We start from the raw sequence: 241,983 nt of genomic DNA, 5'->3' as shown, positions 1-241,983 counted from the left end.
GCTTTTCTCCCCAAAATAATGTATACTTACCCAAAAATATGTCTTCTACTCTTCTCCTCTCAGAAAGAAAATGTCCTCTTCCCTCCTCCTCTCAGAAAGAATGCTAACTGACTTTTCCTCTTTATATATATATATGATTTGTAGGGGACTGCTCCAAACAGGCCATTTGAAGCTCACAAAATAATTAACACCTAATTCAGTTCAGCAGCACAGATTTCTGTTTCTTATGACAAGGCAGAAATTGACTCTCTGTTTTAAACAGAGAGTTTGAGCTCTGCTCCTAACTTTGGACTAGATTCACTAAGCTCACAGATCTGATCTGATCCGTGGCCGGGGAGCTGATTCACGAAGCGTCCTCATGCAAATGAGGGCAATCAGAGTCACGCCCCCAACCGACTGCACGGACACATCCGCAGACCATCTTCTGTGCCTGTAGATAGTTTGCACATGTGCTTGCTCACCATGAATTCTGCGCTGTCTCTGCATCAAAATATATTAGTAAGCCATATTAAGGGAAAATTAGGAGAGCCCAGATGGAGGACAGAAAAGGAGGTGGCAAATGAAGGGGAAACAAGTCAAAACCTGCACTTGAAGAAGTCTGTGCCGCCCCTGCTCTACGCCGCCCTTCCCCGCAGTACAGCCCTGTTTTAAACCCGTGGGTTAAAACCACAGGCTCGCATTGTGGGGAAGGGTGGCAGAGAGCAGGAGAGTTTGCTATTCTTTGCATTTTCTATTCATTGCCTGGAATCCTTAATGCTCTTCAATGGGCTTTCATGTTCTAGCTGGCAAATGAAGCCTAGATCTGCAAAGGGACAAAAGTAGGGCCAGGGTATGAAGTGTTCTTAAGAAAAGAAGAGTAGGGCAGCAAAGAGCAGGGCAGCATGGCGGAATAGAGCAGAGAGGAGAGCAGCAAAGAACAGAGCACTTTTTGGATGGTTTCAGGGCTGCAGGGCTGGGATTTCAGGCAGAGAGCAGGTCGGTCGGAAAGGACGTGAGCGACTGGTCCCCAGCAGTCACTTGTTTTTGGATCGGCCAGCCCAGTCAGTGTGCCTAAAACTGTTTAGTGAATCGCTACCTTCCTACATTTGCATGCCATTTTCCTCATTTGCATGCGCGTATCGGAGGTTGATCGGCACCAAGGTTAGTGAATCGGGTCGGGGAACAATCGGGTTGCAAAGTGGTTGGGACATGATCGGTGTCCTTAGTGAATCTAGCCCTTTAAATCTACTAACTGTTTTAATTTAGATTCTACCTCTGGTAAAACACTTTTTAAAACTATTGGAAAGGGTTGTCTACTCTATATTTTTCCTTTTGACAATTAAACATATACAATTTGCATTTGCTCTTTGACATGCACAATTTTTTTGTCAGCATATGTTCATATTTTATTAGGTACACTTTAACTCCAAACCATGCAAGAGAAATGTTTCCTTCTAGGTCAAATAAACTTATGCTTATAAAAGGTGGCCCCACAGCTGCAAAGTTACTAAAGGGGGGAATTCATCAAGCAGTATTAGGACTTTTGCACAGGCATTAGAGCTTTAAGCCATAATCAATCAAATAGTCTTTTAATGGGTAATCTCAAAAGTCATGCACACCAAAGAATCACAGAGTCACGAAAGCAGTCTAGTTCAACTATTCATGAACTATATCATTATTGAGGACCGTATGGGGTATCAGACAACCTGACAAACAGCTTAGTTTGAAGGGAGAAATTCTTCATTTGCCCCACGGAACCTCCTCCTCCATTTTATCTTTTTTACTTTGCTTATTTCATTATAAATTATTTTTTCTGTCAATGTTAATTATCTTATCGTTTCATATGAACATATATAAAGTTACTTAGCTTTCAGCATTTAGCTTTAAGATCAATCCCCTGAACGCCAACGCGTTTCGGATGTCTTTGTCAAGGCGACATGGGGAGCTGAAAAACCAAGAAACAAACCATTAGGGTTAAGGCCTCCAACCAAACTATTAACAATTTTTTAGGACGACCCAAACCCACCCGTTATTCTACATTACTTACATTTATAGTAAACATGCACAGCGTACCGCCAACCGGCTTAGAAAGGCAAGCCGCAGTGTACTGACTCTGGGATTTAAATACCCCTCCCAAATGACAACATTTCCAGGGAAACAAACTACATTGCCTCATGAAGTTTAAAGAAAAAGAACCTATTTAAACCTGAGCAACATCTTAACCTATTAAGGAGACATATTAAACTGATAAAGAGACCCTAAAGCCAGACTTAAAGGTCAGCTTGGGCTAACCAGTCCGATGATTCATTTAACCCCTTAGGGGACATCGAGTCTAATATGAACATCCACCGGAGCTCACAACGGTTAAGCCTCCGGACAGTGTTCCCACCCTCCCACCCTATATTAATACGGTCCATAACACGCCATTTAAGATCTTTAAGAGTATGGCCGCAACTGATCCAATGACGGACCAGCAGAGAAGATTCAGTATGAGTGTGAACTCTGGATTTATGCTCGGTCAAACGGACCCGTATGGGGCGAGTTGTTCTGCCCACATACAGCTTAGGATAGGGGCATTGAATAACGTAAATCACGTTATCCGAGTTACAAGTAGTATTATGTTTAGTCTTATATATGACCCCAGTACTAGGGTGAGCCCAGCATTCCCCCGAGATAGTATACGCACACCACTGGCATTGACCACAAGGGAGGTGATTCCCACTCACGAATAAAGTTCTCTCCTGAAGTTTATGGTGATTTAACATTTCACCCAGATTTCTTCTTCTTCGGTATGAGCATAACGGTTGATCATCGAGAGTGGGAATGACCAACCTAGGGATATGCCAGTGCTTCTTCACAATTTTTGAAACCCGGTGGGCAACCGTTATGCTCATACCGAAGAAGAAGAAATCTGGGTGAAATGTTAAATGCTGTGTGTCCAACGTAGCTGAATCACTGCCGAGGCCAGCAGTTTTTTCAGCTTCACAGAAGGTAAAGGGCCATCGGAGAGGAGAGAAGGCTGGGAGTATGCTGGGCCACGGGGACTATCCAGAGCCTTGGCACAGGGCTGTGAGAAGGGAAGTTCCTGGACCATGACTCCTAGGCCAGAAACACCCCCCTCATGGCTTGCACCTGGGGGAACATTACTAAAAATATTTTTTTTACATTGGGGGGGTGTCAAAAATGATGGTAGGGGTGTCAAAAAAACAATGGGCCCTGGGTGTCACATACCCTAAGTACGCCACTGCACTAGTCAACAATACAATGAATCATATACTTCAAAATATTATCCACAACAATTCCAAATCACTTCATACAATAGCCTGACTACATCCACAACAAATTATCTGCTTCCTCTCCAAAACTTGAGCATACAAATGGTCTCTGGTGCTTTATAATACTGTTCCACATTCAACACTTAGATTGATAGGATAAGCGAATAATAAATTTTTATAATAAACACACAAGTGCAGGCCAAAGGTGTCAGAGAGGCCCCTAAAAGGCTCCCAAATCAACTGTAATCACTTACTTGGTATTTCTTTTACTTTTTATTATTTTATTATGAAGGCTTGATATACTAATTATTGCACAATAATGCAACTAAACAATTTACAAAATGCCGAACAAGGGAGGGAATAGGTGTGAAACAGAAGAAACTACAGAATAAGAAGAGGAGGGAAAAGGCAGAAGAGTAGAAACAAAAGATTAGGTTCTTACCTTGCAAATCTTTTTTCTGTTAGAAGATAAAGGATTGTATATGAAGCTGTTGCTATTGTATTGTCCCCTTACTCGTGAATTTGCAGAAAGATGTCACTCAAAATCTCTGAACTCCTCCCCTTCTGCAGTGAAGAACAACTCCTACTTCAGTTAGTACCAAAGCAAACAAACTTCACTGAAACAGAATAAAAGAGAAGGAGGGGCATGGGGAACTTCCCTGGCGACAAGCCATATTCTGTTCTGCTCTGTAACTTATAATAACTTTATTCTTTTATACCGCCATAACCAAAAGTTCTAGGCGGTTTACACTAAAAAGAGCTGGACAATCAGCTAAATACAATAATACATTAAAAAATACATAATTAACAATCAACACTGAACAATTTTTTTTCTTTTTTAGTACATGAGTGCACTAGTAGGAGCCAGAAAGAACTCCCAAAGGAGAAAGGGAATAAGAGCCCTCATATTCCTGTAATATTATCTTAGAAATAGATGAGGTCCTGAGATGGACACTGGCAATGTCCAAGGCAGAAATCAGGCGAATCAAAGGAATGCACAGGGCGGGCAGTGCAGAGTCCTATGTCTTCTAACAGAAAGAAGATTAACAAGGTAAGAACCTAATCTTTCATCCTGTAGCAAAGATATAGGATTTTGTTCAATAGCTGATGTACAAAGCACTGCCAGATGTCAACTGTAAGTGTTCATGTTTATTTTAAAATTGCATGGCTGCTTTTGTGTACTATGATGGAAGGCTGTGTGCATGTTTCTGGATAAAACTGCAGGGCTATGTGTATGTTTGTGTGTATGGTGCAGGAATGTAAGAATGTTTGTGTATATAGTGCGTATTGTGGGCTCCTTTTACTAAGGAGCCCACAATACGCACTAGCGTTTTTAGTGCACGCAGGATATTACCGCGCACTATGCGGCTAGAACTAACGCCAGCTCAATGCTTGCAATAGCATCTAGCGTGTGCGGCAATGTAGCACGCGCTATCTACATGTTAATGCCCTAACGCAGCTTCGTAAAAGGATCCCTGTGTGTATGTTTCTGAGTAAAATGTAGGGCTTTGTGTTGTGTGTATAGTATATATGTTTGTGCATGTTTTTCGGTATAGGACAAATTATGTCTAAGTTTAATGCAGGGCTATAGCTTATTTGTGTGTATAGTGCCGTGTTGTATGTATTGTGACAGGGAAGCTCCTGTCACTGGTTTAAACCTGGTTTTAAACCCTGCCATGCAAAGGGCTGTTCCTATTCCTAAGCCCAGGAAGCTACCCATTAACCCTGTTCCTATTGTAAAGAGCCAACAGGCAGGGCAAGGCAGAGAGAGAAGGACATTAACCACAATACCTGATTTAGGGCACTATAATCCCTTTTATAATTCCTTGGGCAGTTCTCCAGTGAAGCCTCTGGTAAAGAAAACTGGCCCAGGAAGGGTTAAGGAAAGGGGTGGAGCTGACAGGCAAGACGAACCCAGAGGGGGAGTGAGCATGAGCCTGCAGCATAAAATCAACACAGCTGGGAACACTGGGGGGGGGGGGGAGGAGGAGGAGAACGGGCGTGCAGAGCAGGAAGGAAACGGCTAGGAGCTTTTCCTCACAGCCCAGGGCTAGAGAACACGGTGTCTCACAGCTCTCCCGAATTAACAAACCCCTGGTTCCCAGGCAGAGGCTCAGGGGAAGAGAAAAGCTTCCAGAGCAGGGCTGGCCGGTAGCTGCCTTTGAGGGGAATTCCTACCCAGCCTCAGAGAGCGGGGAGTCCCTAATGAATGAGGGAGAGGTCTCTGAAGGAAGCCAAATGTATTGCAGTTTGGCAGCCTGGGACCTCCTATCTAACTACAGTCAGTGAGGTAATGAATGGGGCACCTTCCCTGGGCACCACCAGCCACTTCAGCCTCTCGATCCTGGCTGGGTCCAGGGGCGGCGGGCCTCACTGCGTGCGTGGGACCGGAGCTCTTCGCACTGTATGAAGCGCTCATATTTGGGAGGAGTAAAGGGCCAGGAGGGGGTCGAAGAGCTCTAAGCCGCCGTCCAAGCGCTCGTCAACGAGCGCGGCCGGGTCAATCCCCCGCTGTAGGCGGCCGCTGCCTCTCCTCCACCTCCATGTTTGAAAGACCTGCAGCTCGGGGCCGATGGGAATGTGGGGGAGAGGCTTGTGGGCCCAGCGCTTGTGCAATCACTGCACGCACCTGGCCTGAAGTCGAGGAAGCAGGGAAAACAGAACAAGGCAATGCGAGTCTATCGCAGAGCCTGAGATGGGCTCCGCGATCGACTCACATTGCCTTAGCGATCTACTGGTAGATTGCGATCAACCTTTTGGGCACCCCTGGTATAAGGAAACTTATAATTGAAGAGGCCAAATGTAAAAAAAGATTAACTAAGAAAAGGTCTGAAGGGACATTTTGGGCTTCTTTTACGAAGGTGCGCTAGGGCCTTAACGTGCGGAATAGCGGGCGCTAAATTGCCACGTGTGCTAGCCACTACCGCCTCCTTTTGAGTAGGTGGTAGATTTTCAGCTAGCGTGCACTAATCTGGTGCATGCGATAAAACCGCTAGCATACCTTCGTAAAAGGAGCCCTTGTCTTCATAACAATAGATGCAAGCACACGTCACAGAGTCAACTATTTTTGCTACTAGTGTTGATGAAAATAATAAAACCATAACACAAACCTTGGGAATAAAAGACACCCAGGCACATCACACTAGCAATTATCTTTAGAAGTTAGTGAAGGATGTTCTAGAAGATTTTGAAATTAAAAAGAAACAGATTCTATGTATTGTGACAGATAATGCTTCTAATATGTTGAGCACAATTGAGAAAATGATAGATATTAGAGGAAGACAGTTCTGCAAGTATTGGAGAAAGTGAAAGTGAAGAGAATAGCGACATTTTGGATAACATTGTTGAAGAAGCATCTAAGTGTACTTGTATTCAACATATGTGTTGTGCTGTTCATACTCTGCAACTTGCAATAAGAGATGGATTGAAAGATTGTCATGCAGCTACTCTGGCAAATTGAGGCAAGTAATTGTTGCAGCCAGGGCCCCTAAAATAGATGCCATTTTGAAAAGACTTGCAGGAAAAGGAGCACTTATTTTGATGGTAAAATGTTTGCTTGAATTAAAAGACTCTTGAAGAACTGGACAATGAAAATGTTTTATTAACTGAAAGTCAGGGGGCACAAGTAAATGCACTGGAAAATCTACTTTCTAACCCCTTTACTGTCACCAAGAGTTTGCAATCTGAAGATTTAACACCTGGTAAATTCTTCTTGAAATAGAAGAGCTTGATATAATGCCAGAACAAAAGTGGAGGATTAATAGCTGATGGCATTGTATCTTCAATGAAGAAAAGAGAGAATCTCTTACTGGATAATCAAATCTTGTTAGCTGCTATTTATGTTGATCCAATGAGCCGAATTTTGTTGAGCGATGACCAGACTGATACTGCAAAAAAGGCCCTCTATGATGTAACAGTTCGCATGAAGGGATTACTACCTGAAACACCACCCCTGGATGAAGCTATAAGCACTAGTAACTCAGGATCATCCTCTTCAAATGAAGAATTAGACTTTGATTCCTACTTGGACAAAATGGAACTTTCAACAGTAAAGCGACGTCGCATATGCGTGAAAGATAAACAACCAGAAAATGTCCAAATAAAGAGATTCCAGCAGTTTTTTTAAAATAATTAATAGAAGTAGAAAAGTATGATCGCTCATCGAAACTGACTGTAGGAGAACCATCCTTGTTTATCCTGAGATTATTAGTGATGTGGCAATGCCACCCACCCAAGTCAGTGTTGAAAGACTATTTTCAGCTCTAAAAATAATCAAGTCACATTTAAGAGCTTCTTTGAAAGAGGATCTGGCAGAAGCAATTCTGTTTCTTAGAACACTACATTGAGTTAGTTTTGGATTGCATTTAACAGCTATCCTACTCTACAACTATATTCCAAGTTACAGTATAAACTGTTTTAGGTTTTCTAGTTTTTGGTTTTGTTCATGTAGTTAAGCTTTGTTTTTGTTTTAAAACTACCAAAGAATGTGGTTCATATTTTTAAACTAGTAAAGTTCCTGTTCCTGATTTTTATGCATGCTATGCTACTACTTTATAGCCACTTGATAAAAACAATAAATAAAACCTTATTGTTTTCATTTTTTTGTCTTTTGTTTAAACCGACCAAAAGGCAGAACAATAGTCAAAGAGTTCTGAAAGTGGTAATCTAATGATTAACAAACCTGTGTGAAAACAACACGAAACTGTGAAATTCATTAAATTATGAAAATATTTGTGAAACGGGGTATCCTCAGTGTGAGGTCAGCGCTTTACATAACACGGGGCAAAGGTAAGCAAACCTCTGCCTGCAAACCATCATAGGATACCTCACGTGTGCTTAACCAAAATAGTGAAAATTCAACAGTGATATAAATAATAATCACACAGGTGAATAAATCAGAAGAACCACTCTAAGAACCCCCCAGCCAACTCCCCGAATGAACTCAGATTTAGCTTTAAGAGTGTGTCCATTGATCTTGCGAAGAAGCAGGGGGGTAACACAATGATCCAAAAAAACCCTGGTAGCCTGGTAGCTTTTAGTATTTAGGGTCTACATCTTTGTGATTGAAGCTATTGTTAGTTTAATTATAAGCCCTGGCAGGATTTGTTATGCATATTCATTGGGGAAATCCAGAAAACCCGACTGGATTCCGGCCCTCGAGGAGGGACTTTGACACCCCTGTTCTAGACAGATGGGTTATTTCCCTATAGCCGCATGCTGCTGCAGAAGAAATCCACTCCGGATTTTTCACTCTGCCTCTGCTGTATTTCACTGGGTTCTGTAGCTCCACCTACAGTTCTTTCCTTCTGCACACGTGCCTGCAGGAGTGTTTGTACTGCTCTTCCCATTTTATTATTTTTAATTTGATGTAATTTTGTACCTTTTTGGGGTAATTTGGGGCTTGGAGCGATTTTGAAGCTCTGCCTGCTTGAGATTTCACAGACTTCGGTCTGTAGCTGACAGGCCAATCTCACTGGGTACCTGTTAGCCAGCCTGCATAGTTTTCTCTGGAGCTCAGGGCTGTCCTTGACGTGGTCTCACCTACTGTAAAGCAGGGGTCGAGAGCAGGCTTTTAGGTGCCCTTAGGATGCTCAGCGGTGTTTCACAGGGTGCTGGCTGCATCTTCGCACCTCTGCTCGTCTCGGTGCGTATCTGTTGGTCCGCAGGGGTAGAGGTGTAGTCAGCATAGGAATCCAGCTGGCAGCCCGAAAATCAGCTTTACAGAAGAATTCCCAGCATTGTGGCAGTGAGTTTTCTCATCTAGGTACTGTGAGAGAGCTGAAAACAGGCTACAGCACAGATCTTTTCAGGTCACAGTGAGTACACAGGCTGACAGCCTGTGAGAGGAATGGGGGGAGGTTTTAAAAGTGGGGTTTTGACTGTTTCTTGATGTTCCCCTGTGTTTTCCCTTTTTTAGAGTTTCGCCATTTTTAGAGTTTGGGAAATATGAAAAATATCTCGATTTTGGCTCGTATTTTCTGATGACAGCCATCTTGTATTTTTAGCAATGTTTTTTTCTACAACTCCCTGCTTCTTCAAAACTGTAAATTTCACCTGGAAACTTGCTGGGATGAAGTCCTTGGGCTCTCCTCATGTGGATTCTTGCCAGGATTGCGCAAATTTTTGGAGGTTTTTGTGCCACGTGTCATGTTTTGCAGTTGGGGGGGGGCGCTGCAGCGTCCAGCTTAGCCTTTCCCCTGTTGAAGCAGGTGACCAAATGCTCAGCTTGCCCAGTGGGGCGGCCTTTGGCTGGTAAATCCGTTTGCCATGCTGCGGGTCCTCCACAACCTAAGAAACGCAAATTTAAGTCAACTTAGGGTGAATGTGCGCCCCAGGAGCTGGACACTTCCTCTGAATTGATGAAATTTTTGTGATCTGCATCTTGGGACCAATGTTCTCCCCCCTGCACAGTCCCAATCTGCCTCCATGACGCTTCTCAGTGGTGTTGTTCTTTTGGACACGTCCTCGACTCAGCCTGCCTGCATTGACTCAGCCTGCATTGCCTGACCCTGATCTGAGGGGATTCTGAGGTGGATGACTTGATTTCTGACCCCTTCTGTGCAGGAAATCAGGGACTGTGTGCTGGATCTTTGGATCCCTCTGGAGGTTTGGAGGCTGGGGATGGTCCTATGGTCTTGCGCTTATTTAGGTCTGAGGCTTTGCTGGACCTTTGAAGGAGTTCCCTTTGGTCACTCAGCTGGCTCCATCCACTTCTTCTTCCTGGATTTGTGGTGGGTGCTTGTAGTTTTCTACCTTTCCCTGGCATCCTGATGCTTTGAAAATTGCTAGAGCTATGTCATGCTTGTGTCCCCTGGCACAGGAGTGTCAGCGACTTATGGGTCAGTCCAGGGTGGATTCTTTGGTGGCACAGGTGACTAAACGCACCTCTCCCTCTAGTGAGGGGGTATAGTGTTAGAAGATATGCAGGACCGCCGTGTGGATGTGGTCCTCAGGAAACTCTTTGACGTAGCTGCTTTAGGCATTAGAGCTGCTTCAGCGATGTCTTTTGTTGCACATGCCTATTTCTCTCGACTGTGCATGCTGAAGAGTGCATCTGTAGTTTCCCCTCTTCATCTTCTTTTTGCTGGGACAGATTATATGGCTGATGCATTGTATGAACTTATGTGAGTTTTGGCAAAGGTGTCATCGTTCTCCATCTCTGCCTGCAAAATGCTTTGGATCAAACAGTGATCCAAACAGTGATCCAATCAAACAGTGATTCCACTTCCAAGACTACTTTGGCTAGACTGCCTTTTCAGGGACACTTTTTGTTTGGCAAAGGACCCTTGAGGAAGGAGTTTATCTCTGAAACACAGCCCGTGTCAGGTCCTATACTTCACATATGAGAACCACTATTAAGATTACTAAATTTGATTTATTTTTAATAAAGCAACCTGACATTTTGTCATTTTTCGCTTGACTGTTCACTGTAGACTGGTTAGATTGTTATTTTGGTTTTAACTGTCAATATGTGCCAGTCACCTCCCCCCATATCTTAGACTGACATTTCAATCATTCTACTGCAGTTTTGAGCAGTTTGAGCTGTTTTCCTTTCATCCTCTTTCTATTAAGGGATCCTCTACATTTATTCCACACCTTTTGAATTCCAATACCAGTTTTGGTCCCCTTTTTTCAGGAGTCCATTCTAGGCTTCAAGTACCCTTTCAATTAAAAATACTTATTTAAGATGTTTCTATCATCTTGTAGCTTCATATCATAACTCCTAATTCTGCATTTTTTTTCCAGTTGAAAATGTTTATTTCCTGTGCATCAATAACTTTCAGGTACTTAAATTGTCTTTTATCATTTCTCCCCATCTGTCCCCTTTTCCTTTCTACAGTGTCCATATTAAGGTTCAAAGTCTCATCGTGTGTGTCTTTTGGTGCAGAGATGAGGTTCTCGAACCCTCCTATGTTCGTTCATCAGATGCCACAACATGCAAAGAACCAGATACATATAAACAACCACAGCTTCAGTTTCATGTTTATTCTTTTATTTTGTCATTTTAGAGTTTTCAGACTCTGCTGTTCTCCTTCCAGAATTCATCTACTGATATCAGGATAATTAACTATGGATCCAGCATTCTTGTTGATTGCAATAAAAGGAATTTTAAACAAAGGGATTTCTTTTTCTTAATCCAACTTAATGGACTGGCTTGGAGCGCTGTGCTGAAATAAATCAATAACAATCAATAAGCAGCTTGAAGAGATTCCCAAAAAAGGCTCCATTCTGGAATACACATCTACTGTAATGGAATACATGGTAAAAATTGTTGGAATGAGGAATTGGGAAGGTATGAGGTGCAGAGAAAATCCAAGAAGTTAATTGTTGTGCCTTTAAATATTCCTTTTGTGAGATTGGGGTGTTTTGTTTTGGGGTTTTTTTTTGTAATAAATTGTAAAAAAAAAAAAAAGTACCCTAAGTTATGATGTAAAACTAACTGAAAATATATAGAAACATAGAACATAGAAATAGACGGCAGATAAGGGCCACGGCCCATCAAGTCTGCCCACTCCAATGACCCTCCCTATCTATCTTTGCGGATAGATCCCACATGTCTGTCCCATCTGGCATTAAAATCTGGCACGCTGCTGGCCTCAATAACCTGAAGTGGAAGACTATTCCAGCGATCAACCACCCTTTTCAGTTTCCCGCCCCTGATTTTCCACTGATGCCCCCTTGTTGCCGCGGGACCCTTGAAAAAGAAGATATCCTCTTCCACCTCCATATGTACAAGCTTGTGAATAGTGTAAATATTCACACAGGCCCAAATTCTATATATGTCGCCTAACAAATTGGCATTGACTAGTATGGCGCTCAGCGTGATTCTATAAAAGTTAAGTGCACTGTATAGAATCAAGCTTTGCACCACTTAGGTGGTGTTAGGCTTCGCTAGGCATCCTAGCTTTTAGGTGCACTCTATGCCAGGGTTCTCTTGGCCTAAATGCATACGCATAAGTTGTATGCACAACAACGCCTAAGTAAAATACAGGCGCCTACCAGGAAAACGCCCACAATCTGCTCCCTAGCCCAGCCCACTCTTAAGTCTGTGCTTTGGACTAGTTGCCTACCATGTTATGCACCTAACATTCAATTAACTTCAATTAATGTCAATTATAAGGTGCTAATTGCCAATTATCAGAACCGATTTGGCCTAGTAATCAAATTAGGTGCCTACATTGGCTAGGTGTGCCAATATAGGTGCCTAACCTTGGGTGGACTTTATAGAATTTAGGGGACAGTCTTAAATATGATATAAAATGCATGTCATTTTCTGGATATAACAAGTGTGAATAACCATTTACTTCTTGCACACAATGCACAAACTTAAAAAATAAGATTTTTTAAAACAGTTGTTATTTGTGACATTACTTTTGATAGTTTAGTTGAGTTATGAGTGGAACTAGAGGTAAAATTATCATTTAAACACATCCGTAGTTAACATAGTAATAAATTAGCCAAAAACTTGGAAGACACATATAATTCTTCATAATTGTCAGGATGATTTCTTTCATATCACAGAAATTTTGAAAGAGAACAAAATAAAATGGAGTTATTGAAACTGTGCTCACTGAGTGAATTTGGTTATGTACATAGAAAATGATGGCAGACAGGGGGGAGGGACCACCCTAAGCACTGTTTTGGTGGGGGCGCTGGCACCTCTCTGCCGCCCCCTCCCCCCCCAGCCACACTGTTTGGCCACCTTAAGATCATCACATTAAATCACACCCAAGTCCCGCTGTTCTGTCGTGCACATAAGTTCTTCACCCCCTAAACTGTACCGTTCCCTCAGGTTTTTGCAGCCCAAATACATGACCTTGCCAGTTTCAAAAATGGCTGTTTCTCTGCCACCGACTTTGGATGCCTTGCAGGAGACGTCCAAAGTCGGACTTAGACATCCTATCGAAAAATGGCCCTCATTGTCACCCCCTTTTCCCTACTCAGCATTCCTGTCCCCATGCACTTAAGAATCACCATATGACCACCCAGTGGCGTAGTAAAGGTGAGCAGCACCTGGGGCGGTGGCGCCCCTCCCCCGCCCCCTTCCTAGCCCCCCTGCCATGCTTGCGCCCCCTTTTCTTTCCCTGTATCTTTTTAACTTCTCCGGCATAAGCAACATGCCCACGTCGCTGTTGGTTCACTCTTTGATGTCGCATCCTAGGCACAGATCCTGGAAGTGACGTCAGAGAGCATGCAGATGCCAACGCGGGCAGCAACCTTGCACCAGGGAAGTAAAAAAGGTATAGGGGAAGGCATGGTGCACAGAGCAAGGAGAGAAGCAGGGGGGGCAGAGAAGTGGAGGGGTGCCGTGCCCTTAGGAAGACCACACACCCCTTACTACTCCATTGTGATCACCCCCAGGTCATACTTTTCACCCCTTAGACTGTTCTCAGACCCTTGAGTTTTTGCAGGTCATATATATGACCCAGAAAATTTTTTTTAGCATTAAGTGTTAGCCGCTGAAAAGGTTGGTGTGGAGCTCAGGCTTCACTGGATCCATCTTCATTTTTTCAACAACTTCCAAAATATCTACCCTATTTGCTAACTTTGTCATCCACAAAAAGTCTAACCTTTTAGGATAGTCTTTCCACATTATGAAGCAAATTTGAATTGTATGAATGGGATGTATTTATTGTATTAGCTATGGGATTTTACATATTAACATAGTAGATGACGGCAGATAAAGACCCGAATGGTCCATCCAGTCTGCCCAACCTGATTCAATTTAAATTTATTTTTTCTTCTTTGCTATTTCTGGGCAAGAATCCAAAGCTCTACCCGGTACTGTGCTTGGGTTCCTACTGCCGAAATCTCCGTTAAAACCTACTCTAGCCCATCTACACCCTCCCAGCCATTGAAGCCCTCCCCAGCCCATCCTCCACCAAATGGCCATATACAGACACAGACCATGCAAGTCTGCCCAGTACTGGCCTTAGTTCAATTTTTAATATTATTTTCTGATTCTAGATCCTCTGTTCATCCCACGCTTCTTTGAACTCAGTCACAGTTTTACTCTCTACCACCTCTCTCGGGAGCGCATTCCAGGCATCCACCACCCTCTCCGTAAAGTAGAATTTCCTAACATTGCCTTTGAATCTACCACCCCTCAACCTCAAATTATGTCCTCTGGTTTTACCATTTTCCTTTCTCTGGAAAAGATTATGTTCTACGTTAATACCTTTCAAGTATTTGAACGTCTGAATCATATCTCCCCTGTCTCTCCTTTCCTCTAGTCTAGGGTATACATATTCAGGGCTTCCAGTCTCTCCTCATTCGTCTTCTGGCGCAAGCCTCCTATCATTTTTGTCGCCCTCCTCTGGACCGCTTCAAGTCTTCTTACATCCTTTGCCAGATACGGTCTCCAAAACTGAACACAATACTCCAAGTGGGCCTTACCAATGACCTGTACAGGGGCATCAACACCTTCTTCCTTCTACTGGCTATGCCTCTCTTTATACAGCCCAGCATCCTTCTGGCAGCAGCCACTGCCTTGTCACACTGTTTTTTCGCTTTTAGATCTTCGGACACTATCACCCCAAGGTCCCTCTCCCCGTCCGTGCATATCAGCTTCTCTCCTCCCAGCATATAAGGTTCCTTCCGATTATTAATCCCCAAATGCATTACTCTGCATTTCTTTGCATTGAATTTTAGTTGCCAGGCATTATAATAATAATAATAATAATAACTTTATTCTTCTATACCGCCATAATCGCATGACTTCTAGGCGGTTTACAACTGAAGAGAGCTGGACAATCATTAGACCATTCCTCTAACTTTTGTTGTATGTTATTTGCATATTTTATTATGAATACATTGATTCTTTGTAATCCACCTTGGATAAAGATGAAATAAAAATGAATAAATAAACTGGCCCAAGATCTGATCACTGCTGCATACCACCTCCTTTCCTCAGCATGATTACAACAATCTACTTCTAACTGGTCTCTCGCAGTGCCGCCTCTCCCTCCTGCAATCTGTGGAAAACTCTGCTGCACGACTTATCTTCTACCAACCTCACTACACTCATGTCACCCCTCTCCTTGAATCATTTCACTGGCTCCCTATCCACCTTCACATACGGTTCAGGCTCCTATTGCTGACCTATAATTGTATTCATTCTGCTGCCCCTCAATATCTCTCCTCATACATCTCCCAAAGAACTCCGTTCCTCAGATAAGCTGCTCTTAGCTGTACCCTTCTCCTCCATTGCCAATTCCAGACTTTGCTCCTTTCATCTAGCTGCCACCTATGTCTGGAATAAATTATCCAAGTTTGTCCACCAAGCCCCTTCCCTAACCTTATTTAAAAGCAGACTGAAAACACACCTTTTTGATATAGCCTTCAATCCATAACCCTACTCCCCACTGCCCACCAACCCAGCCAACAGATTAACCATTCTCCTTAACTGTATCCATGACATCCTGTTAGTCTGCCTTGTCTGTTTAGATTGTAAGCTCTTTCGAGCAGGGACTTTCTTCTTTGTGACTCTGTACAGCGCTGTGAATGTCTGGTAGCACTAAAGAAATAATTAGTAGCAGTTGTAGTAGCCGCCTGAACTCTGTTTACCATGTCCTATGGTCATCTCATATGCAACCAATTTCTACCTAATCACTTTAGAGCCCATACCTAAGGAAGTCAGTTTCTTTATGTCATTTATATAAAACTATGCCAAAATCCTTGCTGAAATCCACTGCTCTCCCCGATATCTCTACAGTGATGGTTGTAAACCAGTGTTCCAACAATCTCAACAGGTTCCAGTGGTATCACAGAATGTCCTTTAGACCTTAGCTGATGTGATTCAAACGTATTATGATGATGTCAGAATCTAATGATGCAACTAGTTCAAAGATTACTTCATAATTGAAGGAACAATCTCTGTGCCTATTCTTATGGTGGGGATGCTTAGAAACATCGAGGCAGTGGTAGGGAGAATCTTTTCTCTCTCTCACTTTCTATTTCTCTCTGTTCATAAATCTTTCTAATGAATACATAGACTTTGATCTACAGACCTTACTCATTAAGAGTTATCAGCAGAGTTTATTCCACACAGCTGTGGCTGAATTTGGCATTTATTCAGTTTGACACTGGTGGCAGTGTTAATTTTCACATCTTTAATTATTTTTAGTTATTCCAGCTACTTGAGAAAAAAAAATCACATGGTCAGGCTTTATTTTTTGGGGTGGGTGAAGGAAAAATTTGGTGTTTTAATACTAAAGAGGAGGAGAGTCTTGACAGGTAATGAAAAGTCATACTGAGAATCATAAGCTTTCTTGTATGATGGTGAAATCTTTTGTTCCCAGGAGACCCCCATGTATGAGAGAAGCTGATCTTTCAGCTATGTGGGGGGACCCCTGCCTATAGCAGCCCTTTCTGTTTGTAAATCAATACAATACAATATTTATATACCGCCGATATCTCCATGAAGTTCACAGCAATTTTCACAAATAATTATGAAGATACAAATTATTAAACAGTTTACAATATTTATGAATTATTAATAACTAATTCTTGAAATAGATAGGTCTTTAGGTCTTATAAAAATCTTAAAATTAGATTGTTATTTAATATTAGTCAGTAAAGTTTTCCAAAGTTTTGCTGCTTGATAAGCCCATGTGGAGTTAAAAGATCTATTGTGTCGTATATTCGTAATGACTGGATACCAAAAAGTGGCATTATTTCTCAGAATCAGAGATGGATTATTAAAAAGTTAAAGAGTTGAGGCATATAATCTGGAGGTTCTCCAAAACATATTTTAAATAATGTACAATAGAATATATAAAGTATTTTCCTTTCAATAGGTAGCCAGTGCAGTTCTCATAGGTAAGGTGAAATATCACTTTTCATCATTCTGAAGATTAATCTAATGGCTGTATTCTGTAGAGTTTGGAGGTTATTTTTATTATACATTTCTGGCAATAGTCCAATTGAGACAAAACTAAAGATTGTACCAATAGGTGGAACTGATGGTTATTTAAATACTTTTCCTTCTTAGTTTCCAGAAAAGACTAAAAGACTTTTTTATTAACAGGTTGACCTGAGGTAATAGGGAAAGATTGTGATCAAAATGAACTCCTGATATTCTTATTACATTAACCAGTAGAAAATCAATCTTATTTATGGTTAAAACTTTAGTATCGCAATTTATGTTAGGATGGTTTAAAAATATAGGGGTCCTTTTATTAAGTTTTTAGTGCAGAGAGCCACGCTAAATGGCCTATGCTGCTCCCAACGCTCATAGGAACTCTATGAGTGTCGAAAGCAGCATGGGCCATTCAGCGCGGCTCACCACACTACAAACTGCTAGCGCAGTTTGATAGAAGAGGCCTTAAATGTTAAGGCATCCATTATATTCTCTGGGTGCCTTAGTATTTAGCGCATACTAAATCAGTTAGCGTACCTTAATAAAAGGACCCCATAATTTTATTTTATCCTTATTTAATTTAAGTTGATAAGCATATGCCTTCAAAGAAGCCTCAGATCAGGCCTGTATATACCTCTCTACAAGAACATGGCATCTGTGCCTGTAATGTGAGATTTTCTCTGTAACTTCAGATTATATTTTTGCTCCCTTCTGTTTATTATCTAGTTCTTTTAAAGAAATTGGTTCCCTGATATTTCAAATTGACTTCCATTTCTGTCTGCTGATGTTAGTTCATTCACCTCGTATGATTCTAATCAAACTTTTTTTTTTTTAATGAAGTACTACCGTGATGCCAGAGAAACAGTTCATTTTTTTGTCTTGTTTGTTTCATGGGTGAGGGGGGAATCTGTGCCTCTTTCTCTGAACCCAGCCTTGATACCCTGTGCCATATCAGCATGGGGGTGGGAAAGAGAAGCTAGATCTGGGAGAAGCTTTAGAACTGGTAAAGGGCTGAGCAAATGGTTCATTACTGCTAAATTAATTCATTTCTTCAGTGATAAATCATTCTGTATTTTCCAAATTGGGCATTTCTGAGATGTAAAAGTCTAGTTGTGTAGAAATTATAGATCTCTAGAGCCAAGTGCTCTGTCTAACTGGTATTAAACCATTTACTTAAATGTAGTTAAAACGCTTCAAAAGTGGATATATTTATTTACAAAATTTCTTACTCACTTACAGTTACATCCTACAGTTCTGAGCGAGTTACAAGAAAACACTCAATTTAAAACATGTAATTCACATTAACAAACACACACATAAACAGACATAATACTGTAAAACATCAAATGCTGTAAAATGGATTGAGGATTATACCCTTCTCCACTCACATTTGCAACCTGGGAAGGATTATAGCGTTTTGAAAGATGATATGCTGCACAGTTCCGCCTTACCTATAGAAATAAACACACATTATTGTATATCTTATCTCTCTGCAGTTTACACATTGATAACGAGAGAACCCAGCAGCAGAAGAACAGAAGACCTATCTGAGGCTGAAGACACCTGCCTTATTAGAAGTACTGTTTGATGTTCCTAAATATTTAAACCAATATGTCTTTAGCAGAACAGAAGTGTTTATTTCATAGGATCTTAATTTCAATTATTCATTTTATCTGGGAATAATCTCTGTAAAGCTGAGACCATAAATGATATGCAAAGTACTGTAAGCAGTATTAGATTCTACTAGAGATGTCCGAATGCTGGTTCTATTACGTTTTCCATTATCTCCTGATATATAAAATCTATTTAAAATCTAAGGGCTCCTTTCACGAAGCTGCGTTAGCAGCTTTATCGCACACACATTTTTAGTGCGCGCTAACTCCCGCACTAGCCGAAAAACTACCGCCTGCTCAAGAGGAGGCAGTAATGGCTAGTGCAGCCGGCAAATTAGCGCGCACTATTACGCGCGTTAAACCACTAATGCAGCTTCGTAAAAGGAGCCCTAAAACTATTAGGGATGAGTGGACCCTTCGTTTAACATTTCTATTCGATGCTTAACTCATTAATTTTTCCATTATTGATTACTGAAGATTTGTGAATAACTGTAGGCCACTATTTATTCCTCTCATGATTTGATGACCCAAAAGTCTCTACTTTAGAATAATTTACTGGTGCAAAAAGGACTTTAACCATATGATACTTCAGATCTGATGCAATGGTTTTGAAAGCAGTACTGGGCACCTACGAGAATCATATTTATTTATACAAACAGATGACCTCTCAGATGCTGAAAATACTGGAAACCCTGGCGGGAACTTACAACACTAGAGCTTCCTGGAAAATGAAGGGTTTATAAATATAGGAGAACAAAGCAGAATGCTAAATATCATATCATGATTCGGGGTACATGCAGATGATAGGGAATCCATGGATATGCAAGAGCTATGGAATGTATAAATTACAGCTTTGCAGCTTTATCAGATTAAAAAATTCTAAAGGAAATAGATTCTGGTCAAGATACAAGCCTACTTAATTTACCCTTGAGGGAATTCTGTGTCACTACACAACAGAGATCTGACACATAATTTCCCTGCAGCTCACCAGGCCCAAAGGCAGAGATGGCTGGAGTAGGCCTAGAGAAGAAAGATGAAGTACTGACCAACTAATTTTGTGTGATCTAGAAGGAGGCGACATTGGCTGTCTGGGCCTGAAGAATGAGGCATTGTTGGCTGAATCAGTCTGTATGGGCCAGAAGAATGAGGTGTTGGTGGCTGAATTAACTCTGGCAGGAGGAGGCAGCCTTGGCCATGTCAGCTGGAAGAAGGAAAAAGTGATATTTTCTGAATTGACCTGGTGGGAGGGGCAGAACAAGAAGGAGATGAGGTCCACTTAATAGGTCTGGGTGAGTTAGAAGGAAAAAAAAAGCAAACGCAGCCGAATTGACTTGGGGCAACTACAAGTAGGGAAGGGTTAAAGGGTGATGAATTTGGGTTAGAGGGTGATGAATTTGGGCTTGAGCCTGAGGGAAAGGGGAGGATAATGGTAAATTAAACCCTAGAAAAGGATGTCATACTTGATGGGAAGAAATAAGGAGTAGTGGTGAGGTTTGGCCTTGGAGTAGGAGGGAGAAGAAAAGTGGTAGGTTCATATTTAAGGGAAAGAAAGAGTATGATGGAGTTAGGCTGCAGGAAAGGATAGAAAGATGAGGGAGGGTGGAGGAGTTTGGCTTTAAGGGTAGGGTCCCCTGCTATTTGATGTATTGCTATAGTAGTCTTTGAGGTAATATGCACCAAAAGCTGAAAATCTCTGCATGTCTGAAAAATTGTTGTTAGTGTTAATTATTGCTCAAAAGTGGTAATTATATTGTTCTATGAACAAAGTAAAATCTGTAGAATTTTACAATATGTACATAATTTGTCTTTTTTTTTTCTTTTTTTTCTTATTTATTCTTTATTGAATGTCAATTTTTTTATGATAAACAACAATCATATCGTAATCAACAGTATCCATGGAAATACAAAATACAGTAATTATTGGAAACAATAAAGGAGAAATAAACATTTTTCTTTCAACTGTTTGTTAGTCCACAATATTGGAGAAGGAGTTTCAAAATCGGAGCATAATTCAAAGAAAAATTAATTCATAGGTAATATAAATGGAAGATCTTAAGTGGACCCAATGTATTAACTATGAGCACTTATCCTTGTTCCTCTATAGGGGTACTAGCTGTCCTAACCTCTTTATCCATAATAAATCTAGATAGCTGCGAAGAATCAAAGAAGATATATCTAACTCCTTTATAGTTAATCAAACATTTGCATGGAAATCGTAGTACAAATGTTGCACCCAATTTTAAAACCTGGGGTCTCAATAACAAAAACTGTTTCTTCTTTTTTTTTTTTAGTTAATCTAGACACATCCGGGTACATCCTAATTTTATGATTCAGACACATTACATCTTTATGCTTAAAAAACATCTTCAAAAGCCATTCTCTATCTGAATCTAAAGCTACCTGAACAAATAGTGTGGCTGCGCTTATCTGTTCTGTCTGTGATGTTTTTAATAAGTTTGTCACGTCCAGTACAGGTTCTTGCTGATCTTCTGAAGTTTTCTTCTTCCCCATGGAGATATAGTATATTTTTGAAATAGGTGGAAAAGAATTTTGCGGAACTTTTAAAATCTCCAAAAGGTAGCATTTAAACATTTCCAATGCAAGAACCACAGGTGATTTGGGAAAATTAATTACTCTCAAATTCTGTCTCCTTGTTATATTTTCCAGCATTTCTAACTTGAAATTAATATTCCCATTTTCTTTTATAAGAAGTTGATTTTGTGCTCCCATTATTTCCAACTTTTTTTCCTGATCTAAAGATTGTGTCTCTAACTTGCCCACTCTTTGTTGTAATATCAGCATCTCCGAAAGTATCCCAGAGAAATGAGATGTTAATGTTTGTAATTGAGTTCCCAGGGAAGTTTGTAAATTTGAAATTGCTTCCCAGATAGAATTTAGGTCTACAACTGGGGGCTTTTGTAAGGGAATACATTTAAATTCCATTTCTTTGAGTTTCACAGTACTTGCAGGCAAATTCAACAGGGGTGAGTCCTGCCTCTCCCCTACAGATTCCAAGTTCCCTCGTGGCTGCTGTTGTAATCCTGAAGCGGTTGTTATCCTCCGTAGCGCTTATTCTTCCTCCTCTCCTTCAGAGCTCACTGAAGGTACCACTAGACTCCCCTCGACCGCAGTCTATTGCAACACTGAACTGGGGAGTGGCTGCGCCGGCGTTCTGCACTCCTCCGGAGAGAGGCTGGCCACCTCAAAAGGTTCTCCGATATCTCTCCCCTTCCCGCCGAGGCTTTCTCATCCGGCTCTGGTTTAGGCCCGCGCTCAACAAACGCATCCATTGGGCCAGGTAATTGTGATTGTAACCTGGGTTCAGAAGGATAAACCTGGGTTTTTTATTTCCGTTTAACCATCAGGTAAATCAGGAGCATTCAGTCGAGCTCCTTCAGATTGCCATTTTTCTAATATAGAATTCCTCTAGAACAGTAGGAAAATTATGGGGTAGAATGGTGGGCTGATGGAATAAATAGGAGAAATGAGGTGGAAATTTGGTCAGGAAGATGAGCACCATGGGAAGAGAAGAAACCTGAGAGGAGAAATGTGACAGACATTAAGATCTCAGTTTGAATCCGTTTCACAGATGGTGAACATTTGCATATATAGAAAAAATATACAAGTCAAATGTTTTGTTTTAAACAAAAATGTCATGGGGCCTTAGCTAGGATGTGGTAGCAACTATCCTGATTTACAACACTCTCCAATGTGCTTCCTTGCTTGGTCTCTAGATGTCGCTGTATGGTGATGGTCACAAACAAACCACAGCTTCTCTTCAGTTCAGTTCTGAATATTGGGATCTGCCTATGTCTCAGAAATCTTCAGAGTATAAAACATTTTGGGGTTAATTGTCCATATAAATAAAGTTCAGTCTTTTCAGTCCAGTATCTGAAATTGTAATGGTCCAAGTCCAAAATTAGTGAAATTTCATTGATCCCCATTAGCAAGTGATAGTTCTCTAATCTCTAGTAGCCAGAGATGTAGGATTTCCAGAGCTATATGTGAACAAGTGTTAACTAATGTTTTATTGTAACTTGAAGAAAGTTTTCCACAGTTCATTTAAGAGCCCTTTACTAAAGCTTCGTGCATGCTAACAAAATTAGCGTGTGCTAGATGCTAAGAAGCCCATAGATAGACTTCATAGCATTTAACACATGCTAATTTCATTAGCGCATACTAAGCTTTAGTAAAAGGGCCCCTTTGTTTTTAAAACATTGACAATTTGCAATCTTTCCACACAAAAAGAAAAGAAAAACACAAAAATGTAACAAGAAAAGCTGGCAAACTGATTTCCTGTCTTTTTTCATTTTTTGCTAAATTAACTTGATATGCTTTAAAAATTTACTTGTTTAAAAAATTCTTCTCTTAAACTTCAGAGTACATCATTACACTTGTTTTATTGAATTTTTTGCCATCTGCTTTGAACCTTGTTTTAGGGAGTTGGTGGAATACAAGCACCATTACCATTGTTTAAACAACTGTCAGCGTTCACAGTCCCTTCATTATGTCATTAGCAAATAAGCAGAGATTGCTTATGAATGAGTTAACACTAACAGAAAGGAAACAAGATGAAGTCAACTTCCATGGGATAGAATAAGAAGATACCTATTGCCCCCTATAGCAGTGGTCTTCATTAATTTTTAAGCTGGGGGATTCTAATAAGTTGAAGGAGAGCCGCCGAATATCTTCCCATTCAAGACCATGACACTGCTGACCAATATGTGTTAGTGACATCCACCCCCACCAAACTTTATTGAGGGGTATCTTCAAGGTTGTGAACCTTTCCAAATGCATCTTATTTTGTCTACTAGTGTTTAAGCCCGTTACATTAATGGGTTCTAGAATATATGTCTGTCTTTCTTTCTGTCTCTCTCCCTGCCCGCTGTTTTTCTGTGTATCTGTCTTTCGTTCTCATACGCTGAGATGCTTCAGCTCCAGCCCTCTTCTCCCACCTACCCTTAAATCACTCCTTTTGCCTCCTCCCCAGCCTGAACAACCACCAACCACAGACCAGATGCTTAGTGTCGGTATGCCTGCTTCCGTTATTTTTGTGCTCTCCTTGGTCCTGTTAGACGGAATGAGGGCGGAAGGGGGGAGTCACCGCCGTGGTCACCATCTCCGTGCATCCGTGCTTAAGATGCCTCCGCATGCACACAGTAGAAGGAGCCAGCGTTGCCGAGGGAGGGTGATGGGGAAACCACCGCTGGCTCCTTCTACTGTGCATGTGTGGCACAGAAGCACGGATCACGGACGCAGGGATCACAAAGACTGAAGTGCGCATGCGCACTAAGGGTTTTATTATAGCGGATTGAGAAGTACCTTGTCCTTCAAGCTTTTGGCTTTTCTCTGCATCCACTTTCCTTTCTGTCTGTCTTGAGCATAGGTAGAGAGGCAGAGTAGCAAAAAAAAAAAAAAAAAAAAATCCCATAAAGAAAACAAGGGGGGAGCTACCATTGCTCCCCCCCAATCCTTCCATTCAAGAACACTGCTCTTTTGTTTTTCAGCCTGACTCATATTAAGATATTATTGTAACCTAGGCCTCCTATTGTTTCCTTCCTTTGTTTTCCCATATGCATGTTCATATTTAGTTACTAAGATAATATTTTTTTTAGAGTATATCCAATAAAATAAACCATTAACCTCAGAATATAATATACTCTCAGGTCAGTATTCAGCCATCACAGTAAATATTGTTTTTGAACGCTGGCTGCAGCAGCTGAATAAAACACAGATATATAATACAACACAATTTTTATTTGTATACTGCCAATACCTCTTCAAAGTTCACAGCGGTTCACAAACAATAAAATATTTAAAATGTAGGTGCTTGGAACTTCCCTATCTGTCCAACAGGCTCATAATCACAGCACTTGTATCCAAATATAAGCTGGAACTAAATATCCATGTGTGTGGGAGAGGGGTGGGGAGGCAGTGATATCCAAACCTCTTTCTGGAGAGCTTACCAGATATAGAAGCCCTTTCACTAAGCTGTCTTAAGCAGCTAACTTGGAGGTTACTACACCATAGACAGTGGCACCAGAGCCAGGAACCAAAATGGTGCTTATGATCCCCCTAGTGGTAGTCTCATGGTACTACCACAGTACCATGAGGCAACCGCTAGGGGTCATTGGTACCATTTTGATTCCCAGCTCCAACTCAGGCGGCAGCAGGGAAGAATATCTGCCACTTCGGACCACGATCCCTAAATGAGTCCTAAGAGGGGTCAGGGAGGGTGTGTTAAGGTGGTGTTTGACGGCAGGGAATGTGTTTCTCCTGCCCGAGGGTGTGCTGTTTGTGAGGGGACCTCAAATGTTGTGAGAAAGGTCTACCGATATGTGTTGGGTGGTGGTGGGGGGAGTGCTGTATTGCTACTGATGGGGGTTGGGGGTGAGGGGTGTAGATCAGTTGCTAAAGATGTGTGTGTGTAAGGGGGGAGGGTTGTTAACTCTGCTATACCAGACCTTTTTATCTATTTATTTGTGGAATGGCCTGGTACAGCAATACATTACAGGGGCATGTAACACAGTTGCTCCAATCCTATCTACAACTGCACCTGAATCTAAAGCAGAGCTGTGCAATGTGCTAGGTGTCTGTTCTGTGTGGTAAATACAGGGCAGATGCTGGACTCACCCCCTTCATTTATTGCAGAGCCTTTGCAGTTACTGCACATTCACTTTTGTGTTAACCGTGCAGTAACTCCAAAACCTACCACCCTTTAGTAAAAGACTCCCAAAGTTAAGACAAAAAATGATCTGAATATCCCCACTCTAGATAATTGCTGGGACTGCCCATGCACCACCAGCCTGGCACTGTTTGAATAGCGCTGAGGTGGTCTATGAGCATATTCAGTGGCACTATCCAGGTAGCTACTGTTAACTGCATGGAGGATGGTGAAGTGGCCTGAGAATCAGGGAAATTGGGTTTGATTCACACTGCAGCTCCTCCATTACACCAGGCACAAATTAGTACCTGTATTTACCGTAATATATAAACCACTTTGTATCCACAGATCCCATCCCCTAACCCTTTGTTTGCAGTTATCCAGATATTTCTCTTTGACACGCGCTTGTGGCTAATTTTGTGAGTTAACACAGCTTGTCAAATGTTTTAAATTAGTCCAATAAAAAGATATCATCTAATTTGGATTTTAGATTTATTACTCAGCTTTTCCAAATCTGAGCTCAGGGCCAGTTACAACTGGGTTCATTAGTTATTTCCCTGCCTAAATGACCTCACAATGTAAACTAAGCCACTTTTATTTCCATTCAATCAAATAGACCAACCCAGCAACCGTGCCATTTTATACACTTAATAAGAAATAAGGAATTCTCTCATTTATGGCAGCAAAATAATCAAAGGACCATTTATTAAAAATTTAGCATACACCAGTACAACGCACTATCTGCAGCAGGTGCAGGGCTCATTTCATCGTGGGCCCTGTGACAGGTAATGTATTCTAACCAATTGTTAAGGGACCCAACCCTGATATCAAAACCAAGGAAGAGCCCAAGTCTCAAAACATTAACAGCGGAACCTGGATAGGCCCGCTGCTCCCTAAATACACCCATTAACCTGTGCCCCACCACCCCTTTTCTTCTAAACAAAAACACACAAACTCTACTTATGGTGAAAATTAGCCGCAGCCCTGTTTATTGCAAATTACACATTAAATACATAAACAGCATATTAACATCATCACACAAAATTCATGCTAGCAAGAATCTGAGGGGTGGCATGTTCCCCCAAATGCCCCTTTCTCCAGAGTCACCTGACCCACCAGGCACGGCTCCCAGCCGGCCCACCGCTCATCCTCTGATGAGCCCAGCAGCCAGTAGCTCGGGATACCGCACCCCAAGTCACCACTACCCAGCCCTCCTATCCATGACCCAAAGGACAGGTGGGTGGGAAAAGCCGCCTTGGAGGACCAGGTAAGCCCTGAGTCCTCCCAAGCCCCCCCAACACCCTCCTCGGTCGCGGCCCACCAATGGCAGGTCTTCCCCACAGTGGGAAAGACCCGCCAGCCTATCCCCTGCCGGCCCCGTGCCTACGACGGGCTACCACGTGGGCCTCCCAGCTCCGTGTTAGGTTCGCCCGTCGAGACGGGCTCTCGGGTTACCTAATAGTAATGAAAAAGGAACAACCAGAAATAGGAATGAAGTGGACTCTGGAGATTATCGGAAGCCAGTGGAGCTTGGACAAAAGCGGTGAGATGTGGTCGAATTTGCTATTTGCGAAGATAAGCTTAGCAGCGGCATTCTGAATCCGCTGAAGTCTTTGAAGGTTTTTCTTTGTTAGGCTTAGGTAGATAGAGTTGCAATAGTCCAGTCTGGAAAAGATGGTAGATTGGACAAGGATGGCAAAGTATTTTTTATGGAAACAGGTTCTCACTTTCCTCAGCATGCGAAGGCTGAGGAAACATTTTTTTATTAGGGAGTTGAGGTGATCATTGAAGGAAAGTGTAGAGTCAATGATGACTCCCAGAATTTTACTTGAGTATTCAAGAAGACAGAGGGATGGAGGTGGGCAGTTGGTCCAATTTTGGGCCGAGCCAGTGAAGTTTTGTTTTGAATTCGTTCAGTTTCAGCTGCACAGTGTGGGCCCAGGATTGAAGGTTCGATATACATGAGGATATGTTCGCAGAGAGGTTGGTGAGGTTCCGGTCGGTCTCAAGGAGGACAAAGATGTCGTCTGCGTAAGTGTAAAGTGTTTCAAGGGGGGAGAGGTGGAGGAGAGGACATATAAATGTTGAAAAGGATAGGGGAGAGAGGTGAGCCTTGTGGGACTCCACAGATCGGGTTCCAGGGGGAGGAAGAAGTGCCCTTCATGTTGACTGTGTAGGAGCGGGAGCGTAAGAACTTCGAGAACCAGTCAAGGACTGTGGAGTTAATGCCTATCTCGGTGAGTTGGTAAAGTAGGATATCATAATGGACGACATCAAAAGCTGCAGAGAGGTCGAATTGAAGAAGGAAGGCGAACTTGTTGCGAGAATAGAGATGTTGAATTTTTGAGATTAAGGAGGTCAGAAGGGATTCAGTGCTGAAGTTGGGACGGAAGCCGTATTGGTAGGGTAACAGAATGGTGAATTTTTCTGCATATTAGAGTTTCAAGAATCTATCGGACCTGCCCGGATTAGGCACGGGTTGGCCCGATCGGGCAGGTTTGTGAATCTAGCCACAGTGTAAGTGGTTTACGACATGTTTATACCTGTTGCAAGTACCCCGAGTGAATCTTTTCATACAGGTACACTTCTCCCTCCGTATTCGCTGTGATAGGGGATTAACAGACCTGCAAATACAGAAAAACTGCGAATAACTTTTTCATATGTTATTCACTGTTTTCTATTAAAAACCATTGTAAATATGGTGAATCTGCGAATAGCATGGTGGGAGACTTGACCTGTTCCTGAAGGAGAGGCAAAACACAGTGAAGAAAGTGTTGGGCATCAGCGATTTTTCTCTGTAAATGCTTGGAATCAGCGATTTCTCTATGCAAGCTGATGTAATTTGGTGGAGGAGGAGCCAGCAAGCTTAAAACCATTAGTAATCGAAACCGCAATTGCTGAAACCGTGAATACAGAGGGAGAAGTGAAGTTCACACATTTTAAATCAGTCAATCAACGTGATGCATGTTCATTATGTTTACCTGAAAACCTGACTGGCTATCCCTCCCCCGGACAGATTTGGGAAGTGCTATTATAAGTTATCTGGAGCAAGGAAGAATCTGTTATTGGTAGAAATATGGATTGAGAGAGACAAATATAAAATCCAAAGTCTGTATTTTGCAAATTGGTGATAAAAGTGGAGTCTCACATTTAGCAAATGATAATAGAATAGGGTAGAAAAAGTCATAGAGAGTAATACTGTTATTGTATAATGTAAAATAAGTAAAAACCCTTGTTTTCCCACATCAAATAGTCTAATTTCACTGTAATATCCATTTCTCAAAATTACTACTGGAGGATAATGACATCAACTTTTAGAGATTTATCTTTAAATTAAATTCCTGCTTATAATATGATTGTAAGTTCTAAAAAATAATAAATATTCTTAATTGTATATTTTGCATATACTGTACAGTTCTTGCCTTATTCTCACTGTAACTTGCATCCATCCACATCTCTTTTAGAAATTGCTAGTCCGCATTCAGAGGGCACTGGTCGAATTTTACCTTATCAGACTGACGAAAGCGAGCTTTCACATATCGAGAGGAGGGGGTACTGGGCTTTCCCGTTCACAATAGATTTCTTCTAAAAAGGCTGAGGTTCCAAAGTTTCTTAGTACGTAGGTAAACCCACTTTTAAACTCAAATTCAAGTTTTCTTTTACCTTTAGGGAACAATGATTAAATTGTGTTCTAGTTCTCAGAGCCATCTGTAACCCCCTACTGTTTCCTTTTCTTTCGCCGACTGGCCTGGCAGAGGAAGGGGGGGAACGGCGGCGCCAAGTTTTGCTGGAAATTGTAGTCTTTGGCACAGCTAAGTGCAGTGCTCTCCTGCATTTCGCACTGCTCGCTGAAACTACAAGCCCCAAAAGGCCTGGCTCCAGCGCGCCTGCGCACTAACCAGGTCTGGCTCATCTATTATGCTGCCTTGCCGAGGATAAAAAGAAGAGCAACTGGAGGGATTGTGAGACAAACGTTGCTGGAGCCGCTGGGGGAAAAGTAATATATTTAATATCGCCGTTTCTTTGTTGGTGCTCGCTTGCAGTAAATGTCCGGGTGCCGTGGTGGAGTGGCTGAAAAGCGCCTGGAAGCCCGTGGGCTCAGGCGAGGAAGCGCTGCCCGGGTCCGCAGCCTTTGTGCACTGCCACAATGTAACAAAGCCAGCTTGAGATTTGATACATTGTGGCTGTTCTGCCGATAAGACGGGCGCTCAATGGCAGGGAAGGAGCTGGGGGGCGCCTCTCTCCTGGGCAGAAAGGGGGGCGCTTCCTTTCTCTTCCCCCCCCCCCTAACCCGCCTGTCCTCCTGACCCCCGGGGAGAGGGCCTTGGCGTGTTCTCGCTGCGACTCAAACGAGCACTTGCATTTCTCACAGGAGCGATTTTTTTTTCCTGCCCGCCATCTTTTGAAGGGGAAAATTGGGGAGGGGGTGGAGGGAGGAGGGCTTTAGCGGCGGCACCGGAGGCACCGCGAGCTGAGCTGACCGGCAGAGAGGGGCGGGAGAAGGGAAGGGGGAGGGTTGCTGCTGGCTTAGAGGAACCCAAAGCTGACCCCGGCCGATGTGCAGGTTATTGGGAAGTTAGTGAACATTGTTTAATAAACACGATTGCACTTAGTTTTCGCCCAGACTGTGTAACTTGGTTTCGCCGAAAAAGTGAATAACAACAAATAGTTTTTAGTTATTTAGAAGTTTCTATTCTCTCAGGCTACCTTGCAAATAATTAGCAGTTTTGCATACTGGGGGTGAGGGTCTCTAGCCAGTTGCACCTTGCTTTACTTAGGGACTATTTTGGATGTTAGTACACTGATATGTGTAATACAGTGGACTATTTTGGATGTGTTAGTACACTATGTGTAATACAGCCCACCTCACCTTATTCGAATGGGTTGAAATACATCTTCATTGACAACATCCAGTTCCTTGTTCACACATATATTCCAAGTTTGGTTGTTGTGACTTGCACAGAGCCAATCATGAAAGGTTTTTCTGGGACATTTCATTGCTGGAAAAACTTGTGTATAGCTGTGTGATTTGCAGAAAGCAATTTACTAGCTGGGCTTGGAGAATACTTGTAATGTTTTGTATTATAAATAAACAAAAAATCTGTGAGGGCCCCAAACTTTCCCATTTTAGGGCATTGATGTTCAACTATTGGTTCCCAAGGAGTCATAATTGAAAGTTCCTTTCTCTGCATTATACAATTTTAATAATGAATACATGATGTTTAATAATGAAACATGTGGGAAAGAATATGCCAGATTAAAAAAAGATGATTCTGGTGGGGAAATATCTTTAGATATATTTTGAGTTATGTTCAGTGGATTGCTGAGGCCTTCTCTGCCCTACACTTTATTTGAAATTTTTGTGACACGCATAAGACCTATCTCTACTGATCTTTTACTTAACTAGATAAACCAGCCAAACTCAGAATTAGCAGAGAAATACACGTACTTCAAAGATTGTTTGTAGGCCACCTGTTTCTGAGCATTGTCACACTAATTTTTCTTTTATGTAGAACATCCTGTTGCTTTATGGTTTAAATGTCTTTGTGTTCTGATATCCCTTTCTATTAAGGAAGCAAATATTTATTCCGATTCTAGTTGCACAAACTGTATATAGACAGTAATCCCAAAGAGTGTGATTGTTCAATGATATCTTCCTGAAGTCATCACACTGATGGTCTTAATTATTTGGGCATTTGCTGGTATGAGAATTGTGTGGACATTATTCTTCTCTACTAGCTAAAGCCAACTAGACTTTAAAAAAAAATGTTTTGTATTTCATTCTGGGCTCACCAGATAGAGTGAGAAATTAAGCACAAATAAACAGGCGCTTTTGGAGTTACCCTATTTCCTAGGTATACAATTTGGCTTTAGCCGTTTACATCATCATGAAAAACTATATAACTACAGAACTGAAGAACAAATGTGCCTCTTCTTTCCTGACACCAATGAATTAATCTCTTATGGTAAATGGATGATGATGTAATTTCATGATTGCCCACAATCTAAATATTAGAGTATTACAGTAGTGATGTAGTTTTACAATGAAGTTAAATAAATCCTTGCAAATGCTGAAGCTCTTTGAGTAGCTGTATGGTATAAATAAGCTTGCTGGTTTCTGGCAGATCTTTACTGTAATAGGTGCCGGCTTTGTGGGTGCTTGAGCGCCCCCAATATTGAAAACTCCTTGTCTGTGTCCAGGGAAGGGAATTTCTGTTGGGTTTAGCACCCACAATCATTTTGAAAGTTGGCTTCTATGGTTGTAAGTATAATAAATAACATAGCTGTTAAGGGTTAGACTAGCCATCTGTATTATATGGGGCTTGTGTGTGCTGGGCTTGAGTCTGCACCTGAAGCATGGCACTATCCCCCTCTTTTACTAAGGCGCACAGGCCAATTTAGTACATGCTAACGATTAGCACGCACTAAATGCTAACACACCCCTTATATATTCTATGGACACGTTAGCATTTAACGCATACCTTAGTAAAAGGACCCCTATGTCTGGCACAGATCAAGATTTTTTCCTTGTGTTTTTTTTGTATTTGATAGTCTTAATTCTTCGGGCACCTTACAAGTTTTCTTTCTGAATGACCTTACATGGTTGAGGCTGTGTAGCAGTGAGGATGGAATGTACACTTCTAAACAATTGATAGAAACCTTTGCCCTGTGGATACTAATGATAATCTAACCTTATGTCCTTTGCAAAGAAATAATGTTTCATTCAAAAGATATTACCGTATTCGAGCCTTGTTCTTAATACACAAGTTAGGCATTATTGAACCTTCACTGTTTCTTTTCTCTTAATTGTGTTCCTGATTGTTTTTCATATTTGGTTTTTCTATTCATTCCCGGATGTTGAGGATTGGATGGTTATAGCTCTGCCACAGTTTTCGTGGCAGGCTACTATAGTGGTTGCCACTGGCTTCTGCAATTCCTGGCACTTGTTTTCCCTTGTTGGCCTCTCATCCAGATGCTGGCCAGATCTGACTCTGCTTAGCTTCTAAAATGTAATGAGCTTAGGTTTTCCTGGACTGTGGGAGTGTTTCTTTACTGTAGGAATTCCACTTTGAATCGGGAGAGAAAAATATTAACAGGAAAGAAAATCTCATAGGATCTATTGTGATGCAAATTTGTGTTAATATATGGATGAGGATATTAGAGGCCAATGTACTAAAGTCTAACATGGCTTTATTAAAAGGATACAATGTCAAAAAACATACAAAAATGCACAAATGCTGAAATGTCAGTGTTTTGTATGTTTTTGCATATATTGTGCCCTTTTGCAAAACAATTCACAAAATGAAGTTTCTCAGTCAACTTTCCTAGGCATTCTGCTATATTTAAACATTTTAAAATTCATAAATAATTAGGTACTGTGATGTAAGGCAGTTCATTCCTTATGTGATTTTTCAAAATCAACATGTAAAACTTTACAGGCCAGGTTTTGCAAAGAAGAAAACAAACTATACTGAAGTTTAGTTATGTTTTTGACTGGTGCAATACCAAATTTTTGTATAAAAGTTTACCAAGCTCATTTGCATAAGTACCTTACTTTGATGTGACAAGATCCAAATTCTGTAAGTTAGTATTCCAGCTCATGTGTTTTTTACAAAGTGGCACAGGAAAGAAGGAGATCTGCTTTGAGGTTTGCTGTCTCTTCCAGTACATCAATTTGTGAGTGTAGATTGCCTTCTCAATCCATTGCAGCTTGGTGTGTTGAGCTGAGACTACCTGATGTCATCTGAAGTCAGAGCTTTATTTCCTCTCTGAATGAATGGTTGTTGTTTTTTTTGCCTTGAGTCACTCTTATCTCCCTTTTGGATTGAATAGTGGCTAGTGGGTCATTACTGTGCATATGCCACTGTCATTTGGGAGAGAGGATGAATGCTGGCTTTCAGAATGTCCACACTTCTTCTTTTTTTTTTTTTTTTTTTTAGTAGTATCTCAAGACAAGTTACTTTCTGGTACAGTAAGTACATTGCTGTCATGTCTATGATGGGGTGGTTTTGTAACACTTGGAGAAATCAGGAACTTTAATAAAAATATATTCTGGTGAGGCGTAAATAAAAATACTTCCTACTTCAGTTTCTTCTATGTTGGGTATACTGAAATATCTGTGCACGGAAATGGTTTGCGTGTGTTTTGGAGTCTTTAACCAAAAAAAAAAAGAAAAATATACGATTGTTTTTCTATTTCTTATACATAATTTAATCTTGTCTTCTGTAATAAGAAGGATGACCCCCAGCAGTAGCCACAGATCAAGAGTGTAGTTAGCGTGGGCTTCTGTTAAGGTGCATTATTTTATCCAAACTCCAGTCTCATTTTATTCAATAAGACCTAATTACTAATTACCTGGGTTAGCAGGAAAATAATCTGTTTTAACTCCTCCTCTCCCCTCCTGGACTCGCCCATCAGCCAGCTTCCTCTCTCCTCTGGATATGCCTTAGACACCCTGGTGGTCTAGTGGCTTACCTGAGGCAAGAGCCATTCAATGTCACTCCCACCTCAGCCACAAAAATGATTGCTCCTGAAGGTCACAGTAATCATCTTGGGATTGGAGCCAGTATAGTCGGGAGCAATTTAAACTCTCTCTTGGCTACACTGGCTTCTTCAATCTCAAGATGGCCACTGTGATGTTCAGTGGCAGTATCGTGAGACTGCTGCTGAAGGTCTTGGCAGTCATTTGGGTGGCAAAGATGTCTAGGGCAAGAGTGCCTGTGAATCGCTCTTGCCCCATTTAGGATACTAGGTGGCTCCACGAGGGGGTAAGGCAGGGGTGCCCACATTTTTTGGGCTTGCGAGCTACTTTTAAAATGACCAAGTCAAAATGATCTACCAACAATAAAATTTTTAAAAAACACAACGCACACTGTACGCATAGAAAATGTTAATTATCATTCCTATTCCAGGGTTTTTCAAAGAGGTCAAAGCAGATAACTCTATGCACTATCACCTCAGTAACAACCATACAAAAATAGACAAATATACCTCCCTCCCTTTTTACTAAACCACGATAGCAGTTTTTAGAGTGCAGGGAGCTGCGCTGAATGCCCAGCGCTGCTCTCGATGCTCATAGGCTCCCTGCGCTAAAAAAACTCTATTGCAGTTTAGTAAAAGGGGACCTTAGTGTAAAATATAGACAGCAGATATAAATTCAGACACATTTTGATCACTAAATTTAAAATAAAATCATTTTTCCTACCTTGTCTGGTGATTTCATGAGTCTCTGGTTGCACTTTCTTCTTCTGACTGTGCATCCAATCTTTCTTCCCTTCTTTTAGCCTGTATGCTTCCTCTCCTCCAGACCTCGTTCCCTCCCCCAACTTTTCCTTCCTCTCTCCCTGCCCTTTCTTTCTCTCTGCCTCCCTTTCTTTTTTTTTACTGTTTCTCTTCTTTCCTTCTGTCTCCCTGCCTGCCTTTTTTCTTTCTTTCTCCCTGCCCTCCCCCAAGCCACTGCCATCGGGGACCAGGACCCAAACCACCACCAATAACAGGCCCGAAAGCCGACGCCACCCCAACCTCTCCCTGCTTCGGCCGACCAGCATCGCGATCGAGCTGTTGGGGGAAATGCTGCCGGGTCCTGCCTTCGCGGAAACAGAAAGTAGGCAGGACCCGGCAGCAAGAAGAGCAAATGCTTCACTAACCTGTCTCCCGCCTTAGCCCATAGCAAACGCTCTCAACATGTGCGTGCCGGCTTCCTTTCTCCCCCCCCTCCGGACATAACTTCTGGTTTTGGAGGGAAGAGAAGGGAAGCCGGCATGCACACGTTAGAGCCACGGAGCATAAGTTCGCTACGGGCTGAAATCTCCAAGCCGTTTTTTTTTAATGTTCAGCAGCGGCGGCAGCAGCAGATGACAGCTGGGCGGACCGCCTAGCTAAAAGGCCCTAGAGAGAACACTGGAGAGGAAGGCTGGTCGCCCGGTAGATCAGGACGGCAACACGAGTCTATCACGGAGCCCGGGATGGGCTCCGCGATCGACTCGCGTTGCCTTCCTGAGCTACTGGTCGATCGCGATCGACGTGTTGGGCACCCCTGGGGTAAGGTATGTTGTGTGCAGCAGCAGCAGTGAAGGGGAGAAAGGAGGCTGTGTTTGGTGGCAGAGCCTGGCTAGTTTCAGTTGCAGATTCGGTTGTTCTGCTGTTGGAAAATTCTTGTTGAGCATGGCTCTTACCACGAAGAAACAGGAGATGCTACCTTCTCAAGCTAGAGAGGCAAAAAAAGACCAGTGAAGGTGACCTTAGGTGCTCAATATTTTTATTATATCTATTTGGACTCGACATGTACATGTTTTGGTCCTATGGCCTGCTTCAGAAGTCTTTTAGCCAATGTCCATGTTTGCGAAACACACACTAAAAAAAGAAAGTCTAATTTGGAAGGAAAAGCAGATGTTTTGGAAACTCTCTTGTATATTTACGATAATCTGGCAGTCTCTCGGTCCAGTGGCAAGCTCAACGCTGGAGTCTTTAGTGTTTCACGAGCATGACCCTTAGACATTTTGTACAAAGTGGCTCTGAAGTTTGCTTTTATCTTTAACATAGGCTATTTTGGTGATTTTAGTTAGATGAAATCTGCCAGTTTGTAATTGTTGTTGATTTTTTTTTTATAATGGCTGCAAAATGTTCCTTAGATATCGGTGGCTAGAATGGCTAGTAATCTGCTACTCCTCAGAATACTTAAAAGTGAAGTGTTTGTAAACCTCCAATGCTCTTCCTCCAGTGCTCTTCCAACTCAGTGGGTCTTATGTATGCACTCGATGCGAGGAATGAGGGCCTGAAGAAACAAGTTAGACTCCTGGAAGGCAAAAAACTGGAACTAGAAGCACTTTGAACAGTGGAGGAGGAGGACAGAGAGGCAGAAAACATCAAGACAGAGGAAACCATTGAGGAAGAAGTCCGGGATAGAGAATGACACGGGGAAAAAATCTGTCCCCGTCACTGCCCCACCATCCTCTGCACCGCTCCGTCACCGCCATTCCCTTCACCGCCCCATCACCGTCCCCGCTGCATCCATATAAGCCTTAGTACTGTAATATTTAGCTTATTCCTTTCTTATAAATCAAAGTTCCTGCTGCTGAACTAGAGAAAGAGATGTTCAGCTGGCAGGGGTTTGTTTATAAATTTTTATCAACACAACTAATATACTACTTTATCCTAAAGCAAAAAATAAATAAATAAATATAATTTTTTTTCTACCTTTGTTGTCTGGTTTCTGCTTTCCACATTTTCTCATTCAATATATTTCTCTCTCCATTGCTCTGCCTATGTCAATCAATAGGCTTTACTACTTTCACCTATGCCGACGATGTTCAACTGCTTCATCCACTGAATCCAGACAATAAAAATGAAATAATTGAAATAAATAGAAAACTAGGAGACATTAAACAATGGCTTAGCTCAAACATGTTAGCCCTAAACATACAAAAATCCAAAACACTATTTTTCCCTTGGAAAAAAGATATAAACTTAAATGCTCCGTTTACTTTAGATAACGTTCAATTAAATTCAGTAAGATCCCTAAAAATATTAGGTGTTACAATAGATGATAGGTTATATTTCCATGAACACATTACTAACACTGTCAGAACATGTTTTTTCAAATTGCGTATGATCCGCTCAATTGCCAAATTTTTAGAGCCAAAATCACTAAACATACTGATTCATTCATTAATTATTTCAAAACTTGATTACTGTAACTCTTTATTAATAAATGTCACCCAAAAAGAGAAAAAACGTCTTCAAATAGTTCAAAATACGGCTATCAAATTAATACACAACCGCAAAAAATTTGACCATGTTACACCGCTCTTGATTGAGTCACATTGGCTTCCTATTGCCCATCGCATTACTTTTAAAATCTTACTTTTAGTTTTTAAAACATTGACTACAAATGAACCCCAATTTATCAATAGATTACTTATTCCACATAGTACATCACGCTCTTTAAGATCCACCGATCAAAAACTTCTAACAGTTCCATTACTAAAAGTCATTGGAACTCGTCGCACTGACATTTTTTCTGTAATAGCCCCACAATTATGGAACAGTTTGCCCCAGTATCTTAGAGTAGAAAATGATCTGAAACAGTTTAAAAGCAGCTTAAAGAGTTTCCTTTTTAAAGATGCGTTTAATTTATAAGCTTAATTAAGGATTATTATCAAATTTTTCCTTTTTTATCTTTTTATTTCCCCGTTATCTCCCCTACCTGTTGTATTTTTACCATTTATGTTTTCTTTTATATATACAATTGTAGTTCTACCCTTTCTTTCCCCATGTGTTTGTTAGTTTGTATGACTTTATTTATTATTTTGTATGATAATGTGTTAAATTTATGTATCCTATTATAATTAATCTGATGTATCTATTTTTTATCTGTAAATCGCTTAGCAAATTAAATTAAGCGATTCAATAAGTCAAAAATAAACTTAAACTTAATTCCTTCCATCCACTGTGTCTTCTCTCTGCGTCTTCCATTTGCTGTTTCTGTGCCTCTCCCTTCACCCTCCCCCAATTGGTCTAGCACCCATCTTCTTCCCTCCGCTCCCCCATAGTCTGGCATCTGTCTTCTTCCCTTCCAGCGTCTTCTCCCCACTCTGCCTTCCACATTTCCCTTCAGGGTCTGTTCCTCTCTACCCTCTTTCAATGTCTGTTCTATTCCTTTCCACCACCACCCTTCCCTCCCTCCTTTACAATCTGTTCCTTTCTACCACCCTTCAGCTCCTCTTGCATGGCCTATCTATCTACCTCCCTCCCTCTTATTTTCGTGGCACGTTACAATGTAATTTGTGCAAGCCGCTGGAGCCTGCGAGCTCTGTCCCTGTCCCATTCCCACAAACTATCTCGCTTCTGTGTTCCTATTTTCCCCATTTCTAATATCTCTCCTATGTATCTGCCATTGTCCCCCCTGTGTCCATATACCATCCCCATGGCATGTCCCCTTTATGTCTCTGTCCCTATGCCCCATGCACATAATTTCCCCTCTTTCTGTTACCTTCATCTGTCCAGATTTCCCCTATCTTCCTCTTCCATACCAGCGTGTCTCTTCTTTTCAACCCCATCTAGCTTCTTTCCCTCTTTCTCCCCCCCCCTTGCTTCCAGCATCTGGCTCACCTGCCTGTCTTCCCCGTTCTTTCCTGCTGTGGGTTTCTTTCTTTCCCTCTTCATCCCCTTGGCCCAGAATTTTTTTTCCTTTCACTCCCTCCTTCCTAGTATGAGCCGGGAACAAACGCGATCTCACGGTCTAGCAGCCCCCACCTACCCGATCCAGCGTTTAGCCAGCTCCCTCCCTCCACCTCACCTTACATTCTGAGTTTGCCGGCTTCCTTTTTCCCCGAGCCGCACGCGTTTAAAAAGACGCGCACGCGCGGCTGCGCGAGTCCATCAAGCTTCTCCTCTCCTGCAACTTCCTGTTTCCGGTTGTGTCAGAGGAGAAGCTTGATGGACTCACGTAGCCGCGCGTGCACGGCTTTTTGAACGCGTGCGGCTCAGGAAAATGGAAGCCGGCAAACTCAGAATTTAAGGTGAGGTAGAGGGAGGGAGCTGGCTAAATGCTACGGGCGGGCGGTGGCTGCGGGGACCGCGCGATCCTTAATGCCTCACTGCGGAGACAAGACCATTCACCGCTCCATGGGCGGTGAATGGCCTTGTCCCCATCCCCGCAGCGACTGTTATTTTTCATTCCCCGTTCCGGCGGGTTACCCGCGGCTAAATGCGGCTAGCCGCGGGTAAGCACCACCGTGTCATTCTCTAGTCCGGGAGTTAGAGACGTTCATCGAGGAGGCATACAGGGAGGCCATGGAAAATCACAAGCAACAGTGGAACTGCCAAGATACACCCACAGTGAGTGAAAACCACCTGGAGGACAACCACATGGAAGAAATTGGTGACACAACAGTGACTCCTGGAAACAGCGGAGGGAACCCACAGGAAGACGAGTCCAGTGCAATTCAACACCAGGTAGAGGGCAGATGGAAGTGCACAGAGGACACGGACCTGCGGCTGGAGAGAGAAAAGAAGGCAGAGAGGGCAGCGATCGTCGTGGGGGACTCCATCATTAGACAAGTCGACAGCCACATAGCGGGAGGAAGAAAGGATCGGCTGGTGACCTGCCTACCGGGAGACAAGATAGAAGGTATAGTGAGCTGCATTGACAGCATGGACAAGGAAGATACGGCAGTGGTGTTCCATGTGGGGACAACGTGAGCAACAGGAACCACAGCAGAGAAGGACTGAGGGACCAGTTCCAGATGCTAGGAAGGAAGCTGAAGACCAGAACAACGAGGGTAGCGTTCTCAGAGATCCTGCCGGTACCCAGGGCTGATGAGAAGAGGCAGATGGAGCTGCAAGCAGTCAACGTGTGGATTAGGTGCTTGTGTGAAGAAGAAGGATTCCACTTCGTGAACAACTGGACGACATTCTGGGGAAAGAGCAAGCAATTCAGAAAGGATGGACTCCACTTCAGCGGAGACGGAACAAGGCTACTTGCAAGTAACATCAAGAGATAAGTTTTTAAACTAGGAAGAAGGGGAAAGCCGACAGTCGACAGAGAGTCGATGGTTCGGGAACCGGTATACCCAGAGGAAGATAGCAGGTAAGACTCACTGGATCATAGGCAAGACAGAAATCCTGACAGATCGAAAGGGACAGAAGAGGGAAGGAAATGCAAGAAAGTAACAGGCCGCAAACTCTAGTGTATGTACACGAACGAACACAAGGAGCCTAAGAAATAAGATGGGTGAACTAGAAGCTATGGCAGAAAAAAAATAACCTTGACATCATCGGCATCACAGATACATGGTGGACACTGTGCTGCCAGGTTACAAGCTATACCACAGAGAATGGTTAAGGGGCTGGAGGAGTTGCCGTACAGCGAGAGATTGGAGAAACTGGGCCTCTTCCCCCTCGAAAAGAGGAGACTGAGAGGGGACATGATAGAAACATTCAAGATACTGAAGGGAATAGACTTAGTAGATAAAGATAGGTTGTTCACCCTCTCCAAGGTAGGAAGAACGAGAGGGCACTCTCAAGTTAAAAGGGGATAGATTCCTTACAAACGTGCTTTCTTCACCCAGAGAGTGGTGGAAAACTGGAACGCTCTTCTAGAGGTTGTTAAAGGGGAAAACGCCCTCCAGGGATTCAAGACAAGGTTGGACAAATTCCTGCTGAACCAGAACGTACGCAGGTACGGTTGATCTCAGTTAGGGATCTGGTCTTTGACCTGGGGGCCGCCGCAGGAGCAGACTGCTGAGCATGATGGACCACTGGTCTGACCCAGCAGTGGCAATTCTTATGTTCTTATGCAGTCTTCCTCCTAAATAGTTTATTCTTTGCATGCTTGCTAATGCATCAGTTCTTTGTTTTGGTTTGAAGGGAATGAGCCATTGGAAACAAAACAGTTTAGGAAAGATATGCATTCGCCCCCAAATTCTATATATGCTACCTAAAAAAAAAATTGCTGCTAACTATAATGTCTCTTAGTGTGATTCTATAAAAGGCACTTACCATATATAGAGTCATGCTTAGTGCCCATACACGTGACTAACATTTAGGCTAATGAAAACCAGGCTTAAATACTTGTACCTAAGTTGTGCTTGAATCGGGCATATTCTATAACAGTGCACCTAACTTTTAGAATGCCCACGATCCACTCATGCTTCTCCCCTGGCCTTCCCCCTTTTGAGAGTTGCACATTAGAATTTATACACAGAACTGTATAGAATGCACTTAGTTGTGCACGTAACTTCTAATTAGTGCCAGTTACTAGTTAAATGCCATTTATTGGCGCTGATTAGCTTGTTACATAATTACCATATTTTTTGCTCCGTAAGACACACTTTTTCCACCCCCAAAAGAGGGCTGGAAAAGTGGATGCGTTTTATGGAGCGAATACACCTTTCCCCGATACCTTTTTTTTAACAGGCAGTTGTGCAGTATGGTCTCTTTCTGGATGGCTACCTTTCAGTTGCAGAGCGGCGAACAATGCAGGAGTGTTGCCCTTTGCTCTTTCTGCCTGGTCCCGCGCCGCTCTGTGATTGGCTGCAGTCAGTTTTCGCGCATTGCCGCTTTGCAACAGAAAGGCTGTCCAGCAGGAGACCGTGCTGGACCACCACCTGTTAAAAAAAGGTACCGTGTGTGTGTGTGTGCTGCGGACTGCTGCTTCGAGCTGTGGATTTCCCCGCACCAGATGCACTTACGTATAGAGGAGGAAAAACCAAGAAAAAAATTCTGAACCAAAATTTTTTTTCATGGTTTTTCCTCCTCTACAGGTGGGTGCAACTTATAGAGTGAAAAATACAGTAAGTTGTGCATACAAATCATTAGTGTGCACCAATTGCAAGTTTGATTGCACCTAAGGGTTGTCCAGGAAAACCTAAAGTTGGAAAAACCATGCAAATTGAAGTTTTTCCCATTAATTTGATTGTGTTTGATCAGAAAATAATTTCTAAAAAAATGTTAAAGCCCGTCCTGTGGTCCCTCAAAGTCACTGATTTACATAATGCTCCGTTTTTCTTAACATTTGCTATTTTTGCTTAATGGAGCAAATTTCTTTGTATTATAGTTATCTATACCTTTTTATGTTTTCACACTCGGCAATGATACACTGATAAAAAGACATTTGATGTTGTCTGTTTTATTGAAAAAGAACAACAAATCAGTACAGAAATAACACTAGAGTCTCCAATATGCTTATTAGAACAAGTGGGGTCGGATTCTTTAGAACCCCACTAATATAGTGTTACAACCACAAAAGAATAGGAAAACATTTCCCTGTCATCTAATGATAGACATTTTATACAAAAGCAGTATTTTATTGATTGAACCTTTAATATCTGAACTTTATTGTGGAAAACAGACATTTACCATACTTTGCTAAAGGCTAAACACATACACTTTGGTGTAATCTACCAATGGCGTTCCAAACACTCAACATTCAATGTCTTCTTGAGATAGGATAAAGGCTGTGAGTCTGTTCAGCTGCACTGTATGTAAAATTTCTGTTGTTTTCCACAATAAAGTATAGATATTGAAGATTCATTTAATAAAATGCTGTTAGATTTTTTTGCATAAAATATTTTTTTTATTATTATTCAATGACAGGAGAATGTTTTCCTTTTCTTTTGTGGTTATAACACTGTATTAGTGATGTTTTAAGGAATCAGACCCCTCTTGTTCTAATAAGCATACTGGAGATTTTAGTATTATTTCTGTTCTGATTTATTGTTCTTTTTCAATAAAACAGAGTTCTCATAAAAGTAGTGCCCTAAAAAAAAAAAAAAATCATATACAGTGTTCCCTCGCAAATTCGTGAATCGCAGACTCACTAATTCGCAGTGTGCTGCGATCGCCTCTTCCTGTATTAAAGTCGGGCTACACCAATCAGGAGCTGCATGTCAAAGCAACTCCTGATTGGTGTAGCCTTACTTTAGTAACAGGAAGAGGTGGTTGGAGCATGCCGCAAGTGATTTTCTGCACCCGCCGGCGCTCCAGCTGCCCTCTCCTGCCTTTTGAAAGGAAAAAACCCACATTTGCGGAACGCTGTGAATTTCGGGGGAGTACTGTACTATTAAACTTATGCACAAGCATAAAAACAAAGAAAAAAAAACCCATAACAAACATTCACCAACAAAAGCATTCATAACAAAGAATGCAATCTCAAAAAAATGTCTGAATAAAACAATCTAAACAGGCATAGAAAACACTTACATGGCAGTTAAGCCAAACAGTTCTCCAAAAGGAAACCAGCGTGGGATGCCATGCAGTCAATAGATCAGGTTCAGCTGACTGATCTTTGTAAAGCTCAGCGGAATACTAACGTGCAGAATGTGATGATGTGAGGGATTATAGGGTAAGACGATTGGCCATTGCTCTCCCCCAACCTAACTACAACGATTTATACACCCCCCTCATGCTTACCTCAATGACTTCGCTTCTTGTAAACCTGATTTACCTGCTAACTACAATGATTTATACAACCCCTTCATGCTTACCTCAGTGACTTCGCTTCTTGTAAACCTGATTTACTGTAATTTTTGTAAATCTGTTTAATTCTTGTAAATCTGTTTAATTGTAATTCTTGTAAATCTGTTTAATTGATGTGAACCGCCTAGAACTCCCTGGGTATGGCGGTATACAAAAATAAAGTTATTATTATTATTTAATCTTATTATTCAAACCCAACGGAGTTAGTGTTCCATTCAAAAATTATCTTTTGTTCCTTGAATAATAGCATATTAGGGATGTCACCTCCCCTATCAGAGACCGCCTTAAGTAATACTGCAAATTTGAGATCTTGCAGAGTATGCTGATTCTCCAGCCAATGAGAAGTCAAAGGGGCTTCCATTCTCCAAGTACATATGGTGCTGAGGTATTCAGTAATGCATAATTTAATTTGACGTTTGTGTCCAATGTATAGTTTGCCACAAAGGCATTTAACACAGTAAACAACCCTACTGGAGTTGCAATCAGTGTGATATGCAAAATGAAGGGCTTAGAACTGTGGGGCCTCTGTTTAGACGATACTTCTAATGCATGCGGGTAAATATAACACCACCCACATTTGAAGTGACCAGGATTCACATCCCGCTGAACAGTCAGGTTCCTGATTAACAACTCACCCAAATTCCTATCCCTGGTATATGCAAATTTGGGGCTCATAGAAAAAAGTTCATTAGCCCCTAGCATGTGCCAATACTTTAATACTGTATGATGTTGTGAATATGATGGGCATGGAGGAATAGGGGAGAACACAGACAGGGGGTTCCATGACTTTAATAGTGACAAATAGTTTCAAGAGCCCCAAAATCATTAGAGACATCCCCCCCCAAAACAAACAAACCCAAAAACCACTCATGGTGAATATTCAGTGCCCCTTTGAAAGCTTTTTTTAAAAAATTCTTTATTCAGTTTAAAACTAACAATAAGTGCAACATAATATAGAAACATTTTACACTTTAACAGCACTTAATATTCTATCAAATTATATTTCATATCAATTATATATATCAACACCCAACGATTGCCCTCAACCATAAATAGATCAAAGTATCCCCACCCGGGAAAAAAACACCCTGGGAAAAAAAATAAATAATCATTCCTTACAAAATTTTGTTAATGGCTCCCAAACATCCTTAAATTTCTTATAATGCCCCTGCTGTATGGCTATCACACGCTCCCATTTTAAAAATATGGCATAAAGAGTTCCACCAGAAAGTATAATTCAGCCGGTCCCAGTTTTTCCAGTTCTTCATAATAAGTTGTATGGCAACCCCTGTCATAATGAATATAAGTTTATTATTATTAGAAGAAGATATTTGGCTTTTAGCCCTCATTGACATGTCAAATAGCACAGTATCGTATGTCAATGCCACTGGATTTTCCAATAAATTATTCACTTGACCCCAAATGGATCTCCAAAATCTAAGTATCAAGGGACAATAAACAGTAGATGATCCAATGTCCCTACATCGAGATGACAGTGCCAGCATCTATTAGACTTGGAACTGTCCAATTTCTGTAAACAAACAGGGGTCAAAAAAGCTCTATTTAACAAAAAAAAAACCAAAACCATGTTTGTCTTATGAAAGCTTTTTTAATGACCCAACTTGAATACCCTCTTTGGAAAAATCTAGTCTGAAGTGGTGCAGCATGTTGTTTAAAAGAAACTACATCAGAACATAACCTACATACCTGAAGAAATTGGCTAGAAGGGATGTTAGTTTGCAATTTTTTAGGGCGATTACTAGTATAGAGACTGAAAAGAAATATTATTGTCCACCTCATTAATGTATAAAAGAGACCCATCAGTAGGGGTGGACAATATTTATTTTCAGTCTCAATGGAATACCTCTCAGATACAAACTTTTTCTTTTGAATCTGGTTTTTCTACCAGCCTGTATAGAAAAAACACTGAACGCAATTCTTTACTTCACTATACTAGTTATCGCCCTAAAAAATTGTGCGATAACATCCCTTCTGGCCAATTTCTTTGAGTACATAAGTTGTGTTCTGATGTAGTTTCTTTTAAGCAACATGTTTCGCCAGAGCTTTTTTATGTTTAAATATATTTATTGATTTTCAAATCATATAATCAAGAATACCTTGTACAGAAAGCAAATTAGCAATTCTACATAAAGCAAGAAACATTCCAATAACATTAAATCCTATATTAACTAAAATGCTCAAGTCCTCAAATTTAGATCCAAGATTCCTTATAAAATAAAACCAAAATTAAAGAATTGAACTTAATGTACACTCTTTCATAAAGTTAGCTGGAAGGCTGATTGCTGGGATTAACCAATAGTCATAGAGCTTATGATTTTTCTACCTCCAATCGGGAGAGCGCTAAAAAAGAAGTCAACTGATTAGGCTCAAAGAAAACATATTTAACTGATCGGTGATGCACTATACATTTACAAGGGTGTCGCAAATAAAAAGTAGCACCCAAAGATATAACACCTGGCTTCAACAAAAGAAATTCATGGCGACGCCTTTGCGTCTCTCGTGATAAATCAGGAAATACCTGCACTTTACAACCCATAAATTCTTTCTGTCTATTTTTAAAGAACAGTTTTAACAACCATACTTTATCAATAGAGAGAGCTACTGTTATAATCAAAGTACTCGATTCTACAACCTCTTTATCTGATTTTTCCAATAACTCTGATACATCCAATAGTCCTTGATCCGACGGCTTTTTTGGTAATTTAGTCTTATTAGGTAAATAATAGACTCGTGATAAAGGAGGTAATGAATCTTCTGAGGCCCCCAAAACTTCAAGAAAATATCTTTTAAACATTTCTCTAGGAGGTGTCAGTGGAAGCTTAGGAAAATTAATGATTCTTAAGTTATTGTATCTAGAGTTATTTTCTAAGTTCTCCATTTTTCTTCTAAGATTGATATTGTCTTTCATTAAAGATTCCTGTAATTGTTTGGATGATTTAATGTCTTGTTCAAACTTTTGAACAGAGGAATTAGAGGCAGTCATATCTTTTCTCAGTTCTTTAAGTTCAGTAGAATGTTGAGATAATTTCCCCTCAATTAACTGAAGTTTGGGACTTATGGTCTTCACTAGTCCGGCCATAAGATCCCATAGTGAGTCCAGAGTTACTTCTGAGGGTTTTTCCAGAGAAATTACAGGTAAAGAAAAGTCATAGTGCTCACCGTCCAGTTGAATAACTTGACGCTGTCCCTGAAGGTTAACTCGCCTCTCAGATGATTCCCCCTCAGCTTCTTCAAAGGAGCTCTTATCCATAGGAGCTCCTGTCAGCAGGCTCTTTGATGGACTACTTGCCTCAGGGGAAGACAAGACCCCGACCTCCGGGGTTACCTTACCCCTTGGTGAGCTGCTTAGCTGAGGTTGCGGGGGCGGCGCCCTAACGTCGGGGCTCAAAGATGTCTCCAATCCCGGAGGAATCTCCACGGCCTCACTGACGCCGCTACTCCTCTGCGGGCCTCCCTCCGACGCCGAAAAAATACCCTGCATCCGCCTGATGAGTTCCCCGATGTCACCAGCCGCGGGGGTGGCCGTGGGCCGCGAGGCACCAGCGGTGCTACGGCCCCTCCGTTTAGGCATCGGGTAAGTAAAAGAACCACTTGTAACTTGTTTGAAAATTGTTTGAAGAAAAATCTTCAGAGCGGCATCTCAGCGCGTCCAGCCAGACGCCATCTTGGATCCTCGCCAGAGCTTTTTAAAGATATAATCCCTTTTATTTCTCCTGCCAGCTTTCTGGACCACTCTAATTCAGTTAGAGTGGTCCACAAATCTGGTGGGAGAAATAAAAGGAATTATGCTTTGAAAAAGCTCCGGCAAAACATGTCAGCAAGATAATCCCTACCTGATTGACCACAAACTAAAGCTAAGTACACTTTAAAAGCTTTTTATAAATAAATGAGGAAAGCTATTTAATAAAAATTAAGAAAATTTTATATGTAAATTAAGAAATGCACTTTATAAAAAGAACCAGTGAAGAATTGACACATCAAACTTAAGGCTGTGAATTGTATGAGCCTGGAGTGGTGTCTGAGGTTCTGGGTACAAATTTCACAAGCTTGAGATGACAGATGTATGCTCTAATTGGATATACGTAGTGGAGTGAATGTTTAAGAATAGTTCAAGCTATAGAAGACCTATTGTGTGGACTATAATTTATTAAATACATAGGCAAAACCTGGCACGCAAAATTCATTGAACCCAGTAGCGACTGGACCATCTGCAACGTCACCTTTGCTGCCAGCACATGCTAGAGAAGACACAGCAGCATGCTCACTTTACTGTCGGGGAGATGCGTGACCATACAGATCGAATCGATTTCAATGCCCAGAAAGGTGAGGAGGTCATAGGTTCTTTAGGTTTGTCCCCTGCCCAAGGAATACCAAATCCTGCCGCCATCAATCCAAAAGAGTCCAACAGCAGCCGCCACTCGGATCCTGGGGAACCGACGAACAAGAAATCGTCCAGGTAGTGAACCAAAGTAGACAACTCAGAAAACTTCTCAGTCATCCAGTGCAATAAGGTGCTAAAGAGCTCAAAGTACGCACAGGAAATAGAGCACCCCATGGGAAGACATTTGTCAAAATAATACCTCAGTTCGAACTGAAAACCAAAAAGATGATGAGTCAGGATGAACTGGCAAGAAGCGGAATGCAGATTCAATATCAAGTTCAAGTTTAATAAAATTTTTGATTAATCGCTTAATCATATTTCTAAGCGATGAACATTTTTAAAATTACAGTATTTGGGGGACGATACAACACTTTACAATATTTTACATCCGAGCGGATTAAAAGACAGACATTACAAACCATGGACACGTGGGAAAAGAAGAATGAAATACAAAATCATTAAAGGAAAGTAAGACAATCAGGGAGTAAAACAAAAGGTAGGAAAAACAATAGTAATAAAATTAAACAATGGAGATAAAAATTTGACCAGCGGACTGCTAACTAATTATCAAAAGCATCTTTAAAAAGAAAAGTTTTTAAATTACTCTTAAATTTCTCCAGATTGCGTTCTTCCCTTAAATAAATAGGGAGAGAATTCCAAATTTGAGGTGCAGTAGCAGAAAAAATAAATTGCCGTCTTGTATTAATAATCCTAAGAGAAGGGATCGTCAATATATTTTGTTCATTGGATCTCAGTATTCTATTTGGAGTATAAGGGATTAATAATTTATAGATGAATGCTGGAGTTTTATAAAACAGGGATTTAAAAGTAAGTATACAAAATTTATATGTTATCCGGTGAGATATAGGAAGCCAATGCGCTTTCCTAAGAAGAGGTGTTACATGATCAAATTTCCTAGTTTTAGTTATAAGTTTAATGGAAGCATTTTGAATAATTTGTAAGTGTTTTATTTCATTCTGAGAAATGCCCTTAAAAATAATCAATTTTAGAGATCACCAGAGAATGAATGAGAATATTAAGAGATTTTGAACATAAAAATTGTGAAAGTGAGCGAATTTGGCGCAGCCTGTAAAAGGTTGTTTTAACAATATTACTAATGTGGTCATGGAAAGTCAGTTTATGATCAAAGATCACCCCTAAAATTTTTATGTTGTTAACTGATTGTAGGGGATGTAACCATACTGAACTCTCAGATACCTGCTTAGTGAATCATCAAAGATTTCTTAAACCAAAGTTGCAGGTGTAGGTATCAATCATTGAGAACAGTAGGAAACTTTAAAGTGCTCTAAAGTGCTTCAAAGAATAAACTTTAAATATTCAATAAATAGTGTAGAATTCAAACAACACACTTATCTAAGATATGTTGATGATTTTCACTGTAGTGATAAAATAAACCCTACGGGGATCCGTTTCACCATGTATGGTGTATGTGTGTTGTTTGAATTCTACACTATTTATTGAATATTTAAAGTTTATTCTTTGAAGCACTTTAGAGCACTTTAAAGTTTCCTACTGTTCTCAATGATTGATACCTACACCTGCAACTTTGGTTTATGAAATCTTTGATGATTCACCAAGCAGGTATCTGAGAGTTCAGTATGGTTACATCTTCTTGTGATTATACAAGTCTTTTGATACAGTTGATCTTTGGATGTAAATAGACTTGTTCCATTGCTATTTGATTGAGTACTTTTTAACTGATTGTAGGGGGACATTTTTTATAGAAATAGAGGAAACAAGTTTAGAACTATCTTTCCATGGAAAAAGCATCACATTAGTTTTGTTAATATTAAGTGCCAATCTGTTAGTGTCCAGCCAATGATAAACTTGATCGAGTTTCTCATTAATCTTTAAGATGTCAGAAGAGTTATTAGCATCCAATGGGTGTAAAAGCTGAATATCATCAGCATAGGCAAATACATGGAAACCTACGGATTGGCATAAGGTCATCAATGGTGCAAGAAAAATATTAAATAACAAAGAAGAAAGAATAGATCCTTGAGGTACACCATACGTGGTCTATGAGGTTTTAGACATTGAGTCATTAAAAAGAACAGTAGAAGTACGGTCTGTGAAGTATGATACAAACCAAGAGAGAACTTGGTCTGCAATTCCAGTAGATTGTAGTCTATTAAGTAGAAGTTGGTGATCGACCCTATCAAAGGCTGCAGAAAGATCAATAAAAATTAATAAAACCGATTGATGGTGATCCAAAAAGTATTGTATAGAGGTGGATATATCAATTAAAGAATGTTCTGTACTATGGTGATGTCTGAAACCAGTTTGATTCGGGTGTAGGACATTGGTTTTTTCAACAATAACGCCCTGCGACCCGCCCTGAGCACTAATCGAAGAGCACTGTCAAAAAAGGCATAGCAAATCAAGCATAAATTTGCTGGGATACCCTCGTTGATGGAATGACCCATAGGCGCCAAAAGGTTATGAATCAACTGAAATTTACCAACTTCCTTCTTCAGAATGACCACTAATGGGGAGAACATCAGGTTTGGGAAATGCATGTGCCGGAATGGGCCCGCTACCCTACCCAAGGACAGCTCCTCACCCAGTTTAGCCTGAACGTTCTGCAACCACCCGACAATACCACGTTCTGAACATCCCCAGTGCGCACCGCCCCTTGGTAAGGAATCGTAAATCCCTCACTGAAACCGTGCTCCAGCACTGCTGCTGCCCCAGCATCATGATACTTCTGAAGCCAAGGCCACAGGGTATCCACCCGTACCAGGGGTGGACACCTGCCCCATGCACAGCCTATTTTCCAAGCCCAGGAGGGATACTAGGTCCCTTCTTGGGGCACTTGAGAGCAGAGTGCCCCTGTCAGCAAAGGGAACATGCATGCTTGAACTTGCAATCGGGGAACAGGCACAAGGACCTTTTGAACTTCCAACAGCTGTCCGCCACCCCCCCTCCCTAGAGCCCCCAACCCCATGGACCCTGGCCGAACCAGCGACCCTTGCACAGACCCACTGGACCTAACCGCCATGTGGGTAAGCCACAGGTTCACGTCATGCATCCCCCCAGGACATATGGCGATTTTCCTCCATTTTGTCCCAAAAGTCTCATCATAATTAAGCCATGCCCAGCCATAGAAGCGCTGGTAAGCGTTGAGGACCGAATCGGCATACACCAATAAAAGACCATAATCCTGAGAATATGCCCAACCCCAAGTGCTGGACAGACACAAGAAGGATTGCACCCAGTTGATCACGTTGCACGACAAGGGAGAGGGACAGGAATGCCCCCCCCTCCTTCTTATCCTTCCACTTCTCTTGCTAACCCTACTCTCCATCATTCGAAAGACGTCTATACAGACCTGGTTACGAATTTTGCACCGCAAGGATTTGGGCACCTTCTCTCACAACTCTGGCATGGGTACCAACGCCAGAGCACCTCTAACCTATCCCCCTTGCACCTGAGGGTTCCCCAGTCCACCCGCAGGGGGCCGCCACTGAAGACAATGAAGAGTTCAAAGACGAGGAAGTCGAAGAAGAGTCAGCGACAGAAGTGGAAGAATCATATGCTCTGCCTCTATGCCTACCCCTACACCGTTCTTGGATGCCTTTCCCCCCCTTCCCCCTGTTCCCTTTTACCCAGTATAGCAGCACCCAATGGTCCTGCCACTCCAGCCGCAGCTATCCTAGTGGCACCATACACAGCCACCACTGTGTCCTCCCGCTGCTCTTTAGCTCCACTGCACTCCGGGCCAACCTCCACTGGTACAGCCACCAAAATAGCCACCATCACACCTCCTGCAGTGTTGGTCTCGTACGTAGGGGCTCCCGCACCTGCATCCTGTGAAGAAAAGAAACCGGAGCAGTGACTGGCACACCACTCATAGCAGATAACATCAGCAAGCCACACTCCAATGCCCCGCCCCCCAGGCCTCCCCATGCTATCGCACCTTCCAAAACCACCTGACGATCCCCAAGCCACTGACGGCTTTGACACAGCAAACTGTGGATTCATAGGGGCCACCAATCAGGACCACACCCCAGCATCCACTGTGTCCTGGAGGCCAAAGGGGGTAGCGACTAGGGGTCGCCATTGGTGGCCTGAATCCTGGTATCAGTGGTTTTCCCATCATCATGCCCCACCCACCTGAAGCGTCACTGCCGGAAGTTGGTCAAACGTCCAGCACCTCACCATGCCTCCCCTCCAACTCGCCTGCAGAAACCCCAGCCCGCACCTGGAATGCGCTACCCTTGGCCTATTTCAGCTCCCACTGCACAGGAAACTCCCTGCAACTCCCCTCCTCCCCACCCCACGCTCTGACTGAGCAGCATAAGTTGATCTGTGTGCAGTGCCACATTCCGCTCGAGCACCAGCCAATCTGCTCCACAGACACGACGGCCAAAGCAGACAAGGCCACCAGCTTGGAGGGGTGTCGTGGCAAAGATGCCCTTGCACTCACCTGATCAACCGGGTCCTCTTCTCAAAGTCGCTGGCATGGAAGGACAGGTCCACCAGCTCCTCCGATCGGTCGACTGCAGACCCTGTCGAGAGGCTCTTCCGCATCTCCGTCGTGGCATGTAAAAGGTAGGAATCACCGCCACGAACTCCTGCTGCTCAGAGCTACCTCTGAAGGGTCCAGGATGCCTTGTCCCTCCCCCTCCCAGAAGTCTCAGCTTTTGTACCCCCTTCCCAGAACCTTTCCAGACCTCAGCCGTCAGCCATTTACTACTTTTGATTGGCCGAGGCAGGAATAAGCCCTCCGTATTCCCCAACCCCTTTTACCTCTCGCTCTTCGCCTGCCACTCCCACCTTCTGCCGGCTAGTCTCTTGTGAGCGGACAATTGGGCCTTCCAGCCCCGTATCTCCGCCAGAGACCAGCTCTCAGGCTTGTATTTCTGAGATTGAATCTCATAAAATTGTACCACTGTATGCAAACATAAAAGTAGGCATAGAGATGCCATAATTCCTGTTTTTACAGACTGTTTGCATAGACATTCCCAGGGCTGAAAGTAGCAGAAAGAGGAAGGATTTGGCACTTATGAGTGTATTTTTATAAAATGTGCTCACAGTTGCATGTATTTTTACCAGTACATACAAACACACAATTATGTTTGTCTTTGAACGGGTGTAAACATGTTCATCTGCTTTCTCTAGGGTAGTTTTTGTCTGCTGTTGAGACACATGGGGAATCCACTGCACTGGGATTAGTAGCATGTAATGTTACTACTACTTGGGTTTCTACCAGCTATTTGTGACCTGGATTTGCCCATGTGGAAACAGGATAGTAAGCAAATGGACCATTGGTCTGACCCAGTATGGCTATTATGTAATTTTATAAAGGCACAACAAACACCTTTCTTGCCTAGGTAATAATCTTATCTTATTACATGCCTGCCAAGTGTGGCAAGTGTTAGTATGCAAGTAGACTAATGCAGCTTGGGTGTTTTCCCTAGAAACTGCTAATTGTGACCCATTGGTTTACATGGTGTTACTGTGAGCAGTAACGTAACTGTATGTTCTTTTATATGTGTCGGATCCATACAGCACCACATACACAGCAGGACATGTGTTATAATGTTGTACCTTAAATTCTGAATTTGTGCTACGATTTGCTTAATGTAAAAGTTTCTTGATGGCACTGGTGACTACTTAGAGCTATATGCACAGATCAGGGTAGATGAAGCAGTTTACTTTTGGAGCTGTTGTTCTGAGGAAGGATATAGGTAATTTCGGTAGCGATTCATTAAAAAGATTAAACGTGAATCCTATTTTGTATATGCTTTGCCATCCTGAACAGTAAATGTTTTGTTGTTGGATTTCTGGTAGATTACTTTCTACGGATATCTCTAGTTGCTGCAGTCCTGGTTAAACATTTTTCTTTCGCTTTGTACAGGTGGAGAAATTCTGAGGCAGATATGATCATGATTTTGTGCAGTGGGAAGCTCTGTCTGCACTTTTGGTTGTACACGTGTGAGGTTCTCTTTGCACTGTGGAGTTTGTATCTTAGTTGGACCACCTCTTTTGGATCGTAATTAACAGAGACAGAGATTATATATATATAGAGTTAACATCAATGCTGTGTATTATGTCTTGGTGAGCATGCTTTATAAGGAGAGCTCAAAGTGGTGGGAACCAGGGTAAATCACTAGTCAGACTTGATTTAAATCACGGTTTTCTACAGAAAGACTCATTCTTTCTGGTATAATCTTAATATTTACAACCAGATGAAGGTTTCATTTTTTGAAAAATGACTTTTCAGATTAGTTTTTACAGTTATATGAAAAAATTGCCAATTTGGTTATACTATTAAAAATGCATAGCTCACCTTGCAATAATTTCACAATTATCTCCAGTTTAATACAATATATACTGTATATATTCGAATATAAGTTGAGACCCCCATTTTTCCCTCCAAAAGCAGGAAAAATGGTTGACTCAAATATGTCAGGCGGCTTAATATTCAAGTGCTCTGCCCGACTCTGCACCCAGCCCCCTCCCTACCAGGCACTGCACCCAGGCCCCTTCCCTCCCCTGTCAGGCACTGCACTCAGCCCCCTTCCTGCCAGGCATTGCACCCAGCCCCCTTCCCTTCCTCACCTGTTAGGCACAACACCCAAACCCCTTCCCTCCCTCTCTCCCTGTCAGACTCTGCACCCAGCCCTCTTCCCTCCCTCCCTCCCTCCCTGTCAGGCTCTGCACCCAGCCCCCTTCCTTCCTTCCTTCCCTCCCCTGTCAGGCTCTGCACCCACCCACCCTTCCTCCCTCCCAGGCTCTGCACCCTGTCCCCCCTCCCTGTCCTGTCCTCATACCTCCTCTGCTGATCCCTGGTGGTGCAGGACCCCCATTTTTGAGCCAGTTTTGTGGTCCAAAAAATCCCGGTTTATATTTGAGTATATACGGTACTCAAATATAAACTGAGATTTTAATGAGGCTCTGTACCCTGTCCCCCCTCCCTACCCTGTCCATTGTACCTCCTCTCTGCCGATATCCTGCATTCCGCCATGCCTTCCATATGACTTGCGTACCTGGAATCCCTGGTGGTCCAGAGGTGTAACGGGCAGGAGTGAGCTTTCTGCGCTCCTGCCCCGCTGCTGAGCTGGTCGCTACTGCAAGTTCTGGCAGTTCAGCTGTACCGAGCAGGAGCATGCTTCTTGCGCTGCTGCTTGGCGCTGAGCAGCTTCCTGAATGGCTGCAGTGATTCTTGCAAGAATTCAACCTGACGGAGGAGGGGGCACTGGGTGCAGATCCTGGCAAGGCAGGACATGTGAATATTAAGCTGTACATCTTATATTCTAGTCAACTGTTTTTCCTTCTTTTTGGGGGGAAAAATGGGGGTATCGGCTTATATTTGGATCGACATATATTCAATTATATATGGTAGGTTAATCATTCATAGTTGGGCAACTTTTCTGCTATACTTTATTGAAAGGAGAAAAATAATCATTACCTTAACAATCTAAATAGTTTTATTTAACCAAAACAATAACACTGTAGCCTATGTATGCTTGTATTTACTTAAATATCCATGTTAACTGTCAGTGGCGTGACGAAGGAGGTTGGTGCCTGGAGCGGTGCACCTGGCATTACTGCGCTATGTGCTCCCCATTCTTCCCTGCCTTGCGACCCGCCACCATGTACTTCTTGAAGTGTTCGCCGGTACGAGCAGTATCTTCCACCTGCTGCTCGCGCCAGCCTCAACTCCCTTCTGACTTCACTTCCTAGTCCCGCGATTAGGATGTGATGTCAGAAGGGAGCCGAGGCTGGCGTGAACAGCAAGTGGAAGATGCTGCTTGCGTTGGCAAACATTTCAAGAGGTACATGGGTGATACCGACACCCCTCGTGAAGATGGCGCCCATGGTGATCCGCTCACTGACCCCCCCCCCCCTTACTACGTCACTGTTAACTGATGTGTTTAAACAAAATACATATGGTTCCACCCATTCTTTTCTTTTCAGAGCTTCTACTGGAATATGATTGTTACGGAAGTATGTAGCAATTTCAATGGCATTATTTCTTTTATTTCTGGGACACTGAAGTCTTGGCTAGGAGGTGGAGCAAATGAGCACTGCAACCATATGTCATTAGTGCGATATTTTCTTCATGCTCTTCTAAATTTCTTCTCATCTTGGATACATTTGCAGCATTGTCTGTGACTAAACTGCATACTAGACATTTGAATTTTTTGTTCATATTTTAGTATAGCTTTTGAAGCTATTTCCTGTAAGTATTCTGCTGTATGTGCATTTCCTGAGGTATCAATTGTTCCTGCAAGAAAGACATTCCCTTCTTCTGTTATACTACAGGAACATTGTGGACATTACTCCACCCATCAAGATTTAGGTTAACAATTTTACCCTCTAGACCTGTTGCACATTGCTCCATTTCTTCATTTAAGTTTCTTTGCAGTATTTCTCTGCTGGGTTGGCTGCATCCTGGTCTCAGTGACTGAACCATATTAATGAACTGTGGGTTTTGAATTGGACTAAATTGGGCAATTTTTTCATCAATTACCTTTTTCTAATCTGCTGGTTTTTATCACAAACTTATCTATGGTGGTCCCTGAATAGTCAGATTTTATCTTTCTTTTAGCTGATATACTATGGATATGTGATGTATATGATGTGATTGAAACACTAGCCAGGACAGATCACTCTGAAACTGTAGAACAGAAGAATGGTGATCTCGAATATGGATAGTTTCCATAATCCTTTAGGTTGATGATAGATTCCTCTAAATAGAAAAGTCAGTGCTGTTATTTTATTATTGATACCTTTCTGCTTATTTAGGGTTACTCATTGTATTCACTGCCACTCGGCACTACCCCAAAAAGGGAATATTTTTTTGTTTCAACTCTTTATTTTTTCATTAACAACTGTATCAAAGTGACAGTAAATTTCAGTAATCTACTATAATAAAATGCTAAGCGTGCATGCGCACTCTTACCACGTGTTCCCTGATCTGTCGGGTTATGGCCGGCAAGAGTGCGCATGCACGCTTACCACGCATCTCTCTCTCTCTCTCTTGCTCCGGAACACTTGAAATTACCCAACAAAGTTCATTTTTTAGCTCAAAGCCACCACCGCGGCTCCTCTCTCGAACCGCACCAGCGTCGGAGAAGACTTCCAACTCAGGCGGGGCGGGGATCGAGAGAGGAGCCGTGACGGCGGCTTTGAACTAAAAAAAAAAATTCTCAAAATCACTAAGGGAGCTGTTAGCTTTAAAGCAGCTGCCTCTTTCAGCGGAACTTGCAGATCTGTACTGCACGAGCTACACCAGCTGTGCTGTCATTCTAGGCATGACCCCGTAGCGCGAGCCGGCCCCTTGCACCTGCAGCTCAGGCACCACACAAGCCGCGGCGGGGGTGACGTAATCCTACTGAGCGTGAAAGCGCACAACCCGGTCCCCGCGCCTGCCTACCCCCCCCAATACAGCGCTCGAGCCAGTCCCCGGCTCTCGTCAACTCGCTGGATTTGCGGACACCATTGCAACGGCGCAGGGAGGAGAGACGACACTGAGCCATGACAACAAAAATAGATATGGCTTCGCTCATTGGGCCTTCCGCCTCCACAGCTCCAATTAATAATAATTTAAAAAAAAGTTCCAGAAGGTGCAGTGCTAGAGAGAGATGACAACCCAAATTAAAGGTGAGTGCTTTTTACATCTCTTGAGCGGGCCGAGGTATTTTTACCTGTCGCAAGATTCACCATGTGTAAAACAAAAAAACCCAACTCAAAACCTAAGCAAGAACACCTGGGCAGGAGGGATCCCCAGATTCTAAAACCCAACCCAACAATTTGCTCTGGAGGGGGGAGACATAAAGGGGCCATAGAGAGACAGTCAGGCATGGCACAATAGAAAAATACAGGCAGGGGGCCAGGGAGAAAGACAAAGAGACATACAGAAAGAAAGACGGGAGGCCAGGGAGAAAGACAGACAGAGAGAAAGGAGGCCAGGGAGAGAGACAGAGAGAAAGAAAGACAAACAGATGGGGCCAGAGAGACAGACAGAAAAAATACAAACAGCCAGCAGCCAAGCAGAGAGAGAGGCAAAGAAAAACATACAGACAGACAGCGTCCAAGGAGAGAGAGAGGGAAAAAACCCCCCAGACAGACAGACTGCGTCCAAGGAGAGAGAGAAAATAAAAACCCAGACAGAAAGACAGCGGCCAAGGAGAAAGAGACAAAGAAAAAAAATAACCAGACAGACAGACAGCATCCAAGGAGAGAGAGAGAGAGAGAAAGAAAAAAAAAAAAACCTCAGACAGATAGCGGCCAAGGAGAGAGAGAGAAAGAAAGAATGAAAATTCCAGCACCCTTTAATGTAATGCGCTTAAAGACTAGTAATAAATATATATTTGCTCAAATATGACAAATTCCTCAGGGCAGTCTAAGAAATATGATGAAATCAAAGCATTTACCAACCTGAAGATCCTGCCTGTTCCTTTTGTCATCTTCATCAAAACACTTCTCATGGTGGTGTTTCATTTGGACTACCAAGTCTTGCATTTCTTCGTTAGTGTTTGCATTTTGCACACATGCCTGCCTTACCCATAGGTACAGGAACTTCATTAAAATATTCCCATTATAGGTTTTCTCCTCCAAGGAGAGAATAATATGATAAACCTTAGGCTATACACACAAAGATCCCAAGACTTGTGGAGCATTCTGCTCAAAAGGGTTCATAGACAACCCCGCGAAAGACAAAGGTGCGCGCCGACAACTGAGCGCAAGACGGAGGCACGCGCTAAAGAAAATTACAGTTTTTAGGGGCTCCGACGGGGGTTTTTGTTGGGGAGCCCCCCCAGTTTACTTAATAGAGATTGCACCGGCGTTGTGGGGGGTTTGGAGGGTTGTAACCCTCCACATTTTACTGTAAACTTAACTTTTTCCCTAAAAACAGGGAAAAAGTGAAGTTTTCAGTAAAATGTGGGGGGTTACAACCCCCCAAATCCCCCCCAACGCCCCCACAATGCGGTGCGATCTCTATTAAGTAAAGTGTGGGGGGGTTCCCCCCCATGCCCCCCCGTCGGAGCCCTAAAAACAGTAATTTTCTGCGGCGCGCACCTCCGCACTGCGCTCAATTGTCTGCGCGTGCCTTTGTCCCGGCGCGTTTTTGACCTGACACCGCTCAAAAGGTTTCACTTTTCATTTTTATTGCTTGCCCCTCCCTTCTCACACTTGGCTCCTTGTGCAGATATATAAACTTAGCACTTAAGGGTCAGGGGTTGATTTTATGTATATCAATTTACAAAGGAACAATGGGGCTATGGTATTTTTCTTAACTCTATATATTTTATAACATTTTTGCTGTGAAGAAGCATGTTATCTCTGCAGACGCAAGTTCATAGTTTTGAGAAATACAAAACTAAGCATCTATGATAATATCTTCTAGATAGAAAAATTGCCCATGACATTATGAATGGGTAAATGAAATTCATTTACAAAAACATTGAAATATTTCATGAATATACAGGTTCAGCCTCATGCAACACAATTAAAAACGAATCCTTACATTGTAGTCCAAAAGTTATTCATCATAAATATCTTAAATAGAAAACTATAGTTTTTTTTCCCTCAAAAAATGTAATATTTGTAAATATATATTAAAAAAAAAATCAATTATCCATCCTGTTGTGAACTGTGCTGTTGCTTGTATTGGAGGGTCATGAAAAAAATATGCACTCCACAGCCTGCTCTTTGATTCTTGTTATATGCATTGAGTGAAATTACTTGCAGTGAGAATTTCTGTCTTAGAGAAACAGAGGTGTCTAGATAAGAAATATGAACTAGGCATTTTCTTTATAGACTAAAAAGGGGATAAAGTGTTTGGTATGTTGGGCCCCTCTTGCTTCTGGTTTTGAAGGTGAGAAGGGCCTGGAACTGCAGTGCTAAAGTCATATTAATATTTTCTGATTGTTACTTTTTTAAGTATTTTTTTAGTTACTGTTAAACGAGTTGAGCTCCTTTCTGTCTGAAGACCCGGTATATAAAGCTAAGTTTTAGCTTAGTTTAAAGCAGAGTATCAAAAACTTCAAATGCCCAACTCTTTTGACTAGTTAAATGTGCTATTGGGCAATGATTGATGGAACTCTTGCCTTTTGATGCAGTGAATCACGTATAGATCTTGCATTACTGGCAAAAGGCATACAATGTCAAGAGTAAAAGAGGATTTGGGTCACTTTTGGGAGTTTATTTGAGGATTTCTGTAGGGATTAAGGAAAGGATTTTGGCTTTGTTAGCTGCATCACTAGACAGTGTCTCCACATGGGTTAATTTTGCATATACCATAACACTGCTTTGCCAGGGTATGTTGAAGATTATCTGAGTTTTTCAGATTCACTGCTAATGCCTCTGTCAACACTTGCATTGTTCGAAAGAGAACCTCCTCCTGGAGTTCATAAGATATAATATACCCATGCAACATCTCAAGAAATTCATTTACCGGTAATCAGACTGGTGGCATTCAATAAAACTGGAATAGTTTCTTCTTTCCTCCATATTTTTCTTGGTCTATGATTGCTTTTCTTGACACCTGAGGATCTTCTTTCCACATGTGATGCAGAATAATCACTTGGCACTGATGCTTCTATTAATGGTTCTTGTACCTTTCTCTACCGCAATGTCCAATTTTTCTTGCATCAAACTTTTTGACTGCGGGAATAGGAATATAAGCTTGATGTCCAGATCGGAACTGCAAAGTATTGTGAAAGTTCAATAATTTCACAGTGAATGTTATGAATACCTGTGAAAGTTTATTGCTTATTCATTGGATTCTTTAGTTTTAATATTACTTCTGATAGTGAAGCTCAGTTTTTCATAATAGACATTTTGGGTTTATTTTAGAAAACATTACAAAAGTAGTGTGGTACAGAGCAGGTAAGGCGGTATCGTTTTTAAGCAGAAGCTGGAGGAGTGGGGTATTGATTTATATGAGAGAGAGCTAATTCTTACCTATGTGATATGGAATTTTTGTATTACTTAATGATACTCTATTGTGAATTTCTCAATCATATTGAGTTATTGCAAAGGAATGTGATCTATAAGTGAATATTGGCATGAAGGTGTAGAGCAGTGTTCTTCAACCACCGGTCCATGGACCAGTGCTGGTCCACAGAAATTTCCTGCCGGTCCACAGGGCCAGCACGTGCATCAGGCCCAAAACAGTGTTCTTCAACCGCTGGTCCACAGTGCGATCGATGCGGCATTATCTTCGAGCCAGCTCCCTCTTCCTAACTGATTCAGTGCACAAAGCCACGGGCAGTGGCTCCTACGGGCATCCTGCGCCTGAACCGGAAGCCTTCTCTCTGACATTTGAAACGTCAGAGGGAAGGCTTCCAGATGAGGCACGGGACGTGCAAGGTGCAATTAGTACTATTATGGGGGCGGGGTCTGGGGTAGAGATGGGCGGGGTCTGGCCCACGACTTAGCCCCGTGTTCTTCAACCACCGGTCCACGGACCGATGCAGGTCCACAGAATAATTATTTTATTTCTGCCGGTCCATAGGTGTAAAAAAGGTTGAAAAACACTGGTGTAGAGCCATTTTCTTAAAGAACACCAGCTTTAATCTTGCATAGGTCAGCAGTGACTGAGAACTAGATTGTACAGGTGTACACAGCCAAAAATAAATTTGGTTAGTTTTTGCAGTTTTCATGTGTATTTTTCATGTCTTGCAAACATTTGTGTTTTGCACCCATGTCTAACAATTTTGGGAAGATGGAAGAGAGGCAGCTGAAAAGAAAACTGATTACTTTGATTTATATAGCGTTACTATATGCACACAGCACTGTACATTAAACATGCAAGAGATGATTCTTGCTCAAAAGAGCTTACAATCTAATTATGATAGGCACACAGAATAAAGAACAAAGGATGAATCAATATATGCTGTTCATGAAGGGAAATACAAAAGAGTGAAGAGGTAGAGAGGGAATGAGAGGTACAGAGGGAATTAGAAACAGATGTGGGGGCATAATAAAAAAAAAGTCTAAGTCCCCTTTTGGCCTAAGGCCCTAAAAGCTGAAAGTAGCAATAGGAAAAATGTCCATTCTCAAAAACCCCCCGTCAAAAATTAGGTTTTTTTTGAGAATGGCCTGCAGTTTAATCGCCCAGGCCACCACTACGTCTAACCTTAGAACACATTTTCAACCAAAAAATTGCCCAAGTCCCAAAAGGCCAAAATAAGACCTTTTAGGCGAAAGAGGAGCCAGTCCTTCGCCTAAAAGCTGGATTCTGTAACTGGGATCTGTCAAAAACAACTCCGGTTACAGAATTACCCCCCGCCCCCCGGCAACGATCACAGCAGGAGAGATGCCACATCTTCCATGCTGTGATTGTTGCAGTGGGGGGTAGGCAGATTGCCGGGACTGCTGAGCGATCAGCTCAGTGGCCCCTATTCAGAACTTATACCTGTTTTGACTTCGTCTAAGTTTTGACTTGGTCTAAGTCAAAACATATAAGTTCCGACTGGGTAACCTGCTAAAGTTTTTGGTTATACTTGCTGTACGACTAAGTCTAGGTCGGCCCACCTCCTGCCCTTTTCCCTCTTCTAAAAATGCCTCTTCACTCTAGGCGTTTAGAGGCAGGGTAAAGGCCTAAACTGGTTTTAGATACATCTAAAACCAGCTTTAATTATTGGTACTTGGACGATTTGGCTTTTTGATCGTCCAAGTACCAATTTAGGCCACTTTTTGAACGTTGTTGTTTTTTTTATTATTATGAGCCCCATAGTGTATTACAAGCTAGAAAGGTTAGGACCTAAACGCAGCTTCAAAAAAGTGGGTTTTGAGCCTGGATTTGAATTTCGTCAGATATGGAGTCTGGCGTATTGATTCAGGCAGGATCTGTAAGTTCATGATTATTGCAAATGAATTTCAGTATCTCATAGTAGCGGGCTCATTCATATTAAGAATCCGAAGTCTGAAGTGTTGAAAATTCAGCTTTATTTTAGTTTAATATTTATACAAGACCAATGAATATTATACAAAAGTTCACTGATAGGGGGTACTAGGGGGACTTAGGAAGAACTTATAAGGAGTAATGAATTAATTAACCAGATATAAAGAAAACCGATTATTACTGGAGAACATCCACAGAGACAAAGAAGAGCAAGAACCAGAGTAGCTGCATTTTAAAGACCAAATGCTTGGAAATACATCCAAGTTTTAAGACCTTTCTGGAAGGTGAAATAGGTTGAGATGGGTCTTCAATGAAGGAGGATAGAATTCCAAATGGTAAGACCCAGGGCATATTTTTGTGGGAAATGGGACAACTAATAGGTTATATTGTAAAGAAGCTTAAATTGAGAAGGGGTGTGAGAAAATGAGATGATAAGCTAGATATTGTGGCTGACCAGACTTGTAATTTTAAATTTGATTCTGAATAAGAGGTAAAGTGAAAGAGAGCCTCTTTCTGAAATATATTTGTTCATAACTGCAGAAGCACAAAAAAGTAAAATGTTCTTATTTTGTGAAATTCTCATTAATAGAAGTTGTATTTGGGTAAGCTAGTGAGGAGAAATGAAGAAAGTGCTATAAATAAGTGGTATTCAATCCAGTCCTCAGGGACCACCTGGCCAGTCAGGTTTTCAAAGTCTCTTGTCATCAATATTCATTGTGGATATCTTAAAAACCCAACTGGCCAGGTGGTCCCGGCTATAAATGCTCATAAGCTCACTAGCTGGTGCGACCACACTTTGTAGACTAAGTGTACGTAAAGGTGCTTTGTCACATGTACTTAGAACTCTGCCCCTTGATCAGGATGATATTCTTGGCATCAGATTATATGCTTGATAACAGAGTAGACGATGGCCCCATCTGGCCTGCACGTCTAAGAATGAAGGCCAGCTGTAGAAGCTTTACTTCCTGTAGGATATCACTCCGTATCAAATCAATTTGTATTCTCATCCTTTATAGAGAAGCATATTCACCCAGATCTGCCCCTCTTTCTCTTTTCACTAAGCTTTATAATTAACAAGTATGTTTTCTTGAATATCAGGCCACCTGTATACATTCATAGGCTTGGTGGATGGTACCTGACACTACTAGCATCACTAGTTCATGCTTCCTTTATCTGCAGCTTTTTCCCCCCTACGCCCCCCCCCCCAATTATTATTTCTCTTTTGCTATGGATGGTATGAAGTCTTCTAAAACTGTGAAAGGTTTGTTAAAGTACCAGCAGCAAAAATTGTAGAAACCAGCATTCTTCTCAGTAAAGAACTTTCTTATTAAGTTGCAGGGAAAAAGGTTCAAATGAAAAATACAGCATGACACTTTATCTTTAAATTTTCTTTTCTATGGAAAATTTCACACTACCACACTTTAAAAATATTTAATATCATATCATGTCTCCTATTTCCCTTTCTCTTTCAATGAGTGCATTTTGAGTTTTGTAACCTCTCTTTATATGGTATGTGCCGGAAGTTTTGTATCACTTTCATAGCCTTTTTCTGAACCTTCTTTCTCTTTACTACATCCTTATAAAACTTTGGCCTCCAGAACTGAATATGTAGGTCAAGAAAAGGTCTCATTAATGTCCTATTAAGAAGCACCATTATCTCGTTTCCTGCTAATACTACCTCCACTAATGTATGTGAGTGTACTGTTAGCTTTCCCAATTGCTTTATTACATTGAATGGCTACCTTGAGGTTATGTGAGATGGTTCTTCCTAGAGCTCTCTTGTTGGATGCTGTCTACTTCTTGTTCTTCTAATTGGTACTTGTTTAATAGATTTTTGCATCCTAGATGAACGATTTTACCCCTCTTGGCTTTGAAACTCATTTTTCAAAACCTTGACCTACCTTACCATTCTTTTTCAAGTCCTTTCATGTTTTTCCTTCTCCTTCCAGCATGTCTTCTGTCTTGCATATTTTTCTATTGTCTGTAGATATGAATTTTCTCTTTCAGTTCATCAGTAAAGTATTTCACTGGTCACTTTGCCTTCACTAGTATAGATTTTTTTTAAATCACCATCTTCTCTATCTTACCCCTCAAACAATTCTTACCCAGTGTACAGGTTTCTAACCTATTCCCAAACTACCGTATCTAGCTTACTTAGCTGATCCATATGTAGAACATTGTCAAAAGCCGTACTGAAGACCAGACAAGCAGTGTATCTTTGATCCACTTTGCCATCTTGTTAAAGATGTTTCAAGTCTATTAGTACACTTCTCCCTCTGTATTTGCGGTTTCGGCACTCGAGGTTTCGCTTATTCGCGATTTTTCACATGCTGACTCCACCCCACCCCACCCCAAATTATGTCATGAGTAAAGTTCCTTTTCTTTTACTGTACCGATAAAAAAGTTTAGCGCTTACCAACATTCACTCTGAAAATCGCTGCTTACGTGCTTTCTTCCACAAAATCGCTGGTTCAAATTTTTCACCCTAAAAATCGCTGCTTCCCAGTGTGCACAGAGAAAAACACTGCTTCCCAGCATCCATAGAGAGAAACACTGCTTCCCAGCATGCATGGAGAAAATCGCTATTACTGTACCCTGAAAATCGCTGGGAATAGCTGCTTGCCTACAATAAGCCCAACAAGCTTTAGGAATCGCTGCTTGCCTGCCATAAGCCCAAAAATTATCTGGGAATTGCTGCTTGCCTGCTATAAGGCTTAAAATCGCTGGGGATTGCTGGGAATCGCTGCTTGCTTGCAATAAACCCAAAATATCTGGGAATCGTTGCTTGCCTGCTATAAGGTTTCAAATCGCTGGGAATTGCTGCTTGCCTACAATGAGCCCAAAAAGCTTTCCCCCCAAATTGAGAATTTCAATAGTAATAATAGTGGCTGTTTCCCAAAACTGCGAATAACTGTTGAAACATTATTCGCGGTTTTAGTACTAAAAACGCTAACTTTTACAAAAAAACATGAATAACATATAAAAAGTTATTCGCAGTTTTTCCATATTTGCGGCTGTGTTCCGCCCGCATCCACCGCGAATACTGAGGGAGAAGTGTATGCCATTTTACTGCCTTTCAAGGCAGTTTACAATAATAATACTACAAGAAATAGAAGGGGAGAATTTAGTGTTATAAGATCCGAAAGCAAATTACATCAAACAAATCTGTTTTCTTTAATGGTTGACAAAAGAATTGGATCGAGAGCATGTGTTGGATGTGATCTACCTAGATTTCAGAAAAGCTTTTGAAACTGTTCCTCATAGGAGGCTCATAATTCAAACTGAACATCTTGAGGATGTGATATGAGGTGGGTAACTGAATCATAAAATTGGTTGACCGATAGGTGGCAGAGGGTGTTGGTACATGGAACTTGCTTGGAGGAAAGAAAGGTGAGCATTGCAGTGGCTCAGGATTCAGTACTGGGGCAGATTCTGTTCGGTATATTTGTACACATTGTTTATTTAAAGCTTTTATATTGCTAACTAATGACTATGAAGTCAATTCAGAGCAGCTTACATGATGAATATTAACTTCAGTAATGATAGTACAATACATGAGTTGCAATATATGAACAATAGACAAAAAGTAACACTACAGTGCTGGAGTGATGACAAAAGAGCTTAGTAATGGTGTTACAGAATTCGATTTTTCTGAGATGTCCATTATACATATACACATACAAATCATTTACCTTAGTCTATCCTTTGATTGACTCAACAATTAAGAATACAATAACCCTATATCCAATCATTATAGTTATTTATATCATTAAGCTCTATAAATATACATACAAACCTTTTAGTTGTCATTTAATTGTATCATCATTTAAACTTCTTTTGTATATCCTGCTTAATCTTATTATGTATGAACTATGAAATAGTGAGCTATATTCACCATATTATTACCACCCCCTCCCTCCCCCACCCCCCGATTAGTCCAATATTAATTAAAGTATTCTGAGAAAAGTAAGGTCTTCATTCCTTTTTTGAATTTTTTGGTGTCTTTTTCTAGTTTTAATTCCTTTGGTAGGGAGTTCCACCACATTGGAGCCATCATTGAAAACATTCTTTTCCCGACGCTTTTGTATTTAAAGTCTTTGAACGATGGTATTTCCAATAAGTATTCTTGACTTGAGCGAAGTGTGCATGTTGTAGTATGGTTGAGTAGTCTGGTTGCTAAGTAATGCGGTTCTGTAACTGCGGGATATGTATTGGCCTGCTCACTCTCCCCCACCCCATCCACGCCAAAACTCCCCTTAATAACCACACCACTCACGTATATGGATAAATAGCCGCAGCTCTGTTTATTAACAAACCATTAATTTAACACTTACATAACAAAAAACAGTTTCCCGAGCTACACCTTAACCAATACCAATAATATTCGGCCCCCGATCCTGCCATGCCAGCAAGGGTCTGGGGGGGTGGCATGTCCCCACATGCCCCTTTAACCAGAGTACCAGAACCCGGGCACGACTCCCTGCCGGCCCCCCCCCCCCGCTCATCACCTGATGAGCTGTACCATACCGTAGCTCGGGATAACCGCCATAAGGCCTGCGAAGACAGGCCTCCACCCAAAAAATAGGAGCTGCGACTACACACCCGTGGCAGCTAGGTGAGACTCGCAACAGGAGGCAAAATCATCCAGCAGCAAGTCCCATCCCACCGCCGACAAATGAACCTGATCCCGTGCATATAAACCTTTACAAGTTACATCTACCCAAGAATGTTGAATCTGCAAACCCCCCATACCAACTACCCATTTCGCCACCTGTCTATTGATTTTAATCAACCCACGAGTCCATCTGCGTGAACCCAACCTGCGCGGGCGTGGTATGATATCCGACCATACCAGCCGCACATGTGGAAACCAGTCCAGAACACAGCGGAGGTCATCTTTAATACGGTCAATGAGCTGCTTGACCGTCATGTCGTCTACATCATTGCCGCCCAGATGAACCAAGAGAAGATCCGGGCGACGGGGATTAGGACGCTGGCGAGCCATCAGGGGAAGGAGCTGATGCCAGTGCATCCCCCGCTGACCCCACCAGGAAACCCGGACTCCCGAGTTCTCCAAGCCCAAATGCAGGCCACCGGGGCGGATAAGTGCCCGCTCCCCAGCCCGATGTATAAATGAGTGGCCCACGATCCACACCGAACAGGACCGGGATACAGAGGCTGCAAAACAAAGAAAACATTGAACCCAGGCCCGACAATACCAGGTAGATGTTAGTGAAAAAAGGTGCCCCTGCCCGTGTAATACCCCCAAAAGTGCTCCACCCCACATCCCAAGGAACTCAGTCTCTAATACCTCCCTGGCCTGATATAGCCCCTGTAAGCCCCAGAAGACCAACGCCCTAAGCGTCGTATACCATCAATAGACAATCCCGCAGCATGAGCACTGGTCGCAGCCCCAATACGGAAAGAGTGAGTCCCGTAACGAGTAGGCAGTTCCCCACAGCTACCAAGAGCCAAGCGTAAAACTGCCAAAAACTGGTAACGCATGAGCGAAGAGCCATCTTCGTGGAGGAATAAGGAAGCTCCCTCCTGAACCCGCACTTGAAGGAAGTTACGCATCAAAGTGACGGGACAGGACAAACTGCCAGGGATAGGATGTAGTACCAGAGAATGGCCTCTACCAGTTTGATCCGTTTTGGAGCGCGCCAGAAAGACTCGCATGGTGGGACCCGAAAAACAAACATGCCTATGCAGCAAACCCTGCCCCGTGCCTCCGGCAGACGGACTCCCCAGCAACTCTCCTACCCGTAGCGCTCCGAAAAACGCCACAGAGAAAGCTGCCTGAAAAAGCCGCCCTTCAAAGGGGGAGCGAGTAATCGCCGGCAGCACTGACAGGAGACGAACCAATAAGTCATGCGTGATGGGCAAACGGCTATCTGGTGGACGCGGCACCAAACGCCCCATAGCGGCCAGCATGCGACGCACTAAGAACCCCGACGTAGGGCAGGCCCAACCAAAGGCTCTGCAGAAGAAGGCAAAGCCCGCCAGGCGCCCCGTAACAGAACCCCGGGAATCACCGGATCGGAAAACATGTAACACATAGTCTATCAGCAACGGCTCTGAAACGGAACCTGGGACCCAGCCTCTGGACTCCAAAAAAGCGGACACCAAACGGAAGCCAGCACAGTAATGAGTCCATGTTGACGCAGCTACGGACAAGCGGAGCATCTCCCAGACTTCATCTTGACCACATCCCATAAACTGTCGGGCATCGGGGTACCTTCTAGGCGAGCTTCCGGAGCAAGGAGTCGAAACTGTGAAAAACGAAAACGAGACAATGCATCAGCGATCAAATTCCGTGTCCCTGGGACATGACGTGTGCGAATATAGAGATTCAATTGCAGGCAGCGCAACACCAATTCACGCACCAACGCATTGACCTCTAAACAACGCGCACTCTGCTTGTTCACCACCTCCACCACACCCTGATTATCACACCAAAATACTATCTGCCTGTCTCGCAAACGCGCAGGCCAAAGTTCACACGCGACCACCAAAGGAAACAGTTCCAACAACGTAATGTTACGTGTAACACCCTGAGCGCTCCAAGTCGCCGGCCAACGCGCCGCGCACCAATCGCCCTGACAATACAGTCCAAATCCCAGACTTCCGGCAGCGTCAGAAAACAGCTCGAAATCGAAATTAACTACTTCGAGGGCCTGAATTCGAAGAGTGCCGTTGAACCCACGCAAAAAAGTATCCCACATACCCAAATCAGCACGAACGCCAGCAGACAGCCTAATAAAATGTTTTTTGTCACGGACGCCCGAAGTAGCAACCGCCAAACAACGCAGAAAAGCTCTACCCATAGGAAGTACACGGCAAGCGAAATTGAGGGACCCCAACAGAGACTGCACAGTCTTCAGGGTCACCGACCGCGACCGGAGAACTTGTTGAATCAAAGCTAGCATCTGACCGATCTTACCCACGGGGAGCCGAGTAACCATTTCCTCCGTATCAATTTCTATGCCCAAGAAAGTAAGGACACGCACCGGCCCCTCCGATTTGTCCACTGCCAACGGAACACCGAACTCCGCTGCCATGTGTTCAAAAACACGCTTCAAATGAGCACACTCATCGGATGCCGGAGAACCCACAAAAAGGAAATCATCTAAATAATGTACCACTGAGTCCAAGCGGGATCGCGAAACCGTGACCCAGTGGAGAAAGGAACTGAAACACTCAAAATAGGCACAGGAGGTGGAGCAACCCATAGGCAGACACCGATTAAAATAGTAAGACCCCTCAAAACGGAAGCCCAATAAAGGGTATGAATCAGGATGGACTGGCAATAGGCGAAAGGCCGCCTCTATGTCTACTTTTGCCAGCAATGCCCCCCTACCGGCACGCAACACCAGTCTCACTGCACAATCAAAAGAAGCGTACCGCACTGAACATAGATCGGCCGGGATACCCTCATTCACCGCTGATCCGACCAGGCGCGACAAGTTGTGGATTAGCCGAAACTTCCCCGGTTCCTTTTTGGGAATCACTGCTAAGGGTGAAATAATCATGGAAGGAAAGGGGCGAACCCTAAACGGCCCTGCAATCCTTCCCAATGCGAGTTCCCCATCCAATTTGGCCTGCACCACCTCCTTTAAGTGACACACAGAAGACGCATTGCGCACCCGACATTCCCGCAATTCGCCCAGAAAAGGAATAGGGAAACCCACCGTAAACCCCCGTTCAAGCTGTGCTGCCGCCGCACGATCCCCATAACGCTGCAACCAGGGACGAAGGGCCGCCACTCGCACTGGCGTGGGCAATGTGCCCACCACCCTACATTTTACTGGGTCCAGAAGGAGCGCCACCCCCTTTTTTTGGGCATTTAAGGGCGGAATGCGCTTGACCACTGACCGAACAGGCATGCCGGAATCTACAATCAGTGAAGGCGCAAGTAGCCTGGTTGAAGCGCCAACACACTCCCGTACCCCCTCCTGCAAACCCCCCAACTGTGGGCCGAAAGGACCGTCCACCACCCCCTCCTACGGTGGACCTACGGTGGACCTACCCCCAGGAGGGGGTAAATAAAAATAGCGGAGTATAAAATTCAAAAGGGCCGACTAAATTTTAAAAATTAAAAAAAAAACTAATCAGTCAAAGGCATCTTTGAAAAGAAAGCACTTTAACTTGCTCTTAAATCTATTTATAAGACGTTCTTCTCTCAGATAAATGGGCAAGGAATTCCAGGTTTGTGGTGCTGTGATGGAAAAAATGTACTGTCAACGTGTACTAATGATTTTAAGAGAGGGAACTGTCAGTAAGTGTTGATCACTAGATCTGAGCATTCTGGCAGAGGCATAGTTAACCAAAAGTCTATCAATAAACGCTGGAGCTTTAAAAAGAAGAGATTTCAAAGTTAACAGACACCTTAATGATGAGGGGGGGGGGGTGTTGTTTTTGTGATCAATTGATATTGTACTTTTTGTATTATTGTATTTTGAGCTCCTGCAATTAGATATTTTTATGGAGTTATTTTTTTTTAATATTATGATTTATTGTAACTGCTTAGATCTATTGAAAACTGAGCAGATGATTAAATTTTAATAAACATAAACATATCCATCTTCTGTGTACCAACCCCATATTGATCATCTTACTCCACATTTAGCAGTTTTATTTTTTTCAAAACAGTTTGGTTTTAGAATATAACTAAAGTAAAATCTTACTGTGGTGGGATATGGAATGGAGGAAATAGATACCAAAGCAAATCTGATTTTACAGAAGGTATCTTGGTAGGAAATAGGATGTGCAAGTTAGGATATTCATATATAAGGATGAGCATGGGTAGCTCAGCAGTTAGAGCAGCAAGCTGAGAACCAGAGTTCAAATACCACCGGTACTGCTCATAATCTTAGGCAAGTCACTTTGATTTTCTGGATGCCTGAGATATAAAACTTAGATTATAAGCTCTATATGTGAACCTAATTTGCCATGAGCTACTCATGGAAGACATGAGCTGAATTTAAATAAAAGGAAATCTAAGGTGAGCGAGAGGTTTTCTGAGCTCAGCTTGTGGCTATGGTTCATTCTTGTTCTCTCTTCCGGTCTCTCTTCTTCAGTGGATAGGGGCTTGTGCCTAACTTGAGTTGCTCTTGAGGGTCATGGTAAGGAAGTTTTTCATCTTGTGCTGCATCTTTTTAACTTACAAAAGGCCATGCTGATTCTTGAAGTGTTTTGCCATTGCACATGTTGAATTTTTTTTTCCCCCTTAAGTATGTGTGTAGCAATGAATGAACAAAGGTGACTTAAAATGGTCCGTGGCAATGGATTTATTGTGAGATATGAGTAATCCAGCCAGCTGCTAAATACTGCATCAGAAATATTCCTCCTGTGGCATATTATTATAGCCTTGAAACCTTTTTTTAAACTTTATTTTTATTAAGTTTTAAATTATACATATAGAGGGGCATAATTGACAGGAACGTCTAAGTCCGTTTTCGTTCAAGTCGCAAGTCGTCCAAAGTAAAAAAGCAGCGTAGGACACATTTTCGAACAATACATCCAAATTATTTTACGTTTCGAAAATCGTCCTGCCGATCTGATCATCCAAGCTGCTAAATCGTCCATCTTTACACCACATTTTCGTCCAACTTTTCATCCAAGGCAAAAACACCTAGAAACAGACCTTTTGGAGGGGTCTACAAAGTGATGGACTAGACAACCAGACATGGCACCTAAATAGTGGGGTACCTTACAGGGCACTGCTGTGAAATTCACAAAAAGGGTGCCATGTCTTCATATCACTACAGCTCCCTTATAGATGATAGTGAGCCCCCCAAACCACCTCCAAAATCTCCTAGACCCACCTATCTACCACCCCAATAGCCCTTATGGCTGCAGAAGCCACTTATAGGACAGTACAAAAGGGCTTGTTTTTTTTTTAGGGGAGTTCACATGTTTAACCAGCAATGCAGTGATTACAGTGGCTTATGGGCATGGGTCCTCCTCTCCATGGGTCCCTAACCCACCCCCAAGACGACTTAAGCCGCCTCTGTGCAGGTCGACTAGGCTTTCCTATGCCAGGTTGCCAGGTGATGATGGTTTGGAGGCTGAATTTTAAAGGTGTGATTACAATTTTTACAGAGTTGGGGGGGGTCGGTGATTACTGGGGTAGTATGTGGGGTCTGTAGTTTGTGTCTGCAGTGCTTATCTGGTGACTTTAGGTGGGTTTTTGTGACTTAGACCACGTCTAAGTCTGCCCACATCCTGCCCAAATCCCGCCCTTGACACTCCTCCTGAAATGCCCTGTTTAGCTATGGTCATTCAGCAGCACTGAGAAGGCTTAGGTCATTTTTAAATACGTCCAAAACCCGGTTTTATTATAGGCACTTGGACGTTTTTGACTTATGATCGTCCAAGTGCTGACTTAGGCTAGTTTTTGGACTTTTTCTCTTTCGATTATGAGCCCCATAGCCAATACAAGCAAGATGAAAAGATAATTCAAGAAATCCTTAAATAATAATCTTCATTCATAAAGCAGTACTACATCACAAAGCCACATCAAGAAGGATCAATACCAATCTTATGTTTGTCAAGAGTTATAGATTTTTTTACAATCAGGATCTAGGAAACAGGAATTACAATCACATTTAAACCCTATATTTTATCAAAACCTAATGAAATAAAATCTGTTAATCAGCTCTTTATCCAAAATATATCTTTCTTATTGAGAAGAGTGCCCCAAATTATATCCATTACCAGCAAATTAACCAAACATTTGCAAGGAAATTTTAGGAAGAAGGTACCACTCACAGCTAAAGTCCTAGACTTCAGCTTTAGGCATGCTTTCCTCCTTTTTTGAGTTGGTCTAGATATATCAGGGCATGGATACCATTTGGCCAAAAAAAGGGAACTTGCTTCTTTGGAAAATATGACTTCAAGATCTTCATTTTCTGTTCCTTTGAAAGCAAGGAGACTAACAGAGTGGCTCTTTTAGAAATAACTTCCTGAGATGTCTCTAAAATTTTGAAATATCTAAACTATCAAAAGTCACAATGTCTATCTCATCTTCCTCATTAACAGTCTTTTTACCTATATCTATAGAATCTTACCAGTATTTATAGAATCATAAAGAAGAAAACTGCAGTGTATCTTTCAGGTACATTTTAAATAATTCAAAAGAAGAGATATAGACCCCCTTTTACTAAGCTGTGGAAACAAGTACCATGCAGCAAATGTTCTGACACCCATTCAGGCCCTATGGGCATCAGAGCATTTAACTCATTGACCCATGTTATAGATGGGGATCATGAATAATAGGAAAATTAAGTATTTACAATTTCTTAGCTCTGAGTCTATTTTCCATATTTTCCAATTTAACACTGGAGCCCTACCGCAGAACGCAGCCTCAGGCATGTGCCTGAAGGGACATGACCAAAGGGGCAGGTCTCGCCCCTTTGGAGCTTCTTCAGAGTCTACTGAGGAGTCAGGAGTGGTGGAATTTTGTTCTTCTCTGTGCATGTTTTCATTATGCCACAACATAAAGGAGCTAAGAAAACTGTGGGTCACAAGTGGCAAGTATTCGGAGACCAATAGACCCAACATGTGGTAACATCTCAAACTGTCAGGAGAAATTTAAATTCCACACTTGAAATCTCAATCACATCAGATGAATGAACCTCAACCTGTTTTTTTGTTGGAGATGCTAGGGACCAAGGAACAGTGTCCTAAATCAGCTGCAAGTATTTTTTTACTACTGTTGAGGCTTCTTTTAATCAGCCATTAACTCCTTTATTGCTTGTACCTAATTCAGTTTAAAAGCCTCTCTGACTCTATACATATAGCTCTAACTCACATTGAGCCATCTTTGAAAGAAGTGTCTGTAATTAGCCACATGAAAAAAATCATTAACTAGTATATTATCTCAACTCTGCAACTTCAGGAGGTTTTAGCTCTGAAGGTGGTAGAATAAGAACAGAGATTAATTGCAACTGAAGCTATCATTGGTTAATTAGAATCTATTGTTTCCCATATAAATAATGTGATTTCAATGACTGCAAAGGACAATTTGAAACCTTTATTTGTTTCTCTCTCCCTTCCCCCCTCCACCACTCCCCACTGATCTTTTGTGAATGAGCTAACGTTTTTATAGGGAGTTTTGGGTTTCAGAAGATGTTTTGCTGTGCATATAGATACAGAATACTATGTATGGTAGTGTGCACTGAAGGCTGAACTTTCTGAATCCTTCATTCTCAAACTGCTTCTGTTCTGTCCTTAGGAAAGTCACTTTTCCTTTCCTTGTCTTCATTTTCCCATCTGTAAGTATGCAGTAGTATCCTTGGTTTTTCTCTCCTTTTAAAAACTGCAGGGAGGTAACTCGCAATAGGCTAAAATGTTGCTTTGAAGAGCTTATGCTGTTTTCGTAGCCAGTTGTGAGAAACCTCCCTGAAGCGGTGCATGAGAAAAACATAATCCTGTGTTAGATTTAAGAGTGGTAAGTGTGAGAAGACAGCTTCAAGCTAAGTGCACTTTTTAAACATTGCTATTTATTTTAAAAATGTGATTAAAAAAAATTTAAAAATACAACTTCAAGAAATATTGGTGATACAGAAAAAAGATTGAGCATTATTGATAAAGAAAAAATACAAGAAAAATTTATTACAGCTTTATCTTCCAGTCCACAATTAAGGGCTCCTTTTACGAAGTCGCATTAGCGATTTAACGCGCATAATAGCGTGCGCTAATTTGCCGGCCGTGCTAGCTGCTACTGCCTCCTCTTGAGCAGGCGGTAGTTTTTTGGCTAGCATGGAGGTTAGTGCGCGCTAAAAAGGTGTGTGCGATAAAGCCGCTAAAGCGGCTTCGTAAAAGGAGCCCTAAAAGGACAAGGCATCATTTAGCTCAAAAGAGAAAGAAAAAGAAGCAGTTTATAATAGGACTCGGCATGGTTCCCTAGCACAGAGTGGACGTCATACAGGTGATTCAGCGGGCTTGAAACGTGGAAATCTATCCAAATGATCTGAGTCAAAGAAAGCATATTTTAGGGAGTTTAATTACAAGGAAATTTAAGCCAAAAATGTCCTCCTAGTAGTAACATACAGGGGTTACTCTCAACTTAGGAAACTGTTAATATCACTTCTACCTAGCTCTGGTTACATCAGAGTAAAGTGGATGAGTAGCCTGAGAACCAGGTTCAATTCCCACTGCAGCTCCTTGTGACTCTGGACAAGTCACTTAACCCCATTGCTCCAGGTACAAAATATGCACACCACTTTGATTTTAACCATAGAAAGGCAATATAATAAATCTCATCACCTTTCCCTTAGGAAAGATCCTTATCTTGCAATTAAGGCATATTTCCTCTTGGTGGCTAAAATATAACCCCACCATCCAATCACAGGTTCCAATACAAAATTCAGAATTAGGGTTGAAGGTTTAGCCCCTTTAATATCATCTTTCAAAGTCTAGGTTAAATTTAACTCGTCAAATGAAGCATCAAGATCAGGTACTACAGCCTGACCAGTCTCTCTTCTGTTTTTTTAAACATATTATGGATTTAATATATTCCATCTTACTAGTAGATAGGATTGTTCAGGCAGTAAAAGTAAGCAGAGAAGCCACTGAAAGGCATCTAGGAAAATTAAACATAGAGGGGTCCTTGTACTAAGGTGCGCTAGTGCATCTTAGTGCATGCTAAATATTAGCGCATGCTAAATTCTAACACATGCTAAGGCATCCATTATATCCTATGGATGCATTGCCACGTATTAGCATGTAGTGCGCGCTAATATTTAGTGCGCCTTAGTAAAAGGACCCCTCAGTCTTTCTCCTTAAGATATTCTTCAGATTCTTAATTCTCTTATTCAAATACTCATGGCCTTTCAATTGTAGGTTGTTCAATACAATCCTCATAAGAAATCAATAAAAATAAGAAAAAGGCAGTCATATGAAATCGTGCAGACTTTCATTTCAGCAATGTTAAACCCTTTATCCCAGTTTCATTTGACCGGCTGTTTATTTTTATTGCTTTCTCATGAGGATTGTATTAAACCGACCCCTGATGCAGGCGATTACACCCGTGTTGGGTCCATTAATGAATAGAAATTTGATTGTTTGGAACTTGAAGGTCCCTTATGTTTCTTTTCATGTCTCTTGCTGGTCTGTACTTTGCGTCCCTCTTTTTTTTTTATTGACTCATAAGTGCTGGCATCGATGGGGCACTCTGTACATATGTCCAGGCTGATGGCAACTTCCACCTCTAGCAAGGAGAGTGATTCTCCTCCTGTCATTGGCCCCTGCGGCAAGGCCTTCCACCCAGCTCTACTTACTGAACCCAAAGTGTTGGACCACAGCAGAAAAGGTATACTGCTTTTCTCTCCTTTTCTGCATGAGAATCCAAGGAAATTAAAAAAATTATTTATAAGAATGGAGGAGACAGGCAAGGAGTGTCTACTTAATGGTCACTTAAGGTGAGACTCCTTCCTTAAACATCTATCTATCAATCTATATTGCTTCTTCCCTCCATACCTTACTTTTAAAGCCTTTGTTGGACTAGTGGTGAAGTGGGGTAAGAACAATCTTCCTATGCGACAGCCCCATGCAGAGATGCTGTCTCATGACAGTGCTGCAAGAATGTGTGGCAGCCATTTTTGATCATAGCTCTGTAGAGGGCAGGAGGGTAGGAAGATCACTTCTGCTCCACTTCACTATGCCCTTGTTGGAGATTGATAAGTGTTTTTACTATGTCTAATTTAATTAGATTGTTAGTTGGCAATACTTTTTTAGTTTTAGCTATTGTTTTAAAAACCTGTTTTTAGTTTTTTTTTCTTTTAGATTGTCTTAATATTCTACATGCTGTGTGGTTTATAAGCTAAGTTTTATTGCTTATAATGAAGCTTTTTTTGTTGGCTACTTCTTACATGTCTTAATCCAACTTATGTTACATCTTCCCCTTTCATATCTACTGGCCTAGAAATTTCCAATATTGTCAATTACCAGATTCCAATTATAATCAGTAAGAAACCATATCAAAAGAGAAATGTTCAATGTAGAAACCTAAATGTTTTGAAACCTATCCTACCTTATAATGTTGCTTTAAACCTTCTTGCGGATTCTCTTACTCCAGTTCCCTCTTTTTATTGTAACGCTTGTTTGGTTTGCAATAAGCAACATATCATTCAAGACCTAATCATTGATAATGATCCAGGTTTTGAAACATGATTAGTCCAGGGTGATTCATTTACACAAAAAACTTTGCCTGCAAGGTTATGACAGCCATTTTTCATCTAGATCGGGGAAAAAGGGTGAAGGGCTAGCTATGTTCTATATATTTTTTTTATATCCATGTTTGCAAGAAAGCTAGTGGTCCAACTCTTCAATATATGAAAGTTTCTGTGAAAGATGAATTAAATCCACCATCCATTGGGAATTTTGTTACTCTATCGCTCCCCCAGTTCCTTGGAGTCAATGAAACTGCTTACAGATATTATATCAAGTACTGTTCTGAAATATCCTAGATTATTGATATTAGGAAACATCAGTATACATTTAGATGAGGATAACAGCTCTGATGTGGACAGTTTTAAATCATTCATAAGCTCTTTGGGATTGACTCTTCCCCCTCTAGAAAGTACCTATGAGCATGTCCATGCTTTAGATTTTATTAGCTATACTGATCAAAAATACAAAAGATCTTCAATCTCCAAAATAGAGCGGCAAAAACAACTTTGGTCTAATCATTTTTTAGGCAGTTTTATACTACCCATCTTTATTTCTAAAATTCAGGAAAGATTCCAAAGAAAAAATATCATTGTGAGAAAAAAAATCAATGCTGACTAGTTTTAGTCCCAATTGATGATGATCTTACTTAACTCCCTATAGGAACATAAACTTGAAGATATGTTGAAAATATGGTCTGAAAATTCAGAGAAAATGTTTAATTCTCTTGCACCTACCTCCCTCTTCTAAAATGGTCTCATATAAATATAAAGCACCCTGGTATACTTCAAATCATTGTAAACTTAAACAGGACTGTAGAAGGTTAGAACAAAAATGGAAAAAAAAAGTACTGTAATTTAGAGGTGGACAAAACAAATTGGAGAAAGAAAATAAGAGTATAATTATGAACTCAATAAAACTCATAAAATTTATTATGCAAATAAAATAGGTAATTCCAGATATCAGAATAAGGCCTTATTTAAAAAATGGAAGTCCCTTTCTTGAAGTGCTCCATAAGAACCTTAGACCATTTTTAAAACACTAGCATCTAATGAACCTTTATTTATATGTAGATATTTAATCCCACATAGTACTCAACGTCCACTTCGTTCATCTGGACAAAATCTGCTTTCAGTACCCTCTCTGAAAATTATTGGAACACGAAGATCAGATATGTTCACAGTGATGGGACTCAATGGTGGAATGCCTTACCACAATACATTAGAACTGAAAATGACATCACAACATTTAAAAAATTCTTAAAGACTTATTTATTTAACGATGCTTTTAATATTTGAAATTTTTATACTTTCTGGAGATGCTCTTAACAGTTTTATGGATTAAATACCCCTTACCTTTTGTTTTTTCCTTTGTTTTTCTACCAAAAATTTAAGATTGTAACTTTTAACTTTCTCCCTCCCGACTCTTGTTTGTATTATATGTAACCATATTGTTAAATGATAGTCTCTTTTTATTATTCTTTATTGGATTTTGTACATCGCTTAGTAATTTTAATAGGCGATTTATCAAATGCACTAATAAAACAGAAACAGAAAAAACAGTAGACGAACTGGCAAAATGTTTTAATGATAAAATTATGTCTTTCCTTAGCACAGCTGCAGATGAATCCAGAGACTAGTGGGATAGCACATATCGACCAGCAGGTAGAGATAGAGAAACTGATTAATAGGTGGTCCTATAGGTTGGCATTCCTCCTGTATATCCAGTATGCTCTATCTCCCAGCAGGGGTTGGTCGCTATCCGTCTAGCTCCTGGATTCTGGCTGTGCCTGGTGAAATTCTGAGGATTTTTCATTTCTTCTGTTGAGAATATTTCTCTTCAGATAGAAAGGGGTGTCTGGCTGAGCGGTGCCAGCTTTTGGAGTTACACCTGGGCCCCCCAAGGTCCCTGCTCTACCCTCCCCTCCAGTAGATTGAGGGGTTTTCCAAGGGCTCTGAATTTTCTTCTTTCCTTTATTGACAAACAAACAAAAAAAAAAAGAGCCTCACAGTGAGGAGCTGTGCTGTACTTTCTTGTCAGCTTACAGCTTGCAACTGCCAGCCATAACTTCTCTGCTATTGTGTTAGGTAGGAGTGTTTTGGTGAGTAGGCTTTTCTTTCTCTCGGGTGTCTGGTGCTGATTGAGGGATTTTCTGGTGTTTTTTTCGTGTGCAGCATTGTCTTGTTCATCGGGCTTTCTCCAGTGTGGGGTTGTTACTTCGGGGGAGCTGGTGGGAGATGCAGTTTCGCTAAAGAACACGGTGCAGGCCAGGCCGGCAGGGTTTGTGCAGGGCACTTTTTCGCCGGAGTTTATTATGTTGATGCACCGTGCCTTTGTTTTGCAGAGCTCTCAGCCTGCACAAACCGCGCATTTAAATGTTTCTTTGCTCCCTACTACTACTACTTTTCCACCTCCGGTGCAGTCTCAGGCGGCGAAGCATCGCAGACTAGCTGCCGCAGATGAAGGGGACCCTGCCTCAGTCTCCCCCTTGTCTCTGACTCTTCCAGAGTCGTTGGAAGAGGGAGAGGTGACGGAATTGGATGTGGAGGAGACGCTTGGTAGGGACGTGAATGATCCTACAGCGCTCCGTCTTTTTCACAGGGAAGAGCTTTCCTCGTTAATTTCTAAAGCTTTGCAAGGATTGAACATCTCGCAGGAGGATCCGCTGGTATCTGGGTCAGTAAACCCGCTTATGGCAGGAACGCGAAAGCCGCCTAGATCCTTTCCGATTCACGAGGTCATGCAGGAGCTTATTACGACGCAATGGGACACGCCGGAGGCAAGTCTCTGGGTGACGAAAGCCATGCGGCAGTTGTACCCTATTGCTCCGAATGAACTGGAGAAGTTTAAGCTGCCTAGAGTGGACGCGTTGGTGGCCGCGGTCACCAAGAAGACTACCTTGCCAGTTGAGGGGGTGTTGCGCTAAAGGATGTCCAGGATAGGAAGACTGAATCTTCGCTTAAGATGTCCTTTGAGGTTGCAGCGGTTACCTTGCAAGCAGCGGTTTGCAGTTCCTATGCTGCGTGTGCATGTCTGCAATGGTCTTAACTGATGGCAGATAACATGATGGAGTCCGGGAATTCTGTTCCATCCAAATTGGCAGATGTGGAATCGGGTTTGGCATATTTGGCGGATGCCTTGTATAATATTATTTGTGCTTCTGCAAAACAAATGTCTCTTTGTGGTTTCTCACAGATCGTTGTGGCTCCGTAATTGGGCGGCAAATTAGGCGTCCAAGCTTAGGCTCGTGAAACTCCCTTTTAAAGGTCGTCTGTTAGTTGGTGAGGATTTGGATAAGCTAGTGAAGGATTTTGGTGATACCAAAACACAGCGGTTGCCAGAGGATAGGCCTAGACCGCCTTTGAGAACCTCGTCTGCCAGACCTCGCTTCCGGGATGTTAAGAGATATAGGCCAGGAAAGCCATCTTTTCAGCCCTCTTACGGTTCTTTCTCTAATTCTAGACCTAAATTTCCACAAAAGTATTCCTTTCGTGCGGCAAAACCCCCGTCAGTTCAGCCAGCCCGTGCTCCAGCAAATTGCAATCAACAATGATGGGGTCTTGGCTCCTTCCGCCATTTCCTTAGGAGGGTGGCTGTCTTCCTTTCTGGTGGAGTGGGCCAAGATAACGTCCGATCAGTGGGTATTGGACATTATTTAAGACGGTTACAAATTAAAATTTTCCTCTCCCGTCGCCGATTCTTTCTTGGTGTCCCCTTGCAATGGGGCAGCCAAGTGGGACTCAGTCCAGCTCACTCTTCAAGTGCTTCTGGATCTGGAGCTGTGGTTCCGGTTCCCCCAGCGGAGGTGGGTCTCGGCAGGTATTCCATTTACTTTGTTGTGCCCAAGAAGGATGGGCCGGTAAGACCAGTGCTGGATCTCAAGCGGGTCAACAAATTTCTCAAGGTCCGACATTTCCGTATGGAGATGGTAAGATCAGTCATTGCAGCGGTTCAACCGGGGGAGTTCCTTACATCCCTCGATCTCAAAGAGGCTTATCTACATATTCCGATATGGCCTCTGCATCAGAGGTTTCTCCGGTTTGCGATCCTAGGCCAACATTATCAGTTTTGGGCGATGCCTTTTGGCTCCACGCACTTTTTCGAAGGTGATGGTAATAGTGGCGGCATTTTTGCGCAAAGAGGGGATTCGGGTGCACCCTTACTTGGACAAATGGTGATCTGTGCGTCTTCCAGGCAGGAGAGTTTGTCGGTTACCCAGAGAGTGATATCTCTTCTTCAGTCTTTGGGGTGGGTTATCAACTTTCCCAAGAGCTTTTTGACCCCGTCCCAGTCGTTGGAACATCTGGGCATGCGGTTTGACACTTGTCTGGAGAAGGTGTTTCTGCCCAAAGACCGGGGAGAGAAGTTGCAGTCTCAGGTTCGCCTGCTTCTCCAGTCACCCAGACCATGGGTTTGGGATTATGTGCAGGTTCTGGGATCGATGGTGGCAGCTCTGGAGGTGGTACCATGGGCTCGTTTCCACATGAGACCGTTGCAGAAGTATCTTCTATCATGGTGGTCCCCGGTGTCTCAGGACTAAGATCAGCGTCTTCAGTGGAATTCTCAGGCTTCCCTCAGCATGCAATGGTGGCTCAGTGAGGTCAATCTGTTCAAAGGCATGCCACTTGCGACACCGGAATGGGTCGTGGTTACGACGGTTGCCAGTCTTCTGGGCTGGGGAGCTCAATGCCTTCAATCCTTGGCACAGGGAGTTTGGTCTCAGGAGGAGGCGCAGTGGTCAATCAATATGCTAGAGTTGAGAGCGATCAGGCTTGCGCTTCAAGCGTTTCAGTCCATGATTCAGGACTGGCCGATGAGGGTCTTTTCGGACAGTGTCACAGCGGTGGCATATATCAACTGGCAGGGGGGTACCCGAAGTCCTCAATTGGCTGGCGAGGCGATGATCCTGTTTTGATGGGCGGAAGTTCATGTTTCTCTTCTCTCAGCAGCGCACATTGCGGGTCAGGCAAATGTTCAGGTGGACTTCCTCAGCAGAAATCTTCTAGATCCAGGAGAATGGGAGCTGTCCGATCAGGCATTCGACCTGCTAGTTCAGAAGTGGGGTCTTCCGGAGATGGATCTCATGGCCTCATCTCGAAATGCGAAGCTTCCTCGGTTCTTCAGCAGATGAAGGGAACGGGAGTTGGAGGGGGTAGACGCATTGGCTCTTCCGTGGCCTCTGAGTTTTCATCTTTATGTGTTTCCTCCTTGGCCGATGATAGGTCGGGTGTTGAATCGCATATCTCACTTTCCGGGCAGGGTAATCCTGGTAGCTCCGGATTGGCCGCGTCGTCCATGGTACGCGGACCTGATCCGGCTGTCGGCGGGCGATCGGCTGACATTTCCGGTGACTCCGGACTTACTGACTCAGGGTCTGATTTCCATGGAAAATCCGTCCCACTTTGGTCTTACGGTCTTGATCTTGAAAGGTCGCAGCTGAGGCGTTGTGGATATTCAGAACAGGTTATTTATACTCTTTAAGCCAAAAAGAGATCTTTTCATATGCTAGAGTATGGAGGGTTTTCGAGCCTTGGTGTACTGCTCAGGGTCTTTCACCCTTCAGGGCAACCCTGTCGGCTATTCTTTCCTTTCTGCAGGAAGTCATCGCCAAAGGGTTGGCCTAAATTCCCTGAAGGTTCAGGTGGCAGCCATTGCTTGTTACAAGGGCCGGGTATCTCATTCGATGCTTGCATCTCAACCTGATGTAGTGCGATTCCTGAAAGGGGTTCACCATATTTGGCCTCCTGTTAAGAAGAACTGTCCAGAGTGGAGTCTTAAGATTGTCCTTGGGGGGTTGCGGACAGCCCCCTTTAAACCGTTATCTACTGCTACTCTGCAGGATGTCACGTTGAAAACGGTGTTTTTGGTAGCTATGGCGTCTGCCCGAAGGGTTTCGGAGTTGCAGGCTTTGTCATGCAGAGATCCTTTTTTGCGCATTTCAGATGCTGGAGTGTCTGTTCAGATGGTTCCCTCTTTTCTGCCTAAGGTGGTTTCTTCTTTTCATGTGAACCAGTATTTATTCCTTCCGTCTTTTCGGTGGGAGGATTGGGGGGAGCGCTTCTCTTCCTTGCGTTTCCTTGATGTGTGCAAAATTCTTCTTCATTATTTGCAGGTTACTAACGACTTTTGTCGGTCAGACCACCTATTTGTGTTATTCGCAGGACGCAACAAAGGTATGGCTTCATCTAAGGCTTCCATCGCTCGTTGGGTCAAAGAGACGATTGCTTCAGCTTACTTAATGGCAGTGAAGCGGTTGCTGGAACAGCTTCGTGCCCATTCAACCCGAGCGATGGCTGCGTCTTGGGCGGAGTCCGGGGGGTCTTTTCTTGGAAGAGATTTGTCGTGCGGCTACTTGGTCTTCTAGGAATACTTTTTCGAAGCATTACCGGTTGGATTTAGCAGCCCGTGCGGATGTTGACTTTGGCACTTCGGTTATTGCGGAGGCGGTGTTAGCTTCCCACCCAGTTTGAGTTTTGCTTTGCTACATCTCACTAGTCTCTGGATTCATCTGCTGCTGTGCTAGGGAAGGAAAAATTATGTTCTTACCTGTTAATTTTCTTTCCTTTAGAAGCAGCAGATGAATCCAGAGCCCCACCCTTTCTGCAGACAGTCTGTCAGTTTCTGTGTTATGCATTTCGGTTGTGTTATTGTTGGTAGTTGTATTCTGTATTTTACCCTTTGCAATTTGTTGCTGGAAAGAAGTTTTTTACATGCTCAATTTTCCTGTTCTGGATGTTTGGGCAAGGAGCGTTACTGGATATACAGGAGGAATGCCAACCTATAGGACCACCTGTTAATCAGTTTCTCTATCTCCACCTGCTTGTCGATGTGTGCTATCCCACTAGTCTCTGGATTCATCTGCTGCTTCTAAAGGAAAGAAAATTACCAGGTAAGAACATAATTTTTCCATAAATCTTCATTTTCTAGTGTAGAAATTGAAGATGATTTAATCTGCATCGAAGGCTGTTCATACAATTTTCCTGCAGATGGAACCTGGCATAATTTTGATTAAGTAATGACAATCAGCTGCCCAGAGTTTATTAGATCCTTTTCTGTCCTATATTTTATTGTAGTATCCCTTCTCAAGCTATTTCATGGCTTACTGTACTAATAAATCATTTTATTCCCTAGCAACAGCAGCAGATGAATCCAGAGACTAGTTGGATAGCACACATATACCAGCAGGTGGAGATAGAGAACTGATTTGCAGGTGCTCCTCTTGAATGGAACTTCTCCTGGCCAATTAGTACATTATACTTATACTCTATCTCCAGCAGGCGAATGAATGCTATTCTTCTAGCTCCTGGCTTCAACTATTGAAAAAGGCTATTTCCTGTTGCTTCAGCTTCAGTGGAGTTTAGGGGCGTTTGGTTAAACGGTGCCAATTTTGGGGGCAACACCTGGGCCCCCAGGTCCCTTCCCGACCTTCCCTCCGGTGATTGAGGGGTTGAGTTGGTCTCTACTTTTTCTTCTTTCCCATAATCATTAAAAAAAAGAGTGAGACCACATTTACTGTCTGGGTTTTTTCTTCCCTCAAATAAAATAAAGGGAAGATATTTATTTTGTTTACAGTTATAGGGTTGATATATGGTTAAGGCCTTTCTATACAATAGGTTTTCTTCCTTGCCAGTGTTGAACAAACAACATCTACCGGCCCTAACAACGAGGTTGATTTGTTTGGATTGAGCCGTGTCATGAGTATTATTTGTAAGGGAGTGTTTGGACGGCGGGTTCCAGCATCGTGTGTAATTCTAATTGTGGGAATTTCATTTTAAACCCGCTATAACTTGTAGGACAGCTGAAGTGGTGCAACAGTGCTCGCGCTGTGGTAAGCAGCAAATTTAGTTGAGAACAGGTGTTTCTGGTTGCTCAGAGAGCTCCAGGAGTAAAATTAGCATGGCGTCAGAGGAGCTGGGCCTTTTCTGCGTGCAGGAGGTGCTCGCATTTTCTCTTATACTGGCAGCAGCATCGCTGCATTCATGGCCTTTTTCCCTGGGGCTAGATTCATTAGCGTATACCGCGGCCGCTGTGTTGTCGGGGTCAGACGCATCAGCAAGGCTAGGGCAGGTTTTGGTGATACCGCTGCAGTTGTGCTCGGTGGGTTTTTCTCCCAAGTATGTTCTTTTAATGCGCAACGCATTCTGGTTGAAGGGGGCCCATTCTGATCTTTCTGAGGGTGCTTTGGAGGGAGACTCAGATCTGTACTTGGCTCAGTTTCAGCTTGTCTCTGGACTGAGTCTGCAGAAGGCAAATCGCTGCAGAGTGATGTCAGCAGCAGGAGAGTACCCTGTTCTCAGTACGGTTATCTCCTCCTCTCTCACGGGGTCCCTGACTGATGAGGATATGCATGATTTATTGTTTTCTTCTTCTTTGTGCCTCTATGCAGCGTTGTGTGCATCTAGTAGCGCTATAGAAATTATTCATAGTAGTTGATTTGGGGTGGGAGGAGTCTCTGGTGGCAGAGCAAGTGCTGTCTTCCTTTATTTCTTTTTTTATTATTTATTTATTTATAGTTTTATAATATACATAAAGCAGTATATATATATATAAGTAGTATATACATATAATATACATAAAGCAGTATATATATATATATATATATAAGAAAGGAAAAAATCAAATGGCCAATCTGGCCAAATAACATTAAGTATAATATTAACAATCTTTCATAAAGCCCATATTATAGAAGAAGCAGTTCACAATCATAGGGTCTGAGATATATATATATATATATATATATATAAGAAGTAAAGAAAATCATTAATGTAGTGTTACATTTTCCACTAAAAAGTTGGACCTTATTTCACTGTGGAAGCACTAGAGAGTAGTGCTCCTTTTGCCTCAAGAAAGAATCATAGCTGTGGAGGATTGAAAAAAATATATGAATGTTGATCCAAAAAGATCAATTATTTACAAGGGTATCTAAGTTGAAATTTAGCCCCCAAAGATAGTACCGATTGTCTCATTTCCAGGAACCCTTTCCTTCTGGATTGAGTTAATATTGAAACATCTGAGAACATGGAGATCTTAGAATCCATAAAAGTCACTTCCTTAAGCCTAAAGAACAGCCTAAGAAGTGCCTCTTTGTCTTGTTGAAAGCGAATGTCACCAGAAGCGTAGAATATGAAATGACTTCATCTTCTGAGGTTTCCAAAATTTTTGTTACGTTTATAGAACTTATTGAATCAGTTAAAATCTCAGATTTAGAAGCCTTGTTTGAAAGTGGAAGGAAATAAATCTTGTGTAAAGGAGGAAAACCAAACTCAGGATATTTAAATGAATGCTTCAAAAATTTATAGAATAGATCTTTAGGAGCCGTTGCTAGTGTCTTTGGGAAGTTAAGTATTCTCAAATTTAACATTTTGGTATAATTTTCTAAATTTTCTACCTTCCTTACTAGCAACAGTTTGTCCTGCATTAAAGTAGTCTGAGTTGATTGAATAACTTGAACTCGTTGGTCCAAGTGGTCCACCTTTTCCCCCTGGGACTTTATTTAGAACATAAGAACATAAGAAACGCCTTCACCGAATCAGACCTTTTGGTCCATCCAGTCCGGTGTCCCGCACATGCGGAGGCCAAGCCAGGTGTTCCCCGATTAAGACCTGTTTACCCATATCCATCAATGTGATTTGCAAGAAGGTGTGCATCCAACTTGCCCTTGAAACCAAGAATGGAGGTCTCCGTCACAACCTCCTCCGGGAGAGCATTCCAAGCGTCCACCACTCGTTGCGTGAAACAGAACTTCCTGGTATTTGTCCTGAGCCTGTTGCCTCTCAACTTCAGTCCATTACCTCTTGTCTGATTCACATTTGACAACATGAATAACGATGCTTCTCGCTCTATTTTGTCGAATCCTTTTATTATTTTATAAGTCTCTATCATATCCCCTCGCAGTCTTCTCTTCTCAAGGGTGAATAAGCCCAGTTTTCTGAGGCGTTCTTTGTAGCTCAAATTTTCCATACCTTCTACTAGCTTCGTAGCTCACCTCTGCACCCTCTCCAGCAGGGTCACATCCTTCTTTAGATAGGGAGACCAGTGCTGGACACAGTACTCCAGGTGTGGTCTGACCATTGCTCTGTACAGCGGCATTATGACGTCCGCCGATCTACTCGTGATTCCCTTCTTTATCATGCCCAACATCCTGTTTGCCTTCTTCGCCGCTGATGCGCACTGCGCCGACGGCTTCAGGGTCCTGTCAATCAGTAACCCCAGATCCCTTTCTTGTTCGCTCTTGCCCAATGTCACACCTAACATTTTATATTCATGTTCCTTGATTTTCCTTCCCAGGTGCATCACTTTGCATTTCTCTATATTAAACTTCATCTGCCACTTTTCCGCCCATTTCTCTAGCTGGTTCAAATCTCTTTGGAGTTCTTCAATGTCCATTAGTGACCCAACTGTCCGGCATAGTTTCGTGTCATCTGCAAACTTGATTATATTACTTGTTGTTTCCTCTTCCAGGTCATTTATGAAGATATTGAACAAAACGGGTCCAAGAACCGAGCCCTAGGGCACACCGCTTGTCACCTTTTCCCAGTCCGAGAACTTCCCATTTATGCTTACCCTCTGCATTCTGTTCTCCAGCCATCTACCTATCCATCTTAGGATGTCCCCCTCTATTCCATGACATTCTAGTTTTCTCATAAGCCTTGCGTGTGGGACCTTGTCGAATGCTTTCTGAAAGTCCAAGTATATTATGTCCACCGGGTCTCCTCTATCGATGTGTTTGTTCGCCTTCTCAAAAAATTGTAGCAAGTTCGTCAGACATGACTTCCTCTTCCTGAAGCCGTGTTGACTGGCTCTCATCAGATCATGATTATCCAAATGTTGCACTATACTATCTTTGATTAGTGCTTCTACCATCTTCCCAGGAACCGACGTAAGACTCACAGGTCTATAGTTGCCTGGTTCTCCTCTCGATCCTTTTTTGAAGATTGGGATGACATTTGCTATCTTCCAGTCTTCTGGTATTTGACCTGTTCTGATTGACAAATTAGCAAGGGATTGTAATAACTCTCCTATTTCTACCTTAAGTTCTTTTAGGACTCTCGGGTGAATTCCATCTGGTCCAGGGGACTTGTCACTTTTTAGTTTGTCGATCTGTTTGTATATCATATCCAAGTCCACATTTACTGTGGTGAGGCTATCCTCATCTTCTCCCTTGAATACTTTCTCTGCTTCGGGCAGTAATGCAGTGTCCTCCTTGGTAAAGACAGACACGAAGAATGAATTTAGCCTATCAGTAATCTGTTTATCGTCCTTAATGCACCCTTTTCTTCCTTGGTCATCTAGAGGGCCCACTGCCTCCTTAGCTGGTTTTTTCCCTTTTATGTATCTAAAACAGGGTTTGAAGTTTTTGGCTTCTTGCGCTAACTTTTTCTCATAGACCTTTTTGGCGTCTCTTATCGCCTTGTGACACTTCTTTTGATCGACCTTGTGACTGTTCCAGGCCTCCGTTGTTTGTTCGCGTTTCCATTTTTTGAACGAGTTCCTCTTATCCCTTACCGCATCCTTCACCCCTTTAGTTAACCAAGCTGGTTCTCCTTTGCACTTATTGTTCCTTCCTTTGGATATCCGCGGAATGTAGAGATTCTGTGCTTCGGTGACGGTATTTTTTAATAGGGACCATGCTTGATCGACCATTTTGATTTTGGCTGTAAAGAGTCAATTCTCAAAGTCTGTGCATTTACCAGGGGAAGAGTTCCTGCACACAATTTGTATAAGGAGTCTAAAGCTGTCCAGATGGATTCCAAAGTGAATTCCGCTGGCCTTACCAATGAGGGGACCGATAGAGCTTGTCCTCCAACCTCTGACGCCACCGTTGCCTTCTCCAATGTTGGCAACTCTGCCTGGGAGACTTGGGATGCTGGTAAGCCCTCCAGCTCTGTCAGGGAGGGTCTTTCTGAGCCGCCATAGTTTCCCTCTCTCACGGCTGTTGGGGAGGCACAGGTCCTGCAGGTCTGAGTGATATCTCGCATCTTCCTTTATTTCTAAGGCACTGCAGGGTCTCCATGTTTCACAGGCTGTCTCACAGGCTTCTCCAGCTTCCAACCCTTTCATGGTGGGTACTAGAAGCCCCCCAAATTATTCCCTGTCCACGAGGCCAGGCAGGCACTCATTTTGGCTCAGTAGGCCATGCCAGAGTCAGGTCTCAGGGTGGCAAAGGCTATGTGGCAGTTGTATCCAATAACTCTGGATGGGATGGACAGGTTGGCACTTCGGGAGTTAGGCGATCTCGTGGCATCAGTATCCAAGATGACCACCTGACCAGTTGATGGAGGGGTGGCACTGACGGATATGCTGGATTGGAAGTTGGAATCATCCCTGCAGTTATCCTTCGAGATTGCAGCCTTCACTTTGCAGGCGGCAAAGTGCAGCTCTTTTGCCATTAGGTGGTGGATGTGACTTCTAGGTTGTGCCTAGTGTGCCTTCCCTTTAAGGGGCTGTTTGTTGTTTGGAGAGGATTTGGAGAAGATGGTACAGGATTCCAAATCACAGCGGTTGCTGGAGGATAATCCTAGGAGTTCCTTTATGTCCTCCCCGTCACATCTGTGTGATGGTGGACACAACATTGAAAGCATCAGCACAGTGTGCGACAGCCTCAAAGAAAGCGAACAGAATGTTGGGTATCATCAAAAAAGGTATCACGACCAGGACGAAGGAAGTCATTTTGCCGCTGTATCGAGCAATGGTGCGCCCACATCTGGAGTACTGTGTCCAGTACTGGTCGCCGTACCTCAAAAAGGACATGGCGGTACTTGAGGGAGTCCAGAGAAGAGCGACAAAACTGATAAAAGGTATGGAAAACTTCTCATACGCTGACAGATTGGAAATGCTGGGGCTATTCTCCCTGGAAAAGCGGAGACTTAGAGGAGACATGATAGAAATCTTCAAAATCATGAAGGGCATAGAGAAGGTAGACAGGGACAAATTCTTCAAGCTGTGGGGAGCCACAAGTACAAGGGGGCACTCGGAGAAATTGAAAAAGGACAGGTTTAGAACAAATTCTAGGAAGTTCTTTTTCACTCAGAGGGTGGTGGACACATGGAACGCGCTCCCGGAGGCTGTGATAGGCCAGAGCACGCTACAGGGGTTCAAGGAGGGTCTAGATAGGTTCCTAAAAGAAAAGAGGATTGAGGGCTACAGATAGAAGTAGAGGTAGCTTATAGGAATAGTCAGAAACCACGTCGCAGGTCATGGACCTGATGGGCCGCCGCGGGAGTGGACCGCTGGGCACGATGGACCTCTGGTCTGACCCAGTGGAGGCAACTTCTTATGTTCTTAATACCAAGCGGTATAGGCCACATAGGCCGTCTAATACTCCTTCTTATGTTCCTTCTTATAACGCTAAACCTGAATTTTCGCAGAATTCCTTTCTTCCATCCAGGGCTTCCAAGAGTCTTCCAGCCCCTACCCCGGCCACCCGTGCTTCACTAGGAGAGGGTCTCAGCTCCCTCCGCCAGCTCCATGGGAGGATGACTGTCATTCTGCCTGGCGGAGGGGGGCCACGATGATGTCCGGTCTTGGACGTTCTTTGATACAGTTGCAACTTAGAATCCATGACAAGAGAGGAGAATTCTTTCTTGGGGTCCCCGTGTTTAGGAGCAACCAAAGTGGCATTAGTCCTACTGGACCTCGGGTGGCAGTTCCTGTGCCTTGGGATAAATGGGACCAGGGAAGGTATTCCATTTTTTTTGAGGTGCCAAAGAACTGGGGATCTGTCAGGCCGGTTCTGGATCTCAACAGGGTCCTTCGGGTTCTTGATGTCAGGCACTTCCACATCTGCAATGACCGTGAGATCGGTCATTGCCGCAGTTCAGATGGGCGACTGGCTCATGGCCCTCATTCTCAAGGAGGCATACTTACATATATTCCCATAAGGCCCCCGCGCTTGTGGTATCTTTGCTTTGCAGTTCTAGGTCAACATTATCAGTTTTGGGCTCTGCCCTTCGGCTTGACCACGGTTCCATACACTTTTCCAAGGTGATGGTGGCAGTCTTTCTTTGGAAGGAGAGAATTCTGGTTCTCCTCTACTTGGACGATTGGTTGATTTGAGCTTCTACCCGTTAAGAAGGTTTGGGGGTTACCCAGGAGTACTTTCCTTGCATCAGTCCTTAGTCTAGGTCTTCAATTTTCTGAAGAGTTTACTAATACTCAGTCATTGGAGCATTTGCGAATCCTGTTCAACACTGTTCATGGAAAAGTGTTTCTGCCCCAGGACTGGGGCCGGGATGTTGCAGTCATAAGTGTGCGGCATGCTCCTGGCTTTATGTCAGAGAATTTGGGATTATGCTCAAGTTCTGAACTCGCCGGTGGTGGTGCCTTGGGTGCGCTTTCATATGAGGCTGCTACACCAGTCTCTCCCGATGGTAGCCTCCTCAAGCTTTGTGCAGCATGGAGTGTTGGCAGCTCGATGACAAGCTGTAAAGGGGAATGCCTTTTGCATCCCTGGTCTGGCTGGTGATAACTACGGATGCCAGTTGGAAGGGCTGGGGGAGGCTCTATGCCTCCAGTACTCAGCGCACGATTCATAGTCTCAGGAGTTGGATCCAGGGTCTATCATTCTTCTGGAATTGTGTGCGCCCGGTTGGCTCTGTTGGCTTTCGCGTCCCACCCTGTATGAGGATTGCTTTGCTAGATCCTACTAGTCTCTGGATTCATCTGCTGCTGTTGCTAAGGAAGGAAAATTATTTCTTACCTGTTAATTTTCTTTCCTTTAGATGCAGCAGATGAATACAGAGCCCCGCCCTTTTGTGATATCTGCTGTTGGTTCCCTCGCGGGGTGTTCATGTTCTTGTTATGGTTGATAGTTGGCTTCAGTTTACTTTGGGTTATGGGAAAGAAGTTTTTCTTTATGCAATTGCATTGTTCCTGAAGCTTGGGCAAAGAGCGATTCTAATTGGCCAGAAGTTCCATCCAAGAGGAGCATCTGCAAATCAGTTCTCTATCTCCACCTGCTGGTAGATGTGTGCTATCCCACTAGTCTCTGGATTCAACTACTGCGTCTAAAGGAAAGAAAATTAACAGGTAAGACATAATTTTTCCTTGTAAATGGCTATTTTTCAAGTGATATGGTTCACATTGCATTAACTCCATTGTTAAAATGGCCAGATTTAGATCCAGCTATTGCATTTCATTATCGTCCAATAGTAAATACACCCGATATTGACTAAATTGATCAAATATATTGTTTCTAAACAACTTTCAGTTTAATTGGACAAATTTTTTATTCTTCCTTTTCAGCATGGTTTTCATTCCAATTTTACTACAAAAACCTTATTAATTTCTTTAGTTTCTAAAATGCAAAGTCTGCTGTCTCAGAATCATTATGCAATATTGTTGCAATTGATCTTTCAGCGGTCTTTGTGGTTTATCATGACATCTTAATATGACTGTTGTCAGACATTAGGTTTGATCAAGAAGTATTAAACTGGTTTAAAGGATTTCTTACTATGCGGTCTTATCAGGTATATGCTAAGGGCAAATCATCTTTTATGTGGAGATCAGTTTGCGGAGTACCGCAAGGATCTCCTCCTCTTTTTAATATTTACATGACTACTTTAAAGAAACTCAAGTTAACGAGCTTAGAAACTACTTTTCCTTACGCAGATGATATTTACATCTTACTGGAGGTGGATCCAACACTGCTTAATCTAACAGCGAACATAAATTCATGTATCTCTAGACTTCAAACTTGAGCTACTTCTGTTCGGATGAAGCTCAACACATCAAAAACCAAATTAGGTTTGGTCCTAATTTAGATCTTCCTCCTTCAGTGACTATGTTGTCGGAAGAACATTTGAAAATTGAATTTTCTTCTAAGATACTGGGTTTCTTGCTTGATTTTTCACTTTCTCTTCAATCTCAGATTTATTATCTGTCAAAAAAAATGCTTTTTCAGTCTTCGATGTTGAGAAGTGTTCGTCATTTATTCTATCAACAGCATTTTGTCACATTGGTACAAGCTATTATATTGGCTCAGTTAGATTATTGTAACTCTCTGTACATTTGCTTGAGTAAGGGTAATCTAAAAAGGTTGCAACTGATCCAAAACATGGCGGCCAAACTGATCTTTGGCAAAAGGAAGTTTGAACATGCTTCTCCTCTGTTAAAGTGCTCCATTTCAGAATCCATTTCAGAATTTCAGTTCATTTCAGAATCAAATTTAAATGTGCTAGTACAATATTCAAAATCTTACGTGGAATTTACACACCATTAGTTGTTCTTTCGTTCAATTCTATGTGGGCTGCAAAACCAAGAATTTTTCATATGTTTAAACTTTCTTTCCCTTTCAAAGGTACTAAAGCTGTAGGCTCTATTTCTCGGTCTTTTACATATATATTTGCGACTATACTAGAATGACCTTCCTTCTGAGATTAGGACACTCCTTTCCCTTCAAACCGTTAGAAAATCTTTAAAACATCTTTTTTCAATAGTTTTCAACAATGACTGTTGAAATTGTGTTCTGTATAATAACTATTATGGCAGGTTGTTTAACTCAGAATTTTAAAATTTATCCTGAGTTTCTCTTCTATTGCACTCAATCTGTAAACAAAGTTGAGCCCCTTTTTTGGAGAAGACTTTGTATATAAATCTTTGGATTGGATTGAACTTTAAAGGTAAGGTGTGGAGGGCTCCGGGAGGCAGGATGGAATACTAAATACAAATGTCCAATCATCCAGATTTCCCTTTCTGGACTGCCCTCTGCTGAAGTTAGTCCGTATAATTGGTGTTCTACTGTATATGGATCATAGACCAATGAATGATAAAATAGTTATACAAAAAGTTGCATTTCTATTCATTTGCTTCATTTTCAAGGAAACTTGAATTCTTTATATTTTGCAAATAAACCTTCTGGGTGACTGTTTTAGTTTTACAGTCAGATTCAAATAGTTCTCACTTCTCTACTCTTTGTCTTCAGAGTTGTTAGATTCCCTCATTTTCCGGTATGTATATAAATTGTAATGTCTTCATAACAGCGTATCCTCACCGCCTTTGTCACTTTTAAATTAGTGCACAGGTTTTACATACCTAAGAAACGTCTTCCCATTGGAGATTTCCTTTACTTCATGCATTTTCTTATTTTTATCCTCATAATTTCTATTAAAGCAGTAGGTTTTGGGTAAAATTCATTGTTCCATATTAAAATGAAATTTCACATTATCACAGTACAAGATTTCTATATGGAAATAGACTTCTATGGTGCACTGTCTGTATGCCCACTATGTTTCACAGAAAATATCTGAAAGATATTTCATGTTGGAAAGAGACAATTCAAGATTCCATTTTACTTATATAGAAATTATCATATGTGATCAAACCACAGTGCTAGATTGATTGCAGTCTTCAGACTTTCACATTATACTGTTGGGGGAATTCTGCACTATGTAGAATTTTACAGCATTCCCCTGTGACATAAAATTTACCTTTGTCCACAGAAAAGTGGACAGCTAGCTCCTTGGGCCACTCAAAAACTAGAAGCAGGCACATGGTCCGCTTGAAGAACAAGCTAAGGTGAGCATGGCACCTGAAAGAGTCAGCTTTACAGCTGTTAGAAGAAGATGAGCAGAAGAGTTGACTGGTATGTATGAAAGAAGCACTTGAAAAAAGAGTTGGCTCCATGGGCTATGAAAGAAGGAAAGGTTGGGCAGGGCAGTGGGAAGGGGTGAACTAGAGTCATCACTGATGCAGGCGGTGGGAAAAGGAGCTGCCAGTGCAGCTGAAGAGTCGGCTCAGAAATGTAGCAAGAGGGGGATCAAGCTTGGTGAGAAAAGGGAAAGAGCTGGATGGGGTCAGGCCTAGAGAAGGTAAGAGCTGATAAGGATCAAATCAGAAAAAACTAGCTTGGGGAAGGGGGATGGTAGAAAGTGAGTGAACACAGTGGTGTATAGGCCAGGGAAAGAGCCAGCATGAGTCATGGTGTCAGTACTGGAATGCGGTAAAAGTGGAGCTAAAGTATAGGCAATGAGAGAGCTGTGAAAGAAAGAGAGAGAGAAGGGGGTAGGATTGAGTATAGGAAAGTTTAAGCTTGGAGCTAGGCGGTTGGAAATTGGAAGGCAGAGAACAAGGGGGCAGGGGAGGAAAATGGAGCTGTGGGGTCACTCCAGGAAGCAGGAAAGAGCTAAGGTGTTGAATTGAGTATGGAGGAGCTGGGGTGGCTGAGTTTCATGGGAAGATAAAGGAAGAGAACATTTGGGGGGCTGGAGCTTATGATTTACTCTTACAGTAGTTTTAGGGGAATTCTGCAGAAAATGTTTAGAATTTTGCATTCTTAGTAATTTTTTCAAATTCATGTAACTCAAAACCATGATTTCTTAGCTATTTTGGCAAAGTATTATACACAAAATTTTTAATTTCTTTGCCCTGAATTCCATGAAGAGTAAAATTTTATACAAGCTTCACTATGAACCAATTCATAGTAACTCTTCTGAAGTCAGATTCATAGTCAAATAGGTTTACTGGAATAATAATCTTACTTATGTTGCCAAATTAATACATAAGTTAAATAAGTCTCCTTAAATACTCAGTGTGACTAAACACAAACTCTTAGCCATGTGAACAGTACATAAAGCGTGCTGTCTCAGTCCCGTATTCTTTGTTTTTGTTTCCTTATTCAAATTTAGGACACAGATTCTCCATTTTCTTTTTGGAAAGAGGATCAATATGATTTTGTAGATCTTCAGGATCTCAAAGTGGATTTGGACATCAGCACTGGCCTTGTCAACCCCAGGTCAAAAAGGCATCCATGAACCATCACTGTTGGGACATTAATACTGGGCCTCCAAGAAACATCTGTTAAGATTGATGTCCATTTGCTTCAATGGACAATGCCATAGTGAAAAGTTGAGTCTGGACATCTTTGTCAGCCTCCCAAGCTGTTAAATTACTGGCATTAGAACAATTCTAGTTGGGAGCATACAGCCAGAGTCCATTGGCTTCCTCAGAGACTAGCAGGTTACAGGCCTGATGGGGTGGGGTTATGACCTTTAAGAACTTGATGAAGCATTAACATATTTCAGGATAGGGACCTTGCTGTAGAAGATTGAGTTCAGAAAAATGCCAAAAAGATGCTTGTTTGTCAAATGCAAATTACTAATCTTTTTATCTTTTCTAGGTCCATTGGCTTTACAGAGAACAGGCTGAACTACCAAATGCATGAGACTTGCTCTAGAGGATGCCTTCATACTCCCTGCTTCTACTTGAGGGAACACGATGAGAATGGCTCCTGTGCCACACAGACAATGGATGAACAATTCACATCCTCAAACATCCAATCTGGAAAATTCTGAGAGAGGGGGAAGAGCAAATGGGCTAGCCTTAGATGGAGCTTTGGCTAGTCCTATTAGACCCATCCCACACACCTTTGGGAAGAATGATTGCCATGAATCAAGAGGACACCAGCATCCAAACATCTCTCTAAGAACACCTAGTAATGTTGGGGCAATAGCTATGAAAAAAATGCTCCAGATTCAAATGCAAAGAATGGTTGTAATCTAAGAAGCAATATATTCCCAGAGAGCTGTTCATGCTGAAGCTTAAGAACATCTGCAGGGGGTCTGTGAATAAACCAGCCAGCCAATGACAGTAGAGACCCTTGCCAAGCTCATGCAACTAACAGCACCATGCATCACTATTCTCTAAGGCTACTTCCACCATTTTGATGGCATTCATGCCACACAAGAGCAATCATTTCAGAGAACAATGAACCAGAGATGGAAATGCTGGAGAAATGTTCACCCTTGTTGGGAAGGTGCTGCCTTGTGACAATCCCTCTTGGTTCCAATACTCTGCCTTTTTTGAGAGACTAATGGCTCGGCTGCTGCAGCCTTGTCTCTACTTCAACACCTGACTTGCGGGCAGGCTGTGCTATATAGGAGCACATAGGGCATAAAACACATGAATCACAATGTTTCTGCACAATCATGGCTGAGCATTTATTCATAAGTTACAACGTTGGGCACTGTGCAACCCACAGCAGTATTTAATGAATAGCTGTCATTAGTACATTGATTGAATTTATTTATTAAACTTGTATTCTGTCATTGAAAAAGACATGGGGCAATCCACTGCTTGCCCTGGATCGGTAGCATGGAATGTTGCTACTGTTTTGGGATTCTAGAATCTTACTCTTTGGGATTGCAGAATCTTGCTATCCCTTGGAATTCTGTATGGAATGTTGCTACTCTTTGGGTTTTGGCCAGGTACTAGTGACCTGGATTGGCCACCCTGAGAAAGGGCTACTGGGCTTGATGGACCTTTGGTCTGACCCAATAAGGCTATTCTTATCTCTTATTCTGCAATGTTGACAAGAGCCATTCAGTGGATTACAAAGTAATTTTATTATATAAATAAATGTGGAATTTGTTTGAAGAGAGTGTGTATGTGTGTCTCTTTGTTGCTAGTAATGGATTTTCAATATATGTTGCAATAGTGATTTAATTTTTGTCTTAGATACTGCTGTTGTTTAATTGTTAGACAATATGAGTAGATTTGTCACCTTTTTATGTTTTTTTTCTGAAAATTTGAGATATTTGCTTATTAAGGGGTTCAGATATTTTCTTATTAAGGGGTTCTTTTTTAAAAAATATGCTAAAATTTGCAGTTACCACAGATTAATGCTGGATTTTACGGTACAGTAACTGCAAATTTTATGCAGCATCTTGGGAGTGGGAACATCCTAATATTTTAATTGTAGGTCCTGCATTAACTTTACCTTAACCAGTTAGCATGCATTAAGTGTAGTTGACTAACGCTGCCATGCCCTTTGAGGGAAAATGTTTGAAAAATGCAGTAATGCACATTAAGAGTTTAAAGCTCTTTAGTAAAAGAGCCCCTAAGTTTGCTTTTTGAGTTTTGGAATTAGTACAAGGGAGTATAGAGAATATATATGTATATTTTTTTATTGTGGATGAGCAATACTGAACTTATGTATTTTTAATTAATGTAATGCTTTGTAACTAATTAAACAGTCAACATGTGGTCCAAGGCTGATTTTAAGTTTTTGGTTTTAAGAAGTATATGTTAAATAGAATATGGAGGAAAACATGCCACACTTTCTTTGTGCAAGTGGAAAGTTGATCAGAATCTGGTTTATTTGTTAGCACACGTATGTGGTGTTATGTTCTGTGAGCAAATTAGAAAGAATCCTAGGGCCTTAAGTGCTACACGTGTTCTGCTTGCATACTAAGCTTTGACTTAAGCACAGAATTAATGACAATCTTCAGTGAGCAAAGAAAAGGCTATTTACACTGTGGATGACAACCTATGGAATCTTTTTCACTCATTGACAGCATCAGATGTAGTTTTGGGCAGTACAGAGCTGCAGAGTTACAAAGCATTACATTACATTATTGACTCCTATTCCGCCTTAACCTTTCAGTTCTAGGTAGATTACAAAGCAATATGGTATTTGTAGTTTCTGATTCTATTTATTTGAAATTGGTACCGCAGGATCTATAATGTCTTGGGATAAAATTTCAGAAATCCAGGACTAAAATCTCCATTCAAAAGCTGATCAATTTGGCATCTCTGAATTAATTTTGTGTCCATATCGTAAAACTAGGTAGGGCGACAGGGTGAGGTGGATTTACATATATGAACCTGATGGTGGGTCCTCAAGATTTACTTTCTTGCCATTGGTTTACAAGGGTCAGAGGGCTCAGGCTTATGACACCTAGGCACAATATCCAGTTTTAAACAAGCTCTCCAATGCAAATAATTTGAACATGCCAAGTACCAATTCCACTGGGAATAAATGAAATAATTTGTTGCCTCGATATGTCATTCCTAGTTTGTTGATTGTAACTAACACAATGACACTTCACATTTTTTTATATAACTTTACTAGGCTAATATTAAAACAGACCATCTAATTTATAGAGCAGATATGCACATAGGTTATAATCTTGATTTGAACAGACCTTTCTTTTTTGGATATGGATAACCAGCATATTTTGTTTTTTCAATCTATAAAGGGAACATAGATACAGAAGTGCAATTATAAAATTATTTAGGGATGCATTTTCATTAAAATTCTTAATTTTGATTAATCACATAATTAAAGGTTATTTCCCACTGGAACTCATTGTGACTCTGGGCAGATCACTTAAGCCTCCATTGCCCCATGTACAAAATAAGTACCTGTTTATAATATGTACACCACTTTGATTGAAACTACAGAAAGGTAGTATATCAAATCCCATCCCACTAACCTTCTCTTCTCTAAAGGACTTATAATCTCTTTCCTTTCCACTGGCAGATCCAACATCTCCCTTTGTCTTTCTTTGCTCCCTCTCCTCCTCCCCAGATATATTTTCTCTTTCTATCTTGGGTCCATTATCTCTTCTTTTTTTTTTTTTTTTCTTTCTCCTTCCCTCACTTCCATTGTCCAGCACCTCCTCTTCCCACTCCTGTACCTTGATGAACAGCACCAAGCCCGTCACAAAGATGCTGGAGCTCACTCAGCTATAGCTTCCACCAGTGGCCTTTTCAGTTCTGCTCAATCCCATTCCCCCTTCGGGGGTTCAGTATTTGTCCCCCTTTGAATCCCCACTCTTGTCTACCTTAATGGTGGTTGTCTGTTGGTCCTTGGGAATGGCAGTGTTACCTGCTCTGAAGCTTTCTCTCTGGCTCATCCCACTGCCTTTGACATCATTTCCTGCTACTGCATAGGCAGGGCAGGATAGGTCAAAGGGAAAACTTGGTAAAGGCTGCAGTCAGCATATCTGCAGTGCTCCTGCTGCTAGGGACCAACAGGAGACCATCTTTAATGTAGACTGGCATGGGAGGGGATTAATGATATTGAATTTTGGGTGTGGGGAAAGATGCTGGATTGTGCCAAATTCAGGGGTTAGGAGTGGAAGAGAGCAGAAGAGATGTTTAGAGGAGACACTGCAATGTGATTAATTTGTTAATCTGAGCTAACTGTGATTAACATGTAGCCCTAAAAATTCTCTCTCCCTCAGATGACTCCCGCATAACCTCACCACTGCTCTGAGGTATGTATATCTTTCCTGCTGTTTTGGTTTTTTTTTCTAACATGCATCTGTGCATGTTTTATAGCCAGCAAGAATTATGCTTCTCACAAAAGATCTCCTCCAGCTCCCAGGCTTTATTAGGCTTACGACAACCAGGAAAAGTGTTTTCATATGCTGGACCTCTTCTCTGGAACGCTCTTCCTGAGGAATTTCAAATAGTTCTTTCTTATCTTTTTTTTAACCTATGAAAGCTTGGTTGTTTCAGTGAATTGAGGTATTGGAGACTTTATTTTAATGGTACTTTGTTTATAACAATTTTTCCTTGAACTTGTTTATAGTAAACTGTTTTGACACTAACCCGCCCCTCCCTTTATGAAGCCGTGTTAGGCTTTTTTTTTTAAATCACTGGCCGCAGCAGTATTAGCTCTGATACTCATTGGAATTCTATGAGCATATGAGCAATAAAAAAGCCTAATGTGGCTTCGTAAAAGGGTGGATAAGGTAAATTTTGCGGTATAAAAATAATCAATCCAATCCAACCCCAGTCCAGACTCCCAGGAATGCCTGCGTTTAAAAGTAAATGACAAAAAAACAAACGCTGCCGAAGATACTTAAAAGTCCCCAACTAGATGCAGCAAATGCAAATAGCAGGGAGGATTGTTGAAAGAACAGTATTAATATAATAAATTATTGAAAGTGTAATGAATCCTCAGTGTGTAGTAGGTTTCAGGTTTATTTAAAAATTTGATATACCGCCTTATCAAAATTCTAAGCGGTTTAAGTAGTAAGCTCTGAGAAGCAAAGTTCATTCAATAAGAACAGAAGCTTCAATGCTTTACTAGACCTGGACTTTACCGGCATGAGAAACAACTTACATATTCAACTGAACATCATCATTGGATTAAGATCGTGTGCATAATACGTGAAGAAAATAACAATGAATATATAATAATTTAGTGACAGTGAAGTTGTACAGCACTACTCCCTGTTGGACATATAAGTTAAATACTGTTCTTGCCATTTATCATTATATTTTCTGTATCCAATCTGGCTGAAAACACAGGGCATAGTGTTGTAGAACTTCACTAAATTATCAAGGAGCAAAAGGGGCGCTCAGGGAGGATAAGGCCATAGCAGAAAGACTGAATGAATTATTTGCTTCGGTCTTTACAGAAGAAGATATAAGAGATCTACCTGAACCAGAAATGGTTTTCAAGGGTGAGTGATGATGTGGAGGAACTGAAAGAAATTTCAGTGAATCTGGAAGATGTACTAAGCCAAATCGACAAGTTAAAAAGTGATAAAACGCCAGGACCAGATGGTATACATCCCAGTGGACTAAAAGAACTCAAACATGAAATTGCTGACCTGCTGTTAGTGATCTGTAACCTGTCGCTAAAATCGTCTGTAGTACCTGAAGATTTGAGGGTGGCCAATGATACGCTGATTTTTAAAAAGGGCTCCAACGGGAGATCTGGGAAATTACAGACCGGTAAGCCTCACTTCAGTGCCGGGCAAAATGGTAGAAACAATTATAAAAAATAAAATTGTGGATCACGTAGACAAACATGATTTAATGAGAAAGAGTCAGCATGGGTTCAGCCAAGGGAGATCTTGCCTCACAAATTTGCTTGACTTCTTTGAAGGTGTGAATAAACATGTGGATAAAGGTGAGCCGGTTGATATAATGTATCTAGATTTTCAGAAAGTTTTTGATAAAATTCCTCACGAGAGGCTCCTGAGAAAATTGGAGTGTCATGGGATAGGTGGCAGAGTTCAGTTGTGGATTAGGAACTGGTCAGATAGAAAACAGAGAGTAGAGTTGAATGGTCATTTTTCTCAATGGAGGAGAGTAAACAGTGGAGTGCTGCAGGGGTGTGTACTAGGACAGGTGCTTTTTAACTTATTTATAAATGATCTGGAAATTGGAACAACGAGTAAGGTGATTAAATTTGCAGAATACACTAAACTGTTCAAGGTTGTTAAAACACATATGGATTGTGAAAAATTGCAGGCAGACCGTAGGAAGTTGGAAGACTGGGCGTCCAAATGGCAGATGAAATTTAATGTGGACAAATGCAAAGTGATGCACATTGGGAAGAATAACCTGAATCACAGTTACCGGATGCTAGGGTCCAAGAAAAGGATCTGGGTATCATCATAGACAATACAATGAAACCTTCTGCCCAATGTGCGACGGCGGCCAAAAAAGCAAACAGGATGCTAGGAATTATTTAAAAAGGGATGGTTTACAAGACTAAGAATATTATAATGCCCCTGTATCGCTCCATGGTGCGACTTCATCTGGAGTATTGCATTCAATTCTGGTCTCCTTATCTCAAGAAAGATATAGTGGTGCTAGAAAAGGTTCAAAAAAGAGCAACCAAAATGGTAAAGGGGATGGAACTCCTCTTGTATGAGGAAAGACTGAAAAGGTTAGGGCTCTTCAGCTTGGAAAAGAGATGGCTGAGGGGAGATATGATTGAAGTCTACAAAATCCTGAGTGGAGTATAATGGGTACAAGTGGATCAATTTTTCACTCCATCAAAAATTACAAAGACTAGGGACACTCGATAAAGTTACAGGGAAATACTTTTAAAGCCAATAGGAGGAAATTTTTTTCACTCAGAGAATAGTTAAGCTCTGGAACGCGTTGCCAGAGATTGTCGTAAGAGCAGATAGCGTAGCTGGTTTTAAGAAAGGTTTGGACAAGTTCCTGGAGGAAAAGTCTATAGTCTATTGCTATTCCTTGGGTTTTGGACAGGTACTAGTGACCAGGATGGGCCACCATGAGAACAGGCTACTGGGCTACAGTACAGCTGTTCTTTTGTTCTTATGTTTTTATTATATATTTGTTATTATTTTCTTCACTTATTATGCACACAATGTGTAATCCAGTGATGCTATGCGGCTGAATATGTGAGTTGTTTCTCACGCTGTTAAAGCCTGGGTCTTGTAAAGCATTGAGGCTTCTGTTCTTATTGAACTTTGCTTCTCAGAGCTTGCCACACACTGAGGTTTTACTACACTTTCAATAATTTATTATATCAATACTGTTCTATCAGCACTCCTCCCCGTTGATATTTGCATTTGTTGCATCTAGTTGGTGCATTTAAAAGTATGCAGGTAGGCATGTATAAACTGAAAAATATTATAGATGTCACTTTCTGCTCATAAAACAATGTTTTACCTGCAGAAACGCCTTATTAAATGACTCCCTTTGTGGGTAATGTATTCTATTGTTAAAAGGAAACATATAGTCATTATGCCAGAAATGACTGGACTGATGTTGGGTTTGAGGCTTAAAGGAGGAGAATGTTTTTATGAAACTTGGGTACAAAATTTCCCCCCCCCCCCATACACACACTTTTTTACAAAACCACGGAAGCATTTTTTAGCGCAGGCTGGTGTGCTAAATGTTCTATGCTGCTCCCGACACTCATAGAGTTCCTATGAGTGTCGGGAGCAGCGCAGAGCATTCGACACGCCAGCCTGTGCTAAACGCTGCTTACGCTATTTTGTAAAAGGGGGGAGTGGGGCTGTTGTTTGGAAACAGGGTTAAAGAAATTTCTTTGTAAGCTTTTTATTATTTATCCTTATTTTCGACCTTTGTCTTCCTCGGTTTTATGTATATGTATTTATGGCAAATGCTTATTTATCTTGCTCTTTGTTACTAACTTTCTATCTACACTAAACCTTTCTTCACCCCTTCCTTTCTATCCACTCCAATTTCTCCCTTTTGATGGTCAGTCCACAGCAGCTGCTCTCCTTTCTACCTGCTGATGTAGTTCTGTGCATTTCTCTGCTGCCCAATGCTGCTATCCCATATATTGGTACCATTTCAGTTTTTGCACATGGGAGACTGGTGCCAAGGATTTTTCAGTTATATGAAAGTCTTTAATCCAGTTGTGAAATCCTGTTACTTTTATTGGGAAAAACAATAGAGTATGCCATAATGGCAACATGCATGCTTAAGAGAATTTACTGTACTTCTTAAAAAATCTGATCAGTTTGGTCAATAATCAGTTCAAATTCATCTTGAAACAGAACCAGTTACCATCACTTTCCTGTAATACCAGTGGTTGTCAATGTCCACTTAACATACTAATTGGGGGAAGGAGGTGTCCGTTAAATCAAAATGTTTGAAAAATTGTGTCTTTGCAAAGCCACAACTCTGCTAAAATATTAAATCTGAAGTGCAATGCCATCCGTTTTCACAGTAAATAACAAAAATTTAGCCATGATGTTCAAATTTCTAATGTCAGCATGGTAGTTATAATAGCACCAGCCATTTACACTTAAAACAACAGGGATGTACTGAACTACATATAACTTGATGAATTCCCAACTTGTCCATTAAATCTGAAATCCATTAAATTGAGGGTTGACTGTAATTGGAATATTATACTAAGGCCCTCTTTTACTAATGTTGATGATTTCTGGAATTTACAGGTGTGACAGTTGTCACTGATGATATGAAAACTGAGATTGTGAATGAATCAATTACATGAATAAATTAAAATACATTTTCTGCAAATTGCATTGGAAACTCAGCCTTGAGGCCTTGTAATAAATAGATTTAGCTAGCTCACAGATTGGCATTCCCTGTTTAAATTGCTGATTCTACATTTCATCTAATGCTAGGAAGTTCAGAAGGTTGATTTTGAGACTCTTAAGAGACATAGATTTATGTACTATTCTTCACATGGATTCATGGGGATAAGGTTCTCAGAGGAACAGGAAATTTGGGTGTTTTACAGAGAATCTGTTTCTTATAGATTAGAAACTACAATACTAATTTGAAGGTCATACAGAAGTTAAGATGTGTCTGCAGGTAGTAGGGCTTTTACTAACATGATTGATATGGAGAGGTCAAAGATCAAGGGTGATTTAGGAAGAAAAGTGAAACACTGCCACCTGCTGGGTTTAAAAAACTTAACAGAATCGACTTTTAATGTTAACATTGACGTAAGGCATTTTTGGAAAGGAAGTCATGTGATCAACTGTGCCATTGTATTCTAAAGCATGATAATTATTACAAATGATGTCACATAGGGTATAAATCTGTTTGCCTTGTTTTCTCTTTGAAGAGCACTGAAATTCTGACGGCCTGCTCTTTCCAGGCTATGGGAGCTTTGTCAGTAAACATATTCGTTTTTACATGGCTTTTCCTCGTCTGTTATTTGAATTCACAGAACGGATTCTCTAGCCCAATCATGTGGGAAAGAGAATCCATTCTGGCAATTCTTTTGGCCTCGATGTTCAAGTCTCCAGCCTACTTAACACTAAGGTGTGCTAACTGATTAGCGCGATTTAAACGCTAACACGTGCATGTTAGTCTAAGGATGTGTTAGCGTTTAGCGTGTGCTAATCGGTTAGCACTCTTAGTAAAAGAGGGGGTAAGAGTACGCATATATTTAGTTCCAGGCTACAGAGACTGACTTGTACAAGTCTGCTGTATAACGGTCCTTATGCAGCAATACTGGCATTTCCTGAATGGCTTCTTGCTGTCATAAAATGGTATACAATTCCTCTTTGTGTTTTGGGCAAAGATTTTAAGTGAAATTATTTAATAGTCAGTTCACACATTGTGAATTTGCTTTGCTTGGTTGGATCATTAGTTACCCCTAATACTTGGCTGGCAGTCCATAGCAATCTCCCATCCAAGTACTAGCTAGGTCCAGCTCTGTTTAACCAAGTACTCAGAAGAAGTATGACATGAATGTAAATCTGTTGCTTCCCTTATATTTCCCTTATAGAGGGAGTTTTAACTCTTGGATACATATAGACATTCTCATCAGATTTGGTTAAATGAGTTCCTATATGTTCTTGATACTGATCAGAATAGAGAAAGTACTGATATCTACTCATCTCTGTATGTTTAGACATTGGACAAGTTTATTGATTGATTGATATTTTTTTTATATGCTTTTAATGTTAAACTTTTTCCTAAGGGAAGGCATAGAGAGGTTTATTTAAAAGAAAAGGTCCATTGAGCAGCAGCATGGTTCACACATACAGATATGTGTGTGGTAGGTTAAGAATAAGACATGGAGTGGATTACATAAAAGTGAATACATGTAGTACATGTGGATAAATAAATTAAACATGGAAATAATCAAGAGCATTGACTACCAAAAGAAGAAAAAAGCAGGATGCAAGTGTGAGCCTCAAGAAAGAGGCTTATAGTCAAACAGGGAAGAGAGTTATAACAGAATACCTCACAATGGAAAAGTTTTATTGAACTTTAACATAACAAATAATAGAAATCAAAGATCAAGTGTTTATTTTATTAGGATTTAGCATAGTAGAGCTCAAGATTATCCATATTCAAATTTAAATCACCATCCAGCCAAATACAGATATTCGGTACAGCCCTGATAATTCAATATAATAAACATGGATGGTGCTTGAGATTAGATGTAACTTAGTAAATGCTGCAAATAAAGACCCGTGTAGTCTATCCAGTCTGCCCAACAGCCACATTCATTATCAAGGCAATGTTGAACCTACAATTCAGTAATTATCCATTTTACTTGCTAAGTTCCACTGTGTCTTTCCCTCCCCTAAGATAGGCAAAATCTTACTCAGATGATATGAATGTGATATAAAATATGCATACCTGCTCCCGACCCATCCTTCCACATACAAGGACAGACTGTAGAAATTTACTCAGCATCGGCTACATTGCCACACTGCTGGAGTTGTTGTTTAAACTAACTCCAGCCCGACCCAATCTGTCTTGCCACATATGGGACAAAGACTGTAAAAGTCTGTTCCACATTGGCCTCACTTATCCCACTGCCAGGGCTGCCATCCAAGCACCACTCTGCGTATGTGTGGAGTCTTGTATGGCAAATCAAGGAGGAAGGAAATCAAGGAGGAAGGTTAAAAAAACTGACTTGAATAAGGAGTAATATCCTACATATAGGGCTCCTTTTTTCAAGCTGCGCTAGCAGTTTAACGTTAAACCGCCGGCCACACTAGCCGCTACCGTCTCCTCTTGAGCAGGTGGTAGTTTTTGGCCAGCGCGGGGGTTAGCGCGTGATTAAAAGTTGCGCATGTTAACCCCGGTAGCATGGCTTGATAAAAGAAGCCCACAGTTGTATCTTTTTTTGTTTTCAATTTAAAATAAAAACAAATGGAATGAAGTGGAACAACTCAAAAAGATTACTAAAATATAAAAGGAAATAAAAACCCTTTTGCCCACAATATTTTGGGATCCAAGAAAAGGAAATAATACAGTCCTAAGGAAATATGTATAACAAATAGACTAGAAGGGAAAAAGCTGACTAGAGCTTATATATTAGATTAAATTCCCACAAGTACATTGGATTCTTCTTTAGACTTAAAAAAATCTGCCAACTCCTTCGGTTCAAAAAAACAAGTCATCTACATTGAAGTCTTAAGCACTGAGAGCAATGACCCTTGGCCTAAGGGCCAAGAAGTCCTTGCATCTCTTTTGTGTCTTATGAGATAAATCAGGGAAAAACTGAGCAGCCCTTTTTAGAAAGTTCTTTAGAGGTTTGACTGATCGTTCCACCCTGGTCACATGCTTTGCACTTGAACATGATCAAAATTTTGTTTTTCTGTTTATACTTTAAGAAGATGGGACAAATGCTTTATGGTTCTGTGGTCAAAGTTTCTACAGCTGGGACATAGTTTTAGCAGCATGGACAACTGGGTAGACTGGGCCAATTGATCATTTTCTGTTGGTACCTATATGTCAGTACTTCTCACTCCTTTCGTAAAGGCACATCTAACCAGTCAGGTTTTCAGGAATATCACAGGTTATATGCTTGAGAGATTTGCATAACATGGCTCTTCAATACAGGCAAATTTATTACATACATATTCATTACAGTAATCCCAAAAACTTAACTGGCTAAGTGTGCCTCGAGGAGAGTTCTGACAAGCATTGTACTGTGTCATACCTGTAATAAAAACCAGTGGTGTAAATATCACCCAAGTAGTTCATGCAATGTGTGAAGGAAAAGGCAGGGGGAAGTAAAGGCCAGATGTCTCTCTGTCCTCCTTACTTCCATTGCTTTCAGTAGAAGTAAAACCTGGATGTCTCTATCTGTCCTCCTTTTTCTGGAGCCATATGATAACCCTATAGGGAGAGGCAGTCAAGAAAGGAACTTAGTGAACCCTAAACTGCACAGACTGAAGCAGTAAGTGGCATACATTGTGTACTTACCTTTCACAGTGTTGCCATGCTGCCTTCTAATGTCCTTTGCAACCAAAGAAGTTCTTGTTCATTGTCTCCTCTGCTAATGCTAAATTTTGTGGTGATAACCTCAGTCACACAGTTATTGGTAGACTTGGTCTCAACAACAGGAGATAATGTGCTTGAGGGCTTCTCCAGCTGCCTGGTGGGAATTGGGTAATTGAATTAAAGAAAAGAAGTTAAAAGGTGGTCAGCCAACATTGTTGAAGGTTTGCTGTTTTCAGATGTTTATGGGGTAGAGGAGGGAGCTGTTTTCCCCAGCCTCGAAGACATTAGCAAAAGTTTGCTTGGAACATAAGTGGCAACATTTCTAAATGATTAAGGGTGCCAGACACAATACAAATGACCCCTCCCTGGACCCAGAAAAAGAGCTTTCTCAATATTGGGAGGGGGGGGGGTGTTCGGAGACCCACAAATTTAGCAAGCTTCTGAATAAAATCATACTATTCCATCTTTCTCACTTTAACAATATCAATACCTATTCTTTCTAGAGATGGCTATTTGTGTATGTTTCTGAAGTGCTAAATATATAATATGTGTAAGAATGTCACCTAAGTAAATAGAGAGTGGGTATTCGTCAGGAGTAAAGGAATAGCCTAGTGCAGTAGTTCCCAACCCTGTCCGGGAGGACCACCAGCCCTAATGAATATGCATGGGGCAGATTTGCATGCCCATCACCTCCATTATATGCAAATCTCTCTCTACATATTTATTAGGGCTATCCTAAAAAAATAGATTGGCTGGTGGTCCTCCAGGACAGGGTTGGGAATCACTGGCGTAGTGGTTAGAACAGAAGCCTGAAAACCAGGGTTACAAGTCCTGCTTTTCTCACTGATTCTCCTTGTGACCTTTTGAAACTTCATCCTCTGTTGTCTCAAGTACAAACTTAGGACTAGATTTATTAACCTGCTTTAATGCACATTATTTGACACAAGCCTCATTATTTGTTTAGTTAGTTTTCTAACCCATTCTCCCCAACAAGCTCAGAACGGGTTACAGGTTAACATACATAATAATCAGACAACGGTTTACAATTTGCTAGACTTACTATACAATCTTTACTTGATATATACAGAGTAGTTAGAGGTATGTTATTGTCAACAAGGCCTATTTACTAATACCATACGTTAAGACAGGTTAGTCAATTGAGCCCTCTGGGACAGAGAAATGCCTACTGTTCTGAATGTTATTTGCATTGAGCTTAGGTTTTAGGTCATTTAGGAGAGATTTTCAAGGGTTGAAAGAATGCTGGAAATAGAATGTAGCATTATAGTCATTGACACATGACAGGATAGAGCTTTACGTGGCAGTACAGCATAGTTTACTAAGTACGCTATGAGACATGAGTCTGATGGATGAACACCTGGAGATATAGGGCTCCTTTTACTAAGGTGCGTTAAGGCCTTAACGCGCGGAATAGCGCACGCTAAATTGCCACGCACTAGACCTTAACACCAGAATTGAGCTGGCGTTATTCTAGAAGCATACCGTGCGGTTTAGCGTGCTGTAATTTTGTGCTTGCACTAAAAACACTAGCGCACCTTAGTAAAAGGAGCCCATAATGTCCAGGTAAAGAGCAAACCCTGCTCCAATGTACTTTTTTTTTTTTTTTTTTTAATGTTTGAGTTGTAACCTGCCTCATTATTAGATGGTATATAAATGTGCAATAAATAAATAATAATCAAGAGGCTGGTGGCACTTCATATGCTAATCAATTTATTTTTGTAATAGAAACAGGTAACTTTTCAAACAGTACCGTTATAGTGGAAAACCAGCTTTTAAATCTTAAATCTCAGTACCAAATAGTCTCTTACAATTTATAACTTTATGCAAGATCTTCAGAAGTGTTTCCCATGGAGAGGAGGTACAAGTCCCCACCTGACGCTGAGCACAAGAGTGACACAAGTTATACAAATTGCATTTACTTAATTTCAAAATATTTACAATTTGAGAATGAAAAATCTATTTTTAAAAAAATTGCTCGATTAAATGATGAATTGAGTGTACAAGATATTGCAAAAAGTTATAAATTGTAAGAGACTGCTACTGTGATTTAAGATTTAAAATCAATTTATTGTGGCATGAGCATTGAAGGAAGAGAGTCCATTTTGTCAGATGCATCTATCCTTGAAAGCTTGTTCCTCAATAAATCAGTTAGTCTATAAACTTGCTTCTAGTCAACATTCAAATCAGTAGTATAAAGCCATATTTCTCAGCTCAGTCCTTGGGGTACACCCAGCTAATCAGGCTTTCATGATATGCACAATGAATATATATTCGATTTATAGATTTGCATGCACTGACTCCTGGGTATGTAGATTTCTCTCATGCATGTTTATCATGGTCATAGCGTTACCTATAGCTTCAGAAAAAAAGAGGACAGATTGAGCCAGTCCATTAAAAACAATGGAAGAAAAACTCGGACTGGTTCAATCTGTCTAACTTTTTCTGGAGCACAAAAAAAGCACAGAGCTTTCAAGTTCGGGTAATCCTGCTTTAATGAATGGCTGTGTTTCGGCGTCTCCGCCAACATCAGGGGTCTGTACAAAAATTACATACACAAATTTTTAAATGTAAATAATAATTATATATAAGATGATTAAAACAAATTATAAATTCATGGTTGATATGCATAAAAATTACATGTATAGTTGACAGGTATGTATAAAGCATGCAATCTGTCAAAAAAATAAAAAAGGCATCTAAAAAAACACTTATTAAAAAGCATCAAAAACATGTTATAAAGCATCTAAAAGACATTCATTGAAGCTATAATGTGACAACTATGACAAATTAATTTGAGCTTATTTACCCCCCCCCCCCCTTTTTACAACACCGTAGTGTGGTTTTTAGCACCAACTGCAACGGTAACAGCTCCAAGGCTCCTAGGAATTGTATGAGAGTCAGAGTTGTGATCACTGTGGCCGATGCTAAAAACTGTGCTATGGTTTTGTAAAAAGGGGTAGGGGGGCGAGGTGTTTAAAAATGTAATTGTTTTGAAAGGCATTATGTCAAATTTCCTGAAATAAATAAGTGTGATGAAAGTGATATACTGTATATGAAATCATGTGCACTATGTGACTATAAAAATGATAGTACTGGAAATGAATATTCATGCACTCAGGGCAGGATTAACCAATAGGCTAAGTAGGCACGTGCCTAAGGCCCGAAATGGTCAGGGGGGCCAGATGAAGGAGGGCATCAACAGCGATGGGCCCCTCCAGCATCGATCGGCAATGTGCCCCCCCCCGATCGGCAATGTGCCCCCCCCCCAATTGACGGAAAATAAGACAAGCAAGCAACGTGGGTAAGAAAGGCAACGGGAACTGTAACTGTGCAAGCGGTGCTGCTTGCCTAAAGCTTCCCTGTGACGCAGCTTCCTGTTTCCGCCTGGGCACATGGTGGGGTGGGGCGGGGCAGGGGGCCAGTGTACTTGGGTGCCTAGGGGCCCTCGACAAATTAATCCTGCCCTGCATGCACTGCAAGATTTGCTCACCAGAAGATCTTGTAATTCAGTATAAAAGATCAAAATACTCAATGAACAAAAGTTTTACTTGAAAAAATAATAATGTAGATTTTTCTGGAGCCACATAACATTAATCGTGGATATCCTGAAAACCTGACAGACTGGGGGTGCCCAAGGACTGGCCTGAGAACCACACTGCATTGTGGAATTTTCATATTGTTTAGTTTACTATCCCCTCCTGTTATCAAGCCACGCTGCTGAGTAACGCAAACTAAACGCTGAGCCGCCCATTCTAATCCTATGGGTGGCTCAGCATTTAGCTTGTGCTGCTTGGCAGCATGGCTTGATAAAAAAAAAAAGAGGGGGGAGGTGTATGTTATTTATGGGCATTTTCATTTCATTTAGGGCACACTATTAACACAGGAAAAAGGGAAAAAATTCTGAAATTTTATCACTTTGGCTTAAAAATAACAAATGTCATTGACTTTGAATGCATGCCGCATTTGTCTGTACATTAATCTCAAGGATACCAATAAATAGGTGCATACAAGCACATATTTGATGAGTGTTGTAAGCTGCCTAGAACTTTGGATAGTGCAGAATAGAAATGTAGAAAATAAATGTCTCTCTCCCTTTGTTCTGTTTGTAGGTTGGATGGTGGGTCCCTGAAATGGGATGTCAGTCCCATTGGGGCAGAATAAAGGACGAGAGGGATTCCCGAAACTGCTGCATGAGAGAGTGAGAAAAGAAGGCAGGAATCATGTCAGCTGTGACAGCAGCAGCTCCGGCTCCCCAGGGCCCAGTCAACTTGGCAGCCCCAGAAGTTACCAACACCAGTAAGCCGGGGCGGAAGACCAATCAGCTGCAGTATATGCAGAACGTGGTGGTGAAAACTCTGTGGAAGCATCAGTTTGCCTGGCCTTTCTACCAGCCTGTAGATGCTGTTAAGTTGAATTTACCCGTAAGTGTACTTCATTACATCGCTTCCCTTTCGTCTCCACAGTTTTATAATTCCATTAATAAGGAGACAATGGAGCAGCTGCTGTTTAGTGCAGTGGTTCCCAGACCTGTCCCTAATGAATATGCATAACTCAGATTCTTAAAACCAGCTATTAAATATTTAATACAAACAAGTATTATCTGAATCAATTCAATTTTAATGTTATCTCCCTCAGTTCATTTCATTACAATACTTTTACAACTTACCAATACTTAATTTATTAATAAATATCAGAATAATTTAGTCAGTGAACCTAATCCCCATCACTCACACTCATTTCCCAACTTTCACACACATACTACAGTCATTGTGATTACTTTTATCAAAAACTGGCTCTTGGTTAGTTCATGAGTTCATTAGTCCATGATCATCTAGTCAGAGAGGCTTCAAACTGAGAGTTGCACTACAGTCTAGCACATGAAAATCACAGTTTCTTAAACACAACCGGCAGGCCTCTCTGTCCTCATGATGGTCCTGTTCTTCAATTCATAAAGCATTCAGCTCAACGCAAGACTGTGTTTCGCCACCTGGGGTCTTCAGGAGCTGTGTTTACAAGGCTCACCAACATTACAACTTCACCTACAGTACAAAATAATTCACATACATTCCCTTTCATTCATACTAAAACCTCACCAAAATCTTTAAAACACCTTTCACCTACCAGTAAACTAAGCATGACTCGAGCAGGGACCCAGGGTTTGGCACAAGCTGAGATCAGCTGACAAGCAGGAAATACACCGTCTACCAGGAAATCAAACTGCATGACCTCACTTCCTCTCCATAAACCTTATTTCCCTGTTCAAACAACTCCTGTTCCTGTTACAACAGATTCCATTCCACTTCTTTGTTGAATCCATAAGGCTGAACTGCATTCCACTCATAAATTAATCTCTGTTTCCTTCTAAGCAGTACCTCAGAAATATTACCACCACTTGGTAAAGACACTTGAATCAAAACCACAAACCGCATATCCTCTACCTTGTGAGCATTGTACAATTCGGACTAGATGATCATGGACTAATGAACCCATGAGCTAACCAAGATCCAGTTTGGGATAAAAGTAATCACAATGACTGTAGTATGTGTATGAAAGTTGGGAAATGAGTGTGAGTGTGAGTGATGGGGATTAGGTTCACTGACTAAATTATTCTGATATTTATTAATAAAATTAAGTATTGGTAAGTTGTAAAAGTACTGTAATGAAATGAACTGTGGGAGATAAGATTAAAATTTAATTGATTTAGATAATACTTGTTTGTATTAAATATTTAATAGCTGGTTTTAAGAATTTGAGTTATCCAATAGGCAGCTATGTAACTGGAAAAAAAAAACAAAGCTTAGGCTTTAGTTTAATGAATATGCATGAGACAGAGATGCATATAATAGAGGTAGTAGGCATGCACTCTGTTTTCTACGTGAGTTAACTGAGTAAGAGCAGCTCCTACCCAGTGAACTTATGCCTACTGAGTCCTGAGCTGATATTCAGAGGCACATCATTAGACAGTGCTTCCAAATATAAGGTTTGACCCCATTGGCTCTATCCAGATAGTACCAGAGCAGAGCTAAGGTGGATCTGGAAGTTATCCGCACACTGCTGATAAACAGTGCCAGTGCCTGAATAACTATCCAGACACATTAGGCCAAATAAAGGCTGTCCTAACTTGCCTGACCAGCTGTTTGTGGACTGGCCTTTGAATATCAGTGGTCTATAGATAGCAGCTACCAAAAGCTGGTATATGGGTATAGCCTGTTGCTGAAGATCCAGTTCTAAATCAGCCCATGGTGACTGCTGATCAATTTTTAAGACAAATCTCTATGAATAAACAAGAGTTGATGTACATTTACAAGAGTTGATTCATAAGTCATGGCAACTAAATTTTTTCTCTTGAAAATGTGCCATCACTGGATATCATACTTTGAAAGTATGTGGCATGTACTGCTTAATGTTGCCACCAGATAAGAGATGAATGCTGGTGTTTCTGGTAGGGGAGAAGGAATAAAACATGACATTTGAAATCATTGTTTTATTATGGCTACAGCGTACGACATGAACAACAAAGTACAAGTACAAACTGTTTAACTATTAACATCCTTCAAAGTAGTCTCCCAGGTTGTCCACAGTTCATTGCCATCGATGGGGAAAGGCAGTGAATACAATCTGCTACATTTGATTTGCTAATGTGTGCTACTTATCACCGAAATGCAGTTAAAATGTCCTGTTTGTTAGCAAAGCGTTTCACACACAATGGCTTCTTCACGTTAGGAAACAGATTGAAGTGGCTGCTGTGTGAGCTGTAGTGTTGTCATGTAGGATTATGGCGTTTGTTTTGTTTTCATTCATTTATAATCTGCTTTTTACAGAGCGACTCACAATAAAACACTCACAATAGTTAAAGACATCAACATATCCAGACAGCATTGAAGTCCCTCAGAGCTGGATCCGCTCTAGGTGGTAATGGTTTCATGGTGAAGATTTTCAAATCATTTCAAATTATTCTTTTGCCTCATCTTCTAAAATTATATCAATCACAACTGACTAAAGGTTGTATTTCAGGTAGTATGGCGGATTTAACCATTGTTTTGTCGAAGCCAAATTAAGATCCCATGTTAGTTTCAAATTACAGTCCTATTTCTTTAATTAATGTGGACAGGAAACTTTTGGTAAGTTATTGGCTCTAAGATTAGCCAAGACTCTCCCTTATATGATTGGTATGCACCAAATGGGTTTCGTTACTCAAAGACATTCTTCCAGTAACACCAGACTGGCATTTCATATGCTAAATCTTGCAAAAACAATGAATGATCCGATTTTCTCTGTCTCTTTGGATGCAGAGAAGGCCTTTGCTCAGGTGGAATGGACTTTTATGTTTCAAGCAATGGATTGGTTTGGTATAGGATCCAGCTTTATTCAAATGATTCAAACCTTGTATAGTTCCCCTTCAGCCAGGCTATATATTAATAATACATTTTCTGAACATTTTTGTCTGAAAAGGGGAGTTAGGCAAGGATGTCCCTTATCTCCTTTGCTTTTTGATATTGTTCTGGAACCCTTGTTGTTGGCCATACAGCAGGCAAGGGAGATACAGGGGATTCATTATGCAGGTTGGGAATATAAGATTTCTGCTTATGCAGATGATATTTTGCTTCATTTGAGAAATCCTGAATCTACCATTCCGCATTTACTGGAATTAATGGATAGATTTGGTAAATTTTCTTGGTACAAAATAAATTGGAGCAAATCGGAGGTTCTTCCGTTAAATGTGCATTGTGCAAAAATACTATTTTATCCATTCCCATTCCTTTGGAAGGAAGAGGGTATAAAATATTTAGGTATCATGATCCAAAAAACAATGGAAGACACGATGACAGTAAATGAAAAATCTTTATTGCTGAAAGTCAAAGAAATGTGTGAGCATTGGAACCCGTTACATCTGTCTTGGTGGGGGAGAATTCAAACCGTCAAGATGATGATTTTGCCTGTAGTTTGCTACCAAATAAGTATGTTGCCAGTTTATTTTTAGGGGTCTTTTTTATAAGAAATTGAATGGAATTCTCACTAAATTTATTTGGTTGGGTAAAACTGCTAGAATAGCTTTAGTATCTTTGCAAAAACCAATTGTGGCAGGTGAGGTAAATTTCCCAAATTTTTATAGATACCATCAAGCATTTATTCTGCATCAGGGTATGTATTGGATCCTTCCTGAAGTCTTGGAGCATCTTCCGGATTGGCTTTATTTAGAATGGCAATTCATGTCCCTATTATGATTATGTCATATGCTGAATATCAAATTACCCAGAATTTATAAGGACAATAGCATTCTTTTTGCCACATGGAAAACCTTAAAGTTCATCAATAATTAAACATCTGTACCAGTACAACAATCCACATGTCAATCCTTATGGCTGAACTCCAAGATTCAAATTGGCGAGCCTAAGATCCTCTAGAAGCATTGGCTTCAGGCAGGTATACGTACTTTAGATGATGTGTTATCTAATGGGAAAATGCTTGATATTTCACTACTGCAACAATCATTCGGCATTGCAGTCTCAAGCATATAAATGGTTGCAGTTGAAGCAGGCCATTCAGAAGGGGTTCCCTGATTGGCGCAACTTAAAAAATCAGTATAGCTTGCCGGGCCTATGCTTCCAGACAGATTTGCTAGAGCATCAGGCAGCCAAGTGGTATAAATTAATATATGAATATTTGAATAAAAAACCTAAAACTAGTCTAAGAGACATTTGGAGCACTGAGATAAAACAACAATTTTCTGCTACTCAGTGGCCACAGATTTGGACTTGGAGGATGAGATGTACAGCGTCAGCATCTATGAGACAAACCTGTTTTTTTTTTTGTTACACAGATCTTTCTGGACCCCTGTTCGTTTACAAAAGTTAGATAGTTCCAAGTCTAATATATGCTGGCATTGTCATCTTGATATAGGGACGCTGGATCATCTGTTGTTCTATTGTCCTTTGATACTCAGTTTTTAGAAGTCGATATGGGGACATATTAATACCATACTGGATTCATCGATCCCATTATCCTACGATGTAGTTATCTGTGGGACGCTATTGCATATTAAACCACTGTTGGATCGGTATAAATCCCAGCTTTTCCTGATCATGACCGGGATAGCCATGCAAATGGTTACTCGCAATTGGAAAAATTGGAATCGCCATAGTTTTGCTTTTTGGTGGGCAAATTTATGCTTATGCTACAAGTATGAAAAAATGAACGCTGACATGTTGGAAATAATAAGTTATTCGGATTAGTTTGGGGTCCATTGACGTCTTTTGTTACTCCAGTATAGTTATCTCTTACCCTTAATTTTCTGTGGAATTACAGGCACATCCAGGGAAGGGTGTAAGGGGGGAGGGCTATCTCTTTTGGTTTGTTTTATTTCTTGATTGAATGTATTGGAAGGGAGGGGGGAGGGGGTTTTATTCTTTCTGTATTGTTATTGATTGCTTATAAGTGCTTACTCTGATTATTAATGTATATATAATGTTCTGTACATTTTATTAGCCTTGAAAACTTAATAAAGATTAAAAAAATAAAGACATCAACATACATACTAGTAGAAATCTATATCATCAATTCAGTGACCAGCGCTTACATCATTACTGTGACTCTGTGCCCATATTTATACTGCAAAACAAATGTCTCTTCAGTAATTTCTTAAAGTCACACAACAGTTCTGGACATGTTGTACACTGAATGCCATAATAAAATGATGATTTAAAATATCATGTTTTCTGCTTCTCTCCTACCTACCAGAGATGTGTGCACACAACTGATGGCAACATTAAGAAGCACATATCACACTTTCAGATGTATATATTATATTTCCAGGGATGGATCTAGAAATATAATATATACATCTGATTTTCATTGAGTATTTCTTTGAATTTGGGGTGTGTGTGTATAATGCTGTTTTACTTAAGTCAGAATGTAAGTAGTAGCAGTGACATAATTGCCACTTAGGGCTCCTTTTACGAAGCTACGTTAGGGCATTAATGTGCGAAATAGCGCGCACTAGACGCTAACGCCAGCATTGAGCTGGCGTTAGTTCTAGCCGCGTAGCGCGCGGTAATATCCTGCGTGCGCTAAAAACGCTAGCGCACCTTAGTAAAAGGAGCCCTTAGTGATCCATGTGTGTGCAGTGTGAATCTGGGAAAGATGAGAGTTAATTAACCCTCCCCTTTTATGAAGCCACGTTAGGCTTTTTTTAATTGCCAGCCGTAGCGGTATTAGCCCCGACGCTCGTAGGAATTCTATGAGCACTGGAGCTAATTCCGCTGCGGCTGGCAATTAAAAAAGCCTAACAAGGCTTCATAAAAATGGGGTTGGGTGGGGGGGTAAATGCTTTCTTCAACAGTAATTGTCCCATCTTCTTGTAATGTATTTCCAACAGGATTATCATAAAATCATCAAAAACCCAATGGACATGGGGACAATTAAGAAGAGATTAGAAAATAACTATTATTGGAGTGCCAGTGAATGTATGCAGGACTTCAACACAATGTTTACAAATTGTTATATTTATAACAAGGTAATGTATTCCAGTCTCTCTTTGCTGTATATGGGGTTTGTATACGGGCTGTTACCTTTAGGCTGCAGGGCTTGCTCTGAGATGGTAAGAGAGAGATTTTAGCACTGTCTTAGGGCTCCTTTTACAAAGGTGCGTTAGGACTTTAACGTGTGGAATAGCGCGCGCTGAATTGCCGCGCACGCTAGACCTTAACGCCAGCATTGAGCTGGCATTAGTTCTAGAAGCGTAGCGCAGGTTTAGTACACGCTAAAAATCCTGCATGCGCTAAAAATGCTAGCGCACCTTAGTAAAAGGAGCCCTTGGTCTTTTTATTTCCTTTTACATTTATTTACTATATAGCCCACCATTCAGACATCTAAATACTGTAGTTTGCAATCCAAACTATCCTAAAATTTCAACAATTTATAAAGAAAAAAAAGAAACAGGGTAATAGTCTTTAAATATAACCCAACCCATTAAAGTAGAAATACTATATCATAAAAGAAAATATTAACAGAAGCAAAACGGAATCAAATGTATGTCATAATAACCAAAAATTTGCTTTAAGAGACAGAGCTTCCCAGTTCAGTATGCAGCTCCCATGATGTGTTTAATACAAATAAGAGAACAAAGCAAAGGAGAGCATGAGGAACTCGCAATGTAGACTGAAGGGAATATTGTAAGAGGGGCTTTAGTCAGGGATTTGGTTGCCCTCTCCACTCTGGCAGTAAATAGCTTGGAAGCCATCACATTTGCAGATTTATGACAGCTAGGCTTCTCTCTGTACCATGTACTGCTAGGGAGGGGCTGGGCAAATTTGCTCGCTCTCTCTCTCTCTGACAGCTAACTTATTAGTGCCATTCTTACACTGTTACACATGGCATCTCTGTTATAATGTCAGCTACCTGTATCCCTGGCACCTCTTCAGGGTACAATTTTCTCAGTATGTTTTGTTGTGTTTTGCCATGAGAGGATTTTCTCTATTTGCATGACTTTATCTTTTAGGACAGTCTATTAACAGAGTTGGAGTCCTTAATGTTAAGGCAACAGTTTGTGTTTGCTAAAACAATTCTGGGGCCCAATAAACCTGCCATCTGTTATGAGACATGTACATTTTCTGACTTCAAAAACACATGTTTCTGTCTCTTTATACATCTGGGGATTTTTTGAGCATACTGCAAAAGAATGAGTCTTGTGCTTATACTACTGTGTACAAAAAATGTAAATATTTAAGAAATAATGTCTAATTTTTTAGCTCTTTCCAAGCATTCCTCTACTGCTGTTCTCCCACTGCTTGTTCTTGGCCATTCTAGTCCAGAGCTGTCCAGGAGAATGACTTCTGGATCATATGCCACTTCTAGGCCCTACCATACTATTTGTTTCCCTTTTAAGAAAAGATGAGAAACCATCAACTAGTGACAGACCCCATAAGTCATTTGTGACTTACATGCAGAAGTCTACTTTTTTCTTTAAATAAATGAATTTTCAAGAATTTAAAAGAAGAAAAAGTCAGGTGAAAACATGCTTTGTGGCATTTTGCAGAAATTAATGTCTCTGGAATGTGTCTGGAATAGAAGCCATAGATGTGGATCCCTGGTTGAATGGCACTGTGGCACTGTGGCACAAATCATCTTAAGTCATCTATGGTGGCACATACCTGATATAATCCAATAACAGGACATACAGAACTGGAGGGGCAGGTTTTACAGAATGCCAGGTTGTTTCTATAACAATCTTGCTATGTATGCTGATATATGAACAAATTCAATAATTTGTACAATGTTTTAAGTAAACCTTTGGGGTACATATTGAGGCTTGAGGTATAGGGTATGTGTTGATTTTAGTTTAAGGAGGTTCTGAAGAATTTGGAGCATTTAGTTTTATAGCCTTGATTATACCGTACGTCTCTGTCTCTTTGTTCTATATTTTACTTTTGCTTTTCTGCAGTATTCGTAATGTATATTTTTGTAACTTGCCCAAAATTGTGTTGTTTGTTTTTTTTTAGAAGGCTTGTCATTAAATATACAGTATACGTATTTTTCATCATTGCCTCTGCTGTTTTATACAATTGGATCTTTTAAAATGAAGCTGAAACTTAGATTCAGATATTTAATGAAGATTGCATTTGAATGTGGACCACTAAGCTTCTATTCACTACAGAAGTTACACCACCCTACAGAGAAAATTGTAGGCGATGTAGAGACGAGTTACTTTGAGAGCTTTCCTAGAAAATCCTGGGTTTATGAGGGTCTTTCTGTGCTCACTAGTGGATTTTATTTGTTTAGACTTTACTGTAATAGAAGTGTCTAAACTGAGCTAGGTCTATACACTTGGCAAGGAAAATGTTTGTAAATAGAGCACGTCCTTCTTAGACATTGAGTATTTAACCTGCTTCATTCACATGTTGCAGCCCACTGATGACATAGTCTTGATGGCACAGGCCCTGGAGAAAATCTTCCTACAGAAGGTAGCTCAAATGCCCCAAGAAGAAGTAGAATTGTTACCACCGGCTCCAAAAGGCAAAGGTCGGAAAACAGCAGTGGTAGCACAGACAGCAGGTAATGATGTGTCCGGATAAAGCAAACCCTTCTTACACTCTAGTTGTAACTTGGCTGGGCTGGAAAGACTTGACATTCACAGATGGCAGTAGTTGCATTGCCAGAGAAAGGAAGGCCTGCCATTCAGATCACGGTGTCATCATGACTGGGTCAGGTAGGCCTACTACTCACATTGCATGACAGGGACAATTCAACTGTAAAGTCAACATGAAGCTGGTATTTGTGAGCATTTTATAGCTTATTAACTATAGTGTTTTGAAATGTGTCTGCTCCTCCTAACTGTAGTAACTACAGAGCTAAGAAACTGCTGGAATCCTGTTCAGAACAACACCCTAGAATAGATCTTTTGTGTTCTGAAAGATCTGCCTTATTTTCTTTCTCTCACATAGATATATTGGAAACAGACTTAGGAGTTGGACATGGTATATACCGTACTGGGTTTATATAGACAAGCTTTTCCACATACCCCTTTCTAATTTCCGACTTCCTGATCTTTCAGAAAAGCCTGAAGGCATATTTTTTCCGACTAGTTTTTCCAAATATGAGCAATGTATAAAGTGGTAGCTATTTGGTACTAATTGCTTTAGGCATAGGTTTTGGGATATAGGCTGTCTGTTGTTTTTTTGATTTTGTATTGTTATGTTTTGTTTTAATTGTGTATGTACTACTGTTACCCACATAGATGTTTGATATGCGGGCTATAAGTGTTTTAAATAAATAAATAAAATAAATATATTCTTCTTTTGGTTTTTGTTTATTTTCCAGAACCGGCACCACCTGTTGAGAAAGTGCCGGTGGCACCACCACCACCACCTCCTCCCCCTCCACCGCCACCTCCTCCCACGAAACCCCCTGTTTCAGAGCGCACCAGTGGAAGACGGGCAGAACCAGAGAGGCGCAGGGAGCGTTATAAAGGTTCCTAAATGTTATGTTGCAATTTGATATTGAATCAGGTGAGAGGAGAGAAAAGACCAGCATGAATGTGCATATCTGCTGAGTGTCACATGCTCGGACATTCTGCAGAGCCTAAATTTTTAAAGCAGTACATTATATTGAGCTGGTAGGACACAGAGAACAGTCTGATGGTCTCTTTTGTACACCACAATTGTTTTATGCCACTGTGACCTAAATGTTGATTTATGTAGAGGAGAATATGTCCAGGTAGCACAGAACAACCTTTTTAGGTGCACACTGCATCCTGCACAGTTGCTATCTTGCTAACCTTCTGTTTTTTATTTTGTGAGTGCAGGAGCCCAGCAAGCAGCAGCCGTATCATCAGTGTCCCCACCAGCTCCCTTTCAGGCAGTCCCTCCAGCCGTTTCCCAGACCCCTGTCATCGCTGCAACCCCAGTGCCAACGATAACTGCAAACATCACACCTGCAGTGGCTCCTCCACCCCAGCCTCCCACCACTGCCCCTCCAGTCATACCTGTGGTACCCCCAACACCACCTGTCGTCAAGGTAAAGGGAATGGTTGCTTCCTCCTCACAGAGAGATGCTGAACAGCAGGGCTTCCCAAAACTGTCCTGGGGATCCCATCGCCAGTCATGTTTTGTGAATACATTTGCATATGCTGGGTCTCCTGCATGTTCATTGTACATATCCTGAAAACTTGAATGGTTCTGGGGTTCCTAAGATAGCTATGAGCAGTCCTGCTGTACAAGGAAATAATGTTCTCTCTTTACGTATGTTTGATTTTGAGTTGACATTGTTATAGTGAACCGTACATACAGGGGATAATGTTATTAAAGGTTGCCTATGTGAGAAGTCTAGAAAGATATGTTTTTGTATAAAGGCAATTTTATAAACTGGTTGCCTAAAGTTAAAGTTTATAGTAGAACATAAGAATAGCCTTACTGGGTCAGACCAATGGTCCATCTAGGCCACTATCCTGTCCTCACAGAGGCCAAGCCAAGTCACAAGTACCTGGCAAAAGCCCAAATAGTAGCAACCTCCAGGGCAAGCAGTGGCTTCACCCATGTCTGTCTCAACAGCAGACTATGGACTTTTCCTCTGAGGAACTTGTCCAAACCTTTTTTAAAACCAGCTACATTAACTGCTCTTACTACATCCTCTGGCAATGCGTTCCAGAGCTTAACTATTCTCTGAGTGAAAAAAATATTTCCTCCTATTGGTTTTAAAAGTATTGCTCTTTAACTTCGAGTGTCCCCTAGTTTTTGTAAATCTTGATGCAGTAAAAAAAATCGATCCACTTGTAACCGTTCTAAACCACTCAGGATTTTGTAGACTTCAATCATATCTCCCCTCAGCCATCTCTTTTCCAATTTATATATGTGATTACCACCAATAATTGTCAGTCATGCACATAAATACTAGAAGCTATTCTATAAATGTTGCGCCTAACTCTTACCACGCAACTATCGGGGGCATACATGTGGATGGAATATGGGTATATTGCCAAATGAAATACACAACTTATAGAGCACTCTCAGTTGAGTGTGTTGCATGGTGCACATAGGCACAACCTCTTATACCTGCCATTGTCCTGTCATAAGTGGGCTACCTCTTAGTGCGCCAGTGTGGCTTTGTGACACACAAACGAGGTGTCAATTTATAGATCGCCACCTCTGTCTTTGTAGAATAGACTCCCAAATCCAGCCCCACACATCATGATTTTACCTACTCACAGTCATCTGGAATTTTATACATGCCCTTTTCAGTGTGTAAAACAAGCTAACACACAAAAAAGGACATCATTTTATAGAAAATCAAAGCATGAAAGAGCAATGTGCCACAAAAGAAGCCTGTATTGAATTTAAAGCAAAAGAAACCTCAAAGCTCCCAGGGATGATCTGCAAGTTATCCCAGAACAAGCAGGCAGTATATTCTCACATGTGGGTGACATAATCCACAGAGCCCAGTATGAACAATGCAAAAGTGTACTGTCACTTAAAACTTCTAAGTCATGAGACCACCTGTACCACCCATGCACAAGTGCCTTCCTGCCTGACTTTGGCTTGCAGGACCATCGATTCTTTTTCTGCGGGGCTGACTAATTCGTCTTCAAAGTTAGTATAAATCACGTCAACCTTTTTGTCTTTTTGTGCCTTCCCATGTTAATTTTAGTCAGTATATCATTTACTTTTCCTTTATTTTCCATTTCTTTAACTTTTATTTACTTTTACCCTTTTTCGGTCTTTGGGTCTTTTGACCCCAGAAAGCCTGTTTACAGGCTGGGAGGATCGGCTGTTTTTCGGCTTAAAATCTACTCAACCTCCTTGGACCATTGAATCTTTTGATTTAGCATTGGTGGTAAGCCCTCTAGTGGGTTCAAACGCTGCACTCAGTGCAACAGGACCATTTCCATTACTGATCTCCAACAGTTGGTGTCTTCAGTGTCTTGGTCCTGGAGGATTGTAAATGCTGCCTCCAGCTTCAAAAATGAACGCTCAAGGCTAGACAGCTTCAACATGAGAAGCTTTTCAGGGCTCTTCAGCAACATCATGCACGTCTGCGGGGGAGCGTGATATCACCACTCAAGATGGTCGCTTAGGTCTTGAGCTCCTTGGAGCCCAGTGTGTATTTGGCGACAAATAACATCTTTTGCTTGCAGCCAGCTTTCTTATGTAGAGCATCGGTTTCTGGAAAGCGTGACCTTTATGCTAGTATGCCTAGTGGCTCTGTGACGTGAAAGGATTTGGCTGTTTTTACTCTCCCTTCCAGCCTCGTTGCAAGGATACAATGGTGGCAGAGCAAGTGGCATGTTGCGTAGGATCTCAGCAGGGCACGACTGCCGATCTTGTGCAGCTGGAAGGAACTGATCCCCTGTTGGACTTTCGCCAGATCCTAGAGGAAATCAAATTGGATCTAAAAGCAGTTTGATCTGAGCACACCATTCTCTCTGCGGATTTATGGGGCAAGATTAAGTTGCTTGGAGGCAGGGTACTGGAGACCAAGGCGAGATTGGAGGAACACCAAGACGCATTGACTGCGGTGGAATTGGCTGTTCAGGATTATAAGTCTACAGATACATATTTGCTAGACAAAATTGAGGACTTTGAGAACAAGTCCCAAAGGCATAACCTATGCTTTCGAGGCCTTCCAGAAGCCCCTGATTATGACTGTGAAGCAATAGTACAGAATTTGGTGAGCTCTTTATTGGCTGACACATCTGGGCCCCTGTCCCCTGAGGCTATTGATATTGAGCGGGCTCATTGGACTTTGGTATGGCCCTGGGCTAACATCCTGCAGGATATTGTGGTCTGCTTCACTGATTTTAAGCCAAAAGAATTGATAATGTCAGTGGCATGGAAGAAGGATGACTTTCAGTGGGATACCTATCTCATTCAAATTTTTCAGGATCTGGCTGCAGTTACCCTTTGGAGGGGGGGAACTAAAACACTACACTCGCCATTTAGTGGACAAAGGTATCGAGTATAAATGGCAGCACCCGTTTGTGCTCACCTTCCACTTAGAGAGCAAGCTCCACAGAGTGCATAATATGGAAGATGCTCAAAGTTTATTTCCAGATATTTCGGCTTCACCTCCTGGGCTGCAAGCAATCTCAATTGGAATCCAGTCACAATGTGCAGCCTTTTCCGCAAGTGTGCTTGCATTGGTAACAGGTGACCCATGGGAAGGGGTGTCTCACTCGCCAGACTTCTGGAACTCAATTACTGGCTTCTGGACTAACATGACTGCACATTCCGTGTTATTGTATTATGAGCTTTTGATATGGAGAGTGCACTAGGCCCTGTTTGGGGTGTCCTACCCTCTCCTTTTTTTTCTTTTTGAAAAAGCACTGATTGTTTTTTGTGCACTTGTCTATCTATTGTGACAGGGAGGAGGGAGGGGGAGGGGGAAGTATTTCTATTTCTTCTTTTTCTATTCTATTCTATCATGTAGCTTTTGTATTCCCTACAGATTTTAGGTGAACTTCGATTTTTTTATCTTTAAATGCTCGAAGTCTGAATGTGCCCATGAAGCGACGGCTGTTACTTAGAGAGGTGGGCTGGTTGAAGGCAGATGTACTTTTTGTTCAGGATTCATTTGCTCCCTAGGTATGAAAGGGTGCTCTTACATAGGCATTATCTACCGGTTCTTATGGTAACTAACAGATACCATGGGAAGACCAAGGGGATGGGTATTTTGCTATCTAAATCCCTGTCCTGGCAGATTCAACATATGGTGGGTGATAGGGAACATAAAAATAGCCTTACTGGGTCCATCAAGCCCAGTAGCCCGTTCTCACGGTGGGCAATCCAGGTCACTAGTACCTGGCCAAAACCCAAGGAGTAGCAATATTCCATACTACCGATACAGGGCAAGCAGTGGCTTCCCCCATGTCTTTTTCAATAACAGACTATGGACTTATCCTTCAGGGAGGGCCACTATCCTTTGGTTCATTTACAGGTATACCATCATACATGTACTCTGTTGAATATCTATGCCACTAACTCAGCTCAAGGGGATTTTTTTTGTGCAGCTATCCCAAGTTCTGGCGAAGTATGTGACTGGTACGCTAATAGGGGATGGGGATTTTAATTTAACCATCAACCCTCTTTTGGATAATTCTGCCCAGGTGGTAGCTTACGGACAAACTGATAGGGTCCAACTGCATAGTTTTATGAATCAATGGGAGTTAGTCGACCTATGGCGTACATTGCATCCAGGCTCTAGGGATTTTACTTTCCATTCTCCTAAACATAACACCTCCTCTAGAATTGATCTTTGGTTCAGTGGCCTGGCATTGCTGGGACAAGTGTTGGAGGTCTCTATCCGTGCTAATATATGGTCAGAACATGCTTCCCTTCTCTTGGTTCTATCTTGCAAGCCTCAGATTCTCGGTCCTAGACACTGGTGTCTCAATAATTCTCTTCTGGCAGATCCTTCCCACCTTGCTCAGTTGGAGTCTATCTTAGAAACAGAAACATAGAAAGATGACGGCAGAAAAGGGCCACAGCCCACCAAGTCTGCCCACTCTATTGACCCACCCCATTAAGTCTGAGTGCTAGTGACCTGGTTTCTTAACTCGACCCTCGAAGGGATCCCACGTGGGTGTCCCATTTTTTCTTAAAGTCGAGCACGCTGGTGGCCTTGATCACCTGCACTGGTAGTTTGTTCCAGTGATCTACCACCCTTTCTGTGAAGAAATACTTCCTGGTGTCACCACTAAATTTCCCTCCTCTGAGTTTGAGCGGGTGCCCCCTTGTGACCGAGGGTCCCTTGGGAAAGAATATATCGTTTTCCACCTCGACACGACCTGTGACGTACTTAAACGTCTCAATCATGTCACCCCTTTCCCTGCGCTCCTCTAGGGTATGGAGCTGCAGTTTGCCCAGTCTTTCTTCGTATGAGAGACCCTTGAGTCCGGCGACCATCCTAGTGGCCATCCGCTGGACCGACTCAGCTCGAAGCACATCTTTCCGGTAATGTGGCCTCCAGAATTGCACTCCAGATGAGGTCTCACCATGGTTCTGTAGAGTGGCATTATGACTTCAGCTTTGCGGCTGACGAAGCTTCTATTGATACATCCCATCATTTGCCTTGCCTTAGTTGAGGCCTTCTCTACTTGTTTGGCAGCCTTCATGTCTGCACTGATGATTACCCCCAAGTCCCGTTCCTCTGAAGTCCTAGCTAGTGTTTCTCCATTCAGGGAGTATGTTCTGTATGGATTTCTGCTGCCGAGATGCATGACTTTACATTTTTTTGCGTTGAAGCCCAGCTGCCATGTCAAGGACCAGTTTTCCAACTTGATCAGATCCTGCGTCATACTGTCCTTGAGGTTGCTTTCACTTACTATGTTACACAGTTTGGCGTCATCGGCGAACATTGCTACTTTACCCTGAAGCCCCCGGGTCAAGTCAGTTATGAATATGTTGAAAAGGGATGGTCCCAGGACTGAGCCCTGCGGTACTCCGCTAGTCACCTCCGATGTCTCAGAGAGGGTGCTGTTGACCACCACCCTCTGAAGTCTACCACTCAGCCAATCATTGACCCATGCAATTAGTTTCTCACCCAACCCCATCGATTTCATCTTGTTTAATAGTCTACGGTGTGGGACACTGTCGAAAGCTTTACTGAAATCCAAGTACACTATGTCCAGAGACTCTCCTGAGTCTAGCTTTCCTGTCACCCAATCAAAGAAGCTTATAAGATTGGATTGGCATGACCTGCCTTTGGTGAATCCATGTTGACAGGGATCCCTTAGATTCCCCTCATCCAATATCGTGTCTAATTTACCTTTAAGTAAAGTTTCCATAATTTTACACACTATTGATGTGAGACTCACTGGTCTGTAGTTCGCAGCCTCTGCTCTGCAACTCTTTTTATGCAGAGGAACGACGTTTGCTGTTTTCCAGTCCAGGGGTACTCTCCCTGTACTTAGGGAGAGATTGAAGAGCATGGCTAATGGTTTTGCCAGAACATCGCATAGCTCTCTTAGCACTCTTGGGTGCAAATTGTCCGGTCCCATGGCTTTGTTCACCTTGAGTCTTGACAGTTCTCTGTAAACATCAGCTGGTGTGAACTCAAAATTTTGAAATGGGTCTTCCATGCTTTGCTTTGCTTCCAGCCGTGGCCCGTGCCCTGGTGCCTCGCAGGTAAAGACTGAACAGAAGTAATCGTTCAGTAGTTTGGCTTTTTCAGAATCTGTTTCCACATAATTCCCGTCTGGCGTTCAAAGGCGTACTATCCCGTTTGTATTCTTTTTCCTGTCACTAATGTACTTGAAGAAGGATTTGTCCCCTTTCTTGATGTTCTTCACTAGAGTTTCTTCCATTCGAAGTTTGGCCTCCCTGACTGCTGTTTTGACCGCTGCAGACTTTGTCCTTTATTCAGTGTTTGCTTCTTTTTCCCCCGCGCGTTTGTACGAGAGAAATGCTCTTTTCTTCTCCTTGACAAGGTACGAAACCTCATCAGTGAACCATTGGGGTTTCTTTTTTCTTTGTTGTTTAGTTACCGATTTTATGTAGCGGATAGTTGCCTCATGAAGGGTTGATTTCAAGGTTGACCACATAACCTCCACATTGTCCGTTACTTCTTGAACCTGAAGTGTCTGATGGACGAAGTCTCCCATGCGTGCAAAGTCAGTGCCCCGGAAGTTGAGTACCCTTGTTTTTGTTTGTGATCTAGGAAAGCCTTTCCTAAGGTTAAACCATACCATGTTATGGTCACTGGTGGCTAGCGGTTCTCCCACTGAGATCTCTGAGACGCTTTCCCCGTTCGTAAGTACCAGGTCCAGGATGGCCTGGGCTCTAGTACCAATTGTTTGAGCCGTACTCCTTTCATAGACGTTAATATCCTCCTGCTATCACCAGTTGTCGCTGAGAGTGTGTTCCAGTCTACATCAGGCATGTTGAAGTCTCCCATCAGAACAACGTCCCCCCTTAAGGTGATATTCTCAATATCTTCAATTAATTCAGCGTCCTTGTGCTCCGATTGTCTTGGAGGTCTGTACACCACACCAAGGTACAGGCATTTTTCTCCGCCTCTGGCCAGGTTTACCCAGATGGATTCCCCAGTATACTTGACATCCGTGACCCTGGTTGTCTTGATGTTTTCTTTGATGTAAAGTGCTACCCCTCCTCCTAACTTACCCTCCCTGTCTTGGCGAATCAGGTTGTATCCTGGTATAGTTATGTCCCACCCGTGAGAGTCTGTGAACCATGTTTCGGAAATTGCTACTACGTCTAGGTCTGCATTAACTATTTCCGTTTCCAGTTCTAGAAATTTATTCCCTAGGCTGCGTGCGTTAACATACATAGCTCTCCACTCTTTTTGTTTACTAAGCTCATGTAGAGAGCATCCCACTTGAGTTAAACTGTCCCCTAGCAATTCTTTTGCAGTAGGGGTACTTACCTTAGACTTAGAAGCGGAGTTTTGGTTCGCCACATCAGGATTGTTACTTACTGCTCCGGTGTAAAAGTGGGTACTCACCCCCGACTTACCTAGTTTAAAGCCCTTCGAAGTAGGTGGGCTAGTCGGTGTCCGAAGACGTTCTTACCTCTGTTGGTCAGGTGGAGTTCGTCTGGTCCCTGTAGTCCCTGTAGTGCCTATCCGTGATTCAGGAGTCCGAAGTTCATTTCCCGGCACCATCGTTGTAGCCACTCATTCGTCTTCAGGATACGTTCTTCCCTGTCCCTTCCTCTGCCCCTAATAGGAAGAATTGAAGAGAATACTACCTGTGCTCCTGTCTGCTTCAGCCTCTTTCCCAGAGCTCCGAAGTCACAGGCTATGTCCTCCAGGGTGTTCTTGGCAGTGTCATTCGTTCCGACGTGGATGAGCAGCATGGGGAAGTGGTCCTGGGGCTTGAGAAGTCTATCAAGACAGGTGGTCACATCTCATATTCTGGCTCTGGGAAGACAGCAGACTTCCCTCGACTGCATATCCGGTCTGCATATTGGTCCCTCGGTGCCCCTCAACATGTGAGATTTTTTTTCCAATATAATGATCTGCCCGAGACAGCTCCCATTGTTTTGTGGGAGACATTGAAGGTGGTGATGTGGGGGCACTTGATTGCCCTCCAGGCTCATGTCTTCAAAGAATGGCGGGAAAAGGAAGGTCAACTTAAAGAGCTTTTGGCTGCGCTAGATAAGGCTTATAAAATTTTGGGATTTTGGGGCACCAAGAGGATTTGAGAAATCAAATTCAGGCAAATAGACTCCAACTGAAAGAGCTGGAACTCGCTGATGTAGCAGAACAACTTAATAAATTGCGCCAAGAGCACTTTGAATTTGATAACTGTACTAGCTGGCTTTTAGCCCACAAATTTCAGAAACGGCGTGAACAGAATTTTGTTTCTGCTTTGGTGGATACAGCAGATGCTATACACACTGATAATCTTTTTATTCAATAGGAGTTGAATACAGCTATTAAAATCATCACCAATTCTAAGAAATATGACCATGCTTCTCAGTTATTGAAAAATGCCCATTGGCTCCCTATCCGTCATAGAATCACTTTCAAAATTGCATTACTTACATTTAAAACACTTCAATCCAGAGAACCGTCCTTCATTGATAAATTACTTATCCCTCATACCCCACTTAGAACACTCAGATCTTTTTCTCAAAACTTACTTTTCATGCCTACTCTTAATACATTTGGCACTCACCGGTACTCCTGTTTTGCCATAACTGCTCTCCTCACTTGGAATGTTCTTCCCCCTTACATTAGAGAGAAAGCAAGCCTAGATAAATTTAAAAGAGCTCTTAAAGCTTTTTTATATAGAGACGCCTTTGATCTAATCTCCTACTTTCCTCTCTCTCCACTCCGTGCAGATATTCAACAGTTTAAATAAAACTACTACCCCCTCCCTTTTGTTCTATCCTCCTTTTTTGTTTTCTCTCCTTTACTATACATTATTATAGTTCACCCTTAGTCCTTTTGTGCCATGTTAGTCCATTCTGTCTTTGTATCTGATAATATATATTTTTTGTGTACCCCCTGATTTTAAATATTTTGTATAATTGTTTAGTATTACGATAGACGATATATCAAATTACCATTAAACTTGAGTTCTTAGCATATTATCAGCAGGTTTTTATTCCCAAATAACCTCCCCCCCAGAAGACATAATCTCCGCCTTTTTGTCAGTTTTACAACTTCCCATTATCACTCCATTGGAGAATGACATGCTTTCCCAACCTATAACAGCACAGGAGGTAGAGTGGGCTATTAAAGCTCTGCCTAATGCCAAGGTCCCTGAGATGAATTGGTATACTGGCCTGTTTTACAAGAGTTTCCATAAGAACATAAGCAATGCCTCTGCTGGGTCAGACCTGAGGTCCATCGTGCCCAGCAGTCCGCTCATGCGGCGGCCCAACAGGTCCAGGACCTGTGTAGTAATCCTCTATCTATACCCCTCTATCCCCTTTTCCAGCAGGAAATTGTCCAATCCTTTCTTGAACCCCAGTACCGTACTCTGCCCTATTACGCTCTCTGGAAGCGCATTCCAGGTGTCCACCACACGTTGGGTAAAGAAGTGGCTGACTCCTTATGGTCAGGGTGTTCAGCAGTATGGAACAGCAATCTGAACTGCCACGATCTTGGCGACAGGTGGCAGTTATCCTTTTCCTGAAACCTGGAAACATAGAAACATGATGGCAGATAAAGACCAAATGGCCATCTAGTCTGCCCATCTACAGTAACCATTATCTCTTTCTCTCTCTCCGAGAGATCCCACGTGCCTATCCCAGGCCCTTTTGAATTCATACACAGTCTCTGTCTCCACCACCTTTTCTGGGAGACTGTTCCATGCATCTACCACCCTTTCAGTAAAAAAAGTATTTCCTTATATTACTCCGGAGCCTATCACCTCTTAACTTCAACCTATGCCCTCTTATTGCAGAGTTTCCTTTCAAATTAAAGAGACTCGACTCATGCGCATTTACATTAAGTAGGTATTTTAATATCTCTTATCATATCTCCCCTCTCCCGCCTTTCCTCCAAAGTATACAGATTGAGATCTTTAAGTCTGTCCCCATACGCTTCTTGATGAAGACCACATACCATATTAGTAGCCTTCCTCTGGACCGACTCCATCTATTTTATATCTTTTTGAAGATGCGGCCTCCAGAATTGTACACAATATTCTAAATGAGGTCTCACCAAAGTCTTATACAAGGGCGTCAATACCTCATTTTTCCTACTAGCCATACCTCTCCCTTTGCAACCTAGCATCCTTCTAGCTTTCGCCGTCACCTTTTCAACCTGTTTGGCCACCTTAAGATCATCACATACAATCACACCCAAGCTCCGCTCTTCTGTTGTGCAAATAAGCTCTTCACTCCCTAATCTGTACCATTCCCTCGGATTTTTGCAGCCCAAATGCATAACCTTGCATTTCTTAGCATTAAATTTTAGCTGCCAAATTTCAGACCATTCTTCAAACTTCGTCAGTTCTTTCTTCATGTTATTCACACCATCCAGTGTGTCTACTCTATTGCATATTTTCATATCATTCACAAAGAGGCAAAGCTTACCCGACAACTCTTCAGCAATATCATTTATAAAAATGTTAAAAAGAACAGGCCCAAGAACAGAACCTTGAGGCACATCCCTGTTAACATCCTTTCCTCAGAACAATCTCCATTGATCACTACCCTCTGTCGCCTTCCACTCAACCAGTTCTTGACCCAGCCCGTCACTTTGGGACCCATCCCGAGGGCACTCAGTTTATTTATTAGACATTTATTAGACGCCTAGAAGTCGCAAGATTGTTGCCGGTATATAAGAATAAAGTTATTATTATTATTATTATTATTATCTGTGTGGAACACTGTCAAAGGCTTTTCTAAAATCTAAATACACCACATCTAGCGTACATCCTCTGTCTAAGTCTCTGGTCACCCAGTCAAAGAAATTGATCAGATTTGTCTAACAAGACCTACCTCTAGTGCAGTGGTGTCAAAGTCCCTCCGCGAGGGCCACAATCCAGTTGGGTTTTCAGGATTTCCCCAAATCATATGCAAGAGATCTATTAGCATACAATGAAAGCAGTGCATGCAAATAAATCTCATGCATATTCATTGGGGAAATTCTGAAAACCCGACTGGATTGCGGCCCTCGAGGAGGGACTTTGATACATCTGCTCTAGTGAATCCATGTTGCCTCCGGTCTTGTAATCCACAGAATTCCAGAAACTTGACCATTCTGTTTTAAAAGTGTTTCCATGAATTTGTTTACCACAGAAGTCAGACTTACCAGCCTGTAATTCCCTACTTCTTCCTTACTTCCACTTTTGTGGAGAGGGACCACATCCGCCCTTCGCCAGTCCTCTGGTACCACTCCTGACTCTAGAGACTCATTGAAAAGGTCATTTAGCGGAGCTACCAGAAATTCCCTAAGTTCCTTCAGCATCCTAGGATGTACACCATCCGGCCCCATTGCTTTGTCTACCTTTATTTTAGCTAGCTCCTCATGAACATCTGAACATCTGAAAATCGATCAAGGTCTATTACTCCTTCATCCCTATTCACATTTGTCTTCTGTGGTCCCGCACATGGTGCTCTCTCCCTCCCTCCCACCCACTGATCCCCCTAGCCCCCCTAGAGAGTCCTCTCCCACCACATTCAACACCCCATACCTCCCGACACCCCTAACATCCCCACAGCCCCCCTCCCGACATCCCCTCACCCCTTTTCCCTGTACCTTTGATGAAACATCAGCAGTAGGAATATCCACTCCCTTCTGCTGATAGGACCACTTCTTCAAAATGGTGGCCTTTCCCCCTCCCAGTGCATCTTGGGATGCACTGGGAAGGGCCTAAGGCCCTAAGCCAATCAGGGTGCCTTAATACCCCCCAGTACAAGTAAGTAGACTGTATGGTCACTTTTTTGCTTACTTAACCAGAAGGTTGTTAGATTATGTTATTAGAGATACTGGTTGTGGCTTTGGAAAGATAAGTATTGAATATTTTTTGGATATTGCTAGTCTGACGCTTGGGAACACATATTTTTAAATATCATGAAGATATCAAAAGAGCAGTGCGCCGCAAAGATATTTTTTGTTAATAGTTGAACATAGTAGTTGGTTTATCTCTGTATTTTTTAGGATTTTTCTTCTAACTGCTTCTGTTTTTGGAACTTTTGAAACCAATGATGGGAAAGGACTCCACACTGGAATAGATCAGAAATAATTTGCATATCGTTCCTGGGAGCTTTGAAGGTTTTTTTTGCTTTAAATTAAATACAGGCTTCTTTTATGATACAGTGGTCATTCGTGCTTTAATTTTCTAGTTACATTTTAGGCCAAATTCTATAAATGGTATCCCGATTGTAGGTGTCCTACCACTGTCTAACCAGCCAATCGGGATGTGTTTAAATATGTTTATTGATTTTGCAAAGAAGCCAAAAAAATACAAGTACAAACACAGTATGTAATGAACTACAACCCGGTCCCATCCCCCCATCCCCCCTCCACCAATCGGTATGTATGTTTAAAAAAAACAGCACCCCGAGGCAGGCTGCCTATACTGTAGGCATCTGTCACAGTTGAGAGATACCCACTCCCTCCTGCTGCCACTCCGTCGATCTCCCAAACCCATGATACTCCGAACACCCCCCCATCCATTTGGCAGGAGGGATGCCCACTCCCTCCTGCCACCAGTCTCATCGATCCCACGAACCCTAGACACACCTCAACACTCACCCAACACTCACCTGATATTCCCCGACATTCCCTCACACCCTAACATCCCCCTTGACACCTCCCATCCCTTTAGGAGATGGCTGGCAAGATGGATGCCCACTCCCCCTGGCCAGTAGACCCGCCTCTTCCAAAATGGTGAGCCTTCCAGTGCATAGGCCTACGAGGGGGCCATAGGTACCTGGGCCAACCGGAATCTTAGGCCTCCTTCCCAGTGCATTCCGGGATGTACTGGGAGTGGCATAAGACTCTGGTTGGCCACATACCAAAGGCCATGCCCCCACATTGTTTTCACTTGTCTTTACTATGGTAATGAATTAATGTTTACTCTAAGATCACTGCTTTTTTTTGGTAACAGAGAACAATAAGTCTAGAGCAGAGTTTGCTGATTTATGATAACCTCAACTAGTTGGGTAGCTTGACAAAGCACTTGGAAAGCTGACTGTGTCCCTGAGAGCATAAAGAGAATAACACTAGTAACAAGAGGGGAAGTATTGTTACTTTCATAAAGGGTCTGATGAGACCCTAGCTTGATTTTTAAAGTGATACACTTTCATATGCCCTGATATCTGACTCAGGTGCTGGAAGTATATCAACCACGTCAAGCCCTGAGGTCAGAGGGGACACTATGGGTAGTTAGTGAAGGGCTGACAAGCGTACATTATGCAAAAATGAGGGCTTCAGTAATCTCAATGGCAGAGGTGCTACTATGGGATAATCCGACAGGGTCACTTAGGATGCTCTCTTGACATTCAGAGATTTAAAAATGACTTTATTTATAGAGGCCTTTTCTTGAAGAGCTGCTCACTTTAATAATACCATTAGAGAGATTTTTAAACATTCATTGTATTGTTTTTACAATGAACCGCTTTGGTTTAAGCAGGGTTTAAGTTTTTTAATAAATGCAATAAATAATTACATGTTACAGCAAAGTGATTGGGCCATGTGATCAGAGAGCAAACTTTGAATTAATCCTGGAGTACTTAATTCAACTCAGAGAGTGTTTTTTCTAAGAGTAATTAAAACTGAAATAGACATTAATCCATATTTTATCTTGGAATAGCTTGTCAGTGTGACTAGAGCAGGGAGCAAAGCTAGATGAACTAGTCTAGAACTGAATACTTGTATATCTAATTCAGGAATAGAAGGATTTCTGTAGGAAAAAAAAAAAGTATAAATGTCTATATTCAATGATATTCTATTAATGGGATATTATAATGAGGTGCTAATATAGATGAACCAGGAATGTGAAGAGCAAGGCTTAACTGTATGTGGTTTTATGAGCTGTGGCTATACAGAGATGGTATATTTTATAATGAGCATTTATTGTACATCACTCATTTATCCTTTCAGAAAAAAGGGGTGAAGCGGAAAGCAGACACGACCACGCCTACTACGTCTGCTATCACTGCCAGCCGCAGTGAATCACCCAACCCCCTATCGGAGCCCAAACAGGCGAAAGTTGTGGGCCGGAGAGAGAGCGGAGGGCGCCCCATCAAGCCACCAAAGAAAGACCTGGAAGATGGGGAGGTGCCCCAGCATGCGGGCAAGAAAGGCAAACTAACAGAGCACCTTAAATACTGTGACAGCATTCTGAAAGAGATGCTCTCTAAGAAACATGCAGCGTACGCTTGGCCCTTTTATAAGCCTGTTGATGCTGAGGCATTGGAACTGCACGATTACCATGATATTATCAAGCATCCCATGGATCTCAGTACTGTCAAAGTACGTCTGTGTCATACTCTTTCTCTTCTGTAACAGGGGCTGCTGCTCATATTACAATATCAGATTAGAGCCTCGCTTACAAACGTCACTCTGGTGAGCCTCCCCTATCCGATAGGGAAACATTTAAGTTGCCATGATTCTGATGCCTGCCTTCCACCCACCGCCATTGCTCCCATGGGTGACCTCAGTGCTCCTACACTACCCTAAGATTGTTACCATAGATTGTGGTAGTCACCACAATCAAATATCTTCATCACCTTCTGTGTGAATCTGTCTTGTGTCAAAGGGTTTTATGTATGAGTAACTTTGAGGACCATCATTCAGCTTAGAGACCAAAGATTGAGCCAGCTATTTTTTTGACAGGGCACTGTGAAGGCTGGCTTCTGAATGTCTGCTTTTCTGTTTGCAATTCCTACAGTAGAAGAACAGTTGTTAAATTATCTCTGGAAGGGGAAGAGGGTATTGGAGCTTTTTCACTCATTAATGTGTTGTAAAGTAAAGAAATATGTTAGGTATCCAATTGTTTTTACTTAAAATTCCACAGCATGTCTAAGCGTATTCTCCATTGTCATATAGTAATGTACAAATTAATTCAACTACATATCATTTCATTTGAAACAGTAACTCAGATTGTACACACCTATGTCCTGGTCAGGATCGTTCTCAAATGTCAAATGCTTTCCCATTTTTGTTCATGCTATTTTGTGTTCTTTACGTTATTTGTTTTTGTCAAAAGCTTGTATAATGATTTTATTTGCTTATTTACTGAATGTGTTACTTAACAGTAAATGTGTGTATAAAAGCGGAAGGCATTGCTCTTCCTTTTAGTGTCCCCATTTGAAAGTGCTGGGACATAGAAAGGCTTGGATTCCTTTTTATAGTCCTGTAAGATCCAGAAATCCTGAAGGAGTGGTGACCCTGTGAGCAAGAAGCCTGAAAAAGCTTGTTGAGTCTAATGTGGCCTTCCAGTTTTGACCTATTCCATCAGCTGCTCTCTCCTCCATCTATCCATCCATCGTGAAAATAGGATTTTCTGAGGAATGAGCAGTTGGGGCGGGGGGGGGGGGGTCACGCTTAAAAACCAAAAAAATCTCTATTTATGATTTTGGCTTGTCCTGTGACAAAATCAACACCTTTCTCACTTGAAAAAAAAGACTGTGCTAGTGGACCTTGAAAATCTGTGGGGTTTACAACCTTTTATGTGTGTGCGCACTGAAAAGATTGTACAGTGGTGCACTCCATGTCCTCGGGATAAGTTTGGGACTTGAGGACTTTAAAATATGATAATATTAATTTGCAGTCCCTGAGAGGGAGGAATAAACCACATAATTGCCATCAGGACAGCCTCTGGTAAAAGGAGCTTGCGAAGAGCTGTATCCTGTCCTCTGCTGTGGTATGAAATGAAAATGGAAAAATCCTGGAGACAAATGCACAATGTCTGCCTGATATTAGAGAAGATAAGGAGAAAAAGTACATTTTAGTAACCCCCCAAAAAATTTGGTACTTTTTCTGTATTTGTTCTTATTTTTAATTATTCTTATTCTTTTTTTTTTTGTTGTTGCTGATTGATTAAATTTTTTTTTATTTAGCAGAAGATCCACTTCCAGATTGTCAGAACCTAATGTAAAGACTGTCACAGTTTTACAGCTATGGAAAGGAAATGAATTTGGGTTTATATAGGGTATATCCTATGAACCATAACCCAGAGATCATTACACTTGTGTGGAGAACACCTGTACCTATTTTCTAGGTGTAAATGAAGCAGCAATTATATCTGCTGTAGGAGGCAGTAGAATAAAACATACAGCAGTCCTGTCTCAGTGAGTAAGTTACAGAGGTGGGAGATTCCTGTGTTTCCCAGCTCTGCAATGATCACACTAATCCACACCACTTTTAACCTTTCAGGCACTGGACTGTAGTGGTTTTTAGAGGAAACTACCAAATAAGAAGTTCTGCTTTTGTTTCTGTTTGCAGAAAAAAATGGACGGGCGTGACTACCAAGATGCACAGGGTTTTGCTGCAGACATCCGGTTAATGTTTTCCAACTGTTACAAATACAATCCTCCTGACCACGAAGTGGTGGCAATGGCCAGAAAACTTCAGGTATAAGGCTTTTAATATAGATTTCCTCCTGTGAAGGATGAATTCTGGGAGCAGAAATTCCCATGCTTTTCTATTCAGAAAACATTACGGCAAAGCACATGGACTTACCAGAGCATATAGTTCATTCAAAATTTCAGTCACATAGGGCTCCTTTTATCAAGCCGCACTAGTGGTTTAACATGCATAATAGTGCGCGTTAAACCACCGGCCGCGCTAGCCGCTACCGCTGCCTCTTGAGCAGGCAGTAGTTTTTAGGCCAGTGTGGGTGTTAGCGCGTGATGAAAAGTCGCGCGCATTAACCCCGCCAGCGCGGCTTGATAAAAGGAGCCCATGGTGTGTGTGTGGGGGGGGGGGGGGAGGGTTCATCAAACTGGACAGAGGGGACTAGGTCTCAAAATGAAATGGGGACAAATTTTTCCCCATCCCTGTGGGATTTATTTATTTATTTCTAAAATTTCTATCCCTAAGTGGTTAATATCCCTGTTCAATCCTCACAAGTTCTGTCCCTGCTCCATCCCTTCAAGCCTCGAATACTTGTGCAGATGATGACAGAGCTAGCAAGGATGGGACAGGGATGGCAATAGATCCCGCAGGGATGGGGACAAATTTGTCCCCATGTCATTCTCTAGTGGTGGTTCAGTTGGCAGTTAATTGGCTTTTTTTCTTCCTTTTGCCTCTTGAACTTTCTCTGTTGTTTTATTTTTAATTTATGGTATACTGTCATAGGCTTTCCTTTTCTGGCTGTTCTCTCCCTCTGAGCACCATTTTTCTGAATTTTAAACTGTGTTACAATGTAAAAGCCACTCTAATAATTTGTTGAAGAGCAGTATAAAAAGTATTTAATAAGCACAAACATAAATGTGTTTGTGTTGTCTTGCTTTCCTGCCCCCTCTGCTGGTTGTGTGATCACAGTGGGACTTTTATCTTGTGACCCATCTACAATGTTTTTTAGGGTTCTGCAGGCTCAGAATTTGAGAACTACTCTTGCATTGTTGGAAAATCAAAGTAGCTCATTTCACTAACATCTGAAAGATAATGCAGCTCTGGAACATTGCATCTGATTATTGAGAGTGATTTTATATTTCTGGTTTATTTATATTAGCCAGGGTTACATTAAGATCTGCGAGTCATATGTTGTTGGAAAGTGGGAAGTTGATAAAGCAAAATCTTCATTTTCGAGTGGCTGGACCAGTTTTGTGGAACGGTTTGCCTGAGATTTTACGTTTTTGTGGAAATGGGTTGGGGTTTAGGAAGTTGTTAAAAATCCACTTTTTTTGTCTCGACATTTAACTGAAATGAAGAGTTTTCTGTATTTAGGGTGATTTTAGTATGATTGGCTTATGGATTTTCTGTTTATTGTTTTGATGTTTGTTTATTTTAACAATTTTGGATGTTTTTTTTATTGTAAGCTGCCTGGGTTCTAGGTAGATAATAAATTTTTTTTTAATCCACTAAAATCCAAGGCGGATTACAGAAGTATCATGCATAGTCGAGCAATTATAAAACAAAACAGCATTAAATAATGCTCAGCATATTATTCCAAATTGATTGCAGATTACCAGTCTTAGACATCCATTTTGACATTATTGCCTTGTCTGCAGGATGTCTTTGAAATGAGGTTTGCAAAGATGCCAGATGAGCCGGTGGAGCCACAGCCTCCCCCTCCCCCAACAGCGCCAGTTGTTAGTAAAAGCATTGAGAGCAGTCACAGCAGTGAAGAGAGTTCGTCAGACTCGGACAGTTCAGATTCTGAGGAAGAGCGTGCTACCAGACTGGCAGAGCTGCAGGAACAGGTAAGAACTCAGGACTAGCTAAATGTTGCAATGTATAGCAGAGCAAATTTATGTGTTTCAAGTGTATACAGCTGAGTTTGTATGTATACATTTTTTTATAGTCATATTTTTCCTCCATATTTGAGATATGCTTTGTTCACAAAATATGATGAACAGTAGACTGGAATATTTCATTAACACTTAATCTAATCTAATCTTTCATTTGTGTGTCGCACATACCTATTCAGGCTCTAGGTGACTTCCAGAGAGGGGTTGAAAGGGGATCAGGAGGAGGGACTAAAAGGGGCCTTGAAAGGGGGGGGAGGGTAAGAGGGGTCAAGAAATCATAGTTGTCTAGGAGCTCATCTAGCGAAAGAAGTGGAAAGATTAATTTCTGAGAAGAGGCAGTTACATTCCTAAAGTGTTTATGCATACCCTCATGTGCTATTGGTTTCAGCTTAATGTGTCCACTTTATTGGCCATAAATCCAAATTCTCCTGTAATTGGGCTCTGGGAATGATACAAAATGGAACTGAAATAAACAACACTTAATACCACTACTTATTTCTATAAGTACAGGTGCATAAAAGGGAAAGGGAACAAGTGATGGGACTTGATATACCACCTTTCTGTGGTTATAAACTGGTTTACATGTTATATACAAAAAGGCTCTTCTCTCTGGAGCTTACAGTCTAGTCAAGATAAACAAAACAAATACATTTCCTTAAGTCTCTTATTACTGTAAACGTGTAATAAAAGATGGGTTTGAAGGGAGTTGGAGAAAATATAATGCTTGAACTCCTGCAAATGAGTAAATATAAGGCCCATGAGCCATTAGCAGCTCCTGCTGACTCCTCCAAATCCTCCCCAGAGACTTCCATGGATGGTCCAAACATCTCCCCGATTCCCTAGACACTTTTCTGGATACCCCAATGTCCCTCCCATCCACTTCTAAAGGCAGCATTTTGTTGGAAACAAAAATAATTCTAAACAATGACACTCAGATTTTTTGGGTGTCCATTCCTAATATTAATCATCCTGGATCTAACACTTCTAGATGTAGGCATATAACCAAGGCTGCAGGACATATTTACAAGAAATTTCTTCAGTGTGTAATGTAAGATGTATCATGAATACCTCATATTACCTTTACAAGCTCTTACTTGTGTTCTCCTTTCCAGCAGTTGCTGGGCTGTCAGACTAGCCCGCAGCTTGTGCCCCTTTCCTGGGATACTGGGACTAAGCAGAAGAACCTCTTCTGTTTTGGTGATCTGTTTTTCCTTGCTAAAGCACTATGACAAAGAAACAGGAATAGGAGTTGGAAGCACCACCCTTCTTCCTTACCGCCATTAAATGCTTGCGGAGGGTATGCAGCACTGTATGAGTCTCCCTCCCCTTTCCTCCCCAATGTGGAGCCACTTGTCGTTCGCCACCAGGGATCCCACTATTAAACAGGCCACCTTCTACTCTCCAGCTGCATGCCCTACTCCGCCAAAATCAACCCAGTAGGCTTCCCTCTGATGTCAGAGCTGACATCAGAGGGAAGCCGGAAATCCCAGTTACCTCAACAGTCCTCCTTCCAAGTGAGCTGCTCTTTCCTGCCTTCGGCTGTACTTGTTCTTTGTAGGGATGCGGGCAGCGGCTCTTGCATGCTGCTTCTAACCCAGAAGCTAACCCATGGCTAACCCAGAAGCCATCTCTCCAATGTCAGAGCTGACGTCGGAGGGAAGACTTGCAGGTCAGCCACATGCAGTGTGCAAGAGATGCTGTTCACGTCCCTGAAGAATGAGTGTGGCTGAAGGCAGGAAGGAGCAGCCCAGCTGGATGGCCCTGAAGGGAGCAAGTGTGGCCCTGGAGTGAGCAAATAAGAGAGAGGGGGGGATATCAATATGGGACAAAGGGAGAAAGGAGGGAAGGAGTGTGTTGGGACATGGAAGGGGCATGAATTTGAGACAAAGGCTGGAAGCAGGGAGGGGGGCATGAACTCAGGACACAAGGAAGGGAGGGAGGGGGCATGAACTTGGGACAAAAGGGAAGGAGGAAGGGGGCACTAACTTGGGACGAGGGAAGGAATAGAAAAGGAGAATTGTTGGGCATGAGTGTGTGAGTGAAAGGAAAAGACATGGTACACATGTGGAAAGGCAGAAAAAGGAAATGAGAGAGAGAGGAATGAGGTAGAGATACATGGGAGAAGGATGAGAGGAAGAAATGTTGGATATGATGGTGGAGAGGGGATAGGTTGAAGGGGATGCAAGGGGGAAGAATGTTGGACATAGTGATGGATGGAGAAGTATGGCATGGTGCTGGAGAAGGTGATAAGAGAAATGTTGGGTATGCGGCTGGTGGGCGGTGGTGAAAAATGCTGCACATGATCCAAGGGATGAGAGAGGGAGAAATGTTGAATGTGGCAGTAGAGGGAGTGGAGAGATGCACCCTGGATCTCTCTCTCTTTCCCCATTCCCTATAGAGAGGGTAGAAGGGATCATAGAATGGTGAGATGATGAAGGCAGGGAGATGGGCACAGGGGAAATACTAGAAAGGGACCTATAGGAGACAAAAAGAAGGGTGATGCTGAACTTGGGGAACAATACATACACAGAGATAGAAAATGGATGGTGAGCATGGAGAAAAAAGACATATCAAATGTCAGGAAACCCTAAGAGAAGACAAAAGAAAACATTGACCAGCACCTGAGAACAACATGATTTGAAGAATAAAATGAAGAGACAACAAAAGGTAGAAAAAAAATAATTTTATTTTCTATTTTGTGATTAGAATATATCAGAGTTGAAATATGTATCCAGCTAGAGCTGGTGTTAGACATAACTGGGGACTACAAAGCTCAGACCATGCTTCTTTAGCTTCCAGCTGGCTTAGGGCTCTCTCTGACCAGGGGGCAGTTGCCCTAGTTGCACTCCCCTAACACTATTCCTGTTATGTGACTGCGGTATTCTGTTAGCATGATTTTTCTATTTTGCATTCTATAATAATTTGGCTTATTCAGTTTTCTCGATAGTGGAGGGGATATTTGTGAAGGGGGGGAGATAGGTTTTGTTGATCCTTGCTCTGTATTATTTATGTTTATAAAATGACAATTGTAGAGAAAAGTGCAATATAAAATGCACTATTCGAGGCTTGTATGGATGGGATCAGATGGTTTGCAGGGACGGGACGGGGACCGAGCTCATGGATATGGGGCGGGGACAGGGTCAAATTTTTTTTCTCAGTGTTATTCTCTAGTCTGCTCCTCCTGTCATCAAAATTTGGCTATGCCTCTAGCTGAAGCCCCCCCCCTCGTTTCTGCCCTGTGATAGGTCCAGGTGCTGCTGTTCCCTTGTTCCCTCCCCCCTCCCCTCCCCCCAGGTTCTCTGCTCAGTAGTAGTATTTCAGGGTTGGTGTCCAGATTTCTACAGGGTGATTATTGTTCCTTCTTTTTCTCTGATAGTGGTAATATTTAGAGAATGACACAGGGAAAAAATCTGTCCCCGTCACCGCCCTGTCCCCGGCCCACCATCCTCTGCACCGCCCCGTCACCGCCGTTCCCTTCACCGCCCCATCACTGTCACTGCCATCCCTTTCACCGCCCCGTCACCGCCACTGCCATCCCATTCACCGCCCCGCTCCACGGGGCGATGAATGGCCTTGTCCCCGTCCCCGCAGCGACTGATATTTTTCATTCCCCGTTTCGGTGGGTTACCCGCAGCTAAACACGGTGGCCGCGGGTAAACCGCCACTGTGTCATTCTCTAGTAATATTGTTATGGTGCTGCTGCTGCTGCTCTGACTTTCTACCCAGTGGTACAGTCACCTCTGTGTGCCTTTTTCTTCCCCCTCCCCCTCCCCCTCCAATCTCAGCTTAAAGCCGTGCATGAACAGTTAGCGGCCTTATCACAGGCACCAGTCAACAAACCAAAGAAAAAGAAAGAAAAGAAGGAAAAGGAAAAGGAAAAGAAAAAGAAAGACAAAGACAAAGACAAAGAGAAGGAGAAAGAGAAGGAGAAGAACAAAGTGAAAGTTGAAGAAGAGAAAAAGGTCAAAGCGGCACCACCACCCAAACAAGCACAGCAGAAGAAAGCACCTGTCAAGAAAGCAAACAGTACGACAACAACAACCAGGTATGTTAATGAAGGAGATGCAACTCCATGCAAGTCCTTCTCATTCCCCTATCTACTGTCCTTCTCCAAAAGCACTGGTCAGGATTTGGTCTCTTGCATCCTGTGCCCACAGGGTAATTTTTTTTTTTTTTTAACAGTGTACTTGGGTGTGGAGCAATGTAAATGTACATCCGCACTTTATAAACAAAGGGGGAAATGCTTTCATTGGTGCCTAAAGCGTGTAGGTGCTTACAGCAATAAAAATCAGTTTCAAAATTAGAGTTAATGGTGTCATTAATGAGCTTTAACAAAGCCTCATAATGACAAAAAAAATGAAGGTTAATTGGGTGGTAGGCACTAACACCATGGAGGCATGGTTGGGGGGCAGATCAGGGGCATTTTTTAAAGTTAGGACCTGCTAGGCACCTACATTAAATGCCTTGATGTAGGTAAGGTAAACCCTGGTCTACATTAGAGACACCTACAATGTAGGCATCTACCATATAAGTATGATTCTGTTAGGAGGTAACGCCAAAGAAAATTTAACTCCTTCTACATAAACTCGCGAGTAGGGGTAAAGAACTACTTGTCAAGTCTCCTGTACCCTTTGCACTAGAATAGGAAGTTGCGCATACTGGTATATATGCTTGAAAAAGCCTTTCTAGAATTACCTCTGTAGTGAGTAGAGTCCCATACTGTTATTTGGGTCCCAGTGACTGAGCCATTGAGCATTATGGTGCTCACATTTACATTTGTATGTGATCACAACTGAAGTTAATAATCATGTGACTAAAGTATCCAAAAACAAAATATGAGGTTTTAATTAATTCTGTTAGAACAAACAATTTGTAATACATCAGTCCAAACCCCATCCTTTTATATGACAACAAAAAATACAAAAGTTACAAGTTCAAATGTAACTTTTCAGTCTGCTTATGGACCCATGGCATGGAAAATCAGCCATTTCCATCATTTTATATCTGAGACTAGTCGCATATGGAAAGGTACAATGTATAGAACTGAATAATAATATTTGCATATATACATATATATTATGTGTTGTGTGGACTTTTGGAAAATTACACTGCATGAATTTGTAAAGTTATCAACTATTTTTATTTTATTTTTTTATATCACACTCAGGCAGCCTAAGAAAGGAAGCAAACAGCCATCTGCACCCAACTATGACTCAGATGAGGAAGAAGAAGGTTTGCCGATGACTTATGATGAGAAACGGCAGCTCAGCCTGGACATCAACCGGCTCCCAGGAGAGAAACTAGGCAGGGTGGTGCACATCATCCAATCACGTGAACCTTCCCTCCGGGATTCTAACCCTGATGAGATAGAAATAGATTTTGAGACCTTGAAACCCACTACGTTACGAGAACTGGAGAGATATGTCAAGTCATGTTTACAAAAGAAACAGAGAAAACCAATTTGTAAGTAACTGTGTGCAAACTTTCCCTTCCCTGCCTTCTCAGCCTTTCCAAAACTGATATGCACAGATGGGGAGAGGGACCTTGGGGTGATAGTGTCCAAAGATCTAAAGGCAAAGAAACAGTGTGACAAGGCGGTGGCTGTTGCCAGAAGGATGCTAGGCTGTATAGAGAGAGGCGTAACCAGTAGAAGAAAGAAGGTGTTGATGCCCCTATACAGGTCATTGATGAGGCCCCACTTGGAGTATTGTGTTCAATTTTGGAGACCATATCTGGCAAAGGATATAAGAAGACTTATTTATTTATTTAAAAGATTTCTTAACCACTAGGCAGTTTTACAAACAAAACAATCATATAAAAATAAGAAACATACAGCACATATTATTCAACCAATAACAGCAGTTCCTTCATATCAGGCATATTTTACAGTACTCGACAGCGTATCAATACAAAAACATTCATAGCACTGAAAAGACATTTATTGACACGCTTCTACAAATAATGTAGTCTTCAGAAGTTTCAGTCCAGAGAAAGGCAATGAAAATGGTAGGAGGTTTGCACCAAAAGACATAGGTAGGAGAGATTGGAAGCCCTGAATATGTATACCCTAGAGGAAAGGAGGGACAGGGGCGATATGATTCAGATGTTCAAATATTTGAAAAGTATTAACATTGAACAAAATCTTTTCCAGAGAAAGTAAAATGATAAAACCAGAGGGTATATTCTGAAACTGAGGGGTGGTAGACTCAAGAGTAATGTTAGGAAATTCTTCTATACGGAGAGGGTGGTTGATGCCTGGAATGCGCTCTCAAGGGAGGAAAACTGTGACAGAGTTAAAAAAAAAAAGCATGGGATCAACACAGAGGATCTCTAATCAGAAAATAATGGTATATATTGAAGAACTAAGGCCAGTACTAGGCAAATTTGCACGGTCTGTGTCCCATATATGGCCATTCAGTTGAGAATGGGCTGGGGAGGGCATTGACGGCTGGGATGGTTTAGATGGGTTGAAGTGAGCTTTGACAGAGACTCCAGTAGATGGAATCTAAGCACAATACCGGGCAGAGCTATGGGTTTCTGGCCCAGAAATATCTAAGAAAAAGAACAATTAAATCATTAATTTATAGAGAGTGTATGGTTGGGCAGACTGAATGGATTATTCGGGTCTTTGTCTGCTGTCATTTACTATATACTATGTATGTTTTTTGGCAGGGGTCCATGTTTTTCCCAGAGCTTGTGCCAATTTTGTATCAGGCCTTCTTCATGAAGCAGGCTCAGATGAGAGCCTTGGATCCTTCTGCTTCAGATCCTCCTTTGTTGCAGGGAGGGCTCTGACTCTGGCAGGAGTTTCAGGTTATTTGACTGCTAGCCCGCTGGTCATGCAGGTGGTGCCTCTGGCTCCTAAACTTCACCGGGTGAGCCTTCTGGGGGATGGTGACAGGGATGCATCGCCATCTTCACCTCCTTCACCGCCATCCGCCGCCTCCTGTTCATAGGAGTTTTTCTGGAGTCTTTAGAGGATGGGGAACTTCCCCCTGAGGAAGGCAATGACCCTGTTCCAGAAGGAAGATCTGGGGGTCTCTCATTTTTGAGGTGTTGGCGGCGCTATTGATTGATGACCCTTCTGTCGCTGCTCCTCAGAAGTCTTTGGTGATGAGTGGCCTGCAGGGTCCACCCAAGGCCTTTCTCATGCATCAGGATATCTAGGACCTTATTTCTGCAGAGTGGCAGATGCCAGATATAGGCCTGGAGGTGGGCCAAGCTATGGCTCAGCTCTACCCCCTCTTACTGAAGATTAAAGAGGGGTCCAGGTACTGATGGTGGATTCCTTGGTCTCCATGATTACAAAGGTAGAATGGAGTACTGTTATCAAAGACCTGAAGGATATGAAATTGAGCATGCCCTAAAACAGGCCTTCAAGGTGGTAGTGTTAGGTCTACAGACATCGGTATACTCTTTCTTCATGACTAGAGCGTGCTTGCAATGGCTCCAGCAGATACTGGGTTCAGACTCATCTCTCTCTATGCAGATGGAGGTCGGTCTGGCCTATCTGACAGATGGAATTTATAACATGCTCTGGGCTTTTTCTAGGGGTATTTCCCTTGCAGTGGTGGCCCGGAGGCACCTTTGGCAGAGAAATGGGGCAGCAGATGCTGCATCTAATTTATGGCTGGGGTAAGACTCTTTTTGGAGATCTCATGATTCTGATCAAGGAGTTGGGGAAGGCCAAACCACAGTATTTGCCGGAAGATAGGTGATGGGGCTCATCGCATTTGGACTCTTCTTTCTCTAGAGTGCACTTTCGAGCGAGTAAGCTCTACAGGCCCAAACAGCAGCAGTCTAGTCTGAGGTTCCATTTTCCGAGTAAGCAGACAAGAGGCAGGTGGGTAGGCAAAGTCTCCTGCCCCGGCCTGCAGTGCTCAATGAGATGAGGCTGGTTCACTCCTCTCTCCATCTCCTGTGGAAGCATCTTGGCCCATCAATCTGTTGGAGCTGTGGGCGATTTGCTTGTCTCTGTTAGTTTGTTCACATTCTGGGGCGGACTCTGGTTTGAGTGTTATCAGATAGTGTGACGACAGTTGCCTAAGTCAACAGGCAAGAAGGGATCTGTGGTTGGCAGACGAGGTGGCTCTCCTCATGGAGTGGGCAGAGAATCATCTTTATTTGTCAGTGGCTCACATTGCAGGATCCCTCAACATTCAGGCTGACATTCTCGGATGCAATGCTCTGGATCCAGGGGAGTGGGAGCTGACGGATGATGCCTTCTAGCTCATAGTTCAGCGCTGGGGCCAACCAAGCCTGGACCTGATCAGCTTCTTTGACTGGGTAACGGGGAAGCTGGATATTGGGGAGTCCCTGGACATCGTGTACCTGGACTTTAGCAAAGCATTCGATAGCATACCACACCGCAGGTTACTGAGCAAGATGAGTTCTATAGGATTAGGTAACACATTGACGAAATGGGTTGGGAGCTGGCTTGGAGGTAGGCTCCAAAGGGTGGTGGTGAACGGCACCCCCTCCGAAATGACGGAGGTGATTAGTGGAGTACCACAGGGCTCAGTCTTGGGCCCAATCCTATTCAACATCTTTATAAGAGACTTGGCAGAAGGGCTTCGAGGTAAAATAACATTATTCGCCGATGACGCCAAACTGAGTAATGTAGTGGGCAAATGCACAACAGACGAAGATTCAGTGCCCGACAACATGATGCACGACCTACTCCTACTGGAGCGATGGTCTAGGACATGGCAACTCAACTTCAATGCCAAAAAATGCAAAGTTATGCACCTGGGCAGCCAGAATCCATGCAAGTCTTATACCCTTAATGGCGAGATCCTAGCAAAAACGGTAGCAGAACGAGACTTGGGGGTAATCGTCAGTGAGGACATGAAGTCTGCCAATCAAGTGGAGCAGGCTTCGTCCAAGGCAAGACAAATCATGGGCTGCATACGAAGGGGTTTCGTCAGTCGTAAGGCGGAAGTCATTATGCCATTGTATAGATCCATGGTGAGGCCCCACCTGGAATACTGTGTGCAATTCTGGAGGCCGCATTATCGCAAGGATGTGCTGAGACTGGAGTCGGTGCAAAGAATGGCCACCCGGATGGTCTCGGGACTCAAGGATCTACCATACGAAAAACGGCTTGACAAATTACAGCTATACTCGCTCGAGGAGTGCAGAGAGAGGGGGGACATGATCGAGACGTTCAAGTATCTTACGGGCCGCATCGAGGCGGAGGAAGATATCTTCTTTTTCAAGGGTTCCACAACAACAAGAGGGCATCCGTTGAAAATCAGGGGCGGGAAACTACGAGGTGACACCAGGAAATTCTTTTTCACTGAAAGAGTGGTTGATCGCTGGAATAGTCTTCCACTACAGGTAATTGAGGCCAGCAGCGTGCCTGATTTTAAGGCCAAATGGGATCGGCACATGGGATCTATTCACAGGGCAAAGGTAGGGGAGGGACATTAAGGTGGGCAGACTAGATGGGCCGTGGGCCCTTATCTGCCGTCTATTTCTATGTTTCTATGTTTCTGGGTCTCGCTGTGTCTTTGTCGGGTAGAAACTGACATTTCAGCCATCAAGTCTGGTCCTGATGGCTACCAGGATCAATGTCAAGGTTGACTCTTTAGTCGATGGAGAGAGCCGAGCAGTAGGGAGGTGAGTGCTCTTCTGTTACCCTGGCTGACGATTCCATGCTGTGCATGTTTCCATCATGGCCCATGATGGGTCGTGTACTCATAAGGGTAGCTTACCATCAGGGGCTGGTCATCGTCGTGGCTCTGGATTGGCTCTGGAGACCGTGGTATGCAGACCTGATCTGCCTCCTGGACAGACAGCCTTAACCCCTTCTGCAATTATGGGGCCTGCTCTGACAAGGACCAGTGCTAATGGAGGATCTGTCCCCCTTTGTTCTTACTGCATGGCCCTTGAGAGGTCAAGATTGAGTCCATGATTGTGTTGTTGCAAGCCCAGAAACGTTCTACGTCTGCCATGTATGCTAGGGTGTGGAAAACTTTTGAGGTGTGGTGTGCGGAGTGTGCTGTGTCTCAGTTTTCTGCTTTGGTTTCTCAGATCCTGTTGTTTCTTCAGAGATGTGGACGAGAGGTTAGCACTCTGTTCTCTCAATTTTCAGGTAGCAGTTTTGGCTTGCTTTCATGGGTGAATGCAAAACTCCTCCTTAGTGGCTCACCTGGATGTTGTGCATTTTCTGAAAGGGTCGGTTTTAACCACCTCTCAGGCATGTGTATCCAGAGTGGAACCTAAACTTGGTACTTGGAGCCTTACAGAAAGCCCCTTATGATCTGTTGCATGTGGCGTCGCTCAAAGACCTGATGACTAAGGCAGTCTTTCTAGTGCTATAGCCTCAGCGAGGAGGAATTCAAGTCTTGTTGTGTAGAGAGACTTTCCTGTGGTTTACAGAGGCAGGGGTGTCATTGTGGCCAGTCCCTTTCTATTCGGTGTTTCACCTTAATCAGTCAGTAGAGCTACCCTCTTTTCATAGGGAGGATTCGGGTACTCAGTTTGAGAGCCTCAGGTTGTTGGATGTCTGCCAGATTCGCCAGCAGGACCTCAAGTTGACCAGTGCATTCTGTAGGTCTGATCAGTTATTTGTGTTGTTTGCTGGCCAGCAGAGAGGATTGGCCACAGTTGCAAATTGGGCCACAGTTGCATGTTCGATAAAGGAGGCTTTAGTTTCGGCATATCTGTGTTAAAGACTCATTCCACAAGGCCCCTGTCATCTTCATGGGTGGAGGTGGTTCTCTTGTCGCTAGTTGAGATCTGTAGAGCATCCACTTGGTCGTCTATCTATTCCTTTGTCAGGCATTGCCAGATTGATGTGGCACCTTGTTCAGACACATGATTTGTGGTGTTGGTGTTTCGGGTGGCAGCTCCTGTTACTCTTCCTTGATGAGGTCTGCTTGGGAACATCCCACTGGTCTGGAATAGTAGGAAGGACACTATGGAAGGAGAAATTAAGTCTTACCTAATAATTTTCCATTAGTCCTTCCCACTATTCCAGAGTCCTCCTTCTGTGGGTCTAGGGTTGCTGGAGTGTTCGATCTTTCACTGGGAAGAGTTACTCAGCTGTCTTTCCAAATAAGTTAAAAAAAAAAATTGAGGTGTTCAAATCAGGGCAGGGGTTGATTGCACGTGTTGCCTGGCTCTGGATTCCTGAGTTCCCTCTGATCATTTCTGAAAAATACTGAGAAGCTGTGATGTCAGAAGGGACCTAAATTAGGACAGCTCTTCGTTGTTTCTATCTCTACCTGATGGTTGATAGACATAACTATGCCACTGATATGGAATATTGTGAAGGACAAATGGAAAGAAAATTATCAGGTAAGACCTAATATTTTCTTACTTGTGCTGAAAGGATCAGTGAGCTGCAAGCTGTTATACACTATCCCCCCCCACCGCCCCCCCCACTATATATATATATATAGTACGATTTTGGGTAGAAATGCATATATATATGTGCATTTCTACCCAAAATCGTAGTAGTCTATGCATCTCGCCAAAGTTTCTCTACCTTCCACATCAGTCAAAATATGGTTCTCCAGACATTGTTCTCAAAGCCACATTTTCATCTAGGAGAAGCAACTCTACACTTAATGGGCTGCAGATCTACACTGTTGGACCTCTTTGGTTCCCAACTCTATCTCTTTTTTGATCCTTTCCATTTGGGACATGGGTTACCAAGCACATGCAATCAAATTGGAAAAGTGAAGTGCATCAATCTTTACTATCTTCAAGCAGACATGCCATTAATAGAGCAGATTGGAGTGCATCAGGTATGAGCCAAAGCAACCTCCATAACCAGCCTGAGAGCCCCTTCCATAATGGATATACATAAGGCAGTAACATGGACTGCTTTTTACATTTTTACTAAATATTAATACCTTGATAACTCAGACAGCACCTTTGGACAGTCTATTCTTCAGAATCTTTTTTTTTTTTTCCTTGAGCATCATTCTTTTAACCACTAACTTGGTGAACTACCTGAGTTACCAGCTGCATTGCCTAAATAGAATAGGCAAGCTTCTGCTAAGCAGTCACCAAATATGTGCCTGTATTATCCAGCCTGTTGACATTACAGGTAAGAAACTGCTCCTTTCTTCATGCCAGTATTGTATTGGAAGAAGCACCTAAATGAGTGTAACTGAGAAACAGAAGTAGTGTATGGTGTCAGATGGGGACTAGTAAGGCTCATCCAACTCATTCCTAAATACCAGTGAAAGAAACATGGTAGCATACTTCCCTGCTTCTCTGGTAAAATAGCGTTGACCACGCAAGCATTAATATTTAGCATTTGGCTATTAAATCGCAACCAGTTCTCCATAGCCATTTAATGCTAAGGAATGTTTTAGCAACAACAATTCATGTTGTTAATTAACGTTCTGAGACCTTTAATGTTTATTATTCAGTCAAGAATGTATCAATCCCTCAAAAAACTGCATTCCGCTAAGTTGTATAGCCTACTTTCCAAAGAGGAAAAGGCTTATGAAATCACCCTGTCTGTGTGTGCCCCACCAAGAATTGTTCTTTGTTTTCTGTGCATATCAGCTTTTGAGGGTGTCGTGCATTATTTTAGACTTAATATACATGCAGATCTGTGTACGGATACAAGTCCTGGAAAGTAGGCTTTGGTATTTCTACATGGCACGTCTTGCAATCATTTCTCAGTGTGTGTGCTTAGTATGCTTGTTTGTTCCTAGCTGCAAGTGGGAAAAAGCAAGCTGCAAAATCGAAAGAGGAGCTAGCTCAGGAAAAGAAGAAAGAATTGGAAAAACGGTTACAAGACGTCAGTGGGCAGTTGAATAACAACAAGAAACCTCCTAAAAAAGGTAGGCCTTGAAGCAGCTCTTTAATTTTCATTTTAGATTTACCGTATTTTCGCGGATATAACGCGCACCCGTGTAAAACGCGCACACGGGTATAGCGCGCAGAAATCACGATGATATGTACAAAAACTTTTGTATACCGCGCTCACGGGTATACCGCGCATGATGCCCGACGCTCCTTTCGCCCGCCCTGACTTTCCGTGCGCTGTCCCCCCTTGAAGTCCTGTCCCCCCTTGAAGGTCTGTCCCCATCCTGAAAGCCTGATGCCCCCCCCCAACGTCCGATACATCCCCCCCCCGGCAGGACCACTCGCACCCCCACCCCGAAGGACCGCCGACTCCCCAACAATATCGGGCCAGGAGGAAGCCCAAACCCTCCTGGCCACGGCGACCCCCTAACCCCACCCCGCACTACATTACGGGCAGGAGGGATCCCAGGCCCTCCTGCCCTCGACGCAAACCCCCTCCCCCCAACGACCGCCCCCCCCAAGAACCTCCGCCCGTCCCCCAGCCGACCCGCGACCCCCCTGGCCGACCCCCACGACACCCCCACCCGCCTTCCCCGTACCTTTGTGTAGTTGGGCCAGAAGGGAGCCCAAACCCTCCTGGCTACGGCGACCCCCTAACCCCACCCCGCACTGCATTACGGGCAGGAGGGATCCCAGGCCCTCCTGCCCTCGACGCAAACCCCCCTCCCCCCCCCAACGACAGCCCCCCCCAAGAACCTCCGACCGCCCCCCCAGCCGACCCGCGACCCCCCTGGCCGACCCCCACGACCCCCCCACACCCCTTCCCCGTACCTTTGGTAGTTGGCCGGACAGACGGGAGCCAAACCCGCCTGTCCGGCAGGCAGCCAATGAAGGAATGAGGCCGGATTGGCCCATCCGTCCTAAAGCTCCGCCTACTGGTGGGGCCTAAGGCGCGTGGGCCAATCAGAATAGGCCCTGGAGCCTTAGGTCCCACCTGGGGGCGCGGCCTGAGGCACATGGTTGGGTTGGGCCCATGTGCCTCAGGCCGCGCCCCCAGGTGGGACCTAAGGCTCCAAGGCCTATTCTGATTGGCCCACGCGCCTTAGGCCCCACCAGTAGGCGGAGCTTTAGGACGGATGGGCCAATCCGGCCTCATTCCTTCGTTGGCTGCCTGCCGGACAGGCGGGTTTGGCTCCCGTCTGTCCGGCCAACTACCAAAGGTACGGGGAAGGGGGTGGGGGGGTCGTGGGGGTCGGCCAGGGGGGTCGCGGGTCGGCTGGGGGGGCGGTCGGAGGTTCTTGGGGGGGGCGGTCGTTGGGGGGGGGGGGGGGGGGTTTGCGTCGAGGGCAGGAGGGCCTGGGATCCCTCCTGCCCGTAATGTGGTGCGGGGTGGGGTTAGGGGGTCGCCGTGGCCAGGAGGGTTTGGGCTCCCTTCTGGCCCGATATTGTCGGGAAGTCGGCGGTCCTTCGGGGTGGGGGTGCGAGTGGTCCTGCCGGGGGGGGGGGATGTATCGGACGTCGGGGAGTCGGCCGGGCAAGAGGGCTTGGGCTCCCTCTTGCTCCGATCGTGGATGCGGGTGCGGGTGGGAGCGCGTGCGAGCGGTCGTTCGGGGTAGGGGTGCGAGCGGTCCTGCTGGGGGGGTGAATCGGGCGTCGGGCGGGGTGGGAACTATGTTTAAAAACTTTTGTATACCGCGCTCACGCATATAACGCGCGAGGGGTATGCGCGGTACGTAAAAACGCGTATAGCGCGCGCGTTATATCCGCGAAAATACGGTAATCATTCACCTTTCAGTATAAGTTAAAAATTCAGGTACAGTAGGGCAGTGGTCCCCAACCCTGTCCTGGAGGACCACCAGACAAGTCGGGTTTTCAAGATAGCCCTAATGAATATGCATGGAGCAGATTTGCATGCCTGGCACCTCCATTATATGTAGATTTCTCTAATGCATATTTATTAGGGCTATCCTGAAAACCCGATTTGTCTGGGGGTCCTCCAGGACAGGGTTGGGGACCACTGCAGTAGGGTCATGTTTATTATGCATTTCCCTACAGACACAAAAAGGGAGAAAGCCTTTAGTAATTAGGCTCCTCAGTTTGAATGAGCTAATGGACTTTTTACGTGTATGCAACTTTGTATTCACCTCATTATTAGCTGATACTCATTTGATGCCTTTTCATGTAGAGCAACTCAACTCAATCCTGGAGTATCCCCTTACCAGTCAGGTTTTCATGATATCCATAATGAGTATGCATGAAAGAAATTTGCATATAATGGAGGCAATGTATGCAAATCAAGTTTATGCATATTCATTGTAGATATCCTGAAAACCTGACTGGTAAGGGGATACTCCAGGACTGAGTTGAGAAACATTGATCTAGAGTACATGTTACAAAGAAGAAATGTGTGAAAGAAAGTTCATACATTGGTGGTTCAGTCAGGAGAGAGGGAAAGCCAGAATACACAATGTCTGTCCAAAAATATATTGACAGGGCACTTGGCTTGTGTGTCTGCATTGCTTAGGTCTTGGGGGAAAAAAAATGTAGCGCAAAGGAAATCCAGGATAGGGCAGCAGTAATAGCCCCCACATATATGCAACTAAGGCAATTGAGAGGCAAAGCTCAGACATGGAAAGGATTCTTTAATTAAGATGGGGCAGTAGGCATAGCCCTCAGGTATAGAGCAACTGGCAGGCAAAGGCTCAGTCATGGAAGTGCTCTTTAATTAAAGAAAATTGTGATGACAAAGTTTGACCTTACCTGCCCCGATCAGCCCCAAACTGAAATATGGCCAGAATCCATTTAACAAGATGGGTGCAGCATCCATTAGGGCACTGATGTTTTCCATGTTCAGCTCACTTTTTTTGCATTAAAGATTTTTCTGTACGCCATCTGAGCATTTGTGGGCTTTTTCCCATTTTCTGTTTAGGGCATAACGCTGTTAATTTGTTTATTAGATTCTTGATATTCTGCCTTTCTGTAGAACTACCAAAGCAGTTTACATATATATGAGTAGTTTCTCTGTCCCTAGAGGCTCACAGTATAAATTTTTGTACCTGGAGCAATGGAGGGTTGACTGACTTGCCCAGGGTCAAAAGAAGCCACAGTGGAAATTGAACTGATTCCCCTGGTTCTCAGGCCACCACACTAACCATTTTTAGGCTACTTCTGTTTGGGTTTAATATTTGTAAAATATGCCCTGTTTGAGAAATTTTGTGGCATCTGTTGTCATCCTGTTGATCTCAAACCTTCCACTGGATGTGTTTTAAAATTGCAGCCCCTGTTGGTGATTCCCTCTCTATCTCACCCCTGCAGAAAAGTCCGGCTCTAACCCTGCTGGCGGCCCATCCCGCCTCAGCAGCAGCAGCTCATCTGAATCTGGAAGCAGCAGCTCCAGTGGATCCAGCTCCGACAGTAGCGATTCCGAATAAATTCTGGACACTTAACAATGGAGATGGCACACAGCACCACCCTGCAGTATCCCCCTTCTAATATACTATCCTTCTGTCCACTCAGTGTGTTCTTCTTTCTGCCCCTTATTTTTAATTCAGTATTATTAAAAATAGAAAATCTTCCAGTTTGGTTCCCAGGTCTTAGCATAAAACTGTGCACAAGGCCTCAGAGTCCACATAACTTAAGTGAAGGATTTAACTAAAAAGTTTTTAAATAATTTGTTCCAAATGGAGAAAGAAATGCAAGCCTCCCTCAGCAGTGCACAATATCCTGACACATGCACAGCCTTGCAGTTAGGAGTAGAAAGTGTCTTGGATTTTTTTTAAAAAGACCCTTTTCTACTTGGTATAGCTTGTTCCATCCTATTTTTTGGAATTTGATAAAATCTTTCCACGCAATGATACTGACTTGGAAAGATGCTGACTTTTAAACTAGTCACAAACTTACTTATTAAAACCTGGGTCCTTAGCCTTAGTGGACCTGAATCTTTTGTGTAATATTCAGAAGTACATGGCAAGTACTTTATTATACATTTTATATATTTTTTTTACTGTCACATAGTCTTTTATTTTTGCATTAATTAAGCTGATGCTCTGGCATTGCCCTGTATCCCAGTCACTTTTGAAAGAGCATTATGCAAGCCAAATTTGGATTGGTTTATGTCATACATATTCTGTCTGTTTGCAATCCATTTTGATTCTTTTACTAACCTGTTTTGAGGTGCAGGGGAGTGATTTAGTCATATCTAAAAGCAGTGAGTGGACTACTTACACCTGAATCTGTGCTGAGAATTCTTGCATATATGTACTAACCACCAGGATGTTGTGCAATGGGGGATGCCTACAGATTTCTTTTTCAACCAGCGCTTTTGTCATAGTCAACTTCAGTATTGGCTATGTTGAAAATGTTCACCCATTCAAAAACATAATGCTATGCACCCTGCCAAAGGGAAAATAACTTTTACCTGGGTGATTATTTTGTTTGTAATTTGGGGGAAGAAAGAGTCATTCAACACACTGCAGAAGCCAGTCAAAAAAATTGCCTGGCAATACAGCACCAGGGAACAGACTGAGCTAAATCCTCTAACCTCAAATTGTAAAATTAAAAAAAAAAAAAGTTTTTAACTAAGAAGGATGTGTAGGGTTTAATGCTAGTGCTATTCACCATTGGAAAATCCCAGTCAATATCTTTTGATTATTGAATCAGCTGTATGAAAGTGCTGCTTTACTGTTAAACATATCAGTGCTGTTCCTTTAACTTTTGTCCAGTCTTATTCAAAAACACATAAATGGCAGATTTCTACAAATGTAGCTTTCATCAGTGAAGGGGTTTTGTATTGGGATTCAGAAAAGAGGCGCTGCAGCTTAAAGAAACCAGCCAAGCAGAGACTAGAAACAGATGTTGGAACTTTTCCTCTGTGATGTTGCCTGAAAAGGAACAAACTCAGCTCCTGTGCTGTGCAGTTGCAAGTGCTGAAAACTTACCTCAAAAGAAAAGGCAAGAGAAAAAGAAAATTAATAAAGCAAACTGGCATTTTGTAAAGCTCAGCGATTTTTTTCTGTTACCAGTTCAGCCTGACATTTAACTTGCCTCATTGTAAAACATTCCAGTACCATTGTCCCCGATTTCATGTATATATAAATACTTTATTTATTAACATCATATGATAAGATTTTTTGTTGTTTTGGGGATATTTTTAACTGCATAAATCAGCTAAAAAAAAATAATAATTAAAAAAAAAAATAAAAAAAAATTGCAGGGTAAAAAAAAAAAGACAGAAAAGGGGTAAGTAACCCTTTCTTGAGACCCTTCTTTTAATATAACACTTTTACCTACTGGTGCTGCAGTGCACAAGGTTGTCTACATCAGGTAGGTGCTGACACCTTTCTTTGTGTACTCATATAGATATATATAAATATATATATATATATATATATATAATTTTTTCTTTTGGTTTCTCTTTTTTGTGTGTACAGTTGTCTGTAAACTCACAGATCTAGGCTTCCTTCCAGCTGCAATGCATATAAATGTCTATTGTTTTTAATATAATTTTTGTTGTATTTACCACAAATCTTTTTTAATGGTTTTAGGGAATCCCAGCAGCTGCAGATTTCTTTATAACCCAGATGTTTTCAATGAGGGATAAGAGCAATTGTATAGTAAATTGACGTCTCGATTTTTTATTGTAAAGAAGAAAGAAAAAAAAATAATATACAGAGTTTAACAGAATGTTATGTTTTTGTTTTTATCCCCCGACACTATGTGCAGCTTTTTTAAACTTTAGTAGATGATGATGCTTCACAGGATCTGAGTCATGCTTAATAAACCATTAAGAGCATGAAGGCAGCAGATGATTCTCATGTAATACAAGCTCCATTTAAAAAAACCAAACAAACTGGGTTACTGAAATCCTCCCAGTTCCAATCACATTCTGGGAAATGTAGCCTAGATTGTTATATAAATGGCAGATGGAGCATGGGGAGTTCCTTTGGGGGAAAGTGTCTTATTTATTTTAAATATGCAGCCAAGACTGATTTGGGTATTGTTAGTCACACTAGGACTGTATGGGAGTTTCTCTGGTGCTTATAACAATTTGTGAAAGGTAAATTTTTATATCTAGCCTTCTCTGAAGTCAGTGTGAGGACTACAAAACCCCACAAAATTCAGAAGCCAATAGGCCCCTGTAGAATTCTTTAATGAAGCTTCATTTTATTCGAGGGCTCCCTCTGTGTTTTTATTTGGCAGAGCCCTCTGTCAGTTCTATCCCTCTGTCTTGTAGATATATGCATCCACTTAAAGGCTAATAGTGGAAAGGTTGATTAGGCATAGGTGATACTGAGTAGGCACCCTGGTGACTCAAAGCCAGGCAAATCTGATCTAGGTTGTGTCTTTCACACCAGTAAATAATTAGCCCTTTTTGTAAAAAAAAAAATAAATAAATATTTTTGTACCTGTTAACTTTTTTTCCAATTTTGTTTACAATTTTAAAGTGCTTGGTTTCAATTGATTGTGGTTTTAGCTCAGATTTTCAAACTTCTGTACTCTGTCCCAAGGTTGTTTTATCTGACATGTTCACTGCTTGAAGAATATTTGTTGTAATTGGACTTAAAAAGTCCTCTTTATTTTAATCCAGGCATTGTGAATCTCATTGAGGTTAAACTGCAGTTGAACATAGCTGAAAGACAAAGCATTAGGGCTGGAGTAAATCATTTGCCCAGCTCTCATTGCTAAGTTTGTATTTTTAAAAAAAACCCAATATTTTTATAAAGAATGAAAAAACTACCTAAGTGAGGGGTGACTGGGTTTCCCCCTTTCTCTGGCTGCTCTCTCACCTCCATCTGCTCCACAGGTTCTATTCCAAGAGTCTTGCTTGTGAAATGCATTTTGAGATAAGAGGTCAGCCATAAACTAAAGGGACTGTTTCCGCAATAGGGTTATCAGAAGTTCTCATTTCTGTGCCCCTGTGCTCTTCTAATGTTGTGCAGTTGTAAGAAGCTTAGTAGGGTGGGAAGTGGGGGATACTCTAGCCTGGCCATGTTATACTGCAGTCATAAACACCTGTTCTGGGAGGAGGAGACCACAACTACTCCCCTTTGTACAGCCAGTATGCTTATGTTGAATATTAAAGAAAAAACAAACAAACCAAAACTAAAAATGCTTCCCTGTTATTTCACGAGAAAGTACAGAGCATGTGTGTAACTCAGTCTATTCCCTAATAATTGCCGCATGTGTGTATAATTTAAGAGTGTTTATTGTTTATTTTTAAAATGATTCTATTTTAATATAATCTTTTGTATGGATGAGCAGATCGATATTTTGTTTCCAGCATGCACCATGTTTTCCTAATCCAGCTGAAGTATAAATGTCAGCACTCCAAGCCGATCCTCCACTAGACCCACCTTCACCAGACCTACTCCCATAAGATCAGCAAAGCAGTCAGCGTTACAGTGGCAGGGAGGAGGTGGAGTAAAAATGCTGGTTCTAGCTTCCATTCAGAACTGCAGAAAACGAATCAAGGGCCACATACATCCAAAGTGTGGTGGTTTCCCCTTTTTCCTTCTTTACTAGGAAAAACCCCCATAATAACCCTAGTTTGAATTAAATAGTTCTGCAAGTAATAATCTGTCTGGGTTTAATTTTTATTTAAAGATAAAGTGATTCTAATAGTAAAATGGAACTGGTTGGGTGCCAAGAATGTTGATTTTTGTAATGATGGGAAGACTTTTTTTTAACACACAATGTAATCAAGCGTTCCAGTTAGCTGAGAGGTTGTGGGGGCAGGCTGTGAGTTTCAGTAGAACCCTTATGGTAACAGCATTCTTACTTGTAAATTGTACCATGCATTTTTTTTTCTGTATTTACATATCTTTAAGGCGATAAGAAATACTCCTCTACTTTGTGCTGTCCAGCTAAAAAGAAAAAAAAATTAAATTGCAGGGTAAAAAAGACAGAAAAGCAGTAACTCTTTATGAGACCCTCCTTTTAATATAATACTTTTACCTACTGTGTTATCTTTCTCTCTTTGGTCCCTGTATTGTACGGCTTCTCAGTTGTATCATTTGAAGGCATTCTTTTTAACCTCATTTGATCCAATTGCTGCATCTGCAGGCGTCAGTGAAAGAGAAGGACTTTAGCTAGACACATTAGCCCAGTTGATATGAACCATTTGGCTGTGTAAAAAGGAGCAAGCAAGGCAGATATGGATATAGCACAAATACATTTAAAATGGGGCTTCCCAAACACGCTCTGGTTTTCAGGCTCTCCACAAAGAATATGCATGCAATAGTTCTGCCTATCCAGTTTCTAATGTATGTAAACTTACCTCATGCATATTCATTGTGCATTGTGTGAAAATACAATGGGATGTGGGGTGCAATTTAATTTTAAGAGACAGCTTTGAGACACCCTTGAGGATATCATAAACCAGCAACCAAGAAAACATAACAAGGGCACTTAAATGTGGAAGACTGTTTCATGTCATCTTGAACATTGTAAAAAAAATAAAATAAAATAAAAATGAAATCAATGTAACTAAACCATACAAGATTTGGTGCACACAGTGCTGTTCCCCGATACATAACACTTCTAGACAGTTTTTTCTTTTTTATATTTAAACTGTTACTTTTCTGTATGATGTGCATGCAAGTTTACTGTAACTTTTTCTTAAAACTTTTTAGTGCTGTTTATAGTAATTCCTGTAAATGTCAGTTATTGAAAATGAGTAAATGTAAGTAGTTTAGCTTGTTTATTGCAAATGCTGGCCTCAACAGAAGAAAAAGAATAAAGGTAGAAAGTAATCTTTGATGTTCTGGTAATCATGGGCCCTTCACCTAGGGCTGTTGTTTTGTTTTCATAATAAATAACAAATGTGAATACCACTGTGTCTGTGTATATACACTTACATCCATAAGTCTGTGCAGCTTTTTCACCACAGACTTCAAAGGAAATGGCCTATAGTAGAACGGTGAGAATGTATATGTATTGTTATTGATCTGAGTGACCAAAATGAGAGTTAAGGTTAACTATACATTGCACCACATTTCACTAGCATTGTGTCCTTCATGTTACTGTCCACATGACGATATCCCTGAATGCCTGGAAATTACCAGGGATTCTGGATCTAGAATCTGATGGAAGAAGAGGAGTTGAATATAGTGGCGATCACAGAGACATGGTTCAAAGAGAACCATGACTGGGATGCAGTTATACCAGGCTATAAAAAACTAACTTTGTTCGGATAGTGGTTTACGTCAAGGAATTATTGTCTGGATGGGAAAGTCTGGAAGGAGTGTAAATGCGGTGGGCAAAACTGAAAGGAGCGATTGTAAGGGCGACAAACCTTTTTGTGAGGCAAGTAAGTAAGAGGAAAAGAAGGCCGCTTTGGTTCTGAAAAGTAGTAGCTGAGAAGGTAAGGAATAAGAGGTTAGCTTTCATAAACTACAAAAGATCGCAGAAAGAGGAAGACAGGCAAAAATATCTGTAAAAGTTAAGAGAGGCTGGTTGTGTAGTCAGGAAAGCAAAGACGCAAATGGAAGAAAAAATAGCCGACATGGTAAAAAAGGGAGAGACAAGACATGTTTTTAGATATATTAGTGATAGAAAGAAGTGCAAAAGTGGCATTGTGAGACTCAAAGGTGAAGTGGAGGAATATGTAGAAGCTGATAAAGAAAAGGCCGAATTGCTTAACAAATGTTTCTGTTCTGTGTTCACGGGTGAAGCGCCAGGAGCGGGACCACAGAAGACAAACGTGAATAGGGATGGAGGAGTACTAGACCTTTATCGATTTTCAAAGAGTTGTGTTTGTGAGGAGCTAGCTAGACTAAAGGTAGACAGAGATGGGGCCTGATGGTGTACATCCTAGGGTGCTGAAGGAACTTAGGGAAGTTTTGGTAGCTCTGCTGACTGACCTTTTCAACGAGTTTGTAGAATCGGGAGTGGTACTAGAGGACTGGAGAAGGGCTGATGTGGTCCCTCTCCACAAAAGTGGAAGTAAGAAAGAAGTAGGGAATTACAGACCAGTAAGTCTGACTTCTGTGGTAAGCAAATTAATGGAAACACTTTTAAAACAGAGGATGGTCAAGTTTCTGGAATCCTGTGGATTACAGGACTGGAGGCAACATGGATCACTAGAGGTAGGTCTTGTCAGACAAATCTGATCAATTTCTTTGACTGGGTGATCATAGAATTGAATAGAGGACGTGTGCTAGATGTGGTGTATTTATTTTGTAAATCTTTATTGATTTTCAAACTTCAATAGCGTAATACAATTGATATATCATAAAAACTTCACAAAAACACACTATTAGCTATATAATTATTACTTTAACAATCATTTCTCCTCTTCTAAACTTATTATTTGAGCAATAATACATATAAATAATTTTAATATTATAGTGAAATAAATAAACTTTTCAAAATATATTACCCACCCTCCCTGGATGTGCAAAGAATATAATGAAAAAAAGAAAGAAACATGACCTTAATTATAATACAATAAAATTAGTCAATGGACTCCATACCTCTTTAAAATACTTAATATTCCCAAAACGTTCTGCCATCATCTTTTCATACTTGTACGTGGTACACATCATTACCCACCAAAAAGTAAAATTAATCCTATCATGAGTTTTACAATTATGAGTAATCAGCTGAACCCCTATTCCTGTCAATATCATGAAAAGGCGACTTTTAAATTTATCTAAAGTAGGTTTGACATGAAGTAGTGTACCACATATTATTGCCTCATATGATAAGGGGATAGATGATTCAAAAATAAGGTTTATTTGTCCCCAAACTGACTTCCAGAAACTAAGTATCAATGGACAAAAATATAACAGATGATCCAAAGTCCCTATATTAATATGACAATGCCAGCATCTATTAGATTTAGAATTATCTATTTTTTGTAAGCAAACTGGGGGTCCAAAAAATCCTATGCAATAAAAATAACCATGTTTGTCTCATAGATGAGATGTGTATTTAGATTTTAGCAAAGCCTTTGAGTGTTCCACACAGATGTCTAATAAATAAACTGAGTGCCCTTGGGATGGGTCCCAAAGTGACAGGCTGGGTTAGGAACTGGTTAAGTGGAAAGCAACAGAGGATAGTGATCAATGGAGATCGCTCTGAGGAAAGGGATGTTACCAGTGGTGTACCTCAAGATTATGTTCTTGGGCCAGTTCTTGTTAACATTTTTATAAACTATAATGCTGAAGGGTAAGATTTGCCTCTTTGCAGATGATACCAAAATCTGCAATAGACACACCGGATGGTGTGAATAACAGGAAGACCTGGCAAAGCTTGAAGAATGGTCTGAAATTTTGCAGCTAAAGTTTAATGCTAAGAAATGCAAGGTCATGCATTTGGGCTGCAAAAACCAGAGGGAATGGTACAGTTTAGGGAGTGAAGAACTTGTGTGCACAACAGAAGAGCAGAACTTGGATGTGATTGTATGTGATGATCTTAAGGTGGCCAAACAGGTTGAAAAGATGACGGCGAAAGCTTGAAGGATGCTAGGTTGCATAGGGAGAGGTATGGCCAGTAGGAAAAAGGATGTATTGATGCCCCTGTATAAGACTTTGATGAGACCTCGTTTAAAATATTGTGTACAGTTCTGGAGGCCACACCTTCAAAAAGAGAAAGGAAAAGGATGGAGTCAGTACAGAGGAAGGCTACTAAAATGGTGCGTGGTCTACATAATGTAAATGCGCATGAGTTCAGTCTCTTTCATTTGAAAGGAAACTGCAATGAGAAGGCATAGGATGAAGTTAAGAGGTGATACTCTGTCTCCACCACCTCTTCTGGGAGACTGTTCCACGCATCTATCACTCTTTCTGTAAAAACATATTTCCTTAGATTACTCCTGAGCCTGTGTCTGAATTCAAGAGGGCCTGAGATAGGCATGTGGGATCTCTCAGAGAGAGAAAGAGGTAATGGTTACTGTGGATGAGCAGACTAGCTGGGCCATTTGGCCTTTATCTGCCATCATGTTTCTATGTTACCTCCTATGTGTCGGATCTGACTGGTCCATATTGAGTATGATATACAACAATGGTAAGAAGCAATGAGTCACATTAAGGGTTAAAATTAGAGAAGATCTTAGAAAACTGGAAGATTGGGCATCTAAATGCCAGATTAAATTTAATGTGGATAAGTGCAAAGTGATGCACATTGGGAAGAACAATCCAAATCATAGTTACCAGATGCTAGGGTCCACCATAAAGGTCAGCACCCAAGCAAAAGATCTAGGTGTCATTGTAGACAATACGCTGAAACCTTCCATCCAATGGATGGCAGTGGCCAAAAAACAAACAAACAGGATGCTAGGAATTATTAGGACAGGGATGATAAATAAGACCAAGAATATTATAATGCCTCTGTATCACCTTGAGTATTGCATTCAGTTCTGGTTGTCTTATCTCAAAGATATTGTGGAATTAGAAAAGGTTCAAAGAAGAGTGACCAGAATGATAAAGGGGATGGAATTCCTCTCATATGTGGAAATACTAAAAGAGAGAGTTGAGGGTGAGATATGATTGAGGTATACAGTATCTTGAGTTGTATACAATGGGTAAAGAGGAATTGATTTTTACTCATTCAAAAATTATAAAGAGTAGGGAACAATTTAATTAGATGGAAATACCTTTAAAACAAATAGGAGGAAATATTTTTTAACTCAAAGTATAATTGAGCTCTGGAACTCTATGCCAGAAGTAGTAAGAGCGGTTGGCGTAGCTGGGTTTAGAAAAGGTTTGGACAAGTTCCTGGAGGAAAACTCCATAGTCTGCTTTTAAGACAGACATAGGGGAAGCCACTGCTTGCCCTAGGATCAGTAGCATGAAGGGTTGCTACTATTTGGGTTTACTCCAGGATATTGGGAGGATACAGGATATTGGGTTAGACCATTGGTCTGACCCAGTATGGCTTTTCTTATGTTCTCATGAAAAGAAAGTATTACTATTACTGCTGGCCTTCAGAAACATTACACACAGCCTGGCAGGACAGTTCACATTTACCATATCAGGAAAACAAATTTAGACCATATTATTTGTAGCAGATGAGGAATTAATTGACTTTGACATACCTTATTTCTTCATGGTACCTAAGGTTATTCCAGTATTGCACATGCATTCTGTTTTCAAAGCCGTTTAATATTCTCTTCTTAGTTATTTTTCACATGGCATGGTCATGATAATACTACATAGGACTCGGAGTCTGTACTTGAGCTGATGATTCCCATGCCTGGCGAACTGCAGAAGGATATCACTTTAAGAACTTGAAACACCTTCCCTTCTGCAGTGGAACACAGCACCCTCCTCAGTTTTCCTTTCTGCAAGCAAACTCAGAAAGTGTTTTTTGCTCTGCTCTGTTTTTCTTTGTTATTTTCAGGTGTTTTTCTGCTGGATTTTTTGAAATTCTCATGGCTTTGGTGCTTGGAGCACCCCTGCTTGGGTATACTCTGCTGGGGAAAGAATGCAGTCCCGCATGGGAGGACTGCTGCTCCCAGGCCAATTTCACAGAGTACATGTGAACCAGCCTGCTTGGGTCCCTTCAGGAGTTTGGGGTCCATTCCTCTGGGAGCAGCTCACCTGCTGATTGTATCAAAGGCTTGAGCGCAGGCTGTGTGGCCAAGTAAGAACCCTAGGGGTATTGGGGAACCAGTTGCATAACTTTTCCCCCAGTTGTCGTGTGAGGAATATGGGGGTGGTAATCATTGGTTGATGTCTATTCAACCAGCAGCCAGATTTCCTTTGATAATTTGAGATTGAGCAATTTCTGAGGCAGAAATCCTTTCCCTGCTGCCAGAAACAGGTACCAGAAGTCACAATGAGTACTCCCTTTATTTCCTAGGGGGGGGAATGTTCTGGAATTTTAACTTTTAGTGGTTTCTGGGGTTAGTCCCCCTCATCCAAAACCCTAAAAATCACAATTATTTTTGCATTTTCTCCAATGGCCCATTTTTTGAATGATTTTTTGATGGAGGGTCATCTTGGATTTTTAACGATCTAATTTAAAACTCCTCTTTTCTCAAAACTGCTTGCTTTGCAAGTGACTACCTCTGATGGATGCCCCAGACTTTTCTAGTCTTGGATCCTGCATCGGTTGCACAGAGTTACCGGTTGAGTGGCCGTGATTCACGTGATGTGGGGAAGTGAAAGGAAGGGGCGGGGGCTTCAGACTCAGCCCCCCAAGCAGTCCTCCAAGGCCTTGAAAAGGTCCTGAGCAGTGATGGGATGAAACGCAAGCATGGGGTGGCAGATGATTCAGCTCCTCCAGTCTGGGGTTGCATAAAGCGCCTCAGGTCCCCTGATACAAAGCTTCTCAGATTTTGTTAGCCTTTTATAGAAAGCTTATTTAATGGGACTGGAAAGCTTATTTAATGGGACTGGGAAGCTCTGCACTGCGTGTGAGCTTGTCTGCTCCAACTAAGGGGGATCCGTCTCCTAAGTGAGCATCCCCACCTCATACCATGCTGGCTTCTAGTATCAGCCACCTAATATGGGATCCCTGATGGGGTCCAGTAGCCTGGGGCAGGAGCGGCGATGTATCACAGTGATGATTCTTCTGTGCATTGCCTTTTTAGGTCAGCTTCAGTTTTCCATGTCATTTCTGACACCCTGTCTATATTGAAGCTCGATGCCCAGCAGCCCTCCACCTCACAGTGGTCCATCATGTGTGGCACTAATGCACAAACTTTTTTCCTGCACATCCAGATCTCACCTCCTTGGTCACTGACCAGTGGGAGACACCTGAAGGCTTGCTTAATGTGGCCAAAGCTATGTCTCGGTTTTATCCTATGGCATCCGGACTTCCAGCAGATATTTGGCTGAAGTTGGATTCCGCAATGATGCAAGTGACCAAGCACACCTCTCTTTCTAGTGAAAGTGGAGTGATGCTGAAGGACACACAGGACTGTAGAGTGGATGTGGTCCTGAAAAAAACAGTTTGAAGCATTGGCTTTGAGCATCAAAGCTGCAGCGGCTGCCTCCTTTGTAGTGTGAGCCTTCCATACCAGACTTGGGGGCCTCCTGTCCCCACATGTTTAAGGAGGGCATGGATTGTGTGGCTAGTGCTCTTTATGACACCATTGGAGTCCTGGGTAAGGTTTCAGCTTATTCTATTTTGGCCTGCTGGTTGCTCTGGATCAGTGGGCAGATGATTCAGCCTCCAAGGCACTCTCAGCAGATTACCCTGCACGGGGCAGATGCTGTTTGGTAAAGAGCTGAACGACTTCATGGCCAGTGTGACAGATTGCTACCCCAAATCCCTCCCTGCTAGTAGGAGCCCCCTAATGGGGGCAATAAAGGCAATTTTTTTGCATCTAGGAGATCTCACCAATTTTCCTCTGGCTTCTCAAAGGCCCTTTCAGGGGTCCAGACAGATTTGGTGGCTATTGGTGCCAGAAATCAGTGGATTCCTACAGTAGCTTGGCCTCCAAGAAGCAGCAGTGACACCAGAAAGACAGCCAATCTGCCTCATCGTGGAGGGCAGCTGTCAGCATTCAGGCACAAATGAGAACAGATCTCGGCCCACTGCTGGGTATTAGACATTATCAAGGTTCTATCAGCCTCCTCCAGATCTGTTCCTCAACTCCTCAGGTAGGTGCCCGGAGGAGGTCAGAGTCTGAGCGAAACATACAAACAGGCAATAGTACAAATGAGAGCCAACAAAGATCTACAAAACCATTTTATATCATTCTGATTTGAAGGTTGCTTATGGATAACATGAAGTTTACCAAATATTTTCCTGGAAGTTACCACAATCTGAGCCCTGAATTTCAACTCTGTGTCTAAGAAAATCCCCAAATTATAAAGCTCAGACTGTTAGTTAAAATCTGCAGTTATAGTACAAGGTCACTGGTAATATCTCAGCAGAGGATTTACATTCCCATAGAATCTCAATCTTCTCAGGGTTTAGAAATGACTGGCTTCTACATGTCCAAGAAAATAGCTAAGTCAGTATGTCCAATCAGCTCGTATGGCAGTGATCTTCACTAATTTTTTAAGTTGGGCCACTTTAAATCCAAATGAGCTGAAGGAGAGCTGCCACAACACTGGTCACCAGATCTTCCAGCTCACCTTCAAACTTTTCATTAGTGGTATCATAGGGGAGCTGGGCATATCCAAATACATTTTCTTTTTCTATACTGAAAAATGTCTTGTCCTGCAACATGCAGCTCTCCCCCCCCCAAAAAAACCTAAAAACACCTTACCATCACTTCCCCATTTCTGTAACAAGTTTGTGTATAGAGGCAGAAAGTAGCAAAAAAGCAGAAAAAACCCTGAATGACACAATGGGAGCTGCTACAGAGATCTCCAAGGACTGTTATTGGAGGACCCCAGGCTGTGCACTGAATAACACTGAGCTATGGTCTCACACAGCTTTGAGCCCAGTGGAACTAGAACCAATGTGTAAACCAGGGGTGTCCAATGTCGGTCCTCGAGGGCCGCAGTCCAGTCGGATTTTCAGGATTTCCCCAATGAATATACATGAGGTCTATTTGCATGCACTGCTTTCATTGTATGCTAATAGATCTCATGCACATTCATTGGGGAAATCCTGAAAACCCGACTGGATTGCGGCCCTCGAGGACCGACATTGGACACCCCTGGTGTAAACGAAATATACATTAAAATGAGACAAGGTAAATGTTAAACTACACTGGTAATAAAAAGCCCTGAGGAGCACTGCATTCACAAAGCTATGAATTGGAAAATATATTACTGCCTGAGGAGAACCTTATAGGGAAAATCCTTCTGCCTGACATCCAAATCTTTTAACTAGTCTATTATAATCCAGTATCAAAGGCTGTTGATAGTAAGACAATAAGAGAAAAATTTCCTCTATATGCAAACCAAGTCATCCAGCTGTTCAAAATGATGCTCTAAATCCAGACTGCTAAAGATTGAGTCAAGATGAGAAATGAAGAAAGGCTCCAAACTAATTTGTGTGATTGCTCTATAATTATCTTGAAGAGTTCTATCTAACAAAAGATCTCTTCAAATATAGCTAGATTACAGGAAGAAAAAGGTTTGACCTGCAGTGAAAGGTTGGCCAGATAGGCCAGAATTTAATTTTGTATTTTTCAGCCATGTAGCCTAAATACTAAAATTTTAAAAAACCCAATGACCTTCATAGCTAATAAAAAGAAACACAGATAATGGTTTCTGCACCGTACCCGATTCATTTGGGAACCAGAATAACCCAGAATGAAGATATTACAATTTAGGCCCATTTCTAACTAAGGCCTCTATTTACGAAGCTGTATTAGGCTTTTTCATCGCCAGCCGCGGTGGTATTAGCTCCAATACTCATAGAATTCCTATGAGTGTCACAGCTAATACCGCTCAGGCCATCGCAAAAAAATGCCTAACACCGCTTCGAAAAAGGGAGGGGGGGTAAAATCTTTACACTGATAACCAGCTTATAATAATAATCATAATAATAATAATAACAGCTTATATACCGCAATACCGTGAAGTTCTATGCGGTTTACAAAGATTAAGCAAAGGTACAAATTGATTAACTTTAAGAGGGGAGGAAGAAAGAGGGTTAATAGGACAGGAAATCCATTTTTGAGGAGAAAGTGATCAATAGAACAAGTTAATCACTATAGAGGGGAGAGAGAAGAGAGGATCAGTTGTCTAGATCAGGGGTGCCCAACACGTCGATCGCGATCGACAGGTCGCTCGCTCAGGTGACCCCAGTTGATCGCAGAGTGGGTTCCCTTCTTCCCTTCTCTTTTTTCCCCTCCTAACTGGCCTGCTCCTGAATTCTGCTGCTGCCTCCGCTGCTCAACATTAAAAAAAACAAAAAACCGGCTTGGAGAATTTATGCTCCGGGGGCTAACTTGTGCTTGTACCGGCTTCCCTTCTCTTCCCTCTGAAACCGGAAGTTATGTCCGGGGGGGAGAGGGAGAGAATGGAAGCCGGCACGCACGTTAGAGCCCCATTCGCGGGCTAAAGCGGGAGACAGGTCAGTGAAGCTTGCGATTTGCTCTTCTTGCTGCCAGGTCCTGCCTACTTTCTGTTTCCTCAAAGGCAGGACCCGGCAGCATTTCTCTCAATAGGTCGATCTTAGGCCGATCAGCCTTCCTCTCCCCGACGTCAATTCTGCCGTCGGAGGGAAGTTCTGGCCAGCGGAACTTCCTCTCCGACGGCAAAATAGACGTCGGGGAGAGGAATGCTGGTGGGCCTGAAGCAAGAAGAGCTTGGCCGGCGGCTTTGGGGGCTTGTTATCCGATGGCAGCGGCAGTGGCAGTGGCTTGGGAGAGGGCAGGGAGGGAGAAAGAGGGCAGGCAGGGAGACAGAAGGAAAGAAGAGAAACAGAAAAAAAGAAAGGGGGCATGAAGAGAGAGAGAAAGAAAGAGATGGCAGGGAGAGAAGAAGAAAACTTTGGGGGGGAATGAGGTCAGGAGGAGAGGAAGCATACAGGCTAAAAGAAGGGAAGAAAGATTGGATGCACAGTCAGAAGAAGAAAGTGCAACCAGAGACTCATGAAATCACCAGACAAGGTAGGAAAAATGATTTTATTTTAAATTTAGTGATCAAAATGTGTCTGAATTTATATCTGCTCTCTATATTTTACAATATGGTCCCCTTTTACTAAACCGCAATAGAGGTTTTTAGCGCAGGGAGCCTATGAGCGTCGAGAGCAGCGCTGGGCATTCAGCGCAGCTCCCTGCGCTAAAAACTGCTATCGTGGTTTAGTAAAATGGGAAGGGGTGGGTATTTGTCTATTTTTGTATGGTTGTTACTGAGGTGACAATGCATAGAGTCATCTGCTTTGACCTCTTTGAAAAAACCCCGGAATAGGAATGATAATTAACAATTCTATGCGTACAGTGTGCGTTGTGTTTTTTTTTTTAATTTTATTGTTGGTAGATCATTTTGACTTGGTCATTTTAAAAGTAGCTCGCAAGCCCAAAAAGTGTGGGCACCCCTGGTCTAGATACTTTAGGAACAGGTGTGTTTTCAGACGTTTCCTTTAAAAGAGGGATAGAAATTAGAAAATCATCTATTCCAGTTTAGACTTACGCCATTGTTTTTTAAGGCCACAACTACATTTTTTTTTTAATTTCTAGAGAGTGCTACATAAGTGAATTAGAGAGTTTCATGAGACGTGCAGAAACGTGGCATTTTACAGAAACTACTGCATGAAAGAGCATGCTGAAATTCTAAAGTACTGCTAAATGAAGACTCCATCACTTTATCTGAGGGGCATCAGTCAGTAGAGATCATGTAAAAACTGCCATAAGAGTGCTGGTTCAATCTTCCTTATATTTCTTAATAAACAATGCTTTTATTCTATTCAATTGAAAGGACATAACAGCCAAGGACTTGGCTCAATGAATTTGTCACCATCCCGTAGATAACTGCGGCAAACCATTCCCATATCATTCTTTGAAGGAGAGAGGGAAGAATTAGAGTATGAATGGGCACAGCCACTGACCCTCAAGCCTTGCCTTGAAGAATGCTGGTGTAGAAGGACTGAGGTTGAGATAGACACTAAAAAATGACATGGGATGGTTTCCCGCGGTTAATCTGCTGGGACAGGGACGGTTACAAATTCTGTCATTGTGTCATTCTCTCTTAGTCTAGATTTAGTAGAAATAAGTAGGCACGAGAACCAGATCCAAAACATGACCAACCATATATGCTGGTTGTTTTGATTGAGTATAACCCAGCACAACCCATTTGGAAAGCTGCTGAAAATATATTCATTTGTGCCCAAACCATCAACCACAGGTCCAATGTTTGTGGACATTAAGAGTTCCTTTTATCAAGCAGCAGTAGAGCCTTTTACCATGGGCCAGCAAGGTAAATGCTCTGACGCTCATAGGAATTGAATGAGCATCATAGCATTTACCTTGCCAGCCTGCAGTAAAAGACTCTACTGCTGCTTGATAAAAGGAGCCCTAACATAGTTACCAGACGTCCGAGAAAACCTGGACATGTCCTCTTTTTGGAGGACTGTCTGCGTGATCAGAGTTTTTAAAAAAACAGCTGTCTGTCTGGGTTTTCAAAAAGCGCTAAGCTCAGGGCTGTGTTTGGAATGCCTCTGAGCATGCATGGATGTGACTTGATGGCATCATATCCGCGCATGCTCAAAGGCCCTCCAGACGCAGCCCTGAGCTCAAGGAGAGGAGGTTTGTGTGCGAGCGAGGCAACCTGTCTAGTTTTTGGCTCCACGAAATCTGGTAACCCTAGTCTTGAGCTATGCATTGCAGGGTAGCCAATGGGTTTTGATCTGTGTTCTTAAGTGGCACCCTATTCACAAGCATGGTCTTGTCTTATGGTTACTCTTGATTATGCATGCTTTCAAATTATACAATATTCCAGAGAAACTGGTTCTCAATACTTAATGGCCTATCAAACATTTTACATTATTCTGAACATATATGGAAGTAACAGAAGCAATATGGTACTAGTAATATACTGTACAATCAATATGTTTTCTACATTCATTTTTGGATTAAGCCTAAAAAGGGCACGTCTGTACAGTGAGACTAAGTCACAAAAACAATAAACAATAATATTTAAACAATGTGAAAAGAATAAAACAATGTTATTGTTTTTACTTTGTTTAAATATTATTGTTTATTGTTTCTGTGACTTATAGTGCAAGGTCAATATTAGACTAGTTTGTACAGTGAGACTAACATATCTGACATTACATATTCCTAGCTCCCTAATTCAAACTGGGCCAACATTTAGAAAATTAAAGTGTGAAGGGTCTATTGTCTCCTTTCTCCAAATAAAAACTAAATTTTAAATCAGAACAAAGTCATGCTCTTTAGTATTCACCTGACATTTGCATGGCAATAGTTAAAACAACAGATGCAGTGTAGGTTTCCTAATCTAAATCTATGATTAATATTCTTGGGCTTTGATTCAAATGCATGCAAACACTCTGTTCCTTTGGAATACTGATACACCTGCATCATTGTCTGCTGTTCAAAATAAATAATAGGGTTCTATTCAATCAGTGTTTGTTCTCACTTAGATTTAATGGACAAATACACTGTGGAAAAAAGCCACGTCATTGTGTGCAATGGCCAACATGGCTCTTTACTAATGCAAATTGCCAAAAGTAGCATTAGCTGTCCACTCATTACATTATAATGCAGAACTTTGACTGCCCAGTATCTCTTGGAGCATCCAGTGTGTTTTTGTCCCGTACTAATATGGCCTGGTTTCCATACTGTGAGTACCACATACTCTGGCTCCTACTCAAATAAGAACCAGGAGGCAAAGTTTCCAGCTTCTGCTGCTGTTGCTGCCAGATAAGTAAGGACGTGTCTCTGTAACGGAGTCTAGCATAGTTTTCAGACATGGCCTTTTCAGCTAGTGGCACTCGTCCATTCATCATTCTTCCAGTTACAAGTATTCTTTACTATATAACATGTCCCTCATAGAATCCATGGCAACTGGTCAAACATGACCAGCTGTTAATGTAATCAGGGCATAGCAGAAGAGGAGAGACCTCTGCTATCACATACTCAGGGATGGTGGTTGTGATAGTACCTGATTAAATCATACATCCATGCAGGGAGCCAACTCATTTAAAAGGCAAGAAGCAAGGAACATCCAGAGGCCATTTTTAACTTCTGGCTTGAGATTCTGTTTCCATAACAGATGGGGGCAATAACGAAAAAGAAACGTATTTCACTATATCATTTGATTGCCAGCATGCATTGATTGGCTGTAGGAAACGGATCTCCAGGAAAAATGATCCATTTGTCTTTTAAGCCTGCAGGCTTTCATTGTGTCTCCCACCAAGGACTTCACATCCTGGTAACACTGCATGTATTCTTTTTAATGACTGAAACTTCATATCTTCATTCAGCTATCTATTGTTATTTTCAGAGTGTGCTATAACAGCATTCGTAGAACAAATTTACAAACACTATACATAAAAACATCACAAAAGGTGGCCAATCTAGAAGGTTCTGTTGCTGTTGATTTCTTTTAGCTTCCAAGCAGCTAGTTCACACCATCACCTAAAATCAAACAAATAATTAAATATTAGCATCTCTTCAAGTGTAAAGTACCACCTTCTCAGATTCCTCACATCTTCATCCTACCTTCAAACCAGCAATTCACATAGGTTGCTAGGACCAACCCCCAAGCTTTCCTTCTTCAGCGCCCAGTCCCGCCCCTTCTGATGCACTTTCTTGCTGGCTGGGCTAACGCGACTTCCTGTTTCCGGCAGCGGCGAAGAAGGGGCGGGGGCGGGCGCCAGAGAAGAAAGGGGGAGGGGGGTTAGTCGTTGGTGGCGTTATAGAACTTAGAAGGGGAGGGGGTTGAGCTTGAGGAAGTGATACTAGATGCAGGGAAGCGCGGCTCTGAGGTGCTTCTCACCGGAGTCGTTTTCGACGTCCTTGTGTTAAAGTCGTCTGGACGATGCCTTGAGAAAGGCTGCGGGAGCCGTCAGTGGACTTTCCTGTTCCTGCATGGACTTGCACTGTACATGCCTTGAACACTCCCACACTTGTTGCCTTGGAATCTGTAAATGCAAGACCTTTCCACGCCTTTTAGCTTACTTTTACTGTTGTTACCGAGTTTGAAAAATGAATAAGCACTCTGCAGATAATTTCCGAAAGCATTTTCTGTGTGTGAGGCACGTGGAAATAGCTTTTATAAATGCAACACAATAACAAAGGAGAAAATCAGTGTTCAAAGTGTCATACCAATAAATACTAAATAGTGAACACTTTTAAGGAGATACTATTTGAATGAAACACCTAGTGTGAAAAATGTTTTGTGGGGTTTTTATCTTCACTTAAAATAGGATGTACTTCGATTCCGTGTTTGACTAGTACCAAAATACTGGGGGTAATTTAAATTCTTTTTTTAAATTACATCTGATCAGATCAATTCACTCCTTGTTATTTCCAGAAGCTCTGAATATCCTAGTACACTCACTTGTTATTCAACAAATTGATTATTGTAATTCTGTGTATGAAGGATTGTGCCAACAGGATATTCAATGATTGCAGATAACACAGCTATTAGAGTAATCCACAATCTTCTAAATTTGATCATATATATCGTCATTTATGAAAAATGCTCATTGGCTCCCTGTAAAATATAAAATTGTTTACAAATTACTTATTTCAGGTATTGAAAGCAGGTGAGCCAGTATATCTAGCAGGAATATCTAGCAGGAGTTTGATATCTTTAAATAAGCAGTTGCTTATAATTCCATCATACAAAGATGTCCTCCCCCCCCCTTTTACTAAACCGCGATAGCGGCTATTACTGCAGGGAGCCACACTGAATAGCGCAACTCGCAATGCTCATAGAGTTCCTATGAGTGTCGGGAGCAGGTCAGAGCATTCAGTGCGGCTTCCTGTGCTAATAACTACTATCGCAGTTTAGTAGAAATGGGATTGTACATGAACATGTAAGATGCAATTTTGCTGTAAAAGGTCCAAAGTATTGGAATTTAATACCATTGTCACTTAAAACAATAACTTAAGTAGATAAGTTCAAGGACAATCCTGCAAGAGATTCTGCTTTGGACCCTGCACAGTCCTCCCTTCTTCTCCAGGAGGTTCAATCCATTCTCCTGTTGAATGCCATTGAGGAAGTTCCTCTCAAGAAACAGAAGCAGGGATTCTACTCCCATTACTTCTTAGTTCCCAAGAAGACCGGAGGACTGAGACCCATCCTGGATCTCAGATTTCTCAACAAATTTCTAGTCGAGGAGAAATTCAAGATGCTTTCACTCACTCTGCTGTATCCTCTCCTCAATCAGAACAACTGGCTATGCTCCCTGGATCTTAAGGAAGCCTACACACATATTCCAATTCATCCAGCTTCCAGGAAGTATCTCCGTTTTCAAATCAATCGCTGTCATTACCAATACAAGATACTTCCCTTCGGCCTGGCATCTTCTCCCAGAGTCTTCACGAAGTGCCTGATTGTAGTGGCCGCATCTCAATGATCACATGGCCTTCAAGTCTTTCCGTACCTGGACGACTGGTTGATCAAGGCCGTTTCATCTCAGGAACTTAAAACACATCTCAGACCATGTCTTTTCTCTAGATTCTAGGATTCGAAGTCAATTTCCCCAAATCACATCTCATTCCGACTCAACGTCTGCAATTCATTGGGGCAATCTTAGACACCATTCTCATGAGAGCATTTCTTCCGCTAGATCGCCTTCAGGCTCTCATCCGTCTGTGTCAGCAACTGCTTCCTCTTCAAACCATCTCAGCCAGACACATGATGGTTCTTCTAGGCCACATGGCTTCAACTGTCCATGTCACACCACTGGCAAGACTACACCTTCGCACCCTTCAGTGGACCTTGCTTCCCAGTGGTCTCAGGTGATGGATCGTCTCTCACAACATATCTGTGACATCATCTCTTCTGCAGTCGCTTCAGTGGTGGATGACTTCCTCCAATCTATCCAGAGGTTTCCTTTTCCATTTACCCCCTCATTACAAGGTCATCATGACAGACGCATCCCCTTATGCCTGGGGGGCCCATATGGACGATTTGCAGACTCAGAGTCTTTGGAATGCCAAGGAACGGAAATTTCACATCAATTTCCTAGAACTCAGAGAGATGTTTTATGCCCTCAAGGCTTTTCATCATCTTCTTTGCCTTCAAGTCCTTCTCCTTTGCATGGACAATCAAGTAGCAATGTACTACATCCAAAGTTTCTTCCAAAAGTTGTCACTGAATTTCATCTCAATCAGTCAATTGTTCTACCAATGTTTTTTTCCTAAACCTCATTCTCATGCTGAAGAAACTGCTTTGCATACTTTAGACTGTAAGCGGGCTTTGGCCTACTACATTGACTGGACAAAGCCACAATAAACATCTCCCCAACTTTTCGTCTCTTTTGATCCAAACAAGTTGGGGCATCCTGTATCCAAGAGAACGATTTCAAACTAGCTGGCTGCCTGCATCTCGTTCTGCTATGCCTAGACTGGACTGGCACTGGAGAGTCGTGTCACAGCATACTGAGTCTTAATGTCTTTTAAGTTAATGCAATGGAAGGGCCAAGGGGCACCATTATAGGGCTGTAATTAGGGCATCAGTCGGCCTTAATCTGACTCTGTGTGGATGTACATGCATGTGCCAAGAGGAGCATTTATAACTTAATAAGTTTGCCTGTAGGTGTTTCTATGGTCTGCATTGATGTGGGACAGTTGTACGCCTGTTTATTTTGTAAACTCAATATGTGCCTGCATTAGAGTTCATGCATCTTCCTTGAATAAATTTAACTCTGTGAGCATATTTGTGCATTGCTCGAGATTGCCAGAGCCTCTTTCATAAAAGCAGCTAGATAACTTGTCTTTATAAAATAGGATAGGTTTATTTTCCTTTTTTTTTTTTTTTTTAAATTGGCAGTCTGTTGTAAAATTACTTTCCATGTTTATGTCTTCCTTGACAAAAAGTGGAGCTCCATGGACTTAATAGCTGCCCCAGTCTGGTGATTGATATGGCATGGTGAGCTAGGCAAAATTCCTGAAATTAAACAGTTGTGAAATGTCTCTGAACCTTTAATAACTAAACATAAGAACATAAGAACTGCCGCTGCTGGGTTAGACCAATGGCCCATCATGCCCAGCAGTCCGCTCATGTGGCAGCCCTTAGGTCAAAGACCAGTGCCCTAACTGAGTCTAGTCTTACCTGCTGCGTACGTTCTAGTTCAGCAGGAACTTGTCTAACTTTGTCTTGAATCGCTGGAGGGTGTTTTCCCCTATAACATCCTTTGGAAGAGCATTCCAGTTTTCTACCACTCTGGGTGAAGAAGAACTTCCTTACATATGTACGGAATCTATCCCCTTTTAACTTTAGAGAATGCCCTCTCGTTCTCTCCACCTTGGAAAGTGTGAACAACCTGTCTTTTTATCTGCTAAGTCTATTCCCTTCATTATCTTGAACGTTTCGATCATGTCCCCTCTCAGTCTCCTTTTTTCAAGGGAGAAGAGGCCCAGTTTCTCTAACCTCTCATTGTACGGCAACTCCTCCAGCCCCTTAATCATTTTAGTTGCTCTTCTCTGGACCCTTTCGAGTAGCACTGTGTCCTTCTTCAGGTATGGCGACCAGTGCTGGGCGTAGTACTCCAGGTGAGGGCGTACCATGGCCTGGTACAGCGGCATAACAACCCTCTGTGATTTGTTCGTGATCCCCTTCTTAATCATTCTTAGCATTCTGTTCGCCCTGAAATATTTGTTTTGTAAAACAGCATTCCTTATCATCCTACTAGACTGGTCTGTACCAACTCAGTGTATAATTAAACTCTGGAATTTGTTGCAGTGAAATGTGGTGAAATCAGTTAGTATAGCAGGGTTAAAAAAAATTGGGGGGGATAATTTCCTAAAAGAGAAGTCCATAGGCCATTATTGAAATGAGTTGGGGAAATCCACTGTTTATTCCTAGGATAAGCAGCATAAAAATCTGTTTTACTCCTTGGTATCTTGGACGAGACCTGTGACTTAGGTGCTGGAAACAGAATACTGGACTTGATAGACTTCGGTCTGTCCCAGTATAGCAAGTCTTATGTTCTTATTAGATAATGACACTTTGGTTGTTACCCGCGGCTAGCCCACTGAAATGGGGGAGAGAAAGGAAGTGGTCGCCGCAGGTATGGGGAGAAGACCATTCACCGCCCCGTGGAGCGGTGAATGGCCTTGTCTCCGCAGTGAAGGGAGGGAATGTACTTGGTCACCGATTGCGCTCCCTCCCTCCATACTGGTAGCCGCCGCCCAATCGCCACCACCACTGCTCAAGCATCTCCCTCCTGATTGCTACCGCTACCTGAGCCCAAACGCCGCCCAAGCATCTCCCTCCATCCTGATCACTGTCGCCGCCGCCTGAGCCCGATTGCATCTCCCTCCCTGCCTTACCTACGGGCAGAGAATTTCTCTAAATGTGCTTCTTTACCAGGAGCTGGAGCATTGAAATCACGTATGGCTGCCATAAAGGTCATCTCTGATGCAACTGGAAGTTGCATCAGAGACGACCTTTCCTGCAGCCACATGCGATTTCAACGCTCCGGCTGCTGGTAGGAAACATATTTAGAAATTGCCTGCAGCAAAGGGGCAGGGAGGGAGAAAGGGAAGAAAGGTGGGGGTGGAGAAAAACAAACGCTGAAGGGACCTGGGGAAGGTGGGGGTGGGGGTGGAGGAAGTGGGGAGAAGACACTGGGAAATGGGGAAGAGAGAGTGGGGAGAAAACGCTGGGAAATGGGGAAGAGAGAGTAGGAATAAGATGCTGAGAAATGGGGAAGAGCGAGTGGGGATAAGACGCTGGGAAATGGGGAAGACAGAGTGGGAAGAAGATGCAGGGAAATGGGGAAGAGAGAGTGGGGAGAAGACGCTGAAGGGAATGGGGAAGAGAGAGTGGGGAGAAGACGCTGGAAGGGAAGAAGACAGAGATGGGGGAGCGGAGGGAAGAAGATGGGTGCCAGACCAATTGGGGGGGGGGGAGGTGAAGGGAGAGGCATAGTAACAGAGCAAATGGAAGGCACAGAAAGAAGACAGACAGTGGATGGAAGGAATTGAATGAGAAGATGAGGAAAGCAGAAACCAGACAACAAAGGTAGAAAAAAAAATTCTATTTATTTTCGTTTTCTTTTTTCTTTTTTTTTTTTTGCTTTAGGATAAAGTAGTATATTAGTTGTGTTGATAAAAAATGTATAAACAAAGCCCTGCCCGTTGAACATCTCTTTCTCCAGCAGCCAGAACTTTGATTTATAAGGAAGGAATAAGCTAAATACAGTGGTACCTTGGATTATGAGCATAATCCGTTCCAGGAGCATGCTCGTAATCCAAAATGCTCGTTTATCAAAGCGAGTTTCTCCATAGGAAATAATGGAAACTCGCTTTGATGCGTTCCCACCCACCCACCGAGGCCGGCAGCGCTGCTCCCCCCCCCCCCCCATGAGAACCAGCATTGCTCCCCCCGAAGGCCCCGCGACCCGACACCCTCCCCACCGCGACTTGAAGTCCCCCAGAGCCTTCTTCTTACTTTAATGTAGCACCGGCATGTCGGCCTCCTCTTCTGTGCTGGCCTTGAGCATGTGCGCATGCTCAAGGCCTGCGAGTTCACGTTCTCTCCAGCACAGAAGAGGAGGCCGACATGCTGGTGCTACATTAAAGTAAGAAGAGGGCTCTGGGGGATTTCTGGTCACGGCGGGGGGGGGGGGGTGGGTGCCCGATCACAGCGGGGGGGGGGGGGTGCCCGAAGGCAGCGGGGGATGGGGGTGCTGGATCGTGGAGGGGTGGGTGCTGATTCGTGTGTGGGGGGGGGGGTGCTTGCAAATCGAGGCATGCTTGGTTTCCGAGGCGCTGATTTTGCGAATGTTTTGCTCGTCTTGCAAAACACTCGCAAACCGGTGCACTCATAAACCGAGGTACCAATGTATTGCAGTACTTAGGCTTGTATGGATGCTGTAGGGATGGGGCGGTGAAGGGGATGGCGGGGCGGTAAAGGGAATGGTGGGGACAGGGTGATGAAGGGGATGGTGGTCCGGTGATGGGGACAGATTTTTTTCCCGTGTCATTCTCTAGTTTTTTGTTTTTTTTAAAATCATTTTTATTAGAAAGGGTTCAACAAGATAACAGGAACAACACTGATACCAAAATTGCAAATACAAAAAGGCAAATTCAAACAGCAGGTTACAGACAAGAACTTCACCCCTGGAAAAAATCCACAGAGATAGTACAGTTACAGGAGAACATCTGAGGGAAACTAGCCTCTCCCGACAGACTAATACAAGGAAATAGCTGATACAGAGGAACAAGATACAGACAATGCCTGCCACACAAGTGATGTAGAAAGGTACAAAGCCCCAAAATCTTCCCTGAGGGAGCAGATACACACCAAAAGTCGTCATCCCATGATACCCTGTCGGCCCCTAGCAATTTTAAATATTATATCATACGAAAAAACAGCCAACCGAAGCAACTCCCCATACAGGGGGCTGCCTGTCACAGCACTCAACATCAACCAACCATACCTACAAGCACACCCCAGCCATTCTCTAGTTTTTATATATTTAATGGGTCATGCCCCTTCCTGCCCAGCAGATGGAGGTAGAGAATTTGAACTTTTCTAGTGACTTCACTGGTATAAAGGCTGGTGTCTGCTGGAATCATTTAGTGCTTCCTTACCTCCAGCAGTTGGTAAGGTTGGGCTGATTCTGTAGAGTTGGTGAGCTTGGCCTGTTACTCTGGGAACTAGTCCTGTGGAGTCATTTCTCCTCCTGGGGAAAGGGCAGAGTTTGTAGTCCATTTATTTCATGGTCCTAAAGAAGGATGTGCTCCTTCTGCCCCATTTTAGACCTCAAGGAAATAACGCAGCCTTAAGGATACCTAGTCTGTTATTATCATAGTGAGACCAGGTAAATTTCTCACTTACTTGGACTTTACAAAAGTTTGCCTTCGTATTCCCATTCCAGAATCGTACAGGCTCTTGGGCCATTCCACCAGATATTATATCCGAGTAACAACCCGGTTGTTGCTATATTCCTTCTTAAAGCATTTCAAGATAAATACCCTGGCCAAAAAGGATCTAGCTTTCAGCAGGGTAGTCACTCAAGGGGCCCTGTCTTTCCCCCTATTGTTATGTATCTGCTCTTGTAAGACTAATCTAATGGGACAATAATAGGTATTTAAAAAAATCACTTTCCTCAATTTCCTTTCCTTGAGTCCAACAGAACCCATCCAGGAAAAGTGCAATATTAGGGATTATTTAGGGGTTTGTTCTGCTTTTTACTCTTTTGAAATGGGGGATTATAGTAATTACAATATTCTGCAGAGGTTTTCCCTATGGGGATTTTTTTTTTTGTCTGGATCCTATACTGCTTGGACAAAGCAATACTGATGGATTCTAGCCAGAAAAGCCTATTTAAATTCACATTCTCTATCTCTGACGGCTGGTCAAGAAGGTACACAGCCCATTGGTGTGAACTGTGTTAGTAGTAGGATTACCATATGGCTCTAGGAGAAGGAGGATGGATTGAGACATCTAGGTTTTTCTTCCATTGAAAGTAAAGGAATTAAAACTCGGATGTCTTAATCTGTCCTCCTTTTTTTCTGGAGCCATATGGACTCAAGGAAAGGAAATTAACAAGTATGAATAAATTAGTTCTAAAGGTTTGGTTTACTAAAGTGTTCTTTCCCCTTTTTGTGTAATGCTCAGGCCTTAAATCCTTCGTGGTTGATCTGCTTCTTTGTGTTCTTAAATATGCTGCTGTTGAGTTATTTGTAGCCACAGAATACCTTTTTATTGGACCAATGTAGGAATTTCCCAACAATGATCCTGTATAAGAGCTTTTAAGGCAAAGTGGTTGCCTTTATAGGTGCCAATTCTTCATCTTCACTCATTAAAAGTAGCTGAATTCAATGTATTTTTAATGAGTTTCTTATTCTTTCTAATTCTAAGAACACATTTGTCAAGAGAGAAAGTTCTCCGAGTATGAGTTGTTTCCTACAGTACATATCATCAAGTTGAACTGCTGGTCAGAATTGTTGGAGGTCTTGTTGAAAGGTCACCAGATTGAGGAAACAATACTGACTTCGCTTTACCTCCAACCTCCTCTTCTGGGGACCTGGAAAACTCCATTATAAGAAGGAAGAGACCTATTATTCCATTGGAACAGTGGGAACATAAGACTTTGATTTTAAGTTTGTCATTTGCTGACCTTGACAGCACTTTAAGAGAAGTTATGGACGATTTCAAGGTAGAGTTTCCCATCTGTGCAATCAGGTCATAGAACCCATTATAACTCTTCATCTGCAAACATGCTCGTGAAGTAAACCCAAAACAGAAGGCAAACAAATAGAAATTGGAAAGGGCCATGGAAGCTCTTCACTTAGATGTTGAAGGCATGTTGATTGAAAGACTCATTTCAAAATACAATAAAAATGTAGCAGAAGTCCTTTTCAGCTTCACTGGCTCCCAATAAAATATAGGATTCCTTATAAAATTTCACTATTAACATTTAGTGTCAAAACAATTTTTATTTATTTGCAATGAAAAAGCGCCATACACAATGATAAAGCTGAAACCAAAACAATCCTCCCAAACCCCCCCCCCAACAACCCCCCCCTCAACAACAATTCACAAAGAACAAAAAGAAAGAAGAAGAGCCCGCAGGACAAGCACAACCAACAAATAGAAAAGTGCCCGGGAATTTGGACTCTGATAATCCCTGGGCCACATAAACTGCACGGCCCCCCTCCCCCATAGGCTCCTAGAGCCTAAAAGAACCCCTCCCAACCCCCCGGTTCCTCCCCCCACTAACATCCACTTCCAAAAGAGGAGAAATAAAATTGTAAAAAAAAGAATAAATATACCACCCAACCTCAACAACAAACCCAAAGAGCTAAGAACAGCGCAACTCATTCAAGAGCAGACTGCGCCCCCTGGGATGGAGGAGCTGAAGATAGGGATCCCAGAGCCTCAAATATCTCTGCCCCCCTTCCTTCACTATTAACATTTAAAACATTAATAACAAAGACCCCCCAAACTTATAATTTCCTATGAATAATGTGACCATGTGTGCCATTTTGAACGGGACCGTCCCGTTTTTAGATCCCCTGTCACGTTGTCCCCACATACAGCTTCGGGACGCTGAAATGTCCTGTTTTCAGAGACAGCATCCTGAAGCTGTGTGCGGTGAAAACGGGACGGGCAATCGCTACCCTTCCCTCCTGGCCATGCCAAAGCCAGCCTCCCTCCAGCACCCAAAGCCTGGCCTACTGCCAATTCAACCCCCCCCCTGGTCCACTGCTGCTTGCCAAAAAGGAAGGTCCAGGCGCTGGCCCACAAGCTTTCCCGTCAATTCTGACGTCGGAGAGGAAGTTCCAGGCCAGCCAGGCAGTGATTGGCTGGCCTGGAACTTCCTCTCCGAAGTCAGAATTGATGTCAGGAAGAAGGCTTGTGGGCCTGCGCTTGGACCTTCCTTTTCGGCAAGCGGTGGCGGCGGTCCGGGGGGTGGGTGGGTTGAATCGGCGGTAGGCCAGGCTTCGGCACTGGAGGGAGGTAGGCAGGCAGGCTGGCTTTGATGTGGCAAGGAGGGAGGTAGGCTGGCTTCGGGAGAGGGGGTGGGGCATAGGAAGGAGGGAGGGAGGGAGGAAGAAAGGACAGAAAGAGGCAGAGAAAGGCAGAAGAAAGACTAGGGAGAGAAAGGTCTGGATGAAAGGGGAAAGACAAGCAGATGCAGGACTATGGGAGGTGTAGATAGACGGGGAGAGACTCTGAGGAAGAACGGAGAGGCAATATCATAACAGAGGAGGGAGAGAGAGGGAGGAAAGGTACAAAGGAGAACTGACACTGGATCTGGGGACACTAAGGACATAGGAAGGAGGCACTGAGGGCACTAAGGACATAGGAAGGGGCACTAAGGACATAGGAAGGAGGCACTGGGGCACTAAGGACACGGGAAGGGGCACTAAGGAAGGAGGAACTGGGGGCACTAAGGACATAGAAAGGAGGCACTAGGGGAACTAAGGACACAGGAAGGGGCACTAAGGACATACAAAGGAAGGAGGGAGGGAATAGAAAGGGACAATTGCTGGGCCTGAGTGCAGAACGAAAGAAATGAAGGAAAGGATGCGCAGTCAGAAGGAAATGCAACCAGAGACTCATGAAATCACCAGACAGCAAAGGTAGGAAAAATGATTTTATTTTCAATTTAGTGATCAAAATGTGTCAGTTTTGAGAATTCATATCTGCTGTCTATATTTTGCACTATATTTATCTATTTTTCTATAGTTACTGAGGTGACATTGCATATTTTAAGGTCATTTGCCTTGACATCTTTGAAACCCCCCCAAATATAAATGATAATTAACATTTTCTCTGCGTATAGTGTGCTTTGTATTTTTAAAAAAAATGTATGGTTACCATTATGAATTAATATATTATATGTACATGAAAAATGAATGGAAGAAATTGGGGCGGGGCTAGGGCAGTATTGGGGGTAGGACTGACAATTAATAGATGTCCCATTTTGATGAAAAAAATAAATGGTCACATTACCTATGAACCGTCCCAGACACTTAGGCCTCCTTTTATGAAACTGAGTTCCTATGAGCGTCGGGAGCAGTGCGGGCCATTCAGCACGGCTCCCCGCGCTAGAAACTGCTATCGCAGTTTCGTAAAAGAGGGGATTAGACCAACTGATGTTGGATTATTAACTATTCCATCATTAAGAATAATTAGTACAAAATTCCAGGACTTCTTCTCTGTTGTTGCTCTGCAATATTGGAATTCGTTTCCCACCAATTTGAGAACCAAAAAAAATCTTGACTGTTTTAAAAGTTTACTTAAAAGTCATTTGTTTAAAGTAGCATTTACACTATGACAACCTTCATTTCTAGACTGTCCATCAACTATCAAGGAAACACTGTCTTCCTCCGGTCCTTTTGTCCTTACCTTAAATAGTTTCCTTTTCTTTTACAATTGTATTTCATACCCTTCAACCTTGCGTTTCACGTTAGACAAGATGTCCAAGTTTAGTTCAGTTATCTGTATTGTAATTTTTTAACCCCAAAATCTTTATTTTGTAACTCGCTTAAAAATCCTGATAAGCAATTTTATAAAATTTTTATAAAACTTGAAGCTGTCTTGATTGGCTTAAATTCATAAGCCAAACATTTAGAAGGAAGCTGAACTGAGTATTTAATAGTCATTTCTGTAATTAAATAGAAATTCAGCAATGTTTATACAAGGACATATTTCTATGGTATTTTTAGATGTCTGAGTTTTAATATTCATTTTCCTTTCTTTTCTAGGATGCCCTGTGCAACGCTAGAAGTGATGGAATAGGATAGATATTCCTGAACTACAAAAAAAAAAAGAAAATTGTGTTTGCCTTTCTCAGATAAGTATACCTCATGGGAGATGTGGACTACCAGAGTCCAATTGACCAAGGAGCAAAAGTGGTAGAAAGACCTGGAAAAGATGGGAGAGAAACTTGGTGAAAAGATCAGTATTGTGGGAAGTTAAGAACAGGCATAAATACCTGCCACAGATGCCAACGCAGTCAGAGGTGGACAGTGGGTTTTATTAAATTGCGTGCATGCAATTTACAACTATTACAATAATAAGTATATACAAAAAAATGCTAAAATTACAAGCTGTCATAAATGAAATTACACATGATAAAGAAAAATAATTACCTTAACCGCACAGTCACAGGAAGACAAGGACAGAAAAATGAGAAGAAATAAGTCAACAATTAATTGAAATCAGCAAAAAAGCACTATGGTCCGTAAAAAAAACCTAAACTTATAACAATGGAAACAGGTTATAACTATCAACCAATAATGAAAATGTAGGACCTGTTTAGTACATCATCTTAGCTAATGAAAGCACTTTAAAGATTCAATATACTCATACGACTTTGCTCTCAGATGCCTGCACTGTACAATCATAAAGATTAATCTTACAGCTTAAGCAGGACAGAGGTATCTTTCATTGAGCTTAGTCTTTTATAGAGTGCAATAATGTGTATAAACTTCCCAAATATATTTTATTGCATTTTTGAAAAAGTTAAACACACAAGAATGCAAGGTGTACAACAAAGTAAAGTGAATACCAAAACACATCCCAACTTCACCTTGTACCAGGTCGGCCCCCTCCTCCCCTTCCCACCCCCAGTCCCCAATCTATACAATAGAAAACACAAAATCCAATCCTGTGCAGTCCCATCATAACAAACTCAAACATTCAATAAATGGCTACGTGCCCTAGGTGTTAAAATATCCCAAAAAGGTGTCCAGCAAAGGCAAAATAACCGTCCCTGAGCAGAGTCCAAGGAAGGAAAACAGAGCCTCTCCATAGAAGCTTGGTGAATCATCAATGTTCTCCAGCGTGATATGTGTATAAACTTAAAGTGCTAAATCTCATAAACACGACACTTATCTTTGTTCAGAATAACTGCTGATGTGTCTTGTTGTAGCAAAATCAATGCCCAATGGGGACCCGTTTCACCTACTAAAGGCTTCTTCAGGGGTCAACAATTTACTACAACCAAAAAAAATTGAAACAATTAGTAAAATACATATACCACAACCAAATATTAAAATAGCATCAGATAATTTTAAAATACAATACGAGGTTGCTTACTGTGCAGCTGTACTCTAGTTTGTGAGTCAAAATGACGCTGTCGGCTGGCCAACGCTAACGCATGCGCTTTTAAACCTCCCGACGAGCCCTATAATAATAGGCTCTCAGATGGAAGTGCGTAATTTAAATCTAATTTACAAGCTCTCCTAAGTTATACAAGTGACTCCAAATTAACTAAATGTTTTCATAATGATCGTACTTCAAAATCATTAATTCATAGGAATGCACTCCAGTCCATGGACGTGTTTAAACCACTTGGTTTTAAAGAACTTAACTTAAAAATCCACTGTACTTCTCTCTGCAACAGTTTCTTCTATCTGTTGCCTCCCTTCACACAAGCTGGTCCTTGGTCGATACAAACACATCTTAATTCTGAAAATTTATGTTCCGTCATTCTGGTTCTGAAAGATCTTGTTGACATACCCACATAAACCTTCTTGCAGGAACAAATAATGACATATATGATAAAATTAGAAGAACATGTAAGGAACTGTTTGATTTTATATATCTTCCCGTCAACCGGATTCTGAAACTCTTTTAAGGTTAATGTGCTATCACAAATACCACATTTACCACACTTGTGAAAACCAACAGGTAACACATTCTCTCAGACTGATATAAAGCAGGAGATAAAATGTCTTTTAAATTTTTGTCCCGTGCAAACGCAATTCGCAAATCTAAATCTTCAAAGAATGGATGAGTGGTAATGATTTTCCAATTTTCTTTCAAAATCCAGGCTATTTCATTACTATAAGCTGAATGTTTTAGAACACAAGTCAAAGGGTCTGCTGCTACATCCCTATTCTTAACATTGGTTTGTAAAAGCCATTCCCTATGGCTGTACTTAGCTCTTTTATAGGCTTGTTTCAAGATCTTCTCTGGATAACCACAATTTTTTAGTTTATTTATCAAAATCTGAGCTTGATGTTTAAACTTCTTGTTAGTAGAACAATTGCGCTTTAAACGCAACAGCTGGGAAAATGGCAAGTTCTTTTTCAAACTCATAGGATGACAACTACGAAAATTTAAGAAAGTGTTCCTATCCGTAGGCTTCACATATATATCAAATTCAAAATGATCTTCTATTTGAAGTATCATCAAGTCCAAATATTCAACTCGATCTTTAGAATAATGCATGCTAAACTGCAGATGAATGTCGCAGCTATTCAACCATTTATAGAACCGATGTAACTCTTCTTCTGTACCCTTCCACAACATGAACACATCATCAATGTATCTAAACCAACTGTTCATACAGCTTACAAACGGAGAATTGTAAATCCAAGTCGATTCAAAATCTGAAACATAAAGATTAGCCAAATGTTAAGAATAGGGATGTAGCAGCAGACCCTTTGACTTGTGTACACTAGTAATCATTTTTATTATTTAGGATTTAGCTCTGCCTTTTTCATTGGAATCTCGAGGCCAGTTATGTTCTTGGAACAGCAGATATTTCTCCATTCAAACAGGCTTTGAATCATGCTTTATTCAAGTCAAGCTACAGCTTCATTATGTATTCTTTATTGCCAAACTAATTTTCCCCCTCCTTTACAAAGCTGCGCTGGCTGCAGCGGTAACAGCTTGGATGCTCATAGGAATTTCATGAGCATCGGAGGTGTTACTGCAGCAGCGCGGCTTTCTAAAGGAGGGGGGAATGCAATGCACATTAACGATTTTAGTGCATGCTAATATAATAACACTGTAATAAATTTAGCTCTATGCGTATCTATTAAGGTCAGAAAGAGTAGAATGGGATTTAAATCCTCATCTAAAGAGATTATTTTTCCAGTTAAATGAAGGCCATTGAGTTACATTAGATTTAAATACATTTATATACCGCCACTCTGACAGTCACAGCAGTTACAAAAGTTGCATACGTAATTAAAATCATTACAAAACTGACTATGACACACATGAATTATTACAAACTGCTCAGTTATTACAATGTTCTTCCTGAACCCAAAATACCCACAGTAGTTTCCTGTTCATAATTCTGAAGGATAGACCTTAAGGAATAGCAGGGTTCTTAAATTCTTTTAAAAAGTTTTAATATCCTGCTTCATTCTCAAACTGGCAGCAAGCTGGGAAATAACTCCTATAGTTTTTCTTCTTAAAATGTTAGTTTATCTTTCAAATTAAACCAGCAGATAGCTAGCTGCACAGTACCTGGAAACTCCAGCAGAGGGCACCAAGTTTAAGACATGCTCAATAAAGTATGAATGGAAAATGGCATGGCAGCAGAGGAGAAAAATCTAGTTCATTGCTTAGGGAAGGGAAAGGGAAGGGAATGGGGACTTGTATACCGCCTTCCTTAGCTAGCTTGATGGTTAACAGAACTTTAGTGTGCGTGGATTACTAAAATCATCCCTCTTCAAAGTCCTGGTCAATCTAGGCTTTAAAAATAAAATGTAAGAGTAATTTGTTATAATTTTCATAAATCAGCTATTTCAGTGTTGTTCAATGCAGGGCCTCTAGGATGGCCCTCATCATTGTTCTGGCTTTTTTTTCAGGTACGCTCTACACACCTCTACCCAAGCTCATAGAAAAAAAAGGGGGGAAGTGGATGGGAGGAAGAGTCACATACTTGAAGGACAAGGCAAAGAGAATGTATTTGGAAATGCTGCCAATGAAAAGTTTAAAGACCAGCTGGTGGGGTGGAAGTTATTGACATATACTAATCAGCAGTGTCCAGGTCTCAAATGGGAAGGCAGCTGGTGACTAAACTGGCCCCAACTTAAAAATTAGGGAAGACCGCTGAGCTACATTCACTTTTATTTAGTTTTGAAGATTTCTGAGAATTTCTAAATAAAAAAGTAACCTCCAGCTTTTGGCACTTTTATGACTGTTTGAATTTCAACTGCTCACCTATTTAAAACTATCATTGTTATTGGGTGAAAATACATACCGATCGACTACATTCACTTTTTTCTTGTGAAAGTTAGATCCAACCTTGGTTGAATTCAGAGTAAAGTACAAGGTGTTCATGCTGATTTTTAAGTAGTGCTTAGGTTATCTTGCATATCTGAGGCGTTATTTATTACTGCGTAGAAACATGACGGTAGATAAAGACCAAATGGCCAATCCAGTCTACCCATCCGCAGCATCCACTATCTCCTCCTCTCCCTAGGAGATCCCACGTGCCTATCCCATGCTTTCTTGAATTCAGACATACAGTAGTCTTTATTTCCTTCACCTCTACTGGGAGACTGTTCCAAGCATCTACCATCCTTTCTGTAAAAAAAAGTATTTCCTTAGATTACTCCTCGGCCTTCCACCTCTTAACTTCATCCTATGCCCACTCATTCTAGTGTTTTCTTTCAATGGAAAGGAAATATGATCCCAAGAAATCTTGATTGACCTCCCAATGTTCTTGTTGACATCATCTTCGTTTATGGAGGTTAAACTGGTGCTGATCTCTCGTTCCGCTGTTAGGTTTATGGCATTGATCTTTGGAATTCTGTCCAATTGGAACCGAGAAAAGAATAGAATTATTCAGGATGTAAAAAAGTGGCCAAAGGCTAAACTTTCCACTTTAGTCTTTCTAGGTTTGTAATGTACGTGGCATAAATTAGGTATGGATTTCTATTACTCTATAAAACTGCGCAAATTCCAGGTAACCCATGTTCCCCTCATGGCTGTGCGTTTGACACACACGGATCCTGATGCCTAAAGATGCATGTGCAAATTTAAATTAATGCCAATTAGCGCTGATAATTGATTATCAGCACCCAATTATCAGTGCTAATTAGTTTGTCAATTAAATTGTATGTGAAAATTGAGAATACAATCCAATTTGTGTATGCAATTTTATTTATTTATTTAACTAATTTTCTATACCATTCTCCCAAGGGAGCTCAGAATGGTTTACATGAGTTTGTTCAGGTACTCAAGCATTTTTCCCAGTTTGTCCTGGTGGGCTCACAATAAATACAAATACAATACAAAATGCACCTGCTGAATTAAGTGCTGCTAGCGGCATGACTCAAGTAGAAGTCTTTGGCTGACAGGGCTTGGCAGCCATGAAAGCAGAGGGATCCTGAGCTAATGTTGAGGGGGCCCAAGCCTCTGAGGCCCTTCCTGTGGCAACATCACTGACATTGCTGTAATTAACTGGTTTCTCAAATGTTGTAACAATTTTGACTCTGAAGTTTATGTGATGTAAAACAAAGAGAACTCTACTGTACATCTTGTAGGGTTGGAATATTTTTCTGAACAGCTTATCACACACATACGCACACTTAATTTCCTATTATTTTTCTTTTGGAGGGGAGGAGTCTGGAAATTCGCTCAGTTCCAGGTCAATTTCATATGAACTGGTTTAGTGTTGAAGTAATTTACCGACTGATGAACATAATGGCTCACAAACGGGATTTTCCGTGGGTTCATTGCATCCTCCAACTCTGCAATGCAAATGTAGTATAACGAGGTCATTACTCTGACTGATGCCCTAACATCACTTTGGGATGCACAAAATATAGCGATGACTCCTAACAACCCCAAATTACCAACAGGTCTGGAGATGCCGGTACACGTTACTGACAAGAGGGGCATATATGCATGTGTTAAAGCCGCATTTTATGAGTGTCCCTCTTGCCTCCGCCACCTGTTGGACCCCCTGACCCTCCCTATGAAGATCAGCAGGAGGGATACCCACTCTCTCTTGCCTTGGCCCTCCCCGACAATGGCCCCCTCTCAATGACGGCCCCTTGTGAATTTCGGCAGGAGAGATATCCACTCCCTCGGAGGCCATCCGGACTCCCCAACATGCCTCCAACCCGTCTCTCTGAACTAATCAGCAGCCCCTCCTAGTGCATCCCAGGATGCACCAGGAAGGGGAAGGCCTGCTGGCAGGAGGGAGTAGGCATCCCTCCTGCTGTCTTCAGAATAAGGTACGGGTGTGGGTTGGAAGCGTGGGAAGATCCGGGTGGCCATCAAGGTAGGAGGGAGTGGGCATTTGTGCCCATTAAAAAAAAAAAAAAAAAGAGTCTTCCTGCCCCGAACAGCTGAGTGGCAGAGACTGCTTCAGGGCTTCCCCTGCCGCTTAGCTATTCAGGCTTTCCCTGCCGGCTCTGCACATGTGTCAGTCGCTTTTCTAATCACTGATTGGAATGGATTAAGGTGGATCTCTGTGGAACTCATTTGCATGCAAAATTGTTTCAACATTGATCGCCATTTGAAATTGGACAATTTGCTGGCACTACAGCCACCTGATGGATTTTAGCAGCAATATTAGAAAATCTGGGAGCAAATAAGGTCTTGATGCTGTTGTAATCCTCTTTTGAGGTGCACTGAGTGAACCAGTGGAAGAGACAAGTCTTTGTTCTTGTTATGGAAAAACTTGGTGATGCTTCCTCTGATCTGTGACTTGCACATTTTCATCCAACAAGTTCCACTGCTTGAGCCTAGATGTCAAAAGCTTGGCAGTGGACTTGGTGAGACCAAGATCTCTGATCAAGCCGTTGAGGTCTTTTTTTGGTTTGGATAGTATGGATTTCTGTCAGCAGCTGCACCGCTGATATTGTAAACTGGATCTACGATGTCTCCTTCACTCTCTGACTTGCTGCTCTCTTCTGAAGACAGCTGCTGTCTCTCTGTCTGGGGGAGTGGGTATAGGGAGCTCAGGGCAATGTGACACCTGGGTGCTGGATGAAGGAACGTCCGGATATGTGATTGCAGATGCATGCTTGCCAGATTGACGTTTGAAAAAGTCCACCATGCAGAATTAGCAGTTGCTTGAGTGATCAGTGGGTTCCCACCTTAGGAAAAGAGCCCCTAAGCTTACTCAACTTGGAATCAATCTAGAATGTTCTATAAAAAAGGTAAATTTCAAAATATCAACATCCTGTCACAAAAGCAAAGTTTGAGGGGAATGATAGTCATTTTCTATAGGTTTGTGGCATAGGCAATTAAGAAAGAATACTTATTACCCAGGATAAAAAATAAAAAATAAAATTTATTATAGAGTGACATGATTAAGCCAACAATCCTATATAATAAAACCCTAGCCGTGCATGCGCACTTACCTGCGTGCTTCCATGATCTCTGATCTGTGATCAGTAGGTCCGAGGCCAGCAGGAGTGCGTATGTGGCGGCCAGACAAATCGGAAAGCGGAGAAACACAGCACAGCCGGCGACTCCCCCCTCCCGCCGTCATTCACCGCCAAAACCAGCTACTCTTAAGCCTCCTCTTTCTCGCCGGCTCACCCGCGTTTAAATTCAGAGAAAAGCGCTGCACCAAGCTAACGCTGGTCTCGTTGTCTTCTGTCCACTGCGGCCCGCCCTCTCTGACTACTTCCTGTTTCTGCTAGGGTTGGCCGCAGTGTATAGAAGACGCCGAAGCCAGCGGTAACGCGGTGCAGCGCTTTTCTCTGAATTTAAACGTGGCAGCTGGGAAGGGGGCGGCGGGAAATGCTGCTGCTGCACAGGGAAGGCTGGGAAATGCTGCTGCACAGGAAAGGCAGAGAAATGCTGCTGCTGCACAGGGAAGTGTGTGTGTGTGGGGGGGAGGGGGTGGAATACTGCTTCTGCACAGGGAAGGCCGGGAAATGCTGCTGCTGCATAGGGAAGGGTGGGAAATGCTGCTTTTGCACAGGGAAGTGTGTGTGTGGGGGGGAAATGCTGCTTCTGCACAGGGAAGGCCGGGAAATGCTGCTTCTGCACAGGGAAGTGTGTGTGTGTGAAATGCTGCTGCTGCACAGGGAAGGGCAGGAAATGCTGCTGCTGCACAGGGAAGGGTGGGTGGGAAATGCTGCTGCTGCACAGGGAAGTGGAGGGGACGGAGAGGGAAAGCGGGCCTGGGAGCAATCTTGGTTTGCTTTGGGGGAGGGGAGACAGAAGGGGGCCATGGAGAGACAGAAAGGCAGGCAGGCAGGCAGCGCATTAGAACGAAAGACAGACACACAGAAAGACAGCAGACAGGGAGAGAGACAGAAAGAAAGAAAGAAAGACAGACAGGGTGCCAGAGAGAGAACCAGAAAGGAAGGACAGACAGCGGGAGGGAGAAAGACAGAAAGAAAGGAAGAGAGGGGCAGGGAGAGACACAGAAAGTAAGAAAGACAGACAGACAGACATATATTCTAGCACCTGTTAATGTAACGGGCTTAAACACTAGTCCAACAATATTACACATTAACAACATTTTACTATTTACAATTGTACCATGTCTTCCTCTCCCCCATTAAGACATACAACACCTGCACTCAGCATATGACATGAATGTGATATAAAATACACATATTTGATCCTGATGTCTTTACCAGTTAAAGGCCACAGGCCACAGAAGTCTTCCCAGCATAGGCCTTACTTTGCAACTACTGTAGCTGCTGCTTATGTACCATTCCTGCCCTTCATAGGCAACACATCAACAGCCATGAAGTATTTTAAGTTTTGATTCCATCCTCTTCCTGTTTTGGGATTCTCTGAGGGGTATAATCAACTGCACAATTACACTCCCAGTTTTCTTATAATAAAAATAATGAGTATAATTACAGCATACAGAAACATAGAAGCATAACCAGAATAACTCATTAGTAAAAAAAAATAATCGATATTTTTTTGTCAGAGAAATAATCTAGGAACATTTCAGATAGTTATTGTTACCAATGAGCCTGTATTTTATTTTAACATGTAAAATTTGTAAATGTTCCTCAGAAGGAAAAGAATGTGTATCCAGACAAGGCAACACATGACAAATTACCCCCCCCCCCCACACACACACACACTTTATCAAGCAGTGCCCACATCTCAAAAGTTTGAGGACGGGAGAAAGTCTTTTATTGGAAACATTCAGTTGTCGGGACGCAAATGCTCCCTGTTCTTTCTGCATTCCTATTCTTTTGTTCGCTATTGTTGTTTGCGCCTCGTAGCTCTGTGCGCTGGACAAAGACGTGATCCCTTGGCTCCGATACTGATGCCTAGGCGGGCAGTGCCCGGCTAGGGTAACCCTGTCTCCCCGATTGGACTCCAGCCCCTAAAGCCAACTGCAGGGGAGAGGATGGGGCCTCCAGCTGCATCCGCCCGCTCCCAGCATGGGGGCACAGGAAGAAGGAAGCAGAGGCTGGGAGGGGCAGGCACGGCCGGGCGCGCGCGCTCCTCCTCCTCCTCGGGCGCGCGGGCTGGAGTCCAGAGTGGAGTCGGCTCGAGGATCCTTTCAAACTACCGCCGGCCCCGGCGCACGAGCGATCCCAGGACTGGACCCGGGTGCGCCTCTCCCGCACGTGCCAGCCTGGCCGGTCCGGGGACAGACGCGCGGTCCCCTGTCCGGGAGCGGCGTCGGATTATGCTGAGCCGGGAAGGGGAACGGGCTGGCTGCTAGATCTGTGAGCCGGGGGGCTCTCCCGCCGCTCGCCATCGCCATGGAGGAGTGGAGGCAGTGCGGACGCTGGCTCATAGACTGCAAAGTTCTGCCCCCGAACCACCGGGTGGTGTGGCCCACGGCGGTGGCGTTTGACCTGGCGCAGGCTCTTCGGGACGGGGTCCTTCTGTGCCAGCTGCTGCATAACCTGTCACCTGGATCTATCGACCTCAAGGACATCAACTTCAGGCCGCAGATGTCCCAGGTAAAGGGACTGCAGGGAGGGAGGGGGGGGGGGGCGATAAAAGCATCTTTGAAATAATGATGCTGGGGATAAGGAGAACCTATTGTTCCTCTGAAGCTCGGATTGCTGTATGTGCGTGCTACCCGTTTAAACTTTGTTTCAAGGTTGTCTTTGGGGACCGATTCATCAAGGCCGGCACTAGCCCTTCCAGGATCTCCGAGGCCGGGAGTTTGTTCTCAGCCCCAGGTTTTTTGTTTTTTTTTTTTTTTTTTTTTCTTCAAGTGCTGCTTGTTTTCGTCCTTTCGCGGGAAGGCAGTACATTTCGCTTTGTTGTAAATTTGTTCGGGTGGGCTAGGCAGTTTGCAGGTGCAGGGCGCCACCACGGTCACCCCCACAGAGCTCCTAGCCCAAGACTCGGGGTAGGTAGCCATCCACATGCAGCTGAAGTGTTCAACTTTTTTTTTTTTTTTTTTTTGGGGGGGGGGGAGAAGAGGTGGCTTCCATAAAAAGAACTCCCCAGCCGAACTGGAATGGCCGGTAATTCAATGCTACTGCCCTGGGATACAGATATTTAACGTGGTAACCGAGGGTTAAGCGCGGGCAGAGGAGCAGATTGACAGGACGAGACGGGCAGGGCAGGCTTCACTTAATGGAAAGGAATCGCGCTTTTTTTGTCCGGAGGCTGTGAGGAATATTTTGAAAGCATGCACGAAAGGTTTAGGGCAAAATGCAACACCCCCCACTTCTTTTTTTTTCTTTCTTCTTCTTCTTCATCTTTTTCATACTACTTTTGTGACTGACTTCCTATCACTGAGGTAAGGCTGGCATTATTTCGTGTCTTACCGAGAAATGTCGCCCTGTTCTGTCAACAGAATTTAGCGTTGACACACAGCGGCGACATGTTTGCGTGGAGCAGAATATAGGGAAAAGGTTTTCCTCGTGTGTCTTGTCTCTGGGAAACGTGTTTAGTACGTCAGGCCCTGTGCGGGACAAAGAATTGTTCACTGGGCTTTACCTTTTTGATGTCTTTAAATGTAAAGGTTTGCGGTTTGGTGCCGGCATATTAGCTTTACAGAGGGGAGGACGATGGACTTCTGAGCACGTCATTAGTATCAAAAGATATGCGGTACTGAGAAAGAGCAAGAGGCCAAGTGCACTTTTGTTAGCATGTGTTCTCGGACATTGGCATCACTGCAAGAGGCTGCTGTACAAATAATGTCTTGGCAGTGGCTTCTGATGTTTTGGGGAAGTGTGCTAGAAGCCAGCTTGCAGGAGATCTGCAGAACTAGGGAATCGTTATAAATGATTTTGCCTGGAAAAGGAAGAATCACATTTATTTATATATTTTATTATTATCCCTCTTGTGCAGGGGTCTCAAAGTCCCTCCTTGAGGGCCGCAATCCAGTCGGGTTTTCAGGATTTCCCCAATGAATATACATGAGATCTATGTACATGCACTGCTTTCGATGCATATTCATTGAGGAAATCCTGAAAACCCGACTGGATTGCGGCCCTCAAGGAGGGACTTTGAGATCCCTTGTGGTACCAAGATGAAAGGAGTCCATATATAATGGGCAGAATGTGGCTCCTTTCAACATATTAGAAAGAATAGTTCCTAAAGCAGTGTTGCCATTTCAAGCTTGTTTCAATTCTTTTCATGCATACGGGAAGCGCTTTTGTCCATAATCTCATAGTCTTAAGGAACAGATAGTATTCTCATTCAAACACTTTTTTTTTGCTTTCTCTGGATTTCTGCAGCTTATTGTAGGTTTCTGAGTTTCACTGCATCTTGTCAGGTAGAGCCAACATTTCAGCCATTATGCTGTGAGGTCTGCAGTTTGTCTTTATATAGTAGGTCCTCAAACCCGATTGGCTGGGGCTTCAGGTGAATGAGGCAGGCAAGTCCTTTGTTGGTTACTAGTTTGAATTTTGGTGGGAAAGTCAGTTGGTCTCTTTTCCCCATAGAATGGAAAAGTCTCTGGTGAATTTAAAGATGTTCCTCCTGTGAAGCTGGATTATATGTTCTCTCAGGGTTTCCACTGCTGTAATCATGCTTATTGAAGGTTTCAAGGTCTCGCTGCGAAAACCTGCAATAAGCATGATGCCCGCTGCGGAAACCCAGTATTTTGGCCTTAAATTTTTTTGTGATACAATCTAGACCAGGGGTGTCCAATGTCGGTCCTCGAGGGCCGCAATCCAGTCGGGTTTTCAGGATTTCCCCAATGAATATGCATGAGATCTATGTGCATGCACTGCTTTCAATGCATATTCATTGGGGAAATCCTGAAAACCCAACTGGATTGCGGCCCTCGAGGACCGACATTGGACACTCCTGATCTAGACCTTCCTGAGTGAAGGTAACAGTGTTGGGTTTGCTGGGAAACAGTGATCATAACATTCAAGGCTGAGCTAATATCTGGAGTGAAGTCGCAAAGGAAATTTACTGTAACAGCATTTAATTTTTGAAAGGGCAACTACAATAAAATGAGGAAAATGGTTAAAAAAGAAGCTAAAAGAATTGACTGCAAATACCATATTAGAAGCCCAGACCAGATGTACTCCATATATTAACAAAGGTGGAAAGAAGAGCAAACTACAGCCAGCATGGTTAAAAGGTGAAGTGAAAGTGCCAAAAGAATATTTTTCAGAGAATGGAAAAAGGATCTGAATGAAGAAAACAAAAAGCAACAATAAGCACTGGTAAGTTAGATGCAAGGCATCTATAAAGAAGACTAAAAGAAAATATGGAAAAAAAACTTGTCACAGAGGCAAAAACTCATAGGGCTCCTTTTACTAAGGTTGTGGTAAGCAGACTATGCCTGCTAGGAATGTCCCAGGAGCAGTGCACAAGTCAGGTTTAGGCTCCACACAATTACCTACTTTTAAAACCCCATTTCAGTCAGTGGATGAGTTTCCTTCTGTGTCCTGTAGAGGGAGTAGGAGGGAAGAACTGCAGGATTCCCATCCCCCACACAAGCCTAGGGTGATTAACAGGAAATCACTTCCTCCTGAGGGTTTGGGGCGGGGCTGCAGACTCCTTAACCTGAAGTCCCAGTTTCTGGAGAATCAGAAGCAGCAGCGACTTGTAGAGGACAGGTTCCAGCGCTCAGGGCTGAGAGCTCTGAATGCCAGCCAAACTCCAGAAGCTATGGAGCTAACAGAGGCTGGTGAGGACATGTCTCTTAATCTGCTGGAGGAGACACAGGATATGGAACTGGAAGCCAATGCTGAGTCCATTACTGAATTGCCTAGTGAAGATATGGAGATATGCTGTGTGAGAGGCAAGTGACTGACTATTGAATGTTTTTGAAAGTTTGTTTTGTTAATTGCTTGCCTGTGCTGACTATTTTAAGGCAGCTGAAGAACAAAATAAATTATCTTTTGAACTTGGTAAAGGACTGAATTGTTGGAACTTGTTTTCCTTGTTTTTTTCTTTGGGAGAAGTGAACTGTTCCCAGTCCCAGACAGAGGGGTTAGCCCCGTGTTCATAGTGGTGGGATAGAGGGCCAATTTTCAATGGCAGATTAACACCACACGGAGCACTCTGTCTGGCCAGCACTCTGATGCTGAAGAAGCCAGTGTAATTACACTGACTTATTTGGAATTGATACAACTCTGAAGCTTGTGTATTTTGAGTTTTTCTTTTCTTTTGGATACATGCTGATGGACTAAGAGTTTGTGGACTTTGGCAACTTATTTAGTTTTGCCTTATGGACATTGAGTCTGAGTAAGAAACAGAATCATCCTGACAAAGCTTGATATTTATTTTTACCTTAAAGATTAAAGCTAAAGTTTATTTTGAAAAGAACTTACCTGGTGTGGTGGTGTCCTTATCTGAACGCTATATTATTTTCCTTGTGCTGCCCGCAGCGGCTCACAAGAGGGTTTTCTTGTACCGGTGGCCCAAGACACCTTGCCCTGAGGCTGCCGGTTACAAGGTGCACTAGCATTTTTAGCACGCGCTAAAGATTAGTGCGCGCAAACCACACGCTAAACAAAATGCTAATGCAAGCTCTATGGAGGTGTTAGCGTTTAGCGCGCGGGGCATTGTAGCGCGCACAAAGCGTGTCCTAAAACCACTAGCGCACCTTAGTAAAAGGAGCCCATAGTAACAACTTTTTCAGGTACATCAGAAGCAGAAAGCCTGTGAGGAAATCCATGGAAATGTTAGATAATGAAGGAGCAAAAGGGCCTCAGAAAGGACAAGGCCATAGTGGAGTGACTGAATGAATTATTTGCTTTGTTCATAACATGGGATTAGAACTGAACATAAACAAGATGAAGATAATGAACATGGAAAATGATGAAGATTTTGAGCTTGAAGGTGACAGAATAGAAGTTTCTTTATATACCACTTATATCCTAAGTGGTTTACAATCAGGTATTTTATTATATTTCCTATCTGCTCTGGTGGGCTCAAACTATCTAGTGTACCTGGGGCAATGAGGGGATTAAGTGACTTGCCCAGGGTCACAAGGAGCAGCGAGGGATTTGAACCCACAGCTCTAAACCCTGCGCCACATGCTCTCCTGGGCTCCTTTGTAAACAAAGAAGCAACTAGCAGGGAGGAAATACTTCGCAGAATAACACTTGGTCGCTCTTCAATGAAAGCTCTCGACAAAGTATTCAAAGGCAAGGAGGTAACACTCCAAATGAAGATCAGACTTGTGCACACACTCATTTTCTCAGTGGTTAGTTACAGATGCAAAAGCTGGCGACTACAGAAACAAGATTGACTCATTTGAGCTTTGGTGCTGGAGAAGGATTTTAGGTGTGTCATGGACTTCCAGAAGAACTAACAAATTGATTCTGGAAGAGATCAAACCGGCTATGTCACGTGATGTCCAAATGATGAAGTTACGACTGTCATATTTTGGTCACACTATCAGAAGAGAGAGATCACTGGAGAAGGACATCATGTTTGGGTACATCGGAGGAACCAGGTGAAGAGGGCGACCTGCAATCTGAAGACTGGGCACGTGGAAAGCAACCATGGGGATGACGCTGGAGGACCTTTCCAGACTAGCACAAAACCGATGTCTTTTTAGATCTGCAATTCATCAAGTTGCTAGAACTCGAGCACGATTTGATAGCACCTAACAACAACAACTGAAAGAACTCAAACATGAAATTGCTGATCTGCTGTCAGTGACTGTAACCTGTTCTTAAATTTGTCTGTAGTACCTGAAGATTGGAGGGTGGCCAATGTAATACTGATTTATTTAAAAAAAGGTTACAGGGGTGATCTGGGAAATTACAGACCAGTAAGCTGAGCAAAACAGAGGAAACAATTATAAAGAATAAAATTATAGATCACATAAACAAATATGGTTTCATGGGAGAGAGTCAGCATGGATTCAGCCAAGGGAAGTCTTGCCTCACCAATTTGCTTAATTTCTTTGAAGGCGTGAATGAACATGTGGATAAAGGTGAGCAGGTTGGTTGATGCAGTGCATCTAGATTTTCAGAAAGCTTTTGATAAAGTTCCTCATGAGAGACTCCTGAAAAAAGTAGAGCCATTGGATAGGAGATAATGCCGTTCAGTCAGGTGGGGCTAAGATTGATTTTATCCTAGATGAGAAGGTTGAGGCAAATCTTTGGCAATCATTGTGCTTCAGCTGTTGGGGGTATTACACCTTTCAGAGGAAGGCAGACAAGCATCTTGTATTTTATGGTTCATTAATAGGAGCAAAGCAAATTTGTCAGGGGAGGCTTGGCTGTCCTCTCAGGATGGTTGCTTATTTAAAAAAAAAAAAAAAAAGGGGCTTTCTTGCAAACTGAAGATTTTTTCCTGTGTCTGGGTTTGTCAGTTTTCAGGCTCAGAGCCTGTTCTGCGTGGAGTCTTTTGTCATTTCCACAGTCAGACACAATATAAAAAATTGCAGGCGGTACACAACCCTTGTCATGATATGTCACGGTTGGCTGTTTTTCTTTCATTTTGACAGATTCATTATTCTCTTGGTTTACCTCCTTGTTTGTATGTGAGACATTTGCCATTTTGTAGGAACTGTAAGACAGGAGGTGTGTTCTAATGGCCAGAGGTTGGGGTATAGGAGTTCTGAATCTTGGCTCCACTGCTGCTTCTCTGTGTGACCCCCCCAGGTCTCTGTTTTAATGAGGGCTATGGCTTTAGTTCTTTTCTGAGCCCTCCAGTAAGTTTGTCCTTTCTTCACCTCAGGTTTCCCAGCTTCACATGGCTAATAATAACACATGATGTGGTTGACTTTCAGAATGGATCATGGGTGAAGGGGAATCTGTGGCAGAGGCTTGTGATTATTTCATTATTACAAAGAATAGTGGCAGATTCTTAACCAAACACAATAAATGAGCATCGGTAAGCATTATTAAAATCCCACATGCATACATAAGAACATAAGAATTGCCGCTGCTGGGTCAGCCCAGTGGTCCATCGTGCCCAGCGGTCTGCTCACGCGGCGGCCTCCAGGTCAAAGACCAGTGCTCTAAATGAGTCCAGCCCTACCTGCGTACGTTCCAGTTTAGCAGGAACTTGTCCAACCTTGTCTTGAATCCCTGGAAGAGCGTTCCAGTTTTCTACCACTCTCTGGGTGAAGAAGAACTTCCTTATGTTTGTACGGAATCTATCCCCTTTCAACTTTAGAGAGTGCTCTCTCGTTCTCCCTTTAAACATGTGAGCAAAGAACACTGCAGACAAGGAATTTTTTTGCATTTTTTTGTACTTCAGCTTGTCTGCGGTGTTCTTTGCTCACATGTTTAAAGACAGTAGACTGTTTTCAGTCCAATTCTTTATATGTGAGGTTGCAAACCATTGGACCCCTGAGGAAGGCGTGTTCGCCGAAACACGGACTGTGTAGGGCCTGGTTGGATTTTTATCACAGGTGAAAAAGTAAGACTTTTCTTAATGCTTCTGCACATGAACAGAAAATGCAACTAGATTATAAACATCCATGTGACGTATTCATTGCTTGAAAGTCTGAAGTTATAGCAGTGTAACAGGACAACAGAATTACAGTCTAATCAGTGACACAACTACCTACAATCACATTTGATATCAGCGCAGCTGAAGTCAGTGACAAAATTCTGAGGCCAGCGGTTCTGTTCTGTTCTTAGTGGTCTTGGGGCTCCTTTTACTAAGCCGCGTTAGGGCTTTAACGTACGGAATAGCACGCGCTACATTGCCGCGCGCGTGCTAGACCTTAACGCTGGCGTTAGTTCTAGAATCGTAGCATGCGGTAATTTCCTGCATGCGCTAAAAACGCAGACGCACTTTAGTAAAAGGAGCCCCTGTTTCTGTTTGCTGGTGCTTGGACCTTCAGCAGTTTTGCAGGTATAAAGGAGATCGAAGCTCACAAGTCTCTCTCTCCTCCATCTCTGCTAGTCCATCCCAGCATGTTGTCTGTCTTCTGAATGAAATTTAAAAGGTATCTTTTATGTTCCTTCATCTTTCCACACTGCTGTCTTGATTCACAGCATCTTCATAACCCTGGATAGGATAAACATCAAAATTTTTAGGATGATCTGGAGATAAAAGCAGGTCTTATCAATTACCTGGAGTTGCAGAGATCCTGTGGAAGGGTTGGAGTTTTCCCTCTTACAGACACTAAGATAGAGATTTCCTTCAAAGTTGGTTGGTTGAAGAAATTTCCGGGTCTAGTTAAAACACACTGAGATGACAGGCCAGACCTTAGATGGAATTTTCCCATTATTTATTTATTTAAAAATTTATATACCGTATATTATTTACACTCCTCCCTCCACATTCGCGGTGGTAACGGGTGGAACATAGCCGCGAATATGGAATAACCACAAATAATTTTCTCATATGTTATTTACGGTTTTCTGTTAAAAACCCTCGAGAATATGATAAAACCGCGAATAACATATGAGAAAGTTATTCACCTCCTCCCCCTGCCTGCCCAGGTCTATCCTTAACCCTGGCCCTGTCTACAGAGCAGAGGAGAGAGAGAAGCCCATCGCCAACTCCCATTGCTCCAACCCCTCCCACCCCATCAAGCCGCCGCTCTTACCTCTGTGTCCCCCTCACGCCCAGCCCATCTTCTCTCCTCATAGCCGCGGACCCAAATTCCAGCAGCGCTCATGTGACCGTCTCGGCCAATGGTTGGGCGGTGCTGCAGTCTGGGCCATGGCAACAGCAGCTTGAGGGGGGCAGTGACGGCCGCCGCCTGGCGTGCGAGGGTCCCGGTGGAGATGAACCCCAGTTGCACTTGGCTAGGTGGAAATGAGGCTTTACCCACCCCTTTGCAATGGCAGGTATGCACCTCTTTACTTGATTTGGAATAGGTTTTGGTGGCATGAATGATGTAATTTGGGGGAGGAGCCAGCACACTAAAAACCGTGAATAGTTGAAACCGCGGATACTGAAACTGCAAATAAGGAGGGAGGAGTGTATACGGTTTACATAGTCACAGTCATAAATGTGGGACAAACAAACATTTTAACTAATTATAAAAACTATACCATAAAATTTGATCGTTAATCAGATAATACATTAGCAGGGATTTACATTATGTAAAATCTCAACTCAGAGAGGCACTAACAAACAATTGTGTCTTCAAATCTTATTAAAATCCATTCTGACAGTGCAAAATCGCAAAACACCTGGCAGAGCATTCCACCTCCCACTGATAAAATTGTCCCACCAATCCTGGAATGAGAAATTACCATTCCCATTATGGTAATTGTGTATACCTTTTGAGTTGACCACTGACCCATGGCTGTATCAATGGTGAGGAATCCTCCCTGTGATTTTTTTGAGGCAGAGTACAGGAGTGGTTTGCTATTGCCTTCTCCTGGCACAGTCTGTGACTCCACTATGTTGCTGCTACCCAACACTATGTTGCTGCAGCCTATGATGCCTGGTGTTCCCCAGTGGTCCCCCCATCCAGGTACTAGCTAGGCCTGACTCTGCTTGGCTTCTGATAGCAAGAGTGGGCTTACCCAGAGCAGCCAGGCCATAGGCACATTTTCTAAAGTTTGAATTGTTATGATGATCTTCTGAAGAACACTAATTTTGGGGTTTGTTCTCTTGTGGGCTGATGCGCAAAAACCAAATGCAGGCACCAGAAAATACAGTAGGAACAGCACAGAAAAAAAAGTCCCAATGCTCAGAATTAATAGCATGCAAATTATGCATGCACTGTTAGCGCCGAGTATGGAAAGTTAAGGGGGAGGAAAGTGCATGGTGCATAAGAACATAAGAATTACCGCTGCTGGGTCAGTGAACCGTCGTGCCCAGCAGTCTGCTCACAAGGCAGCCCTTAGGTCAAAGACAAGTGCCCTATTTGAGTCTAGCCTTACCTGCGTACATTCTGGTTAAGCAGGAACTTGTCTAACCTTGTCTTGAATCCCTGGAAGGTGCTTTCCCCTATAACAGCCTTTGGAAGAGCGTTCCAGATTTCTACTACTCTCTGGGTGAAAAAGAACTTCCTTACGTTCGTATGGAATCTATCCTCTTTTAATTTTAGAGAGTGCCCTCTCGTTCTCTCTACCTTGGAGAGGGTGAACAGCCTGTCTTTATCTATTAAGTGTATTCCCTTCAGTATCTTGAATGTTTCGATCATGTCCCCTCTCAGTCTCCTCTTTTCAAGGGAGAAGAGGCCCAGTTTCTCTAGCCTCTCTGTGTACAGCAACTCCTCCAGCCCCTTAACCATTTTGGTCGCTCTTCTCTGGACCCTTTCGGATAGTACTATATCCTTTTTCATGTATGGCGACATCTGCATGCACAGAAGCGTTTTGCGGTAATGGAATGAGACTTTTGGTTTCAGGATATCACAAACAGGAGAAGCTGAGGAAACTGGTGAATGCTCTGTACATGTTTTCTGCTGGCAATGCGCCCAGAAAATCCCAGTGGTGGCATGAAGGCGGGTGTCATAGAGTGAAGAAGAGAGTCTCCATGTATATAAGTCCATTCTAGCATGATTCATGCAATGCATATGCCAAGATTGGTGAATAAATCAAAAGCATTTGTACTTGAAAAATCAATGGACTACATCTACTTGGTTCTGTGCATTTGAGTTCTGGGGTGGAGGTGAAAAGTGTACACGTTGGAGCTTTTACTAGTCCAGTAACTGGTATTTCTTCATACAATGAGACATTAATGTGTTTCATATGTCTGTACTAGGTTTGTGGGGGAATACAATGCAGTACAGACTTTCTCCCCCTTTACATAACCGTAGCACGGTTTTTAGCACCAGCAGCACTACGGTTTTGTAAAAGGGGTGTGTGTGTGGTTATTTGTATACTGCAAATACCTATAACACGTTCAAAGCAGTTCACAAAATAAATAAAAACATTTTATGGTAATAACAATAAGAAAGCTATACAATTTTACCCTAAATTATATTTTTAAATAAATGTGTCTTTAAAGCTTTCCTAAAACATTTAGAATTACTCTCTCAGATAACTGAAGATGGCAAACTTTTCCACGCTTTTGCAGCTTGATAAGCAAAAGTGGATGAAAACACTCTAGAATATTTCATGTCCGTTTTAGCTTCTTCAAGGTTAGATTTAGGGAGGAATTCATCAGTGATTGCTAACCGCGTTAGTGCATGCTAATGGCGAAAGATGCCCATAGGAATATAATGGGCATCTTTAGTGGCTAGTGCCTGTTGATGAATTCCCCCCTTAGGGCCTCTTCTAGTAAACAGAGCGGGGAGCTGCGCTGAATGGCCCATGCCGCTCCCGACGCTCATAGAGTCCTATAAGCGTCGAGAGCAGCGCGGACCATTCAGCGCGGCTCTCTGCCCTAAAAACTGCTAGCGCAGTTTAATAGAAGAGGGGCCTAGTGTTGTAGATGAAATAATTCAATAGTGTATGTCAAAAACTTTCACATTTTCTTCTGTCCTTCCATTCTGGCTACCCAAAACATGAGAAATCTGAGATGTGACCAGAACATTCTGGTCAGATCTTTGTTCCTCTATTGAAAGTCTTCTAGTGTATTTTGGAGCCGTGCAACATTTGGTGCCCGAAAGAAGTGCATGAGGGACAGTTATAGACTGATAAAAATCCCAGCAGGGAAGAGTAATTTGTGTTTACTGCTAACATGGAATTGTTTAGCATGTATGATACCTTCCTTTAAATTAAAAAAATGAGCCATATAGAAGCGATGAAAGGTTTCAGGATTTGCCTCTCCTCTCCCTTTTCACTATATGAAAGCTCTCATTTGCCTGTGGGGAATGCAGTTCTGGACTGTAAAAAGAGTAAAGAAAATAATGCTCCACATAATTTTTATAGCATTATTGGACCTGATAAAGCAATGCAGTGGTGATAAGACTTCCTTATGCCTGGAATAGACTTCCTGAGTCAGTACGTCAAGCTCCGCATCTGGCTGTATTCAAATCTAGGCTAAAAGCCCATCTTTTAACTCATAACTTCTGTTCACTTGCAGAGTACCCATGACTGTTTTATCATTTCTACCAGAACTAATTCTCTAATCTCTTTGTCTATTCTGTTTGTCCGTTTTGATTGGATTGTAAGCTCACTCGAGTAAAGACTGTCTCTTCTTACATGTTTAGTGTATAGTGCTACAAATGTCTAGTAGTGCTATAGAAATTATAAGTAGTATTAGCAGTAGTAGTAAGTATTCAGGTGCAAAATGCTGCTACCCTAAAGAGCTAGTACTCTAAGAACATAAGAATTGCCATACCGGGACAGACTGAAGGTCCATTAAGCCCAGTATCCTGTTTCCAACAGTGGCCAACCGAGGTCCCAAGTACTTGGCAGAAACCCATTCCAGAGCTGAGATTGTGATGTCATAATGCATCAGCCTACCAGTGCCTAAGAGACAACCTCATAAGTGATGTCACAGTGGCTTGATTATCCTATACTTGCCTCACATAAAAACATAAGCGTTCCCATACTGGGACAGACCGAAGGTCCATCAAGCCCAGTATCCTGTTTCCAACAGTGGCCAACCCAGGTCCCAAGTACCTATTTATTTATTATTTATTTCTAAAATGTATAGACCGCCTATAACTAAGCGGTTAACAATAAAAACATTCACAATAGTTCACGACAGCAAAGTTAACATTTTAGTTACAGCACATCACACACTAACATAATACCCTCGGAACAACCTCAAAGCCAGAGGATCCTAGCTAGATCCCAAGTAGTAAAACAGATTTTATTCTGCTTATCCTAGGAATTAGCAGTGGATTTTCCCAAGCCATCTCAATGATGGCTTATGGACTTCTCTTTTAGGAAATGATCCAAACCTTTCTTAAACCCTGCTAAGCTAACTGATTTCACCACATTCTTCAGCAACGAATTCCAGAGTTTAATTACACGTTGTGTGAAGAAATATTTTCTCCGGTTTGTTTTAAATCTACCACTTAGTAGCTTCATCGCAGGCCCCCTCGTCCTAGTATTTTTGGAAAGAATGAACAAGTGATTCACATCTACCCTTTCCACGCCACTCATTATTTTATAGACCTCTATCATATCCCCCCTGAGCCGTCTCTTTTCCAAATGGAAGAGCCTAGCTGCTTTAGCCTTTCCTCGTATTGAAGTCATTCCATCCCTTTTATGAATTTTGTTGCCCTTCTCTGTACCTTTTCTAATTTTCTAAGGGACAATTATATAATGGGTGCCAAAATTTACATTCCAAGTTGCAGAGTGCTAAGGGGCTGATTCTACAAATGGCACCTAGATCAGTTGGCATCTAGAAAATTGGCAACAGCCATTTAGAGAATTGTGGCTAGCGGCGCCTATGTAAAAACTTAGGCGCCTGAAATGTAGGTGATAGTTTTAAAGGCCTATATTTTGCGTGCCTAGGTTTTAAGAGAATCACGTTTAGTGGTGCCTAAGTCACCCTCTGCCCACAGAAACACCCACTTAGGCATTGGGCACCGCTAAGCACCATGCAAAAGGCACCTGTCTTTTATAGAATCAGATAGGCGCCTATTGCCCAATTACATTTTTTTTAAAACCAATTATTGAGGCCATTAAGGGTATTTTCCCAATTAACCTCCCTCCCTCCACCTTTTACGAAGCCGCATTTAATCTTTTTAATCAGCAGCCATAGAAGTATTAGCTCTAATGCTCATAGAATTCCTTTGAGCGTTGGAGCTAATACCCCTGCAGGCAGCGATAAAAAAAAAGCCCAATGTGGCTTCGTAAAAGGGGTGGGGAGGTAAGTTAGGTGCCCTTTATAGAGTCAGCTCCTAAATGCTAATCCCATAGCAGCAGGTGCCCAGATTCCATTATAAAATACTAGCGTAAGTTGGTTTTGAGACGTGCCATGTGATTACAAGTGTAAATATATATTTGCACTATTCTAACTAGTAAGCTTGTGGTAGAAAGTATGAGCCTGCCAAAACCCACCCAAAACCTACTATACTGACATATAGGTGACACCTGCAAGCATAAGGGCTATTGGGGAGTATACAGTAAGTTTTCAGAGTTTTTTGGAGGGCTCATCATACAATATAAGGGGGTTAATGCTAGATGTGTACTTGGGATCTTTAATGTGAAGTTCACTGTAGCGCCCCCTAGGGAGCTTCACTGCTCTGCTGGGATGTCTGTGTGGGCAATCTCCTAAGAATGCTGGCTTCTCCTATGTCCCAAGGGCTGTTTTTTGTCTGGTTTTCATTTGAATGTATTAAAAAAAAAAATAAATAAATATATATATATATATATATATATATATATATATATATATATATATATATGTTTCAAAATGCTAGATGCACTGAGGACAAGCACAAATAGTAAATGGCCATGGCCTTTTTCAAAACAAAAAGATAAGAGATTTTCCTGTTTTGAAAAATCGTCACTTTCTCCACTAGAGTTTTGAACGCTTTGGGAAAAACGCCCCACATCGGATTTAGACGTCATACTGAAAATGCCCCTCCATGTGACTTGCCTGTGTCACAAGGAGTATCAGAAGCAGGATTCGGACCCTGCCTTCCTTGGGTCAGTCCTTGGCGCTAACCGCTAGGCTGCTTCCTCTGCACCACCTGTTGCCCAGGAAACAGGGAAGAAATCAGAATCCAGAGCAAAGTAATAGACAATTTAATGGTTGTTTAATATATTTTGTGACTGAGAGAAAGGGAAGTTTTATTATCCCATTGAAATAAAACTCAAGGACTCCCATCATTGCTTTAAAATAGTACCGGTAATATTATATAATATGATAACTGCAGCTCTTCTGTAATAGGTTTGTGCAGTGTGGGACATTTGGTTAAGTGTCTTCATCATTATGAGTGTTTAGAATTAGAAGAGCATTTCTTGGAAGATCTTAGCTGACGATGGCTGTGGTTTTTTTATTTGACACAAATCAGGATCACTTGCTGCACCCCATGTGCTCATTATAACTCAAAATATTCTAAGGTGCTGAGATTTGCTTGAAGCCCATGTAGAGCTAAAGAGTGTTTCTCTGTGTTCGGTGATTGCTCCATTCCTTCACATTAACTTTATTGCAAGCCTTCCCTCTCCACTGGCAAGGTCAGAAGCAGGATCTAGCATTAATTAGTTTTGTGAGGGGCTTGGTTTCTCATGTGGAAATGTGCTGAAACTCTCTGTGGCTGAAGTGACTTTACTTGGCAATAATGATTTCTCTACTAGCTAATAGGAATAAGTAATAAAGCTAAAAGGATAATTGTACCATGTTTTCCATTTTCAGAGTCCCTGTAAAGGGTCTGAATATTGATGAAATTGACCTTTATATTTCTATTGATCAGTGGAGCCTTTCAATCAGGAAATGGGCCTGTAGCGGTGTGGGATGGGACCTTGCTTATGGGGGTGGGTAGCATGATTCTCTTGGGCACTTTAGGCCAGTGTAATTACCAGTGCTTGGCTTAGACGCGGCACTCTGGTTAGGCTACAGAGTTGACCACGCTAGTGAAGCAACTTTTATCAGGCGTCTCTTTTAATTCTTGCAATCTCTCTTTGTAGCACTGAAAGACAAGGACTCCAAAGTAGAGGTCTGCACGGGAATGGGGATCGCGGGAATCCTGCGGGTTCCGCGGGGTTCCCGCAGGAATTTCCCCCCTAACCCAAGGGACTGCCACGGGAACCCCCCTCTGGCCCACGGGACTCCCACAGGGACCCCCTCTGGCCAACGGGACTCCCACGGGGATGGAAGGCTTTGGAATCAGGGTTCGTCCATATAATATAATGGACATGTCAGCCTTAGTAAAAGAGGGGGTTTATAAGTTAATTACCTGAACAGAAAACAAAAAAAGGGTTCCACCAAAGAGATTCCACAAGGAAAACAGCAGCTCAAACACAAAAGAAACTGTGGAATTGATGATCCTGTTCAGAAGTAATTGCTGCTTTTTATGGGGACGGGCGGGGATGGAGGTAATTCCTTGCGGGGATTGGTGGGGACGGAGAGGATCCTTGCGGGGACGGGTGGGGATGGGTAAGATTTCTGTCCCCATGCAACTCTCTACTCCAAAGCAGTGGTACTGGTTGAAGTGAATCTGGTAATGATTTCTCAACTAGCTAATAGGCAAATGCCATGTGTGGGGGATATAATTATCACAAAACTGAGCAATGCTATCAACCCAAACCTCTTTCCCACATTTTAATACGTCTCAGATTATACAGCAATGCTCTGTGTTGCTTTCTCTTCCCTTCTCATGTGCATTAACAAGAGGGGATAAACCCCCCCACCACCACCCCACGGCCTTAGCTGAAATGTTTTTGTTTCTCCACATGTAGTTGATGTAGAGTGGGGGGGGGGGTCAGAACCCTTTAAAATATGGGTTTTCTTTGGCGCGATCAAGCCCTGCGCTCAGTTGTCTGTGCTGTGTTGTCGGCGTGCCTTTGTCCTCGCGCGCTTTTGACCCGTCACCGTTACCCATACAGGTTCCACTTCCAGTGGACGTGCAGGCTTTTCACCTGTCCCAACAAAAATGAAATCCGAGTGGAAATGTGCCTGTAGCATAGAGAGGCCTTCAAACGTTTCTCGCATAGCCCATGAGACGCTCACCAGCGAAGATAGTAGCAGAGGGTTATTTTCTCCTCGCATTCTCTGGTATCTTTTTGGTGTGAAGTACATCAGCCGCACTCAACATTCCACTTGTACCATTGCATGTTTATTTATTTACCCCTCCCCCCCTTTTACAAAACCGTACTAGCATTTTTAGCACTAGCCGTGGCGGTAACAGCTCAGACGCTCATAGAATGCCTGTGAGCATCGGAGTTGTTACCGCCATGATCAGCGCTAAAAATGCTAGGGGGGGGAGGTGTTAATCCATTTTATATCCCATCCTCCTCAGAGAGCTCAGAACGGGTTACAAGGTAACACATATAATAATTTAACGAATGAGTTACAGAAAACTAAGGCAATATGGGCTACCATGATATTCATCTATCTAGTAGACCATCCATGCAGAAAGACAGTAGCAACTTTCTGTGCCCAAACTAAAAACTATCATCCAACTAGAAGTAATAACAGATGTTTAGCATTCTCAGTCACTTGAAGCACCATGATAGCAGAATCATTGTGGGATAGAGCATAATCGGCCATAAAAATTAGTTTTGGGTGCCACCTCTGGCCCTGCTAGTAGGACAGGGAGTTAGGATGCAGAATATGCACCCAAGACTCTGTGTAATGGACTGGAGATTCCTTAGGAATTTTGCTAAAGTTATTGATATATTAACTGGATCCTTAGGAGCAGACAGTCCAGAGAAACACAGAAGCGAGAGATTGGGAAATTTGTAGGTCTCCTAAACGTACATGCCTGTTTTTACAGATCTGGGACCCATATCTTCAATCTATTCCTCCTAGAGCTCGCAGTCTGATTATAAATGATTTAGATTGATATTTTGAGGTAATCTTTCCTCTAATTATCCTCTATCTTGATTACCAAAGTCACCTTCTATCTTGGGGTTGGGGGGTGGGAGAAGGATATGTTGAATTATATATTGTTTGAAGGAATGATATTGGTCTCCTTGTTTCGAAGGAGTAGAGCTTTCAGAGTCTACTTATGATGTATGTGTCTTCCTTACTTTGTTTTTCAGCTTTTTCTAATGTGTTGTACAATTTCTTTCCTTCAATAAAAAAAGTTTGAACATAAAAACACACAAAATTTTAGGAAAGTGCTAAATAGATGGCAGATAGAGTTTAAATCTCCTATCCACTGCGGTTTGGATACACTATGGAAGAAATACAGTAGCAGCCTATGAGAAGGATTTTTATAGTTCCTCTTGCTTGGTTAAAAAAAAGTAACAATCAGTCTTTTCAAAAAACAAAGCATCCCTTATGTAACTCAATAGTGAAAAAAGAAGCAAAAAAAAAAATGAAGGCATCTCTTTTCTGTAGCTCTGCATTATTTGTCGGAATGGGCTATTTAATTTCTAAATTGGCATCTGTGTAGCTGTCGGTTGACATATTTTTTTCATAACATCGGCTGCATTGTTAGACCTGTGTTTGCTTGATATTCAAGCATAAGCTCACAGCCCGGTGAATGGATGATGAATATATCAGCGGACCAGACAAAATTAAACAGGATAATCTTAAAAATGAAGGCGAGTCAGTTCCAGCAGCATAAGAGGTGTGGGAAGGAAAGGGTTAAAAGGGCATCGACCAATCTTCTTTCAGCCATGCCTCATTTTTCCAGTGAGGTTTTCCGGTCAAGTGTTCCACTACATGGTCTGTTAGTTATATCAAAGGAGTTTCTGTAGTAGCAGTCAAATGGAAGCCTGTGATATCAAGTACCAGCTTGTACTTCCTGTCTGCCCTCCTCCCATGGTGAGCAGAACACCAAGCAATTATACTGTATGTACTTTCAAGTCCTAACCCTGTTGAGCTGGGCTGGTAGAACAGCAGTAGAGCTGTGTACTAGAGAATGACACGGTGAAAAAATTGGTCCCCGTCACCACCCCGTCCCCGTCTCACCATCCCCGTCACCGCCCCGTCCCCGTCTCACCATCCCCGTCACCGCCCCGTCCCCGTCTCACCATCCTCTTCACCGCCCCGTCACCGCCACTGCCACCCCATTCACCGCCCCGTCACCGCCACTGCAATCCCATTCACTTTTCTTTATTTACGTATAAAGGAAACATTCTTTAAAACTTTAAAACTTAGTTAAATATTAGTTAATAACTATACAAAAACAAAACACGCAGAGAAAAAATTAATTAATATAAATTCTCAAAACTGACACATTTTGATCACTAAATTTAAAATAGTTATTTTTCATACAGTTTTTCAATCACTAATCTTCCACCACCCCTGGGGCTAGCAATGCAAAAACAAACACGACATGTACTTTAAATGCTTACAATGTTAGCCTATATGGTAAGTAGACGCGGCCGCTGTACCTAATCGCGGCAAAGATTTCCGTGCCGTGATTAGCATAGTGACCGCGGCTACGGCTGCAAGTCCACATTGCAGTGCAGCACTTTGATCTGCACACCTCTTCAACAAACTCTGATCTGCACACATACTTCAGTGGGCACCATTTGCTTACTTCCTGGAGCAAAAAAAAAAAAATACTCATATCATATTTTCTCAATATCAATACTATAGGATCCCTGAGGAAGGCGTGTTTGCCAAAACACGGCCCACGTTGGGTCCTCCATGTCAAATGTGGACATTGTTTTGTTTTTTTTAAAGGATTAACTGAATAATAAAAGAAGTGTCACAAACACTGGATTGCCACGGTTTCGTTTCTTTTGGAGACATCCCAGTGAACCAGGAAGAGTAGAGCATTTTCAATATGATGTCTAAATCCAATTTTACTGTAAGCACTCAAGTATATGGCTACGGTGTATCACCCTTAATATCCGTCCAAAAAAATACAGTAGTGTAGTAGCAATGTAAGACGGGATATTAGATCCTCCCACAAGTTTACAGATGGATAAATGTGAACGCCTCAGTCCCACCACTCCACCGCTGTTACGTTTCCAACCGCGGGAAGATCAACCCTTCCTGCCAATCGCAGCAGAAGGGTACCCAACCCCTCCTGCCGGTCCTCCCAATGGCCTCCCCTAAGATCGCCGGCAGGAGGGTACCCAACCCCTCCTGCTGGACCCCCTCCCCCAACGAACCCTCCCACCCCGGAACCCACTTAGTCTTACTTTCCAAGTTGGACCGGACGGCTCCTCACACGTATGGCCAGCAGGCTTGCCTCCGTCCAAATGAGGCGGGCCCGCCCCTACCCTGCCCAACCCACAGGATCCTAGGGCCTGATTGGTCTAGGCACCTAAAGCCACTCCCGCTATAGGAGGGGCCTTAGGTGCTTGGGCCAATCAGGCCCTAGGATCCTGTGGGTTAGGCAGGGGAGGGGAGGGGCGGGCCCGCCTCATTTGGACGGAGGCAGGCCTGCTGGCCAGACGAGCGAGGAGCTGTCCGGTCCAACTTGGAAAGTAAGACTAAGGGGGTTCCGGGGTGGGAGGGTTCGTTGGGGGGGGTCCAGCAGGAGGGGTTGGGTACCCTCCTGCCGGCGATCTTAGGGGAGGCCATTGGGAGGACCGGCAGGAGGGGTTGGGTACCCTTCTGCTGCGATTGGCAGGAAGGGTTGATCTTACAAATGAGGAGCACGGTGAAACACAGATAAATAGCGGTTCCTAGAAGGGGGTACATTGGCCCGCGGGGACAAACCTGTTCACCGTTTCCGCGGTCGGTGAATGGCCTTGTCCCCGTCACCGCAGCGACTGCTAGTTTTCTTCCCCGTTTTCGGCGGTGACCCGCGGCTTAAATGCGGTGGCCGCGGGTAAACCGCCACCGTGTCATTCTCTACTGTGTACTACCATGTGGATGGTCCACTATTTAGCCCCCAAACTGTTTTCTGTCCTTCAGGTTTTATGTGTATATACTGTATATTTATAGGCAGTCCCCAAGTTAAAGATGCTCGACTTAAGTACAACTCGTACTTAAGAGCACAGTTGTGGCTTCATTTGATTTCACTGAGCAGTATTTCCAGTGGCATAGACTCATACACTTCTCCTGTAGCAGATTCAAGAATGATGCATGGCCACATTAAAAACAGTGTTTGGTTGTGCATTCTGTACCTTAGAGGGAATACTGATAGGGACAGTTGGCCCTTTTGTCAGCTGGGAGCAGAGGTAAGCAGCAAGAATCTTAAAATCTACAAGTTCTGAGTTGCATGCAAATCCAACTTAAGAGCAGCTTTAAAAACGTAACTCATTCTTACCCAGGGACTGCCTGTATTAGATATACAGTAATGCCTTTCTATAGCATAACCAAAGCGGGTTTACATGTTACACTTCTCCCTCCGTATTCACTGTGATAGGGGATTAACAGACCAGCGAATAACTTTTTCATATGTTATTCGCTGCTTTCTATTCAAAACCCATCGTGAATATGGCGAAAACCATGAATAACACGGTGGGAGACCTGGCCTGTTCCTGAAGGAGAGGCAAAACATGGTGAAGAAAGTGCTGGGAATCAGTGATTTTCTCTGTAAACGCTTGGAATCGGCGATTTCTCTTTGCAAGCTGATGTAATTGGGGAGGGGGAGGAGCCAGCAAGCTAAAAACTGCGAATAATCGAAACCTCAATTTCTGAAACTGCGAATACGGAGGGAGAAGTGTACAAACCGGTACTTTCTCTGCCCCCAGAGAGTTCAGCAGCTAAGTTTATGGTACCTGTGATTTAAGTGACTTCTCCAGAATCACAAGAAGCCACTGTTTTAGACTACTCCCTGTGGTTGACGGACTGGGGCTGTTACAGGACCATTGCTCATAACCCATGGGATGGAAAGAGAGATTCATGGTCATTCCGCTTACAACTCAATAGGCGCAGGCAGCAATCAAAAATGATTATATTTTTATCCCGTCCCTTTCCCACTGCTCAATTGTATCTTGCCCTTTTTCCCTTTCCTAATGTTTCGAGACACGTTTATCCAGTTGGTATATTTTTTATTTGTTTGCGTTCATCCCCCACCCTTTTTTTTTATTGTAAACCGTTGAGATTTTAACCTCGGTTTTATATTTGTGGTATATCAAATAAATTGAACTTGGTCATCATCCGAAGGTGATATCTGGAAGCCATGTTCGGGGCCCATGACCACAGTGTTTCAGAAGGAGCTCTGCAGCATGCCCCCCCCCAAACTAGCTACACTGCAGAGGAGGGCGTACAAAAAAAAGGGGAGAACGTATTCCTGGATCGTTGCAAATGAGGGTCGGTGGCATCAGATCCCTGTCCTGGTTCCAACCGAGATGGAGACTCAAAGAAACAGGAGGACTCTGGAAGATAAATAAATAAATAAGCGCATAGAGTTCTGGCATGGCTACCCACTTTGTGTCTCTTCCACGGACTACTTGATCAGCTTATTAGCTTGTTTCCTCGAAAATAAAATCTACCCTGAAAAAAAGCCCTAGCATCATTTTTGGGATAGGTCTTAATATAAGCCCTACCCCAAAAATAAGCCCTAGTCCTGGGATGCGCTGGCAACTGTTCAACCCGGTCGCCGCACCCCCCTCCTCCCCCCGGCAGCCAAATTCCTGCTGACCCTTCATCCTTCACTCCCCGCCGACCGCAAGCGAGCCCTACCTTCAACCAAAGCAGTGTCGGGCTGGCAGCACTCTAAACAGGCTGCTTTGGCCTTGTCCGTTGGGGATTTCACTTTGCTGCGTTACTGATGAAGGTTGAAATTTGAAGGTAGGGCTCGCTCGCAGCCAGTGGGGAGGGAAGGATGGAGGGTCAGCAGGGGCTTGGCTATGTGGTGGGGGTGCTCAAGGGTTCTGCTGCACAAGGGATGGGAGGGAGGGAAGGAGAGAAGCTGGGCAAGGCTGCACGAGAGATGGGAGGGAAGGATAGAAGCTGGACAAGGCTGCATGAGGGATAGGAGGGAGCAAAGGATAGAAGCTGGGCAAACTGCTGCACAGGGGGATGAAAGGGAGGGAGGAGAGGAAAGATGCTGCACATGTGGGGGAGAGAAAGGAAAGAGGAAGAATTGAGGTGAAGGAGAGGAAGGAAGCTCCAAATATGTTTTAAACTTGTTTTAGGTTTCTTATTCAAATATTCCGATATTAATTTATACCACTTGGCGGCCTGATGTCCTTGCAAATCTGTCTGGAAACATAGGCCCGGCAATCTATACTGATTTTTTAAGTTACGACAATCAAGGAACCCTTTCTGAATGGCCTATTTCAATTGCAACCATTTATAACTTTGAGATTTTGATATGCTGAAAGATTGTTGCAATTATAATAAATTTACAATTTTCCCATTCTGAATTACATCTTCTAAAGTACGTATGCCTGCCTGCAACCAATGTTTCCAGAGGATTTTAGACTCGCTGATTTTTATCTTAGAGTTTAACCATAAGGATTGACACGTGGATTGTTATACTGAAACTGAAGTTAAGGCGTCAATAAATTTTAATGTCTTCCAAGTAGATTGAAGAATAATATTGTCCTTGTATATTTGAGGAAGCTTGATACTCAAAATATGGTTAAGACGTAATGGGGCCAAAAAATGACTTTCCAGTATCAACCAGTCTGGCAAAATCTCCATGAGTTCAGGAAGGTTCCAATACATACCCTGACGCAATATAAAGGCTTGATGATACCTGTAAAAATGAAGAATTAATATAACTCTGAGTGTGTTAATGAGGTTTCACAATCTTTTCATTGGTCTGTTGACAATCTGCTAAAGCCTCTTATGAATTCAAAGCTGAAAGAATCTGCATGGAGATCTGGTTGTGCCAGAAAGCTCTTGTAGTAAAGCATGGAGAGTGGAGTGTGGAGGAAGGAGGAAGGGAAATCCAGTGGCAGGTTTAAGATGTTAGATCCTATAGATCAGTGTTCTTCAACCACCGGTCCATGGACCGGTGCCGGTCCACAGAAATTTCCTGCCAGTCCGCAGGGCCGGCACATGCATTGGGCCCGAGTTAGTGTTCGTCAGCCGCCGGTCCAGGGTGCAATCGATGCGGTGTTGTCTTCGGGCTGGCTTCCTCAGTGCTGCAGTGCACAAAGCCGTGGGCAGAGGCTCCTACGCGCATCCTGCGCCTGAACCAGAAGCCTTCTCTCTGACATCGCAACATTAGAGGGAAGGCTTCCAGATGTGACGCGTGAGGAGCTACTGCCCAAGTCTTTGTGCACTACAGCACTGAGGAAGAGGGAGCCGTCCCGAAGATAACACCGGGGGAGGGAGGGGGAGAGGGGAGGGGTGGCATAAAATGGCCAGGTGGGAACAGGCCAGAAGGCAAGGCATAGAATGGAGAGCGGGAGATAACGGTAGGGGGAATGATTTTATTTTTGAATTTAGTGATTGATTTTCATCTGCTGTCTGTATTTTGCACTGTTCAGGAAGAAATGCATGTGTTTCTTTTCCTCTGGGGTTGTACTGCATGCAGAGTCTTGCATCTTAGGGTTTGTTTGTATATATAAGTACTTTTAGTCCTGTATTTGCATTGTATCTATGTTCTGGTAAGAATGAATATTGAGAAGCATACAGTGTGCTTTGTGTAGTTTAATTTTGTGGTTAACCATTATGTGTTGTTAATACAATTATATTGTATGTGTGTATATATATGAAAAATGAATGGACAAAATGGTGTTACAGTTAGTACTATTTTGGGGGCGGGGTCTGGCCCACGACTTAGCCCAGTGTTCTACTGCTGCCGGTCCACAAAATAATTATGTTATTTCCGCCGGTCCATAGGTGTCAAAAGGTTGAAGAACACTGCTATAGATGGCACCCACAAAAGATTGGACACACCAATAGAACTGGGACAGATGATTCTTTATTCACTAAAAATACTTTTCTGTGTATTTTGGTCCCTTTCTGTGTGCTGTACTAGATCCTATAGATGGGACAGGAGAGGATGTTTCTCCCCCAGAGGCTTTAGAGCACAATCATTTTATTTATTTGTTTTTATATCCCATCCTCCCCAAAGAACTCAGAACGGGTTGCAGTTTAGCATTCAGTTTTATAATATAACATTACATAGAGTTACAGTTTGCATTTGAAGGGTTACAATATACATTACATCATCTAAAGTACGTACGCCTTCCTGCAACCAATGTTTCCAGAGGATTTTAGACTCGCTGATTTTTATCTTGAAGTTTAACCATAGGGATTGACACATGGTATGTGGTGTTAGCAGTATGTGGTATTACAGCTTTGCAATTTAGGAGTGCATTTGAGAAATCTATCTAATAGTACAATCGAATCACCTATGTTCTAAATCAGTGGTCTCAAACTCAAACCCTTTGCAGGGCCACATTTTGGATTTGTCGGTACTTGGAGGGCCTCAGAAAAAATAGTTAATGTCTTATTAAAGAAATGACAATTTTGCATGAGGTAAACTCTTTATAGTTTATAAATCTTTCCTTTTGGCTAAGTCTTAATAATAATATTGTGATTTATAGCTAAACAGACATATGACCAAGAAACTACTTAATTTTACTTTTGTGATTATGATAAACATACCGAGGGCCTCAAAATAGTACCTGGTGGGCTGCGAGTTTGAGACCACTGTTCTAAAGGGATTAAACTAGGCTAGCATAGACAGGACATAATTTGTCTACTATAATGTCATATGTGTGGGCATTGTGTATATATATATATATATATATATATATATATATATATATATATATATATATATATATATATATATATATATATATATATATATGGATGGCCTAATAAACAAGTTGAATAGTACTCCTATATAGCATAGGTATTTGATACCTGCAAAATTGTGGCACAATTGCATTTATTATTTGTGCCTAAATTCAGGCCTGGTTTATTCAAGCTGCACCAACTTTAGTCTCCATTCAATATTGTGTTTAATATATTTTCTCAATATAGGTTGTAATCAATAGGTTTTAGCTACACATACTGTACTCTCAGAGTACATTAAAGAGATTCAGTAAAATGCACATCAGAAAAAAGAGGTATAAAGAAGGTTTGAAGTCAAAGGCAACAGTGACCTCAAGCAGTAACTAGCAAAATTCAAAGTCCCAAGCAGTGTTATAGAGCAGGGGTTTCTCAAATATGATCCTGGAACCTTATCCCCCATATGCTACTCTAAGGGATATTCAGTGTGAATGCTCCCAGCACAGAATGAGCCTGTGCGGACTCAGAAGGAGCAGTAAAGCCACAACATGTGGGACCAGAATGAGGAAGATGCAGTGCTGTGGGTTGAGATGGAAAAGTGAACGTGTTATATTTGAACCTGGGGCTTTGGTGGGTGAGAATGTGGGGTGAGACCTTAATAGGTAAAGGGACAGAGAGAGAGAGCAGGATCCAATAGGGGAGAGAGGAAGAGATTTGAGGGAAATTGAGTTGGGAGGGGGAGAATATGTGGTGTGGAACACAAGGTGAAAAAGAGAGAGCTTACATGAGTGGTGGAATTAGGTTTGGGGGACAATGAAGTTAAGGCTGGAGAAAAGAGAGAATTAGTCAGTGTTAGGTGTGCTCCAAGTGGCAGAGGGAGAGGGAGAAATGTAGACGTACCGTAGCTGAATAATTTTCCTTAGTATAATAAAAGCTCTGTGCAGACTTTGGCCTTGTGCCCCATAGCATTCCTGCCATTCTCTTGTTACATGACTGTTATTAGGGAGGTTGGCATCATATCTTTGTGTCAAGAAATACAGATTTAATAGAGCAAAGTGCTACTTAACCTGCCTGGCAAATAGCTGTCTTCCACTAAACAACGGGTAATTACATGATAGAATTATCTCTCGTCCTTACTAATAGAATCGCAATTCTAGAATCACAATTCTGTGTGAACACGAACAATCTTTTTCTGTCTTCTTGTATTTTACCGTTCTGTTGCCAATCACTTGCCCTCCCCTATGCCCTGCCGTTCTGGCAGAGGACCAACCTAGAGGCTGTAGAGGTTAGGAGGAGCTTCCAGGTTCTGCCTGTTATCAAGCAAGGGGAACGTGGGCCGGAGTGGAATAAAACCCTAGTTCAGTCAGGCCCTTTTATGGCCTTATTCCTCAGATTAATAGTAAATCGATCTTGATAACAGTGGACAAGTGATACAGTTGTATCTGACCATGTCTCCCCACTCCTGTTCAATCTTCACTGGCTCCCAGTGATTTCCAGAATCCATTTCAAATGCTCCTGCCTGGCTTTTAAGATCATTCACGGCATTCTTCATCCCCTAATCCCACTATCCTTTAACTCCTCGAGTCCTGACTCCACCAGACCCGCCCAAAGATATAAACTATCCTTCCCCTCTCTACGCGGTATTCTCTATGCAGGTAAACTGGGAAAATCTCTTCTCTTCAAAATCACAGGTCTCTGGAATGACCTTACTATCCCGTTGCGGAACCTGGGCTCTCTCCAACTATTCCGCAAGCAACTGAAAACTTGGCTCTTCTCTAACATGTAATTCTATTTTCCCCCTTACTCTTCCATTCTATATATAAGCTCATGTAAACCTTTTCCTTTCTCTTCTTATATTTTAAGTTCTTGTAAACCGTGCCGAGCTCCACTTCCGTGGAGAGGATGCGGTATATAAACTTAAGGTTTAGTTTAGTTTAGTTGTAAAGCACTTTTCAGTTCCTGTTCTCTATGGAATGCTGGTTGTCTACGTTCAAAGTAATAATTACTGCTAATTAGGGATGTGCATAGGAAAAATTATGTTTGTTTTCAGATCATTTTCAACCCTTTTCCCTGAATTTCAAACATATGTTTATTCCAAATCAGGGCTGTACCCAAATATTCAATTTGATTTGACCCCAAATGCATTATTCATATGTGGCTGAACAGTGATTTAAATTTGAATATGAATAATCCAGGGCTCCACTGTGCTTAATCCAACTGAAATAAACACTTGGGAGCTGATTCTATAAACGGTGCCTAAACTGGCCAATGCCTAAATAAATAGTGCCAACCGCGTGTCAGTCACACTTAGATGCCATTGACAGAATCGCGGCTAGTGGCGCCTATGTAAAAAAAACTTAGGTGCCAGAAATGTAGGTGAGGGTTTTAAAGGCCTACAATCTTTTATAGAATCGGATAGGCACCTATCGCCCAATTACATTTTTTTAAAGCAGTTATTGAGCCAATTAAGAGTATTTTGCCAATTAACCCTCCCCTTTTATAAAACCGCTAAAGCAGTTTTTAGCACTGGCTGGTGAGCTGAATGCTCTGCGCTGCTCCCGACGCTCATAGAGTTCTATAAGCGTCGGGAGCAGTGCAGATCATTCAGCGCGCCAGCCTGCGCTAAAAACCGCTTTTGCGGTTTTGTAAAGGGGGGGGGGGGGGGAAAATTAGGCACCTAACTTTAGATGTCCTTTATAGAATCAGCCCTTTGATCTCTGATTTCACATTGCTACTTTTATTATTTGTCTATTTTTCATATTCGACTGAATAATATTTTCCCTTATTTGTATTTGGCCAAATATGCTATTCAGTATGTTTATGTTTGTTTATTAGCATGTGATATACTGCCGTATCTTGGAGAAGTTCAGGGCAGTATTCAGTTTTTTTCTATCAGGAGCTCTAAGTATTTTCCCTGTATGTCACAGCTCTGTTTCAAAGTGTTTGGTTAAAAATAATGTTTAAATGTGCATTCAAAATATTCAAACACTCCAGTAAATTTATATTGCTGGGTATAACTACATTTTCATCTCTACCCTATCCTGCCAGTCTATTCCAAAGGGTCGGGGAGGCCTCAGAAGCCACGGGCCAAACATTGCACTGGAGCTATGGGTGGGAGCCAAGGAATCTCAGAAGCCCCACTCCTAACTTCTATCATTGGCCACAATACCCCTCCCTTATAATTTTTTTCTTTATATGCTTACTTATTTTCTTTAAGGATTTGCTCTTAATTATCTTTTTTCTTTTGAATCTTTTTCATTTAAATCTTCACCCACTGGCACATTCCATAACAAATATACAAAAGCAAGCTAATAATTGCTTATCTTATCTTTTGAGTGTGTGCTGCTTGCTCAGGTCTCTCCACTTCCATCACACCTTCTTAGTGCAGGTCAAAATGACAGCAGGAACTCCTCCTGAATGTAGGTCTGCTGAAGTTGGCCAGCGTTTCATGACAAACTCATTTATTTCATCAGGGCTCTGAGCTTGCTGCCATAAAGGGAGATTGCTGCTTTCTGGCTTCTAGTAGCTGTTGTCTGCTCTCTCCAAACTTCTGTGCAGTTCTGGAGTGCTAGCCAACGTCGGAAGACCTACATTTGGGAGGAGTTCCCATTGTCATTTTAACCTGCACTAAGACGGTGTGAAGGAAGTGGAGAGACCTGAGCAAGCAGCACACGATCAAAAGATAAGATAAGCAATTATCAGCTTGCTTTTGTATATTTGTTATGGAATGTGCCAGTGGGTGAAGATTTAAATGAAAAAGATTCAAAAGAAAATGATATTTAAGAGTAAATCCTTAAAGAAACAATACATACCTGTCTCTAGAACAGCAGCACCTGGTATGGGAAAGCCTATTAGAGCATCATACATGTGTCTTAAGTAGCCTGGTGGTTGGGCAGTGAACCGTAGAGAGAAGGACCAAGCCCATAAAGCACTCTACCCACTACATTTATGGTGGAAAGTGTGAACTCACCAGTTACGCCAGGTGTACACCTGGCTGGGCCTCCGTGTGTGCGGATCGCCGGACTTGATGGACCGAAGGTCTGATCCGGAGATGGCGGTTCTTATGTAAAACCTTACTATAATATATACTGTTGGTGCCACCTCCATCTTTAAGGGCTATTGGACAAATGGGTACTTCTGGCACCCTTTATGTGAAGTTCACAGCAGTGCTTTCTAAGATGGCTCACTGCTCTGTTGGAATGTCTATGTGGCCAGTCCATACAAATCTGGCCCCTGTTATATCCAATGGTCTAGATTTGGACTTTTTGAACATGGACGTTTTTGTGGTTGAAAATGGCCCAAAAAGTTAGGCATGCTAAGGTTGGACTTCCTGATGGTCAAGATGTCCAAATAGGCAATATTCAGAACAATAATTTGGATGTCTAGTGGTTTCGAAAATGGATGTTCAAATTTTGGACGCACTTTTTAGGAAGTCTATAAAGTCGAACTTGGACGCACATTGAAAATGGTCTTCAGTAGTTCTAGGATATTTCCGACCTGTTGCAGGCCCAGATGGAACTCTGTGTGCACATTCAGTCTCTAGAAATGGATCAGAATTGATAACCAGTAGATGGGGTATGAAAGACTGCAAAAATGTTTTCATATCCTTACCCTTGGTTAGTTTGGGCAATTTTAGAAGATGAATATTGTTCCTTCTCATGCGATTTTCAAAGTTTTCTAATTCTCATAAGATCCAACTTATTTAGCCAGCACTGCATGTCTGCGGTTTGTGTTTCATGAGCAGCAACACGAGGAGCTCTATAGTTGAACACTGAATAAGTTGGGTTGCCATCGAAGAGATGTCAACCTTAATATCAGCGATATGATTCAGATTCTGCTTTGAGAATTGATAAATCACCAGATATTGTATCTAGTGAGTCACGAGGTCACAGCTCTGCTGAGGCCTTTTCTGGAGATGGTAGTTTTTAATTTGGTCATTTTTGAACTTGTTACACAAGAGAGGCAATCTCATTTTTAGTATATTTGGTAACCACTGTGATGAGACAGGCTAGTTGCCAAAAGTAAAGTCAATTTCATAGCTTTTACTGGATTAGACCAATGGTCCATCAAACCCAGTAGCCCATTCTCAAGGTGGCCAATCCAAGTCCCTAGTGCCTGGCCAAAACCCAAGGAGTAGCAACAATCCATGCTATCGATTCAGGGCAAGTAGTGGATTCCCCCATGTCTTTCTCAATAACAGACTGTGGACTTTTCCTCCAGGAAATTGTCCAAACCTTTCTTAAAACCAGCTACGCTGTCCACTCTTATCACAACCTCTGGCAATGCGTTCCAGATCTTAACTATTCTCTGAGTGAAAAAATATGTCCTTCTATTGGTTTTAAAAGTATTCCCCTGTAACTTCATTGAGTGTCCCCTAGTCTTTGTAATTCTTGATGGAGTGACAAAATCGATCCACTTGTACCCGTTCTACTCCACTCAGGATTTTGTGGACTTCAATCATATCTCCCCTCAGTCGTCTCTTTTCCAAGCTGAAGAACCGTAACCTTTTTAGTCTTTCCTCATACGAGAGAAGTTCCACCCTCTTTATCATCAGATGCCCGTACTGGAAATGATCACATGGTTCCCCTCTCCCACTGCCTCTCTTTGTGACCTTGGGCAAATCACTTCCCCTCCATTTCCTCGAGAGAATATCTGAACTTGTTAATCGGATTGGAAAGGCAAGTAATTAAATCTCGTATCCAAACGTGGACTTGTGTAACCTTGTGGATTCACCAGGAAAGTGAAATGCATTGTTCAGGTGGTGATCTCTTTGGCAGAGACGGTACAGCTCCATATATACTGGGGGTACTATAAAAAAAAAAAGGATATTATTTATTACCAAGGCCAGTGGAATTATTTATATTGCCTGTTATATTCCTATTCTGCATCACTTCATTACAGCTGCACCTAGAATTTTAAAGTGTGCTAGGATCATGCCAGGAAAAAGCCTGCTTATGGGATTTTGCTACAAGAGTAGATAACTATTGGCTATTCTGTGAAGAGAACAACCGAGGGACAAAGATAGGTGGAAACATTTCCTAAGAAAAGGTAGATGGTCTCGAGTTTGAAAACAAAACAAAAACACTTGCAGCCCAATTACTTAATAGATTTATGTTTATAACTTTGAGAGTTATGCACATAAATTGGCCTCTTTGAAAATTTATTAGGGTTGAGTATATTGTATACTCAAAATGTCACCACACTGCTAAATTTAGGACCATGAAAAGTAGGTGGCAACAAGGGTGGATTTAGGCTGGAGAAAATAATATGAGTTTAGCACTGATTTTCAGCATCAGGCTCATAGATCTAGGCAAATGAATGGCAGGCTTAAATTTATGAGTGTAACTTTTAAACTCCTAACTTAAGAAGAATTTTCAGCTGAAAACTTATGGGGCTCATTTGATTGAAGTCTACAAAATCCTGAGTGGAGTAGAATGGGTACAAGTGGATCGATTTTTCACTCCGTCAAAAATTACAAAGACTAAAGTGCGCTAACGATTAGTGCACGCTAATTGCTAACGCGTTCATAGACTAACATGCACGCGTTAGCATTTAGCGCGCACTAAATCAATTAGCGCACTCTAATTGGTTAGCGCACCTTAGTAAAAGAGGGCCTATTTTATTGATATTATTTGTGTTTGAATAGGATCTAAATGCCTTATTGAGATTATACTTTAGGAATTCAAATTGGTTATTTTGTGGTAAGAAGATATGGATTTATCCTGATGTGTCTAAGCAAACACAAGTACAAAGAAGAGCTTCCTTGGCCCTTAGACAAGAAGTGATAACACTTGGTGCTTCCTTTTTAATATCATACTCTTGCAAATGTATTGTAAGGTTAAAGTGTCTTTGCTTCCAAGCAGCTAGATGTGAAGAAAATTACTGTCGAATGTCTAATTTCTATTTAGTAGTTGTATATTTGGAAATGATGACAAGAAATTTCACATGATAGCCTTTGCTTGGAATATTGTGTTAACTTCTTTCTTTCCTAACCTATTCTGTCTACTAAGTGTAGGAAACTAAGGAAGAGTATTTTGGTATGCTTGTCTTTGTAAAATTTCTTGTAGTTATTTTCTCTCTGTTTTGCTTGTGATAATGTTGTTTTAAATTGCAAAAAAAAAAAGAACCTGTACAATAACATGCAGTCATGCTAAGTCTTCAAAGGAATTGGTATTTTCTTCATATGAACCCTTGAGATAAGATTTTCTGAACTTTTTTGAATTATGTTGTAGATAAAATGGTTTTTGCACAATAAGATTTTGATTTAAGTTGTTGTGCTCCTGTAGATGCATGTGATATCATTGCATCATACCCACGCGTGCTCGGAGGCCTTCCAGACGTGGCCCCGAGCTTGAAAACCCAGACGAACTGCTGCTTTTCAAGAATCCATCCGGACACCTAAACAGTCCTCTGAAAAGAGGACATGTCTGGGTAAATCCGGATGTCTGGTAACCCTACATTTAAAGCTACCATGGCTTTGTAGAAGCCTGAGGCCTGGTGCACTGTGCAGCTGCTTCTTGTTTGTCACAATGTGCAATTAATAGTGAATTAAAGAGATCATTCATTGCAGATCTTGGGTTTTTGTGACTGCAACCATAGTCATTTTATGCCTCAGGGAGTTTAATGATTCCTTTATCTATGAGTTCCTACTTCTCTACCCCCTCTCATTGGAAAGTCTCATCAGAGGCTTGTGATGCACTGGGAGAGCTTACAATTTAATTCTCATTGACTGTTGCTGGCAATATCTATTTACATGGTTGAAGGGAAAGTTCAAATGTGGTCCTTCTAAAAAGCCTCTTCTACTTTTCCAACCATGTTATCAGCCATTTTTAAAGACAGATATCTTTCAGAATGATGCAGCCAATAGGGGGAGAGTGTGGCACGGTGGTTAAGTCACCCAATCTCCCATTGACCCAGGTACATTAGATAGATTGTGAGCCCACTGGGGACAGGGGAAAAAAATGCTTGAGTACCTGAATAATTTCACGTAAACCATTCTGAGCTCTCCTGGGAGAACAGTATAGAAAATTGGATAAATAAATAGGAGATAAGCTTTTAGAGAATGGCACGGGGACAAAATTTTCCCCAAACCTGCGGGAACTCATTTCCCCGTCGCTGCAAGTTCTTTTCCTGTCCCTGCCCCATTCCTCTAGTCTCCATCCTCATCTGATCATGCTGTATATGCTGGGAGGAGAGAAGCTGTTATGCACGGACGGGGAGAGGGACCTTGGGGTTATAGTGTCCGAAGATCTAAAGGCGAAAAAACAGTGTGACAAGGCAGTGGCTGCTGCCAGAAGGATGCTGGGCTGTATAAAGAGAGGCGTAGTCAGTAGAAGGAAGAAGGTTTTGATGCCCCTGTACAGGTCATTGGTGAGGCCCCACTTGGAGTATTGTGTTCAGTTTTGGAGACCGTATCTGGCGAAAGACGTAAGAAGACTTGAGGCGGTCCAGAGAAGGGCGACGAAAATAATAGGAGGCTTGCGCCAGAAGACGTATGAGGAGAGACTGGAAGCCCTGAATATGTATACCCTAGAGGAAAAGAGAGACAGGGGAGATATGATTCAGACGTTCAAATACTTGAAGGGTATTAACGTAGAACAAAATCTTTTCCAGAGAAAGGAAAATGGTAAAACCAGAGGACATAATTTGAGGTTGAGGGGTGGTAGATTCAGGAGCAATGTTAGGAAATTCTACTTTACGGAGAGGGTAGTGGATGCCTGGAATGCGCTCCCAAGAGAGGTGGTGGAGAGTAAAACTGTGACTGAGTTCAAAGAAGCGTGGGATGAACACAGAGGATTTAGAATCAGAAAATAATATTAAATATTGAACTAGGCCAGTTACTGGGCAGACTTGCATGGCCTGTGTCTGTGTATGGCCGTTTGGTGGAGGATGGGCAGGGGAGGGCTTCAATGGCTGGGAGGGTGTAGATGGGCTGGAGTAAGTCTTAACAGAGATTTCGGCAGTTGGAACCCAAGCACAGTACCGGGTAAAGCTTTGGATTCTTGCCCAGAAATAGCTAAGAAGAAAAAATTTAAAAAAAAAAAAAAAATTTAAATTGAATCAGGTTGGGCAGAGTGGATGGACCATTCAGGTCTTTATCTGCCGTCATCTACTATGTTACTATGTTACTATCTGCACAAGTCTCAAACACTTTAAAATCATAAATGTTTGAGGCTTGTGCAGATAAGGCAGAGCTTACCGGAATGGGACAGTGACAAAACTTGAGGGGACGGGATGGGAAAATTGAGTTCCTGTGAAGACGGGGAAATAAGTGTCACTGTGTCATTCTCTTTTAGCTTTCATATTGCAAGAAAGTTTTGGCAGTGTGTTGGAAAAACAAAGATGCAGTAGTGGTGGAATACAACATGCAACCTAGAGGGTAGAGTAATGGCCTGAGAACCAGAAGTCCACGGATTACAGTGGATAACCCTTGGCCAGATATTCTTTGTCTACTGGTGTAGAATTTTAAAAGCTAAGGACTTCTTTGGGTATCTCTCAAAGTTTCATGGATATATTAATTTTGAATGTGAACCCTCAACTTTTGCTAATCTAAAAGTATCCATGTAAATCCAAATTCCATCCTCAGGATGCCACAATTCACCACAGGTAAAAATTGCATTAGGCAATTTTATCATAAACAGTTTCCGTGTAAAAGCCATTGTTTTATGCACATACATACAGACAGCAGATTTCGACGCTGGGCTTTTACTATTAATATCATGCCCCCTCCTCCCCCTCATTGTTAGGGTTCCTCCTTTCTCTACATTCTCATGGTGCAAGACCTTTCTGGGTATTTCCTGTCACATTTGTGTAAAAGCTCTGCTCTGATTCAATTCTGGAGACCACACTACCGAAAAGATGTGTTGAGAATTGAGTCGGTTCAGCGAATGGCTACCAGGATGGTTTTGGGGCTCAAGGAACTCACGTATGAAGAAAGGTTAAAAAAAACTGCGGATGTACTCACTGGAGGAGCGAAGAGAGAGAGGGGACATGATTGAGACCTTTAAGTATATTACTGGGCGTATAGAGGTGAAAGATGATATCTTCAGTCTTACAGGGCCCTCGGTAACCAGAGGACACTCGCTGAAAATCAGGGGAGGGAAATGCTAGGAAGTACTTCTTCACTGAAAGGGTGGTGGATCATTGGAACGAGCTCCTCAGCGGGTGATTGAGGCCAGCAGCGTGTTAGATTTCAAGAGAAAATGGGATATTCATGTGGGATCAGTAAGAATCAGGGAGTGGGTCATTGGTATGGGCAGACTCGATGGGCTATAGCCCTTTTCTGCCGTCAATTTCTATGTTTCTATGTTTCTATGATCTCCATACCCAGAAGACATGTAAAGCAGGGGTCTCAAAGTCCCTCCTTGAGGGCCGCAATCCAGTCGGGTTTTCAGGATTTCCCCAATGAATATGCATGAGATCTGTGTGTATGCATTGCTTTCAATGCATATTCATTGGGGAAATCCTGAAAACCTGACTGGATTGCGGCCCTCAAGGAAGGACTTTGAGATCCCTGAATTGTAAAGACACCACTAGGTAAACTCGCTGGCACAAACCGTACACTCTGGCCCTGATTCTTTAAAGGGTGTCTAGCTGTGACTGGCTAATTAACATACAGAATCTAACATTTTTTAATTGGCTTAAATGGCATGATAATTGAAAATGCCATTAAAAGCCAATTAAAAAAACAATATATGCAGTTGAAGATGTTGTATAGATTGAAGCCTATGTTGCCAAATTATGATTTTCGAAGTGTGGTGCAGGCTTTGATCCTAGCAGAGTGGATTATTGTAGTTCACTTTACTTGGGAGCTGCAAAAGTGAAATTGAGGGCACTACAGATATTGATTAACTCTGCAGCGAGATTGATCACAGGTACTTCTAGAATGACTCATATAACACCAGTATCGAAGCAGTTGCACTGGTTGCCTATACAACAAAGAGTCCAATTTAAAATTCTTTCCATAATTCATCAGACTTTGTACCAAGTCTCTCCTGTTTTTCAAAGGTTTTTTGAAATTTATCAGCCTAAAAGAAGGTTGAGATCAAAAATCAGCATGAAACTATGTTCCGAGGGTAAGATGCTAATCTCCCACATCCAGATTGGTGTGACCATGTTGTCGGTAGTGGGTGTAAAGCTGTGGAATGCCCTGCTGGGAATCTTGCGTTTTGGTACTGCTAGAATGAATTTTAAGAAAATCTTTGTGAATGCTTTCTTGAGTTAAATCTTTTATTCAAACTGGATTTTAAAATTTTTTTGGGGTGCTTATTGGCCATATTTTAAGGAGTGTTGCTCTGCAATAATTGAACTATGTTTGTTTGTTAATATTTTATGCCTGTTATTATGTAAACCATATAGGTCCGACATGGGCAACTTCGGTCCTCGAGGGCCAGAATCCAATCGGGTTTCAATGCATATTTATTGGGAAAATCCTGAAAACCCGTTTGGATTCTGGCCCTCGAGGAACAGAGTTGCCCATGTCTGGTATAGGTAATATACGGGTATATAAATGTTTAAATTTTTAAATAAATTTATGTAGTTGCCTACTGGTGCCTAACTTGATTTAGGTGTCAGTAAGCACGATTCTGTAAATGGTGCCTAAATTTGATTGTCATGCTGTAGGCACTGTTTCCATAGGCGCTTATCGATTTAGGCGCCGTTTATAAAATCAGGCCCTCTGTTTTTATTTAAATTTCTTAGGACTTTTGAAAGCACCTTGACCTTTGTACATATCATCTGATCCTGGGCACTTATTTGCCACGGGAGTATGAATATTCAGCTCTGACGTTGCCAGAGGCTTCTGTTCTAGACCTGCTTTCAGTAGCTTACAGGACAATGATGTGCCTAATATTCAATGGGAGATAGCTGGAAATCTCCCGCTGAATATCTGGTTTGCCAGATTGGGCAATGATTAGCTATGTCAACATAGCCAGTCACTATCACTATTCATCAGCTAGCCGGCTAAGGTGCATAGCAGGTTTATCTTCGGTTGCTAGGCCTCATCTGGCCAGCCAGTATCGGCTTGGTAGGCTAAGACCATGGCGGCGGCAAACTTTGTCCTGGAGATTCAGTCCGGTGGTCAGATATGGCTCTGGCACTGAATATCTGGAGTCACCCACGGACTGTGGGAGGTGGTCGAGTTGCTTCCCACCATCTCAACATTGGGCCCACTGTATTCAAAGGGCAGACAGATTTTTGCAGCTTTTTTAAAATTGTTATCTGTTAGATGTTTGTTGTTGTTTTTTGTTGATATTGATATAAATTATTTTTTTGTGGATGTTAATCCACCTAGTGTTCAGGTGGAATATAAATTTACAAAATAAATAAATATTTTCTTTTCCAGAAATGTTGAAAAAAATTCCAACCAGAAAGGGGCAAAATATGATAAATTATATAAACTTTAAAATTTCTGGCTTTTGATCATCAGAGTTTTCCTCATACTGTTAACTTTTGCTGAAAATGTGAAAGTGTTATATAATTTCTCTTTAAAACCTGTCTGAGATGAAGCACTTCACTGTTTTTATCTTGTCTTTCATCTGAAAGAAAACACTCTTAGAGAACTGTGCTTTGTAAGTTAATTAAATGTGTGTTGATTCTTGTCTGGTATCCTTTTAGCCTTCCTCCTCAGCTATATTTCATCAGAGAGGCATCTTACATAGGGCTGGATTCACTATGGACATCGATCGTGTCCCGACCACTTTGTGATCACTTAGCGACCCCGACCCGATTCACTAACCTTACTCCCGATCCGATCCACGCCCAATCCAATCTGCGCATGCAAATGAGGTGGAACGACATTCAAATATAGGCAGGCAGTGATTCACTAATAGAAATGAGGGACACCGACTGGGCTGGCCGATCAAACAATAAACGACTGCTGAGGACCAGTCGCTCAGGTCCTTTCCGACTGCCCTGCTCTCTACCACCAGGCTTTCTGTCCCAACTCTCCTCTTGCCGCCCTGGGATCTGAACTTTCCATAGCCCCTCTCCTTGCTTGGTTGTGCTTCACTTTCCCTGGCATTCCAACCCTGAAAATTGGCAACCCTGAAACTGTGCATTTTAATATTCTGAACCTCAAGACGAATGTTTATGGCCCTGGAATTGGGGAGGAAAGAGCTTTCCAGAGTGCCAATGCACTTGCGTGCCTTCCCTGCCTTTAAACACAGAGCTTGAAATTGTCCGTAAATCATCCACATTCCCAAGAACTGGCTATGACGCACAGAAGTGATGACATCTCTGTCTCTCTCTGCCCCGGCTCTCCTGCTCTTCCCCGCAGTGCGAGCCTAGGGTTTTAACCTGCGGGTTTAAAACGGGTTAAAACCACGGGCTCTCAAAGTTTTCCTTATCTTCAATTTTGCATATGGGGAAACTGAATGAGCCTCGCCTTTGCAGCTCGCAAGCGATTTTCAGTGCAGGTTCTCTTTTGTTCAGGGCAGCGCTGGTATCTTGTGCACTTTCAAGCCGAGCGCTTGTACTGAAGCTAGCAAGAGAGGGAGGATGGAGACAAGACGGAGGCTGGACAGGCTCTTGTTTGATCCTCCCTGTACCTTGCAAGTCTTGGCTGGGCCCCCCTTTTAGAAGCGGAGAAGAGATGCTCCAAGTATTGCGGGGTTTAAAAAAAAAGTTTCATGCTCTGAAAGCATGCGCAGACCATCTACAGGCAAAGAAGATGGTCTACGCATACGTCAGGATCGCTATCCAGCGATCTGTGTCGTCGGTAGGGAGATGCGTTCCTCCGATCACCCCCATTTGAATATGGACCCATAGTGAATTGGTCGGCCTGTCACAGATCACACATGGATCGGACACGATCAGGCAGGTTAGGCTGTAGTCTTTCCATGTTTCCACCTGTACCTCTGTTCCATATTGAAAAGCAAACACTGGTGCTGGGATTGCCGGAAGGCATGTCTTATTGCTTCAGGACTTCTGCAGCTGTACCCTTGCTAAGATTTGCAGACAAGCGCCTCTTCCTTCTCACAAGCTCGGCTGTAGAACTGCTCACTTCATCAGCGTCCAATCCGGTTCGGCTGCCAGCATTTGATGTAAATATATTTTGATGGAGATTGAAAAGTGAGTCCATATCCTGCCACAAAGACAGATACTGGTCTTTAGTTCCTTTCTGGCAGGATTCCCCTTTCCCTTGGGAGGTTTGCAGTAACATGTTAGCATTGGCCTGCCTCTCTGCTGAAATTCAGTTGTATAATAGCAAATGAAAGTGGAAGGGGATGTGGGAATTGAAGATAATTGATAAGGCCCTAATGGTACTTTGGATGCCTTTACAGAAAATTTTATGTTGGAAAGATTGCTTTGGTTTCCAGGCCTTACTGTACATGTATTTATAGGAACGCAGAAGAATGAGGGATGAGAATTCTGATCCCCTAATAATGTCTAAAATACTTGTAGAGAATAGAGAATGACACAGGGACAAGCTTGTCCCCATCCCCGCAGGAACTCAATTTCCCCATCCCCATGAGTTTTGTCACTGCCCTGTCCCATTCCTGTAAGCTCTGCCTTAACCACACAAGCCTCGAACCCTTATGATTTTTAAGTGTTTGAGGCTTGTGCAGATGAGGACGGAGCTTAGGCATTGGTGGAATGAGGCATTATGACATCACAATCTGAGCTCTAGAATGTTGCTACTTATGATTTTAAAGTGTTTGAGGCTTGTGCAGATGAGGACGGAGCTTAGGCATTGGTGGAATGAGGCATTATGACATCACAGTCTGAGCTCTAGAATGTTGCTACTTATGATTTTAAAATGTTTGAAGCTTGTGCAGATGAGGACGGAGCTTAGGCATTGGTGGAATGAGGCATTATGACATCACAATGTGAGCTCTAGAATGTTGCTACTTATGATTTTAAAATGTTTGAGGCTTGTGCAGATGAGGACGGAGCTTGCAGGAATGGGGCATGGACAGGAAAATAATTTGCGGGGACATTAATTTGCAGGGACATCAATTCCAGTTGTTCTTCAGAAAAATTTGTCCCCATGTCATTCTCTAGTAGAGAACAAACGCACAGCATGACTGGGAATTTAATGTCATGATGAATTGCTTTGTTTCCAGCAGTAAGGTTTACTCTTTCTCTAAAATTAATCTAATCAGTGATAGATTACATAGAAACAGAGACATTGATGGCAGATGAAGACCTTCAATCCCATGTCATTAGCACATTTTCCATAGCTCTCTTGCAATATACCCCACCACACCACCTTGTGACACTCTCCCTAGCACCCCTAGTTCACCCGGCTGCATCCCTGCCACTTCAGGGGAACCATTGAACAGGAAGCAATTTGTATGTCCCTATCTCCCTTGTGCCCTGGGTGGCCAAACAGTTGCACAGCCCTTGAGATGGCCCTAAGTATACCCATCCCAACCATAGTTGGTGTGCAGCTTCAGTGTCACCTTGTGTCACAGTTGCCATGGTGAGGGATTATTTGTATGTACCACTTACTCATATCTTTCTGGATTCCTGTACCATTCTTACCTTCAGTGCTGAGGCTCCCTCACGAATCTACCATCTTTTACATAAATGAGTTCTTCCTTAGCTCTCCAGCCTCCTAGAATGACCCTCTTATTCTAGATTGCATTTTCTACTGAAATATTTGTTTATCTCTTTGAGGTATTTGATATCTCTATCGTATCCTTCTCTCCTACATATTTCTATGGAGTGATTTACCACCAGTTTTCAGAGCTTAGAGTACTGCACTGAAGACCATATTTTTATGTCAAGCTTTCTAGTACGGAACAGTATTTGTTCAAGAAGGAGAAAATGAGACCTGAGGGCTGGAAGTTTTAGTTTGTTTAAAGCCCCATGTTTTTGTGTGGATGTCTTATGGTTTTAATGTAGACTTTGTGATTTTTTTTTTTTTTTTTTTTTTTTGTAAACTGCTTTGATGAGTGGCATAGCACTTGAGTTAAAGAAATATTTTGCTATAGGGAAAAAATTAAAAGAGGGCACAGGGTTGTTAATACTTTTGCAAGTTATTTATTGGTCCCTTCTTTTCCTTTACTCCCCACTGAATAAACAGGTAGATGTGGGCTAGTGGAATGCCTTTCTGGTGCCATTCTCTCCCAAGCTTGTTGCATGATAGTGAGATCTTGTCTGTCCTTCTAGGTGCAGAGCAGTGCATGCATTCTGCTTCACTCTCAAAGAATGCATTTGGAACTTCTCCATTAGAAAATGACATGGGGACAAATTTTTCTCTGTCCCCGCGGGAGCTCATTTTCCCATCCTGTCCCGGTGAGTTCTTTTCCTTTCCTTGCCCCATTCCTGCAAGCTCCGTCCTCATCTGCACAAGCCTCAAACACATTAAAATCATAAGTGTTCGAGGCTTCTGTGGTTAAGGCAGAGCTTACAGGAATGGGGCAGGGACAGAGACAAAACGCATGGAGACGGGAAGGGAAAATTGAGTTCCTGCGGGGACGGGGACAAATTTGTCCCCATGCCATTCTCTATTCTGCATAATCCACCTTTCCAGACTTGTTTGTAGCACAACACCGGAATGTTGTAGCATGATTTGAATCCTCTTGAAGCTTGGTTGCTAATTGTGATCTGACCTGGTAGCTCTTGGCTTGATAGGTGACATGGATTTGTTAAGAAGAATGTTTTACGCAATATTCGGAGTTAATCCTTGACTCAAAAGTCTGGGCTAATCTTGAAAGGACTGCTGTCATTTGCATGGGAAAGCTGAGAGGAACTGGTGAAAATTAAATCTAGTTTTGCTGATTTTCTGGCCTTCTGTATGATAGCAGAGAATGTAGCAGAATAGCGGAGTTGAGTTTATGGGGAATTATTCCTGTCTGGTTTTAATCATTTTGTTCTGCCACAGGAAGATGAGGTTTCAGCCTAATAACTGGAGCATTTTGAGGCACCCCTCTAAGTCACTCCTAAATCATGTCTTCCACGTGTTGGCACTGGGAGAAGTTCCTAAGGGACTGTGTCTAGCCCAGCTCCAGAGCATGCTGTCTCATGCAATGGAAGCCATCTAGTCCTGCAGTGTTCCTGCCATGTGTTACAGGGCAAGAATACCTGGATATCCTCCAAGTCATTCATGGTTTAGAAGGTTTTAATGGACAACTGGTAGACTGGACGAGGAAAGCACATGTCATATGTTCCATCTCTAAGCTTGAGTTAGGTCATATGGTCCATGCTGTTGACACAAATTGTGCAAATCCGGTGCTGGTGGAATGTGCCAGGCTAAGAACTGAAGCTGTACATACATCTAGGGAGAAATGAAAGTCTGGGTAGTGGTAGAGCAGAAAGAATGAACTGTGATGAACTCTTGGGCCCGTTGACGTTATCTGTGGTAGTAGAAAGGTTATGCGGTACTGTGAACATTTGTCTACCGGGATTTGAACTGTGGCCCTTATGTTATCATACACATGCCAACTAGTGGCTGTCAGATGGGAAGTCGAGGAGAAAGACTAAAGCTAGTTCTCCTCCTGATATCATTAGCCTTTGAGATAAACAATCAGAAGACAAACGGACTTCAGTCCCGTGGAGAGCATTATATGTTAGCTTGGGCACAAAGTTACACATGAGTATAACACTTTCTTTTAGCCACTGTGAGGAAAGTGGTTCTAGCTTGCATCCATATGGTGCTAGTTATGAATGGGCCACATCTGGTTGTGCTCAGAATATTAAGTCCTGCAACAGCTGGGATTTCCTCTACACTTATCTTGCCAGCACTGAAGACTAACTGTTTCCTCTTCTGAACCAGGCTATCATCTCAGTTTTTGCATTGACTAGGTGTTGTTAGAGTGACCTTGGTACTTAGATATAAAGTAGTGCACTTCTAACAGTTTTATGAAGAGCGCAGAGATTTATTTATTTTATTTATAGACCACTTATAGCCTAAGTGGTTTACATTCAGGTACTCGAGTATTTCTGGTGGGCTCACAAACTGACTAATGTATCTGAGGCAATGGAGTTTTAAGTGACTTGCCCAGGGTCACAAGGAGCAGTACTGGGTTTGAACCACAGAGTGCTAAAGCTGCAGCCCTAACCACTAGGCCACTCCTTCACTCCTAAGAAAAGTCAGACATCTGCAATATGAGAGTATGTTTCAAGTGAATCTCCGAGTTGGACTGTGACTACCGAAAGTGACATATATAGTTCCTGGGAATGTGAAGGACTCAAGATACTTGGGCAAATTTTTGCTTATTAAAAATCCTGCCGTCATCTGCTCCAACCCCTGCCAAATGACCACAGACCTGTAATACAACATGCGTGTCACCCCTAAAGGCAGCAGAAATGTCGAAGTCAGGAAGAGGTGAATGTGAGAGTGCTTATATAGGGGGTCCATGTATAAGTGTTCCCAGGAGCAGCATTTGTTCTGAGCTGGGGCAGAGTGGCAAGGGAAGGATGAATGCTATAAAATACTTGTGTACGCACACACAATTGCATTTCCCTTGGAAGAGCTGTAACACTCTCTTTTTACAAAAGTGTAGCTTGGTTTTTAGCGCCAACTCTCATAGGAATTCTACGAGCGTCGGAGCTGTTTCCGCTGCGACCAGCACTAAAAACTGCTACACTTTAGTAAAAGGGGGGATAAATTTGTGTGGGAGCATTTGCCTAATACTGTGATAATTCTGTGAGCTTTTTTTTTTTAATTTAAAGTGTGCACAAAATAGATACATTTTAAAAATTTTTTATAGATACCTTTTATGAAATTCCTACCCCCACTACACAAATTTAATTTGCAAATAAAATGTGATTTTTTTTCTGAAGATAATTTACATCTTTGGATGTGATTTTGAAGGAATAATCCATGGTGACTTCCAGTTTCTCCTCCCCCCTCCCCTTTTACGAAGCCTTGCGATCAAAAAAAAAAAACCTAACCCGGCTTCATCAAATGGGGGCTTTTAGTTATTAACAATTGCATTATTCCAAAGATAACCTAGATATTTGCTGTAATATTTTGGGTAAAATTTGGGAGGTTCACACTAAGACGCCAATGCCTTTGTAAATTAAATATTAACTCTTTCAGCACTGAATCCTTATGCAATAACTTCTCTTTACTCATAGAGAGGATGGTTGCAGTCACCCAAGAGCTGATTATTTATTTATTAGGGCATTTACTGCCTTTTTGAATAAATTCTCCCAAGGCAGAACACAGCAGGAATAAGCTGACTATAGGCAATGGACAATTACAGCAGAAATCATGTTCAGATAATACATATTCTGGAATAGTGTGCTGTTTACATATGAACCCAATACAGTTTAAAACAGTGGTTCCCAACCCTGTCCTGGAGG

The 241,983-nt window shown here is 42.3% G+C and overlaps 3 protein-coding genes and 1 long non-coding RNA gene across 13 annotated transcripts in view; 2 read left to right on the top strand and 2 right to left on the bottom strand.

Annotated features, from left to right (window-relative positions):
- Positions 1-1,875: 1,875 nt before the first annotated feature.
- LOC117367589 lies at positions 1,876-29,232 on the bottom strand. Of its 2 annotated transcripts, XR_004540805.1 has the most exons (3): positions 29,056-29,232; positions 18,504-18,566; positions 1,876-1,924 (listed from the first exon to the last, which is right to left on the bottom strand). It is a non-coding gene; the product is annotated as an uncharacterized LOC117367589 (long non-coding RNA). The 2 variants fall into 2 exon arrangements; XR_004540806.1 differs by lacking the exons at positions 1,876-1,924; positions 18,504-18,566 and adding an exon at positions 21,494-22,263.
- Positions 29,233-29,299: 67 nt separating this feature from the next.
- Positions 29,300-163,476, top strand: BRD3 (bromodomain containing 3). Of its 7 annotated transcripts, none has more exons than XM_033960273.1 (14): positions 29,300-29,389; positions 100,799-100,831; positions 113,156-113,467; positions 119,422-119,559; positions 121,949-122,096; positions 122,862-123,011; positions 123,346-123,557; positions 137,559-137,930; positions 139,905-140,033; positions 141,635-141,826; positions 145,660-145,919; positions 147,042-147,337; positions 154,555-154,683; positions 157,926-163,476. In XM_033960273.1, the coding sequence occupies exons 3-14, from the start codon at positions 113,267-113,269 to the stop codon at positions 158,138-158,140; spliced, it is 2,442 nt and encodes an 813-aa protein (XP_033816164.1). In that variant the 5' UTR covers positions 29,300-29,389; positions 100,799-100,831; positions 113,156-113,266; the 3' UTR covers positions 158,141-163,476. The 7 variants fall into 7 exon arrangements, with proteins under 7 accessions (XP_033816164.1, XP_033816171.1, XP_033816169.1 ...); XM_033960280.1 differs by having other exon boundaries at positions 29,302-29,389; positions 157,964-163,476; XM_033960275.1 differs by having other exon boundaries at positions 29,355-29,389; positions 100,775-100,831.
- An 11,146-nt stretch (positions 163,477-174,622) lies between these two features.
- On the bottom strand, positions 174,623-177,106 carry BRD3OS (BRD3 opposite strand). 2 transcript variants are annotated; one of them, XM_033961475.1, is made up of 2 exons: positions 176,965-177,106; positions 174,623-176,603 (listed from the first exon to the last, which is right to left on the bottom strand). In XM_033961475.1, the coding sequence occupies exon 2, from the start codon at positions 175,970-175,972 to the stop codon at positions 175,715-175,717; it is 258 nt and encodes an 85-aa protein (XP_033817366.1). In that variant the 5' UTR covers positions 175,973-176,603; positions 176,965-177,106; the 3' UTR covers positions 174,623-175,714. The 2 variants fall into 2 exon arrangements, with proteins under 2 accessions (XP_033817366.1, XP_033817365.1); XM_033961474.1 differs by lacking the exon at positions 176,965-177,106 and adding an exon at positions 176,688-176,847.
- A 20,691-nt stretch (positions 177,107-197,797) lies between these two features.
- The window catches only part of VAV2 (vav guanine nucleotide exchange factor 2), a 337,587-nt gene continuing 293,401 nt past the window's right edge, over positions 197,798-241,983 (top strand). Inside the window, exon 1 of one of the 2 annotated variants that reach the window (XM_033962034.1) lies at positions 197,798-198,263. In XM_033962034.1, coding sequence (XP_033817925.1) covers positions 198,060-198,263 — 204 coding nt within the window. In that variant the 5' untranslated portion in view covers positions 197,798-198,059. The remainder of the gene's footprint in view (positions 198,264-241,983) is intronic. The other variant, XM_033962033.1, reaches the window with a different exon arrangement.

The sequence above is a fragment of the Geotrypetes seraphini genome, chromosome 10 (assembly GCF_902459505.1).
Source record: "Geotrypetes seraphini chromosome 10, aGeoSer1.1, whole genome shotgun sequence".
NCBI lineage: Eukaryota > Metazoa > Chordata > Amphibia > Gymnophiona > Dermophiidae > Geotrypetes > Geotrypetes seraphini.
Note: the sequence above shows the minus strand (reverse complement) of the source record. Positions and strands in the feature narration are given on the sequence as shown.

Excerpts from the sequence above, each read along its gene's own strand:
- BRD3OS (XM_033961475.1), bottom strand. The coding sequence starts at position 175,972 with ATGATGAATGGACGAGTGCCACTAGCTGAAAAGGCCATGTCTGAAAAC.
- BRD3 (XM_033960273.1), top strand. The coding sequence starts at position 113,267 with ATGTCAGCTGTGACAGCAGCAGCTCCGGCTCCCCAGGGCCCAGTCAAC. Across the intron at positions 119,560-121,948 it reads ATTGTTATATTTATAACAAG|CCCACTGATGACATAGTCTT; the intron begins GTAATGTATTCC and ends CACATGTTGCAG. Across the intron at positions 154,684-157,925 it reads CAAGAAACCTCCTAAAAAAG|CCCCTGTTGGTGATTCCCTC; the intron begins GTAGGCCTTGAA and ends TTAAAATTGCAG.